General features: G+C 40.0%; 2 protein-coding genes across 6 annotated transcripts; both read right to left on the bottom strand.

The window, feature by feature from the left end:
- Positions 1-7,622: 7,622 nt before the first annotated feature.
- Positions 7,623-67,671, bottom strand: SLC17A6 (solute carrier family 17 member 6). The gene is made up of 12 exons (XM_021002049.2): positions 66,504-67,671; positions 62,773-63,025; positions 60,718-60,836; positions 35,601-35,715; positions 32,889-32,976; positions 32,714-32,800; positions 27,940-28,082; positions 22,068-22,217; positions 15,803-15,935; positions 14,213-14,323; positions 11,396-11,523; positions 7,623-10,014 (listed from the first exon to the last, which is right to left on the bottom strand). Exons 1-12 carry the CDS (start codon positions 66,587-66,589, stop codon positions 9,679-9,681), a joined length of 1,749 nt encoding a protein of 582 aa, XP_020857708.1. The 5' UTR covers positions 66,590-67,671; the 3' UTR covers positions 7,623-9,678.
- Positions 67,672-107,535: 39,864 nt separating this feature from the next.
- ANO5 (anoctamin 5) lies at positions 107,536-247,114 on the bottom strand. 5 transcript variants are annotated; one of them, XM_078148447.1, is made up of 22 exons: positions 246,867-247,114; positions 191,376-191,420; positions 187,442-187,512; positions 182,706-182,753; positions 170,204-170,317; positions 161,542-161,610; positions 157,979-158,263; positions 152,119-152,232; positions 147,916-148,031; positions 144,881-145,015; positions 144,315-144,420; positions 144,151-144,211; positions 138,901-139,052; positions 134,063-134,140; positions 130,846-131,068; positions 125,255-125,424; positions 124,585-124,682; positions 121,729-121,859; positions 118,774-118,979; positions 117,488-117,663; positions 116,043-116,148; positions 107,536-111,430 (listed from the first exon to the last, which is right to left on the bottom strand). In XM_078148447.1, the coding sequence occupies exons 1-22, from the start codon at positions 246,922-246,924 to the stop codon at positions 111,206-111,208; spliced, it is 2,787 nt and encodes a 928-aa protein (XP_078004573.1). In that variant the 5' UTR covers positions 246,925-247,114; the 3' UTR covers positions 107,536-111,205. The 5 variants fall into 5 exon arrangements, with proteins under 5 accessions (XP_078004573.1, XP_020857543.1, XP_078004575.1 ...); XM_021001884.2 differs by lacking the exon at positions 134,063-134,140 and adding an exon at positions 133,301-133,375; XM_078148449.1 differs by lacking the exon at positions 182,706-182,753.
- Between the last annotated feature and the right edge of the window lie 41,244 nt (positions 247,115-288,358).

Below are 288,358 nucleotides of genomic sequence, written 5' to 3'. Positions count from 1 at the left end.
GACTTCCCAGCACCCCCCACCCTGAAGCCTGTCTGCTTAGAATAATCTTCCTGATCCCCAAACTCCTATCAGAATAGGTCTGCTTTGGGTTTCCTTTTGGGCATGTTCCGTAGTAAGGGACAGCCAGTTAATCTGAAATGCCGTTCTATACTAATCTGTTCCTGGCTGCTAATGGTTTAATTGTTATTTCCATCAGATGAGATTTAACCTTTTTACTGGGAGAAATCTTTGAGATATAATCTTTAATACGAAGGACTACCTTGTTAACAGCAGGATTTCCTGATGTCTGAGGCAGATTCTCAGTGGAGAGGCATCTGGACTTAGTCATCAGTTAGGCACTCCTTAATCACACTACGGAGGTGACCACTCAGTTTGCCTACACATAAAACAATACATACATTAATACCCAGACAGGACTGTATGCATGAATCTTGTATCACAGTGCCTTAGAAATGTTTGCACACACACCATTGCCAAGGTCTGGCCGATGTGTCAGTAGGCATGGTAAAAATAAATAAAACAATAATAATAATCTCTAATTTCTTCAATGTGGAAATTCCCTTCTCCTTTGCAGATTGCAACTAGCATATTCTTTAGTAGATAAAAGTTCAGCTATTTCCCCGACCAATGTAGGACTTTGTTTTGCTTGCCTCTACCTGTTTGCAATGGGAGAAGGGGAAGGTGGTGGGACTGGGATGGTATTTTCTTGTTTCGTCAGTGCTTGAGAGGAAGGAGAGATCTAGAAAGGAAAGAAATTGAATCTTCATAAAATAAAATTCAGTTGAAAATAGGAAAAAAAAGAAATTTGTCTGAGATCAAAAGGGTTAAGTGATTTGCCTATTATCACATAAAGACCAAGTGCCAGAAGCAAGATTGAACATACTTGGAACCAGAAAGACCCGAGTTCAAATTAGCCTCTGATATTGACTAGCTATGAAACCATGGTCAAATTGTTCAGTTTCTCTTGGTATCACTTTCCTCATCTGTAAAATCATAAGAATGCTAGTTAAAAGGAGATGATATATGTAAATTGTTATATCAATATTGTTATTTACTATCATACTGCTTTGCCTCTCAATAATGTTATCAATATCATAATAATAATCAAATCCTGCTCCCCAGGCTTACTACCTTTGTGACCTTGGGCAAGTCATTAAACCTCCCCAAGCCTTGGTTTCTCATCTTTAAAACGAAGGGTTGGACTTGTTGACTTCTGAGAACCCTTCCAGCTAGAACTAGATGCAACGTCTCATTATGCAGGACTTTATATTTCACACAATGCTTTCATATATGTATTACCTCATTTGAGTCTGTGAGGTGAGCAGGGATTATTATCCCCATTTTACAGATGAGGGAACTAGGCTCAGAGATGTTGATTGACTAGCTCATGGTCACAGCTAACAAGTTACATTACCAGGATTAGAACCGAGGAGTTCTTCTGAACCTTTGTCAAGTTCTCTTCCCATTATGATTTGTTCCTGTAGGTTTAATCCATTGACATCCTTCTACAGGCTGGCCCAATATTGATAGTTCAACTAGCCAATGAGAGGGGATTCGAGGATACTGGAGGCCACCAGACCTCCCTGGCCCCATGACATCCCTGTCCTCCATTGATTCAATGCAAGAAGGAGGTTCCAGGCACAGTTTGAGGATGTAGAATGTCCACTTCTGCTCTTGAAATGCTGGAACAGCCTGGGATCCTCAGATTCTGGCTTAGTGTTTCCATAGTCATCTCTGAAGTAATTGTGACTAGGGATGCAAAGATGGGAGAGGCTCAAAGCAAAGACGTGCCCAAATTCCCTGCCCAAATGCCTCCATTTGGAGGCAATGCTTCCAAATGTCCTAGCAGGGGTAATGGCCCTGAGTCTAGGTAGAGGGTAACCTTTCTGTTCATGTAGAGGGTAGCCAGGGTGGCCCATGATTTGTTAGTAGGGAAAGCCCTACATGATCGAAAAATGATGAATAACAAGCTAACAAATTACAGCTGAGCTCTCATTCAGACACAATCATTTTTATCTCTGTAGCCTCTATAAGTTTTCTTGAAGGAGTAATACTAACTTGGAGGCAACTCTAAAATCAACATTCCTGTCAGACCCTTGATAGTGGTATCTATATATGTGTGTGCATGAGAGAGAGAGGGACAGAGAGACAGACAGACAGAGATAGAGAGACAGGGAGAGAAAGAAACAGAAATGAGAGAGAAGGCAAAGACTCAAAACTTTCTCCTATTCTCAGATTTGACCTTGATGCCTTACAAAGAAGGAAAATGGAGGAAGACAGCATTTTTATTGAACTGTTGGCTCTGTGTGCTTGGCTCTCCCCAGAGGCGTATGTGACAGTTACAATTGGGTCATGTTAGCTCTAGTCCATTACATAACAGAGAGAGGATGAATGTACTTGTCTACTTATCTTCAGTCTATTTCGGTGGTCTGGGTCCTTACCTCAGTCTTGAATACTGTGTGGGTGAAAAGAGGAAGGATGAATATGCTTGCTTTTTTTTCCCTCCCTTGACATGCAGGAAGGAGCAGGCAATGTAGTCTGATGGAACCAGGAGGAAGCATCTCTTCCTGCCCCCACCCTTCATTGCTCCCTTCCATGTCTTCTGTTAGAACTAATGGCCTTCAAAATCTCCAGGAAGTTTCTAACGCAGCATTAATTATGTGGAGGAGGGATCAGGGTGAGCAGTGGAAAATCTGTCAGTATCCTACTTCTCCATTCGGCTTCTCCCTCCTCCTCCTTCTCCCTCCTTCTCTATATCAGTCCACATGATGACAGCAAGAATAAACTTTTATTATATGGCATTGAGAGATGATCTCATTCATTTTCTTATGCCAGGGTGAGACTGAAGCTAAGCCCTTCCAGACTCAGTAAAAACCTTGTCATTAAAAGACATCAACTAATCAACAAGGGAAATGGAGTCACGTATTTGGGGCCACAAATGGACCTTGGATGTCATGTAGTCCAGCCTCTTCACTTTATAAATAAGGAAACTGAGGCCCAGAGAAGGGAGGTCACTCGGTCAAGTGTCATGCACGTACTAAGTGACAGAGATGGCAACCAAACCCCACACCTCTGATGTCAACTCCATCATGCTTCCTCCCGTAACATACTGTGTCTTGAGGAAATGTAACATTCCATAGTACAGGCTACAGAAACCACCACCATGTTTTTATTTTCTTATTTAAAAACTTCTGTTAGTTCTCTTGCCCATCATAATTTAAAATCTTTCACATGGAATGGAAGAACCTGCAAAATCTAGCCTCTCCTTATCTATTTATCCTATCTCTCACAACTTTTCATCTGCCATTTTCCATACTAGTCAGGCAGGTCTTCCCAACCCAGAAGGCTTGTTCCCACCTTTTGGTCACTGAGCTTACCTAGGATATCTTTTCCCCGTAGTTCTCCAAACCTACCTGTTGTTCAAGAACCAGTTTAAACCACACTTCATTCCATCCCAAACTTCCCTATTCTTGGAGCTTCAATTTAGCATCTAAGTAATTCCTTTGGTACTTCAAGGACTCGTGATTTCATAAATGTTAATGTCCCTTCTACTGACACAAATTGTAACCTTTTAAGAAATTAGTAGATCATTTCCCCAGTCTCCTGTACAAGTCATTTTCCTGTGACCAACCTTGTGAGAATCCTTTTTGAATTTAGCTAGGCCAGTCCTCAGGGAACGGACACCAGGGCCATTTTTCAAGTCTTCCCTGTCTGGTTGTACACTTCAGGGTTTGTGCTCTATGGGTAAATCTTTGAAAACACAGGCACCTCCGTGCATGATGAAGCATCAGGGTAGGACCTGAATAGAGGACCAAATCCCTTAGTTTTATATATAAGGTTAATATAATGCTATCATAATTATATAATGCATTATATGATTCCTTTTTTCCTCTTTGGTTCAGCCCTGTGATTTTATTAGCATAGAGAACTCCCAGTGAGAAAACTATCTCTATCAATGCAGACTGGGAACTGTTCTACAACTTTTCATCTTAACCTTGCTTAGGGGGTAGGGGGGGAAAGAGAGACGTAGAGACAGAGAGAGACACAGAAGGAGAGAGACAGAGAGACAGAGAGACAGAGACAGAGACAGAGACAGAGAGAAAATGTTGAGAATATTGCCCATGGGTCACAGATGTGGGATTCAAACACAAGCCTCTTGCCTTTGAAACTGCCTCTGATAGCCACTATGTCATACTGCCCCTATATGCTTTCATGTTACATTATAAATAACAACTTGACTCCATGCTGAATTCTGTTTATTCTCTGGTTACTTTGTGTATAAAATTAGGGTCATCTCAGAGGAGATGCTCAAAGGAAGAACTTTATATTACTATAGATCTAGACTGAGAACGTGTCTTGAACTTGGAATCAGAAACCCATGACTCTAATCCCCAATCAGTCTCTAACTAATGTGTGACTTTAGGTAAGTCATTTCCCTGTCTGGGTCTGTTTCTTCCTCTGAAAGATGAGTGTTGGGTTAGATTATCTTTAAGGTCCTTTTGGATTCTGATACCTTCTATGATACTTAAATTAAGTCTCTTCAATAAAAAGGGGGGTAAATCTATGAATGTTATTCTCAAAAAACTATTATTCTTTTTTTCCTGATATCAGTTACTTTTGACAAACATTTATTATTAAGACCCTACTATGTGCAAGGCCTGGCTAAACACTGAAGGTACTGCTGATTCACCACCACTATTACAGATGGAGTAATAGGGCCGCACCAAAGTGAGAGCCATTTTTTATTTGTCTTTGTTTTATTGGCTACCATGGCCAAAGAATTTGTTGCGTAGGAGTCCTGATATCTGCTCGAGTCTTTTGCTTGGACTTTATCAGTCAGTAAGCATTTATGAAGTACCTACTTACTGCACAGCCTGGCACTGTGCTAGGTGTTGAGGCTATAGAGATAAAAGCAATCATTTCTGCTCTCAAAGAGCTGATGTTGTATGGAGGGTGATAACCTGTAAATATACAAATGTACATAAACAGAGATAAGATGTTTTGCTGGGCAGAGGCAGCTGCAAGGAACAGGAGGAGCCTCACGCACCAGGTGGCATTTAAGCTGAGTTTTGGAAGAAAGTAAGGATTCTCCAAGGCAGAGATGAGGAAGGAGTGCATGACAGTGGAGGGTAGGGAAGTGACAAGCCCCTTCAAAGACTCAGAGACAGAGGACAGAGTGTTATGTAGGAGGAATAGCAAAGGGGCAGCTAGGTGGCACAGTGGATAGACCTCCAGCTTTGGAGTCAGGAGGACCTGAGTTCAAATCTGGCCTCAGACACTTGACACTTACTATAGGTGTGTGACCCTAGGCAAGTCACTTAACCCCGACTGCCTCGCCGAAAAAAAAAAGGAAAGAAAGAATAGCAGGAAAGTCAGTTTGGTTGGATTGTAGAATATGTGAAGGGGAGTAATATCTAATAGACCCATATTGGAAGCCATTCCGACAGAGCAGAGCCCAACAGCACTTATATTGTTTTTGGTACAGTCTTTGCAAACCCAGAAGCACCTTCATGCCACAGTTAGGCTTTGGAGTAGGGCTATGTAGAGACGATGCTGGAGAGACGAAGACAAAACTTAATACCACTGCTGCTCTCAAGCATCTTACGTGCTACTATTTTGTGGACCTAGACCGGGTCACTGGGCTGCTCTCAGCCTTAGTTTGACCAGCTGTGAAAAGGGGATAATAATAACATCTACTTCACAGGGTACTAATAATCAACTAAGAGAACATTCGCAAAGTGCTTTGTATACCTCAGTTATTATTATTCTTAGGCAAATAAAGCATTGACACGGATATGTAAACCTACTGAGAAGTACAAATGATTTCATCACTGTACCATAAAAACATTAACCAAAGTTGTGACTTGGGCTTGAAAGAGTTAATCTATTCTTACACTAATGGCTATAGACTTCAGATATTTCACTTTGTGTTCAAAGAACTGAACAAAACCTTTTTTTTATCTTCCAGAAGCAATGAGTTCTGATACAATCTCTCAAAAAGGAAATCTTTGCTTTGTGACATTTTGTCTCATTCTAATGTCTTTTGGCTTCTCAGCTTCCTATTGAAGAAATCTATTCTGTTGTATGGACCCCTATTCTCTGATGCTTATTATTCCGTTTCTCCCCTGACTTTTAAAAATATTTTCCCCTTAAGGGGCTGCTGCATTAAATTTCAGAAAGCCACCAAACATTCATAAAGGTTGTAATAATAGTTTCATCTATGTGTCAGACAAACAAAAGGCCAGGTAGGAAAGGGGTTTGTGTTCTAGGAGCTCACTCATAAACTCACAGCCCTGAAACATGAATTGAAAATAATTTGGACTGTGGAGACAGTTCATTTGGATGATTTGAAGCAAAACAAATGATTCTGGGGACTATTTCTTAAAAAGCAGTCTTGGAAATGCCAACAGTGCCGAGCTTCAAGCCACCCAAACCTTGGCTTGGGTCTGTGAACTTGTTTATCTATCTATCTATCTATCTATCTATCTATCTATCTATCTATCTATCTAGCAAGGCCATTGGAGTCAAGTAACTTGCCCAGGGTCACACAGCTAGTAAGTGTCAAGTGTCTGGTCTGAGACTGGATTTGAACTCAGGTCCTCCTGACTGTGGGGCTAGTGCTCTATCCACTGCACCACCTAGCTGCCCCTGAACTTGTTTTTTAAAAATCGTTTTGGGGCAGCTAGGTGGCACAGTGGATAGAGCACCAGCCCTGGAATCAGGAGGACCTGAATTCAAATTTGGCCTCAAACACTTGACACTTACTAGCTGTGTGACTCTGGGCAAGTTACTCAATCCCATTGCCTAGCCCCCCCCAAAAAAAATCATTTTAGTCTCAGTTAAGATTGACATCTCAGATACATTCTCTAATGCTGATTCTTGGCTTCTAAGGCATATTCTAGATATCAACTGCTATTCCTCAAAGTGAGTCTGATGAATGATTGGTTTGTAAATTTAAACTCATGGGATCATAGATCTAGAGCAAAAAATACCTTAAATGTCATCTGGTCCAACCCTATCATTTTAAAAATAAGGAAACTGAAGCCCAGAAAAGTAGAATTGACATCTTTAAAAATGTAAGTAACATCATGAATCAGTGCTGTAACCAAGAATCCTTGTGCTTCGATCAAGTACCCCAAATCACACCTGGAGCATTCAGTTGGTGATGTGCCTTAAGGCTAAAGGCCATGACACCACCCCAGTGGGGGTAAGGGTCAAGGAAAGAAGGACAAAGACCCGGGGACATTGATTTGGTGCCCCAATGGGAAAGGGGAGATGCAAGATCAAACATAGAAGTGCTCACCTCGACCCTGACATCAGGTAGTTTCTTATTTTAACTATTATATTTGCTAATTAGATGCTAAGCTATTTCTGAGGTGCTAAGGGACTGCTAGTATTTTAAGCACCCTCTAAATCTGGTACCCTGGACAAAGCTTTGGTCATCTTGTCCTAGTTGCAGATATATAAAGAATAAGATCTTTTCTGTGTCAACTATGAAAAAGGTTCAGCAAAAAAAAGAAACAATTTCCCACTAGATGTGTTTGCAGAGAATTAATCACACTCTAAACCCAAGTTCAACTTTCCAAATCAATCCATAAAACCAAAATGACACACACTTTTTTATATAAAAGGATAGAGCATTTTATTAACACTTTTTGCAGCAACAAAAATGACAGTCCACATCTTGTCATTCAACACAGCAAAAGCTATGACCACGGTTTACATCACTTTGAGGCACAAAGCAAAACATAATCTGATTTTTCCCTTAAGGTTAAGAAAGGTTTGCATTTTTTAAACAATTTTCAAGTTTTATATTTGCAGTAGCAGGGCCTCCAGTCACTAGTACAATACAATGAACAGATAAAAAATCCAGAATAGACTATTACATACACGCGCACACACGGATAATCACTGGATTCAAGTTGGGAATACCATGTCTTTATCCATTTTGGAAAGTTAGGAAGTGATCTGGTGTTCACTTTGTTGTTCTGATCATTCCAGCCACCCAAAACATCTACGACAAGCAAAATGAAGATAATAATATACAGACGGAAGGATGATGCCCATTGTGATGCATTGCACTTACTGCTTGGTACACAGATGTTGCAATTCTTGTTGAATTACTGTAGGAAGTGCCAACGGGCTGTCTCTTCCTGGTTCTAAAATTCTACAACTTTATGAAAGTAGAAATTGCAATCTCCCAAACCCAACAGAAGTTGTATGCCGCTTTTGGTATATGTGAGGATTGTTGCTTTCACTTTTGTGTGCGTATGTGTAGATATAGACATATATGTATATATATATAGTCATATTATTTATTGCCCTCTATTTTTAAGACAAATACATTTTAAATGGGACTTGGAAAGTAACAAAAATTGTCTATTAAGTTTATATTTTTATATTCTATAGAGATCTGTGGCATGAGTCTAATACAGTATGGAATCATGAAGGGAAGAATGTCTAAATTGTCTTCTATTTCCTTTATCATTAAAATGATTTTTAAGGGCTATAGCTCCATAATAAATTTCTTATATGTCTTTTCTAATGAGTTTTTACAACCAGTACAAAGTTGTAATAAAAATACACTGAAGTCTATTTTTTTTTGAAAAAGTCATCAGACATGCTGCATGAAAATTCAGATTTTTAAAATGTAAAGTATTTTATACTGTCAGGTAAATGAATGGAAGAACTGAAGCATACCCGTCACTTTTCAAGATCTCCAACATGCAAAGAAAGGGGTTTCTTTCCATGCCGGAAACTCTAGCATTCATTCTAAATCACTCCAAGATATTCTTCTCTGTCTCACTAAATAGCTTGTGACAATTTTCTTTGTAAACAGACCTATGATTGCATCAGTGTGAGGGAACTCCCAGTGCAGAAACTCCCTCCACCAATGTAGATCAGTATCTCTGCTGTAAATTTTAGTCTTAGAGAGTTGTCTGGGGACACTGAGAGGTTAAGTGATTGACCCAGGGTCACATAGCCAGCACAGGTCAGAGGCAGGTTTTGAACCTGGGTTTTCTTGACTGGAAGGCCAGTCTTCTTCCCATAGCACGGTGCCCTCACTGTAAAATCATAATTTACAGAATATCTTGTTAGCTATTGCCTATTCAGCATACTTCTGAGGGTTGCCAGAAATCTGAAGTCTTCACCTTACAGCCAGCAGGCACTGCCTCCCTCTGACTGAATAAATATGGATTCTTTAACACAAAGTCCTGTTAATATAACTATTTCCATATAGTGTAGCAAATATATAAGTGCATTTTTCATGATCAAGTAGCTTTGGCTTTTTCACCAGAGTATTTGATGTGCCATGTGCCAACCCAGACAGTTGTGCTTTCATCATTGGTTATGAGTTTGAGCTCTTGTGTCTATAGAAGAAACTAGTTGCTTCTATAGTTTTGACCAGGAAATTTGAAAAATGTGTAGTGCAGAAATGGCTGGACCTGAATAGATGTGATGCCATATCTCAATGGGGACAGATTGTACTTGGACAAATGGTCACTTGATGGGATTGATTTTTGGGGTTTTTTTAGTTGCTTTTTTGTGTTTTTTTTTTTTTGTACAGCAAGACCTGTCATTTTGATACGTGTCAACATGTTTACACCACATCTCTTGTGCAAACAACCACGATGGATTTAATCACAAACACTATAAAATATTCAATGATTAGCTCTGTTAAGAATAATCTTCTCTTTCCTTATAGATGTATGAGTCTTGTACCTCTTCTTGTACAAATTCTTCTTTCTTCTCCCACCCATTAGGCCAACCACCATTGGCCTGTGTTGTTGCCCCATAGGACTTTGTGGTACCATAATTTACGTAATTTTGAGTAATGTCCCCTGTTTCTTCATCAAGTTCATCCTCATGAATAAAGCCGCACTTTTCTTCACTGGTCTCTTCGGGATCTGCCCAGGGTTGTTTCTCACCCGAAGCAAAGATTCCATAAAATATAACTCCACCATAGTGGACTAAGGCTGCAATCAGAAAGACATACTGCCACTCTTCCCGGGACTGAAATAAAGAAAAGTGGTACTGTGAGAAGAGCCTTTCAAGGTTTAAAAGACTCAATGTCTTCATTTAAATCTCCAAATTTTATATAGCTTTTTGAAGAGTATCTTATTCAGAAAAAAAAGCTATTTTCTACCAATCAATGGCCAACATTCACATAAGTAATATATCTCCAACATGAATGTTTTCATTTTTTTTTAAATTGTACCCGTTCTGAAATGAAAGGCAAGAAATATCTATGACCTGCCTTAAGGTAAAAATGGTTTCTATTAGAAAGCCTGAGAGTTCCAATTATAATTGAAATAAAAGACCTGGAGGAAGACACTGAAAGCATTGGATACATTTTCAATGGAGAATTTGTGCTACATGAAAAAGAATTATACAGGATAAGACTTGCATGGGTTGTGATCTTCAAGGGGGAGAACACCTGTACTGATCAGAGAATCACAGGACCTCAGAGGCCGTGTAGTCTCATCTGTACCTGAACTAGAATCCCCTCTACATCCCACATCACAGGTGGTCATTAAGCACATTAAGATCATAGATCAACTGAGAGATCATAGAGTCACAGATTTAAATTTGGAAGACACCTAAGAGGCCATCTAGTCTAAGCTCTTCATTTTTCACAGATGAGTAACTAGAGACCTGGGGGGTTTAAATGACTTGACCACAATAACATAGGCAGGAGGCAAGATTTGAACACAGGGCCTCTAAGCTCAGAGCTAGTACTTAAAGTACATAATACGTACTTTGATTTCTCTTGTTTTTCCATTGAGTTCATTTTATTTTTGTCTCCTATAACCAGCATTTTGAGTTAAAAGACTGGTACTTTGCTCTGCCTGGTCTCAGAGGGCAGAACTGGTAACAACAGGTAGACACTCTATTAAAGTGGATTTACAATTGACCAACAGGAAAATCTCCTTACAAGGAGGGCTGAGCAAAAATACCAAGGGAAGTAGTGAATCCTCTACCTATAAAGCCTTCAAGTTTGGGATGGACGGTCACTTGTCAGGCATCTTGTGGTAGAAATTCCTGCTTTAGGCAAGAATTTGACTGACACCTGAAGCACCTTCCAACTCTGCAATTGTATAAATTGAAAAGCATGGTTGTAACCAACCTCAAGAGGATATTAGGGAATAGCATTACTGGAGATTTGTGGAATAAACGCCCACCCCCACCCCTCAGGTGTTCTGCAATGGTCGCAAGCTATTCTGCCAACCAAACACATTTGAGAGATATTGAGAAGAATGTAGCTTAGTGTCCAAGGATGAGGTCTACCTCCGACCTCCTGACCACAGACATAGAACATGAACAGGAGCAATGAACACAAGGCAAGATCTTTGCTCTTTGAAATGCGAACACACGCTTCCATTGGACCACCTACCTTGTTCTTTGTCATTGCACCAACAATGATTGGGCAAACCATTCCTGACAGTGTACCAACGCCGTTTGAAATACCCATTAAGATACTAGCATATCTCGGTGCAATATCCAAGTGGTTGACGTTGAATCCTGAAATAAACACCCAAAATTTCATTCCTGAGGTTACAAGACCTCTTGATTAAATAAAGTAAATAGCAAGCTCAAGTTGTTGAAAACTCAGGTGATTTTTTTTTAATGGCTTAGGGGAAATGACTACCAAAAGTACACACGTGCGCATGTGCACAGGCACACACACCACACACACACACAAATGCACAAACACATCTATCTGCTAATGATGTAAAAAACTTTTCTGAAAGTAATAGATTGAAGCAGGGGAGGGAGAAAGCTAATTAATTTAGGCCAAAGTTCCCCTTTTATGAGACAGGAGGCTTCTAATATGACATCCTCTTATGTTTAAGCATCTATTATGTACAAGGCACTATTTCAGGTGAGAGGGATAAAAAGGCAAAAAAAAAAATCCTGCCTTCAATGAACTTACATTTCATTGAAGGACCTTCTATTCAATTTTCAACATGGTTATGTTTAGAAAGGGGAATTGTCCATAGCTAGGATGAAGCCATATTTCTCTTAATCGTGGCTGAATGACTAGAATTGCTGGCCAGGTGATTTGCCCATTGACTAAATGGTCAATTACAAACTCCTGAGCCCACCGCCAAAGTCCTTCCACAATCCGTGCCTACTTCACTTATACAGCCTTATCTCTTATCATTTTCCAAGACATGCTTCCCTTCGACTCAAAGTCATGAAATGTGTTTCCCTTCTAGTACCCTTGCCTACTCCAGCTACAATTTCAGCCTACCTAGAATGCCTTCCCCTACCTTCATTACCAATCCAACTTCTGCACATCTGGCAAGACTCATCACACTTCTCCCTTCTCTTGCTCAACTGCTTGGTGACTTCATCCCACTCTGCTAACCTTTGCATTCAAATTCTTTACCCTTTGTCCTCTTGGTTGTTATGCCTTGCCAAACTCTAACCTTAGATTGTTACCACACACACACCCCCCCCATCCACTACCTTCACTACTTTTCACGTGCTGCTGAACACTAGAGAAAGTCAAAAAACTGAACTGGCTGGATATACTACCAATTTGTGTTATATAATCTCAACTGGGCCTTCATTCAGCAAAGCAACACTTTTACATTTACCTAGTGGATTCACTTTCCCATTATCTGCACTGAGTATTCCAAACTTTTCATCTCTCTTCAAGCCACCCACAATATCCCTCCCCAACCTTCTCACTTCAATTTACTGGAAAAAAAATTGAGGCTATTCAATGAGAACTCCCTATTCTCCTCTCCTCTTCATTTCTTATCACTCAGATGTCTTTCTTTACTATCTCCTTCTTCACCCACGTCTCACATGAAGATGTACATGGTCCTTATCCTTACCAAGGCAAATTCTTCTATGTGCATACTTGACCATATCTTAGTTTTCCTCCTCTACCTCTTTACTCTCTTTCTAATCTTCAATACCTCCCTAACTACTAGCTCCTTCTCTGCTATGTACAAATTTGCTGATATTTCCCCCATCCTTAAGAAAAACCTTCCTTCAACTATCTCCACTATCATCCTTTACTTTTCCTCCCCTTCATGGCTTAACTCCTTGAGAAAGCCATCTACACTCAGTGTTTCCACTTCCTATCCTCTGATTTGATTCTAAACCCTCTGCAAATAGGCTCCTAACATCATCATTCAACTGAAAATGCTATCTCCAAAGTTACCAATGTTCTTTTAATCAACAAATCTAATGGTCCCCAATCATCCCTCTTGATCTCTCTATGGTCTTCGACACTGTTCAACTTTTTCTCTTGGATACTATTTCTCAGTTTTTGTGACACTACTCTCTCTCCTGCTCTCATTTTACTTTGCTGTCCTCTCCTTCACAGCTTCTTTTCTCTGTTTTCTTATAGAAAATACCACTGACGATGGGCATCTCCTAATACTCTACCTGGGGCCCTTTTCTCTTTTCCCTCAGTACTATCTCATCAGCTCCCTTGGTTTGAATTATCATCCTTATGTAGGTGATTCCCCCAGATCCAGTGTTACTCTCTCTCTTGATTTCTAATCTCACCCCACCAAATACCATTTGGATATCTTAAATTGCATGTCATATAGACATCTCAAAGTCAGCATATCCAAAACTGAACTTATTATCCTCCCCCTGCCCCAAATCCTCTCCTCTTCTGAATTTCTCATACTGTGGATGGCACCACTAACTTCCCAGTCACTCAGGCTCAAAACCCAGGTGTCAGTATCAGCTCCTCACATGCACTTCACTGATACAATCCGTTGTTAATTCTTGTCATTTCTGCCTTCAAAATAGATCTCATATCTGTCCATCTCTCTCCACTTACAAAGCCACCAGCCTGGTTCAGGAAAGCTCCCATGCTTTATACCTGGGATATTACAATAGTCTTCTGTTATTTTTTTTTCTTTGCTGGAAACTTCTCCCACTCCAATTCGTCTTCACTTAGTTACCAAAGTGATTTTCCTTAAGTATAAGTCTGACCATGTCATTAACTACCACTCAATAAGTTTCAATGGCTCCCTATTACCTCAAAGATCAAATATGTTTGGCTTTTAAAATCCTATACAATCTGACCCCTTCCCATCTTTCCACATACTCTTCAATGCAATGACACTGGCTTTCTTGCTGTTTCTTACTTACAAAAACTCCACCTCCCAATTCTGTCTTTCATTACAACCTTGAAAAGAAATGTCACCATTAAAAAACAACTAAATTTGTATCTTACCTGATATAGCAAAGCCACTGAAGCCCACTGCAAGCACTAAGAAGGAGATAGCTACTCCCCGAGTATGAGAATAGCCCACGACCAAGAGCAGCGTGGCTTCCATGCCAAAGCCTTAAGAAGCAAACAGAGGAGAAGAACTTAATTGGAAATTCAAGGCTATTTCACATGGGCATCAATAAGGCCTGAAGAAGAAATCATTTAACAGGATCCCCTACACGGTATTCACCAATTGTCCCATTTTGAAGTGGTATCTGGAAAGGACGAAGCTAATTCTAAGCATAATGCCAATGGATGCCAGAGAGCAATCTAGTCCTTAAACATCAAGCTTTCCCTAATATTCAGAAACTAGTGGATTTTAAGGGAGAGACATTAGCCTAATCTGGGGGGAGAGGGATGAATCCAAAGTATCCTTCTTGTGAGATCAATGGAAAATTTCCATACATTATTGAATTTAACATTCCCAGGCTAGATTGCCTGGGAGTTAGAACTAATCTCCATGTGGTTACAGTGCAATATTTTTCTCAGAAAGATGAGACGTGGTTAAAATGCAAGTTAATGGTATGTATCCACATCTTCCTTTGCACAGGGCTAAATGAATGCCCTGGCTCTTTTGGCAGAGGACCTGGGTTCAAATCTCAACTCTGGTGCTTACTGTGTGATCTTGGTCAAGTCCCTTAATCGATTTGGGGCTCCGTTTTTCATCTAAGAAAAGGGGCGGGTGAGGCTAGAAAGACTTGCCAATTTTAGATCTATGATGTTATTATTGTCTTATGATAATCATAAAAATAATAATTGACATTTATAGAACATTTTTAAAGTTTGCCGGTTCCTTTGCATATATTGTCTCTTTGGAGCCACATGACAACCCTGTGAGGCAGGTATTATAGGAGTTATTCATCCCATTTTAGCATTGAGGAAACTGACATTTGGAGAGTTTGATGACAGAGCTAGTGTGTATTCGATGTAGGATTTAAGTCAAGGACTTCCTGGTTCTATGTCCAACATTCTATCCACTGCCTAGTTGAATTTGTAAAAGAAGAGAAATGTGGCTAACATCAGTGTAAAGATTAATATCTTGTTTTGTCTTCAACATGGTACTACAAAAACAGTAGTATAAGGACCCAACACATAAGCTGATATGTGCTGAGTCATGGCCTTATCTGTGCTGCTGTCCCAGATTCCGAAGTGGAATCTAGGTAGGACATAGCACATATGAAAAATCAGCGAACATATTAAAGAAACACCAACCTAGATTGAACCAATGGCCCATGCAGTTTAGTCTCCTTTCTTTTAAGTGGGCCCAATGGCTATGATACCAAGGTTCACACACAGTGAATAGCATTCTCTACCTTGGAGAGACACTCATCCTTACTGTCCACAGCTTTTTGGTCAGTGAAAGAGTATCAGGCATGGAAATAACTCATTGGTTTTCTGATTCACTGGGGCCCGTTGAAACGAGTAACATGGAAGGTGAAATAAATAGCTAGATCCAAACAATTCCCCATATTTAGGATGAGTGAACATATTCCACTCATGAAAAGATCACCTTAGTATAACAAAAACAGGGAATTGCTCAATGCACTGACTTACCTCCACAATTCATGATCTTCCTCACTGTAGTAGTTGAAAGAATCTGCCGGCTTCTTAGAAAATCAGCAATTTGTCCTCCAATTGGCACAATGATAGTCATCACTAAGTGAGGCACAGCAGATAACATTCCCACCTGATGGAAAACAATGGGGTTGAGGGGGGTGAGATGGACATTAATCAGCTAACATTAAGGTTTGATGGCCCCATTTCCTGGCCTCTTCATGGCTTGTGTATGAAAAATGGGTGATGAAATAACCTGAAAAATGATGGTGTGTCCACTTGCTTACTGTCCTAGAATGGGCAATGATGTGTATTGAGTTGGGAGGAGGCTGAAAAAGAGAGAGATTATTGGCTCTGTCCCTCACTTCAGCCTTTACAACCACGATTGTTGTGATTCATCTTTTGCAGGGTTTACTCTCAACATCGTGGTTGGGATATATCTATGTCAGAACTACAGCATTCTGAGCTTGGGCAAAAATTCAAAAGATATTAAGAGATGTAAATGCCAAGAAGAAACCTATTAGCTCTTAATGCCAGTCCCAGGAATGTCTTCTGGATGCTGTGATCAAAACCTGGAGAGGGTAGCCATTCCCTTTTGAACAAATAGCTTCTATTTTAGTCTCCAAGAGTGAGCAATTTTCTTTATCCTGAACTGCACTGAGGATTCCTTTGAGATAAAATGCAAGCAAAAAGCCCAAACAAACTTCCATACTACTTTTTTACTACTTCCCTTAAACTATTCTGACCCCTTTATTTGCTCTAGAGATTTTAAGTTTTGAGTCATAGTGATTGATTAGGAAATGCTTGCTCCAATTAATGATCTCTTTGCCATAGCTTTTTCATTGTAGATTCCTAGCAATTTCTGAAGTTGTGTTTTATAGGGTTGCATGTTATATCTGTGGGCTGCTAGGTGGCACAGTGGGTAGAGCACCAGGCCTGGAGTCAGGAAGACTCATCTTCATGAGTTCAAATCTTGCTTCAGACACTTAATAGCTATGTGATCCTGGGCAAGTCACTTAACCCTGTTTGCCACAGTTTCCTCATCTGTAAAATGAGTGAGAGAAAGAAATGGAAAACCATTCCAGTTTATTTGCCAAGAAGACCTTAAATGGGGTCATGAAGAGTCAGACACAACTGAAATGACTGAACAACAAAATGTTGTATCTGTACATGATACTATTTTTCTAATTAAGTCTACCACATTGGACGTTTTATAAGCATTTAGTGTGAAATAGTGTTCCAAATAAATTAAAACCATTAAGGTAAGACAAAGGGAAGCAGAAGGAGTGGAGTGGGGATTGGAGAGAGAGGGTAGAGAGAAAAGATAAAGGAAAGAGAGTATGTTTCATTTTGGTCTAGACCTGGGACTTCATCAGTGTAGGGAACTCCTGATATGGAAACTCACTCCATGGATGCAGATGAGCTAGGGAGTCACCTGGGGGCACTGAGAGGTTAAGTACTTGCCCACTGCCACATAGCTAATATATACCAAAGCTAGGACATAAATGCAGGTCTTCCTGACTTCCATTGGCCTTCTATACATTATGACATGCTACCTGTACCAAAAAGAGAATTTATTTACAATGGGGTTGGTAAATTGGAGGGTCTCCAAACCAGCTCTGAGAATCACTTTAGAATACCATAGAAATCACAGAATTCTAGAGCTAGTGGTCCCACTGGACCACCATTACCAAATTTATGAGAAACACACATCTAATTTAATTGAGATTCAGGGGGAATTGACTTAACCAAGGTCATTGATCCAACTGTTGACAGGATCATAACTAGACACCAAGTCTCATAGTTCTATCTGGTGTCCTTTATATTTTAAATAATAATTACACTGACAAAAATTTACATTGTCTTCTAAAGATTACAAAGAACTTTACACACCTTATCCCATTTTTTTCCCTCATAGTACCCCCATAAGGTAAGTTTTACCATTATCAATTATCTCATTTTACAGATGATGATGACAGCAAACATTTATACAGTATTTAAAAGTTTTCAAACCAATTTACATATATTATTTCATTTAATCCTCACAAAATTCTGCAAGGTATGTATTATTCTTGTTAGAGACCTGGACCTTGGCTCAGGAAGATCTGAACTCAAATCAGACCTTGGATACTTACTAGCTGTGTGATACTGGGCAAGTCACCTAACCTCTTTCTGCCTTCATCTCCTCAACTGCAAAATGAGAATAACAACAGCACCTACCTTACGGAGATGTAAGGATGAAAGGAAATAACATTTGTAAAAATACTCAGCACAGTGTTTGGCACATAGCAGATGCTAAATAAATGCTCATTCCTTCCTTCTCTCTCTTTCTTCTTTGTATCCCAAGTGTTTAGCACAGTGCCTGGCATATAATTAGTGCTTAATAAATGTTTCTTGACTAACTGACTTGGCTGCTTCAACAGAAGCTTTATGTGCTCAAATCTCTTTGGCCAACTTCATTTAAAAAGTATGTGTATGTGTGTATGCCTCAGAAAGCAGTGAGCCAGATTCTGAATAGGCCATATTGTTTTATCTCAACAAGATTAAAATACTCTAATTGGATTCTAAGATGTGTATTTCTCCTAATTTTGGTGATGGTGGTCCAGTGGGAGTACATACATTGCCCTGAAAACTGTACCTTCAGATAAATGCTCGTTTCTTTTTCAGAATCATGTTTCTAGGGGTATTATCAATTTTTAAAAAATCAATACTCATGTCACATAGTCAATATTATAACATATTGACCTCCTACTTTCATGTCTAATAGTGAAATGTCAATCCTATGCTGGCTATATATTTTAATATGTGTAGGTTTGTTTGCAAATTCTAATTATCTCTAATTTTCAGACCCACAGAAAGCTTCTTAACCCATAATTTCACAGTTTAGCATTAGTTTTCTCCCATAATAATGAGGTTCATTGACATTAGAACTCCTTTTCTGGGCACTCCTCCCTCCCCCTCTGTGAAAATGTTTCTTTTACTAAAAGGCTGATACTAATGGTAAACTCTAAGTTTTCAGTGGTAGATACTGTTGGATAAGCATAGTAGAAGGATGCATCTGGAATGGTATGTAGGTCTTGAAAAGTCATCAGAAGTAAGTTAATGATTTTCTGATGTAATGGAAGGAAATGCTGTATTCAAATCACGAGACTTAGACTGACCACTTAATATCTATGTGACCTTTAACCTCCCTGGTCCTCAATCTCCTCACCTGTTATAATGATTCACCGTTATATAATCTTTTAAGGTTCACAAAATCCTCATGTGGTAAGTACCAGGATATTATTATCCCCATTTCTAGAGGTTAAGAAACTGAGGTTCTGAAAGGTGATGACTAGGTCAGAATTACATAAGGGAGGGAAGGGAGGGGAGGGAAGGGAGAAGAGGGAAGGGAGAGGAGGGGAAGGAAGGGAGGGGAAGGGATGTCATTGTATATCTTCATCCATCCATTGGAGGAAATATTTGGTCACTCGGTGTCTTCTAAGAATGAAGTTGATTCTACCCAATCAATGTATTCGAGTGGCTTTCATTTTACTTAATTGAGTTTTTTTCTGCACTAAATGACCTAGCCTTTGGGTGCTTTTGATAGGGGTCTCTTGAATCTCAAGAACATTAAACCCTTGTTTTATCATCTATTTCCCTTCTACTACTTCTGCTATTTAGTGCCTAATTATTGGTATCCACTTGTCACATAATCGGTGTCTGTTACTTTATTGCCATAGTAATGATATTATAGTTTATCACGGGTTTTACAATAACAATCTAAATTTATTTTCTATATTAAGCTCATTGGTTGTTAATATAACCATTACAGAGGAGGAGAATTCATGACTCACTCATTTCTACTACTTTGGGCCACATTTCCATTCCAACCAATCCATATCCCGCCATTTCCTGGCAGGCTGCCCAGAAGCAAAGAATGTTAGCCGAGCAATTTGACAGTCTTTTTGCCCTAAAATTTAGGGGGTAAGGAAATGGGTCCCCTTACTGATTATGTATGTGTGGCTAGATCCTATAATCTGACCTTTCATATCTATTTCTCTGTTAGCCTTTTTCCTCATCTGTGGATCTGCAAGCTTCAGATGGTTGTTAAAATGATGTTTCTATGAGATAATCTTAGACTGTCTCTAATTTGTGCCACATACAATATTTCCTGTTAATCAGACTGCTAAAATGTACTTGAAAGAGTCTATAATATGGTAGAAAAACTGAGAAGGTAAATAATAAGTCACTCAATTTACTGTATTATGGAGTCCCAAGCAAAGTCTGACTTATTTAGTTCTTTATTCTAAATTGATGGACCAAAGAAACTAAACTGATTGTGTCTCCCGGAATCATAGCATCTCAGGGTTAGAGAGGGCCTGAGAAGCTATCTACTCCAAGCCATACATGTAAAAGAATACATACATACACACACACACACACACACACACACACACACACACACACACACACACGCAGATAATATACCCAACAAACAGTCAGCTAGTTTTTTCTTGTAAGTTTCTCATGATAGGGAGCCTGATATTTCTTGAGACTGCCCAACCCACTTTGGGATAGATCTAGATATTAGAAAGTATTTCAGGCCATCGTGCTTATATTGGCCTCTTTGCAACTTTTACTCATTGGTTCTAGTTCTGTCCGCTAGAAGGAAACAAAATGAGAGTCAACCCACTTCTCTGTGATAGCCCTTCAAATACTTGAAGGCAGCTATGTTGTTTCCCCTGAGTGAACTCTTCCCCAGGCTAAAGATTCCCAGCTCCTTTACCTGACCCTCATCTAGAATGAACTTGATACCCTTAGCCATCCTGGCTGCCTTCTTTTGGACAGTCCAGAGCTTGTCAACATCTTTCCCGAAATGTAAAGGCCCAAACTGAAAACAATATTTCTGATGTTGGCTTACCAGGGCCAAGTATGAAGTACAAAGAACGTAGGTAAATCCAGACCGTTTGATATACCATAAAGATGAATCAAATAAATGTGTAACGTTGAATTTTTGACATGTATTTTTTCTCACTCAGGCCCTTTTAATAATATAGATTTCTATTTCCAGGGCAAGCAACACTATTCCATTAACACTCCCACGTTCCCCCCTTTACCCAGGTGGATAGCTCCATCTCTATTCATAAGCTCTTGGTGTCAAACTCATCCTGGCTTATGGACCTAGTGTGAGTGATTGGTTTTGAACTGTCACAGCCCACAGTGCTCCCCAGAGTGTTTGATCTGCTACAGAGAAAAGATGAGCACAATGGAAAGCATCTCTCTTCCTTGGAAAGGAAGAAAACAGTTTCCTTAGAAACAGAATTACCAAAGGGCTTGAAAAACGGCTGCTCCCCACCAAGTTTTCATCAGTCCATCTCCTAAAGAATTCTTTCAGGTAGAGATTTAGTACAGACACTAGAAAGCTGTGATAGGTGTGGGTAAGGACATGAAGAATAAGATGTGAACAAAGGAGATCAGAATTGGAAGGCACTTAGCAGAGTAACTGACACATAGTAAGTACTATATAAATGTTAGCTCTCATAAACACTTTGTATGCCAATTTATTAAAGCACAGGCATGCAACCAGACCTTGTGTTAAGTTGGAAACTTTTTCTTTTCATAATATTTCTAAATTTTGTGTTTCTATATCGCACATATTTATTGAGGGGGCATGTGACTTAAACCGATTGTAACATTAGTGTGGGGAAGTTCCGATTTGTAAAGTCTCCCTACCATAGCAGATTGTCAATTCATCTGTAATTTATAGTCTTACAGAGTTTATTGCGGGGGCACTGAGAGTTTTAAAGTGACTTGATAATGGTCATATGGATAGTATGTGTCAGACTCAGGACTTGAACCCATATCATCCTTACTCTAAGGCCAGACTTCTATTCACCATGCTGTGCTGTATATGTGAAAATACTAGATCATTGGGAAAAGATATCCCATCCTATCCTGACCTGTTCTAGCCTAGCCTATCCAATTTAATCTGTCCTGTATTTCAGGATATTTTGAGTCCCTTGAAACCTACTTGTTGAATGGAGTTTGGGAATATGTCCTATACGGAAAAGAAAATAAATGAGCAGATTTCATATTATTTTTTGAGAGCATCCAGGAAAAGACAAGAAGAATGATCAAGGGTTTCAAGTTCATGCCCCCTTATATACTTCTCAAGGTTCATATTATGACAAAGATCTGGGACTTGCTTTTCATCTAAAAAAAAAAGAATTAAAAACCAACCTCACCAAAATTATATAAATAAAGAGAAGACCTGTTTACATACCTTGCTGATCTCAAATCCAAAGACCTCCTCGAAGTAAGCTGGTTGACTAATAAGCAACAGGTAAAAGGTCCAGCTTCTGCAGAAGTTTGCAACAATAATTGCATAGACTGGCATAGATGTAAAAAATTTTCTCCATGGAGTCTTGAATTTCTGAAATCCCCCCAAAAAGAAAGTCCCATTTATCATTTAAACAATGCTTGAATTTTTTTAAAAACTCTTTAATGAATCAGTCCTCAGAGTATGTGAAGGAAAACAAAAGGCTTTATTGCAATATTTAATATAATCCCTAGCAGCACGAATAGTTATCACAAGAGAACAGTATGAAAATGTTAGCCTAAATTGTCCATTAAGTTGGCGCAGCTTTAAAAATAGGATCTGTATATAAGATTGTACGTGAGACCTTTTGTTCATAGGAATTTTCTATTAGGAATATTTCTATTCATAATAACTTATTTATGAAAAAATTAAGGCTTACAAAATTCTTTCTTTACAGCAACCCTATAAGGTAGATAAGCAACTCAAATGTTTTTACCCCCAATTTTTAGATAAGGAAAGTAAGGTTCTAAAATACTAAATGATTTAACCCTTGTTAGACAACTAACTAATAACTGTCAGAGCCAGATTTAGATCCTCCTCTTCTGGCTTTAGGTCCATTCCATGGCAGGTGGCAGTAAGCTACTTAGCACATTGCTCGGCACATATGAGCAGAGGTATGCTGGTAAATATTTTTTATCAACCATCTCTCTGGAAAAGAATGCATGCACATCACACTTTTAAGTTTATTTTTCATTATTAACACTTTCCTAGGTCTAGACAATCAGTAAAACCATAAATCAAGCCCTGCTTTTTGGCATTTGCCTGTTTTCAAGGTGTAAATGCTCCCACCAAAAATTTAGCAATCAGCTTTCAAGAGCTGGTTTGATCTGGCTCCATCACACTTCTGCATATGCAGTGCATGAAAAAAACCCATTTTTGATTGATTGATTAATAATCAGACTTTAGATAAGCCTTTCTGGTAATAATACTGCTGCAGCAGCATCCTCTCAAGTCTCATAGAGCATCAGTCTGGGGGTTAATAACTAAGACTCCCAGATCTCTCAAAGGTTTTAAAAGAGAGATATAGGCTATAAGTCCTAGACTAGGAGTCAGGAGAGAACTGGGTTTGAATGGTGCCTCTGAGAGCTTCCTAACTACGTAACACCGAACAAGTACCTTCATCTATCTCAGCCTCATTTTCCTTATCTGTAATATGTGAATAATCATACCTATAATCTCTATTTCAAAGGGCTATTGAAAGGATTGAATGAGCTATTGGAAAATACATTTCAAATTTTAAAGACCTATATACATTATAGTAGTTAGTATTGGTATTAATATATGATGCAGCCCAGGCCCAACTTCAAATTACCCTATACATCAAAACCTTATGTAGTTGCACTTGGAAGCCAACTCAACTTTTGGCAATAATTCACTTCAAATCAACAAACATTTAAGTGCCTATGGTGTGTCAGGTACTGTTTTAGGGATTAGAGACATAAAATCAAAAAATGAAACAGTCTCTGACATCAAGGCTTAAATTTTGCTAACTCAAAATGCATATGTAATAATTACAAAGTAATTTCAGAGTGGCACTGCATCCTGGGGGATCAGGAAAGGCTTCTTGTTGGTGAAATTGCTTCATCTGAACCATTAAGGAAGGAAGAAAGCTGGAGATTTCAAGAAGGAAAATGGGGAGAAGGAGCACCCATGCAAAAGGCATGGAAGTCAAATATGGAATGTCATATTGGGAACAGCAGGCAGGTCGGTTTGACAGGCGTGTAAAATGCATAAATAGGAATAATGTGAAATTAGTCTAGAAAGATAGGTTAGCTAAAGATTGTGAATGGTTTTAAATGCCTTAGAAAGAGGTTATAATTTGTTGTAGAGGCAACAGGCAGTCAAGGATGCTTCTTGAGAAGGAGAGTGACATGGTCATACCTATCACACTATAGTCAGGGATCTTTCTTTTATAATAATTAATGCATTAAGCAGACATGTAACATGATGTAATTTTTTTTAAGTATTTTACTTGGAGCAAAAAGAAAGGAAAAAACCTCATCTGGCCATTGGCCTCCCACTGACTCCCACAGCCCTATATCTGAACAACTCACTTAATATCTCTTCAACTCAGTTTCCTCATCTGTGATAGTATGGGGAGTTAAATGTGCTTACACAAATGTCAAAGAGGTGGAATGAGAATTAAAAGAGATAATATATGTAAACCACTTGGTAAGTCTAAAGCACTATAAACTAGGATGAAATGGATTGGCTATTACACTCAATCCCATTTTTTACTGTGCCCCAGATGCTTCTCTAAATTCACACAGCTAGTTTGATATTTATGATATGGTCATCCACTCAGTCAAATCTTATTAGTACTGTCAACTTTTGCTTTTATAATGAAGAGACATAAAATTAATTGAACAGGTAGATATTCATACAGTTCACTTATTCTAATCTAATAACTATAAAAAAAAAAAACATCTTTTTGTCCATGATCATGCACCTCATACCACAGCCTACCTTTACTCCTTTATGAGCACACCAATAAGATTTAATTTTATTTCCCCATCTTATGAATACTTTAAAGTCTTATCATAGCCAAGTTAGGGTGGCCTCATTTGAACGTACAGATTTATAACACACCATGAAGGAGTAATGTATCTTGAACACTGGGGCATTATGGAGTACCATGAGCCTAAATTCTACCTCCACTATTGCTCCTCCCTTTATAGGTGGTTACACGATGTTATGGGAAAAACCCTGGCTTATAAGTTAGGAGACCAGAGTTCTTCCCCAGATTGTTATATTAACTAGCTATATGACCTTGAGCAAGCCACTTAATATCAATGGACCTCACTTTCCTTATCTATAAAATGAAAAGATTGCGTGTAACAGATAATCTCCTAATTCCCTTCCTGCTCCATAGTCCTAGCTTGAACATAGAGAAAGCAATGAAAGAAGAAAGTTGAAGTAGAATGTTAAGGGTATTAGGGTTTGAGTGTTTTAGGGTTTTTTTTTTTTTTGGATGAATGGTATGCCAGTACGAGCAGGATACCAGCTGCAGATGGGGAATAACACTTTCCAAGATGTCTTAGTTACAGGCAAATATAATTCTATACACAATGACTATTTTATCTGGGTGAAGATGGGCTTTTCTCTTTACAAAGACAACTTCAAAAAACTTTAAAATATTACTAGGGTAGAAGGCTGAAACAAGATCCTTATTCACTGGGGGATAAAATGTCCAAACTACATCCTCCAAAAGCATGTATTCTATACCATGGGGACATCAGAAAGGTTCTAGCTGACAAGGATGTCCCAGCATGGGAAGCATAAAGAAGAGGGGAAGCTGCCACTTTGGTGAATTTTCATGGGCCTAAGCATCCACTACAAACTTTAATTTTCAGTCAATATGAATGGCTAAGTCTAAATCATTCCAGCTAAAGCACTTCACAATATCTAGAATTCAAATATATATATATATATATATATATATATATATATATATATATATATATATATATACACACATATATATATATGTGTGTGTGTGTGTGTGTTGCATGTATATATGCATGTCTGTGTGTGTGTATATATATGTTACATGTATATATGTGTGTCTGTGTGTATATATATGTACGTATATATGTGTGTCTGTGTGTGTATGTGTGTGTGTGTGTATATATATATATATATATATATATATATTATTTCCTCTTTTAAGATCACTGTGTCTATTACTTTAATGTTTAGTTGAGTTAGGACTTCTAATGACATTATAAAGAATGTTACCAAAAATATATTATCAGAGAAGAAAGTATGTGGCAAGAATCAGGGAAAATTGTTGGACAATTTTTGTGATACATTGGTATCTTGGGACATTGGTATCTTGGAAATGTCCAGAGACTTCAAAGAGGGCTCCCAGTTTTGTTACACAATATACCGTTCACTGAGCCATCCACACAACTACAGAAGACAATTTGATATGGATAATGATGATAGCCTAGGATCTTTAAATGCACTCTGACACATCAAAAATGGATTAAAATAATAGAATTTTAGGACTGAAGGCACACTTAGAGATTATCTAGTTCAATTTTTAATATAAACAAACTTAAGTTATGCTCAGGGTGGTATTAGGGACTAATGTCAATTACTAGATTAAGAAATTAACCCTCAATGTATAGCATGTATGGGTATAAATAGTAATTACATAACTGTATTTTTAATCTAATTTTTTAATTAGTAAAGATTTATTCTCTTTCCTTCCCACTTTCCTGTACCCACTGGAAAAAAAAAAAAGAAAGAAAAGCAAAACATTTATAACAAATGTGTAGCAAAACAAATTCCCACACTCTTCATATCCAAAAATATATAGTTCATTCTGCATCTCAAAACCATCACCCGTCTGTCAAGGTGTGAGTAGCATGCTGCATCATTGGCAGTCTACAACTGCAGTTAGTCTACAATGATCAGAGTTAAACTGTAATATTTGATAATTAAAATAGTTCATTCTCTGGACATGTTATTAAGACAAGGAGTCTGTCACTTGCTAAAACTGGTACATGCATTTTAAAACAAATTACAAATAACACTTTATAGTGTCATAAACAGTCATCATTCTTTGTGTATTTGAATTTGAAAGTATTTACAAAGTTTGGAATTTTGGAAATGGGGAATTTTCTGTGGTTTGAAAATAACCAGTGTGTGTGGTTAAATTCAGTCAAATAGTTGGTATAGGTCACTGGGCTTCTTGAATTTTTTCCACTCCCGACCCCTGGGCAGCATTCATCGGTATTCCATGCTCAGTGCAAAGTATGCATGCTTTGAGTTCAAAACCAAGGCTGCAGTGAAGTTGCATGCTGAAAGCCCTGCCAGAAACACCTTGGATTCATTCATTATGTAATGTTTGAATTTTAATTAATTTTTGGTCATTGCGCATTCAGAAACCTTTTACTGTTGTCAAATTTTTCCCGACCCCGTCACAGCCCCACAGTTTAAGAAGCACTGATGAGTGTTTAGGCAAACCCCTGACTTGTTGGACTAGGGTACCTTTTCTAGAGCTAGAATATGCTTTGGCTCTCCATTGAGGCACGTGTGCTTTTGCTAAGATGACATAGAGAACTGTTGAAAAGCTCCCAGAGGCTGCTTCAAAGACTGTCAACTGAGAGTCAGAAGTTTGGGCTCTTGTTGGGAGAAACCTATTCATTTGTGGTCTTTAAGAATAAAGGAGGTAACCCCAATTGCCTAATAAAAAAAAAAGAGGTAAAGGAGGGAGGAATTTCCAGAAAAGAGTCCCAAAAGACAATGGAGTCATTTTTTCTTCAAGATTGCGGAGGAGTAACTCCTCTGAACAAGAGTCCATCATCTGCCTGACTCAGTCTCCAATCACCTTCTCCTCTACTCATTAAGGACCCTAACTAGGCTTTCCCTATGTCTTCCTTACAAAGGCCCTTGTCCCTTAGCAAGAAGCCCGAGTGCATGTGTAATTCCATGAGACATACACAGTCTATCAGTTGATAGCACCCTGCCCACTGTGAAGCACCAATTATTGACAATACATAGCTGCTATGTTTTAAACTATTTTCTATTTATAATCATATATCTAAAGTTGGATAGGGAACCATTAACCAAAGGGAAATAGAGCAAAAGGAACTGCTGAGCCAAAAGTAAGAAAGCAAGCCAGTCCTGAGTCCAAAGAATCAAGGGGAATTGGGCTTTTTACAATAGTATTGGAAATTCAGAAAATTCATTTTCTTGAATATGGGCTTGGAAAAGAGTTTGGGGGGAAAAATAAGAGCAGGCATATACACTGTAATAAAGTCCTTACTTCCATTGCCCCTAAAAGATTGGCACTCTCTCCAATGCTTTCTTCTATGTACCTTCGTTCTTCATCTGTAATGGTCGGGTGCTTAGCAGGGCTCTCATAAGACACCAAAAGCCAAAACATGTACCAGACCATTCCAAAACTCCCTGTTGAAAAGAAAGGGCAGAGGATAGGACACTGAAGAAGTAAGACTTTAAAATGTGAGATGCACATAGAGAAGTTTCCATTTATTTATATAATTAGCAATTCGTTCTTATTTCATTAGCATGTTGAAGGCAAGAACATTTTAGCCAAGAATACGTTTTACTCGCAGCTCCAGCTTACATCAGTATAGCAATGGCATCACACTTCAGTGGAGGTGAGAATGGCACTGTAATTGCTTTCACCAATGCACTGATTCCACTGGATGAGAAAGTAGAGCTCATATTAGTAGACTTCAGTCATTCTGAGAATTCATGAATTGGTTTAGTCAATACATAGAGCGGCAGACATTGGAGGCATGAAAAGTGAAGCACTTAAATCCCTGTTTCACCTGGGGATTTAAGAAAGCATTATAGGTAGGCACAATCTATCTCTACAAACCAAGACAGTTCTTTGGAAAGGGAAAAATGGAATTAACCTGGTTGCTTGGCATTAGCTAAACAAATGGACACTTTTGTTATATGAAACAAATCTTAAAAAAAAAAAAAAAAAGCTAAAAACCCCGACTGAATTCAGTCAAACCAATTTGTCAGATAGACATAGTCTATATCATTTCTATATGACTTTCCTACTGGTAGAGTAAAAAGGTAATTCTTAAAATCCCAGTGGCATGGGTCCCCTCACTCAATTTTGGAAAGTATTTTTAAACATGTGAATGCATGTGTGTGTGTGTGTGTGTGTGTGTGTGTGTGTGTGTGTGTGTGTTTGGGTTGATGGGGGAAGGGATCTGTTCATTACCATTTATCTAAAGCTTAGAAACATCACTCTCACGGACATTTTTTTTTTGTGTGGTGGTGGTGGTGGTGGTAATGGCTGGGGGTTCTTGGATTTGTGATTTCATCATTGTGAGTAGAAACTCTGATGTGGAAACTCCCTCCACCCATGCTCTCAGCAAATGATAGTCTTAGAGAACTGCCTGAGGGAATTGATAGGTTAAGTGACTTGCCCAAGGTGACCTAGCCAGGATGTGTCAGAGGTGGCACCATCTTTTAAAACAAAATTCAGCATCTTTTCTTGTTCTAAGTGCTTGGACATAAAAGAAGCGAGGCACAGTAATTAATTCTATATTCAACATTCTATATTTCATGTAAGTAACCCTTGTGTTCTTTCCAGCATATGGTAATATCACCTAATGTATTACCAAGTCATTCGATAAACGAATGGCTATAAACGCCTTCACTTTGAGCCTTGTGAATCCTTTTTCATGTCTTTCCTTTTTAGCAATATCATCATTTTAAAAAAATGCCTGCTCTGCAGTATATGTATTCTTAGTCATTAATAATAGAAGAAACGTTGACTGATTTATTCTAGTTTTTCAATTGCTGGACATTTCAATTCCCCCCATCATGCTATTCTTTCAGTAGCTTGTTTCCCTGAGGAACAAGGTGAATGTCCTGATCTTCTCCCCCTACTCCCACCCCATTCTTAATCTCCGTTGATTCTCCTTAACACCCTGGCTGGCTTACATCCTTGTTCTGTTCCAATCAATTACGGAAAATTACTATTATGCTCCAGCTCTATTTGCCTCACAGGAGAGGGGGTTATTTGTTCAAATATCCAATTTAGAGTGCCTGCAATTTGCATTTTCCATCTTAGCTGTACATGCTCAATTCTTATTTTCTGTCTGGGTAAATTCGTTAAGTATAACATATTTCAAAAGTTGTTTGTTTGTTTTTATTTTTTCCGATCTAAAGGTTGCCCTGTGTCTAAACCAGGTCAGTAGCGGTCATTGTATATGGCATGACTTTAATATAAGGTCAATTGACATGTATGGCATATAGAAAGAAGCCCATGTCGTTAGTAACCTTATGGCGAAGGACCTTTGCCATCTATTTCTACTCTACCTTTCCAGTCTTGTCACAAAACTCACATGTCCACATTTTCTACACTTCAGCTCAACTGGATTCCTGTCTGTTTCCTGATTAGACCTTGTACTTTCCCACTTCTTTGCCTTTGAGAGGTAGTATGATATGGTGGGAAGGGATTTCAAATCCATGGGATTTAGAGTCAGAAGACCTGGATTCTGACCCTATCTCTGACACTTATGGCCTGTTTAGGTAAGTTACTTAATCTTTCTGGGCCTCAGAATCCTCATCTGTATATTAGACTTGATTACCTCTAAAGTCTCTTTGAATTCTAAATCTTTGAGCCAATGAGTATTTTCTCACACTTTTCCTTAGGCCTACAAAGATCTCCTGACTCCACTATACCTGATAAACTCCTTCCCATTCCTTAAAGTCTGCCTGACCCTTTTTCCCATTGGACCACACCAAGCATTTGGTTTTGAACCTCTCTAACGTACATATTTCTTATTATATATCATTGTCATTGACTTTTTTTCTATTAGACTAAAAGCTCCCTGAAGGCAAGAACTATATCTTAGCTAAATTTTGTCCACTCCAGTGACTAGTGCAGTCTTCTAGTACTTATAATAAATATTTTAATTGAAATTATTTATTCTGCTTTCTCTCTAACTAAATGAACAATTGAGCCGCTTATCTAATGAGATCATGAATCTTCTTATCCCCCAAATAATAGAAAGTCACAACTTAGTAGATATCCTATAAACTATTCACAATCTCTACCATCCCCTGGTGTTTTCTTCATAAAGCAGTAATAAAATGGGACAAATTGAATGAGCTTCTGGGACCTGATTCTCTGTCACCTTTTATTCATCTTTCAGATCCTCACCTTCATTTATTAAGAGAAAGAGGAAAAGTTCATTTGGTGGCAGTTGAAAACTAATTCCCTAGCAATTTCTTCTTTCCTTTATCAATTTATCTGGTTATTTTTAAAATGTCACTTAGAAAGGAAGACTATAGTTTGGCTTTAAAGAAACAAGCCTTGTAGCTAGGGAGAGATGGTCTACAATTGATTGAGAATGGTGTGTTGACATCTCAGGACCAGAATTTGAATCCACACACTTACCATCTGTGTGACCTTGGACAAGTCACTTAATCTCCATGGACCTCAGTTTCCCTATCTGTAAAATGAAGGTATTAGACTAGATGACCTTTAAAGACCCTTCCAGATCTACATCTATGATCATGATTCTCTTTCCTTTCAAGTCTAGGGAAAGAAAGATTAGGTTCATACAGCCTAAGTTTACTAAGTTTACAGGATTATACAGTATATTAGGAGATTGGCCCTGTATCCACAACCCAAAGGAGATGAGAAGAATACAGATGATGAAGAGAAGAAAGGTAGAGGAGTGCATGTTCGTAAGTTCTCCTTCCATCTCATCTCATCCAGTAGAAATCAGTTAATAGATTCTATTTCTCCTTGTTAGGGATGATTAAAGGTTAAGTTACAAGAACAGCATATATTTTTAAAGTTTCATTTTTTTTTGTAACATAGAAACAAAGAACACCAATAAAATTTTTAAAAATAAAGTACAGTTCTTTTAATTCAGCCTTTCATTATCTCTAGCAAAAAGCAGTGTGACACAGTAGATAGAGAGTAGGTCTGAGTCAGGAAGATCTGGATTCAAGTTCCATCTGCATCTGACACATGCTGGTTGGGTCCGCTGGTCTAATTATTTAACCTCCCAGTGCTCCAGGTAACTTTCTGAGGCTATAAGTCCTAGAACATTCACTGATCTCCATTGATAAGGGGAGTTTCCTCATGGAGAGCACCCTATGCCAATGAACTCATACATCTAGTTTCATCTTACAACTCTCTCTTAAACACACACACACACACACACACACACACACACACACACACAAGCACAAGAAGAAAAAAAGAACATTTTGCTTAGAGAAGTCTATGTTGGCAGCTTAATAGCTATTTCCAAGAAGCAACGAATAGTATGAAAAGAATTATGGGTGGGAAATATTTTTTTAATCTCAAAATATTAAGGTGAGAGAGACACGACAGAAGTAAATACAACATGACTCGAATTCTTCAAAAGATCTGTGATTTCAACCATATGGCTACTCTTCACCAACAGATTGCAAACCCTCCATGCCTTGGCAGAATATTTTCATGATTTGATGTGGCAAAAAAGAAAAAAAAGTCATTCGTTATGTGGTGGCCAGCCAAGTGCATTTATCTGGCGTGGTTATTGGTTGACAATTGGAGTCCGTCTCTGGGATACTCATAGCATTTCCAATTTGGTACACTCTGACATAGTTTAGATTCCAAGAAGCAAGACAAGATAAGGGACAGCTTGATACAGGGGATAGAGCCATGTATTTGGAGTCAGACAACCTGAGTCACTTATTTAAGACCAAGGAGGGGGAGAGAGTCACAACCTTTTAGGGCCTTAGTTTCCTTATTTGTAAAAATAAGAGAATTGACCTAGGATCCTTCCAAATGTAAATCTATTCCCCAGAGTTTTAGCTTTTGAGAATCATGTCACCTGTTCAAAGATGGCATCAGAGGAGGACTTTAGTGAAGGAAATGCTACGTCATGTCAAAATTCACTATAACCAAATGCTATCTTTCATTTTAAAAAAAGGTATTTTACTATTTTCTCTTCAGCTTGGACTTATTGCCATTAACCTGTGGCTAATAATGACACACCTGGCTGAGAATAGAGCAGGCTTGTCTTGAATGTAAAAGGTTAACATACCATAAACATAAAACACTGAAGACCATCCAGTATATTGCACGAGAATCCCGGCTAACGGCATAGCAATCACAGCTCCCGCATAGGAACCTATAATAAACAGAAGAGAAGATAGGAAATGAATAGACATTGTTGACTTGAGCTCATGTTCTACAGAAAAGAGGAGCAAGTTACTTACCACAAAATGAAGTGGTTGCTAGTCTGCTCCTTTCTAAAGGAGGGGCCCATTTACTCCATATCCCATGGCAAGCAGGATAGGTGACTCCCTGTGGAGGAAAATGGGGGGGGGGGTGAGGCACAGAATACTGAGAAACTGAAAAGTAAAACCACTTGCCTTTCCTGTATCTTATCTACAGACTAGTACCAAGTTGTTCCAAAATGCAATTAAATGTCACTTTCTCTTTGTCTTCCCTGCCCTCTTAGACACTTTGGATCTCAAGAGGGAGAAAACCTATTTTAAGGTAAAAATTACATCCACCTTCCCTCTCCAAGGTTTTCGCATCACTTCAAATTTTATTCTGCTCCAGTTTAGAAAAAAGAAGCTAAGAGTTTTATCCAGACCCACAGTTCCTCTGCCCCTCCAGGCATTTCTCTGCAGAATTTTGGAAGATAATTTGGGGATATGTCAATTTCTCTATGCAACTCATTGGTTCCAAAATGAAAGGGACAGCCAGGAGCCATTGCTGATCTCTGATTTTTGAAGGTCATATTTATGGAGCAAAGTAATTACTGAGCTTCATTGGTTATTTCTGAAGCTTGGTGACCTTAGCAAAACATTTAGTTTCCTCCATGATTTGTGGTCTTATCTGCTAATTATAGGGAGAAGACTTTTGTCAATGATTTAAAATATTCTTCTCTCTCACAAATTGACATCCAATAAATATAACATTGGCTAAACTCATAATTGCTGTTAAGTGTTAAAAATTAAAAGTTGGCTGTCCTTTTTTATTTCTAGACAGCAGGAATCTGTTTAGTGGAACACCAGCTTGAATTGACAGAATAAAATCAGAAATACTACAAGTGAAAAAAAAAAACCTAGAACTTTCTAAGAGAAATTCATGATTGATTCATGGTTTCTCCCAGAAATTTCCTGACTCAAAAGATTGTATTGTCCTATTTCCACAAAGAAGTTGTGTCTGCACAATGCCAAGACAACTAATCATTTTTTAAAAGCAGCCAGTTCTTTGCAAACTGTCACTTATACAGTGATTTGGTATCATGAAGACAGAGCAAATGTAAACTGTCTTCTTATTCTTAGTGCTATCTTTCCCATCCTCTTCACTTGGCATAGCCAATGAGTTACCAAGTCCTGTCAATTCCATCTGATCCCTTTTTTCTCTACCCACTGCCATCACCCCAGTATGAGTCATCCTTGTTACTGTCTCCTTCCTTAACCCTTCCCTGATAGATCATCAGTAATGAACTTTCCCTAGATGCTAGGGAGGTAGTGTGATGTAGTAGAAAGGATGCTCAATCTGGCATCGGGGAAACATGAGTCCAAATCTTGCTTCTGGCTTAGCTGTATGACAATGCAAGTCATTTAATCTCCTTGGGCCCCACTTTCCTCATCTGTAAAATGGGAGTAAATAATACTTGTAATAAAACTGAGTCTACATCTGTGATTTTGTTGGTGAGAACTCCTGAGGGATGAAATTCCTTCTGCCAATTGAGGTTGACAAGTAGTCTGTCATTTACAGTTTTAGAGAGTTGATGGAAAGCACCAAGATGTTAAGTGACCTGCTTAGAGTTACACAGTATGTATCAGCTCCAGAACCTGAACCCAGGTCTTCTTAGTTTCAAGTTTGGTCCTATCTATTATACCACATTGCCACATACAATAAAACTCTAAATAAAGTCAGTTATTATTGTTTATGTGGTTTTAATGTGCTCACATAAAATAATAACTGACATATCGAGTTTTTAGGGAGAATTTTTAGGGAAGTTTATAAAGTATGATAAAAAGAAAAGGAAAGAAAGGAAGGAAAGAAAGAAAGAAAAGAAGGAAGGAAAGGAAGGAAGGAAGGAAGGAAGGAAGGAAGGAAGGAAGGAAGGAAGGAAGGAAGGAAGAGAAAGAAAGAAAAAAATAGGGAAAGAAAGAAAATGTGTGTGTGTGTGTGTGTGTGTGTATATATATATATATATATATATATATATATATATATATATATATATATATATATATATATATATATATATATATATATACGTATATGTATGTACGTATGTAATGAATCTCACCACTATAGTGTGAGATATGTAACATAGATATTACAATGCCCATTTTACAGAGAACACTTAGGTACAAGGACAACAATAGCCTTGCTTGTGGTCATGTAGTTGATAGGCATCAGAGGTATGATGTGAATTCAGGTCTTCCTGCCCCTAGAGAAGAGAATTTGGAGCAAAGAGTAGTAATTGCAAAGAAAAAAATATTTAGGCTTGATATAAAGAAAGGGGAAACTATCTTTTGACAATTAGATACATCTCAAAGTGCAAAGGGCTTCGTTGTCTTTGAGAAGTAGTTGGATGGTCACCTGTCAGGAAGGTTGTAGGGGGCAGTCTTTTCTGGCATGAATTGGACCAGATGCTATTGAGATGCCTTCTATCTCTGAATGTCAATGATTCATAACTGCAAGGCCAACACTCTTCTGTATATACCATAACATCCTGTTATATTCTGAACTCCTTAAGGATAGGCATTCATCTAATCCTTATTACTCCCCTGGGGACTATGGTGCCCAGCACAAAATAAAGACACTGTTGAATGGAGCTATATTGCATTTCAATCAGTAGGTTTGGCACTGTGTACACTTAACTGTATATCAAGTCTTCATTTATCAATCAGAAAAGTTAATCTGTTCATTCTGTTTGTTGTACTACTATTCCATACCTCAACAAGCCCTTGTAAGATCCTAACAAATATAACACAGCCATAGTGCACTCTCGCTGCAGACGGGATTAGCATATTGAGGGTGGAAGTGAGAAGTATGGCAGCTCCAAAAACCCTGCAAAAGAGAAAGGATAGCAGACAATAAACATTACCCAAAAGATCTCATACTTTAAGTGCTCCCAAATTAACATTTTTGGAGTAAATTAAACACCTGTTGGAAATTATCTTTAACACAGATTTTAAACATTGAAAATGTTCTGTGCTTCATTGAATGATTATTCAGTCCTCAAATATTCCAATGGTTCTTGATCCCATTAACGTTGCTATTCCTATCAACAAGGCAGATTGTCACCCATCTGTGTCTGCCCATCCTGTGTGACTCTTGATTATACCTTCCCCTAAATTTGCCAAAGTAGGTCCACTCAACACAATAGATACCTTCCTCAGCTTCTCCTGACATCTCAAAGATACCAGCGGAGCACGACAGCTGTCCTCATTCTCATTGTAATGATTAGTAATTTCAAATAGAGGAATGAACCATATTTCTTTAAACATATTTTATTACTCACATACACTAATGAAAATAAGTACATTAATATTTGATAAATCTCATTTGACCAATGTGTAGGCATATATATGCTTATAAATCTATCTGCATATATGATATATATACAAATATATTTGTAAGTATATACGCATGTATAATAATGCTATTCAGGCAGACTTCAATGCTGCATGGACATAAAGGGGTACTATATATAAATATATTTCAGGTGAGACAGAATCCTATTTTTAATGTTGAAAGAAACCCTACATAGAATTTCTTTTGAAAGTCAGCAAGAAAAGTCAAAGGACCTAGGTTCGAATGCCTGATCTGTTGGCCACGTTCTAGCCATGTGATATTAAGCAAATCCTCAGAACTTCATGTCCTGCTTTGGTAAAACATGGATATTTGCACCTGCCCTATCTACCTCCCTGGATCATGGAAAGAATCAGATAAAATTGTGAAGCTAAAGACTTTTGAGATTGCAAAGAACAATTTTATATTATTATTATTTAAATAAAAATGAGGTTCCTGTACCATCATTATTATTCTGTGTTTTTTTAACTGTGTATGTAAACATAGTTTAACACATAATTTAGAAGATACTGACAGAATAATGTAGTTAAAACCTTAGTCCACCTGGAAGAAAAATTTTTAAAAAACAGCCCTTATTCTTTTTTAAGCATGTTATAGTAATGTTCAAACTGTATCAGAAGAACCATTCCTTTAGTTTAATAATTTAAGTAAACCAATCTGGTCAAGATGTTGAAGGATGTAAAACCTCTAACTGCAGGCTCTGTGCTTGGTACCAGTTTGATCAGACTCATCTTGGGCCTTCTATTCAGTCCTTAATAATGATGAATCATGTGGTAATAGCCCTAATTTGTATAGATGGGCACATTAACATATAACTATCTAATGAGTATAGTATTAAACATCATTGACCAGCTTCAAAAATTTAAGGATTAGTCCTAGGAATTGCTAGATAAGGAAAAAAGATCTGCTCTCTCTCTCTCCTCCTTAATACAATCTATTTTTGTAGCCTCTCTCCACTGAGGTAAATATTCACTCTACATGACCACATTACTTTCTCTGTATAAATATGCTTGGCCTGGATTCAATCTGTGCCTATACTCAGATTTTAAAACTGTGGATCAGGAGACTGAAATCTAGTTCTGACTCAGACAATGACCTTAAGCTGTTCACAGCCTCTTCAGGCTTCAGCTTGTCCATCTGTCAAAATAGGAAGCTAGACTAGATTATTTCTAAGGTCTCTTCAAGCACTGACATCTTATATTCTATGGACTTACTAATTAAGACTAGGAGTTGTTTTACCCATTTAATCTAACTTCTGCCAAATTCTGGTTGTGTTTAGGCAGTTTCTTGTACATTGAAAATAAATGTTAATTCCCATAGCCTTTCTCTAAAAAATCTGAGATAACATGCAACTTTAAAAAATAATCAGATTAAAAGCCAAATTTAACTCATGGTTATAGACAAATAGTGTGCTCTGTGCCCCAGAAACAAAACTCTAACTTTGAATTTCTTTGTGCCTGCAAGTAGTGGGTTATACAAAACAAGGAAAGGATTTTTTCCTTTGGGGCTATGGGAATACGGGTATTGGGTATGGGCAGAGTATCCTTTCAGAACAAAAGGTATAATCAGAGGGCAATTGGGGAATTTACTTGGGAGTGAGGAATATTGAGGAGTGAACTATATTTATTTAGATTTATGATTTTTTCCTAGGAGGATTTAGGGATGAGCAATAGAAGAAAAAGTTACAGAGCAGCCAGCAACCATTTCCTTCACTCGTTGAATCTCCTCCCTAAGTGGCCAAGTCTTCATGGGTATTTGTTATGATTATCTTTCCACAGATTCGCTCTGAAATACGTTTGTATACTAGACATTTTTTTAATGATAAAGGCAACTAAGTCAAGGCATTGTAGAAATTTTACATTGCTAATGATTTTTAAATATTCACTACAAGGTCCAAGTTTTCCCTTGAGAAGTATAATTCACATCCAATTTAGCTGGACCTAATATTAGCCTATATCAGGTCATGCAGAAAACCAAGAAAAGGAGTGAATCTTGCTTGACGTGAATGGCTAGTAATGATGGATAACAGAGAGGAGGCAGAACTACTGGGTTCTTCTTTTGTTTCTGTTTTCTTTGCCAAGAAGAATGATCTCAGAGTGGGGAGAAAGAATAAAAATGATTAACAAGGTGTTGAAACCCAACATACATCAAGAGATGTTCAAAGAGTACCTAGATGCCCCCAGTGCATTTAAGTACCGAGTGCAAACAAACTCAATTCCGGACGATGAAAAGAATTGGCAGGTGTGATTGGTTAGCCAATATGAGGAAGCTTTGAAGACTCAAGATAAACGGGAGAAGAGCACTTGACACTGATATTGGCTCCCCTTCCAAAAAGGGAAGGGGGGGGGTTCTTAAAACTATTAGTCAATGAGCTTGACTTTGATTCTTGACTTGATGGTCTCAATATTTATTATTAAAAGGATAACTTATGAGTATTTACAAAGGAAGTTGTAATTACCCAGAACAGGCTATTTCTTATTTTAACTAGATCAGCTTATGCTTTATTAGACTGGTAAATCTTATTTTAGAAACCCAAAATACCAAAACTCATAGACTACTCAAAAGCTTCATGTTTATGAATGTATGTATGAATATCATTAATATTTTCTTCCAGAAGAAAGTCATAAAACATTGAGTGTGAAGAGCGCTTGACAATATCATGCAAGAAAATAAAATGCAGATATCTTAAGAAACCAAAAACGACTGCTTACTGTTGTGGAGTTTCAAAATGCGTGTTTACTCAGACTATTAACTAGTGGAACTAAGGCCAAAACCAATATCAAATTAGACAAAAGGTTAAGATAAGAAGATACCACCAATACTTTCTACAACTTCAGCCCAACCTTTTCAAACAATTCATCATCCATGACAAAAGTGGGAGATGGAAAAAGGCAAAGATACTGACTTTGTCATAATTTTCTCTAAAAAGTTTAACAAATACAAAGTTGTGTAACAACAACAAAGCCAAAAGTACCCAGAAAATACATTATTTTCTTTCCAAGTGGAGAGACCTTTATGCAAAAGGAATACTAGATCATAATATAAAATTGTTTATAAAACCTTATGGAAGAGGGTGGCAGAAAATTATGATCAACATCTCATAAAACATTGAAAACCAGCCTTCATAGATATTGATGTGAGAACCAACTAAGCAATATTGCCCTAAAAGCATTCATAACTGTAACTGCCATGTGGACAACACATAGATGCAAAAAGATAAAGAGAGTGTCAATGTATCAATAATGATCCATTTCCATTATTGTTCACAATTCAAACTCTAGCCTCTCAGTCTATGATGTGTTGAACAAGCAAAAGAGTAGAAATTACATAAAAAAGAGAATGAGGAAAAGAAACTGAAGCAGACCAAGTATAAACTGAACAAATCCGTGCTAGAGGCAAAACAATCTTGAAAGCATTGAAGGATATTTTAAGGAATGAAAAGTAACCAAAACAACGGAAAATCATGAATGATATTAATCACCACAGATCACTTAATCACTACAAAGACGTGAGTAAGAGGACATAAAAACTATCAACTCATACGCCTACTTGATTGTCTTTATAAAATCTGTGCAAATGATCTATAGACTATCAAGGTTATCCTGGGGGAGAATATGGAAAGAGAATGGTCAGTCTTTTGTAAATACAGACCACATTTTTATGGTTATATAACTGGATGAAAGGCACCAAAAATTGCAAAACCCTATGTTTATTGTTGGGTTGATAACAAAAATACATTTTACTCAGTAGAGCAAAATGCAAATTTAAAGTCTATCTTCCAACAAGCTTATTAAAGTTAAGATTATGCAGGTTCCTTGACAACTTCAACTGCAAAATTGACACTTTTGGATGATCCCATTATCGTTGACATCGAGCAAAGCATGACAGAGGAATATGGAATCTCAGCAAAGGTATTCATCACTGTCATAAAGGGTGCTGTTCTCTGGACCAAATAGAAAAGGGACTACCTAAAGATTACATCTTTGAGTTGTCCTTGTTTGCAGACCAAAGTGTGCTAAGTGTGAGTCCCAGAACATCAAAGCACCTTTTCTCTAAGAGTCGTGATAACTCAAAATACAATGTCCTAATAAACTATTGGTGAAAAACTAAAAGGAGGAAAAACAGCTATTTTTTCAGACTATAGGTTGGAAGGCAAATCCATTGAATCAGCTTATCAGTCCACATGAATATATGATATATATGACATATATGATATAAATATATGACAAAGACATTGTGGATGGACAATTAGATCTAGATTGAGTAAGAGAGAATATTCTGGATTGTCTTTAGGAAATTACGTATGTTTTTAATTATACCTGAAACAAAAATAAATATTTTAATACAATTAAAAGGGCCGGTGCTCTATCTGCTGCGCCACCCAGCTGCCCCATCACTGAATCTCAATTTCCTCAATTGCAAAATTGAACGTGGGGTCAAATTAGAACATCTCAAAGTTCTCTTCTGGTTCTAAAACCTATGATTATAAAGTTTTTGAGGCACCATTTCATGTCCCACACAATGAATACTGGTTCTATTTTTTTTTTTACCACAACTATAACATTGAATAACATCTTTAAGAACCTGTCCTAAAATGTCCCCAAATTATAATGGTACAAGGGAGCCACATGACTAAAGGATAGCAGTGGGGGACTTTATTATGACTTTTTATAAGTGTATACATTTTCAACACCAGGAAAATTTGTTTTGAAGTCTAGCCACATGTCTTATAGGGAAGGTGCAAAGTGCCTGGTGGACAGTAATGCAAAGGGGGTTCAATTTGTAAATGTAAGACATTTTCAAAGACACACAAATATCTTTTTCTCTGGCTTATGCTTGAGTACATTTTGACCCCAAAGAAAGTCTGGGTTGAAACTCTAGGGACCTTACTGAATGCTTAGAGTAAGTACTTCAAACCTACAAGTGAAGCTATTGATAGTTTAAAAGAATAATAGAAATAGTAATAGCTAACATTTATATAGCACTCACCATGTTTCAGGCATTGTGTTAAGTGCTTTACAATTATGGTCTCATTTGATCCTCACAACAACCCTATCTAGCAATTCCTATTTTACAAATGAAGAAACTGATGCAGAGACAGGTTAGATGACTTGCTGAGGGTCATCCAGCTAGTAAGTATCTGAGTCCAGATTTGAGTTCAGGTCTTCCTGACTCCAGACCCAGTGGCAAAGGAGAGATTCCAGACTTACTGTGCCAAGGGAAAAATAATAGATGATCAATGTGAAGAAAAAATGGATTTTGATTTTATTCATGCAGATGGCCTTTTACCTTGGCACACAGTGGATTCTCCAAGTAGAAATGCTAGTGGAAAAAAGCTCTGGCAAGTCGTACCAAGTAAATGTTCTTTCACTGCATATGCCAGGTGGCAACTATCCTCAGAGGACCACGGTTACTAAGTTTGGAAAGGCTAATAAGCAGAAGTCTGTCCACCAGGAGATCATTGTTTTGGCCACTGCAACTAATGAAGACGATTCTTGATTGTGATGGATGGCACATGTACTTCAAGGAAATCACAGCTTTCTGAAATCATTCAAATAAGTATCAATAGGTAAGTGCTACAAGCTTAAAGCCTATATGCAATTTCAGTTTGAGGGCACCCCTGTGGTTTAATCTCCTCATTTTACAAATGTGAAAATTGAAGCCTACAGAGGCGAAATAATTTGCCCAGACTCCAGTAGTCCACATAGCAGAATCTGAACTACATTTCCATTCTACTAACTACTAGTGAAATGGCCTTTTTCCTTCCCCTCAGCCCATCAAAAAACAAAAACAAAAAACACAACTCCCCACAGTTCATATCTAAGAACATTTCCTTTCAGTTTTTGCTCTGATGAATTTTTCTAATTTGGCAAATTTACCACAGTATCTTTCAATGTTTGCAAAATTTAAATTTATCACCCCTATTTTTTTTCCACGACTGGTCCTTGTATCTTCAAAATCTTTCAACCTCTCGGAAGCTTCATCTTCTGCTCTTATTTCCATTAATTGTTATCCATATCAACAAACTGTCCAAGGAATTAGCATTTCTTGTGATAAAAGTCTGGTCTTTTGGATAACGGCTATCTGAAAATAATTTCTATGTTTAGATTGCATTTAATGTTCATTCAGCAAATAGTTATCAAATGTTTGCTTTGTGCTAGGTATTGGGGGAGAAGGAAAGTAATTGGATACAGTCCTTACCCTCAAGTGAGAAAGGTGTACACACACACACGTGCACATCAAGGAAGTATAAGAAACAAGAAAAAGGAATGATAATTTCTTGCTAATGTCATCAAAAAAGACTCTACAGGGGAGGTGGCTTTTGAGATGGACACTGAAGGATTCATATGATTTCAATGTGATGGAGTGTTCCAACTGGAGAGAAAGAACGACAAAAGGCAAAAAGAAGGTGGCAAATTTGTATACAGAACATGTCAAATTCCAATTTCACAAGAATATGTGACATATGGGGGTGCAGTAGTGAAAAGTAATTCTGGAAAGACAAATTGGGAACAGATAGATGGTGATGTGGGAGGATTCATTGTCAGAGTGACGTCCAGTGCAGAGGAGTGGAGAAAAAAAAAAGGCAGGAGAATAGATGTTTAGCAAGAAGGTCAGTAACTGGAATAGGAATGAAAAGGAAGGGATAAATGAGTCAATGAACAAGTATTTATAATGCATCTACTACATGCTAGGTTCTTAGGATATGAATACACTAAATGAAACAATCCCTATATTCGAAGAGCTTTCATTCTAACAGTGGAGACAATATGGATACACATTAGTATATACAAGGGAAATTTAAAGAGAGTATAAATAAATACAAAATTGTTAACTACAAGAAAGTTTGTATGGGAGGACACCAGCATATGAGGGGATCAGGAAAGGTTTCGTGTAGAAAGTGGTACTAGAGCTACATCTTGGAGGAAGAGAGGGATTCTATGAAGTGAAGGTGAAGGTGAAGGTGAAGGTGAAGGTGAAGGTGAAGGTGAAGGTGAGGAGGGAGGGCATTCCAAGCATGGAAGATGGAATGCTCCGTGTGAAAAGCATAGAGAGGAGACAGTTTGGCAGGATCACAGAGGGTAGGAGAGAGAATGATGTGCAATGAAACGGGAGAGATTAGTTGTGGCCAGCCTGCAAAGGGTGTTAAAAGCTAAACAGAGGAATTATATTTGATCCTAAAGGGAACCACTGGAGTCTATTGAGTAGTAAAGACATGTGAAAAGACAGATGGGAAAGAGCCTGTGAAGGAAAAAAACATCAGAATTTGGCGATTGCTTACATGCAAGGGACAATTGAGAGAGGAAAGAAGCGAGGATAATTCCAAGGTGTCAAGCCTGAGTGAATAGAAGAAATAAGGAAGTTAAGGGGGAGATGAACCCTTGAGAGGGAAGATGGTAAATCTGTTTTGATATGTGGAGTTTGAGATGCTAGAAGGTCATCCAGATGAAAAGGTATTGTGGGCATTTGGAAATACATAAAGGACCAGTCACTGGGAAAAAGGGCAGAGTTAGAGATAAAGATTTGGAGGCAGAAAGGTAACTGTTAATGCTATTGTAAGTGATGAGCTCACTGAAGGAGGGGTGTGCAGATAGAGATGAGAAAAGAGTAAAGCATAGCAACTTGAAGAGCACTCACATTTAAGGAGTGAGTGTGTATATTATTTTTCTAAGGAAAAAATGAGAACCAGAAGAAACATAAAAGGAATAATCAGAAAGGTAAGAAAGGAATATAGTCATGTAGTGAAATAGAATAACCTCTAAATTCCATGAATCTATTAAAGAGGATTTCCAACAATTTGCAGCACAAATATCTCTGATTCATGTGGTCCTGCAAACACTCCTCTTGAAGATTCCACTACCATCTTCCAAGCAATAATTTACCTTCACAGAGGAAATAAATCATTACCAGCCCAGGCTAGTGGCTTGGAATGTGGGAGGAAGTCACTATCTGTTTTGAAGTATCCCCAAGATGTGTGCCTGTCTCTCCTTCCCTTTACTTCATGGAGATGGATAAAACTTAGCTAGATGAGCACATGGCTCATGAGCAGAAGTGGCAGGAAGCAGTGGTTTGTACTTAGCTCATCAGGAATGATAGAAGCAGGTGGCTAAGGCACCATGTAATTGCTAGCTATTTGGGGTAGGGCAAGAAGACCTTGAGAAGCCCCAAAATTCTAATTAGAGTTAGCCATTATATGGATCACTTGATCAATATAATTCAAGGCTCAAAATGGGTTTCTTTGGCATGAATTTGGCCTTCTACTCTGATGAAATTAACCAGAGAAATACCAAATCTTAACTTTATTTTGGACTGCAAAGACATTCCCTAAGTATCCAATAGTTACTTCACAATATATGGGCATCTCAAATAGAGAAAGGTTCCATACACACCACAATATTTGTGGCAGAACTTTTTATTTCAGCAAAGAAGTGGAGACAAGGGAGATGCCCATCCCCTGGCGAGTAGTTAAACAAATTGTGGTTCATGAATATAATGGTTCTGTCTTGGGCCCTCCTCTTTTTTCTCACTGTACTCTCTTACTTGGTGACCTCATCAGTTCTCATGGGTTCAATTACTATCTCTATGCAGATGACTTTTATATCTTTATAGTCAACCCTAATCTATCTTCTCTGATCCTATCCCTCATCATGAACTGTTTGTTGGACATTTTGAACTGGGCATCTCAAATTCAGTATGTCCAAAACAGAAGTTATTATACTATCCTCTTCCACATTTCCCTGCTCCTTTTGAGATTCTCACCATCCATCCTTGCAATAATCTAGGTTTGCTCCCTCAGTGTCATCTTTAACTTACTTCCATTCATCCCACATATTCATTCAATTGTTAAATCTTCCTATTTCTATCTCCATAATACCTCCTTTTCATTCATATGAGTCCCTGCCCTAGGTCAGACCCTCATTATTTCTTACTTGGACTAATTCTATATCCTCCTATTTGGCATCCCTGTCTCATGTCTTTCCCCACTCCAATTGATCCTCCACATATCCACAAAAGTGTTTTCTAAAGCACAGTTCTGATGGTGTCACCTCGCTCAATAAACTTCATTTCTATTACCACTAAGATCAGATATCAACTTCTGTGGCATCTAAAGCTTTACAACCTGTATCCTCCTGGCCTTTTCAGTCTTCTTACACTTTACTCTTCTCTAAGCATTAGACAATCCAAGTATACAAGCCTCCTTGGTATTCCACAACACACATAAGGATATTTCATCTGTGCCTTTCACTGGTTGACCTCCATGCTTAGAATGTACTTCTTCGTCACCTCTACATCTCAAAATCCCTGGTTTCCTTCAATATTTAGCTCAGCCACTAGCTTCTACATGAAGCTTTTCCTAATCCCTAGATGCTAATACGTTCACTTCTAACAATTACCTTTCTGTCTCCAAATCTTGATCTCTAACTCTGACCATTTTCCCGGTGACTGGTCCTTTATGTATTTCCAAATGCCCACAGTACCTTTTCATCTGGATGACCTTCTAGCATCTCAAACTCCACATATCAAAACAGATTTACCATCTTCCCTCTCAAGGGTTCATCTCCCCCTAACTTCCTTATTTCTTCTATTCACTCAGGCTTGACACCTTGGAATTATCCCTGCTTCTTTCCTCTCTCAATTGTCCCTTGCATGTATCTTGTATTCATTTTGTATGTTTTATGTATGAGCATGTTGTCTCTCTATTACAATGTAAGCTCCACAGAGGTAGTAACTATTTCTGTATTATTTTTATATCCCCAGAACTTAGAATAGCTCCTGGAACATAACAAATAACTTAATAAATAAGTGTTGATTGAACGATTCATTGGTTGATTAATGGCATCCCACTGATCCATAAGAAACAATGAATAAGGGAGAAGCCTAGGAGGACTTAGATAAACTGATACCAGGTGAAATAAATAGAATCACAATGATCTCAACAATGGAAATGAAAATGACAAGAAAAGCAGAAACAAAGTAAATCTGAACACTAAAAATGCAAATTGAGTATTAAAAATGATCAAGCATGGGTTTGAAGAGGAGAGTAGAAAATGCATCTCCCTTTCTTCTTTGCAGGAGTTGGGAACTCCACGTGGGGAATACTTTGTGTGCTGTCAGACCCAGCAGTTTACTAAACTCTTTTGCTCTCTTTTTCTTTTCTCTTTGTCATGTGGGATGGCTCTCTGAATAGGGGGATTTATTTGGAAATGAAAGTGATGTAAAAAAACAACAACAAGGTATACCAATGAAATTAATGTGTATGGAGTAAAGAATGAAGCATGTGCCAGACTACTATGCTAAGTGCTTCACAAGTATATCTTATTTGATCCTCACAGCAACTTTGTGATGTTAAGTACTATTATTATCATGATTTTACAGATAAGAAGATAGAGATTAAGTTATTTGCTCAGGGTCACACAGCTAGTAAGTGTATAAGGCAGAATTTGAACTCAGGTCTTCCTGACTCCAGACTTAGCACTCTAGCCATCGTGCTACCCAGTTCTCTTACTATGGGTATCTCCTCATTACCTTTATTGCCATGCCTTCAGTTTTTACCCAGACTCATCCCTTCATTTGGGCAGGAAGCATAACCTGCCATGGTCCAATTCCATGGTATAATGACTATGCAGCCATTTTGCCAGAAGACATGGCCACACATCTTCCCCCATTATGTATTAGAGTGGATTATTCCCTTTGGAATCCTATGGCTAACATTCTTTCACCCATTTAGAAGTGATTCTGATTTCTAAGGCTATCCATCTCTTACTGCTTACAACACTTGGTATGAAATGATGGGCACCAGGTCATTAAGAAAAATTTATAATTAAGCCATAGGACTAAATAGAGGACAGAAGGACCATGGGTTGCTGCGGCCCCTGAGTTAGGCCAAGTTCAAGATAGATCTCTTTTGTTTATGCTTCCATCCCAATAACCTTTTTGGTCCACTAATCATTCCTTTTTTTAGTGGGGACAGACTGCTGTTCTATGTATTTTTATGCCCTTAAAAGATTCATTAACTGTCTCAGAGTAAGCACAGATCAACGGCACTGGACAAGCTTTCAGAATACTCCTGTGGATAAATCCTCACTTGAGATGGTTGATGAGTTCAAGTACATGGCCCACTTTGGCTTCATCGTCATCTCCTCCAAACAACGCTGCAAAATCTTCTAAATTCAACTCCCATTAGGCTTCCTGTCCATCAGAAAAATTACTTTTCACTCTGGAAAAAGTAATCTTTTGTGGTCTGCTTCCAAAATTAAATAGGTGATGGATTGTTCCCTTAACAAGATTTACCACCTATAAATATTTAACGTGGTTGAGTATATTATATCACAGTTGTTTTGCAGTCATAATTTTCCTTTTATCTGGTGCTACCCAAGGACAAATGAAATTAAAACATTCTCTAGCTTTAATGGACTGTGCAAAACACACAAGTTCGGGCCCTCATCATTTCCCACTTGGATATGATTCTCCATCTCCAGTCTCTGGGTCTTTGCACTAGCAATCCTCCCAACTAACCTCAGCCTCTTAGAATATCTTGTTTCCTTTACAACTCTATCCATGACACATATGTGATTCTTTTCCTGGGCCCCATTACTACTAGTGCCTTCTTCCCTACCGAATTACATTGCATGTGTTCTGTATATTCCTGTTGTCTCCTCAAATAAATTTGAGTTTTTTGACAGCAGGGATGCTTTCATTTTGGGTTTTGTATCCCCACAGTGACTAGTGAGCAGGAACTTAATAAAAACTTGTGCACTGATTGATAGTAAAAGTCAAATGGCATAATGTGTGAAGGCATTTGGGTAAACCAAAGCACTACATAATCATAAGTATAATGTTAAGTGACAATTATTATTATTGCCATTATCTTCCAAGTACCTAAATCAATATTTTTAATGAGCTTTTTGATGTTACACTTAAGATTACCTAGTGAGAAGTCCATCATTTTGTACCATAAGGCAGCACAATGTAGTGGATAGATACTAGATTTAGATTCAGGAATAACTGGGTTTGAATAACAATAGCTGGGATTCATATAGCATCTTAAGGTTTGCAAGGCACTTTACAAATAGTATCTCATGTTATCCTCACGACCTTGGGAGGTAGGTGCTGTATTTAAGAGATGAGAAATTTGAGGCAGGGATAAGTGACTTTCTCAGTGTCACACAGCTAGTAGCTATCTGAAGCCAAACTTGAACTCAGATCTTCCTGATTCTATATCCAGCAATCTATCTATTACACCACCTCAGCTTCTTGTAGGAATAGAGGATCATAAGTTTAGTTCTATAAGGGTCCTGAGAAGTCACTCTGACTCTTGTCCTCCCAGCTGTATGACCCTGTATATGTCACTTAACTTTTCTCATCCTCAGTTTCCTTATCTATAAAAAAAGGGGAATAATAGCATTAACTTCAGAGATGCAGGAAGTTCAAATGAAATAAGTACTTAACATGTTTTGTAAATCAATCAATTTATCAATAAACATTTATCAAATGCTAACTGTGTTCTAGAGACTGTGCTAATCTGAGGATACAAAAAGAGGCATTCCTTCAAGTAGCTTATAATCTCATGGGGGGACACAATATATAAATATATACAAATAAGTCATATATTGGATTTCTGAAAGTGATATATAAGAGTCAGCTCTTATCATGACAATTAATTCACAATCTCAGTTCTTTGGGCTATGAGGTGTCAAATAATTCTTCTTAGTGTATATAATTGGAAAATGTTAAGCTAAATAAAAATACAATAGATAATATTATACATAATGCATAGATAATATTAAATTGAGGTTTTCTAGGTTAAGATGTAGCGAATGATTTTGAGTTTGACAGCTCTGTTCTAGGAAATTCCTTAAGACAGTAAGAGGAAGAGAAGGTACCAACCTGTCTCTAAAGACAGAGTCAGCTCATTGGGAGTTGCCCATACTTCTACAATCAAAGGTCCACTTCCTATCATCACAAGTATTATTGTGTTTGCCATTTCCATATTTCTACCATTATGATCATCACTGGCTAATATTTATTACACAAATATTTTCCAAATGTGTTATTGATTAAATGCAGCAGTGCTGATATGAATTATCTAGATTCTTTCCTGCCTCTCAGATTTTGAGGTGGGAAGTAGGAGAGAGATCTACTGCTAGGAAAAGAGTAAAGAAGTTCAGCTTTGACTGTCCCAAACCGGTAGTCTGTATTGTCAGATTTACCTCACTTTTCCCCAGAATTTTGTAAGTATAAACCAGAGGTGTCTAGCTGCATGAGGCCCACAACATTCCCAGTTGTGGCCCAAACCAGGTTAAAATGTAATTGTGGGGTGGGGTGGGGCAGCTAGGTGGTGCAGTGGATAGAGGACCAGTCCTGGATTCAGGAGGCCTTGAGTTCAAATCCAGCCTCAGACACATAACACTCACTAGCTGTGTGACTCTGGGCAAGTCACTTAACCTTAATTGCCTCACTGAAAAAAATGTAATTGGGAAATATCTAACAAAATAAATAAAAGTACAATAAAAACACAGATAATATCACATTTTTAAAGTAAGCCAATTTGTACCTGTCTGGGATCCTCGTGATTAGTGACCCCCATTTCTACTTAAATTTGATATTACATGAGTAGACCACCTCAGAGCAAATTTTATTCCCCTTTCTATTCATTTGTTAGGGTCAGATTATTCATGTGACTATGCATTTTTCCCTCTGCAAGCTATCATCTAGAATCCTTCATCTTAGCCTGTTTTGTTTTTTATTTTTTTGGAGGGGGGAGGACAGGTAAGGAAGGGAGCAAGGAGTAGATTGTCTTTTGTTTTTCAGTATAACATGAGAAATGATGTTTCTGTTTGGTTTCAGGTGATCTGGAAGTAAACATTTACATAAGATTTTTAGATTTATTTTTATTTAATTTAGTAATCCATTGAGATGCTATCAGGCACCTGCTCATTATTTCTCCAAATGGCAGCCATTAAATTTGCTTTGTAATAATATAGTATACCAGAGAATGTTTTCGATATCTTCTTGCATTACATAAATCACCTCTCCAGTTCTAAAGCAATTATGAATAACTTCTGAAATTTTGAAAACCTTTTACTTTTCTCCCTATTGTCCTGAAAATGGGAATAACATATCATACCTCTAGTATCTTACCTTAGAGGGTTGTTGTGAGACTCAAATGGGATAACCTTAAAGCCCTTTATTATTTCTTGCTGTTTCATCTTGCTCAATGTAGGGTTCAGAAGGCCCTATAGCACATCACTATTCTGCTGTTATTCTTTTATATTTCATACTCTATGAGCTATTGCTTAAGTGGATAAAATTAATGACTTTTGAATTGAACAAATATATTAGGATTTTTCTGCAGGTCTTACTGAGAGAATCTTTATAACAACTCCAGTAGCACCTAGGACAACAGAGATGATATGGACCTCAGCTTGTTCCCACATGATTTTGTTCTCCTCTGCTAGATCTTCATATTTTGAAAGCTCTTTATCCTATTTAGTTTGAAGACAATAAATATTTGATATGGTGACATCTATTAAATCTATTGTTCTTAACTTTTATGAATCAATGTTATGTCTTGACAATAATGGACTAGAAGTCCTGTTTGTAATAATGCTCCAATTCCAGCACATCTTATTCACTGAGTTCTCAAGAATATTTTGAGGTCTTTTTTATAGTATAGGAATTCATCATTTGTCACGCTTTTAAAGACAATGAAGTACAATCATCGTTTTCATCCCATCTTTTATCTTTTTTGATTGGGTTCAGATAAAAATGGTCCTATGACAAGTCCCTACCTTGCTATTATGCTTTTACATTTATTATTCTACTGACTATTGCATAGATAGAAAAAAGCTGCTTTTCATAGTTGAATTAAAACATTAGGAGGTAAGCTTATCCAATGTAGCTTCACTGAAAGCAACTTTGATACAACTCCTCTAGCAAGCAAGACAACAGGAAAGAATTTTACCTCATCTGTTCCCACCTAATGCTGACCTTATGACTATCATTATCAATGATAATAATAGCCATGATTATAATAAAATGGTCTTTGTCAATCACTTGGTTCTATTTCCTTCCAATGAGAATATATAACTTTGAATAGGGATTGCCATGCTTTGGGGGAAAATCTGACTTCATACTGAGAAGCATTGCCTAGGAATGAAAGTGATTATCACACAGAGGCTTGAATGACACAAATTATTTGAAAAAATTGTGGATCAAGGTTCTCAAAAACATATCAACAATACCCTTCCAATAAACATATTCAGCAAAATGAAAAATGAATCCCAAGCTGTAACAAACAACACTCATTTCTGAACACTGAGCTGAACCCGGACTATTTCTTTTTCTTGAACAGAGAATTCAACCACACTTTTTATAAAACAAGCAAACAAACAAAAAACAACCCACCTATTGCAAATAGGCACCAAACATTAATTTTTTATCTTAATAAGCTGTTGCTTTTTGATCCTCAACTCACTTCCCCGCCACACATACGTACTCCCATGCTGGCCATTGAGCTCTCCCGTATAAAGAAGAAAACAATAAGGCAAAAGCAATAATCCTTCTGACAATGTATGCAACATTCTGGACCCATAGCACTCCACTTCTCCTGAAAGGAGAGAGGTGTGTTTCATCATCTATTCTCTGGGATCAAAAATAGATGGCTTCTTCATTTGTCTTCCTTTTAATGCTTAAACTTTATCTATATCTATCTATCTAATTTTAAAACTATTGAATTGAAACATCAAAATGCTATCTAAGCTGAATCAAAGCTTTGGTTTAAATATCTGCTTCTCATAACTGGAAACAGAATTTAATGTATTTAAAATGTCCCCCCAATGTGGAAGTAAGTCCCTGGTCAGATTGAAACAATTGAGCCAAGAGAACACAGAAGCCAAGGAATGTAACTTGTATGTAAAAATACTGACTTAAAAATTTCCTCTCACAAATGATCTGAGAGATTTAGAGCTAAAAGAGACCTCAGACACTATCTAAACCTTGTTATTTTACAGAAGAAGAAGCTGAGACCCATGGGGTGAAGTGGCTTGCCCAAAGTCACAGATAAGTCAGAGAGCCAGGATTCCGATCAGAAAAAATCTAGGGTTTTTCCCATTCATTTCACCAGCCATAAAAAATTGGTAAATGCTCTGGTTTTCCCCAAATGTTCCTACCTATTAGCCCAGTGAAGAAAGGGTTGGCTATATTCATTTTTTAGAGAAAAGATTGTAAATCTATTTTGAATTTTTTTCTCTCCCCCATTTCCTCTGTGGCAAGTGGCACGTTGAAGTTTGTTACCATTAAGAATGTTCAAGTTTTAAAAACAGATAGATAGTCACATCCTTATTTTTCTTTGGTGTGTCAGATAGGAAGATGGGGAAATGCTGTGTAAAAGACTATAGGTTTTTAGTTTTGCTCTATTGCTGAACAAAATCTCTGTGACTTTAGGTTATATTACGTCCCCTCCCTATATCTCACTGAGTTGAACTCATGGTTTACTAGCCTTGGTAAGGAGAGGTCGTATATGCCTAAATTAGAAGCTAACACCGGGAGATTCACGCCGGGACTAAAGACTGATCAACCAGCACTGGAGAGGAATCAAAGGCAGATCATCTATGACTGAGCTTTGTATGTTTTTAAGACTAGTTCTTATTCAGTGTGGCCCCATGGTGAGTTACTCGTGAGATTCCTATTTACACACTCGATTGGCCCACGTTCCCAACACCTTCATGCCCCTGTATGAATCACTGCCCCCATAGAGACTTATTCTGCAAAGTGACAAGAACATTGGTGGTATGCCATTTTAAAAGATGATATCAATCTATTTCCATCGTAGCTTAATGTGGAGCCGATGTATCTGACCCTGAGTGGAAGGCTAAGCCTCTCCCAGAGGCTGATTCCCTGCTGCTTAATCTAATCAAACAGGGGCCTTTCTGTTCCTCATTTTGCCACATCTGATCCCCGACTCTTATATTAAAAAAAGAAATACACATGCACAAACGCAGCGCTCATGGTCCCTTGGTACATCATTAAGTTGTAAAAATGACTTCATCACTCATGACAGAGAAAATTGATGGCCCCAACAGCGACATATGGCATCGGGAGAATCGCTCCACCAGCTGCCTACCTGACATACCCCTCCCCCCAGACTTCTCCCTCCCCCGGGGAGGCTGCCAGGGAGACTTCTAAACTGCAGTGCCGCACATGTGCAGTTCTAACGAGAGGGGTGGGAGAGAAAAAAGGACAGAGGCATGTGCCAGCCGCTGGGAGCCCTCTCCACCTCTGCAGACAAGTGGGTTAGGCTTAGTTCATCATCTAGCTCAGGCATGGCAAAGCATAGGGGTAGGGTCCAGCAGGGTCTTTCTGTTCTTGGAAGGAAGGGGGGTCAGACTAGAGTCTCATACATTTGATTTTTCTGGGGTCAGAAGTGACTCTGATTATAGATCATGGACAGATAGACAGATTAGGCAGATGAGCAGGGAGATAGAGTCGCCTCTGACCCCACATGTGGGTAAAATCCATTCATCCAGAGCAGAATGCCAACCCTTGCCCCTTTGGGTTTTGTTAGCTGCCTGGGTTCTTTTCCACACACAAAGGGATTTCAGAATTATTTGCCAGACACAGGGTTAAGGATCTAGGGAACATTATTTTATAGAGGATGTTATTTCTAAATTTAAATAAAGAATAAGTGTTTGAGGAGAACCCTAAATACTGTATTATTTTTGTAAAGAAATGTAACTTATTTTTTGTCTTCACTCCTTTGCACACCAAATAAAGCAGACAATTATCTGTATATACACAACCACCACTACCATCACTATAAATCCTCTTTATTTTGGCCTTGAAATATGAGGTTTTGTGGATAGAATGCCTTCCTACATCTCTTTCAAAAACCCTACACTGTTCTTCATGAATGGATTTTATAACAATAGCCATGCCTGGAAGGCTACATTTACTCAAGCTGTTGGATTTTTTTTTTATTTTAAAAATACAAACACTTATTAGTAATTGACTTTTAAATTTATGGACCTGCATGTTTATTGTAGGGACAAATGGCTCTCCACCTGATCTAGTAATAGGGAAATGTCAGTTTTAAATCAAGATTTGATCAAATGTTTTTAAAAAATTCCACTGGAAAGTCCTCACTTCTTTCTTTTTCCATAAAAGTGTTAACAATATCCACACCATTCTCAAGGCTTCATAATCTTAGAGGAGGCTATGAGGAGGCACAAGACCTACATGCTCTTCTTCAGGTAAAAGACAAATTCTTAGCCTGTGTCCCCACTGGTCTGAACTTTTTTTTAAGAATAAAGATTTTGCCCATAGACAAAGAAGCCAAAAGAATTTAGGACCCAACGTAGTTTAAAAATGAATAAATCTCCCAATTGCTCCTAACACAAATCCAGTTGGTCCCTTTGGGGCCATTAAAAGCTTCTCTCTCTAATTCTTGGATCTTTCCCCTGGATTTGAGACACTGTAGATGGTAGTCACTCATGCAGCTCAGGGGATGTATGTGATTGTAGACAGAGTGCTGGACTTGAAGTCAGGAAGGCCTAGGTTTGAATCCTTTCTCTGATAACTCTTTATGAACCATGGGAGAGTCAGTGGACCCTCCCTTAGCCTTAGTTTCCTAATCTGTCAAAAGTCAGCAATGATACCTGTAGCTGTCGTTCGGTACCTACACCTCATAGAGCTCTAGTAAGATACAAGCCCAGCAATAAGGTGAAGTGCTTTAAAAAGTATAAAGCAAGTAAGCAGAAGACAGACTGGCAAGATGTTTAAAGGGTATGCAGGCACCGCAAATCATCACAGACAGCCAGGAATCCTGCCTTAGGCATCACCACCTCAGCTTTCACTTTAGGGAGCATGATACAGCAGAAAGAGGGCTGGGTTTGGAGTCGGAGGAATAGGGTTGGAATCCCACGACTGCCACTTACTGTGTGACCCTGGCTTAGCCACCACTTCATTTCTCCGGACCTCAGTTTCCTCATAGGTAAAATAAGAGGATTGAACAAAAATGTCCCCTGATATTCCTTCCAGATGCAATTCTATGATTGCATGGGGGGGGTGTTCTTTATTCAAAGCAAAAGTTGAATAAGGAACATAAGATGCAAATATGGGCCTTGTAAACTGAAGGGGTGATTTCGTTGTTATAATGTGCTCTATGAGTAGGTCAATATCTTCTCTACAACTTAGAATCTGAGAGTTGCCTAGATCAGTAGAGTCAAATTTAGACTTGGGGGCCACTAAATCATACATAAGGATCATTGCAGGTGTATGTTGACTTAGGAAACCACAAGTTAATATCAATTATATTTTATTGCATTTTTCTTTATTTTGTTAAATAGTTCCCAATTATATTTTCATCTGGTACCATGCTGGGGAGTCCTATGGGGGCAAGACATGTGTTTGACTTCTGTCCCAGAGCACTGAATGGCTAAGAGACTTGCTCAGGGTCACACAGACTGTCACACATGCAGTAAATATTGAAGGCTAGATTTGAACCCAGGTCTCCTTGCTTCCAAGGACATTTCTCTGTCCACTACACCACACTGCTCCCTCTGTGAGACCAAATCTTGTTTAAGTAACAGCAAAAGCAAAAGCAAAAAGTTAGACTTTAACAAGGAAATTCAACTCTAATCTTGAATGAATTTTCTCAGCTGGGTTAATATTTTCTGTCTGCATGCCTAGAGTTTAAAGATGACATACATGTATTTCAAAGGAACAACACAGGACTGTTAACTATCTGTGAACTTTAACTGCTTGAGTGAGTGGTGCTGAAATGAAGCCATTTCAAGGCTGCTCTTTAAAAGCCTTCAAATGAGATATAGAGCATTTTCAATGGACATTACCTCCAACAGGGAATAATGTGGCCAAAAAGATAATTTGATAAGGTAGAAACCTGACACTTGAAAAGGCAATTTTTTTTTCACAATGGAAATTGCCCATTTATGTTTGTAAATGTTGAAATCAAATTTAAAACAAAGAGTTGGCAGAATGAATAATAATAGCTAACATTTATACAGAACGCTTTAAGCTTTGCAAAGCGCTTAAAAATATTATTTCATTTTATCCTCATTACTACCCACAAAGAGAAGTGCTCTTGTCATAGCCATTTTACACATTAGGTAATTGAGGAAGATCATTCCTGTTTAGGTGCCTACTAGATAGATGTATAGAGATAGAGATGACAGGATAGATAGATAGATAGATAGATAGATAGATAGATAGATAGATAGATAGATAGATGAATGGATAGATTGAGATAGGGATATTAGGGCTTATCTTACAGTCCCACAAGTATTTGGATTTGTTTGTTTTTTATTTTTAGTTTTAGTTTTACATTGTACTTTGTTCTGGTCTGTTGTAGTTAATGAACTATAAAGTTGTCTTTGCAAAGCTGGTAAAAGCTGTGTAATAGAATACACTAAAATTATATTGGGATCAGTTGCTTCACAGAACTCCATCCTGGACAGGCACTTTTCCTGTATTTGTTGCTTACTCTTTTGAAAACTGCAAAATATGATTACCTCACTAGAACAAGTTTCTTTGCTTGTACTTGGGCCCATGCAGTGACTGCTATAATTAGCAAGACAGCATTTGCAGTGAGGAAGGCACTAGAATATGAGTCAGAAGACCCAGATTCTAGTATCAATTTCAGTGCTAACTGTGTGACTTTAAACAAATCATTTCTTTCTAGGCCTTTCCTCATTTGTTAGATGACTTTTCTGTCCATAGTCTCATGAAAAAATGCTCTAAATCACAATTGATTAGAGAAATGCAAAAACATCTCTGAGGTATCACCTCACACATATCAGATTGGCCAACATGACAGAAAAGGAAAATGAATGTAAGCCTCTGGAAGCCAGGGAATGTTGTGTTCTTGTCTTTGCATTTCCAGTGCTGGTGCCTGTCACATTGTAAGCGATTAATAAATATTTGCTGCATTGAATCAATACTGTAAAATGTGGGTTTGGGGCAGGCTAACATCTAAACTCCCCTCTAGATCTAATATGACTCCAGTTCTGATATACAGAGGTCTTTACAATTCTTCAAAATGTCTGCATAGGAAATTTTGTACTTTAAAATGCCTCAATGGGAAAAAAAATGTTGCATCTCTTCATTGGTTAAAAAACAAACAACTCAGATTAGCCTCGATTGTACAAATGTATCAAAATACATTTTTCTTTTTTAGCAATACCAAATATGCCAGGCTCCCCTCTTCCCCACTTTTTTTAAAACAATAATCCTCCAACATCCTTTATCAAAATGACTATTTTCCCCCCCTACAGAATAAAATGCCTCCCCATCATGATGACCAATTCTGCAGCTAGAAGTATGTAATATCACTTTAAGAATAACAGAAGAAAGTGATGCAAGAATTCCCCTTTCTCTGGGGACTGAGCTCACTCTTTCCCCAGCTCTCTCAGCCTTTCCTCCTCATAAATAAGAAACCAGGTGTGCATTCTGCCCTACCTAGCCAATGAACCAGTAACCCTAATGGTAACCAGGTATGGGACTGTTTTGGACCCAGACAATAGAAAGAAAGATCTATTGTTTGTTTGTTTGTTTGTTTCCCATTTAGAACGTTTCTTTAAGAAGGCATAGTCACTGAGCACCTTTCCCTCAATGCTGTCTCTCCAAACGCCTCAGTTCCTCCACTTTAGGACTGTATGCATGAAGAGACAATGGCCAACACCCTCCAAAGGGAGACTATTTTGTACCTAGGGGACGGAACATGTCCCTGGTATCCTAGCCAAGGGAAATCTTATGCTATTTTTAAATAGTTTCCAGGAAGAAGCAATTTTGAATGAGTATACAATGTGTGTTGATAGAAAACTAGTTGAATTGAATCTCACAACTTCAGAATAGCTTTCCAGATAAGGAATGTAATTCTTTCCCTCTATTTCTTATGTAAGGGATTTCTCTTATAATGCGTGCTTTTAAATAATTGCTTACATATTACCAAGCTTTCTGAACAACCAAAGGTAGTTCATGTGAGGTTAAAAAGCATCAGGTAAATATTGATGTAAATTAAAACTTTATGTCACCCTCCCCTTTTTAAGGAAATTATGCCAAAGATTTTAGAGACTGGATCAATGTTAAGTATACTGCATTACTAGAAACCATGTGGCACAGCGAATAGAGTGCTGGACTTGGAACTTAGGAAGACTTGGATTCCTTCACACCTCAGATGCTTTTTAGTTATGGGTGACCTTGGACAAGTTCCTTATTGTCTGGACCATAGGTTCTTCATCTGTAAAACTGGGAATAATTTCAGCATCTTCCTTCATGGGGTAGTTTTGATGATTAAAAAAGATAATGTATTAAAGCGCTTTCCAAACCCTGAAGCACTCTAAAGTCAGTTGCTATCATTTTGGTTGTGATATGTAATGAAAGCCACAAGGTTGCATTTTACATGAGATTTCTCTCCATTTGGCCTGCTGTCTTTAAAAGAGAGGGAGCTTGGCAAATCCTAGGTGTTTCTGCCTGGCAGGAAAACCTTAGCCTTTTAACATTTGGCAAGCTTAAGGTTCTGACTTTGGATGGAGTCTTAAAAAGTCCAGTTATTGTATTTTGACGTTAGATCTCCTCCTTAGTTGTCTGTGCACGTTGCTCATGCACCTAGAAGTAGTTCCAAGAATGGAAAATGCACTTAAATGCATATTTTAAGTACTTTTTTTTAAGAAATGGAAAAAAAAAATCAAGGTTTTTCTTTTCAGGGAAAAAAAATAGCCTTGATGCTATAAGCTGGACTGAAAGCTAAAAAGCTCTGTAATTTATAATTAAGTACATTGAAATGAGTTTTCCTCTTAATGATTTCTGCCTAAGGCTACTTTCATACATGAACTACATGTACGTGGGGTTGCTGGTCTGTCTCGGTTTCTCTGTCTCTCATCTTTGTGAGTTTGTTGGGGGGGGAGGTTAAAATCTAGGTATGGATATTATTCAAAGTCAGCTTCATGAATCTATTCATCTATTTCATCCTCTTGCTGTTCTGAAGGGCTCCCCTGAAATCAGTGCCCTCTGCCTGCTAAGCCGCAAGTAAATTTCCAGGAGTCCCGCCCAGGGCCCAGGAGATAGCTGAGCTGTCAGAAGCTGGAGGACTTGATCACTGTGTTAGAATCTTAAGTGAATCGAACTGGGAGTGAGAAACACCGAGGGGTAGGGGTTCGGGGATTGCAAAGAGGTGAATTGTGTCCTATACTGAATAGAGGCAAAGGGTAATTTGGGAGGAAAGGGTTGCAAGCTTCAAATCGCAACATAAATGAGTAATCGTTGTTGTTATTTTCGTTCATCTTTAAAGCGCAATTCTTTTCAGAGGACGAGAGGAAGCTAACCTTGGAAGAGGCATTAGAATGCAGATTCCAAAGCAAGCAGCAACCTTAATGCTTTAAAACCGGAGGAACCAAAAACGGGTCCTTCATTCCAACAATGCTGTCTTAATGAATGAATTTAGGGCCAGTTAAAATCCGAACGCCTTCCCTCCCCTAAAACAAACCCAAGACTCCAACAGTCCGTGGCCCCACCAGCTGTTCCCGGGCCTTGCGGCTTTTCTCAGTGCCTGGGTTCCCAGATTCAGGGACAGCCCGAGACTAGGCGGTTTAGGTGGGAAGGAGGTCGACTGACCATGAGCAGGCGCTAGGACCTCGACTGGCCCGCTCGGCCCTGGGGACCCAGCTGAATGCCTTCTGTCTTCGCGCAGTTCTCGGCGGAGCTAATTAACAGGTGGAATCACACCCCGGGTGCTTGAAAGCTCTCCAGACACCATAGAAACAAAGCCTTAAGACCCAGAGCACCATCTGCTTTGCGGGCTACGCGCGGTGGGCCTGCCGGGCGTAGGAGAGCTCGGCTGGCCGTCTGACCAAAGGACCTGAACTACCCCCGCAGCCCAAACCTGGCTGCTAAGGAGCGGATGCTCAGCTCTGGATTTTCACCAGTAGCAAGAAAGGGGAAGCGGGAGAGGAAGAAGAAGACTACCTAGGATTTTAACAACAGCAGCAACAACAACAACAATAATAATACTCCACCACATCCACGCATGGGCCCAGGTTCAACCTGGCCTCAGTCAGCTGCTCGGTGCTTCTAGCTGCGGTGGGTTTAGGGAAATCTTTGTTAATTATAGCTCGCAACAAGGCCCTTTTCACCCAATGGGATGGAACCCAAAGCCGCCGGGGCTCACCCCTTCCCCCTCCCCCCAGCCAGCCTTGACTAGGCCGGAGCTTCTTCATCGAGCAGTCTTTCTACCCCACAACTTGGTTCTCAGGTCTGAGGCCAGAGCTAGACCCAGAGCTCGTAGGGCGCAGCTAGAATGCTAGGACAAACTCCGTCGAGGATAGTTCACTGGCCTCCTTTACCCCTGCTGACCTGCTCCCTCTAGTTGTCCCTCGCTTCTCCAAGGTCGCGGGTTTACACGCACTCACCCTACCTCCCCCTTCCCGAGACACCCCAGGCTGGCCCCCAGGCCTCGGCAGTTACCTGTTGGCGGCCAGGCGGGACGCGATGTAGCCTCCGGGGATCTGAGTGATGATGTAACCCCAGAAGAAGGACCCATGGATCATCCCCACGGTTTCCGGGTCCCAGTTAAATTTGGCTTTCTACCAAGGCCAGAGGAAGCAGGAGAAAAGAGAAGAAATCGAGGGAAAGTTAGTGTCCTTACTTGAACTGCAGAGAGGCTTTGCTAATTTCATTTTACACCTTAGTGTAGGGAATGCTGATACAGGGGTCGATAACTCAGTGTGACCCAGGATTAGCTCTTGGAAAGTGTGTCATTACCTCCAGGGAGCCTAAAACTCCTGCACCTTTTTGTTCCTCTCTGAAGGTCTGGCTGTCTGCAAGCTAGAAACCCTAAGCGCAGGTTTCCGGGAATAGGGGTGCAGAGAAGTGCTAGATTCCCTACCATCTGTACATCGTACCGGGGGAAAGAGAGAGTCCCAAGGGAAGGAAACCTAGAATATAGAATAGGGGAAGGATTTTTACCTTTACATCCCAAGCGAATAATAAATATTTGCTGAATTAGGGTGAATTGAATTGAGGGTGAGGTCAGGCTGATATAAGATATAAGAAGGATCCGAAGATCAGGAACTGCGGCTAAAGCTGCGGTAACAGAGATGATGTAGAGGAGTTGAAACTCAGATCAGTTGGGGGAGGGCAGGGCACAGGGGATACACGGAGATTTGAGGATCCCAAAGGGGAGCAGTTTTTATTACTAAGGAAGCTGGATACTAGTTAGAAAGAATGAAGATAAATGAAACTGTTGTACAAAGGTCAAAGTTGAGAGCCAAGCTTTCACACAAAGAGCCAGGGGAGCCTGCATTCAACCCGGGAAAGCCAAAACAAACCAAAACAAACAAACAAACAAACAAAATATGCTCTGGGAACTCTCTCTCAATCCTAGACTAATGGACCTAAGGTTGCTGGAAGGCGAGATGGGGGTGAAAACGCCGTACTTGGGAGAGCTGGTGTATTTTCTGGAAAGGAAACATCAATTGTAAATTCCTCTAGTCACATGCTGTCTCCAAGGTTACTTGTTTCATATATTTTGTTTATACCTACATATGTGTATATATGTACATGTGCCCCTTCATTGTAAACTTCTTGAGGGCAAAGTCTCTATCATTTTTGTCTTTGGGTTCTGAAAAGGTAGCATGATACCTGGCACGTGGAGGGAGCTCCGTAAATGCTCGGGGATTGATTGATCTGTGGTCTGGCTCCTCTAGTTCTTCTGCTTAAATTCTAATTTACCTCAGATTCCCTCCAAGACACCTAGAAGTAGTGGAAAAGCTACAGCTCTGCTGGAGTCCTCTCTTTTTAAGGTGGAGAGTCTTTCTGTGCTAGGGATTCCTAGTAGGGCTGGAATAGGAGTGACTGTCAATGGTCTTGGAAAAAGGTCCTCAAAATTACAGTGATGAGAGCTAAGAAAAATATATTGGAGTTATCATTTTTATTATGTAATATTTTAAGCAGTAGGATGTTTGTGGTTGGATAGCAGACCTCAGAGACAGAAAGATATGGGTGCAAGTCCCAACTCTAAAACCTATACTGGCTGGGTGAACCTGAATAAGTCACTTAGTGCCAAGCAAGTTTCTAAGACTATAAATCACAGAGAAGGTACCCATCTGTTTTGGTAGAGGAAATTCCTCCCTGAGAGTTCCCTGTACCAAAATCACGGGTCTGTTCTCATTGACATCCCATAATATTATATGTGATCTATTTTCATGTGTGAGTATAAAAAATGAGAACAATTTTGTACTTTTTTTAAGTGGCTGAAAAAAAAACCCTTAGACTGGGAGTCAGGACAGAGATTCAAATCCCATCTCTGTTGCTTAAGACCTGTGTGGTCTTGGGGGAACTCACTCTTTGGGCCCCAATTTTATCATCAACAAAATGTGGGTTTGGACTAGATGGACTCCAAGATCCCTTACACTTCTAAACTGATGATCTTATAACCATGAGTTGAGGGTGGAGTGGGGCCCCTGGTGAAGTAAGAAAAGGTGGAGAGAAGAGGGGATCCGAGTCCCCACAGTCGCCCACCTCCTTGATGATCTTCCCCCCTCGGTGTATGGTACTGTTGTTCACCATGTCCACGATGGCGACCCCCAGGTTGCAGCGGATCCCGAAGGAAATGCAGAAGCCCAGGCCACTCATGATAGCTATGATATATCGGCGTGGCAGGCCGAAGCAGGTACAGTCGCAGAGTGGCGCCTTCTTCTCCTGCACCTCCAAGGGCTTCCCATCCTCGGTCAGCTCAATAGTCTCCCCAGTCTTCTGCTTCTTCTCGAGCACCCTGGAGTGTAGTGGGGAGGACAGCGAGCGGGATGGGGGAGGGGGAAGGGGAAGGGAGAAAGGGAAAACAGAAGGCTTTAGGGACAGTGTCTAGTTGCGATGACCCCGGAGCAGGGTTTAAGATTGAGGAGCTTTGATGCGCTCCTGGTTGTGTTCACTTAGCGCCCTCTCCGGGGTGGAATTAGGGAGGGGTGCTTTCGTTTATAAACTCTCTGGGGAGTAAGGATATGGTCTGTCTAAAATCAGAACTTCTTAACCTTGTTTTTGATCGTCGTTTTTCGTTTTTGTCGTGGACCCCCTTGGTGAAGCCTATTGACCTCTTCTCAGAAGAATGTTTTTAAAAGCATAAATTAAAAATCTTTAAGGTTACAAGGGAAAGCATTCATATTGAAATAGTTATCAAAATACTAAATACTAAAAAAAGTTTTAAAAACCGTTCTCGCACCCCAAGTTATGAGGTCCATGGGAATGATTTTTGAAGCTGAGGGGGAGGGGGAGTATGGGTGACTTGACATGGGAATCCATTCTCCCCTCTAGCTAATATTTTTAATCAAATTCCTTTCCTTTCTTCCAGTTTAAAATGCCAATAGAAGGTAAACGCTCCAAGAGGAGAAATTGCTTTGTTTTTAGCTTTGTGTCTCCAGAGTTTAGCAAGCTCCTTGCCTTGCACCAGCATTAAACAGTGCTGGTGGAATAGAATCGAACTGAATAGAATTCAATTAGCTTTCGACTTTAATACCTTTCCTCCCCAAAGAAGGACGTTCCACCCCACCCAGCCTCCAGTTACTTCTGCTGCTCCTTTCTGTCAAATACACAGTATGTCCGCTGCTCTGAATCCTCCCTAACCCCTGAACCCCACCCCACCCCCAATTCCTGAGTGATTTCCTCGGTATGTTCTATACAGGAGTGGCTTGATCTTAGGAGAGAAACCGAGACAATGGGGCTAACATCTCTGTGGTGCCTATTTTGAAACACTCCAATTGTATTCCTTCTCCCTCTCCGGCAGCGTCTATACCCTGAATCTTCTCTGTTAACTGCTCTCAGTACCAATTACCTGCCTTCCTTCCACCCAGGAGCTCAAATCTCTGCTAGCCTGCAAGAGCAACAGGTCCCTCTGATTTCCCTACCGGGCTTCGACCTTTCCCAAAGGGATGCGGGTTTTCTGGGCGTGAGGTGACGTAGCCACGCCCACGCTCCTAGTAGCAAAAGTGTTCTGGGCCGAGATCTTCCTCAATCTGGATTTATAAGGGGGAAGGACAATGCAGGGGTTTGTGTGTCACACCTGCCGCAGGCTCTGTTCAGCTTTTCTCCTTCGAATCAGCCCCGCCATGTGAATTCAAATCCTTGATTTTGGCCCGGCTGTCATCCTATATATGTCTTTTCTTTTCTTAAGATGGCGGGAAGGCGGTGGGGGGAGGGAGGAAGAGAAAGCCACCCAAATATGTAGACAAAATACAAAAACCAAACTACCTACCTCCCATATATTTGTAATGAATTATTCACATTTCCAATTACACACGAAAAAAAAATGTGTTGGGGCCTTTTCTAGACATTCAAATGCAATTCTATACACATAAAAAGAAAATCGGTCGTGCATAAGGCATTTCCGCATTCAATGCAGATCCTGCACCACTTTGGAAATGCCACTGTCATCAATATTTTAAAATTCCAAACCTTTAGGAATGAATCCCATCAATGAATTTGTCTCAAAGGGCTAAAGTGCTTTCCTACATTCAAGTAATAACCGTTTTCTTCGAAGAGTTTAATCTATGAGATTTCTTTTTAGACAAAGACACTCCCTCCCTCTTTAAAGGGAGTATCTTCCAATAATGTTAGGATGCAATAGTTTCAAATATTTAAAGAAAACCTTTCCTTAAACATAGTATTTTTGAGTTGAAATAAGCAGGAGAAATTTTAATTTTTATCAGTTCAACCATTTTCATATACTTATGTATTACATATACATACAGTGTATATATGTATATGGACATATATATCTATACTCACATATACACATGCATGGTTGTTTAAATGTAAGTGATTACATGAATGCTATTATCAAATCGGTTCAAAGAATGCAATGTTTGGAATATGATTTTCAAGCTCTTCACAATACCTGAAAACATAATACATTCCTTACCATCCTGGAAATAAACTCATGATAGTATTTATAGTTTAATATTTTAAATTATCCTTAACCCTAAGTTTTTTAACCCAATATAAGAATTTTTTAAAAGCCACAATTTTGGGAGAGAAGAGGAAATGAAGATTCAAGTAATGAGATTCAAAATAAATATGTTTTATATATCACCCCCCCATTCAAGTTTTCCCTTAGAAAAGGAAATCTTCCAAATCTAACCTCCACTCTTGGAGGAAAAGGTCTCCTTGGGAGGATTCAGTACCTGATAGAAGGTGATTGAATGAGTAGTTCTCAGTGATATTGTAGGATTGCAGTGGGGAATGCGGAATGTTGCAGCATAGATAGATACTGTCCTGACCAGAAGTGAAGCCAACCCGGACCTGAAAGAGCTGGAAATATTTGAGCTACCCGCCTCACCTTTTCTCAAAACTTCCTATTTATTCCCTAAAATGTATTCCTTTGTAAAAAATGCTACCCTAAAGTCCACTTTCTTTCTCTTGTTGTCTGCCTTATCTCCTTGGGGGATGATCTGCTTTCTTTTGAAGAATACTCCAGTAAAAGGGACAACCTTTTAAAAAAAAAAAGAAAAGAAAGAAAAGAACACGGAACGATCTCTCAGGAGGCAGCTGGAGTTACCTGCTGTAATAGGAATCATTGGCCAGGTTACTATAGTGAGGGTTGGTTTGAAAATCGTTTCTATCCATCCAGTGCACTCAAAAGGATTATTCTTTTCATAATGCACACCCTTTCAGCATCCCCATACCAGACACTTATGTCTGTGATAGGACGAATAAATAATTTAAAAATACATAATTGTTTCAGTCTCAAACCCAGAAATTGGCCCCCTATCAATTATTTATATATATATTTAGTGTTGGTTTTTTTTTTAATCCAGAAGGAAGATCTCCTGGGGGATTATTAAGCGAATGGGCTTAATGCTTTTTGCATTGAAGGTATCTAACTCGAGCTTTTCCCAAGCAAACGATTAGAGCATAGGGAAAGCCCATTGATAGGGTGTGGATTCTTTCCTCTTCATAAAGGAGATGAATTCTGTAGTGGAAAGTATCTGCCACTAATCATCCCATACAGATGGTAAAACACACACACACACACACACACACACACACACACACACATTCACTCACTCACACACACACACCCCAGACAGATTGCTTCCATGCCACATTCTTTTGCCAACCTTGGGTAAGCCCCAATGTTTAACCAAACAAACGTTACCGATCAAATTACAAGCCCTCGAAACGGTTTCAGTTAACTGAAACCTGTCTGACAGTTTCTCCAGGAAGAAGCCCCAGTGAACACGGGAGTCGTTTTCCCTTACCTGTAGATTTGGCCGAGAGATTTTCCAGCAAAATTCTTCAGCCCCTCTTTGCCAGGGGTCAAAATCCTTTGTTTTATCGACTCCATCCCTGCAGCACTGGCTCTGGTGTGTATTAGGTTTGAGCTATGAAAGGCGATGGTTGCGCATATTGGCTTAATCGCTAAGGTGTTTTTTTTCCTCTCTCTCTCTCTCTCTCTCTCTCTCTCTCTCTCTCTCTCTCTCTCTCTCTCTCTCTCTCTCTCTCTCTCTCTTTCCTTCCCCGCGAAATGGCTATTGGTGCGCCTCTGGGAAGAAGAATGTGAGTGAAAGGGAGGGAGAGAAAGGGAATACAACGGAATACAGCAACATGCAACCCACGGCTTTCCTAATAGGAGAATTGCTAGACACAATTAGAAAGTCTTATTTGAAGGGGAGGATCCGGTGGCAGAGGAAGCATGCAGTACCATGATATTTGGGCGGGTACAAAGAGGTCCTTGATGGAAGTTAGTCCACTTGAAAATTGTTTGTAATCCTGGTTTTGAAGTGTTTTCCAAAAACTGCAGTATTTTAAAATAGAGGAAAACAGAAAGCTCTTCTTTAAGTGCAAAGCGAAGATGATAGCAATATTAGTCCTCTTCAATCAGAGTAGCCTGAGAAAGAACTAATGGATGATTTTAGCTCTCAGGTGGGCAGTACCAACCCTAAGGGACCATCTTCACGAATAAGCTTCTGCTGCCTTCACGGGGAGCAATTCAGATATGCGGTAGCGTAGAGTGGAGATGGAGAGAGAACTTGACGCACCTTGGAACGAGAAATCAATGAAAAGCGAAAACGTGATTTAGTGAGACAAACAGGTCTAATTTTGGACGGAGCACTAGAGTTTTCAGCACTGGGGACAGCTCCCTCCCATTCTGGCGTCGCCACCGGATTTCAGGACCGCGGACAGGACACGTAGGGCGGATGAAAAGGTTCTTTGAGTTCGCTGCTTTGCCAACTTTCTAGGGGAGGTGGAAGGACAATCCTTCCAAAAGACCATCCTGGGGCTCTTCAGGAATGGATGCTATGGAAACCAACTAGAAAGATGTCATCATCTCATTGGTTTGCAGAGAGAATGGTGCAGTTGACTTGGAGAGAAGGAAGAGTTTATTAAAAATTGACAAGTTACTTCTCGTCTCCCACGTCTCACCCAGCACGCTGACGCCAGCCCGTCCTGACCCTGTTGCAGAGGGAAGATTACAACATATTGCACTTGGGTTTGCGGCATACTGGGAGGCAGGGAGACTAGCTTGCTTTTACCGTTTAATATGGGCAAGCCCAGTAATTATTTTGTAAATAGATTTACTTGCAAGCTCTGAAAGACAATACGGTAAAACTGGAGAAATAGCCGAGTTCTACTTATAACTGTTATTAACAAGCTCATTTACCTTAAATACATATGACTTTCACATGTGGGATTCTAAACCTTGCTAATTCAAAGTGCTTTCCTAAGATAAGATGATAAGATGCTGAACTGAGTTGTGACTTTGTGCCTTATTCCCATACACAAGCTGTTGCTTTCTCTAGAAATAAAACACTGGTGGTATTTTTAATAAAGCAAAACCTGGAAGACTAGAACAGACTCTGTTGATACATATTTGAATTACACTTTTTTCTTAAATTTGTGCTGCCCTCATAGAACTGGGCTTTGTGTAAGCATTCAGCTAAGGCTTTCAGTTTCAATTGGAAGAAAATAAATTGTGTATAGACTTATTTCATTTAAAATATGCTATGAAAACATACATCTACAGGTCAAGAAGTAAATTATTGATGCATTTCACTGGATACATAAAATCTTTTTACTGTATGTATTTTGGGGAAACACCTCAGAAAGAAATTGGCCTTGGACCACATTCTGAAGGTCAATAAATGGGGACTTCTTTTAAGCCAGCAGGGGGAGTGAATCCTCAAATTAACAGTCTTTAGGAGCTGGTATCCGCTTCTCAAAAGGGTAAATCTCAATAACTAATCATTCAGAGAAACAGTCTGAATGATATGAATGGCCACAGTCATGAATGAGAGAAAAAATGTCACATAGCTGAGAATTTCAGGAAAAATTGTGATAGAAGTTGTTCTTTAATGGATAATGTTAAGGCAAAGAATATTAGTATGTTTTCTCCTAGCCCCATCACTGGAAAGAAGATGTATATTATATGCATATGTACAAATGTGTGATACCCCATCCTTATTCTATTCACCTGTCCTTCTCCATAGTTCTTTGCAAAGTACAAATGCAAAAATAATATTTTGGCACATTCCACTATGCTCTTTGGAAACCTGGCTCTGTTGCCTATAAAATTCATTTAATCCTTTAATTTTCAATCAATATTCTACCTCCTTGCTTTAAGTAAACAGCCCTCTGCTGAGTATACCATAGCCCTTGCAATCCTCTTCATGGGGATCACTCACCATTACTCCTACATTCTAAGGACCTGGAGACAGAGTGAGCACATTTCTTTTTTTTAATGGTATTTTTTTTCCAACCACATGCAAAGATAGCTTTCAACATGCACCCTTAACAAAATTGAGTTTCAAACCCATCTCCCTCCCTCTGTCTTCTCCCCCCTCCCCAAGATAGCAAGCAATTTGATAGGTGCAATACTTGTGCAATCATGTTAAACACATTTACACATGAGTCATGTTGTGAAACAAGAATTAGAACAAAAGGGGAAAACCACAAGAAAGGAGGGAAAAAATACCAAAAAAGTGAAAAAAGTATGCTTCGATCTGTGTCCAGATTCTATAGTTCTTTCTCTGGATGTGGATAGCATTTTCCATCATGCGTCTTTTGGAATTGTCTTGAATCATTGTATTGCTAAGAATTGCTAAGAAACTAAGACTAACACAGTTGATCATCACAAAATGTGGCTGTTACTGTACAGAATGTTTTTTCCTGGTTCTGCTCACTTCACCCAGCATCAGTTCATGTAAGCCTTTCCAGGCTTTTCTGAAATCTGCCTGCTCATCATTTCTTATAGAACAATAGTATTCCATTACATTCATATCCTACAACTTGTTCAGTCATTCCCCAATGGATGGGCATCCCCTCAATTTCCAATTCTTTGCCACCACATAAAGAGCTGCTATAAATATTTGTGTACATGTGGGTCCTTTTCCCATTTGTATGATCTCTTTGAAATTACAGACACAATAGCAGTATTGCTGGATGAAAGAGTATGCACAGTTTGATAGCCCTTTGGGCATTGTACCAAATTGTTCTCTTGACTGGTTGGATCATTTCACAACTCCATCAACAATGCATTAGTGTTCCAATTTTCCCACATCTTCTCCAGAGTTTATCATTTTCCTTTTCTGTCATATTCGCCAATGTGATAGGTGTGAGGTGGTACCTCAGAGTTGCTTTAATTTTCATTTCTCTAATCAATAGTTATTTAGAGTATTTTTCATTGGTTTATAGATAGCTTTAAGTTCTTCATCTGAAAAACTGCCTATTCATATCCTTTGACCATTTATCAATTGGGGAAGAGTGAGCATACTTCTTGCTCCCGGTAATGACCTCCCGATTATTACTCAGATAAAATCCCTTGATGTTTATTGTTTTGAAGTCTATGTAATCCATTTACACTACCCACTCCCATCTTTCCTGCTCTGACCTATTTGCACACTTTTTTCAGGGATTTTAGTAACCAGTTAATGATTTTAATTCTACAACTATTCATCGTATTCTTGATGAATACCGAGGACTTCACTATTCATGTTAAAGTATTGACAACATCTCCCACAACCTTGCCACACAATTTCCCAATTTTCTCAATTCCAATCATCTCTCCTTTGCCACTCCGCTCCACATTAGCTTCTCATAAATGCAACCACATCTTAGGACTTGAAATCTTTCAGAATTGAATGACCTCTAAAATCCAAAATTTTGAACTCTCATTTTAACCATAATCTACCATCCTTTTACATCTTTCACTCTCTCATTCTTACTAATAATGACCTTCAGTCTCTTCAATCATCAAACTCTCTAATCCATGTTCATCTTCCCTGCTTTGCCCTAGCCTTAACCTGAGGGCTTGTCATTTTAATCTTTCAGTGGCTACTACCCTATGTTCCTTGTCCCTTTGGTCTTTTTCCATTCCCAGCCTATGAATCTCACCCTGTGGTAGATAGTCCTTATAATCTAGTTTCTCTGTTGCTACCCTTATTGCAGGGATTCTTAATTTTTCTGTGACATGGACCTCTCTAGTAGTCTGATGAAGTCTATGGACACCTGAGAATAATGTTTTTGAATGCATAAAATAAGATACATAGGATCACACAGTAAACCAATTATGTTGAAATAAAATTATCAAATATAAAGAAGAAATTCATAGGCCCAGGTTAGGAAGTTTCACTCTAGGGCATATTACTGGATCAACTCATACAGATCAAACTGATTTCACACAGTACAAGTTCATGGTACTTAACCTCAACTGGGCTCTCACTCAAAATTCTTCCACTTCCATATATCATTATCCACAGTAAATCGTTGCTTTGTTGCACTCACCAATAACCATGCCTCTGGACCCTAACTTACAGCTACTGACCCAGCCTCCTGCTTCACTAAGAACACAGAGGTGACTCACCCTGAACTAGCTCTGCTTCTGATGCTTACATGACCCTAATTTCTCCCCTTCTCCGTAGTCACAGAAAAGATATAACTACTGCTCACTAAGCCTAATCTCTCTTCCTGTGCTCTTGATCCCATTTTTTCCTCTCTCCTTCAGGATCTTTTCCCAGCAGTCATTGCCTCCAGGACACATCTCTTTCATGCACCTTAAGTCTCACTTCAGTCTTACTAATGCTCTTTTCTATTTGCCTACAAACATGTGCAGATCATACTAATACTATAAAAAACAAAAAGAGGCTTCCCTTAATCATTTTAACTTAGCCAGCTATATTTTTATTTTACTCCTCCGCTACTTGAAAATGTTACCTATAGAGATACTCTTCTTAATCCTTTAGTATGTATGTCCACAAGGGCCTGACCTTTGCCCTCTTCTCCATTTGATCCCCTGGCAATCTCATTCATTCAAGTAGTTTTGATGACTGGTTCTTTTTTTTTTTTTTTTGCTTTTTTGTTTCCAAGGCTAAGTGACTTGCCCAGGGTCACACAGCTAGTAGTGTCTGAAGTGTCAAGTGTCTGAAGTCAGATTTGAACTCAGGTCCTCCTGACTCCAAGGCTGGAGCTCTATCCACTGTGCCACCTAGTTGCCCTATTGATGACCAGTTTTTGTAAATGGTTCTCAAATCTACATCTCCTGTCCTGCTGTTTCCTCAGAACTGCAACCCCAGATGCCTATAAGACTTTCCATATGAAATAACATCAGAATCTTAAAATCACCCCATCCTAAACAGAACTCATTATCTTTCCCTTGATCCTCATTGTGATATCACTATGTCTGGTGTACCATAGTCTACCTACTTTCTCACACTTACAGACCTAGAATTATTTATCATTGACTCTTCGCTCTCTCATATCTGTCATATCCAAGAAGTCCCCAAGTTCCACCGTTTCCACCTCTGCAATATTTCTCCAATCACTCACCTCCTTTCTGTGCCCATTGATGCCAGTCTAGAGCAAGCCTTCATTATCACTTGTTTAAAGTCAGTGGCCTCTTTTCATGTCTTCATGTCTCTACTTCACACTCACCTCCAATCCACTGTTTCTACCACTATGGGCATAATATTTCTTATGTATATATGTCATCTTTGTTATGCATGTATGGCCATGTTACTCATCCTAAAAAATCTTCACTGTTTCTCTGTTGCCTACCAAAGAGGCAACTTCAAACTCCTCTAAATGTCATCCAGTGGTGTCCACAGTATCATACCAGACTACCTTTCCAGGCTTATCTCATATACACAATCTTCAGGGCATTTTGTCCACTGCTCACAGAACACAGACTGACCTCCCTGTCCTAGTCCTTTTGTTTAGGCTGTTCCCTATTCAGGAACAATCCACACTCTCCCATTCAATCTTTACTTGATGACCTCTTACTCTTCCTTTAGAGCCCAACTCAAATGCTGCCTCTTCTAGTAATGCTTCCCTGATCCTCATAGCTCTGAATGACTTTCTCCTCCAGTCTCACACACTAATAGTATTCTTCAGGAATCCAAAATACTAGAAGGCCTAGTGGCTTATATTTCATTTATCCAAGAGAACATCAAGAACAAAATCACCAATATGGCAGCATCCTTCTAATGATGAAATGATCATATCTGACTTTCCAAATCAAATGTCAACCTGTTCCTTCTACAGTCTTTTGTCACAGAGAAATGTAGATAGATGAATACAAGTAACCAATACTCTAAAGAAAATGTAAAGCTAGCATGCATACTACTGTTACATGGATTTAGAGGGTCATTTTAAAAGTGGTACAATGTAAGATGTTGAATATTTGTTGAATATCTCTTCTGGAAAGAATTCTGTGATTGGTGCTCAAGAAGCTCAAAAGTTTAAATAAAATAAATTCCCTGCCCTAACGGAACTTAGAATCTGGATATGAGGCATGGCCATTTTGGACTCCTCCACACCTTCCTTTGTTGAATGTCTTCTTTCAGTTTTAAGGACCTTTAATTTGATGTCATTGATAAGGCCTATCCTTCCTCATAGGTATTTTCAAGTTTCAGACTCTGAACACATCTTCATGTTTTCCATTGTCCTTTAGTAAAATAGTGATTAGAAAGACTCAGACTTATACAGAAGTAGCATAAGTAGTTTACATATCAAGTAACTTGATATGACGCATGAGATCCCAGAAAAATCTTTCCCCCTTCCTGCCAAATATGTCCTCCACCTATCTTATATAGTATCTAAAAGTTCAATAGCTTTGAGTCATATTCTCCAGGGAAAAAAATAACATAAATGGATCAGTGTGGGCACTTGACCTATTTTAAATCCTTAGTTAAAATCTGCATGATGTAATCAAAAGAACTCTGGATTGGGAATCAGAAGAAATCACTTCAAGTCATGCCTCTGCTACTACTTGATTGAATTTGCACAAATATCTTTACCACTCTATGCCTCAGTTTCTTCATCTGTAAAATGAGAGGATAAGAGATTATTTCTAAAATTCCTTTCAGATCTAATGTCCTGTTTCTACCATGCATCCCAACATAGATGCTGATATAATCTCTGCCCTTAACAGCCCAAGGTTTTAGTATTTTGAGCAATGTATTAAATGAATATTATTTTTTAAAACCACTTAATTGTGTGACACAGACATATGTTTCCTGTGGCAAGTTTCATCATCTCATAAGAAGGCACTTTAGAATAGGATTTTGACTTTTAGTATTGTATATATTTACTAGTTTCATATACAACTGTTCAAAGAACCATCTTAGACATTGACTAAACTTCTAATATTGTGTTTATGAACATAATTATTTCTACATGAAAACTATTTCTTTATTTATCATATAAATGAGCAGCATGCTTTAGTGGAAACAAAGCTTTGTTCCATATCAGATGATCTGGATTCAAATCACAGATCAGTTACTTACCAGCTGGGTTATATTAGGCAAATCACTTAACCTCTCTGGGCTACAGTTTCCTAAGATTTTATAAAATGAAAATGTTGGACTAGATGACTACTAAGATTATTTCTAGCTCTAAATCTATCATCCTATTACAGTATGGTTTATATAGAATATATACACACATGCACACACACACACACACATATGTGCATTATATATAATTAAGCTTTATTAAATTATTTTTAAAATATTTTATATGTTATTCGAGAAGAGAAAAAAAAGTACTGTACTGGAAGCTACTAGCCCCAGGTTCTAGTCTATTCCCAACTCCACCACTGCCTATGAGGCCTTGGGCAAATCACAAGCTTTCTGGCCTCAGTTTCCTCAAGTATAAAATGAAGGCGTTAGATTGCATGACTCTCTAAGATAACTTCCAACTGCACATTTTATTGATCATTTGAGGATTATTAAAATGTCTTTCAAATGTTGCCCTCTAGTGGATGGACATTAGGATAAACATCACAGCTATTTATTTATTCCTTGTCTTAACAATATCTATATTCACGTTTCAGACACAAATTCTCTATTTTCACATAGATAGCCTGTACTGCCTAAACTTGTACCTATCATAATCTGCACCACCTGAAAATGTCTTTGTGAATGAATTACACAGGCTTGAAATTTACCCTTAATTAAATTTCTCAATACCATTATACATACTTTGGAGAGAGTCTTTGATCCATGTAACCAAAGAAATACAAAGATTGAAATTTTATTTCCATAGATGAGATGATAAAATGCCATAAGCATATTTTAAAAACATATATCATCTATAATAGCATCATAGATAGAGAGCTAGAAGAAACTTCAGAGGCCATCTAATTCAATTTCTTCCTTTTGTAGTTGAAACTGAAGTCCACGGAGGGGCAGTGACTTATCCTGGGTATCACATATCTGATTTAATAACAAATATATTTTAAAGGAATTTGTTGTGGCATAATACTAATAACATAACATCATTTAATTCACTCTCCCACTCTTGTGAAAAAAAATTATTCCATAAATGTATTTAGAAAACAAAATTCAGTGTCCAGCACATCATAATTGCAACTAGCTAATTTAGGCTTGGGCTATATTGCACAGACTTCAACATTTTACATGTCTTGTTTTGCACATACAATTATCCAGCTCTTATCCAAGTGTAATTAAGTTGTGCATGCTTATTTTGTTTATTTTTTTGTCCACACCCGTGATCAGTTACTCTTAGGCAAATTGTTGTCTTAGAGAGTTCCTTGGGACAGTGAGAGGTCAGCTAAGTTGCCCAAGATCTTGCAGCCACTATGTGTGAGACAGAGCTTGAACTGAGATCTTACAGATTATAAGACTGGCCTTCTATCCATCATACCACTATGTCTTTCAAACCCTCATATGATGGATATACAAATTACCAAACAAAAAAAAAGAAGACATTTGCTAAAGAAGCATTTTAACAAATTATCTTAATTTTACATTGAATACTAAAAGTAATTAAATCTTTAGAATTCATCTGTGAGTTGCTAAGTCTTTCACAGTTGATTATTATTACAACACAGCTGTAACAATGTACACTGTTCTCCTGGTTCCACTCACTTCGTTTTTCATCAGTTCATATAAATCTTTCCAGGTTTTTCTGAAACCATCCCTTTCATCATTTCTTACAGCACAATAGCATTCCAACACATTCATTTCTTACAGCACAATAGAATTCCAGCACATTCAGTCATTTCTTTGTCACTATGAAAAGAGCTGCTATAAATATTTTTGTACATACGGGTTCCTTTTAATTTCATCTCTTTAGGGTGGTACCTAGTAGAGGTATTGCTGGATCAAAAGTACACACATATTATACCCCTTTGGTCATAGTTCTGAGTTATTCCCCAGAATGGTTCTACTAGTTTACAGCTCTACCAACAATGCATTAGTGTATCCATTTCCCCACATCCCCTCCAACATTTGTCATTTTCCTTTTCTGTCATCTTAGCCAATTTGATGGGTGTGAGATGGTATTTTGGAGTTGTTTTAATATACATTTTTAATAATTATTAATATTTTATATTTATATTTATATATTTTATATGACTATTGATAGCTTCGATTCCTTCCTCAGAAAACTTCCTGTTCATATCCTTTGACAATTCATCAATTGAGGAATGGCTCATTAAGAATATATTTCAATTATTACTATGCCCATTTTATAAAGGAAGAAACTGAGCTTCAGAGACTTGGCCAGTCATGTGCCCAGGTTTTCTCTTTTGAAGACCAATGAAGCATTAGTTCTCTGTCAGTTATGATTATTGCATCACACTACCACTAATCCTAGAGTTGAAATCAATGGAGACCCAATAGAGCTCTTCCAATATCAAGAAGGAAAAAAGGAATATAGCACCTTTTGCTATTTTTGTTCCCATTTTACAGATGTAGAAACTGAAGCAAACAGAGCTTAAATGACCTGCCCTGGTCAAAGCTAGTAAATGTCGACAGTTGAATTTGAACTCAGGTCTTCCTTACTCCAGGCCCAGGGTTCTATGCACTACAAAGTCAAGAGAGGTAATCTAGATTGGAACTGTGCAGGCCACTCCAGAAAAACTGATATCTTCTCTGACTTGGAATATTTTAGAAATAAAAAATGGAAACAGAGTAGGTAAAAAATTGGAAAAGCCAAAATAGCATAGATATGTATCCCAAAGGAGACATAATATTATAGAGGGAAATATACCAAGGAAAATATCATTCCCCTGATAGGAAGGGATAGAAAGCTGACAAATGCATCACCATGAATAGGCAAAAACTTCTTTCAAATCTTCACCTCTGATTAAGCATTAGCTCAATCTTGGGATCAGCCTGTAGTCTTTATTCCAGAAGGCTTTTCTTTTAAAATAGGAGGGCTCACAATGATAATTTATGCAGAACTTTTTGTACATTGTCTTATCTGACCCTCTGACAAGTCTGTGAGGTAGGTAGTAAAATATTATTTTCATTTAACAGATGATGAAACTGAGACTAAAAGAGGCCATGATGATGCAACTGGCAAATGCCAGAGCATGAACTCAAACACAAATCTTCCATTTCCCAACTTCCATTGTAACACATTGGAGATAACCATCTATTTTGAACAACTCAGAGACTCAGTCGTCTGGAGGCAGGGAGCTCCTGGGGTGGTGGTGGGGGTCCATTTTAGCTCTTATTTTAAGCAGTTTAAGTAAGTGGTTACAGTAAACCTTGTATGACTGTGGCTATACAGGCAAATGATTGTTGCCTTTAAGGTTAAAAAAAAAGATGTTTGACCGTCACTCCCCCCAAAACCCAATGCAATAATAAGGTGTTAACAAGATATTAAACTGAGGCAGTTAGGTGGCACAATGGATAAAGCACCGGTGCTGGAGTCAGGAGGACCTGAGTTCAAATCCGGCCTCAGACACTTGACACTTACTGGCTATGTGACCCTGGGCAAGTCACTTTACCCCATTGCCTAGCCAAAAAAACAAACAAAATGTTAAACTAACTAAACATCTATGTCTATGCCCTGATCCCTTTGTGACATATAAACACCTTTCTCTGAGTGAACAGAAGGGGTATCCCATTGGCTGATTCATCCAGTCCATTAGCTTGGAGGACAGTCCGTTTGCAAGTCAGAGGCAGTCAAAGCTCAGAGTATTGTAGGGTGAGACCACTATAGGAGAAAGAAAAGTCTCTCTGTCTGTCTGTCTGTTTGTCTGTCTGTCTCTCCTCCCCTCCCGCCTCACCATACGTGGCTCACAAAAGCAGATTTACTTACTCAGGTGATACCACATCTAGCAGTGCAGAGGCCACGTTTGAAAGCCACGTTAAGGAAGTGTGGAAATGTTCCACACAGATGCAGAGGCAGAGACAAGTCATGTCAGTATAGCCATAGAGTAAAGAAGCATCACAACTGCTAGTAGAGAAGAGATTTAGCTCTGAGCTCAAAAGAGAGTTAAGCCTGGCAGTCCAGAAGAAGGCCAAAGAGAGGGCCGCACAAGCACAGAAAGGAGTGCTGGCATTGAGAACTGCTTTGAAACACGTTCCCTGCACGTGCGACTTACTATTATCGTACTCTGAGTTGCCACACACACGTTGTATACATTGGTAGGGAAATATCCTCTGCTTTCTGAGGAAGGATGTTTCTTAGATGCTCTTCTTTCTATGTAATATTAATGAATGCCTTTTTCTTAGAGATAAATGTGTCTTTCTCTTTCAGTTGTTTCAGTCATATCTGACTCTTCACTATGCCATTTGGGGTTTTCTTGGCAAAGATACCAGAGTGGTTTGTCATTTCCTTCTCCAGCTCATTTTACAGAAGAGGAAAAGCCTGGGGTCATATAGTGACCAAGTGTCTGAGGCTTGATTTGAACTCAGGTCTTCCTGACTCTGGGCCCAGAGGTGTTCTATTCACTGCACTAACTAGCTGATCTTTTAATAATTGTATCTACTGGCTGCCCATTCATGGGAAACACAATGGTGGGAGCCTGTGAGTTATAATGATATGAGTGGGTAAATATAGGGTTCTTCCTTGTACTTAGAAAGTAGAGGGGTTAGCTAGGTGGCACAGTGGATAGAGTACCGGCCCTGGATTCAGGAGGACCTGAGTCCAAATCTGGCCTCAGACACATAACACTTCCTAGCTGTGTGACCCTGGGCAAGTCACTTAACCCTATTGCCTAACCAAATAAAAAACAAACAAAACAAAAACAAAAAGTAGAAGCCACCCTCTGGGAGCCCAATCCACAGGTATGAGGGCAAGCTGGGGAAGCAGCACATGGGCCACAAAATGCAGGCTTCTAAGGATATACATTATGTAACAAATGGATACTAACTTTGTAACGGCATCTTAGCTAGCATTTTTAAGCTTGGCAAAGAGTTTTACATATATGTATATATTATATATTGAGACTTGGCTGAATTATTGAGAGGTTAAGTAGCTTACTGGTAATCTCACAGCTTCTGTTTCAGAGACAGCACTGTAACCCTATTATTATTTATTATAGTATTATATTATATATAATTACATTATATGTAATATTGTATATTATTATGTGTTATATAGAATCTCATATATACATAAGTATGCACATATGTGTGTATAAATACATGCATATATACATATATATATATATATATATATATATATATATACATACATAAAAAACTTCAACCTTACAACAACCCCATGAGCTAAATACAACAGGTATTCATATCCCTATTTCACAGATGAGTAAATTGAGGCTCAGGGAATTTTAGAGCCTTGCCCAAGATCACCCAGCAAGAATGTGTCAAAGGAACGCTAAAGGCAGCACATTCCATTGAAAACCAGATGCCAAGAGCTCTACTGAGCCTGCCCTAGATGGAAAGTCATGCAGCTGTGTATTTTTCTATTTAAAGAGTGATGGTTAAAAGGGGTACCCAGCTACCACATATAGCAGGGTATAAGTTGGTCAAGCATATAGATTGACCTGAATTTTTCTGCTCAAGGCAGCAGTTTCCTCTAGTCTGCTATTAAAATAGCTGCTGGAGGTCATCCCAAGCCCCAGCATTGTTTGCTACAGGCATGATCTCTAGCCTAGAATGGAATCTGCAGGGATTTTCCTCTGGAGTCTGCAGGAGGCAGAAGTCAAGACCTTTAGTTTATAGGATACATTATTTTTAACTTGAGGTCATGACGAACTCTATTTTGGTTCTATGAACCAATATGATAATATAAGGTAGGAAGTATAAGGTATTTCATTGCTGAATGGGCCTTGGAGGTAAGGGGTGTATGTGTGTGTGTGTGTGTGTGTGTGTGTGTGTGTGTGTGTGTGTGTGTGTGTGTGTGTGTGTGTATTTTAATACTGGACTTGTGATTTTATCAGTGTTGGAAGTACTCAGTGAGAAGCTTCCTTTTCCAATGCAAACTAATGCCACCTCTACCATTTAGAGTCTTAGAGACTTGTCCTGGGCACTGAGCCATTAACTGATTTGCCAAGGGTTACACAGCCAGTACATATCAGAGGTGGGCTTGAACCCTGGTCTTTCTGATTTTGGAGGCCAGCTCTTTATCCGATATACCATGCTACTTGTGAGAGCCTGGAGTTAAAACTGATTCATTCAAATTAATCCATTTTAATTCACCTCAGTTCAGTTCAGCAGAATTTGTGGAACATCTACTCTGTGTTAAGTGATGTGCCTAGCATTATGGAGGCACAGAATTTAGGTGAGAGAGGATATACACACTCAAGGAGCTTACAGGTGAGATGGGGAATAAGACATATGCTTGCATAGCATGGGGGAATAGAAGGAGCATAGGATCTGGGGCCAGAGGACCTGGATTCAAATCTGCCATCTGTACATTTGTAAAATGAGGAATTTGGTGATCTGTGACCTCCTGTCCAAGAACCACACTCACACACACACACACATACACACACACACACACACACACACACACACACACAATTCCAAGGCCCATTCAGTTATGAAATACCTTGTACTACCATCTTGGTTCATAAAACCAACAGATAATAATACATGGCCAGTGCTTTAGATGAGAGCTAAATAGAAATCCATACATTTGATTTAGCCCTTCCAGTGAATAGGACTGATTATCCCAATGAGTGATGCTGCCTTTCCTTTCTCTGCCTTTTAATTATTTATCTACAGGACCTGCCATACCCCCAGTAACTATGAATGTGGAGTCCGAGGTGATGCATGGCTGATGAGTTGCTAATTCAGGGGCTGCTGTGGTTGTACTCACTAGAGCTACAGAATGTGACCTATTCTTGTGTATCCTTCCAGTAAACTCTGTTTCATTCTACAACTACATCTCATGTAGTCACTATCCTAGGTGGTGCAGTGGACAGAGCACCAGGCCTGTAGTCAATAAAAGCTGAGTTCAGATTTGACCTCAGACGTTTACTAGCTATGTGACCCTAAGCAAGTCACTTACCCTGTTGTTTGCCTCAGTTTCATCATCTGTAAAATTGAGATAATAATAGCACCTCTCAGGGTTGTTGTAAGAATCAAATGAGTTACTAGTTGCAAAGTGCTTAGCATAGTTCTTGGCACATTGTAAGTGCTCTATCAATATTAGCTATTATTATCCAAGCATCTTAGTTTGAACTAGATTTGATGGGCTAAAAGAGTTGGGAGCATATAATCAATCGCACCAATAAGCTTGTTGTACTGGAAAAAGGATTTGGTCCTGTGTCAGTTTCTCCACATGTAAAAAAATAGTGGGAATAGCAGCATGGTGCAGCACTTGGAGCACTGGTTCTCAACACGTAGTTTGCTCTCTCCATGGTATTCTTTGCAGTGATCATTTGCAGAACACTGATCGTGTAAGTATGTGATAACAAAAAGAAAAAAAAGTGTTCCCAGGCAGACAGACTTCCAGATCTTTTATTCTGGCCTTGGGATTCCTTGATTTCTTCTTTCCCATCCCCTCACACTCTTCTTTCTTCACTTCCTCAGAATTTGTGTAGAAAGTGGCTTTTCACCTTGGCAGATAACCAGGCAGGAAAGACCAGGTAACAAATTGCACTGACTGGAGAATATGGACATGTCAGGGTAAAGTAAGAAGACCTACAGTGGGCTGGAGTAGAGTGGGATGGCTTTATGAAATAGATGAAAGTTTGCAACCTCTTGCATTTCAAGATGGCATTTTGTTTTGTTTGGGTTCTGGTGGTTCATAATATTAACTGCAAGCTCAAAAGTCATGGAATTTATGATGGAGGCCAAAGTGATTTATCTATAGTTAATGAAGTTTTAAATGGAACATGTGAAGAGAAAATGTCTTTAGTGCACCTACTGAGATTGATAGTGTTCTATGGGGCACCTTTTGAGAATCACCAAGCTGGAAAGTTAGCCTGGGTTACAGTCCTGTCTCTGAAACAGAAGCTGTGAGATTACCAGTAAGCCATTTAACCTCTCAATAACTCAGTCAAGTCTCAGACTATAAGTTAACAAGGAGTTGTTGAATTGCTTTGATGGAGGAAGTTTGCATAGTGGGAGACCCATGCACTGACAAAAATCACAAGTCTGGACAAAGAAATGGAGAGGGATTGGGAGGGTAATTTGGTTGTAGCATCAGTCACCTCTTTGATTACCAGGGCTGTTTTGACTGGTCTGACTGGCTAGGTAGATTTCATTTTGCTGTCTCAGTGCTTCATATGCCACCTTCCTAACCCTGCATGCTTGGTCTAGGAAGACAACTATCTCCACTGGAGGAGACTCATTCTTTAGTCAAAGATCTGAGAATAGCAGCATTTCTCTGCTAGAACAAATTAGGTCTCTTCATCATCTCCTCTCCAATTTGAAAATTCTCTTCTTACTCTTCCTGGATTGGAATAAATACAAGCAAAGTGAGCAGAAGTACTCTCAGTGATATATCCTATAGTTATTTGACTTTGAGATGGATGGACCTTCCCCACTCCCCTTTAACTCCCAGCAATCAGAGGTAAGGACCTTAATTTGGAGCAAGGATGATGTCCAGCCTATGAGATAGATTGCAAAGAGCAAGGGACACATAGAAAACTTGGACATATTTCCAAACACCTCCCAATAAAGATTCTCATTTGACATCATAGAATTTTAGAGCTGAAAAGGACCTTTGAGATAATTTATTAAGAACTAAGCCATACTAACATGGAGATATATTTTGCATGATTTCACATGTGTAATTGATATAATATTGTTTGCCTTCTCAGGGGTAGGGGAGGGTTGGGATGGAGAGAGAGAGAAACCGGAACTCAGAATTTAAAAAGAAAAGAATGTTAAAAAATAAATACCATTTTTAAGAAAAAGAACTAAGCCATAAATGATGATTCAAAGTTTAAGGTCTGGAAATATATGGAAACCTGGAGTTTAGTTGCTTCATCACTCTGAACCTGTTTGCTTACTTAGATGATGAGGAAGTTGAATTAGAAGATCTCTGATGTCTAGATCTAGATCTATCTAACTACATCTTCTTATGTGTAGACTAATTGTTTGCCTTTGTATACACCCTGAAGGCAATAACTTATTCCCAGTTCCTGGCACATGAGGGGCACTTAATAAATGCTTTTTGTTTATTGATTGATTACTTCTCTAACATTCTCTGCTTAATGTACCAAGATACTTCCTAACTCTAACATCTTATGTTCTAAGAGTCTTTCCAGATCCAGATGTTCTAAGGTTCCAGGCAGCCCTAATAGTCTATGTTATGGGGTTCTTTTTATCTCTAACATTCCATATGTGGGTGGGGGCGAGCTAACATTCTTTGTTCTGCGGTTGCTTCCAGCTCTAACAATCTATGTTCAAAGGTCCTTCCAAGTTCTAACATTTTATATTTTAAGGTTCCTTCCAACTCTAACATTCTATGTTCTCTATTTTAATCTTGTATGCACTAAACTACCTCCCATGCCTACCATGTTATATTCTGAGGTTCCTTCTAGTTCTAACATTCTTTATTCTCTCATCTCTTCCAACTCCAATAACCTATGTTCTAAGGTTCCCCCCCAGTTCTAGCATCCTATATTCTGAGATTCTCTCCAACTTTAATGTTCTGTCTTATGTGTTCTAATGCTCTATGTAATAAGCTACTTCTGAGGTTTAATGTTTTAGGATAGCGAACAATGATGCAAACTGCTTCAGGTTCTGCCAACTTCAGCAGTCTACAACTGCCTTTGCAAGTATAATCTATCACAAGAGGATACACATTCAATTGTTCAACCCTGCTTGTGCTCAGAGCTAAAAATAGCCATGCTGAGCAGGCACAGTCTTAACAAATGGGAAATACAGCCCTTGCTCCCTAGCCTCTAACAGACAGTCTTATTTAGAACCCATGAAATGTTCAAGCTGGAAGGGGCCTCAGAGATAATTTATTAAAACCTGAGCCATAAATAGTAGTTAAAAGTCTAGGGCTTGGGAATATTCCTGTGAGAGGGAGAGTGCAGAAACCTCCTTAACCTAATTACTCTATTCTCTTATTCTCCCCATGTGCAATATTATATGGTAATTATATTTATGAAAATGTACCTGTTAAAAAATTGAGGGCATAAAAAGCTGTGCATATGTGCATATATGTTTATGTTTCTGTCAATATGTGTGTGTTCATGACCATATAGACAGGCCTGTATGAACAGGAAGCATTTTAAAAATTCATTTGTCAGTTAATTGTGTGGATTTCTGGATGGATTCTCTCATAGAAATATAGGAAATATGATATGGTGGCAGTGGTCCATGGCCAGCCCACAAAAGTCTATTCAATAAATAATGTTTTATATATATATAAGCTTATAAGGTAGTGAGCCCTTATTTGGAACTTTGTATATTCCTGAGCTTAGACAGACTTTGGGAGATAGAAGGGCTTGGTCATGAAAAATCAGACACAGCCAAAATATTAACAACAACAATCTTCCTGTGGATGGTATGGACCTATTCCTTGGCACCTCAAAGAAATAGGTCTCAGTAATGGTAGAAGAATTTATTGGCTCACACTATGATGGGTTATACTGTTGTAAAAAGATTATGCCCCCCACCTTGTGCTATGGTTATTAAAGAAAAATTCTATTTCAGAGAAAACGATTTTTCATTTCTGTTTTTTTTCCCCCCCTTCTACCCTGGTCAGAGACTCCAGGGACACGAGAGTAGACTGACTTCTGAGGGATGCCTATACATTGACACTGCCCTCTAGGGATTAACTGGATCCATCCCCTTCTTCCTCAGGGACTGCAACAGCTGGACCAGTGGTGAATGAGCAAGTTTTCAAGGACACTGAGAGCCTAGACAGCCCCGGTGAGGTGAGAGAAGAGTTGGACGTGCTTTCAACCATGGGCAGGCATGGAGAAAGGAAACATATACTCCCAGTAGTCAGGCTTCCTGAATCCCAGCCTCCTAGCAAAAGACAAGGGAATTTCTTATGTAGCACTAGCCTTCAGAGCAGGAACAGGATCACATAGATACTCTCTGATTCTGGAAGAATAGTAAGTAGGTCTAAGCCACTATATGGAACAGCCTAAACTTTGTTCTTTGCTGTTACCATGAATTATTTAGACAGTGTAGGTACAATGAGAAAAAGGGTTGCTTGTCTAGCAAACCGAAGCGTGTTTCTCTTCCAGAGAAAATCCAAGCCCTCAGAGTAGAGCAGTAGCATAAGGCTGGAAGCCTATGGGGTCTAGTATGAAAGGTAAGATGTACTAGAATGTCAAGGAGTTGCCCTTCTGGCTACCTTAAGTGTGTTTGCCTTTCAAAGGTAGTCCAGTCCCAAGGGCTCTCATTAGAAAGGGCAAGGGAATCATATTAATGATTTATGCAATATGATGAGTCCTTTATGAATTTTCTACATTTTTAATGGGTAAGACTGTCCTTTACCTGACTATTCATTGTTACCTTGAGTTCTTACAGGAGCTACAGGGACCCTGTCATCTACGTATGTGGAAATCTAGACATGAGTTGTATCCAAACTATACTCTGAGTTTTCTCAGTTGCAACTCTGGCTGAGGCTAGCCCCAGCCAAAGAGCAAATGATTTAAGGCTCGATTCCAAAGCTAAAATACTTTGTGTAAACCCAGAATATGAGTTTGCTGGGCCATAGGTTGCACATAGCAATGTATCAGTTGTATTATAGAATTTAATCACCACGCATAAAGATGGGTTTTTTTTAGATATACATTCAATCCACGACAATTCCAAAAGACTCATGATGGAAAATTCTAGCCACATCCAGAGAAAGAACCATGGAGTCTGAATGCAGATTGAAGCATACTATGTTCACTTTTTTTTGTTTTTTTCTTTCTCACGGTTTTCCCCTTTTGTTCTGATTCTTCTTTCACAATATGACTAATGTGGAAATATGTTTAACATGATTGTACATTTATAACCTATATCATATTGCTTGCTGTCTTGCGAGGGGAGAAGGGAGGGAGGAAAAAAATCTGGAACTCAAAATCTTACAAAAATGAATGTCGAAAACTCTCCATGTAATTGAAAAAGAATAAAATAATATTAAATGTTAAAAATAAAATAACAAGTTTGATTTAAAAAAAAAGAATGAAAATATATTCTCTGGAGGCTTGATGGAGTAAAGGCAGCAACCCAGTAGAACATCCCAACATTACCCTTCCTTTTAAGAAAAATACTTCAAATCAAATTTTGGAGTAGCAGCACCAACAGAAGGTCAGAATAAGACATTCTTCCAGCCTAAGACAAGTTAGGAGGCCAGCAAGAGAGATCTGTGACAACGGGGTGAAAGATGACCTGGGCCCATGCGGTGTCAATACCAGCAGAGGACAGATGGAGGCTAGCACAGCAGCAGCAGCAGCTTCAGGAGTTCTCAGCCCAGAGACAGTAAGGGGTCAGATAACTAGTCAGAAAGAGATTGCAGGGGACCTTTGCCTGGCTCTGGGTGTAGCTGGTGTTAATTGGCATCTCTTTTGCCTATACACACTTCTGGGTTGCAGTTTCAGGGCAGAAAGAAGTGTTTATGGTTGGTCACAAGGGAGCAAAAAAGTCCTGCTCACAGTTCTGAGGTAGAGAGGAGCACTAGCGATTGTGGCTGTAGGAGAAGAGGGGACCTGTTCATAGTTTTAGGGCTAAGAGGAGCACTTGTGCTTGCAGCTTAAGGGGAATGGGGTACCTTCTCGGGTACATACCAGAGCATGGACCAGGAGAGCAGTAACCACACCCCTCCCTGGATCACAATACCTTGGAAGCACCAAAAACTTGCAGAACTAGTAAAAAAAAAAAAAGGCCTAGAACTTGAGGCAATGCTTCCCCAACCCAGGTGAGCAGACCCTAATTTTAGCATCAAATTCAAAATCAAGAAATAGGCTAGGAAAATTAGCAAATGATAACAAAACAAAAAAGAACTTGACCATAAAAAAGTTACTATGATGGCTGGAAAGACCACAAACAGAAGAAAATGACTTGAAAACAGCTACAAGAAAAGCCTTAAAGAAAATATGTTAATTGGACACCAGCCCCCAGAAATTTCCTGCATGAGTTCAGGAGATAGATGAATTGTGGAAGAAAAATTGGAAAGAGAAATGAGAATGATGCAAAAAAAAATATGAAGAGAGAATTAACAGCTTGGTAAAAGAGGCACAAAAAAAATGCTGAAAAAAATAACACCTTAAAAAACGTAATTAACCTAATGGTAAAAAGAGGCACAAAAATTTACTGAAGAAATGAACTAAAAAGCAGAATTGGCCAAATGGAAAAAGAGGTACAAAAGCTCACTGAAGAAAATAATTCTTAAAAATTAGAATTAGGCAAGTGAGGCTAATGATTCTTTGAAACAGCAAGAAATAATAAAACAGTCAAAAGAATAAAAAAAGAAGAAAATGTAAAATATCTCATTGGAAAAATAACTGACCTGGAAAATAGATCCAGGAAAGAGAATTTTAAAAATTTATTAGACCACCTGAAAGCCATAATGAGAAAAAGAACCTAGACATCATATTTTAAGAAATTATAAAGGAAAACTTCCCTGATACCATAGGTCCAGAGGGTAAAATGGAAATCAAAAGAATCCTCCAATTATCTCCTAAAAGAGACTCCAAAATGAAAACTCCCAGGAATAGTATAGCCAAATTCTAGAGTTTCAGGTCATGGAGACAATATTGTAAGCAGGCAGAAAGAAACAATTCAAATATCATGGAGCCACAGTCAGGAATCACACAAGATTTAACAGCTTTGAAAAAACAAATGGATATTTAATGGAATAGAGGAGTAATGAAATGGGGGTTTAAGCACTGCCTGCCACACAGCCCTTTTCCCCTCCCACCATGTTGTTCTTCCTTGCACGTCTCTTTTACATGAGAATAATTTCTCACATAAAAACTGATGAAAAGTCCAGGACTGAACAGAAAATTTGACATTCAACCACAAGACTCAAGAGAAGCATAAAGAGGTAAACAGGAAAGAGAAATCACAGAAGATTCAATAAGATTAAAGTGTTTACATTCCTATAGAAGAAGATGGTGCATATAACTCCTAATAACTTTATCATTATTAGGATAGTTAGAAGGAGCCTACATAGACAGAGGCCATGGGTATAAGTTGATTATGATGAGATGATCTAAAAAATATGAAGGGGTGAAAAAGAGGTGAACTGGGAGAAGGGGGAAGGGAGAGGTAGAATGAAGAAATTTTTCTTACATAAAAGAGATGTGCATGGAAGAACAAAGTAGTGGAGGGGAAAATGGAGTGAGTGGCAGGCAGTGCTTAAATCTCATTCTGTTTGGAATGGGTCCAAAGAGGAAGAATACACCCCACCCACACACACACACTTTGTTGGCTATAAATCAATCTTTTCCAACAGGGAAATAGGAGGGAAAGGGGATAAGAGAAAAAGGGGCATTGATTAAGGGAGGCAGCAGTCAGAAACAAAACAAAGTTTTGAAGAGGGACAGGATACAAAGAGGGAGAAAAGGATAAACAGAAGAAAATGGGATGGAGGGAAATGTCCATTTAGTAATCATAACTGTGAATGTGAATGGAATGAGCTTGCCCATAAAACAAAAGCAGGTAGCAGAATGGATTAGAAACTAGAATCCAACAATATGTTGTTTACAAGAGACACTTGAAACAGAAAGACACACACACAGAGTTCAAATAAGGTGATGGAGCAGAATCTGCCATGCTTCAGCTCAAGTAAGAAAAAACAGACAGGGATAATGATCATGAGCTCAGAAAAAGCAAAAACAAAAACAGACTTAATTAAAAGAGATAATCAAGGAAATTATATTTTGTTAGAAAGTACCATGGACAATGAAATAATATTTTTTTTAAATTACAGCAAGTTTCTCTGATAATGGCCTCATTTCTCAAATACATAGGGAACTGAATCAAATTTATCAAAATAAGAGCCATTCATCAATTGGTAAATGGTTAAAGGATATGCATGGGCAGTTTTCAGAAGAGAAATCAAAGCTATCTATAGTCATATAAAAATGCTCTAAATCACTCTTGATTAGAGAAATGCAAATTAAACAACTATGAGATATCACCTCACACTTATCAGAAGTGACAAATGCTGGAGGGGATAAGGGATAACAGGTTCACTAATGCACTGCTGGTGGAATAGTGAACTGTTCCAATTATTCTGGAGAGCAATTTGGAACTACACCCAAAGGACTATAGAACTGTGGATATCCTTTGAACTAGCAATTAGTAAATCTGTACTCCAAAGAGATCAAAGAAAAAGGAAAAAGATCTATATGTATAAAAGTATTTATAACAGCTCTTTCTGTTGTGGCAAAAAAAAAATTGTAAATTGAAGAGAAGTTCATCATTGGGGGACTAGCTAAGCAAGTTGTAGCATGTAATTGTGATTGAGGTACTATTGTGCTATAAAAAATGATGAGGATGATGGTTTCAGAAAAACATGGGAAACCCTAAATGGACTGATATAAAGCAAAGAGAGCAGAAGCAGGAAGTTAACTGTACACAGTAACAGCAATATCTTAATGATGATCAACTGTGAGTTAGTTACTTTGATCAATACAGTAATTGAAGATAATTCCAAAAGATTCATGATGAAAAATATTATTCATCTCCAGAGAAAGTACTGATGAACTCTGAGTGCAAACTGAAGTATAATTTTCTTACCAACAACAACAACAAGATGAGAAAAGAAAATACAGAGTTCTAATTTGAGATGCCAGGCAAACATCTCCTCCTGTTATGGGGAAATGAAAGATCCCAGCTTTCCTCATCTCCTCCCATAGTTGGTCTGTAGAAATAGGGACTCTCCTAGCTTCTAGCCACCAGTGATGGTTTCCATAGGATGTGCTTATACTTAAGATTGAAAACCAATAGAAACAACTAGCTCAAAGCAAAAGCAGCTATTAAGATGGAATGGGTAAAAGAGACCATAAAAATGGGAAAAGGACCTACATGTACAAAAATATTTATAGCAGCTCTTTCTGTGGTGACAAAGAATTGGAAATTGAAGGGATGCCCATCAATTGGGGAATGGCTGAACAAGTTGTGGTATATGAATGTAATGGAATACTATTGTGCTATAAGAAATGATGAGCAAGCGGACTTCAGAAAAACCTGGAAAGACTTGTATGGACTGATGCTGAGTATAGTGAGCAGAACCAGGAGAATGTTGTATGCAGTAACAGCCATGTTGTGCAATGACTAACTTTGATAGACTTAGCTCTTCTCAGCAATGTAAGGATCTAAGACATCTCCAAAAGTCTCATGATGGAAAATGCTAGCCATATCCAGAGAAAGAACTATGGAGTTTGAATGCAGATCGAAGAATACTATGTGCTCTCCTTTTCCTTTGTTGTTCCGTTTTATTGCTTCATTCTTGTGGTTAATCCCATTAGTTTTAATTTTCTTTACATCAGGACTAATGGGAAAATATGTTTAATAGGAATGTATATAGAGATCTTATATCAGATTGCATGTCGTTTTGGGGAGGAGGTGAGGAAAGAGGGAAAGAAAATTTAAAACTAAAATAAATATATAAAAATCATGCAAAAAAAGATGGCATGGGAAGAAGAGTGCTTACAAAATATTTTTTTGTATATAGCTGGATCTCACTCTTCTACAACTACACATAGGAACTTTAGGAAGAATTGGCCTGACCTTTGAATATAATAATATAAGAATGTATGTAGAGAACACATGTGGCCTAGGCAGCACACTCCTCCAGTGTTATGGGAATTCAATGTCCTTTCTCTCTTTGTGGAGCCCTCAGGTAATTCAACTGGGAGCATCTCTTCTGGTTGGGTTGCTCAGCTAGGTTCCCAGAATCTACTCCTCTCCTTTGGCAGGATGTGCTCCTTGATGATTATTGGTTGATATCAACTAATCATACAGGCTTCATTAGCTTTTAGAAGTGGGTATTTACTATGAAAGGATAGCTGGTACAAAATATCATCCCCAAAATCTGTGACATACCTTCCTATCAGTACAAATTCCAGGGGAAGTGGGGAGCAAATATGGCAGAGAGATAACCCAAAGTTCCCGATTGTTGAAAGTTCTTTTCACACTGTTGGACAATATTCATATATTTACTACATGCCTGATATATCTTCTCTGCTGTACTCTTGGAGAGTCTTGAAGCTATCTTTCCTCAATGTGTCTATTATGTCCTCAGTTTCCAAAGCAGATACTGTACCCACTATTCCAGAGATGCTGCTAGAAATAGGACACTCATGCAAAGTACAAAATCTTTCGACCCTGCAAAGTTCACAATTCCTTCTTCCGATTATGGTGGGGATTAGGGAAGGAAGAGACCAAAGTCTGGGGCCTCTTTTCCCCTTTCCCAAAAGTAATTCATTGCACCACCTAGCTGCCAAATTAACATTAACTATGCCGTATTCTATTTTTTATTTATTTTGTTAAAACACTTCTCAAGTACATTTTAATCTGGTTCAGGATTCACTCGGGAGTTTTGTTTGTTACTTGTAGCTCATGGGCCCAGATTTTGACACCTCTAGACTAGATGACTTCTAACCTTTTCTTACAAATCTAAATGTTAGGATCTTCTCCTACATTGTAAGCATCTTGAAGACAGGAACCATATTCCATATTGTGTGTGTGTGTGTGTGTGTGTGTGTGTGTCCCCACAGCCCTTAGTCTAGGGATGGGCATCTAGGAAAGATATTAGGTAAATGTTAGATACTTGATTGGTATGAAGTAGGTGGATTCATCACTGAATGTTTCCTGGACTTGCTGAATTCTAACCCATTTTTTCTGTCTCCTGTCCTTTGAATGAAAGCTTCTGAGGTTACAAATTTGTTCAGATGCAACCCAAAGAAAGGCCTTACCAGGTTGAGCCATCCTACTGGGCCCTGACTTGAAAGCGGCATCTCATGTTCCACTGTCAGTTGCTGGTCACAAGGATGCCTGCCTAGGTTTTTAGATATAAATTTAGCTCCCCTACAATGAGTTAAAAGTTCTGAAGAGTTTTAACAGCCTCAGACCCACATGGGTGGCCACAAAAGTTAGCACAGCCAATTATATCAGCTCCCTTCAGACCTTCAAGTCTTTCAAAGGAGAGCAGGCATGGCAGGGGTCAGTTGCACAGTCCTCTCAGGCCCTTAGTGAGATGTTCCAGGGCTCAACCCATCAGTCCAAAGGTTTAAGGGATAGAAGGACAGGAGAAAATGTCATTTGAATGTCTTCTACTAAAATAGAAGGGTTTTTGCACCTTCCTTACACCTCTTTCTTAACTAGTGGAAGAAAAAAGGAATGGTGTCATTGGGTAACACAATAGAGCAGGGACATATTAGATGTTGTGACGCTCTGCTTTCCACAGCTTTGTCTGATATCCCACATTTCCTTATCTGAGAAGCACACATTTGGAACATTTATGATTCCCTCATCTCTGCTGGAGAAAAAAATAGGGAGCGAGATAGGTTTGCTTTTGCAGCTGAAGAGAATGATCTGCCAGTCTTGTACTGTAAAAAATGTTGAGACCTGAAACAGGTGAGGGAATTTAATGGTTACTAAAAAATAAGAGAGAGAACTATGAAGTGTTATGTGTGAAGCATGCAGCATGCAGATCTGATTTCACTCAATGGGTCTGGGACATTCTCAAAATATCCACCATCTGCAGGGCTGGATTCCCAACCTAGGCACAAAGGCTACTTGGTCCTTGATGGTTCAGCCTTCAGGGAGGATAGATTTCCTTCCCATTCATCTGATAGGACTGCTGTTACAGCCCTACCAAGGCCTCCACCTGGATAGGAAGGGGAGGAAGGACCAGCCTCTGAATTGGGGTGCCTGATAATTAGTTTGGTCTGCTGCTCTCGTCTGGTTCCAGTTGGCAGGCCATGCTCACAAACACAGGGAGTCAAAGAGGAAAGAATGCAGAGTCCTCAGCCCATGGCTGAGTGAGAATGCATACAGACCTTCTCTTTAGAAAAATACCACCAAAGACTCCAACCACGTTAGAAGGCAGCTTTGAGATCTTTTTATGAAGGAAGAAACTAAAGCTCAGAAAATTGAAGTGCTAACTGAAGGACATACAACTTTTAGTGGGACTTTGGATTATAACCCAGATCTTTACACTCCCTAGACACTACTACACAATATTGCCCCACCCTAAAATAGTTTTCTTTTTCAGATCCAATCTCGGATTTGGGAATAACTTACTGTCATGAGTAACCCTGAGGGTCTTCCCCTCCCATTTTTATTTTATTTTTTTATTAAAGAGGCCATCCCTTGACTTACTCCTTAAAGAGGCCTATCCACTGAATGGATGTTGCCTCACTCAAAGTGAGAACTTGAGAAGACCTTTGCTTAAAAAGGCCAAGGTCTCCCACTGTATCTGGGGCCATCTCTAGTTGACCTGATCTCTATTTCGCCACTGGACCCAGACAGCTCTGGAGGAGAAAGTAAGGCTGGTGACCTTGCACAGCCCTCCCTCACTCAAATCAAAGTCAATTGCAAGTCATGTCATCACCTCCCTGGTGTCATGGTCCTCTTCAAGAATGAAGGACAAATACAACTCTCATGAAGTAGACTCTCATGACCTAAGAGTCAAGAAGACCTGGGCTTGAATTTTGCCTCTGAAACAATTGTAATTGTAAGAGCATGGGCAAATCATTTAACCTCTCTGTGAGTGTCCCAGGCAACTCTCTAAAACCAATGAGTTGCAGATCTGCATTGGTGGAGGAGTTTCCATATTGGGAGTTCCCTGCCTTGGTGATATCATAGGTCTGGATCCAAAAGCTCACACTTCAATAACAGTTTAAGGCAGAAATTCTTAACCAGAGGTCCATGAGATTGGGGCTTAAAATTACATCTTTATTCAAATATAATAGTTTTCTTTGTAATCTACATGTTTTAATTTTATGTACTGAAAGCTGTTATTCTGAGAAAGTGTGAACAGATTTTAACAGATTGCCAAAAGGGTCCATCACACACATACACACACACACACACACACACACACACACTAACAAATAACAAAGGTTATTTTAACCTTTTTTAAAACCTGTTTTAGGGTTCATTAAAGGCTTTCCTCATTTTAAAGGTAGTGTAAATATCCACTTTACACATGGGGAAACTGAGGCCCTGAGAAGTTAAAAGATTTGCAATGATTGCACAACTATTAAGTATGAGACTGGCTTTCAACCTGACTGGCTTGCCTGACTCCAAGTACATCCCTCCATCTATTACACAATGCTGCCTCTGAATAAAAATAACATGGTATATTTCCATGTTGCCTTAATACCAATCAAGATATTTGACTTCAAAGACTTGCCAAGATGGACCCATAAGATAGACAGTTTGGTGATATAGTCAAGCCAGGGTTCTGTGCAATTGGAAAGAATCCATCATTTTTACATTATCTGATTTTCTTTGTCACTTTCAAGGTTTGTGGAACATTGATTGATCTGGGGAAACAGTTCAGTTCTCTTTCTTGGTCTAACCACAGGCCTAATTCAGCTCTGAATGCCACATTTCAGGAAGCACATTGACAAAGGGAAGAACATTAAGAATTACTCCTGGAGGTCTTCAAGAAAAAGACTGATGGCCGTCTGTTCAGTATGAAGCAAAGGAAACTCTTGTTCACGCTACAGAGTTTTTGAGGCCTCTCCCAATGCAGTGGTCCCTCTCATTTAACCACATACTACTTGGCTCGAAGAACCAGCTCAAATCCAACCTCCTTCTTGAACCTCATGTCCCCTTGTGTCAGCAAATGATCATAGATATAGAGCCGGAAGGGACCTCAAAGGCTATCTAGTCCAACCCACTCACTTTGCAGATGGGAAACTGAGGCCCAGAGAAGTTAAATGGCTTGTTTTATAGAAAGTACACGTGCACAGAAGACAAAGAATCTGTGGCAATTTCGGTCCTAAAGGACTAGTCAGCAATGTCTAACCTCATTTCTCGAAAACCAGTCATTTCAGTATCACTGAGTTACATTTTGTTGATAGCAAATTGAGATGAATTGAACAATTAGCATAACTTCTACACTCTGTTACTGAGTTCCATCCTTTCTTTCATCTCATTTATAGGTTTTCTGTAATTACTTGTCATTTTCTATTGCATAAAACAATCAACCAGTGAGTTCTGTGTCCGTCCACTAGGAGAATGAAAACTAACTTTTCCTTCCCTTCAAGGAACTTACAGTCCAGTACACTCTGAGCATGTCTATTTGACAGTGTAGACACAGAGAGGAAATAATAAATATATTGTCGAGTTCCTCAAAAGAAAGAGCTTTAAAACATGGTTAAAATGGATCCCACTCCCCTCTCCCCCATAGAGTCATATTGAGCTAGGATGGACCTTCGGAATGAGATCGATCAACCTTCCTATTTTATGGAAGAGAAAACTGAAAAGTGGTTTTCTCAAAGTCACTTGCAGACTGTTAGAACCAGAGCTAAGATGGAGGCCTTCTGATCCAAGGGTAGATGCCATTCTACCCCATTGCTTCCAGTGCTACAAAACAAGCAAACAAACATACAAAAACCTTAGGCTTATATATACATATATATGTATATATGCATGTATGTCTATATACATGTATATATGTATATGTATATGCATGTGTGTGTGTGCATATATCTATCTATATCTATATCTAATCTATATAGATAGATAGATATGAAAAATCTGTTGACAAATCCCCTTAGGGTCATTAAGGAAAATTGTGGTGCTACCCCTGTTTTATTTTACATTGCCACCCCATTCCCAAACCACATGTTGCCTATTCGACTTTGTTTCCTCTTCCATATGCATCCAGCTCAATGCCTTACATCCCTTTGACCTTTTTAATCTTTTTTTATTTTAGACTTAAATACTAAAACTTAAATACACAATAAGAAAATAAATATAAATTTAAATAGAAAATAAGAAAGAAAAAAACATGTCATATGCACAGCAGAATGTAAGAGAGGATTCAAAATTTATAGCAATAAATTTCCATTTCAAGAAAGCCTGTGTAATAAATATTACACATTATGCTGTCTGTCTTTTCTTTGCTTCCTTGTAAGTTTTCTTTTGTTCTCTGCTGTTCACTTTTCACTTTGTTCTTTTTCCCCCCCTTTGATCTTTATTTTATTCTGATTTCATTGGGATAAAAAATGGGGGCAGGTGGTGAGGAGTGACGCAGAAACAGAGCTATTTTCTCCATCATGTACTAGGGATGTTCTCTCTCAGCGATGGCCCCACACACCTGAGATGGGGACGCACAGGCTGAGCCAATATTCTATTAGTTGGTTGGCATGAAGAGTGGATTTGAGGTATCAAACTGAAGGAACAAGTTTAAGAGATTCCTTTATTTCTGTGAGTATTGGACTTGAGTAGTCCAAATAGGTGTGAGTAAAATAAAGAGGATAGTTCTAAGTGGTCTAGAGTTTAGATTCATTTCTTGTTCAAGGGCATGTGTATGTCTGCATGTATGTGTGTGTAAAGGTGTAAGAATCCTTAGGAAATCATTGGTTCTGGAGAAGCTCAATCTAGATTTCACCTCCTTTATAACCTTCTGACCTGGTTACACCAGATTCGGTGTAGGGGAGAGAAGACAGCATTTCCTCTTTCTTTCTACAGCCCCCCCCCTTTCCATATGGAGAGAGGGGCCACTTTTCTTTCTCTAGAAGACTTATTGGGTCATTGGGAAAAGATATTTTAAGAAGAAATCATTCTTTGAAAGGGGGATATGTGTGCTCCCTGAAGGCATGTAAAACAAACTCCAATTCGAGTTCTAGTATGTAAAATAAAATGATTTAAAACCCTGTCTTTTCTTGCCAGACCATTAAAACATCATTTCACTTTTCTTCAAAAAGCCAGTCGTTCTATGGTCAGCAAGACTACATTAACATCAGAAGAAAAATGTTCAAGATACTAAAGCTTCTTCCAGGGCATTGCCTCCTAACTTTATGGTCTTTGTGTTGATATGAAACTGATTTATTCCAGGGCTTCTCTCCCACTCTGTTTTCAAGTGCCATCTTGCTCACATATGGACTCTTGTTCTCTAGGGAGACCTTGGGGGACTCCACAGAAACTTTAGTGGAACCTGCTTCTGGTGGACTTGGCCCCGGTTCACCATTCAACTATTTAACCAAGAGATTTCTGTTGGCTTCATAAGACTGTGGTCTCCCATGTCAGAGGAGGTTTTTGGTTTTGTTGCTCCCCCTCAGAGAGCTTGCCACGGCCTGTTGCCTCTTTTCTAGGGCTCATGACAATAAAAATTAATCACTCTCTGCATGGTGTATACCGTTGTCAGCCAATGTGATAAATCATCCCAAATAACCTTCACATATGGTTAACATTACACTTGAGGTCCCTGACTCAATACAAGTTGGTTTTGAGCCTCTTGCTCACTTTTCTTTCCTTCATGAACTGTTCCTTTAGAACTAGCAAGGTTTGGTTGTCCCTTCAAGAGCAGTCACCTACTCTTTGATGAGAGAGACAAGTGGGTGTCCATTTGAACCCATGAATAGGTTCATAGAACATAGGAACTGGAAGGAACAGCCAGGCCAAACCCTTCATTTTATAAATGTAGAAACTTAGGTGGGTTAGTTATGACTTACCTCATGTTAGTTCTCTCATAGTGACAGGGTAGCCCTGCTGGTCTTGGAATGACTAAAACCAAAGAGGTTAATTAACTTGCCAGTAGAAGTACATTAAGGTTGCACATGAATAGCTGTTGATGTCAAGGATTGAAGAGTTACAGATTTAAATCAAGACTTTAAAGGTCTTTTGTACTAGTCAAGAAGTCTGTCCAACTCTGCAATTTCATACAAGAGGAAATTAAGGTCCATAGAGTGTGACATGTCCAAGGTCATATGGATAGTAAGTGTCAAAGTCAGGATTCAACCCAGATCCTCTAATTTCAAATCCAGAACTATTTCCAACAACCTATGCTCCCTTTCACGGAAGTCATTCTAACCATTTGGATTAGCAATGGCTAAATACTCCCTCCCTAAAAAAGTTATATTGTAGTTAATGAGGGTGATCTAAACTTTTCTTAGCCAAAGTTCCCCATTATACCTTCCATTTCAGGGGATCTACTTTTTACCATCTATAATAACAACAATATTTCACATGCATATAATATGTGGTTTATCATGTTTTTAAAAAATATATATTATAGATTACAATGAAGTGTTTTAAAAACAATCCTATGAAGTAGTTAAGTATTATCTCTGTCTTTACAGATGAGGAAACTGAGGCACAGAGGAGTGCTCCTGAAATGAAGCACACATATTCATTGACAGAGCCAGGATGAAGATCCAGGTCACTTGCCTTCAATTCTCATGCTCCTCCCCTTATACTCTGCCTCCTCACAATTCTTCACTGCCTTTCCCTTAACAATAACTAGAGATCCCCTATGGTCTCTTCCTAAAGCTGAGGTCCGTTCCAACCTTCAGATTCTGTGATTCAGGGAGTTCTCTGAAATATCCTGCTGCCCAATTCTGTTAATCAATCATGGGAACTTCATGAGAACTTAGATGTCCAGGTTTCTGTTAGGCCTGGAGAAATACATTTGGAATGGCATTGGTGGAGGTGGCGGGGGAGGGTGGGGTGGATTGTGGGGAGGAAACATTCAATTGTTTTATCAGATCCAGATGGCAAAAGGGGTGTGGATGTTCATAGATAAGAACAGCAAGGCCATTCCCAATCTAGGAGGTAGAAAGTGATGAGAGGTGTTTAAAAGGAAGATGTCAGAATGTAGTAGTAACCATGTGATTTTAACTGAAAATATATTGTGTGCTCATTATTTGTCCTGTTTTCCAAGCATCAGCCCTCTGACTGAGCAGTGTGGTAAAATGGAGAAAGCATTTGCTTTAGAGTCAGATAACGATGGGTTCAAATCCTGACTGCTACTTATTACCTGGATGAGCTTGCACAAGTCAATTACCCCCATTGGTTTGTGGGACATACTGAACTGTCGAAATGAGAATAGGGACTGATATCGGGGTGTTGCTTAAATACTCTGACCTCCTCACTATGATCCTAATCGTTCCTTCTACACAGGTCAATCTTTGCCACATTTTCACTAGTAGTTTACAGGGCAGGAAGTGGAGGTTGGGTGGCTGAGCATGTAGGTGGACTAGGCTAAGTCCCTCTTAGCCTATTTTGGGGGTGAAGGGAAAGCCACTCGTTCTCCTAAATAACCTGCCCCCCTCTACTGACCGGTGCTTGAAACACAACAGTTGGGATGCAACTACTCTAAACAATAATATTTTAAGCTATAATCTTTTCACCTCAGCATAAGGAGGTCAGTCAGATTCTGCCAAGAGAGAAGGCTTTCATAGCAGGAGGAGGAAGCGAGCATCCCAGCACCTGAAATGGATAAGCTTCACTTGCTTCACAATTTTACCTAGGACTAGCTCTGTGTACAACATAACTTTTGCGACTTGTCTTCACTTTACCACACCTTGAACAAGGTGCTATTAACTAAAGGAGGTCAACTCCCAAAAGAGGTCTTCAGCAGAGTGCCCCAGGGATCTGTGCCTGACCCCATTCTGTTTAATGGTTTTACCAATGATTTGAATAAAGGCATAAGTTATTAAATGTTCTGAAGACAGAAAACCAGGAGTAAGAAACACATTGGTTGACAAAATAAGGATTCAAAAAGATTGTGGAAGACTAGAACATTGGTATAAATCTAATTGGATGCAATGTGATAGGAATAAATTTAAAGTCTTACATTTATGTTTAAGAAATCAACCTCAAAAAAAAAAAAGAAATCAACCTCACCTCTCTTCCTGTAAGCTCTCCTGCACACTGGTACATAGTAAGTCTTTAATTAAGAAAGTCCTGTGGATTGGATTTTATGTGGAGGAATGATTATTAATAATTTCCTGAGAATGAAATCATCCACAATTTACCCTCCCACAAGGTAGAGGGGGGTTTCCTTTTCAGCCTTGGAATACTGAATGTCCACAGAGTGTTTTCATTCCCATTTTGGGAACAGATGCCTCTTGTTGAATCCTTTTCCCTCCTCCTTTCTTCCTTGCTTGAGTCTCAGATACATTTCTATCAATTCAGTTGGAGGTGAAGGTGGGAAGGGTGTGACGTTGACAGGCTGGCAACAACAGGTTTCTGGATTTGGGTTTTGACTCACAGGTATCTCCCCACTGTGGGTCCCCTGAATAATCAGTTACTATTTACATGGTGCTTTGAAGTTTACAAGGGGCAGCTAGATGGTAAAATAGATAGAGCACTGGACCTAGAGTCAGGGAGACCTGAGTTTAAATCCGACCTCAGACACTTACCAGCTGTGTGACCCTGGTCAAGTCACCTAACTCTGTTTGCCTCAGTTTCTTCATCTGTAAAATGAGCTGGAAAAGGCAAATCACTACTATATCTTTGCCAAGAAAACCCCAAATGGGGTGATGAAGAGTGAGACAAGTGCTCTTAACACCCATTAATTATTTTGGTGCCTGAAGTCAAAGTCACAGTCACCTCACCCTAGCCACAAGTCTGATATTAGGAAACTGAGGAACAATGCATTATATGTCTGGGTTCCATTATCATGTAGCTACTTCCTTTCCTGGAGACAGTACCTGACTCCTGGCTAGTCACTTTGAGTCTTAGTTTTCTCATCTGAGGAGTCTTGACCTATCTTAGGGATCAAGAATTCCCCCCCTACTTATCTCATGGGGTGACTGAGAGAATCAAATGAGACAATAAAGAATAAAAGGTTTTATAAATTGTAAACCTACTACTATATACATCAAGGAGTTAGGATTATTTATGGTAATTTCCTTCTTCTCCCCTTTTCTTCATCCAATATGTCTTCTGCTACTAAGTCTTTCTTCACCCTTGTCTCACGTGAGGAGATGGCCTTCCTCTTTCCCAAGGCTGACCTCTCTACTTGCTCAAGTGATCCCATTATACCCAATCTCCTTCAAAAGGCTGCCATCTCTGTCACCACCACTCACATTTCTTTTTTTTAAATATTCAATTTTATTTTCAGTTTCAAATTCTCTCTCTCCTCTTTCTCCCTTTCCAATCACTTATCTTTAATCTCTTTTTCTATTGACTCCTTCTCCACTTTCCATGTGCATACCCCCTTCTGGGTTTTCTGGGCAAAGATACTGGTTTGCCACTTTCTTCTCCATTTCATTTTACAGATGAGGAACTGGGTAAAACAGGATGAAATGACTTGCCTAGGGCCACGCAGCTAGTAAGTGTCTGAGGCCAGATTTCAACTGAGGAAGACGGATCTTCCTGATTCCAAACCCAGTACTCTACCCACTGTATCATCTAGCCATCGTGTCCCCAAAGCTGAAAAAAAGGGCTTATTAAGTAGGGGTGGTATTCCAAATAAGTTTGGGAACCTCTGATCTGGATCATCAAACAGAACCTATCACAGAATCACTTGGTTGGAAGACCCCTTATAAGTCATGGAATCCACACTATACCTGTTCCCTAGAAACATTCCCAACATGTGGTCACAGACTTTGTTGAAATACTTCTAATGAAGAGAAATCCACTCTCCTCTTTAAGTCAGTTCATTCCACTTGGGGCTGTTAGAAAGCTTTTCCCCACATGAAATGGAAATCTGTATTTCTGCAACTTGAACATATCATTTCTTGTTCTTCCTTCTGGGGCAAAGGTGGACAAGTCCAACCCTTTGGTAGCTCATAGTAGCCCCCCAGAATACTTGAATATATCCCTATGTCTCCTTTTCCCCCTAAAACATTTTCATTTCCAGGCCAAACATCAGAGGGTAGCCTGGGATAGAACTCAGGACCGCTGTCTGCCAGGCCAAAAAGAAGCTTAAACATAGAATGAAGAGAAGGTTGTACGTATATGTACATGTATGTGTACATGCATGTGCACATGTATGTGTCATGTACATGTACATGTATGTGTGTATGTGCATACACATGCATATACACAAATATTTATATATATGCAAATATACATAAACACATACGTATATATAACCTTATATATACATGTATACTAATACATACATATACACATGATGGAATTGTCGACCGACTCAACCATTCTGTAGAAAAATTTGGAAAAATGCCCAAATCTTTATAGCAATTCTTTTCTGGTAGCAAAGAATTGGAAACTTAGATGATGCCCCTCAATTAGGGAATGGCTGGACAAGTTGTGGTATATAATTGTGACAGAATGCTATTGTGTTATAAGAAATGAGGAGCTAGAGGCTCTCAGCAGCACTAGCAGCAGGAGCCAAAGCAGAAGCAGCAGCACCACTTGTATCGCCATGAGCAACACCACCACCACCACCAGCAACATCATCTCAAAAGATAGCAACATACCAAACACAGGCCCAAAACATTCCAATTACTCACAGATATCACTTTGCCAGAAAAACCTGGAAAAATTTACATGAACTGATGCAAGGTGAAATGAGTAGAACCAGGAGGACACTGTACACAGTAACAGCAATATTCTAAGATGTTCAACTATGAATGACTTGGCTATTCTCAGCAATGATCTAAGACACCTCTGAAGGACTTATGATGAACAATGCTATCCATCCTCAGAGAAAGAACTGATGGAGTCTGAAAACAGCTCGAAGCATGCTTTTCTTGCTTTCTTTATTTTTCTTGGGTTTATATTTTGATCTATGTTTTCTTCTGCTACATGACTAATATAGAGATATGTTTTGCATTACTACACATATATAACCTATATCAAATTGTTTGCTTTCTCAATGAAGAGGGTAAGGAGGGAGGGGGAGAATTTGGAATTCAGTTTTTAAAATGAATGTTGAAAATTGTTTTTACATGTAATTGCAGGAAAATAAAATACTAAATTAAAAAAAACACACAAAAACCCCAAATGGGGTCACGAAGAGTTGGACAGAACTATACATACATGTGCCCATACATGCTTATGTAATGTGTTATATAGCTATCTGTACAAAAACACCAAAACAGAAACATTAAAAGCTTAGCTTGATTTTTCAGTGGAGATTCTCAGCTTGATGCCTGTGTATATCAGTTGCATAGACAATATCTATGAGATCTATTCTAGTGAATTATATGTGTTCAAAATAAAAATGTTTTGTGGAAGGTATAGCAGCAGTTCTCTTAAAATGGAGCCAGAAGCATTACAGGTTGTTTTGACATGCATTGAGCGATGTGTCACCAAATATACTGCTTTTGACCCTTGGAAGGAAAAGGATGGAAAGCTAGCCAAAGGAAAAGATAATCAAAGCATCTGGGACCAGAACCAAACAAATATGTATTTAACCTGCTTGTAAGAAAACCTGGTCACTGAGAGTATGAGTCAGTCCCTTCCCTCCTGATCCCTTCTCCGACCTCCCTGACCTTAGTGGCCTGATTCCATTGGTAGAACAAGAGGATTGCATGACCAAATTCTGGGGATTTCACTCAAAACTGTTGTCAGCTGATTGGCAGGTTCAGTCTCTCCTCTCTGGATTTTCTCATCAAGCAGTGATGGGTCACATATCATTTTCAAAGCATGAGTTTACACACCCAAGCCACGTGTACAGAGGACTGTATAGCGACCAGTCAAAGCACTACTTCATTCACAGACCTTTTAGGAATTCATGGAAAGGATCGGTCTTTTCAATTAGTCAGAGAATATACACAATGAAATGTGGAGTAGTGTGCTATCCTGACCTATAGTGTACGAGTTTGAGTACCGTCACTGATACTGACTTGCTGTGTGGCACCATGTTTTACATAAGTTATCATAAGAAAAAGATTTTATAAACTGTGAGTGCTATAGATATGTAAACTATTATTATGGATCAGTAAATATTTGATAATAATGCATATTAGCATAATGCTTTAAGGTTTATAAAGTACTTTCCTTGTCACAATCCTTCAACAGAGTAGTGTAAATATCATTATCCCTCCTGTAGCACTCAAATCTTGGTTCTGCTATTTATAAGCTGTGTGACCTTGGACAAATCTCCAAACCTCTATGTGCCTCATTTCTATAAAAGAAGGAAGCTGAAGTAGGTGGCCTCTAAGATCTTGGCTCTAAAGGTATGTTCCTGTGACATTAAGAGATGAAAAAAGTGAGGATAAAAGAGGTTAAACATTTAAATGAGTCGCCAACAATCAAGAGCATAAAGCTAGCTAATCACAAAGATTGGATTCAGACCCATTTTTTTTTTCTGATATCAGATCTACTGACCTTTCTAATTATACCACAGGACCTGTACTTTCTGAGTACTTCCTCTATGTTTAATACAGTCCTAAATACCAAGCAAAGCAGGGAAGGCAGTGCACTGTCAACCTCTATATCAAGGACAGCCTGTCTGGTGCACTGAGTCAAGAACAGCATTTCAAAGCCCCCTCTATCACTCACTAGCTGTGTGACCCTGGACCAAACACCTAACCTCTCTGCACCCGATTTCTTCATCCGTAAAATAAAAAGCCAGGACTTGATACTCTCTGAGATCCCTTCCAGCTCTGAATCTATGATGCTATTATCTTAGATGTACCATTTTTAGTACTCAAACCAAAGGCAAGTAGCATAAAATTCTGGGAAATACACTGGTCAGGGAGTCAGGACCCCTGGTTCCTGGCCCTGGCCCTGACATCAACTAGCTACATGACCTTGGCCATGTAGCTTCTACCCTATGGGCTTCAGTTTTCTTCTATGTAATATATGTAATGTGAGGTTAGACTAGATACTCATCTAGAAAATGAGGAGATTGAACTTGATTTCTAAGGTCTTTCTCTTTAATTCTACAATCTCATGACCTTCTAAACTTTCAAAAGTCCTTGGGTTTCTGAACTCCGATTAAGTTCCATCTGTGCTCAAAAACCTTCTACAGGGCAGAGAAGGTGCTGCAAGGGAGAGAACCCTGGATTTTAAGTCAGGAATACCTAAGCTCAAATCCTGACTCAGAGACATTGATTAGCTGTGTGGCTCTGGGGAAATCATTTCTCTCAGCCTCAGTTTCATCTTTAAAATGAAGGAGTTGGACTAGAGATTTCTAAGGGTCCTTCCCATCTCTAAAGCTATGGTCCTTTGACTTAAATGTGAATCCTGCCTCTGCCACTTTCTTATGTGACCTTAGGAAAGTCACTTCCCTTCTGTGGCCTCAATGTCTGCATCTCTAAAATGGCAGGGCAAGACATGACCAACTTTCCAACTCCCTATCTATTACCTTATTATCTCACTGTCTCTTTCGTCTCTCAAGCTCACTCTCAGAAGAAATCTAGCTTACTACTTTGAGCTAGCCAGAGCCATCTCTCTGCTACATTGTCCTGTATCCCCTCAATTATATTCCTTCCCTACAACCATTTCCTTTCATAATACACAGTATTTGATTAGCTTACTTTTCTGGTCCATAAGTTATGGAAAAGGGAAAAACAATCTAACTGTGATCATCTGGGCTTTTCAATTCAATAAACATTCTTTAAGCACTTATCAAGTGCCAGGCACTGTGCTAGGCTCTTAGAGTACATAGACCAAAAAATGAAACCATTCCTGCTTTCAAGGAGTTTGCATTCCTTGATTTGCCTCCAACTCCCAATCACAGGTTTTTCTATATGCTCTGTGTCTTTAGGAATTTTTTCCTATTGAGATTAAAAGCCTGTCCTGATATTTCTGGTGTAATAATTGGGTCTAAATCTGCCTTATGCTTCTTTTGCATAACATTACTTAATTAAGGAATCTACTCAACTCAGTTGAGAGCTGGGAAGGGTCCTTAAATAGGATCAAATTCAACCCCTTTATTTTGTAGTTGAGACAACCTGAAACCCAGAAAGGAAAAGAGACTTTATCAGGAAGGAATAGAGAACAGAGCTGGTATGTGTACTCAATGTCCTTCAACTCCAAATCTAGTACTCTTTCAACTACCCCACATTTTCTCCCTACATCACATACATGTTTATAGGGCAGATGAGTGGGAGAGATCTTTTTCATTGGAAAAACACTATAGTAGTTAGAGGGATATTATCTATAAACAAAATGATTAAGAACTCTATGAAATCCTGCCCATTCCTAAATGTTTGTAATTAATGTGCGCTGTCTTGGGGAGGAAGGTGAGGAGGGAGAGGGAGAAAAATTTAAAACTCAAAAGCTCATGGAAGTGATTGTTGATAATTCAAAATAAATTAATTAAAAATTTTAAAAATACGGAAAAAAGCTTGTAATTGACAAGTTTTGGCCTATTTGTTTTGATGAGGTATTAGGTTATATATAGAATGAATTGAAAATGTGTTGAATCAACATTTTTCCCCCCTAACTAATGATTTAATTGGCATAAAGAACTGCTAGGGAGGAAACTTCCTTTATGAATTCAGATGGCCATCAGCTCTGCCACTTAAAAATTATCTTATAAAAAAAGCAGTTCTTAACCTGAAATCCATGAACTTTTAAAATACATATACACACATATACATAATATGAGATTTTCTTTGTAATCCCATGTACTTAATGAATTGAAAAACATTATTCTAAGAAAGGGTCTATAAACTTTACTGAACAGCTGAAGGGGTCCAGGGCCCACTCAATATGGTTATATTGCCAATGGTCACACAATCAGTATGTGTGACAGGAGGGACATGAACCCCAGACACATGGCCAACCAAGTTTACCTGATTTTAGGCTACACAAAGGGAGGAAATATCCAAGGCAAGAAATACAGGAAGTCTGCTGTTACATACTCTGCCCTGTTTTATCCAGGCTGCCACCTTTTAGGACAAACTTTGAAAAGTTCACAGGCCAGAGGAAGTCACCCGGCAGAGCGAAGAGACTGAAGACCACATGATTAAGAGTTGGCTGAAGGAACTAGGGACGTGTAGTTTGGAGAAAGCCCAAGGGAGCTATAATAGCTATTTTTCAGTATTTAAAGAATTGTCCTGTGAAAGAGGTAATTGACTGGTTCTGCTTGGCCTAAGAGGGAAGAACTAAGTATAAATAACCAAAGAGAGGGGCACAACAGGTGGAGACTGCCAAAAGACAAGATTTGGGTGTCATGTCCTACAAACTGGAGCTTTCCAAAAGTGAATGGCTCTTTCTTGGGAGGTAATGAGCGTCTCAATCTCAGAAGTCTTAAAAGTGAGAATAGATGATGACTTGGCAATGGTGTTGGAGAGAATTTGGACCATATGACCTCTTCAGTCTTTCCAACTCTTAGATTATCTATGATAAGTTTGTGAGCAAACCAATTTATACGTTAAACAGTGTCAAGTCACAAAGTGACTTCAGACTTGTAAACAGCACTTTCAAAAAATTTTACCTATTTTTTTCTGTTTCTTCCATGTGTTTCCTTCCCTCCCCCCAGCCAAAGAAGGTTAACAGGGTTTCAACGTTTCCATAAATTTGAATATACTTGTAGTCAAGACAGAATGGTACTGTAGAAAGAGCATTGGCCTATGATTCACAAGTGATTTAGGGTCTAGTTAGCCCAGGCTTTAGCATACAACCTTAGAAACACAACCTCCCTTCTCTAGAGATCAGTTTCCTTGCCTAAATGAGGTTGGATGAGATGATGTCTAATATTTCTTCTGACATTTTCAAGGTGGTAAAGCACCTTTCCAGGGCACCCAGGCCAAGTCAAAAGACCACTGACATTTTATTATCAAACACATACACACAAATTAAAATGTTATCAAAAGCACAGTTTAAAAAAAAATTAAATGTTGCTTTATTTACCCACTGAATTCACATCTCCTGAAATTTCCTTACAGATTGACTGAAAGCAACATTTACATAAAAAATAAAACAGGGAGGTGGGGTGCAATGAGGCAGACTCATCATCAAGGTACCACAGAATAGCAAAATGACCCACCAACTACTCACAATCAACAACAACAACAACATTACGTTCTGGAATCCAGGCAGGGAAGTGCATGACTGCAACAGATAGGATAGTCTCTCCTTTCCCATAATCCCCTCCTTCCCTGCCCAGATGACTTATTTCTTTGATTGGAAAAAGCCAAAACATTTCGAATGGTCATGTACAATGGCAAAAGAGCAGTAAACAAACAAAAGAAAATGGCTATGAAAAGGATATAGTGTTGCATGGTAGGATACTTCCTTCATGATTCCATAGCTAGTTCCTAACATTCCATCTTCTTCAATAGCAGACACTTTGTGTCTGTTCAATAAAAACTAAAACCTCCCCCATCAGTGTTTCTTTTTTCTTAAACTAAGAGTGTCCAGCCATCAATAATCTTATTCAATCAGCACATTTTTTTCTCTTGAGGCCGTTGAGGGAGGCCAAGTGTGGTAGCTAGGCCAAACGCTGCAGTGAAGCCCTACAGGATCATTTCCCCCTTGAATTAAAGGACACTTTTTGCTATGTATTTATTTACAGTCTTAAAAGCCAGGAAAATTATATCCCTGCTTAGACCCTAAAGTTGAAAAGCCCTTTGACGTTTGAGTCAACTTAATAAGAAGGAACTCATCCCATCAATACACAAATACAGTACATGCTATTCTTGTAACACCTTGATTGAACGTGATAATGTATGCTAAGCAGGGGAGCCATGGAAGCAGGAAAAGGAATTTCACACAATCCAGACTCTCCCTTCTGGGTGATGTCATGATGTTAGTGTTTTGTGGTCTATATTTTTGTGAAAATAAAAAAAAAAAGTAATGGTGGGGGACAAGGGTGATTAGAAAGGAGTGTGTGAATGCAGTCACATACCTGTTTTGACTCTTGCAAAATATCAAGCGGGGGTCAGCATGTAACAATACCTGGACTACTAGTGAAAATACAGCCATCAGCTTCATTGATAACTAAGGATAATCCAACCAAATGTTGAAGGCCTCCATCAGAAGTCAACCATCATATACTGCTTGCTAAATAGACTCTCTCAAAAGAAAAATTTAGTCTGGGGTAGAATTTATTAACCTGAGGCAAGCTTCAGAGTTTCTTTTGCAACCCCTAGAATAAGGAGATCCCTCTAGAAAGAAGAATTAACCATAAGTACAAAGTATAAGGTGTCCCTTTAAAGGGACAAAAGTCTCAGCATATATTTTGGGGCACCCTGTATTCTCCAAAATCTCCAAAATTCTCCAAAATCTCTCTTTCAAAATGAAAAGTCCACCTGGCACTATAAGTGCCTCATTTTGGGGTATTTTTTTAAAATGTTTTCTCTGATCTGTGGTCACTTCATGCACAGCTTACCTAAACAAGAATCTGTCTTTGCTTTCCAATTCACATTGCAAAGGTGGCACTTTCATGGGATTTGCTTTGCTTCATGAAGCTGAGTCGGAAACCATTTAAGCAGAATAAACTCAAAATGATATACAAGCGAGAAAAAACAACATGGTGAATGAATCACGTACAATACATTAGCAGCATACAAGTTGGCATAAAGGAAACCCATTGGTGGCTTATTGCACTTAATACCAGGTTGGTTCTCAAGCGGCTCAATAAGCCTGCATGTTAGATCTACAAAGAACAGTAGCTCATTTAGATTTATACAAAAAATTTAACAGTCAGCCCAACTGATGGCACGATCTTAATTGGTGATTGACAAGTAGGGATGATGGCGGGAGCACCGTGGAAAGGGTGTGCGGGAGGGGCTGTCTTGGGATTTATGAGACCCTGACTTGTGATATGAAAACTCCAAAGCATCAGTTATTGGGGAATTAGCCCATGGCCATTTGCCACTTCTTGGATGGCAGCAAAAGTACGTTGTGTGCTGGAGGAGGTAAGTAATTAACTTGGAAAATCCAAGAAATTCTGTCAGAGTTTTTCTGGCCAAAAATTTTGATGATGTCCCAGGACAGAAAAAGGTCATTCATTTGGAACTGAGCACAAGCTAGGAACTAAGGATTCAACTAGTACCAAACTGAACGGTTCCTCTATTTTAAATGTGTGTAAATTATGTGCACACAGTGTGTATATTTAGGCACGTATACACATATGTGTGTGTGTGTGTGTGTGTATATATATATATATATATATGTGTGTGTGTGTGTATGTGTGTGCGTGAGATTTAGGCTCAAGGACACCTACTAACATGAATAAGGTGTACCTTACACTTAATTTTGGGAAGAATATACAAGAAGTATATTACTGATTCAGTTAACAAGTCACTCCACCTCCACAGACAGCACAGGACATTCACTGTTAGGTTGATCACTTCTCAAGTTCTGTAGGCTTGTGTTTGAAATAGAATACAGGGTATTTACTCAAGGACCAACACTTTCATTTCATATGTATGAAATACATAGAAAAAAAGGCACTGAGCACAGTACAGGCTGTTACAGCCATAGAAAACGTTGTGAAATCATTTTTCAAAGGCTTGAAGTTGTTTCACAAGTATACATCTCATAAACAGCTTATGGCCAACTGATACACATGGCTAATGCTACCGTCTGACAGTATGCAAAAATGGCTCCATGAGGCGAGAGAAGCATTCTGGAAGGCAAGGCTTCAGTAAGAATAATTCTACCAACTTCATAACTTTAAAGAGAGCAGATACATTAATATACATTGTCTTGATTTCTTTAAATATTAAGATAAGACATTAGCTTCTATACAACCCATTTTATACTTGTGAAGACTCACAGAAATTCAACACACCAAAGCATGCCTGATTCCCAGGTTAGAGACAACAGCATTCAAGAACTGGGGTGGGTTAGTTCTTTGTAATGCTAAAAAGTCTGTCTTTGGGAAAAACAATTCTGAAATTTCCTGGAAGGCCAGCCTTCCTGGATTTTAGTGGACATTTAATTCATTAAATTTAAGCACTGGGCCCCCAAAAAAATCATGTTTTACCTGATTTAGTCTTCTTAATTTTTGCAATGTGTGTGTGTGTGTGTGTGTGTGTGTGTGTGTGTTTCTTTTAAATCAAATGATTTTAGTTCTTTGGGTAAATGGCAAGATGTGAATGCTTTGTTAGACACAGTCCTTTCCTTTTTATTTTTTGTCTTACAATCACTCAATAGGAAGACCAAGGTGTACAAAATGTTCTAGAGGACGGAAGTTTTTGATAACATGGCGATGTTCTGGAGGGTGAAATGTTGCCTTACCATGACAATTCTGACTTAAGCAGCTGTTGCTGCTCCATGATCTTCTAATAACTGGATTCTGGACACACACTTTAACAGTTATAAACAGAAATCCATAAAATAGCATGTGATGAGAGCTGGCACCGTGGAGTTACAACGGGTTTCCAATATGGCAAAGCTTGGGACCAGTGACTTCTATAAGAGTTCAAAATCTTTGGGTAAAAAAAATGAAGGACCCAAATGCACATCTGGTTCCTGGCCCAGAGCCACATCCCAGAGAATTGAAGCAAGTCAGGCCACCAGGCGACAGTTGGGTTCCTTGGCTATGCCATCACCTGGGCCAGCTCCCTTTTCCCTTCTGTGGCGATAACTTCCTTCTCCACTTGATAATCTGTCCTATTGCACAGATTCTCCTTGAGTTTGTTGAGCTCATACTCATGGAGGATTTGGATGGTCAGGAACTTCTCTCGTTTGATTCGGGCTTTCACTTCTGAGGGGACGTCAGGGATCATCCAGGCCACAAAGAATTTGACAATAAAAACAATGTGCTAGAAGAAGAATTAAAAGAATAAAAAAAGACAGAGACAGCACTTCAGCACAATCGTACAACTGGAGAACTTTAGAGGCCATCTTTCCAAATGGCCTTGTTTTCAAGGTGGCATACTAAGGCCTGGAGAAACCAAATGCCTTGCCAACAGAGCAAACAGCTGGAATTTGAATCTAAGATTCCAGGTTCTCGATCCAATGTTATTTCTAGTATACCACCTTCTGCCTTACTGGGATTTGTTTTGTTATTCCCATTAATGTTTTTACAAGAATTTTCCATATTCAAAGAGATTAAGCCCCCTAAGCACACCCAGCTACACACTCAGCAACCCAACCTACTAGCAACTAAAGCCAATATTCTTTTAAAAAAAAAAAAAAGGACTGCCTAAACAAAACTGAGCCAAGGAGGCTGGAATGGACATTTCACTCTAGAAGTTACATCAGCACCATAAGTGATTTACAAAATAACAGAAGAACCAGACAATTACAAGGTGGGTAGCAGAAATGCCAAAGAGTCACAGGAAGCTCAGAGTTGAAAGGAACCGTAAAGCCCTACCTCCATAGGGACTTCTTTAGGCCATTCCCAAAAGGTGGTCATTCTGGCCAGAACATTCCAGTTCATAGCCTAATTCGGTATCAATTAAAATGCCAAATGGATACTTTGTAAAAGTCAATTAAAATAATAAAATTTCCTTGAAAAAAATATCCAAGCAAAATTATCAAAAGAAAAGATGGGGGAAATGATAGGGGAGGAACTCATTATAGTTGATCTCAAAATATAGCATAAAAGTCCATTTTTTTTCCATTTTATTTATTTTTAAGTTAAGTTTTTTTCCTCTCTCATTACACTCAATTTAAAAGAAAAGAAAAACAAAATCTTCATAATATATAAACACATATACATATATACACACAAGTCTTACAAAACAAATTTCTCCATTGTCCTATGTCCAAAAAACTTAAATCTCATTTTGAAAATTGAATTAATCCTACCTTTGTCTCTGAGATTATGATGGGTCAGAGATCTTAAGTACAGTTCTATTTCTAGTGGAAAAGAATTGAAAACTAAGGGGAGGGGAGTGTCAGTCACTTAATAAGCATTTATTAAGCACCTACCATGTGCCAGGCACTATGCTAAGTGCTGGGGATCCAAAAAGAGGCAAAAGACAGTCCCTGCCCTCAAGGAGCTCACAATTTAATAGGGAGCTCGCAATATAATGACGGTACCCATCAAGTGAGAAAGACTGGACAAATCACTGTAGAAATGTATTAGAATACTGCTGTGCCACAAGAAATGACCAAAGGGATGGGTTGAGAAAGACATGTGTGAACTGATAAAAAGAAAGCAAGATGAGAAGAAAACAAATTACAGAACAATGATACTATTGGAAAAAATGAACAACTTTGAAAGACTCAAAAAAACCCCTCTGATCATTCCAGTGCCATCATGATTCCAGAGTACTGATAACGGAGAACATTGCCCACATCCTGCCAGAGAAGTGATAGGCTCACTATGCAGAATGAGACATACATTGTTGAACATGGCCAATGTGGAAATTGGTTTTACATGACTAGGCATATTGTTACAAGGGTTCTGCCATTTTTTTCCCCAGTGGAATGTGGAGAGGTATGAGGGAGTGAAATAATATTTGTTTATTGAAAAAAATTCCATTTACAGCTTTGAAAACTATAGTGAGCAGTCCTGGGAAGAAGTCTGAACTTCTACTGATTTGTGTATATTAGTGGCTGGCTTGCTACTTCCTTGAGGAACCACTGTTGAAATGATTTTGTTGTTTATTGTTCAGTAATTTTTGGGTTTTCTTGGCCAAGATACTGAAGTGGTTTGCCATTTCCTTCTCCAGCTCATTTTACAAATGAAAAATGAGGAAAACAGGGTGAAGCCCAGGGTCACATGGCTAATAAGTGTTTGAGGCCAGATCTGAATCTCAGGAAGCTGAATCTTCCTGGCTCCAGGCCCAGCATTCTATCCACTGTGCCACCTAGGTGCCCTTGGAGAAATGATAATCCACTAAATCCCATGCTTAGATGACTCATCGTCACTGGTGGCCATTTGTTTACTCAGTGTACCCCCAAACGTGGGGTACTCTGACTCAGGAGATCCCTTGGCTCGACCTGATTGCTCCTGAGACCCAAACCTTGTTGCTTCTGACACAAATCCAACAAGACTCACAGTCATGCCTTTTGTAGCCTGAGGTTTGGGTCACAGTCACATTCTAAGCTCCCCATTAAGATTCCTAAACCCGGCATCTTCCAGAAATAGGTCAGTTTGTCATGGAATCCTGTAGAGCCAAGTTTACTGATGTTTTCAATTTCTCTGACTGCTTAGCAGAGTTTGAAAACACCTGGGGGTGTGTGTGTGTATGTGTGTGTGTGTGTGTGTGTGTGTGTGTGTGTGTGTGTGAGAGAGAGAGAGAGAGAGAGAGAGAGAGAGAGAGAGAGAGAGAGAAAGAGAGAGAGAGAGAGACAGCGGAAGGAAGGAAGACAGAAAAAGAGTAAAGAGGTGGAGGCATTTAGGGTTAGGGTGAACGTTGGAGTCGTGTGTGTGTCTGTGTGTGTCTGTACGTGTGAAAGGGCCAGGGTAGGGGCAGCTAGATGGTGCAGTGGATAGAGCACCAGGCCTGGGGTCAGGAGGACATGAGTTCAAATCTGACCTCAGACACATGATACTCACTAGCTGTGTGACCCTGGGCAAGTCACTTAACCCCAACTGCCTCACCAAAACAAAAGAAAAAAGATGGGAGTGGGAAGAGAGATAGAAAAAGAGAGGAACAATAAGTAGAAGGGGGAATAGAAAATAGAAAGGCAGCATACGATCTGGCTGTTGGCAAGGACAGGAATAGGGCCAGACAGCCTAGGCAGAATGCTATCAGACTGCTACACCAACTGGTTTAAGGCACACTACTTTCTGGCTGGGTCTAATACATTATCTAGAAAATATAATTTGGAAAATTGTATCTAATTAATCCATTTGGGAAGGATGGAAAACTGATCAGTGAGGAATTATGCCCCTTCTCACTTTTGCTCAGGGCAGCCCAAGTTTGGAACAGACCAGTGGGGTCAGACTCAAATAGAAACAGGGGCCAGTAATCTATACATTAGAACCCCGGCAGGTCTCATATTGACTTAGTTTTAAAATACAATATTATCTATGTTTTACTTCATTTTTATTGATTTTGTTAAATATTTCTCAATTACATTTCAGTCTGTTTCAGGAAGCACTCAGGAATGTAGCGGGCTGCGGGCTGCGCATTGGACACGTCTGGGGCAGACACAAGAAATGTCAAGGGAGCAAATCCTCATTGACTCAGAGACCCCAGATTTCCAAGGCCAACTGAAAATTCTACCAAGTTATGGTTTTTGCTAAAAGAAGGAAAACACCCTCCTTTAGTGAAGACTTAAGTCCAAGTACAGTGCCTCTGTGGGTTAAGGAGGTAACCTAGTCTGTATCTTCCTCATACTGGGCCCAAAGTCGGCTTGCCTGTAATTGCCACCCGTGACATGACATAAAGAAGACAATCCCAACAAGAACGGCTGCTTCGAAATGAGAAGAGACTGCCTTATGAGGGAGTGAGAAAAGCTGGATGACTGTATTTCAGCAACATTGTACAGAGAAGATTCCTACGTTAAATAAGAAACTGCACTAGATGACACAGAATGCTTCTTCCAGCTCTGTGATGGTTTATGAAAGAACAGTGTGAGGACACACTAGTTTGCGTTTTTGTTCACTGACCCCCGAGCTCTCCTCCAATTCTGCGTAATTCTTTGACAGTCTCTCTCTCCCCTCAGCCTTTCTCCAGGCTTCGCCTCACTCCGCCCCATTCCTTTCCATTCCAACTAAGATATGATTTCTACACGCCTCCCCATCCTGGCTGTTCTCCTTTGGATACTATCAGGTTTGAGGGCCTTAGTGTCATTTTCCATCTTTCCTTCCTATGTCTCCTATTTAAATCCTAATTATCCTTCAAAGCCTAGCTAAGACCCACATCCATCATGAAGCCTTCCTTGTCTACTCCACAAAACCAGTTGGAGGTACCTTAGAGGTCATTTAGTCCAGCCCACACTTGATTAAGAATTCCCTCTACAACATGTCCAACTAGCCGTCATTCTACTTCCACACGAAGACTTCTAGTGATGGTGAACCCATTATCTCCCAAGACAACTCATTCCATTTGTAGACAGTTCTGTTATTAAAAGAATTTACAACTAAACTCGATCTACATCCCTATTACTTCTATCCAATGTTTCCATTCCTGTCCTTGGAGGCCAGTTAGAAGAAGTGTACCCCCTCCTCCCCACAATAACTCCTCAAATACTTCAGGACAACTATCATGTTTTCTTGAGGCAAAAACTAGGTGTTCCACTTCTGTATGCTGCATAACAATAAGCACCATGCAGGGATTAATAAATTCCTGTTGAATTAGAGACTTCCTAGCTAACTTTTTTATACCAATTACTTTCTTCAGCACAATTCCTGCTTCAGAAACACATAGAGAAATGCCAGTTATCTCATAAGCAGCAGCAGAAGATTGAATAGCAACATGATTGTAAGAGAAAGGCAACAAAAGGATGGGGTAGATCAAAAGGAAGACTTACTTCCATAATAATGATGAAGGCCATCTTGGCAGCAAGGATGTGCCAGAACTGCATAGTGTGTAAATACTTCTTTTCATGGTCAGGGGGATAGCGGTAATCTCTATACCTATATTGGGGAAAAAACATGGTCATGCATTGCAGGTTTTCCCATTTGTCAGGAAGTGGCAGATGGCATGCATATGGGAACATTTGTAGGAATTCATAGGATCTTAGATTTAAAGTTGGAAGGGATCTCAGAGGCCATCTCATCTAATTCTCTCATTTTATAAACTAGGAAACTTTTTAGGTCCCAAGCGATATAGTGACTTGCCTGAGGTCAAGCAAGGTCAAGTAAGTAAGCAGAGGCAGGTCTTGAAGTCTTGTCCTTGGAGTCCAAATATAATGACATTGTCACTGTATCACAATGCTTAACCATATTATAAAATACTTAGCATAGTGCCCAGGATGTAGTAGATGCTTAATAAATTCTTATTTCTCTCAGTTGTCCCATCTTAGATGAGAATGATTTTGTTGTTCAGTCATTTTTCAGTCATGTCCAATCCACTGTGACCTCAGTGTAAGTTTTCTTGGCAAAGATACTGGAGGGGTTAGCCATTTCCTTCTCCAGATCATTCTACAGATGAGGAAATCAAGGCAAACAAGGTTAAGTGATTTGCCCAGGGTCACAGAGCTAGGAAGCATCTGCGGCCAAATTTGAACTGACGAAGATGAGTCTTCCTGATTCCAAGCCCAGCACTCTATCCACTAATCCACTTAGCTGTCCTTAGCTGAGCACGATAATACCTCTATTTCCCACCTTACAGGTTTATCACGTGGCTCAAATGAGATAATGTATAGAAGGTGCTTTGCAATCTTAAAGCACTGTACCAATACCAGTTACTATTTTATGTGGTATAGTACATAGAGCACCAGCCATGGAATCAGGAAGTTATGTCTGGCCTCTGACAATCTCTTAATTTCTCACTGTCTCAGTCAACTCTTTAAGAACAGGAGCAAATCTGCTTCACTGTTGGGAATTTCCATGCCCATCCTGGGATGCCCCACCAGAAATTCTCTCACATAGATTAAATCACAAATCCAGACCAAAAATAAAAATCAGCACTGCCATTATCATCCGAGGCATCTTCATTATTATTAGTGAGCTTCCTTTTCTCATGATTCTTGACCTTCAGAAGAATCCCAGGCAGAGGTAAGATGAGATTTTGGCCCTCATTTTGTCCAACCTTGCCATCTGATAGAGAACAGTCTGAGCTTCACAGGGTCTATGATTATTCCAGGTACACACCCATTTAGTGGTTGCACAGCCAAAATTAGAACCCTTACTTTTGGACTCCCAGTCAAGGTCTCTTTCCACCCTACCCTATGGTCACTTAGGTTTCCTAAACTGGTCTGGGATACTGATGTTAGGAGAGACTCCTAACAAGTAGGAGGAATAAACCAGATACCTGCAAGTGGTGAATGTACCCAGGCTCGCCCCAGGTTCTACTGGAAAATCAGAGATCTTGAACACGGAAAGGCTGTTGTTAATGTATCCAGACATGGGGGAATTGTGGTCAGTTGAGTAGGCATAGTAGTAAACTAGCCGGGGAATCATGTCCGATGTGAAGGCGACGATAAAGGCCTGAAACCAGTGAAGAAAAACAAGTGAGTAGTCTAAGTACTGTTGTAAGCTTTTGATCTCATCAGCCATACAGATACCTTTCCAAACACAGTAAGAATGTGGTCAGAGAATATCTTACAGCTATAGCTATTTGAGAGTCATACCTTAGTTGGGGCCCAGGACATGATGTGTTTCATATCAAATGACATCCCTTGTTTATATTGTTCTGAGAAGTCAACCTTCCTTACTGTAAAATCTTTATCCCTTAACACCAGTGTTATGAAAGGGCCTACTGGGATTAGGTTTGGACATCTCTACTGATCACCCATGTTGGTTAGAGGTGGATGCAGTGCATGTTTCACAGGAATAGGCTGGAGGCCATGTTGTAGTGGATCTATTCCCCAGTGGTTGGACAAGGCCACATGGAAGAGTAGGAAGCCACATGGGAACACTCCTTCCACATTTCATCATGCTTAGGATGGAAGTAGATAGATGGGACAGTGAAGTGTTGGACCTGGGGTCAAGAGGACCTCAGTTCAAATACATTCTCATTAGCTGCTTGAATCTGGGAAAGTCCCTTAACATTTACCTGCCTCAGTATCCTCATCCGTACAATGAGGACAAAAATAAGACACTGATTGAATTGAAGAAGTTTGAATCAATCTCCCTCACCCCACACACCCCAAACACAGCCCCACAATATGAGGCAAGGCTGTCTCAAGGAAGGAAGTTGTAGTGCAGAGCTTGGATAGTTGGGGTTAACTTTGAGTTAAATGCACCAGATGCAAAATAGCATCACAGCCACCCATTCTATTCTTGAATAGCTCTCATTGTTATATTTTGCCTTAAGTGAAGCCTAAATCTGTAACTATAACTTCTATCACTTCCTCTTTTGAGTCTGAAAGAGACAAAAATTTAACTGATTCGGTGACAGGAGCTCCAGATACCACAGCTCTTCTCCTAGAGCACGCTGGAATACTAGGACCATGGATCTTCTAGGATGAGACACTGCTCTCAGCAGATCCAGAGGCAAGAATCAAATGCACAGAGTTGATTTTCTAAAGTCACATTCTCAGGAAACAAACTTCCCACCCCAAAAATCAATCACTCAGTTGAGAACAGTCAGCTTACATTAGTAACAACAGACAGAACAGCCATGCCATTGAGAATTTCTTGCCACACTCCTATGCTGTGGGCCTTGGCAGCCACAGGTCTCCTGTACTGGGTAGTCAGCTTCCAAGAGTCAACGCGGATTTCCAAAATGTTGTTCATAAGGGCAAGAAGAGGAGCCAAAGGAAAGGAGGCCACAAACAGTGTGATGAAGCCAAACTGGATAACTGCAGAGAAAGAAGAATCAGATGCACCAACTCCAGTCCACAAACACCTGTTAAGTAAAGCTGCAAAGACTACAGAGTACTCTCTGCTCTTTCAGAGTTTGCTGTCTCAAATTCTTATATTCTATTGGCTTGAGCTGCACTGGAGTGGACACTGGAAAGCCACTACTAGGTTGATCCCCAGAGTCTTTAAGTAACAACAGTTTGCTGCAAATCCGTTGGCAAGAAATACTATCTAATCACTGGTTATTTCCCTCCTCCCTACAAACACGCCCATGTCTCCCCTAACCAGAAAAAAAAAAATTCTCCCTCGATCCAGCCATCCCAGCTATCATGCCAGATTTCTTCTGCCTTCTGTGGCTACATCCCTGGAGGAGACCATCTACATTAGGTTCCTCTACTTGCTCTTCTCACCTCCACACTCTGGCTTCTAGCCTCATTAGCCAAGGGAAACTCCTCTCTCCAAAGTTAATTATAATCTCCTATTTGCCTCTTCTCAAACCTCATCCTTCTTGACCACTTGGTAACCTTAGACATTGGCAAGCTCCCTTTTTCTTGATACTCTCCCCTCTGTAGGTTCTCATGACATGTCTGTCCCATGATTCTTTTCCTATCTATCGGATGTCTCAGTCTCCTTTGCTCGATCTTCAGCTACATCACACCCACTAACCATGGGTGTCCCACAGGACTCTGTCTTGGACACTTTTCTCTCTATATACTATTTCACTTAGTCATCTCATTAGCTCCCATGAATTTAATTATCATCTCTATGCTTATCTGTATGATCTACTTATCTACCCCTAACCTCTTTGCTAACCTCTAGTCCCAAATCTCCAACCACCCAATGGACATCTTGAATCAGATGTCCTATAGGCATCTTAAACTTACCATGTCCAAAATTGAATTCAGTATTTTCTCCCAAACTTTACCCACCTTCTTCCAAACTTCCCCATGACTACTGAGGACACCACATCCCCCCCAATTCCCTAGGCTTGTAACCCAGATGTCATCCTTGACTCCTCACTCTCTCTTCACCCACCCCCCATATCCAAACTGTTGCCAAGGCTTGTCAGTTTTACCTGTGTGGTATCTCACATACACCCCCTTCTCTCCTCCAGTACTTTCACCGCTCTGGTAACAGATACTCATCTCCCCACACCAGGGTTATTGCAGTAACTTATCGGTTGGTCTGCCTGTCACAAGCATTTCCTTACTCCAATCCATCCTTCATTCAGCTGTCAAATTTATTTTTGTAGAGCACCAGGTACAATCATGTCACCCCTATCCTCAGTGGATCCCTAACATCTCCAGGATCAAATTTTTAAAATCCTGTTTTTTCTTCAAAGCCATTTACAACTTAGCTCCCCCCCCAACCCTTCCCATTTTTTTTTTTTGACACTGAATACCAACTCCACCAACTCTTTGATCCAGTGACGCTGGTCTCCTTACTGCTCCTCAAACAAGACATTCCATCTCCTGGCTCCAGGCATTTTCACTGGCTGTCTCCCATACCTGACACACTCTCCCTCTTCAGTCACTGCCTCCTGGCTTCCCTGGTTTCCTTCAAATCCCGGCTAAAATTCTACCTTCTAGAGGAAGCCTTTCCCAATCTCTCTTAATTCTAATGCCTTCTCTCAGTCGGTTGGCCATTTCCTATTTGTCACATATAAAGTATGTACACAGTCGTATGCATGTCGTCTTCCCCAACAGATTGTGAGCTCCTTGAGGGCAGGGACTGTCTTTTGCCTTTCTTCGTATCTCTAGCACTACAAGGCCATCTCCAGATCTGTATCTTGCTACTGAACCCAGATGGCTCCAGAGGAGAAAATCAGGCTGGTGACTTAAATGTAATTCACTTGTATGTCAAGGCATCACCTTCCTGATGTCACGGTCCTCTTTTAGAACCAAGGACAAACACTATCTCTAGCACTTAGCACAGCACTCGGCATAAATAAGTGTTTAATGTTTATTGACTCTCTGAATGGTGCAGTTCACAGAGAAAGTCAGAGCAGGAAGGGATCGTCAAGCTGAACCTCCTCATTTCAAACATGTGGAAACGGAGGCAGTGTTGCAGAGAGTGACTTGTACAGGTGGCAGAATTACTAGTACACCCAATGTCTGCTAACTGTCACTTCAGGGATAAAAAAATTACTTCCTTTCCTGTGCGATTATCTTCGATTATCCTATATAGATCTCGTTTTCACGTAGTCATTCCATATAATTTCCCCATCAGACCACAAGATCCTTGAGAATAAGGACTGCCTTTTTCTCTCTTTGTATCCTTAGCATTTGGCATAATGCCTGGCACACAGTAGGCACTCAGCAAATCCCAGCTGATTGATAAATATGCTAGTTGGCCGATAATACACCCAAAAGTGGTATATTCTGTAACTGACGATCCCCTTTGGCTCCCTCTGCTGGCAGGCTCTGAGAGCCAACAAATTCAACACAGCTCAATAGGCATGATTAAGTATGGTGGCACAGAGCTTCCTGTTACTTTCCAGTTTAGGGATTAATGGCTTTTAATATTTTTTTTTTGGCTACTGTTTCTTTAAACTATTAGACTTCATTCTTTAACCTATGCCATGTCACGAGTGAGTGACAAGCCCAATGCTTAGCAGAGTGCTAAGCACAAGAGTAGGTTCTTAAAAAACATTTGTTGATTGACCAACCACGACTGTTATCCATTAGTAATTGCTACCTTTCTCTCTGATGAATAGGTTCTTCAAGAAGGCAGCTAAGGAGAGCTTACCCATTTCTAAGTACTCGTAGAACAGCCCCAAGGCCCCAAAAGACTGAAGGGCGTGGTCCTGTTCCCATCGGCTGTACAGTTTCTCAGAGTTGGTCCTTGCTCTTCGGCGTCTCCACCAGTTCCAAACCCAACTGTGAGAAGAGGGGAAAAGGATGGGTTGAAATAAAACAAGAGGTGGAAGTAGTAATGGAATTTTGGAGCTTCAAGGTACAGTGTGTGTCATCTAGTCCAATAGCCTCTTTGGAAACTGATGGGGAAACTGAGGCGCAGGAAGTATAACTAACTTGCTCCACCATGATCAGCTTCATGCAATAGATAGAATGCTTTATATGGAGTCAAGAATACCTGGGTTCCTATGCTACCACTGACACACACCAGTTGTGTGATCATGGGTGATTCTCCACCTTCTGAGCACCAGTTTCTTCATTAGTAAAATGAGAATAATAACTTGTAAAATAACCCACCTCAAAAGGTTATTGTGACGTTCAAATGAGATCATGCTTCTAAAGCACTTTTCAAACTTCACATTTCTACAGAAGAATCAGTTACTAGTTCTAGTAGTAGCCAGCAGGAGAATTAGGGATAGAACTCAGTTCTTTTCTAACTTCCACTATGTCACCTTGACAGTAGATTTCCCGTGGAGTGACTCAGGGACCATAGTTGGTTCTGAGTTGTTTAATGTTTTGATCCCTGACTTGGACAAAGGAACGGATGCAAATTAGCAGATTTTCAGGGGACATACATCTGGAAGGACAGTTAATGTACTGGATGACATAGTCAAGATCCAAAAAGATCTTGACAGTCCATAGCACTAGGTTGAATCAAATACGCTGAACTTCATTAGTGATAACCGTAACATCATACTTGGAATTCCAAAAAATCCATTTTCCAAGTACAAACAGAGACAGATGGTTAGATGGCTCTCTGCATGAAAAATCTTTTGGAGTTTTAATGGACTGCAAGCTCAGTATGAATCGACAGCCTGAGGTAGCAGCCAAAACTGATGAATCCAATCTTAGACTATATTAAGAGTCATAGCTTGCAAAAATGAAGAGGTCCTGTGGCACCTTGGCCCAGTAAGATGAATTTGGGACATTATATTGTGTTTGGGGTGCCACCATTTAGGATGGAGACTAAAAAAGCATCCAGAAATGGCAACCAGATTGGTGGAAGGCTTTAAGTCCATTTCTTTCTTTCTATTTTTTTTTTGGGGGGGAAGCAATTGGGTTTAAGTGACTTACCCAGGGTTATACAGCTAGTAAGTGTCTGAGACTGAATTTGAACTCAGGTCCTCCTGACTTCAGTGCCAGTGTTCTATCCACTACGCTACCTAGCTTCCCCAAGACCATTTCCAATGAAAGATTGATGTGACAAAGGACCAAACGGGACACGACGGATGCATTCTAGTCCTGTTTTCAGAGGCTGCCACATGGAAAAGGGACTAAACTTGTTTCATTTGGCTAAAGAAGTCAAAACCAGGAGCAAAGGGTAGAAGTGAAGAAGAGGGAAATTTAGACTTGATGATAGCAAAATCTTCCTAATAACTAGAGCTATCTAAAAGTGGAACAGGTTTCCTCAGCAGATTGTGGGTTACCCCTTCAATGGACTACTTCACTTATAGTGGGCATCGCCTTTCAGGTATATGAAAGGCCTTTCGAAGCCCAAGTCCCTGTTTTATTATCCTCCCACCTTCAATTTATGTGCTGAGGTTCCTTGCATTGGGATGGGCCCAAGAGAAAGGGCAGCTAGGTAAGCAGTAGATAGAGTAGAGTCAAGAAGACTCATCTTCCCGAGTTCAAATCTGGCCTCAGACACTTACTAGCCATGTGGCCCTGGGCAGGTCACTTAACCCTGTTTGTCTCTGTTTCCTCATCCGTAAAATGGCTGGAGAAGGAAATGGCGAACCACTCCAGTATCTTTGCCAAGAAATCTTCGAATCAGGTCACAAAGAGTTGGACACAAATGAAATGACTAAACAATAACAAGAGAGAGGAACGTGCCAGATGAGAAGACAAGAGATTACGGGTTTTTAAAGAAATTTTATGTGTGTGTGTGTGTGTGTGTGTGTGTGTACACACATATATGGCGTTTATATATATTATTTATATGTTTTATATCTACCTCTTTTGCTTTACAGTTTGCCTCCATTATGGCACAACAGCTCTAGGAGGGAGATACTATTATGCTAATTTTATAGAGGGGGAAATCTGAGACTCAGAGAGATAAACTTTTCCCAGGGCCACCTAACTACTCGGTGGCACAGGTGGGATTCAAGCTCTCATCTTCCACCTCCAAGCTCTTGGTATAACCCACTTTACCAATGTTAACATCAGCTATCAACATTATAACATAAAAAGGATTTCTTCTTTTCTCATCTAATTCTTAGCTGTGAATAAAATGCAACATTTCCTTCCTTGGGTTTAAGTGACCCCCTTCACATCACTTCTGCTACACTTCCTGGTTAAAAAAGGGTAGATGTCTTTGCAAAGACACTGGAGACAATGGTTTTCCAATCCAAGCTGCCCTCATGTAGCAGAGATTAGCAGCATTTCTCTTGCTCAGTGGGCTCTCCTAATAAGAGGCAATGAAGCCCTCTTTTCTCCCACACCAGTCAGGCTAATAGTGGTATACCTGGCCAACCCTGTGTTACGGTACTGCATCAGGGACTATTTGGTTTACAGACAAGGCTTTTACTGGTTCAAACCTCTGTTGCAGAAGCAAGACTGCTCTCATCCTCAAGGGAACCTCCATGTTTTGACCCTCTAAATGAATCAGGGAGCTCTCCTTATGACCTTAAAGCTCTGTGTAAAAGTCATATGGTTATTCTTAGATGGGGAACTCCAAAGTAACACATACGGTAGAATGGCTTCCTGGATGTTGCCCCAGATCTGCTTTCCAGCCATGATGATGGTGAGCTGTGTTGTCAGCTCGATGAGGCAGCCTGCTGGATCACACTGGACAGAAGCAAAAGAGAGAAGGGACAAAGGAACAATGAGAGGTACAGGATTTCTAATCTTTCCCCTCAAGAGTAGAAAAGAAACAAAAGCCCCCACCAAATTATCTGAACACCAACCAACCATGAACAATATAACCTGCCATTTGAAGGGCTAGGGAGGGTTGGGGGAAGCCTGTCAAATGTCTTCTAAGACACGACTAGCCATTATAATTCAATAAAGATTAATAAATACCTATTGTGTCTAAGACATTGTGCTGGGGACATTTGAAAAATGACATAATCCCTACCTTCAAAGAACTTATGTTGTACCAAGGAAGCTACATCATGCATGGAAAAAGACAAAATGGGGACCCAGACAAAGTACCCTAGGAAAACTTAAGGAGACAGGAGTTATGTAAGCTCTCAGAGGGCAAGGAGTCTACCACAGTGCTGATCACGTATTAGGCACTCAGTATGACATCACCTTCCTGATGTCATGGTCCTCTTCAAGAATGAAGGACAAACAACAATAACTCAGTAAAATACTGAAAAAAGGCTCAAAGGGGACCTTTCCCTGAAGAGAAGTCCTACCTCTTCATTCCTCCATTTGTTGAACATGTATGTGTAGGCTCCTGGGTAGCCCACAAACTTCCCTTTAAAGAATGCCACATAAAAACATGACGAATAATAGTTGACAAATTGAAACAGGAACATTTTCATCGTCAGCCTGTTCTCATACTCCAGGTGGGTTCGAGGAATTTCTGAAGGGTCAAAAATGTAGAATGTTAATGCTGAAGACTATATTATCTCTCCCTGAGAACCATTACTCACCTGGGTAACTGGACACATGGCGATGCCTAAGATAGAACCAATCTGCATGGTACAATAGAATGAATATTGCTTCTGGAGTCAAAGGACCCAGATTCAGATCTTGCCTGTGACCCCTACAACCTATATGACTTTAAGTAAGTCCACCGTGGAGGATCCCCCATGGATAACTTCCATGCATCTCAAGTTTCCTCATCCATAAAGTGAGGAAATCAGATTAGATTGTCTCTGAGGTCCCTTCTAACTCTCCACCTATGCTCTTCTAACATTAGGTCTTTACTCTCCCCTGTAAAGTGTAAAGTGTAAAGCATTTACTTATTAGCTGAGATCTGTTACTTCAGTCTCTTATTTTTTTAGCATGTACACTTGTTGGTTTAGAGTTCACAACACAAGCTCCTTGGACGAGAAGGAGGGAAAAAAGAAATGATTTCTCCTTCTATGGAACCCTTCTATTAGGGTCTTCTCAATACAATATTTTGTTTATGAATGAGTGACCTTATACTTGGAAAAGTTGTACAGCTTAAAGTTTTGCATCAAACTTATCCACCAAGGCCAACGCTGTCCAACCTTGTAAGAGCAACCTGGAGAAATCCCTAGAATTCTAGCTTCTATTAAACAGTTTCCAATAGAAGAAGTCCATCAGTGTAAAAGAGAAAGAAAGACCATTGCTACTCTTGACCTTCCTCTTTTGAGAATTTCCAGATTTGTTTATCTACGGAATAATCTAGTCCATACAACAGAGCTCTCTGCTTTCTCTCTTCACAAGATGGCATTAGTAAGATAAGTCATTAGAAAAGAAGGTAGAAGTTTTTCCAAAAGGATGTCTTTCCTATAAAGACAGCAGAAGCAGATGGCTTCTAAGGTACTTGCTAGCCCTCTACTCCTGATCCTATGATTCCTAAGGTCCCTTCCAGATTCAAGTTCTTCTATGCCCAGGGTTCTTAAACCTTTTTGTGTTACAGGCCACTTTAGCAGGCTGATGGACCATGGACTCCTCCTCCTCAGCAGAGTTTTTATTAATGCACAAAATAATATATACAAGGTTACAAAATAAACCAATTATATTTATATGTATCTGTCAAAAATTTTAAAAAGCACAATTTCACAACTTCCAGGTTGAGAACCCTGCTGTATGCACGACTTGGTGCTTCTCTTCCTGCCTGCTGGGTGCTCTCTCCTTTTTAGAGGCTGCTAGATTTCATAAATGTCAAAGGGTGCCTCATCGTACTGTTTTCCCCCTTTACTATAGATGCATACATACATACACGCAGATGTATGTGTGTATATAAAATGGAAATTCATGCTCTGGAATAAAACCAGCGCAATGAACAACCATTTCCAATGAAAATATCTCAAAGCTAAGAAATGTTAAATTCTCTTCTCACCACAAGAGGGCAACAAAGATACAGTGAAGTAGTGGTGACAGTTCCATCACTTCCCTCTTGCAGAAATTAATTCTGTGGGGTCAATGTCTTTTCACAGACTCTAAATTAGTGCTTCACATTAACATAAAGGCATATACAATAATGTGCTCTGGTGGGGATCCTCCTGATTTTACTGCAATTTAACTGCATTTCAATTAGAAGATGACAAAATGAATTTATTTAAGTACATCTCATTTAAACAAGCTGCGTGTACTGGCTGATTATTGTTGTTTTCTTAAAAGTAGTTGAATTGCTCTGATTGCCCTTTTATTGGATGGTAGAGCACGAGAGCTGGAATAAGAAAATAAAGCCCTTCCCGTTGACAGAACAGGGGAACAGAAGAGATCTGACTGGGGACTCTTGCGACTTCATTGGGTTGGAGCTGCTACACCCCCAAGTGTGCAACAAATAAGCCATCCTTTACTTAACCTCAGAGAGTCCTGGAGGAGATGGCCTGAGGGGAGGAGTAGTATGGGCAGAGATCATGGTTTAGAGCTGAAAGGGACTTCAAAGGTCACATGACCCAGTCCAAACCCCTCACTTTAGCGATGAGACAACAGCCCCAGGAGGTGGAAGTGACTTACCCTAAGCTACAGTTAGTAAAGTGGTAAAGCTGAGATTGGAATTCAGCAGTCCAAAGTGGGTAACCTAGAACCTTAGTTTCTTTTTGACTCATTTGTCAAATAAGGAAGACCGTGACTTTGGCTTAGAAGGACGGCATGGACTACAGGATTGCCATTCTGGACTTAGTATTGAGAGTTAAGACCTTGCAAAGGAAAGAGGGGTGGAACTGCTCTAGACTTTCCGACTGGCCAAGGGAGAAGGCATGAGAGCTGCCATAGTCAGCTAGGTAGCAAAGCAGGTACAGCGCAGGGCCTCAAATCAATAAGACCCGAGTTCAAATGTGGCCTCAGATGCTTACTAGCTGGGTGACTGTGGGGAAGTCAACTTACCCTCTGCCTGCCTTAACTATAAAACGGGGATAACATTAGCACCTAATTCCCAGGGCTATTGTGGGGATCAAATGAGATAATATTTGTAAAGAGTTTAAGGGTGCCCAGTCCTTAGTAGGTTCTTAATAAATGCTTAAATCTTTTCCCTTTTCTCCATCCCCCATTATTTAGGAGAGTTAAGATTTTCCTCTTGTAGTTTCTTCTACTTTCAGGCTCAAAGGCCTTCTAAGGAACTTCACTAAATGTAGTACCACGCTCCTCCCTCTCTTCTTCTAAAGAGACAAACAAAATCACAAAGTTCTTATGGGAGAACAATACGATTTACTTAACCTTCGTCCAGTTTTTCATTAGAGACTAAGATGAATTGAGTCAATAAAGCAGCAGGTTTACAGAAGATTTACTTGGCTCTGTCTCCTTTCTGCCCTTTGTCCTCCTTTCTGTGGAATCCTTGTAGGGAACTGCTTCTCTGGGCGAACGTTGTCTCTGATGTCCAGGCTATAGGATGAGTCCACAAATGAACCAGCCCCCATGTGAGGGGTTTCACAACTAAGCTTGGGCATGGGTACAAGCTGGATCCCAGATGTTTAGTCTGAGAGATGGAAACGGCCGCTTAGGCCGACTCTTGCCCTGATCAGATAGTTAACAACAGTGAAATGATTTGTCCCATGTCTCACATGTGGTTTCAGTGGAGGAGTCAGGCCTCTCAGTGCTGGCACTCAGACTAGTGCTCTTCCCCCTTCTGTGTTTGGCCTCAGCCTTATGCCAAATGAAGACACTTCTTTGTTATTCTCCTATATGGGAAAGAAGGGGAGGAGGGCAACTGGAATGGCCAGGATCTCCATGGGTAAATATGGGTGCCATCAATCAATTAAGCATGCCAAATGTTTGCTGAAAGACACTTTGGAACACACGGAGAGTTAAATTCCATTAAAAATCAAAGAGTTTCTGCTAACATTTTACCTTTAAGTTATTAGTTTAAATTTAAGGAATCTCTTAAAACAGCAAAGGATGAGAAACACAGAAAGGTTAAATTTCTGTACTACTAGAGGAAATACTCACACCGAGGAGATTAGGGATCCACTGAAGTACTAAAATAGAATCCTTTCTTTCCTTTCGGCTTTCTACCTTTTTGAAACTAGACTATACGAGCAGCCAATTTCCTTCAGTCACTGACCATACCATGACATCATCACCAGGTTATCATGACATCATCGCCATGCCAGCCACTCAAACCAGTGTGGGGCTTTACCTCCACATACCCATCTCAACTCAGAATGTCTTCACATTTAAAAATTAATATCCAGTTGATCTAAGTCAGTTGTCTCTTTGGCCTGCCTCATTTTCCCTTTTTGTAATATGAAGGGCTTGGGATATTCAGTGGAGTCCAAAATCCTTTCTGATTCCTAATAGTTGATTCATTAATTTTCATGTCAGTTTCCCAAGACTCAAATGAACAACAGAACAAAAAAATAACAACTCAGACTTAGAAGACCTTAAAGATGAGAGTCCAATCAGGATTAATCAGGCAGAATGGCAAAATGGATAGCTGGTGGTCTTCAACTTTGGAAAACTGGGGTTCCAATTGCACCTCTGATGTTTATTAGATGTGGGACCCTAGGAAAGTCATTTAACCTCCCACTAAGCCTCAGTTTCCTTTTCTGTAAAATGAAGGAGTTTTACTCAGTGATATTTAAAGTTCCTTGCAAGGTTCCTTTAAGTCTATGTTCTAATGTTCATGGATTTTTAGGTTGAAAAATCATGTCATTTGGTTGTAATGGAAAATTGTGATGATTTAAGACATGACGTACTTGGAGATATCAAGAGAAATACAGGAGAGGAAAGAAAGAATAACCAAAGGACAAATCTATAAATGGGCATAATCATGTAAATAAAAATAAATTAGAAGACATCAGAACTCAGATTAATGCAATGCTCATTCTTAATTCTAAGAAGACTGATGACTCCTCCTCATTCCTTCTTCATAGTAAGGAGATGGAGGGCTATAATGCAGAATGCTGAATTTCTTGGCAGACATGGCTACATGGCCACTACTTTGGGTAAACTGGCTTCTCTATTGTGCTTTATTAAAATGGAAATGACTTATGGATTGGGTGGGAGGAGGATACTGGAAAGCGGTTGATATAAAATACAAAGAGCATAAATCTTTTTTTGCTCAATCTCAAGTAACTGAGATCTGGGGCAGCTAGGTGGCACAGTGGATAGAGCACTGGCCCTGAAGTCAGGAGGATCTGAGTTCAAACCCTGCCTCAGACTAAACACTTGACACTTACTAGCTGTGTGAACCTGGGCAAGTCACTTAACCTCAATTGCCTATAAATAAATAAATGAATAAATAAATAAATGAATGAATGAATGAATGAATGAATGAATGAATAAAGTAATTGAGATCCAAGTTTGGTGAATTAAACAGGTGATCAATCTGGATCACACACACAGACACACAGACACACACACACACACACATTTTCTTTTATGTGTGGCCTGTGAACTAGCTGTGAAGGCAAGTCCTTCAATGGGCCCCAATGACATTTTGGTCAATATAACCTCCCAAGATACAATTAGTAATTACTTACTCATTTGGATAAACACTTTGGTGTTAAGATTTTTAAATAATGCTTCAGTGACCCTAAAGCCACACCTTATTTTGGGGTACAGTACATTTAACTGCCTCATCTTGGCTTTCAAGGTCTAATGTTTATCAAACCATGACTCTAGAGCTGCAAAGGTCCTCAGAGAACATCTGGTACAACTTCCTCATTTTACAGCTGAGGAAAACAAGGCTCAGGGAGGTGAGGCAATTTGCCCGATGATGCACAGGATGTTAGGAATCAGAGGCAGCATGTGAATCCAGGTCATTCAATTCCAGAGCCAGGTTTTTTTTTCCCCCCACTCCACGTTGCAGGGCGCCACTAGCAGTTGCACTTACGGATTTTCCCCAGTGATCGTGGCAGCTTACCCATATCCGTGATCCAGATGGCTATCCTCTCGTACAAGAAATTCAGGATCATGATGATGACAAAGTTCAAACAGGATGCAGTGACCGATGTGGCCAGCTGGGGCGTGAGCAGGCTGCTGATGGGCTGGAGGGTTTCTGTGTCTTCCATCAAGCTTGCAAATGCCGCGTAGACAGACAGGCGGTACACAATCACTGCTATCATACTGGCTATGATCAGAGAGATCTATGTGGAGGGCAAGTATTGAGAGGTTATGATTTCAGGCCTTGGAGCTAAACACCCAATCTGGGCAGGGACCCCCCACCGCCCGACCTGTGTAACACACTGGTCATTTCTCATTTTAATCAGCCAATTTAGTAAGCCTGACATGCAAAGGGCACCAAACCTATCTCCCCTCCTACTGACAGGGCCTCAACATTAAGAAGACATCAGGTATACCGGCACTACTGCATTTAGCAAAATTCCAGTGGAAAATGTTTTCAAGTCTCCCGAAGATCTAGGGCAAAGTAGGGGCTGCTGTGAAGATCATGTTTGTTTGAGTCCTTTTTGGGCCAATTCAGTGAGTTCATCAGTGTAGGGAATTCTCAGTGTGGATGCTCCTTCCTGAGCTAGCTGCAGATAAATCATTCTATTGACAACCTTTATGTAACTTACACAGTGCATGAAACAGTAGGAGCTGATGTGACTTGGTCCAGGATCACAGAGCCAGTTTGTTGTCATGTGCAGATCTTGAACTCAAGACTTCTTGAGCCCAGGCCTTCTATCCATTCTGGAAATAACAGCTATAGAAGTGTCTCTCTTTCTAATCTTTCCTTCCACTATGAGGCAGCTTATTATCTGCAGTGGTGTAAGATGGAAGAGGCCGCTTGCTAGGAAAGGTATCATGTGTGTTCAGGGTGCCCCATTCTGTGGCTTGCATCAATTAACTTAAAATGTAACAATAAATTTTTGGGGGGAGGGACAGACTTTGCTCCTATGATCAAAATATCTGCGATATGACTATTCTACCCAAATTTGCCTAAAATAGGGGTTCCAAGATCTGATTAGATAAGAATTGGAACTGGGAAACAGAACAACAATGGTGGAACTTATATCCTCCCAAAGGAAAGTCCTGTTGTCCTATGGTACAGACCATGGCTGGTAATAGCTTTGGAAGGGAATGGTCCATATTACCAATCCAATGGGAAAGGAAAGCCAGCAACTGAAAGAAACAGTGCTAAATGTCACAGGGTAGGGACTTACCATGACAGGTCAAACGGAACCAGTTATTAGGAAGTGATTTGTTTGTTGTTATCATTTAGGCCTGTGATTTCCTCCATGAAGAAAGTCCCCAGTGAGGAAACTCACTCTACCAATGCACAGCAGCTTCAGCTCTTCAACTTAGAATCTTAGCGAGGTCTTCAGGGCTGATAAGTGACTGCCCAGTAGCACTCAGCTACGATGTATGATGAGGCAGGATTTGAACTCATGTCTTTTGGATTCCAAAGTTACTCCTCTATCCATTATACCACTTTGTCTCTATCTCTTAATACTCTTTGAATTTACAAAAGTGTCTATCAAAAAGGCTGTTCCTCCTCCCTTCCTTAAATTAGGAGCCAGTTGGAAGGGGAAATATATTAGGGGAGGGTGGAACAGGGAAAGTGGCACTATGATCAGAAGGATTAAATGTTCTTATCGGCTATTGTCTCTTATGGGCAGTGTTAATTCCCATCCTTTGACAGTAGGTGGAGTAGAGACCATATCACATAACAGATAGCACGCTGGTTATAAAGGCAGAGCTGCATTTAAAGGTAGCCTCTGACATACACTGGCTGTGAGGTCCTGGGTAAGTCACTAAATCTCTATGTGCCTTAAGTAATGCCCAAGGATGTGTGTTCTAAGTCAGAGAAGGATTGTGATCTGTGTCAGTGGAGTTAGTTTCTCCAGTGGGAGGTTCCATGCTGATAAAAATCATGATTCTTTTATGTGTGGGTGACAATTTATCTTCCCTTCCATGGCTATCCCAGCAATAGCTCAAATGAAAAAGACAGGCAGGATTTTGGGGTGGTTGTTTTTCCCTTAGGGGCAGGAGATGTGGGAGAAGACTTCATTTCTCAAAAATAAAACAAAACAAAACAAAACTAAAAAATTATGGGCAGCTCTAGGCGGAAATTGATAAGCTTTTTCAGTTTAAAATATTCTCTGTTTATCCTGAGTAGGAGAGGAGAGAACAAAATTCACTGCTCACATGGGAAGAAGACTAGGTAATAGAAGCCATCTCCTTTTCTCCTAGTGCTTCCCCTGTAACAGTTTTGACTCTAATTCTGGTGCGCTTTGCATGAGAGGCTAAAACCAGGAAGCACGCAGGGAAACCCTGGGCGCCAGAGCCCACAAGGAATCCCATCAGGGAGAGCAAGCCTCAGGACAAACCTCAAACAATTTGTGGTTAAAGGGATGAGGAGTCAAAGAAATGCTCACCCAGAACAACACGGTAGCTCCTGAGAAACAGAACCGCAGCGCCTGACTAGTTAGGGGCAAGTAAGGCTCCATCTCCTGTAACAAGCCAGCAAAGCATAGCGAGATTCAAAATCCACACTCCAAACCGGTTGAACACCAAGCAGCCGTCAGAGCCCCGAGAGCTGTGGGAGAGCAGGCATCCCCCGGGCGAGCCCGTCACCAGCCATGGAAAGTCAATGCCAGGGGTAGGCCAGGGTCAGGTCATAGGACCACCATGGGTTGAGCTCAGCATGCTGAACCACCTGCTATTGTGGGAACACAGTGCCAAACTGCAGGTTGGCAGGGCACATGTGGGCACCCTAGGAGGAGTGCCAAGGCTAGACTGAGCATGCTCTAAAGTTCATAGGGAAACAGGATCATAAATGAAGGCCTGGAAGGTACATTAAAGGGAATCTAGTCCAATTCCCTTATTTTGCAAATTTTGAGTTCTACCCTTGAGCAACTTCCCCAAGGTCACACAGGTAACACGTGAAAGAGAGGGAAGATGTGAACCCAAGCCCCTTGACCCCAAATCCAACACTCTTTCTGTGTATCACTGAGACTGGCATTGCTTTGCATGAGGTGCAGCGTGGAATCTTTCTTCCACCTGCGTCTATCTGGATGCATCCCATTCTTCCACACCATCTCCAAGCCTGACCACCACCACTGCCAGACCTCTTCATGTACTGTGTTAGTTGGGTTAGTCCAAGTTCCCAGCTGCAAAAGGAAGCAGCTAAGTCTTACCCAAAAGAGGATTGCCATCCAGCAGAGGAATAGTTTCCCATAGAAATCTAAAGTCCACTTTCTTTCAAGTTCTAGTTCCTAAAATGTCAGATTAGATGGTTTTAAAAGGGGCTGGGGTGACAGCCCAATGGGGAAAAAGAATGGAAGAGAATACACAGAGCTGGACATCTAAGATGGCAAGCCCTGCAAACCCCAAGCTTCTTTAGATGGCACCTCGGCCTCCCTCTCTACAATGTTGACGTCACGCTTGCTGATCGTGGACGCGGTGGTCGTGTTTGACAAGCCAATTCTTATCACCCTTTGGCTATCTGCTGTCCAGTAGGAGAACGTGGACAAACCACAAGACAGCAATTCTTACTCACAAGGTAGTAGAATGGTCACTGTTTGGCACCTGGCTTACTACATACCACTTTATCTGTTAATAATTGTTAGCAGGGTTAATGGTGACTAGGTTTCTTTTCTTTTTTCTTTATCATGGAGTTGTAAGCAACAGACATCAGAAATTATACAACTTTTGAACCCCATGTTCAATGTGAGAGCCATTAAAATTACTCAATCCAAAGGTGCTTACAGGATATACATACATACATACATACATACATATATATATATATACATATATATATGGTTTTTCTTTTTTACAGAATCTCTCTAATTATCTTCCACTATATACTGGCAGAAGACTGGTACTATAATTTCAACTTCAACCCAGAGCCTTCTCTAATTCAGCACATAGACGAAAAGGTCTTACTGAAGTCCTGGCTAATTGCCTCTAACTGGATATGTCAGGATGATCCCTCTGTAGAACAAAAAACAGTGCAACCATTATAGCTTCTGGACGGGCAGACGTGGCACCAACAACGATTACTAGTACTGGGAATAGAACTTTAGGAGGGCAGTCGATGGAGACATTTGCAAGACATTTGCATTAGAGCAACAATAGAGAAGTATTGATTCACTCAACGACATAGGTTGGCTTTTTCCACTCCGTGGCACTAAGCTTATCAAAACCACTGGATTTTCGCATGTTCAGGACAACATTTGTATTCTGAAGAATGAAAATGAAAATGTTCTCAATCTTATTTAAGGTCAAGCTCCAGGGGACTGGTCATGGCAAATATCTTCAGAAGGAAAGCCATCACCAAACCACCTATGCAAAAAACCAGCAGGTTCTTTCCTAAAGCCCTGGACTAGTAGTGAGATCATCTACTGACAAACTTTAGTTCACCGGATGGGGTGGGAAAGGAGAGAGAACTTGGGGTGAAGGATCTAGTCTCATCTGACTTCTCCTTGGGTCTTGCCACTGGTCTGTCGGGCCTGAGATACAGAGAATGTCACATACGCAGCATCATTTGAAGGCTGGGGTATTATAAACCAATCCTGTGAACCCTGCCTCTGCCATTTGCTATCTATGGGATCTCACTTCTCTACTAGCCTCATCTTCCTTATCTATAAAATGGGAGCAGTGGAAGAAATCTGAAAAGGGACCTAGTTGGCTCTATCACTCCATGTTTCTACTTGTGCCTTCCTAATGACTTTAAACATCTTAATAGAAAAGAGTCATGTGCCATTGTTTCCCTCAGGCTTTGTTCCCTACCTATGGCAATCCCTTCTAGTTTGGTGCTCCCCAAAATCACTAAACTGACTTCCTTAAGTATTTTGACCAGATATGAAAAGGACATCAAAGGCTGTGAATCGGGTAGATTGTGGGAACAAGAAAGTCCATAGGAATTAGGCTCATTTCAAGCCTGTCTTAATGGACACCAAAGCATTTGTGGTTAAAAGGGAAGCCGAGAGTCCGAGATGGTCACCCACAATAATGCTGCAAAGAACATCAGCCCAAAGTCCTCCTTGGGCAAGTCATAACCTTCAAGGGCCTCAATGCTGCCTATCTTTACAATGAGGAGATTGGATTACATTAGTAGTTCTTAATCTGGGACTGATACACTTGGCTTTAAAAATATTTTCATATGTGTGTTTCAATATAATCAGTTTCTTTTGTAATCCTTACATATTTATGTTATGCCTTTAAAAATATTATTCTGATGAGCATCTGTAAGCTTTTCTAGACTGCTGAAGAAGTCCATGACCATAGAAAATGGGGAAGAACCAGTGGACTAGATAGTCCCTATGGTCATTTCCAGCCCATCATTCTATGATTCTATATTTGAAACTTTCTTGACAGTTATCACTTAGGTCCTGGACCACAAATGTAGAGAGAGACCAAAAATATGAACAACTATGCTTAAGGCCGCCCATTTTAAAAGGGCAGTAGGAACGGAACTAAGAAGTAACGACCATGATGTGGCACCACAGATGCTACTTCATTGTAGAGAACCAGAGGGAAAAAAAAGGCCAAATCTCAATTTAGTTTGATAACCTGAAGGGCTGTAGTACTTCCTTATTGTCTCTCTTCTTTGTTACTGTGTTAACAGGGAAACACCACCTCTCTTCTTGTTCTTTTATTAATATAAGGAAGTAGGTTGTTGGGTCTTATAAAAATGTCTATTACTATTATTATCATTATTGTTATTATTGTTATTACTATTATTATTATTATCATTATTTTATAAAAGTTTTCTGGTGGCTGGAAGCAATTTGTATTATTCATGGTTTTAGCTTTTTGCCACTACAGTTGAGGCTGAAAGGCAGGGCTCTGTAATGAACCAGGCTCAAAACAGAAAATGTTTTCCTATTTCAGGGGGCCAGGGGCTCCATTATCTTCCTTATCAGCTTGGTCTCACATCTCCTTAGCAGCGCTGATAGAACACAAGTTACATGGATGGCTTCATCCTTGCTACTGAGTTTCCTTAGAATTACTTGCCACTTCCATACAAAGGGCTTGACAATTTGTTTATTTACTCATTTTCATATCTAGGAAAATCCCTTGGGGCTCTAAAGATCTACATGGTAGGGGAGTGTACCCTCTGAAATATGTCATGTCCCAGGCTGGTAACCTGAGAATAATGGTAAAAGCAATGTTCGTTAATTCACAGTCTTTGGGACCAGCACGGTAAAGTGGAAAGGTCATTGTAGTTGGAGCCAAAAGATTTGGCTGCCTCAACTACACTTACTGCCCTTGTAACCTTGGACAATTCAATTCATCTTTCTGGACTCTGGTTTCTTCTCCTGTAGAATAAGGGGAATGGGCTAAATAAAGCTGAGAATTTCTACCAGTTCTAAAGGCTAGGATCTGCCATAGGCTTTTTTAAAAAACCCACTGAAAAAAGTAAAGCACTAACAGAGGCACTCCACCCAGGCCATCTGAAGTGAGTCAGTATGCACTGATCTAGCATGAATCAATAACTTCATTTGGCTTTTTAGAAAAAAATTATTTTGGAGCCACCATTCAGACTTAGTGACTGGCCAGGGCCGGTGAGCCCTCAAGTTCCGAAATGGATTTAGTCAGTGGTACCTACTTGTTCACAAGCCAACCTCTTACCAATGCCTGCACAGGGGTGCCAGATTATTATAAATTTAATCTTCCAGACAATTTTTTACATTGTGGTGTCAATCCAAATGCACACCACAATGGTGGAAGGTGCTCTCTTATTTTTATCCAGATATATATTTTTTTCATTGTGTTTCACTGGCCTTGGGATTTCCCCCTATGAAAACTCCCAGTCAATAATGTTCTAATACAGTTTGGCAACTCTCTTATAATAAAAGTCTTAAAGAGTTGTATGGGGGGGCAAGGATGATGATGAAGATGATGACGATGTGTAAGACACTGTGCTAAGCAATTTATAATTATGTCATTTGAGTCTCATGACAATCCTAGGAGGTAGATGCTCTCACTATTGCCATTTTACAGGTGAGGAAACTGAGGTAAACAGAGGCTAAGTGACTTGCCCAGGGTGAGGCAGCTAGTAAGCTTCTGAGGCTGGATTTGAACACAGGTCTTCCTGACTCCAGGCCCAGAGCTCTATCCACTGTGCCATCTAGTTGCTCTCAGCCGCACTGAAAGGATAAATGTCTTGCACGGGGTCAGAAGGTCAGTATCTATCAGATGCAAGATGTGAATCTGAATCTTTCTGATGCCAAGGCCTGCCCTCTAATCACTATGGTCTGTTTCCTTACCTGTTAATATAACCTTTGAATGTTAACTCTCTACTTTAAGATTCACTGTCTTTTCAATGAGCTTGATTTCCCACTGTCAATCTTTTGAGTGAGATACTCTATTTTGTCTAATAGGTGAGCACCCTAAACAAAGTTGACAGACCTTTAATACATGGTAATTGATTACCTGTTTCAAAAAACACAACCCTAGACCCAGAGACGGAATCAATCTCATGGTAAAATCTAGCCCACACTCTTTCCCTTCAGATGAATAAAGGTACAATCATCCCAGTATTTCAGATATAACAACTGATGCCCAGAGAGTTTACATGACCTATTCGCAGGTCACATAGTTGTACTTGTCAGAGTGGGAACTAAAATCTACGTCTCCACTTACTTAGCATGGTATTCTTTCTGCTACAACCAACCCAGACATGATTCATAACTTTTGAGTCATATAGTAATTAATAATAAAATAATAATCAAAATTGTTAGCATTCATAAAGTTCTTCAAGATTGACACAGTACTTTGCAAATATCTTCTTTTACCCTCAGAATGATGCTGGGAGGTAGGTGCTATTATTATCTTCATTTTACAGATGAGAAAACTGAGGCAGACAAAGAGATAACTGGTTTGACCAAAGTCACACAGCTAGTAAGTGTCTAAGGCCAAATTTGAACTCAGGTCTTCCTGACCCCAGGCTCAGCTCTTTATCCATGGCACCACCTTGCTGCCTCAACATTTGGGACCCACACTTCTGTATGAGCTGTGCTGCTACCTGAGTCACAGGGTTCTTTTTCTTCTGAGTACACTTGGCTTCATATTCAGGTCTCAGCTGGAGCTGTTGCTGCTCTTCCTCAAAGTCCACCAAGTCCCACTCATACTCCAGCCGGGCCTGGCGCCGTTTCCACAGCTCCAGGAACAAGGTAACTACAAAGAGGAGCGGGGAAAGAGCAAGAGAGACAGAGTGAGAGAACAAGAGACACAGAGAGACATAGCCAGAGAGAGAGGAGAGACAGAGAGAGACAGAGTGATAGACACACACAGAGAGGGAGAGAGAGAGAGAGAGAGAGAGAGAGAGAGAGAGAGAGAGAGAGAGAGAGAGAGAGAGACAGAGACAGAGAGACAGAGTAACAGACACAACATGGAGAGGGAGAGAGAGAGAGAGACAGAGACACACATACACACACACAAAGAGAAAGAAGGAGAGTCAGACAGAGATACAGAGAAAGAGAGATACAGAGACAGAGAGAGACAGAGACAGAGAAAGAGGAGAGACAGACAGGTGGAGACAGAGAGAGACAGAGAAAGAGACAGAGAGAGACAGAGTGATAGACACACACGGAGAGGGAGAGAGAGAGAGAGAGAGAGATACACACACACACAGAGAAAGAAGGAGTCGGACAGAGATACAGAGAGAGAAAGAGAGATACAGAGACAGAGAGATAGATACACACAAAGACAGAGAGAGAGAGAGAAACACACAGAGAAAGACAGAGAGAGAGAAACAGAAAACAACGTTTTTGTTACTGAGTAAATCTTATAAATTGTCCTCATTCTGTGCACCTCATTCTGCCTCACAAACAGCTTTGAAAGACTCTGCAGGAGCTCTGTGTTCGATACAATGTCCTGCCTTGATTTCAGAGGACTCTTGAGGAAGCATGCTACCCACCTCCCAACAGAGAGGGAATGAACTCAAGGTACAGAATGAGACACACATTTTTGGATATAGAAATCTGTTGCGCTTCACTAAGCTTATTTATTACAAGGTTGGCTTGTTTAACATTTTAAACTGGGGGTGGGGGCTGGGGGGACACAGGGTGGGTATAAAGTAAATGCTGGTTAATTGAAAAATCAAATAAAATGAAAAAAAAAAGCAGCAGCAGCCAGTGCTTCAGAGGTAACCTAAGAAGAAAAGGCCACTCTTGTTCTTCTTTTTCCTTTTCTAATATTTGTTTCCCATTTAAGTTGTGTAAGACTTCCTGTTTCCAAGGCTGCCACCCTTTGCATTTCAAATTTTTCACACGCTAGCTCAATGACCCTGGGCAAGACTCTTTTGCCTCTCAGTGCTCTAGACATCTCTCAAGACTGTAAGTCATAGAGAAGGTAAAGGGACTTCCCCACAGCAGTGGAATCAATGTGCAGTCCCAGTTCCTGCCTTTAGACTGGAAAAGTGCAAAACAAGCCAACGCTTTTGAAAGACATTCGTTTTGACATCCTGTGTCCTGAGGTTGGCAGGAAGCAAAGCTGATACCCACAGCTTAGGTTTTAAATAGTAATAACTTGGGGAGGGAAGGGGGGGACATCAAATAGTGGCCGAAGTGCTGGCCTTTGCTTTGATTCAAGTCTCCCCTATGATCCTTCTTAGCCCTGGATAAGTAAGTCAGATGACCTCTGTGGGTTTCAGGCATCTCCAAGGACTTCTCTACTAAGGCAAAAAAGGTTGTCTCTCAAAAATATATGACAGGCTACTACAGAAGTCACCCTAAGTGGTAATACTAGGTCTTTTCATGTATTTTGAGTAATTTTGCACATGCTGACAAAATGACAAAATTCTGCACATATAGCTTAGTAGCTGGGAGACCATGGGCAAGTCACTTAACCTAACTGGGCCATGACTGGGTTAGGCTGAGTTTCCTTCTACATCTAGATCTCACATATAATAAACATTTGAAGGACTGAATGTCTGTATAGCAATCGTAAGTTCTTTGAGGTCAGGAGCCAGGACTTCTGTATCTCACCCATGGATGGGCACGATTATATCATTTAGTTGAATTTCCAAAAGGTAAATGAAAGATACACAAAAATTCAAGTATAATTCAGGGCTAGACTGACAATCCCTGAGAGAACCACCTGATGGCAGCATCATCCAAGCACCTCTCCCCAGTTCTCCATTTGGGATGCCAATATCAAGCCTCTTGAGTTTTCAGATGGGACACATTCTTGAATCAATGAAAACATATGAAGTTAACATTAGAGTCCGCTCTTGATCTCCCCGGGAGATGTTATGCTAACACTCTGCATGTTATATTAAATGAGAGGCAAACGCTTGCTCACCCAGAAAGAAATTGTTTCAACAACAGCATTATTTTTGAAGCATCAACTAGGGTGTGCAGAAAGAGGGTTAGAATTCGTGTCTTTTGCCTTTTTTTGTATCCCCAGTGTTTAGCATAGTGCCTGGCACACAGAAGGTGCTTAATAAATGTTTATTGATTGATTGATTGATTGCTGTTTCACCGAATAGATTGTAAGCTGCTTGAAGCCACAGATTGACTTTTGACTCTTTTTGTATCCCCAGTGCTAAGAACAGTATCTAGCACACAGCAAGCACTTAATAAATGTTGACTGGATTGAACTGAAGTTAAAAAAAAAATTTGTGTCACTAGAGCTAGAATTCAAATAGGTCAAATTCACAGATCTTTTGAAATGTTGAAAGAAAATTTTCATCTTTGGGATCTCCAAGTAAGAATCATAGAATTTTTTTTTAAAGGCAATTGGGGTTAAGTGACTTGCCCAGGGTCACACAGCTAGCTAGTAAGTGTCAAGTATTTGGTCTGAGGCCGAATTTGAACTCAGGTCCTCCTGACTTCAGAGCCGGTGCTCTATCTACTGCGCCCCCTAGCTGCCCCAGAATCACAGAATGTTAAAGAGTTTTTGAGATTACAGGATTATCAACCTAGCTCTATAAGGAGCTTTCTAAGGTTATTATTCCACCATCTCATTTTACAGATGAGAAAACAGAGGCCCAGGGAAGGTTGAGTGGCTTGTCCAAGGTCACAAAAGAAACCAGTGGCAGAGATGGGACTTGTACTCAGGCTTCCTGAATCCCATTCCAGTGGTCTCTTTCTCTCCATGCTATAACCTCACCTGACACACTGGAAGAAAAACTAGGATTTGGGGCACAGGTCAATATTTGCCTTCCTACTCTGGAATCAGTGCAGCATGGTTATAATGAATTCAGTGCTAGATGTAAGTATCAAGAAGAACTGCCTTGGACAATTAACAGCTATGAGATCCTTAACCAGTCACTTAACTGCTCTGGTCCTCAGTTTCTTCATACGTAAAAATGAAAGGGTCAATACCCTAAAGTCTCTTCTAGTCCTGAACTATTCAAGACTATGAGATGATCTTAAGGTCCCTTCCAACTATAGCTTTATGATCCTTTGAATGATACATCCTGAAAACTCCAGAAGTGGGTTTAGATGGCCAATGATGCTAAGATCTAATTTTATTGGCCCAGCAGACCTGGAACAATCTTTTTCTGGAGGTACTACAGAATCCATTAGTTTCAACTTCTTCCGCATCTTTACTCTAGGTCTACACATCTTGTGTTGCAGCCCTTACACTCAACAGTGCAGGGTAGGCTAATCTTCTTAAGACTAGTATAGCCAACCTGTACAACAGGTCTGCTGGCTAGCTATTCCACTTACTGTCATAGCACACGGCCCACAACTGTTTTTCTATGGCTGGGAAAAATATACATATACATGGTGTGGTTAGCGTTGAGTCTCTCTGAGCTTAGCAAGGCTGGTCCTTAAACAAAAGACGAGCCATTGCCAAGCCTGTACTCAAAGGGTTTTTGTAGCGGGGTATCTAGGACCTGTAAGTACAGCTGGTCTCCAGGGACACTCTTTGAGATCCTATGGGCATTTCTAAGTCACAACGACGCATCGGGATAATTTAGTAATGAGACATTAGGATGATGATGATTTGTTTTGTTTTTGAGTGGTTGAATTGGTGATTTAATTGGGGAGGGGAGTTCCAAATGAGGAAATTCCCTCCCTCATTGTAGATCGGCATCTGTTCTGCAACCAAAAGCTTAGGAATAATCTGTGTTTGGAGGCAGGACCTGAACTAAGCTCTTCCTGACTAATACCACTATTTACTATGTCTCACTGCCTCTCGTTTTTATTACCACATTTAACAAAATCAGTTTTGTTCTGCTTAAAGAATCAAATTGGCAAAGAAAACATTCTTTAAAAAACTCATTATTTGGGGAGGACTTTCATTTCACATCACAGAAATTCTGAGTTGGAAGGGATTTTTGAGGTCAAGCAGTACAACGTTTGACTTAATGCATGAATCCCACTGGTAACATCTCTGAAGTCATATAGTCTCCAGTGATAGAGAGAACCCACTACGTTATGAACCAATATATCAAATGTTGGAAAGATTGAATTATTAGGACATTTTTTTCTTATGATGAGCCCAAAACTTACTCTCTATGGCTTATCTTCCCAGGTTTAGTTCTAATCTCCAGGACCCACAAAATGGTACAAATTAGATATGAACTCATGGAGGAGAAGAAGGAAAAATAGATACTTATACCATACGGCCTAAGTGAAAAGTCTTTTCAGTTACTGCTACCCCAATCCAATCCCACAAGCTTCTATTAAGTATCCATGACATAGGAGGTTTGGTCCATTGGAAAAGAGCACAGCCTTGGAGTCAGAAGCCCTGGGTCTATCCTATCTCAGACACTTTCAAGATCAATGATGCTGGGCAAATAACCTAGCTTCCCTAGACCTCAGTTTCTTCATTTATGAAATAAGGGAGGACCCTTCCAGCTCTGTACCTATGATCTGATAAGGTAAGATACTCTACTAGGTGCGTAGCCAAAAAAAAAAAATGAAAAGGAGGCCCTGGTCTTAAGCAGTTTTCGGAATACTTCCCGATGGGCATCCTTCAATTTTGACTGTGAAGAGGTATCTTGGAGAATCAAGTGGGGAAAGGTGGCAATGTAACCTTTATAGGAAGGTGGTCTCCATGCAGAGATAGGGATAGGACGGCAACTGTGATTTCATTGCTATAGCGAGCTTCCAGGGAGGAACTCCATCTATCAATGCAGGCTGTCACCCTCTCAGAAACTTAGTGTCTTAGAGTTGCCTACAGCACTGAGAAGTCATGTGACTTGCCCAGAGTCAATACGAGTCAGAGGAAGGTTTTGAACCCAGGTCTTCTTGGCTCTGAGGCCATCTCCCTAGTCACTACACCATGGCGCCTCTCATATCTGTGTAGAGATACTCACCCCAAATTCCCATGAATATTGCAAAAAATAAGGTGGCCACGTTATCAAACAAGTGCGAATACTGTAAGCGAGAAGACAAAGAAGGTTCATGAAATCAGCAGCTGTCACCAGCACCCCAAGGCTCTTCTCAATCTCTCTAATCCAACATAGACAAGAATACAGACCCTTGAAGACTCACACGTGGAATTCAATTTCCAATATTCACAGTTCTTATCACAGAGAGGACACATGATGATCTCTCCTCCAATGGACTCGTCACAGATTTCTATGCTGCAAGGGAAACAAAGACGTGGTGATGAGAGACGGAATGGCACAGACCCCAGTTTGGTTGGAATGTAAAATGCCTGCAGGACAATAATGTGGAATAAGTCTAGCAAGGCAGTCTGGAGAGAAACTGTGAGAGGCTTTCAATGCCAAACAGAAGAATATGGAAATAAAAGAGAACCATTGGGGTATATTGAATAGGGAAGTGGCATGGTCAGATCCATGCTTTAGAAAAATCACTTTGGCAGTTAGGTGGGGGTGGATGGGAAAGGGGAGAGATGGGAGACAAGACATTCTCTTTAGAAGACAAGGGTTTTTTCTGAAGGAAATTAGGACCAACCGCCATAGAAAAACTGACTCTGCTAGCAGGAATATTTTTGGATGCCAAACCCTTGTAAAGATGAAAGTTAAATGCAGTGTGTGACCAAACCCTTTTCATGTTCTGGCACAGGGGAGCCACCCTTACCTGCTCATGTTGCCAGTCATTGTTATCAAACCATAGATAAAACAGATCAGGCCGACAACTGCTGCAAAGAACAACATCTCGGTATAGAATCCCAGCCAGGCAAAATAGATACCAATTCTCTCTCCATAATATCTCCTGTGGAAAAGAGGTAAGGACAGGTTCAGAGGCAGACTGGCTTCCCAGGGCAGACTCTACATGGTACAGTGGAAAGAGCCCTGATTTTGGAGTCAGAGGATAGAGGCTTGAATCTAGACTCTGACGATTACTACCTGTGTGATCTTGGGGAAGTCATATGACCAACTACTCTGGGCCACATGCTTTCCTCTGGGAAATAAACTAGATCGAACTGATCTCTATGGTTCCTTCCAGACTGAAATTTCTGATCGTGTAGATTTTCATCTCTGAACAACAAGGCTTCAAAAGTGCTTCGAAGGTCAGGGCTTTGCTTCTCAAATACAAATCAGACAGATTTCTACCTTCCCAGAGCTAGAAGGGACCATAGTGATAGTTTTTACAATTATCTCATTTAATATAAACAGATAGGTAGGCAAAGATAAAGATAGAGATACGCTTAATTTTTATATCATCTTCATTGAACAACAGGGCAATTAGGTGGCACAGTGGATAGAGTGCCGGTCCTGGGGTCGGAAGACTCATCAAATCTGGCCTCAGATGCTCATCAGCTATGTAACCCTAGACACTTTACCCTATTTGCCTTATTCCCTCACCTGTAAAATGAGCTGGAGAAGGAAAGGGCAAACCACTCCAGCCTCTTTGCCAAGAAAACCCCAGATAGGGTTATGAAGAGTCGGACATGACCGAAAAGTGACTGAACAGCAAATGGCCAACGGTTTCATAGAGGAGCCTTCCCTGAGAAAGTATTCCCTCCAACACAGTTTCCCTAGAAGCTCTCTTCCCAATGGCATTCCAAAGAAAAATGGACAAATTTTTAGAAGAAAAAGACAACAGAGTTTTTCATTTTGAGGGAAAATCAAGCTCAGGGAATTAAGAAGCTTAAGTTTAGGGAAGAAAACCACCAACAGGTTGATTACAGGAAAGACAAACTCATTTCTCCTGACAGCTGAAATCTACTAGGGCCAATTGGCCAAGGCCCAAATAATAGAAAACATATTTGTTAATGTCGTATCTGGGGACTGAGGCCCTGTGCAATCAGAAGGCAACACTTCTGAAGGATGTAAGGTCAACACCGGGCTTTTCTGGGGAGCTGTTATCATAGTTTTGCATCTATTAAGCCTCTTCTCTCAGATTTTTCTCTCCTCAAACACAGTAAGATTAATAATCCTTTCACAAACACATGTTAAACCTGTCATAGAGTGGAAGGTCAATGAATTTCGAATATTATTTGGCATTTCACCTTGAATGAACCAAACAAATTCAAAGCATGTGTTTAGGGAAATTCCAACAGAAATACTAACGAATAGTAGAATGTGAGCTCTTCCTCTTTTCTACCTTCCAATATGATCATGGCACATTTACAGTCAAGGCACTGTGCTAAGCAGTGGTCATATGAAGAAAGGCATAAAACAGTCTCAGCTTTCAAAGAAGCCACAGTTCAATTAATGGGGTAGACAAGATGCAAACAACCATGTACAAACAAAATACATACAGGATAAATATACTGAGATAATCACTGAAAGGAAGACATCAGCATTAAGGAAGATCAGGAAAGGCTTTTTGGAGAAGGTAGGATTTTAGCTGGGACCTTAAGGAAGCCAGGGAAAGGAGGAGGTAGAGACTGTACTTCAGCTATGGAAGTAGCTCCTTTATAAAGGACAGATTTATAATACTTTAAGATGTGATTTTACTAGGGTAAGAAATTCTTCCACTGTTAGAAAATGCAAAACAAATCACACCTCAGTGGATGGTTTTCAAGAGACAGGATGCAAAGGACCTGTGGCTTCTTCAGTATAATTCCCACATCATTTCATTTCAGTATAGGGCAACTGCTTTCACAAGATAATAGTAACTCATCTTAGTAGATGAGTCTTAGGAGATAAGTCCTAAAGTCTTGCTGCAGGTAGGTCAAGTGAATTGTGCAAGTATCAGAGCTGGGGTTTGAACTCAGATCACCCCGACTACATCTACTATACCACACTGCCTTACTGTAACTCTGAAAGTTACTATGTCTCTCTTTGCTCAAGTCAGTCATCCTAGTGGCCAAACTTCTAGTGATGATTAGTAAAATGGCAACCTATGGAAACATGTTCTGCATGACCACACAGGTATAATCTATGTCAAATTGTTTGCCTTCTCAATGTGGGGTGGGGGGAGAGGAAGGAGGGAGAGAACTTGGAACTCAAAATTTGAAAAAAAAAAGTTAAAATTGTTTTTACATGTAACCAGGAACAATAAAATATTAAATTTTAAGAAGACAAATAAATAAAAATAAATAAATAAATAAATAATATCCTAATCAGATCAATGCGACCTTCTAAAATTCAACATCAGTTTTTGCAGATGTTAACCTAACATTCTAGTTGCAGGCATTTAATTGGTTAACAAGTTAGGGCTTGTTTTTGTTTTCCTTCAAGAATGACCTTGGGAGAACCTAACTACCAGCAGATGGCAGCCAAGATGAAACCAGTAGAATTCGAGTGCCAGCATTCAATACAATGCTATAATCCTAGACTAAGAGCTGGTAAGGGCCTTGGAAGTAATCTAGTTTAATATCCTTTAATATACAGTTAAGGAAACTGAGACCCAAGTGGTTAACTGGAATATAAAATACTTGAGTGTAGGGACTATTTTTTGCCTTTTTTCACAGATCCAGAACTTAGAAAGTGTCTGACATATGGTAAGCGCTTACTACATGATTACTGACTTGACTTGCTAAGTAATTTGCTCAAGGACATAGACAGTAGGTGTCAGGGGCAGGATTTGAAATCAGAGCCATAAGCAGTGCTCTTTCTTCTGTAACTGTAAAAAAAAAAAAAAGATCTAACCTAGCATTGCCAAGTGAAAGGGGAAGCCCTAATGACATTTCATTCACAGTGGTGCTCATGGAAGTAACTTACCTGATCAGATCTAAAGGCTGCTCCTTATAAAACCTCAAGAAGCGAGCCCATTGGGTATAGAGGGTATACCGCTCATTGCCACAGTTCTGATCCTTCGATTTCTTCCAATATTGGCCCTATAGGAAGTCATTAACATGACAGAGAGAAGACAAAGCAGAAGGTAATATTGAAGTGACAGTGTCTGCCAGTTACCTCAGCATAATGCATAGGGCAGAGAGGTGGGGTGCAGCACAGGGGATACATTAGCTCAAATACTTCCTACTTGAGATTCCAATAACCCATTCATTTAAAATGAATTCCCTGCCAAAGAGGAAGTCAGAAATGGCACATGATGAAAGTCAATTCTCTCTCCTTTGGCCCTCTGTGAAGTAGGGCTTTGGTGTCAATTACATAGTCTCTTGCACCTAGAATACTTTCCCCTTCTATCTAGCTCAGGCAGCTAGGTGGTACAGTGGATAGAGCACTGGCCTGGAGTCCAACACGGCTTCAGATACTTACTAGCTCTGCGACCCTGGACAAGTCACTTAACCTCTGTTTACCTCAATCCCCTCACCTGTAAAATAGGGTTAATAATACAAGTGCTGATCAAAATGCATGGACACACTGATCATGTCTGACAGTATATGCCTCTACTCTATATCTGCTGTTGACCACCTCTGTACCACAGGGAAGGAGGTATGCATCTCATGCTATTTAGCAATTATGCATCATTCTGAATATTCTCTAAAATTCTAGATATGTGTATATGTAAATATGTATATGCAAATATGTATATGCATATGTGATATGCTCTCTTCCTTTATAATAATCATGTATTTTATTTTTATATTGCTTTAAGGTTTACAGAATATTTTTACCTCAAACATCTTTTGTAAGGTAGATAATGCAAGTATTAATACCCCTATTTTCTATACGAGAGAGAACTGAAGCTTAGAAAGATAAAGGAGTTGGCCAGCATCACTCAGCTAGCAACAGAGCTGAAATCTGAACCCATGTGACTTGCTTCCAAGTTCATTGATCTTTCTAAGTCTACCTCCCTAAATTAGAAGACTCCTAAAAGCAGGAAGCAGGCAGCCCTCCTTTTCTCTTCCCCATAATACCAATAATAAAATTGTATTTCCACAGTCTCCACAGCAGAACTGGAGTATTTGGCTGTAGGAAACTCAAAAAAGTGGATACATCCATTTCCAGGCACCACATTTAAGGAAGGACATTAACAAAGTAGAATGTCTCCAAATTGGACACCAGTGCCAGGGGGAATTGGCTTGGAGGCATTACAGACTTTCAGCCTCCAAGAGAAGACTTGAGGGGAAGAGAAAAACATGATAATAACTGTCTTTGAAGGATGTGAAGACTGTCATACGGAAGAGGGAGATTTATAATGCTGGACCTCCAAACTCATAATGATATGGTTAGCAGTTGCAAAGAGGGAGATTTTAGCTCAATATAAAGAAGGAGTTCTTAGTCATCAGAGTTGTCTAGAATCAGAATGTGCTATCTCAAGATGTAGTGGGGTGTTCAAAAAGATGCTGGCAGGCCATTCTATTCATGAGGGATTTTGAAGAAGGAATTCCTGTTTGGATATGACTTGGTTTAAATAGATGGCCACTGAAGGTGTCCTGTGGTTGCCCAAGGGCTGACTCATTCACATCAGGCCTGTTCCAAGGCATTACTGTCAAAGGGAAATTCCTTTACTGCTCTTGGTCCACAGCCAAGTCTGGGGAGTAGCTTCTCTTGCTCTGATAGTAAGAAACACCTCAAATTCCCCCATGCTGTTAACCATCATTCACATCAGAAAAATCTTCCAGGATTGTGTACAAGACCCTTGATTTCCCCATCTGTATCATTTTTCTTGATGAGGCGAAATGACCTGACACTATGGTAAATATCTCATAGAATATCTACCATAACACGAATGGCCTGATTGTCTCAATAACTCCTGTAATAGATGGGCTTTACTAGGTGTGGACATATTAATGGCACTTCTCCATTTGTAAATATGGATGAGTAGGCAGCCACCCACATTTCCCTGGAATTCTCTGCTTTCCACAAACTTGCATATGATGTCTCATAAAGCAAAAGCACCACTGCAGGCCCTTTAAACATTAAGGAAGGAGAAATTTATCAGGGTAGTTGTTGGACCATTAAGTAAAAATCCCAGAGGAAAGAGTAACTCCTAGGGGAAGCTTATCCACACTTTACTCCGAAGCCCTCCATGAATATTCAGTTTGCCACTGATTAGAGCAGACCATTCACTGAGTTCCAAATCCTAAATGAGATAAGAACAGTTCCCCTACTATTGCCAGACTGGCTGAATGCTAGGTGCATCTCCAGAGATGGGCTTTCTGAACTGGCTCCAAAGATCTGGGTTGAGCACCTGTTTTCAAAGCACTATGCTCTTGTATACTGTAAAAATGTCCACTGTGATAGAGGTAGCTACTAAACTCAGTCTTTTCATATGCAAACAGTGATTTGCAGGAATTCTTAAGAACATCCTATCCTTGTTCTCATGTCTCCTGAAAGCAGGGACATCTTTTATGTGTGTGTCCTGGACTGCTTTGGCATTTTGGTGAAGCCTAAAGACCATCTTTGATCAGATTATGTTTTTAAACGCATAAATTAAAATACACAGGATTACAAAAGAAAACAATTATATGTAATGTAGTTATCTTTTTTAAAGTCACAAACTCAAAGAATCCTGGCTCTAAAAGTAACAGGAAAAAAAAAGTATGGGAAAACTTACATGAATAAGTGAAGAAAGCAGAGCCGAGAAAACAATATGCATAATGACACCACAGAAATCAAAAAAGCAGCCATAAAACAATGAAAAGTAGATGTTGCAAAGTGATAAAGAATAAGTTTGGCTCCAAAGAAGATACACGATAAGACACCTGCCCCCTCCCCTCTTCTACAGAGGTGGAAGGGCCATAGCTATAAAATATTACATTTGTTATTTTCAATTTTTTTACTGTGTTGATTCATTTCATTTTCTTTCCCTCTTCTTCCTCCCTTTATTAATAAAAATTTCATTGTTTTATGGGATGGCTCTCTGTGAGGAAGGAGGGGGACGTTATACAAGGAAAAATTTAGGTGATGTAAAAATAGAAGAGAAAAATTTACATTTAAAAAATAAAAGTAATAAGAAAATAGCCAATGAAGTATTTAGGGATTCCATCAAAATCACCTATTTTGTTTTGTTAATGCTTTTTTAAAACTAAAATTTTATTTACATATTGTTTTTGTTTCTAAAATTTAATCTTTTTTAAAACTAAGATTTTAGTTACATATTATTTTTATACTTCTTATACTTCTCAGTTTGTCCCCCAAGGCTTCCTCTTCCAATGAGCAATCCCTTATGATGAAGAATAAAGAAGGGGGGAAAAAGTTCACCAAAACTCAACACTGTATCAGAAAAGTCTTTCTGCACCATTGCATATCCATAGTCTCCTACCTCTAAAACAGTGATTTTTAACCTTTTTTGGATCACAGATCCCTTTTGTCTTGGGAGGTCTATAGACTCCTCTCAGAATAATGCTTTTAAGTGAATAAAATAAACACATAAGATTACAAAAGAAACCAATTGTAGTGAAATACAGTGATCAAAGTTATTTTTAAAGACAAATTCTTAGACCCCAGGTTAAGAACTCTGAGTCTAAAGTGACTCTTAGTACTGAATCTTCAGAGTTTTCTAAGTAAGGTTTAGATAGAAATATCTAAGGGTTATACTTAGCAGCATGCTTCTTTCTCCCTCCCTATAGGGCTATGCTATTTTTTTGGTCCTTCGACCCTGAAAGAACCTTCATGTATAAATGTGAGAAATCATTTTTAAAACACCAATTTGCCCTTTCTGAGCTTCAGAATGTTACCACCTGGGAAAAAGAAAAACAAAAAACCCAAACCTCAATTTCCAGAGGGTTTTCAGTTTGCCAAGTACTCTTACAGAGTAAGTGTCAGAGTTGGGATTCAAACCCTGGCCTCCTTGAAGCCAAGTCTAGCACTCTTGCCTTTGCACCATCCTTCCTTTCGAGATAGCCGAGTATCTTAGTACACAAAACTGAGAACTGGGAGACTTCAGGGATTTTCTCAGGAGAGGGAGAAGTAAAGCTCCCTTCCTTTTAAAGGGTCACCAATGGAGATTCTCCAGCTCCATTAATGGGCAGAAGAAATGGCCTTAAAATGTTTTAAGACTAAATCAATACTTACATCATGGAGTGGGTAAGCAGCTGTATAGGTACCATTTGATAGCAGTCTCTTAATGCCAAATTTTTTCTTTCCTTCTTCTGTACCGTAAGGGCACCGTGAGAGAATATAGTAAACCTAGGAGGCAAACATAAGGGTATCCACTTATTCACTTCAAAATACATTGTAAGCGCCTACTCTGTATAGGGCACAGATGGTGCTAGGAACTTAGGGAGACAGAGAATACTGGAAGGTGAGACAGACAAGGCAAGGCACATACAAGGTTCTGTAATGCAAAATAAAACATTGCTAACATTTATTTACATGTGATTTTACAGCTTGAAAAGCGTTCTATGAATAAATGAATGATTGTTTGATCATCACAACAACCCAGCATGGTTAAGTACTATAGGTTTTTTTTTAATCCATTTTACCAATAGGAAAACTGAGGCTCAGCAAAATTAAATAATTTGGCCATAATAAGTGTCAGAGGTAGGATTCAAACACATCTCTCCTGATTCTAAATTCAGTATTCTTTTCACTATACTATAGTGCCTCTTGATGATGAAAGTATTGAGTCATGTGAAGAAAAGATATGTGGGCCTTATTGGGCTTGGGTGAATGGGGGAGACAGGGAAGAAGAGAGTAGCTAAAGGCTCAGAAGTATATTAGGAAGACCTTGTACTATGCTGGGTAGGCCTTGATGGGAAATTGATAGGAGTATGTGGACAAAGATTGCACAGAATGGGTGGACATGGATGGCTAGCCATCTGCATGGCTGGTGAGAATGACAAGATAATCACAGTGCAACACACTGCCAGGAACCAGAAAAAAACAAATGTTCTGAGCTGTTATTTTAAAGATGGAAACCAAAAAGTCTTAAAGGAGCTTCTCTTCTATTAAAGGGAAGGAAGTGGCATGTACACTGATGAATACAAGACAGTCTGAGTAGAGAAGAGGACTAAGATGGGTGTGGCAGTGGGAAGGCTTCCTCCCAGAGTGTTCCCACTTGCCAGGTCTGGGCTAGTGGTAGGTAAGATGGAGTACATGGAAGACAGTGGCTCAAAGTATCTGACTGAGTAATAGTCTCTCGGGGAGCAGCTGAATGATTCAGGTGTACAAACTCAGAATGAGAAGGTCTAGGGCCAGGAGCAACCTGAGACTATGATTTCAATAGGTGTCACTTGAACAGACCATGAGAAACAGTCAAGAGAAATCCAGTAAGCATGTGATTCAACTCTTGGCCCTCTTCCCTCTGACTCACTTCCAGTGAAATCTCCCAGCCTGGGGCTAAATGAGACAGTACTCAGTTTCATATAGGAAATAGGAGACAGTGGCTCAGGTGAGCTGCATGGTTGAGATAGCTTCCAGAAGGCAGGATTTCAAGTCCATGTTATACTTTTCCTCATTCTTCCTTTTGAAATATGCCTCTGCTACTCTCTGCCTGATATGTGTTGGTTTCCTCAGGTCAAGGGGGTGAGGGGTGATAGTTCTCTGAGAGGAGCCAGGAGATTCTATTTCAAGTCCCTGCCATCCTAGTCATTGTGATTTGTTATCTCACTAAGGAAGCCAGAGTAGCTGAATTAGGAGTTAGACAAGACACTGGCTTCCAGGGGCAGTGGTCTAGAGATTGCACCAGCCTCTTTCCTACTCTAAGATTATCTAAGAACAGCACATTACAAGTATGGAAAGCAGAAGTTCTGGGTGGGTATCTGTAGTACTAGATATACTCTTCTTGTGGTAGTACAAGGAAGACACAGAGAAAGGAGGAAGAGACAAGACCACTGTGATGGTACTGTGAGGCATAAGGCGCTTGGTTTCTGGGTGGCTTTTCTTGAATGTCTATGTTCCTGTTTTGATATAGTGTGCATGCTCTTGGGGAAGTTGTATATAAGCCAATGCTGCAAGCTGCCTGAGGTTTTGTTCGCAGAGAACACGGAATGGATTGGCAGCGAGGAATCTGCCAGCAACAGCTGGATCCTTGACAGTGCTTTCTGGCAGGTCTGGGCAAATTACTCATATTCTCTTGGCACTCTAGAATGGGTAGGATAATAATAGTGATAGCTGTTCTATTTCCTCAAAAGATTGAGGTAAAAATCAAATGACACAAAATATGTTAAAGTGATTTACAAAGAACAAAAACATGTATATACACATATACATGCGCATACATACATACACACATACAGATAGATAGATATAGATATAGATATGTATACAGGTTACAAGTAATAACAATTTACAAAGCCATGATGCTTAGGGAAAGTGATTATGGGGGGAAAGGGTGCTGCATCAGTGTCCACAAAAGGAGGTAAGATATTAATTGTCTCACTACAAAAGAGAGGAAATCTTAACCCAAAAATGCCTTCAGTTTGGGACGCCTAGCATTAAATAACTGAAGAGTGGCAATATGGCATAGTGGATAGAAAGTCAACCTTGTCATTAGGAAGACTGATTTGAATCCTGCCTCTGAGACCAGTGACCATGCAGAGATCACTTAATCCCTCAGTGTGCCCAGGCAACACTCAAAGATGATGTTACATACAAGATGACAATATGCATCAATAGAGGGAAGATCCACACCAGGAGTTCCTCAGATTGATAAAAATCATACCCTTAACCCTCCCCCCTCCAAAAAAAAGGAAAGACATAAAGGGAAGTCAGTTTCCCCAGAGATTCATCACTTCTTTTTTCTTGTTTAGAATCTATTAGACTGCAATCCCTTTGGGAGGAAGGACTACATAATCATCTTTCATCGTTGCATCCCCAGTGCCTAGAATGGTGCCAGGTCTTAAAGAACTCTTTGTTGAATTGCGTTCCAAAAGGATTCTGAGTCCCAAGTCAGCAACCTAGACTTTTAAAGCAACCACTCAGAGAGCAGTGAGAAACTTAGCAGTTGTTATCTCCAGGATCCACACTTTGGTTCCAGGCATTGACTCTCTCTCAATAAGGCTGTCAGCAAATATCACCTCATCCATTTAGCAATGGAAATGGATGGCTCTTTTTGGAGATGGTTTTCTCAGCCCGGGAGAGACACGGTGTGCTGACACACGTATAAGAAGTGATGGTGTCCGTGGCTCCTTAGAAACAAAGGGTGTGCTATCTCAAGACAGAAATGAGTGTCTTGTCTCTTTCAGACTCTCATGGCCCAAATTAAAGGCAGCTAAGTGATACAGTGGATAGAGTGAAGACTTGCAATTGAGAAAATGACTTCAAAACCTATCTCAAAAACTCAGTTGTGCCACCCTGCTTAAGTCACTTAACCTTTCTGTGCCTCAGTTTCCTCATCTGTAAAAGGTGCAGACTGGACTCAATGCCTTCTGAGATTGTTTTCATTTTTAAATCTATGACCCTGTGATGTTTACTATCGAGTAAACTTGCAAATTCACTGCATCTCTTGGGACATGAGCCTCTTCACCTGTAAAGGGAGGGGGTTAGACTAGATGGCTGCTGGGACGCTTCCCAGCTTTAGGTCTCTGATCATAGGGTCCAGGATGCTGCTCCTCAGACACAAGACGCTCAATCTATCATTAGGTTAGCACTCCAAGTATTTCCTACTTGGTAACATCTGCCAGGGCTTCTACCCCTGACATGAGCATGAGGCCAAGGTCACCTACGTGCCGTCCAGACAGATCAGAGCTGGCCTTGACTGGCAGCATCAATTACTTGAGTTTCATAAAAGAAAAAAAAAACCTTCCTGTTCCTGAAATGTTAAGTTTGAGTTTCTGGTCTTCAGCCGAGCTCAACAAGGCCAAGGGCCTATCACCAAGACATCCAGCCACAATGAACTGTCAACTAGTATTTTTGCTACTGTCAAACTGCAAACCACACAAGTAATTTGGTTTCCCCATTTAACCCACATATGTTTGCATTTTTCTGTGAAGATAAACTTGAGATGAGGGCGTGGGCACCATTGTTCTATGCACACAGTAATGGCAAGCCTTTTAGATCCTCGGGTACCACAGTAGCATCTCTAGTTGTGGCTTCCACTCCACTCCCTTTGCTCATTTGAGAGTAGGGAGAAAGGATTTCTTGCCCATATCTTATCTAGGAAATATTCTGTATCACTAACCATTCATGCCCTTTGACCCTAAGATTCCACTACTGAATATGTACCCCAAGGAGATTAGGGACTGAGAGAAAGGTCCCATATATAGCAAAATATTCACAGCAGCCCTTTGGGGGATAGCAAAACAAAACTGGAAACAAAATAGGTGTTTTGTTTTGGGAGTAGCTGAAAAATTATGAAATATGAGAATTAGGGAATATTATTACACTACAAGAAGTAATGAATAGGGGGCTTTCAGAGAAACATGAGAAAACAGAAATGAATTAACAGACTGAAGAAAGCAGAACCATGAAAGCAATACACATATTGACTGCAATCAGCTAACAGTACACTAAAAAGTTGGAGAATTCAGATTAAATACTAAAAGGCATGGCTCCTGGCTCTTGATACAGAGGTGCTGAATGCAGAATACACTGTCACACACCCCCGTGTCAGATTAATTTGCTTAACTATTTTTCTTTGTTTCAGTGGAGGGCTCTATGTAGGGAAGGGTGCAGATCAAGAAACTACTCTGCTATTATCAAAAACCCAAAACAAAAAGAAACCCTAAACAGGTTTCTATGCTGATGAAATCTCAAAATCTATTTTTCCTGCCCCAATCTCTCTGCTGACCCGCAATTTTGCATTTCAGACACCTTGAACTAGATGCCCAGTAGACATCTTAAACTTGGTATGTCTAAAACTGAATTCATCATCTTTAACCCTAAACCCTCCTCCATGCCTACTTTCCCTATTGCTATCGAGGGCAACACCATCCTCCCAGTATCTCAGGACTGCAACCTAGGTGTCACCTTGGATTCTTCACTATCTCTCTCCCCCCTCCCCCATATCCAATCTGTTGTCAAAGTCTATCAATTTCAACTTTAAAACATCTCTTGCATATGTCCCCTTCTCTCTTCTGACACTGCCATCACTCTAGTGTTGGCCCTTGTCACCTTATACCTGGATTATTTCAATAGACTCCTGGTGGGTCTGCCTGCCTCAGGCCTCTCCCCACTCTGGCCCACCCTAAATTCAGCTACTATGGTTATGTCAATAAACTCCAGTGGCTTCCTGTCGCCTCTAGGAATAAATACAAAATGCTTTATTTGGCATTCACCTAGACCCCTTTAGCTTTCCAGTATTTTTACACTTCTCTCCTAGACACATACTCTTTGATTCAATGACATTGGCCTCCTGGCTTTTCCATGAACAAGACACTCCATCTCTTGGCTCTGAGCATTTGCTCTGGCTGTCCTCCACATTCACAATGTTCTTCGTCCTCTGCTCTAACTAGTATCCCTGGCTTCCTTTATGTCCCAACTAAAACTTCATCTTTCCTTTCCAACCCCTCTTAATTCCAGTGCTTCCACTCTCTTAATTATCTCCAATTTATCCTATTAACATAGAGCTTGCTTTGTGTGTGTGTGTGTGTGTGTTGTGTAGATATAGACATATTAGATAGATATAGATATATGTTTGCATGTTATCTCCCCCATTAGACTGTAAGCTCCTTGAGGTTCCCTTTTTTTGTATCCCCAGGGCTTAGCACAGTGCCTGCCATATACCAGGTACTTAATGTTTACTTTACTTTACAGTAATGCTTACTGATTGATAGATACCCATCAGTATATTGAATTGGGTGGGGGTGGAAAGGATTGACTCCTAGACACAGAGAAAGTATGAAGAAGTCTGGTCTCTACTACCTCATGGTCCAGTTTAATATCACACACATCCATGCCCACCCAGCACTGCCTATTGGCTCCTTATCACACAAGTACATGCTCATGGGAACCTTTAGATTTAAAGAAAAAAGCTTAGAATGTGTCTACCTACAATTCTATTTCTCACTGATGGCGAGAAAAAGGTGTTCTCATCTTCAATGAAGAAGAGCTCCTGCCTCTGTTTGCTGAATGGGGCTGTGAAGTAGTCTGGCTCAGGGTTCATCACTTCTTTTGGGAGCCGGAAGGGCCCAAACATACACTCAAAGGGATTCTCCATGGCTGAGGGAATGTCATTCTCCCGAATAGGCATCTTTATGTTCAGCACCTCTGCATATGTGGTCAGCACCTCCCAAGGGGCATGGATCTTGACGAAGTAAGTTCGGCCATCCTCAGAGTCCTAAGAAGAAGAAGATACATTGATATTAAGGACACTGAGATCTGGGCTATAGAAATAAGGCAAAATACAACTTTTTTCTTTCAACAGTCTTTGGGAGAAAGGTATGCGACATGAAAGCAAGCCACGTCCTATACTTAAAAACCACCCAAGCTAAAAGACTTCCAGGGTATAATTTGAACTTAAGTAAAAGATTCAGCAAAATCTCTTGTGCTTTTAGAAAATTAGTATGTTGTAACCAAAAGAGTACTAGACTGGGAGTTTGGAGAAACATGGGTCCAAATCCTGCCTCTAACACTTACCAGCTTACTAGACATTAAGCACGTCTGTAGAATACTTGCACTCCCTACCTTCCAAAGTTGGTCTGTAGAACCAGTTATTCATGGTGTCTTCTTCCTTAAAATTTCCTCTACTACTTTGATCTCTCCTTTGTTATGAGCATCATGGCTCACCTTATCTGTACATATGCTGTACCTCCCTAGTAAATTATAAGCTCTTTGAGAGCAGGGAGAATTTTGTTCTTATCTCCATTATCACCAGAGCTTATCAAAGCTAAGTGACTGGGAAGTAAGGAATACCAATTCCTACCCAAAGGTATAATAGAAGGCAGTGAAGTGATGCAGTGAATAGAGCTAGGCCGGAAGTCAAGAAGACCCAAGTTCAAATCTGATCTCAGAGATTTAGTAACTGTACGTCCCTAGGCAATGTGTCATTTTCTTCAACTAAAATGTGGATAATAATCACACCTACTTAACAAGGTTGTTGTAAGAATCAAATGAGATAAAATTTGTAAAGCTCTTAGTAAAATGCCAATGCTTCTTCCTTCTTCTCCACAGGTAAGTAGTATTTTTTTAATTCCAAGAAATTAAAGGTCATCCAAAAGGCAATGGAGGGAGGCTACAATGGAGTATAGGCTACAAAGAAGAATTTCAGGGAAAAAAGAGGCATAAATGATGATGCAAAGAAATATATGACCAGAAAATGAAGTAGGTTGGCCACAGAGGCAATAAGATGGATCCCAGACAGATGGCTATCTGGGAACTTCACTGGTATTCATGTAATAAAGAGGTCTAGAGCATGGAATCTTAATCTGGAGTATGTGAACTTCTTAAATATTTTTGAAAGCTGTATTTCAATATAATTAATTTCTTTTGTAATCCAACGTATTTTATTTTATTCATTTAAAAACATTATTCTTAGAAAGAGTCTATAGCCTTCACCAGACTAACAAAGGGGTCCATGACATTAAAATATTCAAGAACTCCTGGTACAGAGGAAGAGACCTAGCACACTGGGTGGAATCCTTGTGAAAATTTTACTGGAAGGCATGATCAAAGATTGTGCAGGATGTGGAGGCACAGCATTGAGATCTGCACTGTTAAAGTGCATCCCCATCGTGGGAAGATCATAGCTCTGTTGAAGTATCCCCGAGTGCAGCTAATAGTTGCTTAATAATTGTTTGCTGATAAGTTGTTTGACTTAAATTGTAAAGTTAAAGAGCTATTGTGTTTCGAACTCCTATTATTAAATGTTTTATGGCTACAATTCTGGGCAATTTAATTAAATATGTATTAAGCATCTAAAAGCTCAGGGCCCTATGCTTAACACTGGGGATATAAAGACTTAATGATTACAGTTTCAAGTCACTCCTTCCTCAAATTTTCCTCGACTACTCTAATCTGTCCCTGGTGCTTGCCTACTAGAGAGTCTATTAAGGAAGATGCAACATGTACACAGATAATTATGATGCAAGGTAGGGTGCAATAGGGGCAAGTGAGAGAACTCTAATGTACTCTAGGAAAATCTGATCAGAGAGACATTTCCAGCTTAAGGAAGTGGAGAATGAAAGAAGGCTTCATGGAGGAGGTAGTACTTTGATCTGAGTTTTAAAAGCAAATTAACAAGTATTTGTATAGTGCTTCCTATATATTTAATGCCCTTAAGACATTCTTTCCACTTTCAAGGATATTCCTGCTTAATTGGAAAGAAAGGCACACACACAGAGGATAACCTGAAGAGAGGTAGCTAAATACAATAGAAGGATCACTAGAACTGAAACTACAGTCAGGTAACCTGGGTTCAAATCCTGGTTTATTAGCTGGGTGACTTTGGGTAAAGCACTTTCCTACTCTGAGCCTTTATTTTCTCATCTGTAAAATGGAGCCATAATACATACATCCTTCCTCAAAGGGGCCCTATCATGAAAGTGCTTTGTAAACCTTAAAAGAGCTGTAAAAATGCAAGCGGTCATCAGTATTATAATTAAATATTATATTCTAAACTCTAGCTCAGATATTAGAAGAATTGAGAGGAAGTAAGGGGCAGATCAATATGGACTGATACAGTCAAGGGAGGTTTCATGAAACAGAGTAGCTCTGAGCTAAACTTTAAAAGATGACTAGAGTGACTCTGGGCGAGTCACATCTGCCTCACCAAAAAGCAAAAAAAAAAAAAAAGAAAAAAAGAAAAGATGACTAGGATTTTTAAAGATATCAAAGTCAAGGAAATATGAGGTGGAAATAATCTGGGCATGTTTGAGGGCAGCTAGGATGGGGAGATTTCCCTGACTGGACTTTAGAATTGGTAGAGTGAGTAGTGGGAAGGAGAGGCAATGCAATCGGACATACAGAGCAAAACTACTCCTGTAAATTCAGTGTGGCATACTGACAACCCTGGGGTCTGAGGTCTACTTCAACTGACTTCTCAATGAGTAATATAAGAGAAGCAGGCCTCCATCCCAAAATAAAGCATCTCCATCCTGCTTCCAAATTCAATAGTAGTAATAATAATATTAATTAATTACAAATAAGTAATACTTAATTATAGGGACCCAAACTCACATTTATATAGCACTTTAATGTTTACAAAGAATCACCTTCCACTGGGACAGCTAGGTGGCACAGTAGATAGAGCACCAGCCCTGAAGTCAGGAGGACCTGAGTCCAAATCTGGCCTCAGGCAAACACTTGACACTTACTAGCTGTGTGACCCTGGGCAAGTCACTTAACCCCAATTGCCTTAAAAAAAAAAAAGAACCACCTTCCTCACAAGAAGATAAAAGATATAGAATCAAATATTATTCCTAATTGTAGTGAGGAAGGAAAAAAGAGGTCCAGGGAATCCAGGCGCTTTGCCCATGGTCACACAGCTAAGAAATGTAGGGCTAGGATGGGAAATCAGGACCCCTGACTCTGAGCCTTCGGAGAAACCCAAATTTTGGTTTCTGTTTCAGATGAATCTTATTAAACAGGTTAAGTAAGGACATTAACAACTATATTTACCTTTTTGTCTTCTGTTTCTAATTCCAGGCCAGATTTTAAGAGGTTATTTTCAAATTCCTTTCTTCTTTCCTACAGAGACAAAAGCAGTCAACATGGAGATGTCACTGGCATCAGGTTGGCCCAACAATTTACAAGTAGAGTACATAAAGATTATGAATGTTGAAATACCTCGGGCCTATACTTAGTTGGATACAGGGTTTTTTTTTTCCCTCTTCTTTTCAATACTGACATTTGCTTTTAATTGATCCTGACTTAAAAATGATATACAAGTAAAAAAATCATATCCCAGGTATATAAATATAACAAAAAAAAACCATTTTGACTTCTATATTGTAGCATACTCAAGAACTTGGACCTACAAACCAGCCAATGCCTAAAATATTCTTTAAAAGTTAACTTGAATTCATTCTCTCTGCCTCTCTCGCTCTTGCTCTCTCAAAATTGCTTCTATTTCTATATCCCAGGGAAGAATAAAATAATGTGTAAAAAACAAAACAAAACCCAGAACAGGATTTCTTCATCTGTGATTCATATATATACATGAATACATACACACACACACACACGTGTGTGTGTGTGTGTATATATATCTCTCACAGATGAAAAAATCCTATTCTGTTTTTTATATGCGTGTGTGTATGTATGTGTGTATGTGTGTATGTATGTACATACGTATGTATAAAACCAGAATAGGATTTATTTATATATATATATATATATATATATATATATATATATATATATATCATGTATGTGTGTATGTACACGTGTGTATGCATATACACATCTACACATACACACACACACACATGAAATCACTGATTAGAAATATTAAATCCTGATACTCTCTATTAAATATTTCTAGGATGAAGTATTTGCCACTGGAGGGATTCAACTCAATTCAAACAAACATTTATAAAGCGTACAAAGGAAATGGGAAAAGGCAAAGGCAATACAAATGACAATCCCCAGACTGGCCTAGAGGTTATTTGTTCAATTACGTTCACCCTGACTCCCTGCCTCCTCCCTCAACTGAAGTCAAAAGGAATTAGCCAACTACATGGGCATGTTGGACTAAGTGTGATCCAAGATTACATGGGGTAAATCTTATAATGAAAGATCTCACCCTGTAATCCATGTTGGCTTAGGAAGTTTATGACATGAAGTCTTCTTGTAATGGATTGGCTGATAACATTTTTAAAAACACTTTAAATGTACTGTGTTCCAAAGAGGGGAAAGTTACATAAAATTTCATAATATATTCTCATCATTAGGGTTAGGGTCATAAGTTAAAATGCTATGATAAGAAACGGTGTGAATTCCTCCCAATGCTTAAAAAAATCAGTTATCTACAAAAAGATAAATTGTCCCCGTGAGCATAATTCTCCTATTGATAACTTCCCTTGCTTATTAATCAAAATTAGCATTAATGTTTAACTTAGATGGCTATCCTTTATCAACCTATCCTACCAATTAAAAAAAAAGTGGTAGGTTAAATATATCTGTTGCCTTCTATTTCAAAATAAAAGAGAAGCAACATGTTATTATAGTGGATAGAACGTGGGACTTGAGAGTCAGAGTAATTAAGATCCAGGTTCAAATCCTGACTCAAATATATACTAGCTGTGGGATGCCAAGTTAAGCACTTAACCTCTCTGGTCCTCAGTTTACCCATCTGTAAAAAAAGAGGGTTGGACTCAATAGTCTCTAAGGAGACTTTCAACTAAAAATCTATAACCCCAGGAACAACATTCTTTTTTTTTCCTTTCTTTAAATTTTATTTGTAATTTATGGAATAAAACAAGCATTTCCATAACATAATACCAAAAAAAAAAGATTTACACCAAATCTACTATGCACAACTTGCTATTCCTTTCAAATATACAACGAAATTATCATGTAAATTTCCTTTTTTTTTGTTCTCTTCCTCCCCCACCCCCTGACTTACAAATGGCTACTATAACACACAAATAGGTATATATAAGTAAAATTATTATATACATACTTCTACAGAAACAACATTCTTAAGGTATTTATGCTTATATGTGTACACGTTACTCTAATAGACCATGAACTCTTTGAGGGAAGAGACCATTCCACTTGTCTTGACTTCTCAATATATTGCCTAGAACACATGCTCAATGTTACATTCAACACGATGTTCAACACAATGCCTATTGATTGACTGATCCAATATTTAGTTGATTGTAATGGGGTGTGTGTGTGTGTGTGTGTGTGTGTGTATACGTATACACACACACACAGAGGAACAGAAAAGCTAGCTATTAGAAGAAATAACATTGTTATAAATATTACATTTTGGCTTTAAATTTGGATTCTTTTTTAACCAGGTACTGTCATGAACAACTTAAGTGGCTACACACCCCATGTGTAAAAAGATAACTACAGTGACAATGATAGTATAAAAATATATTTGAATGCTATTTCACCTATAAAATCAGGGAGTCTTAACCTTTTTTTTCAGTCATGTACCCCTCCCTTTTGGTAATCTGATGCAGCTTGGAGACTCCCTTCTCAGAATGTTTTTCAATGTGTAAAACAAAATCCAAAAAATTACAAAGGAAACCAAAGGCAAATGAAAACAAAGATTTTATTTTTTAGCCCATCTAAGTCATGGACCTCCTGAAATCTATAACTTTATATGTGTGACAGAATATTTATTTGATCACATTAAACTGAATTTTAAAAGGAACAGGGGTTGGACTTTCAATTTCATAAGCATAGGAAACTCCCAGAAGTGGAAATTTCTCCTACCAATGTTTAGCAGTTATATGGTCTAAGAACAGATTTAGTGAAGACATTTCTGATTGCGTTTTTGTAATGACCATTTATGTAGCTCTGGGGAGGTACTCCCGTGTGTTTTCTTTTTTCTTTGTAAGCAGCAATGTTAGATTTTTGAATGAAAAGCCTAGTGTCAGAAACTGTGTGGTAAATATTCTCACTGCCTGCAGAAAGATTAGCTTTGATTTTAAGCGGAGATTCTAAGTATTCTTAGATCATATAACTGCCAAACTGAACTGAAGATTTTAAAAAAAGAAAAAGTAAAAGAAAATCGGTTAGGGAGAGAAGGCAGAGTGCCTATGACTGTTTCAGCTCCCATCTTGACATTTCTTTTTTTCCTCATTTAAAAAATCAAATCTACAAATGCTACTTACCTAGTTATGTGACCTCGGGAAAGTCACTTAACCAATCTGAGCCTAATGTCCTCTTCTGAAAACTGAGAGCGTTAGACTCGGTATCTAACATACCACAACCCATCACCTAGGCTGACCAGTTGTAAGCTATTAGTCACAAGTCAGCAAGCTATTTTCCCCTTGCACCGTGTCTCTGAGCACATCATTAGGTGCATACTGGTAAAAGTGTCGTCATATTTCTTAACACAGAAGGACAATCATCCGTCTTTCCTGTGCTCCTCCTACTTCCCTACTGTTCAAGACTGCTGGAGGAAAATTGTACTGATTGAAAAAAAGAAAAACAAGCTTTTCCTGACATTCTCTTCCAAATTTAGACAGCCCTTTCTCTTTTGCCAAATATTCCTGTTGGTCAGGATGGATTGGGCCAAAGTGAGCCAGGATGTGTCCAGATGACTGGTATACACTGAAAGGCTAGGAGAGTATACATTTACTAAGAATTCTTACAGATATGCTTGGAACTGGATTTAATTAAAAGACTTCATCAGTAGGGTCAGAATTATTTGCTTTAATACACAAAAGGAAGTTAAATTCATAGTTGAAATCTTAAGAGTGCAAAGGGGCCCCAGTGATCAGATAGTCTAACAGCTTCATTACACAGATTGGAAATTGAGGCTTAGATAACGAAACTGAGGACCACCAAGATCAAGTCACTTGCTTGATATCACACTAGTTAACAGCAAAAATTGGACTAGAACTTAGGTCTGCTAATTCACATACAGGTGGTGGTTCTGTTACAATGCATTTAGAAAACACAAATTTGTCGCAACGTGAATCTGTTCCAACTCAGCTAATATATTAGGGAACATTCAGAGCATAACTTGCTTCTATATGGTTTCTTCCATGAGACAACAGCTTAGAGAACTCAGAAAACTGCACCACTTCACAATAGCTCCCAAGCTGCCTCCCATCAAACTGCAGGTCTTTGCCATAGTAAAGTGTATATCACATACTGTTTGGTGCAGTAGGAGCTGTGAGCAGAGAAGGGTTTGTCTGACCTAGCCTCATCCGTGCTCTCACCCTTTCCTCTGTGCCTGCCCAACATGCTCCTGGCAAATCTGGGGCACAGGCCAAGCAACAGCCCAAAGCTGTGGACAGGCCGGTATTGGCAATATTTATGTATTTCTTAACCATGTAATGTGAATAAAACTGTGCTGTCATTTTTACATTAGATTCCTATCTTTTTTTACATGTCATTGACAAATTTTTGCCTGTAACCCCATTTTCCACATGAACTCTACAGTTCTTCCTGTGTGATTTGCATAGCATGGTGCTTGCTGGGAATGCACATGTTGCATTATAGCAGAACTGCCTAAATAATCGAGTGGTGTTTTTTTTCCCTCAATAGACCATATTAACTCTCAGGGTTAAATCTGGATGTTTATGCAAAATACAATACAGAATGAGTGATGGCTAGGTTGGTCCTTGGGAATCTAAAGACCCCTAAGTGCTACAAAGCATTCTCATCTAGTGAAATGATGGGCTTATTAATAAAAAATGCTCTGACAAACATGACTTGGCCAAGGGTAAATTAGATTTACCTCCTGAGATTTTAGAACTTTCTTTACCAAGAATTTATTATTGTTTGTCTAATTTATCATTAGAATGTGAGGTCTTTCAGCTGGTCAATGTTTACCACAATGTTTTCCAGTGTGGGAACTTTAAATAACTGTTTTTCTCCCATTCATTCACCCAAGTAGGTACAAACAGCAAGACCTCTAGATTCCAGAGCTACAAAAATTCATGGAAACATACAATCTATTAAACAACCCACAGTTTCATGGATGCACAAGCAGTTAAAGAAGGAAAGAAGCATTTATTAAGTGCCTACTATGTACCACGCTGAGTGCTTGACAAATATTATTTCATCTGAATCTCCCAACAACTCTAGCAGACAGGTGCTATTATTATCTCCATTTCACAGCTGAGGAAACCGAGGCAGACAAAAACTAGGGTCATACAGCTAGTAGGTGTCTGAGTCAGGATTTGAATGCAGGTCTTCCTGACTCCAGGCTCAGTGCTTAATTCACACTGCCACCTCACTGTCTCTAAGGGAACTAACATTCAGGGCTCCACTTTCTCCCCATATCTACAGTAAAGCACCTCGTATGGAAAAGGGACTCATAATATAAAGCATGCCATTTAAATGAGGAAGGCCACATAAGACAGTAGGAGGAAACACTATAACACGAGGGGTATGCTTTAAATGTTGGGGTTCACTGGTAGCCTGGGTCATCCTTGGCACGAGGGGAAGGGGAAGAACAATTGTTGTCTGATTACCCTACTATTTTTTTCTTTTGGCTCTGATCCAAATTCTTAAATCAACATGAAATCACTCAGTCTCTCCAGCTCCAATGCCAAGGTGATTTTCATCATGGAAAAATATCGGCTTTTAGTCACCAGAGTAACATCACATTGCAAAAACAGAGAGAGTGAAAGGAATGTGAAATACCAACTCACCCTGCTCTCGACATTAGGCTTCACTCACTGTTTTGCCTGGGTTAACCATTAATGGTAGCTTGGATTTCCAGTTGATTAATGTTTATGGAGTTTTCACAAGTGAGGTGACTGAGCTTTTTGCTCCATTTGGAATCTCCTTATTCGTGGGTTTTAAAAGCAAGCACATAATACACAAACGCATAAAACAAGAGCAGCAGGTCGGTATGCCTTCTTAGTAGATGAGATAACGGAAAGGCCATATGGAAGTTATGGAAAAAATGCTGATCTTGGAGCCAAAGGCCTTGAGTTCAAAATGCAGCTCCTAGCAGAGCTGGGAAAAGTCACTTAACTCATCTGGACCTCAGTTTCCTCATCTGTAAAATAAAGGAGTCAACTTCTCTGATCTCTAAGGTCCCTTCTACCTCTAAAACCTAAAATTCCCACTCCCCAAAACAACAGAAAGTCACTGTATTGTCAGGACAGGGACAAAAAAGCAGCAAGTCACCAGGATACAATGTGGCACAGGACACAGAAAACAAGACCTGGAGTTGGGTAGAGTTGGGTTTGAATCCCACCTCAGATACTTGTACCTGTGTGACCTTAGGCAAATCAATCTTTCTGGATCTCAGCTTCCTTCTCTATACAGTGAAGCAAGGGAGAAGGAGAATGTGATTATTTTCAAGATCCCTTCCAGCTTGATCCTATGATTGTATAATACAAGGCCCCCACACTTCAAATGTTATTCTTCAGGTCACCATATGTCTTGTCCATCACATATGCTCCCATGAGGAATGCAGAATATAGGACAAAATGACCCCTGGTTCCAAAAGTCCCACTAAGGAAAATGGGTCCAATTAATTGAATATGAAGGTCAGAGCTGGAAGTGATCCTGAGAGGTAATCCAGTATAAGTGCATATTTTATAGATAAGAAAACGGAAACCCAGAGTGGTTGAATGAGTTGCCCAAAGTAACACAGAAGTGATAGGTGGTTAGGTGGGAACTGGAACCCAGATCTTCTGTGTTCAGATCCAGTACTCTTTCAATTGCAGACAGAGGAAAAAAAATGACAATTTTAATTCCTAGCCCACAGAAAGGAAAGCAAATATGATGCTCTCGCAACTCTTCAGATAAAAATATATTGTAAAAGTTGAGCTTTCCTTGGAGCTCAGACAGCATTTATTCTTCTCCATTCCCATCATTCCTCCCAAAAAGAATGGCATTCCCAGTAGCTTAGTCACTAAGGTCTACTTGTATAGGATTCAAATTCATTCTGTTTTAAAAGAAGAGAATCTGTGCATTAAATAAAGGCATGGGAACAAAGACAGAGCTGAGTATAAATGGAACATTGACGTTGGGCTCCCTAAAGTAATACCTATCACCAAAACGTACATGAAGAAATGCATCCTTCCTCTCTTAATTCTTTCAACATTTAAGTCAACTGAATCTCAGGGGCATGAAATGACTTCCCAAGGCTACAAAACCAATTCATTATTGTATTAAGATTTTTTTTTTGAGGCAGTTGGTGGTAAGTGACTTGCCCATGGTCACACAGCTAATAATTGTCTGAGACCGGTTTCAATTCAGATCCTTCTGACTTCAGGGACAGTGCTCTAACCACTGAACCACCTAGCTGCCCTGTATTAAGATTTTTAAAAAACCTGAAAATTTGGTCAGCTCAATAACATTATTTCACAATAACCTAATTACTGTGGATGTGTGGATATGTACCCAGATATACACCAATCTTTAAGTGGCCATGATCAGAATGGATACTTCACTATTTGAGGCTATTGCCTCCACCAACATGGATCATACTATTTTTATTGTCAGGAGTTGTTCTGGCTGAATTCATCACCCTGCTGCCTGGTGATCAGTAACTTCAAAATGAGGCTGCAATCTGCCATCACTGAGCGAAACCTAAAGCTATCCCAAGTTAAAGTCCTGCCAAGTTTGTACTCCAGTACCACAGACGTTGAGACCTTAAGCCCCTCTTCAACCCTTTAACAGAGCATTGGGGAAAGCAGCACTTTCACTGATGTCAGCATTAACGAAGCATCAAAAAGGTCAACATTACCTTAGGACTGAGCAAATTCCCTTCTCCTAACCACAGGCAATATGCAAGATGAACTATACCTGATAATAGCCAATGCTTTTTTTTTTTTAAGAAGACTTTTCCCCTATGTCTCCTACCCCGTGGCAAACTTTCAGGAAGACACAGATAAAAGTTATACGGGATAAGCAGGAATGAATAGGTTGTGATCTGTATTCTAGGGGGAACTCCCAAATAGCTGAGATCAAAGACAGAACAAGCTCATCTACCAACTGGCAGTTTGAAATGTTTCTGAACGAGCCAAAAAAAATCTTCACTCTAGATATCCACAGCCAGGTTGCCCCACAGGACTTCAAGCCTAGCGAGTTGTTGAAATAACGCTTTTCAATACTATATAATTATAATGGCCAAAACTGGCCCCAGAGAAGAGTTGAGAAAATTAATCTCCCACCTTTCTTTGCAGAGGCAGAGGGCCATAGGGGTGCAATATTTCATATACTCTCAGGCATGCCTGATTCTAGTGAAGGGCGTCTTTCATTTGCTTTTTCAGATCTTTGTTACCACTTTACCCTGGATCTATCTTGTTTGTACACAGTTATTGACATGTTGTGTCCATCACTAGATTGTGAATTCTTTGAAGGCAGGACTGTCTTCCCCTTTCTCTGTGTCTCCAGCACTAAGCACAATGCCGGGCACATGAAAGGCAATTAATTAATTAATTAATGCTTGTTGACTTGACTTGGTTCCAAGGGATGGATCCCTGGGGAAGGAAGGGCTGTATCAACCAAACTAAGATTTGAGAGAAGATGAGGAGTAGGAGGAGGAAGAGGGAGAGGAGGAAGAGGAAGAAAAGAATCCAGTAAAGAACACTTGCCCCATACAAACTTGCCTAGAACAAGCCCCAGTTTGCTGTTTTTTCTTTTTCATTCATTCTAGATTCATTACTCTTCTATCACTTACTGTTTTTTTGTCACCGTCCTGCTTTGGATCATCAACATAGGAAAGTACATAATCAATTCGCCGTACCCCATCACAGAAGAAAATAGAATCCTTGCTTTGCTGGCGCTTGTCAAACTGTGGAAGACAGAAAGGATACACCATTAACCAAGGTTGTCTCCAGCACATGAGAAACGGAAAGGAAGGCAATGCCTAAGGGTCAGTTGGTGGTTCCTGGCCCACACTCAAAGTGGTGGCCCAAGACCAACAGCAGTGATTATTCTCTCTCTCCCCCCTCCTCTTTCCTTCTTTCCCTCCCTCTCTGTCTCTCTTCCTTTCCCTCCCCCCCTTCCTTCTCTAACTCTCTGTCTCTGTCCCTCCTTCCCCTCTTTCCTTCTCTCCCTCCCTCTCTGTCCCCCATCTCTTTTCTTCTTCCTCTCTTTCCTTCCTCTCTCTCTCTCTCTCTCTCTCTCTCTCTCTCTCTCTCTCTCTCTCTCACACACACACACACACACACACACACACACACACACACAGTCACACACAACAGAGAATCTGAGGGGAAGGGAAGCTAGACATGTGAGTGACATGCACACACAACCCAAATGCTGCATGTATATGGAAAGGTGAACCAAATACATGTGTACATGTAGAATGAAATGCAGAAATAGCGAGGAGCTGGTTAGCTTCACTCTCCAATAGTCAATTACAAAAGAATTTATAAAGCACTTATTGTGTTCAAGGCACCAGGATTACAAACACAAAAACACACGAGTCCCAGCCTTCAAAGTGCTTATATTTTATATCCCATAGACATTTATAAAGCACCTACTGTGTTCAAGACACCAGGATTACAAAGACAAAAACATAAGAGTCCCAGGCTTCAAAGTGCTTATATTTCATATCCCAAAGATTATGCAAGTTCACTGTATATCAGATAAAATCAAGCCAGGCTCTATGCTAGTTGGAATTAACTGAAGCCAGATAAGAATTTCATGATAAAAAAAAGGGGGAGAGGTAAGGAATAGCATTTGGTCTAACTACTGTTTTTTTTTTTTAAAGGCACTGGAATGTCTTCATTTAAGTAGTTTTTTAAAGTTGTTGTTCTGGTAGTTTTTAAAGCAGACCACTAAATGAAGGCGCAGTTAATATTTGAAAAGCAGGCAGCCTACCGACAGCACTAACTGTGCCAGGATGCCTCCATGCACTCCTATCTAAGCAGGGCTCACTTCCCAAACAGATGGCTCAAGTGAGCAAAAACCTATCCCAGGCTGATGCCCAAAGTGCTCAGTTCTCCTGAGTGATAAGAGAACCTATGGGATTAAGTTTCATTTGTGGCATGAACTCATCACTTCCTTCCTTTTGAAAGCATTAAGAGCACTGCAAAGTGGCAGTGCCAGGCAGGGAGTGGCTATGGGTTTCCCTCCTCTGATAAGTGGTTTACACAGCTGGCAACAAGGCTGCTGGGCTTGATCTGACGTATCTTGCTGTGTTATAAAAGGGAAGCCGAATCCGTGGCCCAATCATACCAAACCATTTGGACAAACTGTGTAACCAGGTACCTGGCAGATGAAATGGGTGGAATTGTCCTCCTTGGACCATAGATTGAGAAGGAAGGGGACACTTAGGGGTCAACTAGTCCAAGCTTATAATTTTACTGAAGCCCAGATAGATGAAAAAAACTTAGCCAGCATCACACAGGTCATAAGTGACAGGGCTGGATTATAACCCAGTTCCTCTGACTCCAAAACCAGTGATTTTTTTTCCCACTAAACCATCATGCTCATTTCATAAGCATCTGAACTAACTGTGTTATTTATATAACTTATATCATATCCATCCAAGTTAGGACATTGAGACTTCCCCAAACTGGAAATATGCCTGCATGGTGACTACAGTTGTCCTGATATGACCAAAACGTCACCTTCTATTTAACTGATAGTCCTTGGATAACTATACTATGTTTCTGTGATTGAGGACAAAGGCAGATGTGTCTCCAACTGAACTTGGCTGCCAGGCAGAAATGGTACTGACTATACTTAAGAGGACTTTTCTGTACAAATAAAAATATGCTGAGGTGCGGGGGAGAGAAAGACAGGGAATTGGTTTTCCTACACATGGGAGAAGGGCCTTGTCTTATGCCTGGCCACAAATGATTGTTAAAGCCAGCTAGGGGAGACACACTGCATTATAGGAAGGCATGAATAAAGTCTGACAGTAGGGACCCTTATCCCGTGTGATACCTGGACCATGATGGTTATATCTCAGAAAGTACTTTTTGACACTCAGATGTTTTCAGTTAGGCAAAATATCAGCAAAGTGGCCTGGTGACAAAATAGCCACAAATGTGGCCTCTGATTCTGGATAAACAGAATTATATATATGCCCTTGTGCAAACATCTGGGAAGACTCCTCTAAGACTTTAGCAGGCTATGACCTAGGAAATGGATGATGGGAATCACTCAAATCTAACAGGGCTGAACCAGGGAGGGGAAGTGCTGAGCTAACAGAGCTGCCACCCAGGAAAGCAGGTTTTCACTGCAGCCATCCAAACTGCAAGCAGTGTAAAAACAACATCGGATTACCATGAGACGCCGCCGCAGGAACAGGTTAAATCTCTTTGCTGTCTGTGGAGCAACCGACAGAAAATTAGCAGATGCTGCCCACCCACCACAAGAATCAAGATATACCAAGAGCACTCCTCTTTGGATCTGTTTGGCTTTCCTCGGCCTCCTTGCTGATACTTGTGAATTACGTATTTTACCCTGAAACACTTCCACAAATTCACCACCGAGCAGTTAAGGAAAAAAATGGATTTTAACCATGGTAGCATCTCATGCAGCTATTGTGAGGGTTCCACTGGTGCAAAGCCAAGTCAGTTTGCATTGAGTAAGAACACTTTTGGAAGCCATTTAATTTTGAGGTTGGGGTCATTCTAATAAATGCAGAATCCTGGAGTTATCTGAAGGGTCCTATAGACTGGAAAACTTCATAGGAGGATGGAGCCACTACTGAGTACCTGGGAAAGGGGCAAGCTATTGAAAAAAAAAAAGGTTTCAAAAAACATTAAGTGAAGACTCTAAGAAAAAGAACATGAGAAGGACTCAAATATTTTCCATTCATCAACAAACATTTATTAATCAGCAATGCCTGGAAAGATAGCTCCTATACAGACTCTACTCTCAAAGACAATACAATTGAGGTGGGGTAGAGGTATACATATTCAAATAACTATGCTACAAGGCAAAGTGAGATAAGTGTAAAGTTATAATTTTGACATATTATTCTAGACATGGAGTAAGCAACCTATAGTATTGGTACACTTCAATGGCAATTATCCAGACACCCTACCCCTTCTCACCATGGTCCCTTGGCTAGAAATTTAAATATCTATGCTGATTTTACTTATACACACACACACACACACACACACACACACACGTATATGTATATATACCTGCCATCATAGCTTTGAGATTTTAAAATTCTTTTCACTTTAACTCTATTTCAGCCACTTAATGTAACAAACATACCTTAGACCACAAAGTCAGAACTGTTATAGTTTCAAGATTTATTTCTAACTTTCTCTCACAGTTGCTATCTTTCCTCATGTCCCTACTACTCAATCCACTCTCAGCCTTCATCATGAGATCTTGCTCCCTCTTTTACCAAGCTACGCCCTGTTTTGGCTCCATGTACCTCTCTACTTGGCCTTTGACCCAATCATCAGTCACTTCAAGGGTATGCTTGGCCTCTGTCCTTGAATCCTTCACATCTTTGACCTTCTGACCTGTCATTCAAGCCGGGCTAACTCCTTCCCTTATCTGCTCTACTGCTCAAGCTTCTGGGCTTGTTCTCAAGTCATGAAACCCTCATAGTTGGGTTCAGTACAAATTCCTGTTATCTCTCTTCAGGTAACCTGTCACTGCAACATAGAAGTCTTTTCATTATGTCATGGACTCCTTATTACATTCCTCAAAGCAGCTATTCTAAATCTTTTTGACTTTCCTTTACTTTCTCCAATACCTCTCTTCTGCCTCTCCTCCTGCTTCTCAGCAAATGACTACGCCTCCTATTTTATTGAAGCCATAGTCATAGGTGAAAACACAGCATCTAAGACCTGGGTCTGAATCCTGGACTTTTTTTACTACCCCTGTAGCTTTGAGTAAGCCTGTTAACTGGTGTTATCCTTAGTTGCTAAAATATAAAGTGGGGATTAGAGAACCAGCCAATAGGATCAAGAATCCTTTCTACTACCTACACAACTAGTAGTCATCCAGCCTTTGCTTGAGGGCACACTGTTTGGAAGAACCCACTACCTCTCAAAGCAATGGTATCAAAGTCAGGTGGAACTAAAACCCATTAAACTATACACATATTGGCTTAGAAACTCACATATTAAAATCATCTATGTTGTACTGTATTTTTACTCATCTTGTCAAATATTTCCAAATTACATTATAAACTGGTTCAACAGGTCTTATGTTTGACATCTCTGCTCTCAAGGCATTCCACTCTTTTGGACAGTTCTAACCATGAATCCCTTAACTCTCTCCAACCTCTACCTCTGCCCACACATACTCAAACCTATCTCCTCCTTCTTACTCCCAAACTCTTAGAAAGGATAATCCACACTCATTAACTCCTCTTCCTCACCACTCATTAGTTCTTAAACCCATCATTGTTGTTGTTGACTTGTTTCAGTTGTGTCTGACTCTTCATGACCTCATTTGAGATTTTCTTGGTACTACATACTGAATACTGGAGTGGTTTGCCATCTCCCTCTCCAGTCTATTTTACAGATGGGAAAACTGAGGCAGTGTTAAGTGACTTTCCCAGGGTCACACAGCTGGAAAGTGTCTGAGGCCAGATTTGCACTCAGGAAGATGGGCCTTCCTGATTCTAAGCCCAGCGTTCCACCCACTGTGCCACCTAGCTGCCCTTCAAATCCTCAATGTCCACCAACCGAAATGATTTTCCTTGATCCTCCTCTTTCCCTCCAGCTCCAGAATGAGATAATTATCCTTTCCCCTCATTCCTCTTATGTCTTTGACTCCACTTTCCTTCCCACCTTCTCAAGAACTCTGTACCCCCAGATTACCCTTGTTTCTATCTCACGTCTTCCTGTGCCAGTGTTGGCTGAAATGAATCTGTTACATAACATTTCAGATGCTATATCCTGAGAAGGTAAAATAGTATCTTAAAGGGTTCTCAGTATAACCTATTTAAAGCATGTTCCAAACAGTATATTCCAGGACAGGATTTCCATGGAGTTTCTTGAGTATAGCTTCTACCAAAAATGGCCCTTCCTAGCTTCAGAATTGCAAAGTCTCATTGGAACTTTTGCTGTACCACTCCAATCCAAAGAAAGAAACATGCAGGTTGCAAAGGCCTACAGGTCCTCTAGCACCCTAAAGGAACTGAAGTTTATCGGTTCTGTCCGCTTACTTTCCATCTGCTCTATATGTATCTTGTATGCACCCAGTTATTTATATATTGTCTCCACCCTCAGGATGCGAACTGCTTAAGAGGAGTTTTTGCCTTCCTTTGCGTCCACAGCAATTAGTCCAGTGCCTGGCGCTTAATAAATGCTGCTTGGTTCACTGAAAATGGCAAAGAGAATGGGCAGATCTTACTTGAGGGCAATAGTATCAAACTGATAAGCAGGAGGGGCTGGAACTGAAAGTGTTCATCCACAAGTACCTCCTGAAGAGTTCATGTGCTGAAATTCTAGTCATCTCTCCTTTGCCAGGAGAACAGGAAGAAGAATCTGAGCTATGAAATGTGTTAAATGCATGTCTAAAACAGGAAGGCTTTGGCGGTATATTCTCCTGAATATGTTGGTTGAGAAGTGGCTCGCTTACCAAAAAGTGAATGACATCAAAGCAATAACCAATCCCCAGTCAGCTGGCACCACCTTTGATACGTGTACTCCCCCCAACCTCTCCAGCAAAGTTAGGGTAGCTATGAAATGAATTTAGACTACTCGCTTGAGGAAGCTGGGAGATTTAATCATCCATACCTTCACAGGCTTGTCCTTTTTCTTCCCAAGAGTTTTAAGGAAAGAAATCTGTGAGTACAGGAAATAAGATGCTCAAATATTTTCACCTCAACCTGTACTGGGTCTCTGGTACTGAGTCCATTGACACAGTAAGTAAGTAAGTAAGTAAGTGAGTAAAACCAAGTACTGAGCAATGATAATGGGAGCCCTCCAATGAACAGCCCCATTTATTTAGGCCTCAGTCTCACCTTCTGAAGTCATCTGTGAATATTCTAGAGTCATGTCTCTTTCCCATCATTTCTGATCTGTTCCATTTATTTATAGCCCATATAATTTTACCTTGATACCGTCATGATATGATTAGTAATGATAAAATAATAACTGCATGCATGCCATTTCATCACCTAGATTCTAGAGTGAAAACTCCTGGGAGGCAGATCTAAGCAGGACTTTGGGGTCCTGAGTTGGGGAAAGTTTCATGGAGGATGAAGTTGACATTTGACCTGGATTTTAAAATATTAGTAGGAACTCAAAAGATAAGAGATAAGGAAGCTATTATAGGCATAGATATTGTCAACAAAGGCAGGATGGCAAAGTGTGTTTGGGGAACAGTAACTTCCAAAAAGGTATATGAAACAAGAATAAAAAGATAAGAGTGATGGCCAAGTTGTAGAAGGCCTTGAAAGCAAAACAGAGGAGTTTGAAATTTATTTGAATAAATAAATGATTAGATGCAATCATTCATTCTATTTTTCACTACCATTTGAGTATACACATATGCCATGGATTATCCCCCTTTCCTCCTCTGCAAGTGACTTATGATATACATGGCCCAAAATGTTCTCCTTACTTCCAAAAATGAGGCAAAGGTGCTACATTTTGAATTCAGGAAAGATGCAATCAAGACCTGGGCATTACTAATGTTTATTCTAATATCTTTAAGGAAACAGAAAGCTAAACTGGGAAATTCAGGGCCCCAAATATGCCTTCCCTGGCTGATCATACATTCCTGGATGTGGAAAAACAGCGCCAAGCATCCGCTGACACAGCAAGGTGTCAACCGGAGCTTCTAATGAAGCCTAGCACATAGCAGAAGTCTAAGAATTTTGTTGTTATTCAGTCATGCCTTGTTCTTTGTGACCCCATTTAGGGTTTTCTTAGCAAAAATACTGGAGTGGTTTGCCATTTCCTTCTCCAGCTCATTTTACAGATGAAGAAACTGAGGAAAATAGGGTTAAGTGACTTGCCCAGGGTCACACAGCTAGTAAGTGTCTGAGGCCAGATTTGAACTCAGGAAGATGAGCTTTTCTGACTCCAGACCCTGCACTCTTTCTGCTGCTGGAAGCCTAAGAAACAAGCAGATAAAAGTTATGCAGCCTACGTCATCCATCGTGGTCCATCCCTCTATTTCATTTACTGGATTTCAGTGTAGGTTGTGATTCAATCAAAATCTCCTCCTGTCAAGAATTTACCAAGCTGATTCTCATACTCTCATGGCTGAATAAACTGCTTTTTTTTTTTTTGACAATTCTGGCACCTGAGGGTTAAAAAAAAAAATAGAGAGGGACCTGACCTGGGAGTTCATTAGTAAAGGGAAGTACTGAATGAGGAAACTCCTTCTTCCACGGCAGATAGCCACCTTTTCTATACTGAATGGCCCCATTCAGCCTGGTCTGCTGCCTTAAAGATGTTGTTTGTCCCAGACATTAGAGCGGACATTAGTACTGCTTAGGTCCTGACAGCATTTTTCCATCATTCAAAACGCAGCACCTTTGCCTCATTTTTGGAAGTAAGAATATTTTGGGGGACAGCTAAGTGGTGCAGTGGATAGAGCACCGGCCCTGGAATCAGGGGACCTGAGTTCAGATCTGATATCAGACCAGACACTTGATACTCACTAGCTGTGTGACCCCAATTGCCTCACAAAAAACAAAAAACAAAAAAACCAAAAAGAATATTTTGGGCCATGATAGGTTTTTTTGTTGAATATGCCCTTAGAGAGTTGTCTAGACTAGAACACTAAAGGTTAAACAACTTATTATGAGTTGCAATTATTTTCTTATGCTTTTAATATATAAAATAGAGCAAAGAGCAAAATCTTTTAAAATGTATATAATCTTATTATTTAATTAAATCAAATAAAGAATTTTTAATGAAAGTCCAAAACAATGGAAAGAAATCCTGTTGAAGAAGGGAGAAAAAAAGGTAACTTTTTCGCTTTCATGGGATGGTAAGATTTAGAATTGATAGGGTCCTTAGAGACCATCTGGTCCAACCTTTTCCTTTTACTGAAGAGAAAACTGAGGATCAGAGAGTTAAATAATTTTCCGAGGATGTCACACATAGCTAGTGAGTGCCTGGGCTGGAATTGAACCCAGTTCTTCCTGTTGGCAATTCCAACAGTCTAAACACATGCCATACAAGATCTCTTCAAAAAGTTGTTTTATGGGGTGGCAATAAAATTTGCCTATCTCCGTTGGGAATGAAAATGTTATTCTATTTTATCCACATAATCATAAACCATAGAACCCCAGGTAAGAGTCAAGCTTGGTGAGTTATCTGAGTGTATCCATCCCTCTGCATGGAACCCATACCAGAGAGAGATTCCCTGTTGTAAATTTTTCCCGTACCAGTAAATTTCACAACTTCTCTGGATGATATACTCCATTACCTCACAATGCCCATGCTGAAAAGATTCTGGATATCTGGCCACTTGAATCTCTTGTAAATTAAGCCCATTTCTCATCTAGGCCTCAGTACAAATAAAGGAAACTGGCTGTTGAGACTGCCTATATTACCCCTCTCCCCTCCCCCCATTTCCTTTTTCCTGTGCAGTTGACAGTCAATACTAAGAAACATTTGCTGGTGGCTCTGTGTATTACTCTCAAAGCCAACAGGAGAAAAAAAAATTCTAGTGGCATCTGTTCAGTGTTAATAATTCAGTGCTATATGGTTTCAATTGTTAATGTGGCCATCAAACAGGATAAAAAGGTACTCCATCATGTTTAAACTTGTGAGCCATCTCTTAGCTATATGTAACTAGTATATTGGAAAACATTGAGTCTAAAAACGACACTGGGAAAATTTCCATTAGTTCTTGCAAAAACAGACTCACCCAATCAGTGATCATTGTAAGTGGGAGATGGACAAACCCCCTACAACTGCCTCAGGGTAGCTGTCTGAGACACTGGGAGGGCGAGTGTGGTATAATGGACAGAGAACCAGCCTTAGAGTCAGGAAGAACTGGTTTCACATCCTGCTTCTGACACATGCTGTCAGGGTGACCTTGGGCAGTTAGCTTTTCTGTGCTCATGCAACTCTCTGGGACTCCAAGGGACCGAAGATGCGCATCTGAATTGGTAGAAGGGGTTTCTTCCCATGAGATTTCCTGATGCCAACTCAATCACAGGGCCAGGATTTAACCTATAGTGAGGAGACCTCTATCGATCACACAGAAAGTGGGAGATGTTATTGTTCGGTCCTGTCTAACTCTTCGTGGCTCCAAGGACCATAATGTGCCTAACTGTCCATGAGGTTTTTTTGGGCAAAAATACTGGAATGGTTTGCCATTTCTTTCTCTGGTGGATTAAGATAAATGGAGGTTAAGTGACTTGCCCAGAGTCAAACAGTAAGTGTTTGAAGCTGAATTTGAACTCAGGTCTTCCTGACTTCAGGTCCAGTGCTCTATCCATTATGACATGTAGCTGTTACCTAGCTGTTTCTCTTCATTAAAATGATAGATTGTCAGAAGGACCTGGGTTTAAAATCCACCTAAGCTGCTCACTAGCTGTCTGACTGATCAAGCTTGAATTTTAGTTTTCTTATTAGTGAAATGGGGACAATAATACCTGGTGTGCTTTATCTCACACGGTGGTTGTAAGAACCAAATGAAATTATGTATGTAAAGTGCTTGGCAAGCCTTAAACGCTAGTTGTATGTTATTTTTCAGCCATTATGGCTAGCTGAGGCTTGACAGAAGAAATCGTTCATAAAAGCTCTTTGTATATCTGAAAGCATTAAGAACAAAGCTTTCCACTAAAATCAAGGTTCCCCAAATAATTCCTATCAACTTCTACAATACAAACTCATTATCAACTCATATTGAATAAGTTCTGGAAAGTCATACCTTCCAATCTGTTGACAACATCGTTTCATTGTCAAACAATGGAATGCAGACTTTGAAGTAACAAAACTCAAAACATATCATAAAACGAAGAAAAACCTACATTCAAAACCAAATAACCACGAGGTATAACGTGGGATACAAGACACAGCACTGGCCTTAGAAAGAAAGTTCTGAAATCCTTAAAGTCCTATGTGAATATTCGTTGGTAGGGTCCCCCTTACTGGAAGTCCTCCTCACTGCGGTCCCCTTCAAACAGAAGCTGGATGACCACTTGGCTAGTAGGTTGAAGAAGAGACACTGAGTCCAGTTGGGGGGTGGGGGTTGACCCATAAGGTCCCTTCAAGTTCCTGAACTCTGGTGATTCTGTAATCTCTTAGGCCTATCCCACATAATACTATTAGAGGGAAAATGCCAGCATCTAGTCAGAAGGAAGAGCTTTGCCTTGTTACCTACAATCCTGCTTTTCCAATCACTTGGAGATACATGACTGCTCTGACTTGATGTCAGATCCAGTGAAACTGACTTGAGGTTAAGCTTCCATCATAAGGCCAGGGGATCACTGAGTGACATCCCTGGCACTGTGAGGGACCCTGAAAGGTTTACATATTAAAATATCCTGGGAATCAGCAGGGGAGGGAGCTGGGGAAAGGAAAAGGAAAAGTACAAGAAAGAGAAAAAAAAAAGAGCATAGACTAGGTCAACAATGAGCCAGCTTCTCTTCGCCCATGATTGATGACTCAGTTTGACCATCAGATTTCCTTTTAATAGTGTTATGAAATGAGGGCAGAGTAAACTAAAAGCCATCCCCTGCCCCATCCCTCCATGAGGATGCTACCTCTAATTCCATAAAAGTGTTTGTTTCTTCATTCCAAGACTATTACACCTAGTTACGACACCTCTAACCATGTGTTTGGTTCCTGCATCTTGTAAAATTGTATTTAGGTGCAGAGAAGCTTTAGTATTCAATGTATCAGTGAAAAGAAGGTTTTTGTTTGTTTTGTCCCAGATTTATGATTTCATTAGGGATAGATAAGAAATTCCTCCACCCATGGAGATCCACAGCTCAGAGATTTGTCTTAGAGAATTACCTGAGGCACTGAAAGGGTAAATGACTTACCCAGGATCAAACAACTTTTGTGTCCTACAGCTTAAACTCAAATCTAGACCCAAAGACAGTTCTCTAACTCCTATCCCATACTGCTTTGCATGCCAAGCATAATGTCAGTGGAAAATGAAAATATGTGATTTACACACACGCACGCAAAAATCACTGCTCCTCTTTTCCAATTGTATCCTGACTTTTGTTTCACCCCAGTTTGCACTGATATGTGTATGCAAATGAAATGAGTTCATGAGTTACAGTATTCATAAATTACCAAATAAACTGAATTATATATTTTTTTAAAAATAGTACAAGACTTCCAGCAAGATTTAAGTAGAGTGGAACCACAAATTCATCATACATAATAAAATTTTTACACATTCTAAAATACATTTCAAAGAATATTTTAAAATATCTTAAAGCTTATTCCCTACTTTTAGGAAGTCACTAATAATGAGCTTAAGTAAATAAAATAGTGGAACCACTAAATCTTTTAGCACATGGTCATAATCAGTTACAGAGAAGCAACAAGCCTCATCTTAAAAAACCAAACAAACACACGTATTGTACCACGATAAAGATGGCCATCACTGTGCAACCAAAATGACATTGTTTTTCTTACAGGCTATAATTATAGAAAATATGCCATGCATGAAATATGAAAAGTACTGTCAATACACTCTTCAACACAACATTCAAAATATCAACAAGGTTTAACTCTCAAAGAAAAAGTCATTGAAGGGTTGTGACAGATCACTTCAGTGGAAAGGTTACCCCCACCGATTGAATCACAAATCCTTAAAATACAATTAAATTGATACTTTCACCATGTCAAGCCCAGAAGATCAGTATATTAGTAAGAATTAAATCATCATCTATGTTAATAAGAGTCAAAATTCAAAGCACACCAACATTCCCATTTCCCTTCCAAACAGAATCTGTCACCAGCTGATCAGTGTCAAACCAAAAACTTTCCAGTTCTCTCCATTGATATTTCAAATGGATTTCTAAATCAATCAGGCTTCCCCTTGCCCCCGGCCCATATCCTCAAAGACATCACCCATCTGCTGGACCATCAGATGGCCCACAGTTGGGTAAGGCAAAGACTCAATGAACCCTATGAGATTCATTCCTTTAAACCAAGGAACTCTTTCAGGTAATTTCATACACACCTGAATATCACACATGAGGAACTGGAAAATATTGGTGAAGTGGACAAGAGACTGTCACCATCCACTAGGAGAAGACACCACATTCATATTCATGCATGGAGGTGTGACTGATGGTAGCTGCTTACCCCTTGATGATCAGAGATGAGCAAGGTAGTCTCAGTGCTGCTTAGACCCTGCCAGTAGTGTCATGGGAGAGACATATGCTGTTAGTGATGATACAAAGGCAGTGGGAAGCTTTATTTTAACAACCAAAAACCATAGGATACATAGAGAGAAACAAAAAAGCTCAGGGGTAGGGATAGAGCTTTTTGTTTTTTTCTAGAACACTTTGAGCTAGAACCTTTAGGAACAAAAAATATTAACTGCTTCATCATCTTTGTTTCCAACAATTTTATGTGAAATGATTAAGGTGAATACCTTGAAAGAGGTTTTAATTGATTTCTCAAAATCCATTTTTTGACTGTTTAACATCACAAAGACTATATGTACATACTTACATGTGTATATATGTATGTACATACATATATACACACACACGCATACGTACTTGCTCAATGCCGACTCAGAGAGTGAAAAATTCTTAAGACCTCCTCCAGTGTATGTGAATGATAGAAGCTGTGATCTAAATATGTATGACTGGTTCCAGCATGCACATCATATGGGGCATTCAAAGCTCATGCAAGTAGCTTTGGGTGGTTTCTATTAGGGGGTGTACATAACATGGTGCTTAAAAAAAAACAAAACAAGGAGCAGTCAGGGTAGGAAAATGTGAGCTCTAGCTCACTTGCAAACTTGCTTTTACCTCTGAAAAGTCTCTTTATATGATTAGGCTGATCTCAGGGCAAAGCTGGTTTTGAAACTGACACACGAGCGCTACCACAGGCAGGCCAATTACTATGCAAAGTTGTCAAAACACACCTCAGGAAGACAATAAATGCAGTGAGGTGTAAAATAAGCTGAGTTTCCAGCAGGAATCCAGCAAATTATGGCACAAACAGAAAATACCGACACTGAAAAGGGAGAGAGGAGGTGATCTGCAATTATTAAGGAAATGTAGCCATATTCATTCTCCATCCCTTCCCCCACGATAATCATGTCAAAACTAGCAAGGTTATTTAGGGTCCTCGAGGGGGTACACAATCAGGGATGAGAGATAAGGGTTGCTGGTGCGTCAGTAGTCTGGTACAGAATACAATCAAGCTAGTTGAAGGCTTACTTCTCACTGAATGTGCTTTACACAATTTTTCTACAATTTCTATAACCCCTACTGACCTTAGGTAATGTACTGGACATCAAACAAGGCCACGGCATGTCCTAGTCATGCCATCCTACACCAGTAAGAGTCCTGATCATGCAAACACACAAGCCAATTTGGCACATCTGTGTTTAAAGGGCAGGAGCAAGTCTATGGAGCTGCTTTCCTCTATGAGCCTTATGAATAAATGCAGAGGCTGTTTGCAAGGTCATCCTCACAAAGGTAGACAGTTTGGCTGAAATTACTTCAAAGGGAGGATACAGAATATTCCAAAGACAGGCCATATGCCCACAGGCACTTTACAACTTCCTACTTTGGAAAAGAAAACTGACATCTGTTTTCCAATGGAAAGCTACAAACAAGTTTGTAAAAGTAAATTAGGTCGTCTCATTTTTTCACACTACTTACTGGGGGGATAGAGGAGTTACAGAGCACTTTATCTTCACCTCTCTGAGAGCTGCTTCTTGTAATCTTAGGTGAAAGGGGGGACTTTTCTGCAGCTCTCCTTCATTCTATGATCTTTCCTATGCATTTTACAATTCATGGATCACTGCTGGTAGTAACTCTCAAGACTCATGCTTGCCCTTCATTAGTCAGAGGAAGACTTTGCATTATTCCAATCAAGTCTATAATTCCTCCCTCCCCACAATCCCCTATACAAAACAGCATGGTATCCTCCAAAGAAATATAAAATCGGGATAGAGGCAGGGTAGTTAGTTTGAGTAGCCAGAAAATGAAAAGTGACTGCATTTGTGAAACTCAATGAGTCTGGGTTTGATAAGTGATGGGCAGAAAGGCTACTCTGATTAGGAAAAACACTTACAAGAATTTTCTTCACTAAGCTTCCAGAAATGATTTGACAAATCTTTAATATTTGGGCAATTTCTGAGAATTCCACAAAGCTGCACCTACATTGTCAGTACCTTCAATGACAACCGCCATGTAAGCGAAGTGGCAAATGGATGACATTCTTTGAAGCTGGACCTTTTATGTCCTATCCACATTACAGGGATCCAAAGTTGATTATAACCACAGGATCAGTAAGCTCCTTTATTATATCCCAGATATTCTGGGGCTCCATTGTAGAGCTCAGTTTGGCATCCCATTATAAAACTATCACCAGTAAGAAATGGCTGCCAAGTACAGAATGATATCCTACATCAAACGGAGAACACTGGAGATGTATCCTCATGGGTATTTTAAAGCTCTGAAGTGTGAGAAGTGAGAATTCACAGATCCTTCATTCACACTTTCGTGGCATCACGGCATCCTAGACAATTGAATTGTTTACAAGCTTATACCCGAGTTTGTTGATCTAAGCAGAAATGTATGCTAATGTTAGGATTTCTATCTATGAGGTTATTCTTTAACAGGCATTGGATTTACCTCTACCAATGAAACAGCAATTAGACTTAGTTTAAGTAAAAACCAATGGAACTTATCCAATGAAGTGGTTTGGAAGCAAGTGATCTGGACAGTTCTTTTTTATTTAAGAAAAAAAAAAGAATCTTGCCAATTTCACATTCAACTTTCTTGGAATTTCTTCTTGGCTGAATGTGGAACAGAGCATACATCCTACATCTCCAGTTTTAAATGAGGACTTCATGGCTGACTAGAGGGTATTAGACAACATTCCAAAGCAGTAATGAATTTAGCTCAACAGTCCAGAGAACTAGTGCTAACCTAGCAGGGCTGCATTTACCCCCACCAGCAGGCAATGCAAGGGGACATGTGTCTACATATAACATATACAACTGGACACCTAGCTTTGGGGCTTAGGAAACATTGGAGAGTTGGAAAACCACAGAAAAGAAGCTTCAAATACCACTTGATTCATTTAAAAAGAAACTGTGTCACACATTGAAGGACATTAATCTATCTCTACTCTCTGAAAACCAAGAGAGGATGTCAATGGACAGAAGGAATCCATCCATCAAGAGTTTCTTTGAGAAAATATGCACACATTTCCCTCTGCCTATAGCCAAAAGTTTTAGTTTTAAATATCATTAAGTACATGAAGACATGTGTTTAATAAAATAAAAAATTATTTATCATATTCTATCAATATGATAGTCTTATCTATTTAAGAAAGCTGTAGAAGTGAGGCAAGAAATTATCAACTGAATTTGATCTGTAGACCTGACTGAATCAAGCCTTCCTTCATCACTCCCCACCATTGCCATACTGCTCCTGTCCACCCCTCAAATCTCATCATTTTTTTTAAAGTATAACTTTATTGTTATGATTGAGAAAATTCTTTCAACTTTCTACGTCATTCTGCCTACACAGATTCAGCCTTAATATTTAATGTTTTGTCCACTAAACTTTCAGAAATCGCATTGCTGACAGAGAACTCAAGCTGGCCACTGGCCAGTGGTCTGTATCCTAGAACATGGACATCCGAAACTGCTTCACCTGAGTGAAGTGCCCCTGGAATGGAAAGACCACAAGCCACCTTTTACATTTTAGTTCCCAGGGCCAAACGGCTTTTTGATAATGAAAATTCTTTAGGTCTAAATGAACTAACAATCAAACAAATTCATTTCCTCTTGTGGCTTCTTTATTGGACATTTGTGCCTTAAAGCAGTAGTTCTTAACCTGGGGCCAATGAACTTTAAAAAAAAATTGATAATTGTATTTTGGTATAAATGATTTCCTTTGCGTTCCTATGTTTTTTATCCGTTTAAAAACATGAAGAAGGGATCCACAGGTTTCTGCCAAAATAGCCCACAACATAAAAAAGTTAAGAATCTTGTTCTAAAGGTTAGTTACCAGAATCCCAAGACTTTTCCTTGGAAAAAAAATATATAAATATATACTTTTAAAAATCAATTAACAAAGCAATTAGGTCATGAGATCCATCCATCTATCTATCTATCTATCTGTCAGATCTATCCATCTCTCTTTCCAGTTTATGAACTGCATTGCCCAGTATAGGCCAGGAAGCATAGACTCCAATGAGCCAGTACTGGTCCCTCTGGTCATTATGTTGATGTTATAAATATGTAAATATTTATGTAAATAAAGAAGGAAATATACCGTATACTTTGCTAGGCAAATCATTAATCTCCTTTGTTCTCTTCAGAAGCTATATTTGTAACAGATTGCAAAGAGAACATGCATATTCAAATTACTTTGTTTTCCTAAACTAGACTTATGGTGCTTGGTTAAAAAATTCTGTAACAAAAAAACACCAAACCAATCCTTCTCTTATCAAAACCAATAATATAAATATAAAGCCACCAGGGAAGCTTCATTCCAGGGATGGCCTCTTCTATGTCAAGTCACATGTGGCTGGGCTTGCTCCCTGGGAAGCCTTGAATCAAATTCAAAAAGTACATAATTCTCTTCCTAATTTGCATCTGCATTCCAACAGCCCCTGGAAAGATGAAATATTAGAATCTGCATGGAGCACACTATCTGCTTTATTTAACACACAAGATGAATGTGCTTGGGAGAAAACAAGTATAGTTTACACTGAGCAAATGGTTGGAATCAAAAGGTCTCACCACCTCCAAACAGTAAATTTCCTTCATCTCAAAAACATCCTACCCTGTATCCATCTTCTGTTCTGAAGTTTAGGAGGAGAAGTGATTTAAGGCATACCTCGGAGCTGCCTGGGAGTTCGGATCCTGCAGTGGAATTCGTTTTGTACAGAGGTCCATTGGATTCTTCTCCTAGAGGAGAGAGGAACAAGATTCCATGAAAAATTGTCCACCTGCTGGAAAGGAGCTCAGTGCCTAGTGACAGCATTAGGGACTGGCAAGAATTCCGATGGTCAAGCTCTGAGGCATGGAAGGAAGGAAAAGACAATGGCAGAATTAAATGCCCACACTCAACATGGAGCTGGATGGGTAAAAAGAATGTCAAACCACCACTAACACCAAAAACAAAGGATATTTACAAAATGGTTTTTTGTGATCACAACAAAAGGCTGCAAATTATTCACCTCCTGTTATTCTTTAAGCTGGCTATCACCTCCCCTTTGGAGGAACAGTGATCACTACACCCAACAGAAATCGCCTTCCTGGAGTGAGAATATTCCCAGTTGCAAACCATCAGATGGGGTTGCTGCCCAAGGGATGCCCATGGACAGCTCCTATTGTCTGTCATCTGAGATTTACTAGCACCTTGACTTGTTGGCTGGAAATTACGTGTGGCAGATTACAGCCAGAACATTAAAGGAACTTAGTCCTACACAACTCTGAGCTGTGTTCCTGTATCACTGACATCTTTGTGAGAGATGTGAGAAGAATACCTCAGGCTGAAGTGGGCAATCTATAGGACTCACCAATATTGAGAAAAAAATTTATCAGAGGCCGAGCACTTTACTCTATCCTGATGCCTACTTAGGAAAACATGGAGATGAATCTTCTCGCCTCAAAACTTCTCAAAAGGGCATATGAAATATCCTTAGGAATAATAATAAATAAGTGAATAAAAACACATAAGGATAATATCCTTAGAGCTGTGGTGGGGGAGAGTGGGGCATGGGGGGAAGATGTGAAAGGCAATGTAATAATGGAGAAATACAGATAAAGACTTGGAATCAGAAGGTATGGGTTCGAATCCTAGCTCGTTCATTAACTGGGTTACAATAGACAAGTCAGTCCATCTCTTTCACGCTCTATGCCCGTAAATAGGGCATGTAATAAAGCTGGGACAATGTACCCTAAACTCTTCTAGAGAGAAAAACACTTTGTATGCTTTCATAGACTTCTTTAGTCACTCTTCTGCAGTATCACAAGTGACATTTTTTTTTTACAGGTACTTTCCCAGCTCAGAGACCTTAGGGTGTCTTGGATTTAGAGAAACAAAGGTCCTAAGAAACAGCCCTCATTATTTTCCCTCATTTCACACACTGGGTAACCACAGCCCTAGGAGTTGTTGCAGTGACTTGCCCAAGGACATACAGGTAATAAGTGGGCAGGGCTGAGATTCGAACCCAGATCATCTTGCTCCAAATTCAGTGCTCTTTCCAATGAGCCACACTACCCTTCCCCACCACTGGTGCTGCGTGGCTATTAGCTCTTCCTATCATCATCTATAGTAGCAACATTTGAGAAGTAGGAGACATAAAGCTACTGTGTGCACAGCACATCCCTAACACAAAGCACATGGCACCAATCACAAAAGAGCATGCAGGGTGAGGCGCAAGACTCATTTTTCTTTCGCTTCATCAGCCGTCTTCCTTTCCCATCGCCAACCACAAGGCTGGGCCTCTGCTAGTCTTAGCTCCATCTACCAGTCGCTAAAGTATCGACGTGTGGGTGAAAATCCACACTGGAGTGAGAAGGGCACCAGCCTGTCCCCATTCCCCACTAAGCAGTGGAGGGACACTCCCGCCCCCACGCCGCACAGACTCATTGAACCAATGACACCAAGTCTCCTTGCTCTTATTCTCATTCCGTCTCTCCTCTCTGGAATTTTCTGGCTGTACCCCAGGCCTGGAAGTCTCTCCCCCTTTATCTCTGGCTCCTGGTTTCCCTGGATCCCTTCAAGTCTGAAGGCTGAAATCCTGTCATCTACAGGAAGGAGTTTCTGTAGATGGTGAAATCAATCAATTCATTAACTAATCAATACCCCTAAATTCTGGTGCCTTCCCTCTTTGGGTTATCTCCAATTTATTCTATCTTTAGCTTGTTTGTGCTTCATTGTCTGCAAGCTTTTCCCTCATAAGACTGTTAGCTCCTTGAGAGCAGGGACAGATTTTTTTTTTTTTGCTTTGGTGGGGGTTTTGCCTTTTTTTTTTTTTCCGGATCCCCAGAGCTTAGCACAGTGCTTGGCACAAAATAAATGTTTAATAAGGGGCTGATTGCCTGATTGACTTTAAAGGTAAGGGAGGTAAAAGGGGAAAGAATAAAAAGATAATCCTTAGTCATTATGGAAACTATATCAGGAGAAAGGTTTAGTTTAAGTCTGAGTACATTCAAAAAGAACAGCAAATCTGACCAAAAAAAGAAAAAGGCGGATGCGGATAATTTGAAACATAATGTAAGTTTAGAGCCTTATATGAAGTACCCAGATTGATCCTGAGGAATGCAAAAGGATGGAGGCCTGGTTCTGGTCTGCCCAACAGCTTGCTGTATGACTCTGAACAAATTACTCGGAGGCCCACAGGTTTAGAAGTGGATGAGACTTTAAAGGACCTCTCATTTCAGAGGTGTAGAAACTGAGAAATAAATGAGTTAAGTGACTTGCCCAAGGTCACAAGGCAGAAACTGAACCCAAGTTCAGTAAATCCAAATCCAGTGCTTTTTCCTTTGCACCACACTGCCAGATTCCAGTTTCCTCACCTTAGAAGTGAGAATGATGGGTTAAAAGCTCTTGGCATTTTTAATTTTGCGTGATTCTACTTATTCAACTGATTCTGCTTATTCAACAGTTTCTAAGAAATGTTCAACTGCTACTCATCTCCCTAAGTAAAGTTTTTCATAAGACAGTGTCTCTAAAAGGCACCAAAAAGAGAAAATTAGTATGGAAGTTTTTAAAGGCAAGAACTCAGTGATTTTATAGAAGACAGTTTCAATTTCCCTACCCTGTTATAAGATCGATGAGTTGAAAGTGACCTTAGACATCATCTAGATCAACCCCTTTAATTTTACAGATGAGGAAACTGAGGCCCAGAAGGGTTAAATGACTCATCCAAGATAATACAGGTAGTGTTTGAGCCAGGATTCCAACTCAGACTCTCTGCCTCTAAATCCAGAACTTTTTCTACCATCTCATTCTGCATCCTTTTAAGAAGGGATGGGGTTAATAGTTGTCCCCAGTCTCTTCCCTATTCATAAGAGAATTCCTCGCTTCTACACAGGAAAGAAGACATCGGATGTCGTCTTCCATGAAAACTTGAAGAATAAGGAAAGGGAATATAAACATTTACATAGCACCTACTTTGTGCCAGGTACTGTGCTGAGAGCTTTTTACAAATATTATCTCATTTCATCCTCAGAGCAGCCCTATGATATTATCATCCCCATTTTACAGTTGACAAAACTGAAGCAAGTAGGAGTTAAGTGACAGCTAGTAGGTGTATAAGGACAGATCTGACTTCAGATCTTATTGACTCCAGGCCCAGCGCTCTATCCACTGTGCTACCTGCTGCAATATTATAAAGCTGAGTGCTCACTGACTGAAACTAATTAAATTCACTTAAAATAATTAAAATAATTAAAAGTTTAAAAGAAAACTGATTCATCAAAAATGATTAGTCACCAGCACTTAGATCATTTGATTGTTTTCATCTTTCTACAACATTTTAAATCTTTTAAATGCAAGATAACTTTCCTGCCTCTCTTCCCAAGATCTCCCAGTGCCTGGTGTATTATTATGCACATAATAGGCACTAACTAGAAGGTTGGTGCATGCATGAATGGATGGATTTTCTGCCACTTGGGTTTCAGAAGGATGACTGCAATGGGTTTTCCATGTCTGGGAAAAGGAAGAAGGCTGTGGTGGTGACAGGACAAAGCAGTGCACAATACAAACAATTAACAGGGTGGTGAACAAGAGATCTTTTTTTTTCTGGTTAGTACAATACCTTCTGGATTTGTGGACTTGAACTTGGTGAGAACAGCAATATCATCTTCAAGGGAAAAAAACATGGTGTTAACTAACAGCCTAGCAGAGTAGTGACCTTCCCGTAACATCTTTAATGTAAGTTCTATACTCTTACAATACACCAGAAACCAGAATAAGCCAGTGGCTCGGACGGGTTTTCTTCAGGGTTTGGTATAAATTAGATTTAGTGTGCGTGCTCTCCTTCTCCCCTGGCGTCACTGTGTTCACCTGGCATTTGTCCAAAGTAAGAAACGTAACAGGCCCCTGCATTTAGAATGACTCAGCTTTCTCTTCACAGACCCAAAATTCCAACCCAACAGATTAGCCAACAACATCTGAATTACCACGGCTTGTTGTCTGCTGGACATCTCCATTAACCAACAAGCAAAGTGCTAACTATGCGTTTGGGAAGCCCCAGGCATTGTCTGAGATGTAGAATAATAATAACAACAATAATAGCAAACGTTTATAAAGTGCCTACTCTGTGCCAGGTATCGCGCTAGGCACTTTACAATTATTATCTCATTTGAGCCTCTTAACAACCGTGGGAGGTGAGTGCTATTATGATCCCCATTTTACAGATGAAGAAACTGAGGCAAACAGAGGTAAAACACCTGGGCCAGGGTCACACAGTTAGCAGGTATCTGAGGCCAGATTTGAACTCGAGTCTTCTAGACTCCAGACCTCATGCTCTACCCACTGTGCCGCCTCTTCTGACAATACAGAAGACGATGACACAGTCTCTGCCCTAAAAGGACTTGATAATCCAGTTGGGAGCCATCTGTAGAAAACGCCTCACTGAAATTCAGCAAGGACAAACATGATTATGTTCCTAGTACTGTGAACGTAGAGCGTCCAAGTGGGATGCAGAGAGCTGGCTTTGGAGTGGAAAGGCTAGATTTCAAGACTTATCCCATACACATACAAGTTTTGTGAACATAGAACATGTCACTTAATCCCTTAATGTACAAGGCAACTCTAGAAGACAATAAATTATACATTATATGCTGATATGCATTGATGGAAGGACTTTCCAAGTTAGGGGTTCCCCACACCAGGGAACTCAAATGTCCTCCAGACCCCTTCCCCTTTCCTCCCACACTGACACATGAAAAAGCAACGCAGAGTGGTGTAGAGGCCGGAAGCCACCGCTGTTTACACTCCCAGGAGGCCTACAGTCTGGTAGGCAGATAACACAGGAGCATAAAATATGTAATATTATATAAATGCATTGTTGTTCGGTTGTTTCAATCATGTCCAACTTTTCATGACCTCAGTTAGGGTTTTCTTGGCCAAGACAATGGAGTGGTTTGCCATTTCCTTCTCCAGCTCATTTTACAGATGAAGAAACAAAGGCAAACAGGCTTAAGTGACGTGCCCAGCGTCACAAAGTTAGTAATATAGTAGCATATTTGAGAAGGGAGGTCCTTGGATTCCTTCAATATTTAGCTCAGGGAAGCAGCTACACAGAAGGGGTAGGCATGGATAGATTGCAATTAACATCACTGGAAGGAATTTCCACATTAATGAAAGTCAAAGGTCTATTTACAAGTAGGACCCCTGGACTTGGAGATGGTTGGGACCTTAAGTTTTACCTTGTTCGATTTCCTCTTTTTATGGGATGAATAAATTAAGGCTCTCTTTCCTCTAGGTCATACTGCTTTAAAAACTGATTATCCAAGCCAGAGACTCCTGCCTCCACCCAGTTTTTTCATCCGTGACATGAGATTCTAACACTCTGTCCGAGTGACCTAGAACTGGACACAGAAGCAGCAGCCTCCTCTGGGGAGTTCGTGATTGGTTGTTATATGTGGGAAGGGTTGGGAGTTTATCTGTAGTAGCAGTATGGTTTCTGTTGTGCAAAACAAGAGGGACTAGTCCTTGAAGCAGCCTTTTTTCCTTCATCAAAAAAGCTTTCCCATTTCCCACAATACTCTCTACTAAGCTAGTATATTTGACAAGACTTTAGATCAAATCTGGGCTTCAAACAAGGCTGTGAGTATCTAAGCAAGAAAATGAACCTGTTTGCCTCAGTTTCCTCATGTAAATAAGGATAATAACAGCACCTACCTCCCAGGGTTGTGAGAATCGAATGAGATAATAGGCTTAACATAGTGCCTGGCACATTGTATGGCTTATAGAAATGTTAGTTCTTATCGTTAGAATACATCTTTCTCAGCATTCTTTGCAACCTTTCCAAAAATCTTTAACAACCTTAATTTGAGGCAGTATGGCACAGTGAATGAAGAATTGCTCTCAAAGCTGGGTACAAGTGCTGACTTTGACACATACTGGTTGGGTGACCCTGGGGATATCCCTCTAAGACTATAAGTTCTCATGAAGGTGCCAACCTACATTGACAGAGGGATTTTACTCAACTGAGAGCACCTTATAGCAATGAAATCCAAGGTCCCATCCCTGTCCTTAATTTGGGGCATGCCAATGGATACAGTCAGGAAGACTTGTCTTCCTGGGTTCAAATCCATCCTCAGACACTTACTGGCTTGTAAGCCTGGCTAAGTCACCTAACCCTGTTTGCCTCAGTTTCTCATCTGGAAAATAAGCTGGAAAAGGAAATGGAGAACCAATCCAGTATCTTTGCCAAGAAAACCCTAAACAGGGTCACAAAGAGTCAGGCATGACTGACACAACTAAAGAACAACAAAAACAATGTTACAGACTTCCTCACCTTACTACTTTACCTGTTTGGGTAGTCTTCATGACCTAAATACTTCTACTGGCCATTCCTATACTAGTTATCTCACTCCAGCACCTCCTATTCTTGACTCAGTCTCCATCTCAACCAGGCTTGTATTTCTGCTCCCTGATATATCCCTAGTCCACAAACAATCTGCATAAGGTCCAAATGCATGAGGACCGAGTCAAGTAACATGAGAATGAATTACTAATGTGGGCTTTAGGGGTCACCTGAGAATTTCAATCTTTTAAGCTCTCCTCATGTTCTAATAGTCATCTCTCCATAATTCTTTAACTCCATAACGACCTACTTTGTTTACAAAGTGCTCCCTCAAAAAAACAAAGCCTATAAGATGGGTCACTGTGTTTGTAATAAGGGGGGATGCTATATTTCGGGGGAAAGGAATAAAAAAACATAGTGGGTACATTGGGTAAAAATTATAATATTGGTATTATGGTATAAAAAACAAAAGGAAGCAACAAAACATTTTATTTTTAAAAATTCTACTCCTTTTTTGTTGAGCACTGACAGACTGAATACAGAATAGAATCAGATGTGGTCACTGAGTTAGTAGGTTTTACCTGTGTTTGTCATCAAGAAGAGCTCATTTGTTGCGGGGGATGGTGTACAGTATGACCAGAAATGACTGTCATAAAAACAGATGAAATCAATAAAAGTCAAAAAGGTGGTTCAAGTATTATTACCGTTGCTGTTGTTAACAATCACAACAACCACCACCATAACCAAGCCTGTGATCTGCATTAGGGTAGGGAGGTCCACATGAAGAATCCCCTCCACCAATGCAGATTGGTCTCTTCTATGCAGCTCAGTTCTAGTGAATTACCTGGGGCAATGATGTAATAGGCAGAATGATGTATCTGAGGACACACCACCTGTGAAGTGTCAAAAGTGGGACTTGTTACCAAGCTTTCCTACATCCGAATACAGCTCTACATCCATTCCCCCAACTCTCTCATTCCACAGAAAAGGAAACAGACCCGGAGAAGTTATCGGGTACACCAAGAACCCAGTAAGTATTTGCCAGATTCAGTGTTGTTATTTAGTGACATCCTTAGCCACACAGCTAGTTGGGAAAGGTGGGAGCTGGGATTCAAACCCACAGCTTCCAACTCTCAGCCCATTTCCCCATATACATTATCTTTACTACATCATGAGCCCTCAGTGGAGGGCTGGCTATTCTGATCGCTAGGTTTAAAAAAATTTAAAAAAAACCCCTCTGTATCAAGCCAAGTAATATACTCGTTTTTAAGTGGCTAAATCATTGGCAGCCCAGCATTAATGAGAATGAACCTAGCTCTTATCTGCATGAAGCAAGAATAGCCTGGTTAACAAAATACCAAATAAAAGGCTGGGGGGTGGGGGTTGGGGAGGAGGAAAGCATTCATAGATGTCTGTTTAGCTTAAAGAACTGTTGTGTTGTGTTTTTTTTAATCAGAATAAATTAGTGACATCACACCTTATTGCTCTGCTTAAGTGAACCAGTTATGCCAATTTCTCTCCTGGATACCATGGTTATCATTATTAGTCACCCAGATTTCACAATGTATTTGTTCATTAAACGTTTATTCTCAAACTACCAAATGCATAGGTGGGGTGGGGTTAGCCTCCACTAACATCATTCTTCAATGTCTTATCACAGACAGAGGAGACTGGATTCCTGACAGATGTTCCATTGAAGACCCAGCTTCATACAGGTCTTATTTTTTTTTTAATCTTTTACCTTTGTTAAGAGCTACTAATCCCTAGGGGCAGCTAGGTGGTACAGTAGATAGAGCACTGGCCCTGAAGTCAGGAGGACCTGAGTTCAAATCCGGCCTCAGACCAAACACTTGACACATACTAGCCGTGTGACCCTAGGCAAGTCACTTAACCCCAATTGCCTAAAAGCAAAAAAAAAAAAAAAGAGCTACTAATAATCCCTGCCCTACAAATCAATACAAAAAGTAAAGAAAAGCTGTTGGAAACTTCTGTACAAATACATTGCACAGAAAAGAAGTCTAGTTGCATTGTTGATGTGCAGAAGGCCTCCCCCACCCTCACCCCACCCCAGGAGAGCAGCACTGAGGAACAGAATCAGATAGAAGTAAAACCTTCAAAGACTAGAAGTGCAGGCCAAGTGACTGCATGTCAATCGTGCCAAATTCTGAGAGGCCTCTCCCCGTGGGCTGCAGAGCAACGAAGATTTGGGTCACAGTTCACAAAGGATGTCCCCTAGAGGCATGCAGGGGTGGCAGCCTGGAAGGGAGCACCCACAAGGATGAAATTACAGATCCTGGAAGAAAATACTTTGAAAATTTGAAGGAAGTTGCCCCTGCACAGGAAGGAGAAGGGGAGGGAGAGGTAGACAACAGTTCAAGTGGAAAAGGCCCCAGGAGGCTTTAGTGAAATGCAGGCTCTGTGAAGTGGTAGCCAAAACAGGAAACTCCACAGCTAGGCAGAACAATGGACAGCATTCTGGGCTGAGATGAACTCCCCTGGCAAAATCATGGAATCTCTCTCAGCCTCAGTTTTCTCATCTGTAGAATGGTCCGATAATAATAGCACCCACCTCAAAGGGTTGTGATGAGGATCAAATAGGGTGACGCTTTGTAAACTTCAAGCACTATATAAGAGTCCCAAATGAGAACAGGGGCTGATAAATCTAAAATTAAAATTTTTAATTTTAATTTAAATTAATTTAACTAATTAATTTAATTAATTTAAATTTTTAAAAAGGTTAAACATCTAAAAGAAGGCATCTAGGGCATTAGGGAGAATCTTGGAGCAGGATTTCTAGAAGGCATGGACAAAAATTACACAGGCGGCTCCATAATGCCACCAATCACGCATCCTGCCGAAGTTACCAGGCCTCCCTTGGAGACTGGTTGTGCCAAAGTTTCAACTTTAGAACTATCCTCTGAGCCCCTGCTATCCTGATTGGGGGCAGGTCTGGTACAAATACACATAGGTCTTCTGTATCTAGCCTGCCTGCCTGCATCCCTAAACCATGCTGAACATACTATATGATCACCCATCCTGTGGCCAGCTTCTTGCCATCTTCCTTATCTCCAGAACTTAGCATGGTGCTTGGTATTTAGTAAGCGTTTGCTAAAGGTCTTTCGATCATTCATCCATTCCTAAGAAGCATAGGCTCCCTTGAGAAGGGCACAGGGACAAATGATATTCTAGTGTGAGGAGGCCTCAGGCCATGAGGGAAGTTCAGAGTGAGACTGCAGCTGAAACATGTTGTTGAAGCCTGCAAAGGCAGACTTTAGGGACAGCAGGGAAGGAAAAATACTGCACTGTTCTGAAGTTATTCAATACATAATATTATATTAATATTATAATCATATAAAATAAGTTATTGTTATTAAGTGAATTAGCAACCTGTTCATCAAATAAAACACTCTGTCTTTGGGCATATTCTCTGGCTGTCCCCCATGCCTACAACATTCTCCCTCCTTATCTCTGCCTTTTGGTTTTCCTAGATTCCTTCAAATCTCATCTAAAATTCCATTTGCTATAGGAGGCCTTTCCCAACCCCTCTTAATTCTTGAGCCTTTTCTCTTTTAATAATTTCTGATTTATCCTTCATATAGCTTGTTTGTATATATTTGCTTGCTTATCCTCTCCCCTATCAGATTGTGAGTTCATTGAAGGTTTAAAAAAATAACCTTTTACACCTCTTTTTGTATGCCCAGGACTTAGCATAATGCCTGGCACATTACAGGCACTTGATGACTGACCACTCTAGGAAGGGAGCAGATGTTTTAAAATGCTCGTTTTGGAATGTTTGGGGATTTGGAAGAAGCATCTCCCTTTCTAGGCCACAAGGAAGAACCACCGTGTTTGGAGAATGGTCCAATACAAAATAGGGAAGTGGAATCTAGTGAATACAAGGAGCAGGTTTTGAGGCAACTCATTAGAAAGTCTGCTGGTGATTCAATGAGCAGAACTTTGTGTTCTAACTTGGAAGATTATACAAGAACCACAGGCTCCTGGCTCCCTGAAAATGTGCAGCCAAGACAGGAAGGGAAGGAAAACCACGTGGCAAACAACTGGGATGCTGGGTCTCAACTGAAATACATTCTCTTCAGCCACTTTATATACCTGTGCTCATGAAGCCAAACTCTCAGGGTTTTACCGTGTTGACTGACCAAATGTTATTGATCCTCATCATCCTCATCCTCATCCACAATGGGCATTTATTTAATGCTTTGGGATCTACAGAGACCTTTACAATCACCTAATTTGAGCCTCACCAAAGCCTTGAAGATAAATACTATGGGTATTATCCCCCTTTTACAGAGGGGCTGAAGCCCAAGGGAGGCCAATTCACTTGCATGTATTCACATAGCTAGCAAATATCCCAGGTAGAATTTGAACCTAGACCTTCCTAACTCCCAAGTCCAGCATCATAACCATTAACATAAGCTAAAATCCTAGGCACAGGAGCCCAGAAAATATGATTAAACAAAGAGACAAGAGGACCAGGGGTTCCAGTCTTTCTGAGGGATCAGGCACTCACAGGAAACCATAAGCCTCCTCACTGGCAAGGAATGGAATCACCACCAACAAGATTTCTGCATGTCATTTAACAGTCAGAATTTCTTATTTTTTCACACAAATTTTTTTTGTACACTTTTGTACACTCTTTTCACATAAACTCTTTTGTACACAAATTTCCCTTTTTATGAGGTGCTCCCTATTTTAATCTAATCTAGCTAATTACACAAAATACAGTACACTAGACTTAACCATGACTAAAATCTGAGAGACCTGGGTTCTAATCCCTACTCAGCAACATCGAGTGATTTCAGGAAAGTCAAGTAACCTTTCTTCACTCATTTGTTCATCTATAAAATGAGGAGAACAGACCGGAGGACCTCTAAAGTCTTCTAATCAGATGAAGAAACTAAGGCCCAGGGAGGTTAAAATGCTATGTCCAAGATCACACAGTAATGATAGGATTTAGAACTGGAAAGGTCCTTATGGTCCTGGTACAACTCCCTCATTTTACAAATGAGGAAATTGAGAACTAGGGAAATTAACTGACTTGCTCAATGACTTGCTCCCCCCTCAATGGAGGAAGTAAGGTTCAGAGCAAGGATTCAAATTCAGATCCTTAGAGTCCAAATCCAGCCCCTTCCCCATTACCCGACCCTGCCTCCCAAATACAGAACTATTCAGCCATTATTGATGCTTTCCTCACCTCACTGGACAGGCTTACTTTAGGCTGTGTCTAACCTGCTTGTCCACAGAGAACAGATTGTCTAACTCCATGGATTTCAGAAACTGTGGTGACTGTGGCAATGGTTGTGGTAACACTAGACCAAAAGTACTTATAGAGCAACCTAAATGTCAACTGGGTATTGACTCAGACTGGAGGGGCTTGGCTTAATTTTGCTTCCAATTCAATGGCCAGGCTATAAAAGTGTCCTTTAACAAATCTGTGGTGTATGGGTGTCATGGAATATTACTGCACCTCCAGAAATAACACATATGAATAACTCAGAAAAACAAGGGAAGACTCAGCTGGAGCAGCACCTATCGCATGAGGCCACCTGTCCTGACCCTATCCACTCCCAGCTGCTCGTGACCCCAACTGAAATAATCAGATATTTCTTTCATAATATTTAATCTGTATTTCTACACACACATGTGGTTTCTCTCAAAAGAATATAACTCATTGAGAATAGGGACTGTCCATTTTTATCTTTCTATACCCTGTGCTTCAGACAGTTTCTTATACACACTAAGTGCTTATTGATGGATTGACTAATGTGAAAGGAAAGAGAGCAGAACCAAGAGAATATGTACAATGACTATAATAACATAATTAAAACATTACAAGGCAGCTGAATTAAAAGTTATGACCAATATTGGTTTCAGAGATGATGATAAAACATCTGCCTCTTCAAAGAACCAGGGGACTACAGATGTTGAATGTTACACATGCCCTCTGTTTTGCTCGACTATCTTTATGGCAAGGGAAGGGTCTAGAAGGGGAGGACATGTCAGGAAATGGCATGGCATTTTTAAGAGTGCAAGTAATATTAAGTAAACACATCAAAGTTCCCTTCCCCACGCTTTGTTAAGCAGGTCATGAATAGGGCAGATGACCCACTTTATTTATATAGTGTATTGCCCTAAGAAACAAAACAGAAGGGATATCTGGAGAGAATCCAGCAGGAGAAACAATCTCCGAAAACTACAGAAAGCCAGTTTCAAATTGTGTTCTCATGGAGGCTAGAACTTTCCCAGTAAGTAACAAATGGTATCAAATTAATAGCATTTCTGTGGCCACATAGCCCTGGAAATTAGACAACTTTTATACCTGTTAAAGTACTAAAGCTTCAAACAAACAAACAAAACCACCAGCACCAACTTACAAACACTGCTTGCAAGCACTTTACAAAAGAACCCTTGGACAATGAAAAACTAACTATTGATGAAGAAACTTTTTTTTAAGGTTCAGCTCCATGATATAAGATTTGAAAACACTACATCAGGAAAATTCCTTTACCCAGTGCAGATTGGCAACTTGGGCACTGAGAGGTTAAGAGATAGCGGCCCAGTGTCCCACAGTCAGTATGGAGCCCAGCATCACACAGCCAGTATGGCAGTCAGGACTCAGAGGTCGGAATGAAACCAGGTGGATCTGACACCAAAACTGAAACGTTATCCACTGACCACATTGCCTCTGTTTGTTAAGAATAAATCTTTTTACATTACCCTTCCATAACTGAGTGCCAATTCTAAAATTTTGTGAGACCACTGATATATTTTTAGTGTAATAACTATTGACAATAATTCACATTTCTCTAGCACTTTTAAGTTTTGTCAAAGAACTTTCTTCACAACAACGCTGTGATGTTGTTGCAGTATAAGAGGTTGAGAGGTTGAGACCCGTCAAAGACTTGGGTACAGGATGGTTCGTCTGTAATGAATTCACAGACTCAAGCATTCTTTAAGCCATGGTGGCAAAGTTTATTGTTACGCTTTTCAGTGGGCAAGGATTCTTAAAGGAACCTGCGAGAGACTGAGAATGCAGCTAGGGTTTATATGGCAAAGAGCATGGGAAAGAAATGCCAGGAACACTGATGAGGTAATCCAAAAGTGCAGGTGTCTTTGGGGGCTATGGATGGGAAAGTACAGGGAGTATACCGGACAGGGAGGGAGATGACAGAGGTATGGATCTTTGGAGTCCGGCAGGAGGAAAAGTCCTCGGGCTGGCCAAGGACAAAACTCCTTGGGCTGGCCGAGGTACCCCTCTCCCTCTGTCTTGATGAGAGAATGCTCTGCAACAAGGGAAAGCTTTCTCACAAGACAGGAACTTACTTACTAAGGAATTGGGAGGCTTCCAGAGACATGATCTGAAGGGCTGGGGCCTGAGCAGCCCCAGCTCTGTGTAGCTGTACCAAGGAGAGAGATAAGGGTCATGCTGAGGCCCATGCATGAATAACTGCTAGGCATGGTGTCCTTGGGCTGGGGAGTGGTTGTCAGAGACAGTGTTTCTGAGGCTAGGGAGAAATTGGGGTACAAGTACAAGCACAAGCACCCAAAGACAAGCACCCAAGCACCCCATCATTGTTGCAGGTATTATTATCCCCATTTTACAGACAAGATAAATTGAGCTTCAAAGGTTTCCCAAAGACACCCAACTATGAAGTGATGGATTAACCAACAGATTAATGGATGGAGGCCAGATTCTAATATGTATCTCTCCTGAATCCAAGTTCTATATTTTTTCTAGTATATCATGTATATCATTTTCTAGCACATCATCTAGTATATCTAGTATATCAAGTATATCTATATTTTTTCTAGCATATCATAATATCTAGTATATTATCTAGTATATCATGTCTAGTATATCATGTTCAGCACCAATAATATAGTTAAATAAGTTATAGGGTTAGGTTCGACCATGTTACTAAGAGATGTAATAACCCAATAGTTTAAAGTTCATTTCTGAAGAGAGGCAGCAGGAAAGAGTGGGTAGAGATACAGCCTTGGAGCCACCTCTTGACACATACTGATAGCTATGTTAACCTAGGAAAGCCCCTCTAGCCAGCCACTGTCCCAGGCAATGGGACCTTATAACTAAATACAAGTTACAGAGAAGTGACCTATGTGCATCAGTAAAGGGAGCTTCCCCATGAAGGAAGGAGTCTGAACACCAATCAATTAATGACGAATGAAATCACAGGTCCCTTCCCTATCCCTTCCAAAAACAAAGCAGTTAGAGGCTAGCCTTCAGAGTATGACCTTTGGACACTGGTCACTAATGTTAAACATATTGACCAATCCTTGAGAAGGGAATAAATACGATCATTAAATTTGCTAAATGAATGATATGTATGGGGGCATCTGGCTCCTTAGCCAAGACAAATTCAAAATGATTATGGCCAATGAAGGAAAAGGGGAGACATAAACTGAGACTTGATTACACTGAGGAAGAAAAAAACCCTGCATGAATAAAAGATGAAGATTGATTAGCTCCTTTTTACTAATAAATTCTAAGAACTCTACTACATCTTCTCTAATTAACACACAGGCATTATGGTGAAACGGGAGTACTGAATTTGGAGGACCTGGGTTTTAACTCCATTTTTGCCACGAGCCATTTGTGTGATCTTGGACAAGTCATTTAAACCTCTCTGAATCTTGGCTGCCTTGCCTGTAAAAGGAAGGAGTTACGCTTCCAACTCCATGCAACACCTCGCCTCTCAGGATTAGTTCATAATCTAACCACTACGTTACTAACTCCAGCCCTGACTGACAACACCTCCCTTAGCCTCCTGTCCTCTAGATTGTAGGGCTGGAGGGTAGAGTACTCAATTCCTCCCAACGTCTTCCTTTATAGGGAGTGGAAACTAAACTCTCAGCTCCCTCTAATCTACATCTGCTCTGCTGCCTGGTTTCAACTCCACTGATGGTTTCAACTCCACTGAACAAGATAATCTTAGGCCAGGTACCCCCTGGTGTTCCTCCCCACTCCTCCCTACCCTGCTTTCCTGATTTCTTTCACGTGTTGTCTCCCTCCATTAGCCTGTGAGCTCCTTGAAGGCAGGCACTGTCTTTCCTTTTATTAATTGTATCCCTGATGCTTAGCACAGCACCTGACATATTGTAAGTGTTTAATAAATGTTTATTGGAATGGAGAATGAGTGATTGCTAAAGATCTTTCCAGTGATTTAAACACTATTAGTGTAAGTTTAACAAGCAGTATTTATACATCTGATACCATTCCTTTTCAGAGATAAGTGGAGGGATATGGAACACTGCACATACTGTCAGATTTTTTCAATGTATTTTTTTTGGCTGATTTTTTTCTATTCTTTTTATTTAAAAAAAATTTGTTCTATAGGACGGCTCTCTGTAAAGAGAAGGAGGGATACAGGGGGAATTTAAGGAGCTATAAAAACAAAAAGTATCAGTAAAAAGTAGGGTTTATAAAAAGTCAGAGAATAAGCGATGAATGAGAACTTTAAAGTCATCCACGGTCCAACCCTCCAGGTTTGGAAATGAGAAACACAGGTTTAAAGAGTTTAAAAACTTGTCTGGTGTCACATACATTGTGACATATGTACATATGTATCCACGCACATATGCAGATATGTAAATGTGCACAAGTATACCTATTTGATGGATGGCAAAGCCAGGGCAGGACCGCCATTCTATTGGCTCCAGTCCATCTTCCCTTACATCATGATGCCACTCTCAGAGTTTATTTATTAGGGCTGGCAATAGCAGGACTGACTCTTTTGGCCTACCACATCGCCCTTCCCATTCTTATCTACCCTGATGACTCCCTGTTGCACAGAATCTTACTAGGCTAAGAAGACAGTTTGCCAGTACAGTCATAGAGCACATCCTTAGTGCCAAGGAGATATTCCCAAGTGCCCCACAGACATGGGTTGTCCTCTTCTACATATGCAACTCTTCAATAAACAGGTGATCATTTATCTCCTGCTTTTATCGGTAACTCAATAAAGATACTCTATTAGAGCTCATACACTTATCTCCAAAAAACCAACAGAGCATCATTACCCTTCATCAGGCATAGGCTGGGTGTCTGGGGCCATTAGTGGGCAGCAGTGGGTCCAGATCAAAGATTAAAGTCCCCTGTGTATTCTGAGCACATGTCTCCTCTGCAGTCATCTGTATTATCACAAAGCCAAACGGCAGTAATAATTACAGATAAAAAAAGGTCATCTGCCTTTGTTACCTCTTCCCCTAGCGGTGGTGGCAGCCTGAACTTATGTAATACCAATGGCATCTGAGCAGCACATGGGAGGATGAAACACCTAGGCTGACTTTTAGACAGTATATGCTGTCAAATCTCTTTAATCACTTACCTAAGGCAAAATAACTGTTTAGAATATTAAGAGCAGAAGGCAACCATTAAAGAAGGAGGAGTAAAATAAAATTAGAGAGATAAGTGGGCTGTGGTATCTTGATGAATAAGACCTACAAAAGGGTCCAGCTTAAGCATAGTTGAATACTGGAGATAAATCAAACCATATTAAGAAGATTGAAACCAGAAGATGCCTCGATGATGGCCCCTGCTGGGCCCATAAAGGACCTTGGCTCAGGTACATCATTTCTGAACAATGCCTACCTGGTAGCTCTATGACTAAGGAGAAATTGCCATGTCTCTACTCGGTATTGAACAGGTGAGCTTCAACAAGTATCTGTCAAAATCCATGACTATATGGCAGGCGCAGAAAACACAAAAACAAAAATTAAACAAAATTTTAAAAATGTTTACAAAGAGTTTAAAGTTCTACTGGACTCGACATATTCTCAGCAGTGACGGTAGCTAGGAATGTTTGTTCCCAGGGCTGTGACCACAAACCAAGCACCATATGAACGCCCTGCCCCACAAGGGGGAAGGAGGTGAATATGACAGAAACCCTGGAACACTGGCAAGAGAATGCTGTTGGAGAGGCAGGGCAGGGCAGGACCTCCCTCACGAGTGTTACTTGGTAGATTCCTATTTTACATACTTTTTCTTGTTTCTTAGATGCTAAATTCTGTGGTTTCTATGCTGCTAAAGGACTGCCAAGTGTTGTCAGCAAGCTCGCTCTCTCTCTCTCTCTCTCTCTCTCTCTCTCTCTCTCTATATATATATATATATATATATATATATATATATTCAGTACCCTGGGAAAAAACCTAATTACCCAACCCAAATTACAGCTTACATCAATGTACTGTAAGCTTTGAGATCTATATGTCTCTCCATTCTGTTCTTTTGAGTAAAACGGAATTCAGAATAGTAATTATCTTTAGGATGGGCAATGCAGGCCCAAGAGAACATCTGCCTTTGTTAGAATAAGCCAGATTTCCTAGGCTGGCATCAAGCTCCCCACATGACATAAAACCTTTGGCTCCATTTTGATCACTGAGACAACATGAAATCAATATAACCTATTGGGGGAAAAAACAGAGCTAAATTCTTTAATTTAGCAAGATTCTATTACAGGCACAAACTCCTATGTCTCAATAACTGAGGACCAGACCTGACCTGGTAAAATCAAATGACTATGGAAACCGGCTCAACATCTGTAACTGTGAGTCAGCAGCAAAACACAAAGAATGATCTCTTCAAGTCATGAGGCATTTAACAAATGTGGTCGCATTGCCCAGCTTTTCTGACTCTTTACACCTTCATGCAAGAAACTGCATTCTACACACTTACAAATTTTTATTTCAGTGCCGTAACTTTGCTGATAATCTTTTTATGTGGCAGAATGTTGCAAGTACAGTTGAACGCTACTCTTTGATTCCTGCGTACAACATGCTTACGTGTGACACTGTGCCTCGATTGTTCACCCAGAATGAAAGTTCCTCCCTTCTCTTCTTTGCTCATTAACTGTTTTTAGTCTTCAATTTTTTTTTAAATTAACACATTTATTCTTTCCTTCTCATATTGGAAAAAGAAAAGAATATGAAAAGCCTTGCAAAAAATAAGCAGAGCCAAGGAAACAAATTCTGATATTGACTTTGTAAGAAATGTATGTTTCAGTCCTCTCCCTGTGTCCGTGCCCTTTCTGTCAGGAAGTAAGTAAAGTCACCAAGAGTCAGAGTCAACTAACATTTAAGTGTCTACAGGCTAAGAACAAGAGATTCAAAGAAAGGCATAAGATACGGGCAATCCCTGCCCTCAGGGAGTTCATAATCTAACAGGGGAGATGACACATAAAACATAGTGATATACCTACATACATATATATACACACACACATATATATGCGTATATATACACATATACATGTATATATAGTTATCCCTTCCACATTAAGGGGGCAGGGCCCCTGCAATTTGGAAAATCCATACAAAATTTTTTGGCCCTCCCTTTATACCAGAGAAGAAATCTGAATTATTATTGTATTAAAAGATAAAATACGTTCATATTATACAATACTCTCTCTCTCTCTATGTACACACACACACACACACACACACACACACACACACATACACACATATATATTTTATACATTTCTGAGTTTGTAAACCTTTTCTGTGTCCTCTGCTGGCCTTTGCTTCTGCGAAACTCCCAAAAATTCCCATTTAATTTCTTATGCCAACCTATGATATATTGAAGCTGCAATGGGGAAAGTTGTGATGTGGAAGGGATAACTCTGTGTGTCACACACACACACACCCACATCCATACCCACACCGACACACATACACAGAGTTCTTGCTTTATGTAAATTATTATGCAAATTTGACTTTATGTAAAGAATTCTGAAAGAAATCTGCATTCCAACAGAACACCTACATTAACTTTATAGTACCATGCTCTTTCCCTCCTGCCCCTCACTCAGGCTCTGTGACCCTCTATTCTCCCACCGGAGGGAAAAAAATCTAAAAAACAAGTCCTCCAGGTGAAAGCAGAAGAATGGAATTTTGTAGAGACTGATGCTGCTGGATGGAAGCTTGGCTTAAGACCTCCTGCAGAGAGACTTTTGTCCCGCTCAGTCCACCTGCCCACAGGTCCACCCTGCATGTCTGCCACATGTCTGTGTGCAGCCCCTACAGGTCACCCATTCTCTCCTGTCTGTGTCCACGTCCATGTATGGCCCCCTATGTTTGCTCCCCTCCACCTGCAAATTTATCCTCTCCATCAACCTGGGCACATGTGGCTGGCTCTGGCCCCCATGTACTCCTCCTCCTGCTCTTGCTCTCTCCTCTCTCCCTGATTTCTTGGTCCCCACAGTGTCCTTGAATTGTGTGCTGGCCCTCCCCCTCCACTGAGCTTGGTCCCCTTCTTGCCTTCCTGCCTTCCTCCTTCTTCCCTCCCTTCCCCATGTCAGCAGGCAAATTCAAATCACACAGAAGCAGTGGTCTACAGAATGGTCCCCTTAGTTAAACTAAGAACTCTGTGTACATACGCATGACACATGTCAGTGTATTTATATGCATATAAAGTGAGAACTATCTTTATATCTGTGTATATACATAACATGTGTATACACAAACACACAGATAAAAAGTGGGGTGGTAAGGGAGTGGGGACATGATGAAGCCCTGGAAAATGATCTGAGCAGGTATGAGTTTCTAAGTTTATTTCCTCTCACAGAATAAGTTTCTAGAAATGATGAAATCCAGGAAAGTAGCTGGTGGGAATGATAAGGAAAATCCCCTAGGTGCCATCCTTAAATCTTGGAGGATCTTTTCCGTGTCCATGGTGGATCACTGCACCACTGCACCACTCAAAGTCTGTTTGTCTTTCAATGTAGTTTGTCTTCATAACGTTGTTACCATGTAAATTTTTCTCCTGGCTCTGCTCATTTCTCTCTTTATCGGTTTCTGTTAAGTCTTCCCAGGATTTTCTAAAACCAACTTTCATCATTTCTTATGGCACAACAGTATTCCATTCTAATCAACATCTACCTGCTCATCCATTCTTCACAGCGTCACAAAGCTATCCCTGAGTGCTCCAGCCCGCACTGATATATGCCTTCTCTGAACTCGGTGAGCTTATAGTCCTAACTAGAAATCTGGCCACTTGGGTCAGCAGCATGAAAGGAGGACAAAGTCAAAACACTGAAACAAGGTAGGACAGACAAAGACTCCAGGCCAGGATGCTGATGCCAGGGAAACAGGGCAAGGCAGGAGAAGAACTCAACTAGGCACTCATGCCACGTTTTCTATTTCAACTAATTATCTATACAAGTCAGTCATTTAACTTCTCTGGGTCCCTGGCAACTAAAATTATAACTTACAGGACAGGCATTGGCAGAGCCAGAAACTCCATACCCTGATGAAATCAGTTTCATATAGAAAAAAATAATAATATTGCTTTTAGAGGTGTCAAGCTCTGTTATTTATACACTAACCAAACAAGCATTTATTGAGTGCTGGCTGTGGGCCAAACACTATGCTAAGCACTGAGAATACACACACACACACACACACACACACACACACACACACACACAACACACACATTCCTGTCCTCAAGGAACTTACATTAGCAAAGACCATACATACATAAAAGACACCGGCTGCTGCTAATTGAAATGCCCTGGGTCTAAGCCCCAAACGCCCTATTCTCATTTTAGGTCTATGCATTAATAACCTCATTCAACACCTTAGAACGAATAGATCTTTAATATCTACCACATATACAGCATTTTACAACTTAGAAAGCACTTGTAAATATATCTTATATAATAAATATGGTACTGTCTAGATGGTCTAAATCTTAAATCTTCATTAAAAAATGAGCTGGCAAAGGAAATGGCAAACTACTCCAGTAGTTTCTTTGCCAAGAAACCCAAATGGGGTCATGAAGACTTAGACAAGACTGAAAATGACTGAACTGAAGCCTGCATATAAAAACTTGTACTCTATATTACAAACTTTTCACACTCAAATGACATAATTTTGTCTTCCCAATAGCCCTATAAATTGTTAGGGTAATTATTATACAGGTATGGAAAGTGTATATGATTTGTTCGAAATCATATCATTAATACCAGACTGGCTTGAAAATTTCTAAATAGGAAGACAGTTTCTTGATCCAAAGAGCCCCCCACTTCTCCACCATCTCTGTAGCCACTTCCCAGCATTCATTTCTCTCATCCTCTCAGTTACAATGTCCATTCAGATCCCTACCTGAATAGGAATCTACGTTTTACAACATGCTTGCCAAGTGATCCCATTCAATCTTGAGCTAAATTTATCCAGTGAGGGGAACTTTAATAGGAGGCTTTGTGCAAAGGGTGAAACATGAATCCTTCTGATAGGTAACCATATGAAGCGTTTTAGTGGAAAGTAGAAAGAAAAAAAAAACTTTTTAGCTGTCAGTGAGAAGATGTGGCTCATTATAATTTTTGCTTTCCTAGCTCCCTTGTGTGACTTTGTGCAAGTCTCTTCCCCTCTCTGTTCAACTATAAAATTAGGAAGTGAAACAAGATAATCACTAAAAGTACTCTGCAACACTAGGCCTATGCCACAAAGACGTCAAAGAAAAGGGGAAAGGATTTATTTATATATGCAAAAAAAGTAGCAGCTTTTTTCATGGTAGACAAAATTTGGAAACTAAGGGACTGTCCTACCCGAGACAAATTGCAGCATATGAATGTAATAGGATATAATTGTACCATAAGAAATGATGAAAGATAATTACTGAGGGAACTGGAAAGATCTTTATGAACTGAAGCAAGGGGAAATTAGCTGAGCCCAGAGAACAATTTATACAATAATAATAACATTACAAAGAAAAACAACCCTGAAAGACTTGAGAGTTCTGATCAACATAATGAGAAACCATGAGTCCAAAAGAATAAGGATGAAACATACCACCTACTGACAGAGAGAAAACTAGAGGCAGTAGGTGGTGTGGTGGATAGAGCACCAGCCTTGGAGTTGTGAAGACCTGAGTTCAAATGTGACCTCAGACACTTGACACTCACTGAGTGACCTTGGGCAAGTCACTTTAACACCACTGCCTAACCCCACTGAAAATGGAGAAAGAGATAGATAGATAGATAGATAGATAGATAGATAGATAGATAGATAGATAGATAGATAGATAGATGGGGCTCATGTAGGGATTTGTTTTATTGGATTATATAGATACATATATTGGGGTAGGGGGGAGGGATTTTTTTTTCCAGTTTGCTCAGTGTGGGTAGGGTTAGTGGGAGGGACAGATTAATCAAAACATCTGAAAAAGAAAAATAATAAACTATTAAAAAATAAAAGTCCCTTGCGACTCTCAAATTCTAAAATTTTTAAAATTCAAACCCAGAGCTCTTGCCACTATACTACCCTCCCTCTCAATGGTTTTCTGCATATTAAAAGTTTTCTTTTCGTCTTTTCTTTCTTTCCTTTGCTTTCCTTTTCTTGAGACTGGGTCTCACCCATCTCCTCAAGGCTGGAAGGGCAGGAAGCTTATACCATGTTTCCCTTTTACTGGGCGTCATTCTCTCCATGCTATTCTGTTTCACCTTTTACTAGGCAGGGATGCCAATGACCTGCCAAAAGCTACCAGGCAATCTGTTGAAATCATACCTGGAGGAATATATGCTCCTCCTCGGCTTCTTCCCTATTTGGCGTGGGTGCTGGCTGTGTCTAGACTGATACCAGCTTCTAGCTGGTTCCACTCAGCTTTCTCATTCTTTCCTCCTGATGCTCAGGGGTCAGAGAGGCCTGGGGACTGGAAGAACTGAATGAAGATCGATAGGATTAAATTATATCAGAACTGGGAATGACTTTAGAGATAAAAAATGAAAAAATCTGAGGCGGGGGGGAGAAAAATAACTTGACCAAGATCACATGAGGAATTAGTGGCAGAGCCTCTAGAATTGTGATTCGAACCTGGGTCACGACCTGAGTTCCAGTTCAGTGCTCTTTCCATTCTAGAGGAGGCTCATTTGTGTTTAAAAAGAAATTAACCGAAATAACAGAAGTCCTTTGTGGAGGGCTTCTAATGTTTATAAAATTGGAGAGCCTCGGTCACTGAAGTCCCCATGGCACAGAATGCGGTTATTAAAAGATCTCTGGGATATAGTCAGATAAGATCCAGGATGGATTACGTCTAATTATCTGATGCAGAGTGCCATGTGCTGTCCAGGTGCCAATAAAACCTGAATCTTTCATAAATATTTATGCAGCTTATCTGCCTTATGGGTTATCTCCCCCAAACCTGGATCCCAAACGAATATCTCCCTGGTCTTGTCAGCAATGTGCCCACTAAACCACAGCATCCTACTCCCCAGCTGGTGCAAGACCCAAAAACACAAGCTAATTTTAATGCACATAAAACACAATAAAAAAGATGAGCCTGTTGTAAGGTCCTATGATGAATTACAAAAGTAAGCACAAACAGCAGGGTCCAGTTCTAAACCTGTTACTAATTCAGCAGTTCCTGTGAGCCAAGTCGCTTCCTTTTTCTGGGCCCCAATGCCCTCACCTGCACAATGAAGGCACTGAAAAAGAAATGCCCTTTACAATTCAAATGACGGGGATATTCCTCATCTCCCTTTAGATAAAAGACAAAATTTAAAAAAACAAAAACAGAATGGGGCAAGGGACTTAGGTAGAAAATGAGACCCTCTTCAGTTGAGTGAAAATGACAAAGGCTATTCCGGATGCCAAACCTGCTGCAGGTCTTTTAGATGAATGGTGTCAAACTCAAATAGAAATGTACCATATCTCAGGATCCCTGCTGGCTACACAGCCCCAACTTCTGCTTCTTGTTTAGGCATTACACTCATGTCTGACTGTCTGTGACCCCATTTTGGGGTTTTCCTGGGAAAGAGCTAGTGTCTGAAGCCAGATTTGAACTCACAAAGAGGAGTCTTCCTGACTCTAACTCCGGGATGATTTCATCACCTTAGAGAACCACAAATTAACATTATCCATGTTCTATTGTGGTTTTATTTCTTTTGTTAAGTATTTCCGATTACATTTTAATCTGGTTTGCCTGCTGACACCTGGCTTCTAGATTTTGGGTATTCTACAGGATACTTACATTTACCCGTAGATCTTGAAGGAGCAGGGCATGTAGGGGGATGTTTCCTAATTAAAGATTAACCAGAAGCTTCCTATTGTCTTATTCATCTTTTTTAACGTGAGATTTTACTTTTTAGGAGATGCAATGTTAAAGTGTCCATCCACTTTTAATTCCTGTCACTTATAATTCTAATCCTTCTTTGATGACTGAGTATCTCATAGTACTTAAAAAAATCATCAAACCTGCATAGCACTAAGCCCTAAACAAATCTGTGAAAAAGGTTGTCTTACTTGTTCTTAGCCCAGATTTCTTTTTTTCCTGAGGGGCGATGTGATGTATTGTATAGAATGTCAGACTTAGAATAAGGAAGATCTGGGTTCTAACTTTGTTTCTGCTTCTTACTAGTCACTTAACTTCTTTAAAATAAAATTTCCTCATCTATAAAATTAGGATAATGATGGCATCCTATGTCCTTCCAAAGACTGTTCAAAGAGGTTCAAAGAGATAATGCATATAAATCACTTTACAACCATTAAGGATCTATGTAAATATTAGTAATGATTATTAACACTTCCCCATTTAGGCACTGCATCAATACAAATTTGCTTTCAAGAAAGCACATGAATCTCTTCTTACATTTATGGTTTTTTTAAATAATATTTTTTTCTCCCAATTACATGTAAAAACAAATTTTAACATTCATTTTTTTTTTAAGTTTTGAGTTCCAAATTCTACCCCTCCCTCCCTTTCCACTCCCCTCCCTGAGACAGCAAGAGATGTGATACAGGTTATACATATGCAATCATGTACATTTCCAAAAAAAAAAAAAAGTCATTTTTTTCGAGAAGACTTAAGAAAGAAAGAAGGAAGTTAGGAAGAGGAAAAGGAAAAGGAAGAAAGAAAAAGAAAGAAAGATAGTATGCTTCAGTCTATATTCAGACAACATTAGTGCTTTCTCTGGAGATGGATAACATTTTTATCATGAGTCTTTCTTGTCTTGGATCATTATATTGCTGAGAATAGCCAAGTCATTCAGTTCTTCATCATACAGTATTGTTATTACTGTTTACAGTATTCTTTCGGTTCTGATCATTTCTCTTTGTATCAATTCATCACATTTAGTCTAGATACAATTTTTAGCAGTCTTAAAGCTGAAGGAGACTAAAACAGTCCAAAGGAGGGCTATGGAGATGGTGAAGGGCCTTCAGTTTATGTTCCATGAGGACTGCTTGAAGAGATTGGGGATGTTTCACCCACAGAAAACTCTGAAGGGTTGTGAGGTACGAGAAGGATCACACTTGCTTTGTTTGCTCACTGAGGGAATTAACTAGGAGAAATAAGAGGAGTTTCAAAGCGGCAAATCTAAGCCTGATGTCAGGAATAACTAACTGCCTAATAGCTAGACCTATTCAGAAGTAAAATGGGCTTTCTCAGGAGGAAGTAGATTTCCTCTTATTTTAGGTCTTCCAGAACAGGTCTGATGATTACTTATAAGCTATGATACAGTGGAGAGTCTTTTGGGTATGAGACTAGGTAGATGCTGAGGTTGTCTTCCGTCTATAAATTCTATGATTATTGTGCCTGGAAGCTTGAAAACCTATTACCTGTGTGACCTTGGTCAAGTCATGTCACCACTTTGGGCCTCAAATGCCTCCACTGTAATATGAACACATTAGACTAGATGGGTTCTGATGTCTGTTGCAGCTCAAGCTCTATGATCCTAAGGGCCCATGACTGAGCTTTCTTCAACTCTAAGATTCTATGATCCTAAGTTCCTTATTTGGCTAAATTCTCCATATGACCTCACCTAGTCACTCTGTTGTCACAACTTAGGCACTTATGATATAGTTTGTATCACAATTATCTCTACGTGTCTTCTCCCCAATGGACTGTGACCTCTTACAAAACAGGAACCATGGATTAAAGATCTAACCAAGGGTTAAGGCATTTGGTCTAAATTGGGATAAGGGAACCTCCTCTGAGACACCCAACTTGACCACTTTTCGGTGTGGTAACAGATTTCATTTCTGTGTCTAGCAGGGGCTTTAACAAGCAGTTGTCCTGGGATTTGCCTGTCAAATATGGACTGAAATAAACCACCCCTCTCCATGGGTTTACCAACCCAACAGGGAGACTGTTGACATAATGTTATACTTGTCAGTTTCAGCTGATCATTTTGTTAAATAACAGACATTCTAGTCAGCGATAAGTAGCAATTATATTGCTAGAGGGGGAATATTCAAAGCGGTGGGATTGGGGAGTGGAAGAAGTTTTATGTTATTTGTAAAGTATTTTAAGCCTCAGTCGGCAGGCATTTGATTAGATAGGATAGAGCTCCACCACTGGAAGTTCCACGTACATATGTTAGCTATAAAATAGACCCTAAGGTTTGCAGACAGTCAGCCTGGTGACCTCAAAGGATTGCCAGCAATGATTAATAGACTTTTATTCTTTTTCATTTTTACAACACTGGAATTTGGCATTCTATGTATTTACATATTCAGCCACTTTATAATATATACTCCTAGGTTTCAATGTTTAACCTTTAAAAGATCCCTGTTGTAGTCTGTCCTCTAGTAAATTTTTAATTGACTTGACTAACAGAATTATCACCCAATTTCTTGTACTAGGGATCTGTCTTTCTCCATTTATTACTTAGGGAAACAGATTAGTCAATTCAGTCTAAGCAAACATTAAACCAGCGCCCAGGACTTCTAGTTTAATCAGAGAAGATACATATTTTGTTTTGTATATTTTGTACAATGTGATGGGGGCAAAAGTGAGAGTAAGACAATGCACAAATAGAATAATTTGAGGCAAAGCAGATCACTTTCATCGACAAGATGGGGTGGGAAGGAGGAAGAGAGAAATCAGGTATATCTTCACAGATGATGCAACACCTAAAGCACTGACATGTAGCAAAGAAAAAAGGTGGGGGAAGAGATTTGAAAAAGTGAGGATAAAGAGCGACTAGTGCAGTTCATAAGATTATAAGTTTTTTTTATTGAAATTTCACAGAAGAGGAAAATGAAAATTAGGGGAAAGAAGTGATTTACCTAAGGTCACCAAGAGAGCACACGCAGAGATGGGATTTGGATCAGGTAGTTCCCCAACTAGAAAACCAGCTCCCTTTTCATCGCACCAAATTAAATAGAACTTGGAAAATAATATGCACAATGACTACGATGATGGAAGTTTAAGGAACAATGGCATGAATAAGAAATCTAAGAAACTGAATTTACTCATTTTTGACCAAGAGAAAAGTAGAGGAAGCCCATCCATCCTTCAGAGACAAAGAATGTGAAAGCTGCAATGGGAAAATATGCCTAGTAATGGAATACATTTTTACATGTATTTTAATTCTAAACTTAAACACAAAATAAAATGGGAATTTCTACATACAGAGTAGAACAGAAAATAAGAGGATTGTATACGAAACTGTAGATTTCCATTACGTACAGCTTATATATGTTTCCAAGTACATAATACATTCAACCTGTGACTTTCAAAGCTGTCCTGTTTATCTGTGCTTCTTTCTAACCTTTCTTCTTTTCTCTGCATAGAAAAAAAAAGGATACTTGACTGGCCCTCTTTTCTTTTTTTTCCTCTTACTACAGTTTGGCTGGAATGTAGACTGTGTAAAGAGGAAGAGTGTGAAATAAGGCTGGAGAAGAAGTTTCATTCAGAATATAGAAAGCCTTAAATGGCAGTCTAAGGAATTTGCATTTTATTCTATTGGCAACAGAGAGCAGTAGCTATGAATCCCTGTGAATGTTTGGGGGCAAGGAATAACATGGTCAGTCCTCAGAGCATTTATTAAGCATTTGTTAAGGGCCAGGCCCATACTAAGTGCTGTGAATAAAATTACAAGCAAAAAAGAAAGACAGATCTTGTCCTTACAGCCTCACAGAGGAATATTACACATAAAAAAACAAGAGGGAGGAGCTAAAGGTACCTACTAGGGGAAAAGGTGGAAAAGACAGGAGCAGTCGAGTTTAAAGGAAGATTGAATGGTCTGGCCAAGTGAAAAATCGACTTGAAAGGAAGAGAAACTGGATCCAGAGAGAGAGAGAGTAGTTAGGTGGTCATGACAACACTCCAGGTAAGAACAGAAAGAAGTCAAATTTATTTGAGCATACCTGAAATTTCCCAAATTTCTGAACTCTCATTTTTTTCTCCTTGCAGATATTTAATGTCTGCTAATACAAAAGACAGTATTCAACCTCTAGTCTGGCCTTATGCCAGAGGCAGCTTGCTGTGGAAGTCATGAGCTTAGAATGAGGAAAGCCTGGGTGCGGTGGACCATAAAATTCCAATCCACAACAAAAGACAACTGAGGCAGACCTCCAAGCATGATCAATTTATTAGGGAGGCTGATGGTCCCTAAACAATTAGATCTAAGACCTTCCTCATGGTCAGTGATTCCTCCGCTCATGAGCTAAAAGGTTTTGTAGCTGTTGGGAAGTCTTGAGGAGGCCCGAAGTCCTAGGGAGATCTCTCCAAAAGTAGGGAAACTTCTATGATTGGTTAATCTTCAGAAGCAAGGGAACTCCTATGATTAGTTAAGGGCAGTGTCCATAAACCACAACTACTTCCACAGGCCATACACTACAGGTCACTACGGGCCACCAAAAGCAGGCCATTCATTAACTACAGGTCTGTCATTGTTTGTCCTTCATCCTTGAAGAGGACCAGGACGTCAGGAAGATGATGCCATGACTTGCAGGTGAATTGGATTTAAATGAGAGAGGGCTGTGCAAAGTCACCAGCCTCACTTTCTCTTCATCTGGGTCCAGTGGCAAGACACAGTTCAGGACTACTGGAGATGGCCCCCACAGGTCTGTCAGGAGCTTTCTAAAGGTCTTAAGACCTTGTCAGTAAGGCCCTGGGCCTTCCACTTGTCAGCAGTGTCCTAGGAGGTGAACTTTCATACATTAACACAAGGAAGTTATTTTTCAAGTACAGTACATTCACAGGAGGGGGGTATACAGTAAATTTCTAACACAAGTTAATTTAAGTTCCTAAAACAAACCTAAGTCATATAGCATAAATCTATCTTATAAATTAATCACATATATAACCATCAACATACCAACTATATAACCAACCAATACATATAACCATCAGTAAATGGTAGATTAATTAATTGTAGTCTATATAACTCTTACTCTTACTCTATCAAACTATATGAACTATATTAAACAACTCTATTCTGTATAACTCACTAACACAATCACTGATGCACATTAAATTACAATAAACAGTAAATACTGATTAAATTAAGTAGTAGTATCAACATTTTCTTCATAGTTCAAATGATACTTGTGACACTACTATTTATGTAAGCCTGGGCAAGCCATTTAGCAACTCCTTTCCTCAAGCAATTCTCTAAGATTTGCCCACAGAAGGTCATGGACCGTTTATGTGGTCTACCTCGGTGGGAGCTGTCCTCATACTTTCTAAATTACAGATCTTTCCAGCATTTGCCTATGGTAGGGATGTCCTATTTGAGGGCATGCAGGGAAAAGGGTGGTCTTGGCTTCTAAACCGAGTCAACCCTTCCTCCTGGGAATCCACAAAGCTGATTACCAAGCGCTGTCTTTGATCAGGTAGAATAAATCCGGCTCCCACCCCAAATGCAGCTGAGGTACATTTGGTGCTGTTCTCAACTTGCCCTACATTTGTGGGCCCTGAGATTGAGTAGCCTCCTCTAAGCAAGAAGCCACAGTGACACTGGTAATTCATGGATATGAGCTGCTGAAAAATTAGAGGCCTGGCCAGGCTAAATTTGGGTTAACATACCACTGTCTAAACATACTGCCCCTCTCCCTCTCCGGCTCACATTAAGGGCGTTAAATTATAAGAAAACACAGTATTTACTCTTTTAAAGTGGCCCCCCACCCAGGGATAGCTTTGCCTTTAGGGACATCACTATGCTTAATAAAACTCAATAGGAAAAAAATAATAAAAAATAAAATCTTAAGACTCGATTAGGGGGGCAGGTAGGCGGCGCAGTAGATAGAACACTGGCCCTGGAGTCAGGAGAACCTGAGTTCAAATTCAGCCTCAGACACATGATGCTCACTAACTGGGTGACCCTAAGCAAGTCACTTAACCCCAACTGACTAAAAAAAAAAAATTAACAGGGATTGCAGGAAGGTCCTGTGGAATTAAATGCCACATGGGAAGAATCAGTAGTAAATTATACCACCTTTAGAATTTTAAAGGATGAGATTCATGAGCTATTGTGTGCCTGCCTCCTCTGAACATTCATTTATTAGCCAGCTTGGTATTACTGCAACCTGGTGAGGGCGGTGGAAGGGGTAAGCTTTGACAACAGAGAAACTTGGCTCCACTTGATTCATCTACATTTATTAGTGGGTCATATGACCTTCACTACCCAGGCTGGTTTCTGAGGTTTGGGTTTAATCTCTTTGGGTCTCAGTTTCATCAGCTGTAAAATAAGAAGGCTGGATTTAGGTGACTTCTTAATCTATGAATCTATGTTTTTTAGGTCAGAAAATGAGTAACACCTACATAGCACTTCTTAAGTTTCACAATGCAACATTATAAACCAGCTCTAACTGGGAAAAAAAAAGGAAGGCTGGGTGTTGTTGGCACATAACCTAATAACAAGACAATGATGATGGTGCCAAAATGAGAGAGGTCAAAAGATAGTAGGAACGATCAGTTTTCAAAGGACGTGCATACTGTCAGCAAGCAGATGGGAAAACGCTCCAAATCGCTAGTGAGAGAAATGAACATTAAAACACATCCACGCAACTAAGATGATTTAAGGGAGAAACGATTTTGGAAGGGCTGTGAGAAGGCACAAAGATTTACTGCTGATGGGGCTGTGAGTTGGTCCGATTTCTTTTAAACCATTTTGGAATTATGCAAACAAAGAGGGACTGAATTGTTTATCCCTACTGCCCCAGCAATCCCAATCTCAGTAGCGGGCACATAGCCCAAAGAGACTAAAGACAGAGGGGCAGAGTTCCATATATGCCAAAATGTTTACAGCAACACCTTCTCAGTAAGAAAGATGTAGAGATAAGGCAGATGCCCATGGCATTGGAATGCAGTGGAACCCAGAGCACCATGAGAAACACCAAGCATGAGAAACTCAGAGAAACTGGAAGATTTGTGTGAAGTGAAGGAAGTACAATAAACACAATGATGACGATAAAAATGAAAAATTAAACCAGGCGACAACTACAACGGCCAGGCTCTGGCTCTGGGAATCAGTGAGAGAAACACACCTTCTCTGAAGAGAGGTAAGAGATTGTGGGTTTGGAATGTGGTATACGCTGTCAAGATGCCAACCAGTCTTCACACCAGTTGGTTCTGCCTAAACAATTTTTCTTTAATAAGACAAACTTCAAAGGCGGGGAGAGGTAAAGCTCAAACAGCAATGACAGTATAAAAAAAGAAAAGGAGAGGCATACTTTTTGTTACTTTATTTTTCTTGCTTTTCGTTTTGGGGTTTTTTGGTCTGTGCTCTCTTTTGCAACATGGCTAATATGGAAATGTGGTTTGCCTGACTGTACATGTATAATCTATATCAAACTGCTTTTCTTCTCAAGGAGGGGGCAGGGAAGAGAATTTGGAATTCAATTTAAAAAAAAAATGTTAAAAATTATTTTTACATGTAATTGGAAAAAATAAAATAAATATTTTCACTTGGAAGAAATTTTATAAATAAAAAGAAAAGGAAACAATAATTTAAGCGGCTAGCAATAGAAAATAGCAGCTTTACCCTTTCCAAAGCACTTTCATATGCTTTTTTTCAATTAATTTAGCAAATATCTATTGAGAGCCTAGAATTCACAGTTTAGCTACGTCCCAGTTATCAAGAGCTTACAATTTTGTATAGTATATTTCATATACAAATGAGAAACATTCCACATACAACTGACAAGCAAAGCAATATATAAAAGCATTAGAGAGTAACAAATTAAGATCCTAGATGGAGCAGAGAAAATTTTGTATAGACTTGGGGTGGGGTCAGGGAAAGCTTCAAGAAGGAGGTGGTATCTGTTGGAATTAAACAGGTGAAAAGGGAGAGGAAGAATAAAGGGTATGGAGAACAGGTTTTTTATTTCATCTACCCAGATTTAGGACTATAAGACTCATATCTGTTTCAGTGACCTCACTTCCTGACTAGAGGTATCAGATTCAATACATATGTGGGCCAAAAAGAAGTTAAGCAGGAAATGTAAGGAATGTAGGAAGTGGAATTTACAAGCTTTTTCTTAAAAAGGCTGCACAGAGGGGCAAGCTAGGGTGTCTCATTGGATAGAGCACCCGCCCTGAAGTCAGGAGGTCCTGAGTTCAAATCCAGCCTCAGACCAAACACTTAACATTAGCTGTATGTTCCTGGGCAAGTCACTTAATCTCAACTGCCAAAAAAAAAAAAAGCTGCAAAGAGAAAGAGAAAAGTGGGAAAGTGTGGGGGGGGGGATGCAAGGAAGGAGAAAAAGGGACCTGAGGTTTTTAGAAGGAAATATTTGGCTAAAGTCACTTGGCTAGAAAATGGCAGATCTGTGACCCAAAAACTCAGACCTCTTGAATCTCAGAACATCACTTTTTATATTACGTTATTCTATCCCCCCCCATTTTTCAGATCCTATCTGTTTATACATGTTTGTTTTCACAGTCGTCAGGACAGGTCTGCACATAGATATATCCAAGTGCTTCACCTGGCACCTCTGGAGACCATGGCATACATCTGTGAGACAGCTGGTAGCAGAAAGGATGAAGCCTGTAGCTAAACCAGATGCCCTCAGATCAAACTGATGACTATGGTCCCAAGAGCCAGAAGCCAAGCATGCAGTACGCAATGACGGGAAGTACCTCCGGACCTCCTGAGTCCATCACTTTAAATTTCACTAAAGGACCTATCGTGGTCTGGGACAGACTTCCAGAAGAGGAAGAGTGACCAAAGGAAAAAATGTCACATACCTTATTCCCCAATCAGGGCATAGCACTTGGCCATGCTTACCTTAAAAGGACTAACATTTCCCAATCTGACAAATCTAACTTGTTTTTGAGGAAGATCCTTTCCAAGGGGCTGTGGTTATATCTGTGCATTTGGGGGCAGGGCAGAGTTTGGACGTATATTTATAAAACTTCCACTGTGTAGAAGGCAAGGATACCCACTTATACCTGAGAATGCTATCTCTTTATACTCTAAGCTACAGAAAAACTGGCCTACTTTCAATTCCCTCAACCTGACATTCTCTCCTACCTTCATACTTTTGCCCAGGCTGTCCCACACACTTACAATGGAATGCACTCCTCACCCCCCCAAGGCCTCCTCCTCTGCTCTGCCTCCCAAAGTCCTTAGCTTCCTTCAAGACTTAGCTCAGGCCCCACCTCTGTGCAAGAAGGTTTGGCCTGGTCCTCTCAACCATCAGTTTACTGTACATACCATCTCAAATTATTTTCTATTTACTTGGTTGTTTGCAAGTATACACACCTAGTAGAATGGAAATTCCTTGAAGGCAGCAATTTGTTTTCATCGTCATCATTACTGTTGTTTGTTTGTTCTGGCCTTTGTTTTCCCAGTGTCTAGCCATGGTTACCTGTACATAGCAGGTGTTGAGAATAATAAATTTAGAGCTAAGCCTGACCTCTGAAGTCAGGAAGTCCAATTCCATGTTTTTACATGATGGGTAACCTGAAGCTGACATACAAAGTAATCTGCACAAAGTCACAGGTAGTAATTGGCAAAGGATGAATTCTCAGCCAGATTCTGTGATTTCAAACCCAATGATCTTTTCTGCTTTTCTACTGTGTCTCCCCACCTTCACAGACAATCAGGGTCAAGTGACTTGCCTAGGTTCACACAGGAAGTAAGGGTCAAGTGTCTCAGGCTAGATTTGAACTTAGGTCCCCCTGATTCCAAGACTGGTGCTCTATCTACTGCCAACACCTAGCTGCTTCATTACTCTGTCTTAAAAAAAAATACTTTTTGAATTGAACTGTTAAATCTTGGGTAAGCAGACTGCAGTGTTCTCTCCCTAAAGGCCCAATCTAAATGATACTCCACATTCTCTACAGGTAAAAAGAATGGACATCTACATTCATGGCTTAAACTGCCATGCTGATTTTTTTTTTAAATTTCTGTAGCAGATAGATTTGGATAGCCCAAAGATGTTATTGAAGGTGGCTATGTGTGAAGCTGTCTAAAGAGTAGTACAACGCGGGGCAGCCAGCTAGGTGGCGCAGTGGATACAGCACCGGCCCTGAAGTCAGGAGGACCTGAGTTCAAATCCGACCTGAGACCAAACACTTGACACTTACTAGCTGTGTGACCCTGGGCAAGTCACTTAACCCCAACTGCCTAAAAACAAACACACAAACAAACAAAAGAGTAGTATAACTCAAAACACATAGGTTAAAATCTCATGACTTTGTGACCTCTGAGACTCAGTCACTTAACCCCAACTGCCTAAAAACAAACACACAAACAAACAAAAGAGTAGTATAACTCAAAACACATAGGTTAAAATCTCATGACTTTGTGACCTCTGAGACTCAGTCACTTAACCCCAACTGCCTAAAAACAAACACACAAACAAACAAAAGAGTAGTATAACTCAAAACACATAGGTTAAAATCTCATGACTTTGTGACCTCTGAGACTCAGTCTCCTCATCTGTCAAACAGAGTTAACACTTGCACTATTTGGTTCATGGGGATGTAAAAGTAATAACAACAACAACAACAACAATTCACATTTAAATAGCAGTTTAAGGTAGATAGAGCACTGGCCCTGGATTCAGGAGGAACTGAGTTCAAATCCAGCCTCAGACACATAACACTTACTAGCTGTGTGACCCTGGGCAAGTCACTTAACCCCATTGCCTAGCCCCCCCCAAAAAAAGCAGTTTAAGGTCATTCTTCTATAAAACAACCCTGTTAAAGCTTAGCTATAATTTCGTTTATATCGGAGTAGCATTAACTGAGCCTTAATCTCTGTTATGTTCAGGGTACTTTCATTTTCAAAGAGGAAGCACAGATCAGTTAACTCAAGCAAATAGCTGATTGGTAGAATTTCTGGCAAGGAGACCAAAGGCCCGAGAACTTTCCAAAACATGCACAAGATTCCCAGGGATCTTAAATGCCACCCACCTACATAGAAGGCCAACTCTGGGCCCTGCCCCTGACCTACCCACACATACGCTCAGCAAGAGCTTCTGCTCTGGCACCTACGGTAGGCATCTATTGATTTCCAGAACACTCCCACTCCCATTTCAGGGGCATATCCCATCCCCTTTCTGGGTCTCGGTTTTCTAATGTAGAAAATTAATCTCCGTCTTAGGCACATTGGAAAAGCTGGACTTGGAACTTTGGCCCACCACTTCTGAAAGGTCCCAAGCTTCATTTTGTGTTAGAACCAATCTCTACTTTATTTCTTCACTGCTTCCATTCCCCTCCCCGTCCCACTTCTCCTACCTGGTATTTAACAGTCAAAACATTGAGTGCGTGCCTTCCAGAAGCCAAGGACTCTGCTGAGCTTGTGGGGAAAGTAAACCAGTATATCCACCTCGCCTACCCTCCAGAAACTGAAAATCTAATTGGAAAAGAAAAGTAAACACAAGAAACAATTGTTTTGAGTGTCCATCTACCACTAAGCATTTGTTAAATGCTTACTATGAGCCATTCACTGTGCTAAGACCTGGGGATATGAAGGCAGGAAAAAGTCTCTGCTTCAGAGGAGCTTACTGTCTAATGAGAGAGTCATGTTAACAACTGCTTACAAACAAGATATATGCAGGATAAACTGGAGATGATACCAGAGGGAAGGCATGAAGATGGGAAAGACTTCTTGCAGAGAAGACTGGACCTTACCTGAGGCTTGAGCGAAGCCAGGGAAATCCAGAAGCAGAGATGAGGGAGAATGGAGGCTTACAAGCATGGGGAACAGCCAATACAAATGCCGTGAGTTGGCAGAAGAAAAGCAATGAGGTCATTTTTGTTGGATTGCAGAGAATATTTAAAGAACGTGTAATAAGACTTGGAAAGGTAGAAGGCAGTCAGGTTATGAAGGGCTTTAAAAAGCCAAACAGAGGATTTTATTTTTAATCCTAGAGGTGGTAGGGAGTCAATGGAATGTACTGAATGTCTTGGGGTGGGGGGAGAACTCAAGGAGAAGAACATGTGTTGAAAGAGGATTAGTTTGATAACTGAGCGGATCATGGACTGAAGTGGGGAGAGACTTGAAACAGGAAGACCAACCTGCAGGTAGCTGCAGTAGTCCAGGTGTGAGGAGATGAGGCTCTATGCTAGGACTGTGGCAGTGTCAGGAGAAGAGGGGGCAACTATGAATGATGTTACAAAGATAAAGGCAACAGATTGGCTATGGGAGGAGGGGGTGGATATAGTGAGGAGCTGGAGATGACACTCGGGTTTTGTCCCTGGGTGCCCTCTTTAGATTAGGATGGGAAGACTTTGGACTTATATCCAACTTGAAATGTCCAATAGGCAGTTGGAGATTCAAGAGTGGGTGTCAGAAGAGAGCTGGGTAACTAGACCCGAGAATCATCTGAATAGAAACGATTATTGTATATTTGGGAGCTGACGAGACCAGCAGGCAACAGAGTACACAGAGAGAAAGGAAGAGCCTCGAGGGACAGCCATGGTTATCAGGTATGATCTGGATGAAGAGTGCTGGAGCCAGCTAGAAATAAACTTCCAAGTTTCCAGGTAAGAAAACTGTCATCACCCCTCAGGTTCTGCAGCTACGGGCATGGGCAGGTGATAAGCATCACGGGCCAGACATCTCAGCAATGACACAAATGATGACTGGTCCTGGCCTCCTCTAGCTTATGAGCAGAAACAGCTAGTTAGAGATAAACAGCAAAACTGAAGATAAACAGAATGACTAAGACATATCAACTCCATCCGATGATGCTTTCACAAATAGGGATCACAAAGGAAACACTTAGTGTGAGATTCCGTCCCTAGCTCAATCCATCAGAGCAGTCCTTCTCAGTTCTTGGAAACTACCCGAGTCCTTAAAACTACTGTCCCAACTCCTACTATTCCGATGGGGGACAGTGACCCCATGCTATTTGTATAATTGCTGCCTTTGTTGTTAAGTGCCGTCAGATTCTTCATGACCTCTAGGACCATGGCAGGCCAATGCTGTTCATGGGGTTTTCTTGGCAAAGACCTGGGTCCTCCTCAAGTAGATTTCTAAAGGCAAACAGAGGTTAGATGACTCGCCCAGGGTCACACAGATAAGCTTAAGTGTCTGATGCTGGATCTGAACTCAGGTCTTCCTAACTTCCTGACTTCCAAGCACTCTATCAACTGAGCCACCTAGGTGTCATACACCAGCCCCCAAATCTTTCTCTTACTCAATCTAGTCCAACTCCCTGCCAAAGGAGGGATTAGCATTTATAAGGGGGCAGCTAGGTAGTGCAGAGCTTTGGGCTTGGAATCAGAAAGACTCATCTTCCTCAGTTGAAACCTGGCCTCTGACACTTACCAGCTGTGTGACCACAGGCAAGTCACTTAACCCTGTCTGCCTCAGTTCCTCATCTATAAAATGAGCTGGAGAAGGAAATGGCAAACCACTCTAGAATTTTTGTCAAGAAAATCCCAAATGGGGTCACAAAGAATCACAAATGACTAAAACAAGACATTAGTCGACGTGTAGAGACCAGCCCTGGTGTCAGGAGGACCTGAGCTCAAATCTAGCCTCAGATACTTTACTAGCTGTGTGACCCTGGGCAAGTCACTTAACTCCAAATGCCTCTCAAAACAAACAAACAAAAAAAGAAAAGAAAAGAAAAGAAAAGAATTAGTCAGGAATCCATTCTCTGCCTATCCCCCTACCCCCATCCCCTGGCCATGGAACACAAGAAGGGTCATCTTTTCCACTGAATAAATTCTAGTTCTTCCCCCTTATACTGCACCTATCTTTCCCCCTATAAATTCTACCATGGGGTCATATTTCTTTCTTCTTAGGCTAAACAGAATAAATCTAATATTCATTCTCCCACTATAATCCTTCAAATATTTAAAGACAAAGATCATATCCCTTATGATATTCCTTAAGTCACCTGCTACATCAACCCTGCTTCCTTCAAATCACCTTCAGATACTCTGGTCTGACTCCTTTCACTACCCTGGTCTCCCTACTATGATGGAATTCTACTTTCTCAGTAATCCCTCCTAAAAAGTAGCTCTTGGCCTCATCCCCACTTCTTGGAAAAGGTGATGAGGCTAGAGCAGGCAATACCGCATATTAGCTTTTCTGATAAGGTGATTAGTTTTACTTATTGTTTTCTTATTCTTATTTCTTCTTTATCATAAGGACTGGCTCTGGCTCTCTTGGGGGAGAAATGCAAAGGATCCATTGGGAAATGTAGGGTATGTCATGACAAAAGATGTCAATAAAATTGTATTTGAAAACAAAAAAGAAAAAACCTAGTGCCTAGAACTAAGAGAAGAATAAAAAGAGAGGTATAGACAGATATGGTGGTGGAACATATTACATATACAACACACATATTTTTTTCCTATCCTGTTTGTTTGGAGAGGCTGCTAAGGGAATTGCAACCTGATTTTAAATTGTTGGGCTAACAGCAGATTTACCAGGTCATTAACTATTGGGGGAGGGAGAGAAGGATTGCAATTTAGGTCACTGCTCACCAAGCACCCTCTGATCCTTTGAGATTTGCTCCATCCAATCTAGAACATTTTAGCCAAATTCCTGCTGCACTCACCTACTGACCTTTGCCAGAGTTACCCACCATGACTGGTTCCTCACTTTCTCCTCTTCCCAATCCCTAGTTTCCTTCGAGGCTCAGAACAGATGTCCACTTGACATTTGACCCCCTAGGAATCTATAGATTTCAGATAAATTGGGGTCCTCTGCAGACCCTCTGAGGATCTGTGGACCCCAGGTTAAGAAGCCCTTAGAACTCCAGGGGACATATCAGATCACCATCAGCCTCTAAATCCCAATATCCTACTGCAATATAACCAATAAACAAAGAGTCTAGATTCAGGCCTGGTCTGCGCTTAGGAAGGGCTGCCTGGTCACCCTTAAGTATCCCAATTTTTATCAGCCTGTACTCCCTGTACTTTCAATTCCCACCACCCTCTCTCCACCCAGCAAGTCACAGGAATTCACAAAGCCATTGTTTTAACAAGGCAGGGAACTATTCAATTTAAAAAAAAAAAAACAACATTCTCCCTCTGTTTGGCTTTTTAATGATAAGGTAAAAAAAATCCTAATCTAGATCAGACCAACACTGCAGGTCAGAAAATCAGAGGAAGGCCTTTTTATGCCAACACCCAGAAGAATGTAAACAGATACTTCAGCAAAGACTCAACCACTCAAGCAACAGCAGTTTCAACTATATTTGGTATTAGCTCTTTCTATCCTAGGATTCTATCCAGTATCATTATAATAAAATTAAGTGGTAATACAGTACTTCTAAAGAAGGCACTTTACAAAGTGCTTCACTGACATTCTAGCATGACAGCACCCTCCTGGATGTCCACCTACCTCCAGGCGACCCTTCCCCTTCCACTCTCCGGACTCCTTGTCCTCTTCCCCACATTATATGGTTGATTGTTGTCTTTTGTTCTCAAAGAGGACCAAATTAGTATAACTATGGTTGCAGTCAAGGTACCGTGTGTCCAGCTGTGGCTGGTCAGACCAATAGGAAGTCGGAAGGCTCTGCCACAGGTTGGGCACAAATAGTCCGCGTGAACAATTGGGGTGGGGCCTTTAAATTTGCTCATCTTGCATTTTTTTTTTTTGAGCTATGGCAATTCTGCTTTGCTCATAGAGCACAGTGCTTTCTTTGATACGGGTGCGCCACGCCACGCTGGGCACTCCTTTGCCAGTGTCTCCCATGTCACACAATCAGTTCCAAAGTTCTTATAGATAATAAATGGTCCCCCAGGTTCTCTCCTTGATCTTATCACTAGATCACAAAAGTCCAAACGGAAGGAACTTGCCTTATAGGCCATCCAGTCTAAGCTGCTCATTTTACAGATAAGGAAACTGAGCAGAGAGGAGAAGGGAATTGTCAAGTGGCAGGACTGAGATGTGACCCCAAATTCCAGATCCTAAACTCTTCCTACTGTAGGACCCTGTCTCCTTTAATAAATGTTTAATGAATTAAACTTCTGAACCCTAATGCTTCCTAGAGCCACTATTCCATATCTTCCCTCTGTAACATCCACTTCAGTAGAATCTCTCACAGACATTACAGATTCAGTAGGATCTTTAAGTGACTATAGACTGGAGCCTAACTGAGGAATCTGGGGAGACAGAAAAGTTTAACTGTCCTTCTGGAGAGACTGTTAACTTTTGGCTGAAAAGGGCAGGGAAAAGAATTAAGAGAGCTTATTTCCTGAGACAAATGGGTTTAATCCTTACCTTTCAAAGAAATGTGAAGAAAATTCTTAAGAAAAGACTTAAATTGGTAACATGAGAGAATTAAATGATGGGTCTATGCTTCTAGAGTTTAGGTAAGTAAATAGTTATAATAATGGCTAGAAGAGACTGCCTATTATCTTTCTCAGAGCTGATACATAAAATTATGAGTTTGTTTTATTGTTGATGACATTTAATAAAATAGTATAGTTAATAACCATAAAGTTGACTTAAACCTAGGAGGTAAACTGTTTGACAGGAGCAAAAGCTGTATGGGGGAAAAAGTTTCATCAATTCACTAAATAATGTAAAAATGTACTAATAAGCAATAGGGTTATGAACTATGATTTCTTTGGTATAGGAAACTCCCAGATGACAAAACTCCGTCTACAGACTCAGGTCAGTACTTTCTCTGCAAACTTAGCCTTAATCCTGAATACAGTTATCCCTTCCACACTGCAATGCTCCCCATTACGATTTTGGTGGGTCAGCACACGAAATTAAATGGGAAATTTGGCAGGAGTTTTGTGGAAGCCTCAGATGACATGTGCTGGCCAACAGATGATGCAGAAAAGGTTCAGAAACTCAGAAATGCATAAAAGATATGTATAGTATTGTATTATACCAACCCAAATTTTACAATAAGGTACCATAAATACCCCACAAAAGAAAAAGGAAAAGTTCAAACTTCTTCTCTGGTACAAAAGGAAGGACCAAAAAAATTTGACACAGATTTTCCAGATTGCAAGGGCACTACACCTCTAACCCCCACTATGTGTAAGAGATAAGCATACTTCCCCATAGCACTTGTCCAAGATCACAGTTATGTCAGAGAATTTAAGGAAAAAATAAGATTTAAATTGAGGCAATTGATTAGAGATGGTGAAATTCTAGTCATTAAAAAGGAAACATCAAAGCATACTCCTTCATTACCTTAGAACCTGCGACAATAATGAAGGAAAATGAGACAGCAGCAGGAAAGAAGTGTGATCACCCCATGTAAGACTACAAGCTGAGGAGTTAACCCTAACCTCCGCTTCCTCTCTTCTTATCTTTTGCCTACCTGTAATCACTCCCTTGGCAATATCATTTCATCTCTCATCTTCAAAAACCTCTTCCTGGTAGATGACTCTCACATCTCTCTCCAGCATGAGCATCTCTTCTGAACTCCAGACTCAAATCTGCTATCACCCACACGATGTTCCACTGTCACCTCAAACTGAGCAGGTGCAACGCTGAACTCATTAACTCTCCCTCTTCCCCCCACCACATCAGTTTCTCCTGAATTCACTACTTCTAGCTGTAGCACCGCCATTAATGAGTACTCTATCAAGCCGACCACAATGAGGTTATATTTGAATGAAAAGCGGGAGACTTACCAACCTGATGAGTAGAGCCCCTCTTCCCCATACACCAGGGAAGGGAAGGAGAGGGACAGGAAATAAATATTTATAGAGTACTTGTTATGTGCCGGACGCTGTGATAAACATCTTACTAATATCTCACTTGATCTTCACATTTTACAATGGAGGAAACTGAAACAAACAGAGGTTTAAGTGACTTGGCCAGGGTGGAATAGCTAGTAAATGTCTGAGGCTAGATTTTTACTCAGGAACTGAGTCTTCTTCACTTCAGGGCTGGAACTTTACTCACTGTACTGCCTAGCTGCCCCAATAAGCATAACTAGTACAATGCTTTCAGGATTGCACAGTGCTTTATGATCATTACCTTATTTGATCCTCACAACAACCCTGGGAGATAAGTGCTATTATTATCTTCATTTTGCAGCTGAGGACACTGAGGCAGACAGAGGTTAAGAGACTTGTGCAGAGCTATACAGCTGCAGGGTATCCAAGGCTGGAAATGAACTCAGGTCTTTCTGACTCCAAGTCTAGCACTCTTATCCCCTTATAGAGGCTCATCCTCTAGAAAGTAAATAATCTTTATCCTATCTACCTTATAAGGCTGTCATGGGGACTAGATGAGATAATGGATACAAAGCACTTTCTAACATAATGTAAACAGGTATTGTCGGGGCAGTGAGGTGGCACAGTGGATAGAGCACCAGCCCTGAAGTCAGGAGGACCCAAGTTCAAAACCGGCCTCAGACCAAACACTTGACATTCACTAGCTGTGTGACCCTGGGCAAGTCACTTAACCCCAATTGTTTAAAAATAAAAAATTTTTTTAAAAAGAAACTTAAAAAAAAAACCAACAGGAATTGTTATTTAGTGTCTATGGCCACGTTTTGAAACATGTTAATATCCTCCATGTGGGAAGGTGCTATTACAGTTAGTTACAGTCAGTTCAACTCCACTGGGAGTTGAACACAGTCTTTCATAGAGGAAGTAGTCCTGATCTATCCCTATTTCTTGCCCTATTTTCCTGTAGCCAGTAAAGGACAGCTAGGGTTAGAACTGATAACAACAACATTAATGTATATAACGCCTTAAAGTTTGAGGTGTGTGCTTTACAGACACTGGTTCATAGAAGCCGCCAAACCACCCTAAGAAGTAGACGCTGATGGCATTATTGTGCTCATCCTTGTTTAACAGACTAGGAAGCTGAGATTCAAGGAATGTGACTTGTCTATGGTCAGCTGGCTAGTAAGTGCTGAACCCAGTTCTTCCTACTTCAGATGTTAAGTCTATTTCATTTTGGATTGGGGTACAGTCTCTGGTCATGGAACATAATAAATGAATGAACAAATAAATGAATTTTAAAAATGGATGAATGAGTGGGTAGAGAGAGAAATAACACAATGAGACCTTCAATTATTTAGAACTCATAAAGTATTTTTATCTGTATCATCTTACTGGAACCACTCACCAATCCTAGGAGGCAGGCACAGCAGAAATCAGCCTCCCAATCTTTCCCAGGAGCAAACAAGGCCAGAGCGGTTAGGTGAATTGTCAATATTCAAAGGTAACAAATGGCAGACCTACACACACACACACACACACACACACACACACACACACACACACACACACAGATGGCCCAAGTGCAGGACTTTATGTGTCTTTCATTCTGATGCTTCCATGATCTCAATGGTACTGTCAGACCCTCTCCAAGTGTACATCATAATTTTATCCATCAATGCCTTCTCATTCTGGGTGATTTTTGTCCATTTTTACTATGAATCCTTCTTCAAAGGATTAACTCCCAAAGCTGTTGGCCTTCCTGTAGTTCTTTCAGAATATATTCAGTTCTAAATCTCCAAGAGATACAAGGCAATAATGACATGGTCCTTGACTTTTTAATTTAAAAATAAGCTTTAAAATTATATTAACTGTTTTTAAAAATAATAGAGATCCTTTTGAAAGATCTAAAGGATATAATCTAATTTAAAGTAATAATACAAAGTAGAAAACCATGGAGGGCACAATAGAGATGAAGTTTTCAGAATAAGGCATACAAATCTCAAAATCAAAGCCATTTAATGGTATTTTGCTGAGGATGGGCCCACCCAACTTTTCTGACTATGTGGTGTTCGTGCAATGTCAAAAGATTTAGAGGAAGGCCCCTAAATATTGGGTGGGCACTCTATAGAAAACTCATAGAACACAGATGAGAGTTGGTAAGTAAGAAAAGGCCTGTATGGGTTGAGTATTGTGCTTCTGAAGGCAATATCCACACTGATGAGATCACATCATGAAAGGGTTGTTACGCCTCCTTCCCTTGTTAGATTTCAAAAAAGCACAAAAAAAAATAGAGCTGTAAGGGTCACTGGAAATGAATCCTAATATTTAAGCTACCAAAATTTTAAACTGCACTAAGATTTAGGGACACCTTATATTTATTTCTTTTAAACTCTTGCATTTTGGGTGGGTAGGAAACACAAGACAGACATCTTAAGTAGACTTGCTGGCTAAAATCCTGTCGGCTATCCTTATTTTTTAAAAAATGAACATTTTGTTCATTGCAAGCAATGGGGGAAATTATGATTTTCAAAAATAGCTTGCATGAGAAGTCAAAATTCTCCTATTGCCTCATCAACTACCTTATTAACATTCTGGAGAAAAGGTTTTAGAAATAAAGATTATGCCACATTCATGATGACTATAACTTTCAGATGTCTATATATAGGAAAAGGAGGCTATTATCTGGATAATCAATAAAGGGGGAAGGAGAATAAAACATGTCTAACATTAACCAGATTATTAGTTTTTCACAACATGAGTACTATGGAAGTATTTTGCATGACTACACATGTATAACCTGTACTGAGTTGCTTGCCTTCTCAGTGAGGGTGGGTGGGGAGGGAGGAAGGGAGAAAATTTGGAACCCAAAGTTTTAAAAACAAGTGTTAAAAATTCTTTTCACATGCAACTGGGAAATAAGATATACAGGTAATGGGGTATAGAAATCTATCCTGCCCTACAGGAAAATTGAAGAGGAAGAGATGGGGGGGGGGAATAGAAGGGAGGTCAGATTAGGGGAAGGCGTATTCAGAATGCACGCTATGCTGGGATGGGGGTAGGGATGAGATGGAGAGAAAATTTGGAACTCAAAATCTTGTGGAAGCGAATGTTGAAAACTAAAAATAAATAAATTAATAAAAAGATAAAAATAACAGTAATAAAAAAGAAACTTATCTATATGTAATTTATGGACCAGGTTAAGAATACCTTACACATTTGAAACTGTGATTCAGTATCTCTGATCTTCTCTGTTGCAAGAGACACTTTGGGATCAGAATCACAGAACGGCAAATAATTCAGTAGAATTATTTCTATAAAGTGTAACTTCCATGAAAGCATTTTTGTCTTTGTATTCTCAGGGCACAGCACAATGCCTAGCACATAGAAGACACTTAATAAATGCTTGTTGAACTGAAAAAAACAAACTTAAATTTCAAATAGACCTTGGAGGTCACCAACCTACTATAACTCTCCTTTTATAGTTGAGAGGAATGAAGCCTGGAGAAGGAAAATGACTTGGCCAAGGTCACACAGATAATAAATAGAAGAACTAGGATTTGAACCCAGGTTCTGACTCCAAATCCAGCACGAGAAGCCAGAATGTTTTGTTTTGGTTTGTTTAAGCAATGGGGACTGAAATCCCTTATCACTGGAGGAGTGATTTCCAAGCAGTTTTATCTCAGTGTGAAAAGTAGCATCTGACATAACAGATCTGTGGACGCTAACCTATTAATAGAACTGAATTCAGCGAGCTGAGCAAATCCCACTGAAATGAATATGGGTTTGGGGGTATAGCTTGCCACACAGCACCTTCTAAAAATAGGGAGGGAAAGGAGTGTCTCTGGGTAGCTAATTCTTAAAGACTCAGTTTTGATTTGTTAGTTCAGCATTTCACACGTCAGCCCAAGCCCCCTTTTATGAAATTGATACAAATTCAAGAAATAAAATAAGACTCACCACCAGCCACCAGAGCCAGGACTCAACATTTATAGGCCCTTCTCAAGGTCTAGAAATTGTCCATCCACTTATAATTGTCCACTATGGCTTATAAACTTCCACATGTGTGCTCAATACCACAAAACTCTGTCCTTGGTACACGAATAAGTTTCTGGCATTAAACATCTGTGCACTTACATTTTTGTCTGTTTGCTTTTGGGGGGGTGGCAATCAGGGTTAAGTGACTTTCCCAGGATCACACAGCTAATGAGTATCTGATTTAAACTCAGGTCCTCCTGACTCCAGGGCTGGTGCTCTATTCACTGTACCACTTAGCTGCCTTTGCACTTATATTTCATCAAAAAGCAATATTAAGAAATGCTCCCTATGTGTTGTGCTCTGATTTAATTAATTAGGTTCTGGCTCTGCCAGCATTCTCAATATTACCCATATTAAACTAAATCTAAAAGGACAAATAGATAACATGAGTTGATTGGGTGCTGTATATGGAACCTCCATCCTCTAAGTTGTCTATAGCATTACTAATGGCCAGTTAAAAGCCTACAATTCAATTCAATACAACAAATATTTATTAAGGGCATATAATATGCCAGGAAATGTGCTAGGAATATGTCCTCCCGAAGCTTGTAGTATGGGCGAGGGGGCAAGCAGGTGGGGGGAAGAGAGATACATGTCCATGGGTAAATAAATATAATACACAGACAAAATAATTCAAAGTAATTTCAAGACAGAGAGCATTGACTCGCCATGGATTAGGAAAGGCTTCCTATGGGAAAGAGATGCCACCTGCCTCACATCTTGAAGAAAGGTGGAGACTCTGAAAAGCAGAGAAGTGAGACAAAAGCCCGTCTCTGGCACATGGCATCTTCTAAATATGGGGCTGGGAGGCATCTGGGCAAAAAACAGAGACAGAATGTCAGGTATGGAGACCACCCTACTGGAAAGAGACAATGAATTTGGAATCAGATAAATTGGGTTCAAATTCTGTTCCTATCATTTACCCAAGTTCACTTGGGTGAATCAATGCAGTTCTCTGAGCCTCAGTTTCCGCACGTAGAAAATGAAGAGACTGGAATAGATGGCCTTTATTTTCCCTTCCTGTTCCAAATTTATGGTTCTAGGATAATTCCTAAAAGGCAGCAGGGTGTATTGTTAGAGAGCTCCCCTTGGGCTCAGGAAGACCTAACATTTTAAAGATTTCTATGGATCACCATCTATGAATTCACTGATAGGGTTCTTTCTACTTTCTTCTAAAAGTAAGCTAAAGGCAAATCCAAAGTTTCCTATTATCACATAATTTGGATACTTTTATGTCTATTAGAAAAACATTAGTCTCTACAGCGTTAACTAGGATTCCTTTGTCAAGAGACATTAAGATCTATTTGTGTTGGACTTTAGTTTCCTCATCTATCAGATTGGGGGGGATAGGGTTAAGAGGCAACCTCTAAGCTCCCTTCCAGTTCAGATATCATCATTGGTTGCTCTCCTTGCTTCATTTTCTAGCATTAAACAGGCAGACACAGGTTTGGATGTCCATTTCATTCATGGAAGTAAGCAAACTGTCGGGGCAGTTAGGTGGCACAGTGGACAGAGTGCCAGGTCTGGAGTCTTCAGGAAGACTTATCTTCCTGAGTTCAAATCTGGCCTAAGACACTTACTAGCTGTATGAGCCTGGGCAAGTCATTTAACCCTGTTTGCCTCAGTTTCTTCATCTGTAAAATGAGCTGGAAAAGGAAATGGCAAACCATTCTAGCATCTTGTGAAGAAAAACCCAAATTGGTTCATGAAGAGTCAGACATGACTGAAATGACTCAACAACAAGAAGAAATAAAGACTAGTTTGTAAAGTACTTTTAATAAAAAGGATATGGAGCTTCCATTACATGAGTGAAATTCCAACCTAAACACTTGCACCAAAGTTTCATTAAACTGTTATTAAGAAATTAGGGCCTTTCAGAGAGTTGAATTAGGTAAACCGCATACCCTATGAATGTACTTAATAAACGCCTCATAGACAGATAAAAATACAGCTTATTCCAGCCTAAACATATTAAAAAAAAAAAGGCTCAAATTCCAGATGACTAGAGCCTGGGGGTTTAAGTGGACTCCAAGCTGAATGTGAGTCAGCCGACTGTGACTTGCCAGTCAAAAATGCTAACAGGAAGTTGCACTGTTACTGAGAAAGGCAAGACTCTGGAATAAGGAGGTGATTCTCACATGGCATGGTGCCTCTGGTCACACCCCATCTGCAGCATTGTGTTCAGGTCTCCGTACCATATTTTAGGAATAACATCAATACGGTGGAGAGTTCCCAGATGTGGGCAACCAGGAGGGTGAAGAAGCTCAAGGTTAGGACGTATGGGAATCAGTTAAAGGAGAAACCTTTTAGCCAAGTGAAGGCCGGACTTGGGGGGAGGGGTGGGGAAGTGCTATCAGGTGGAAGAGGGATTAGATTTGTTCTACTTGGTGTGGGGGAGGAGTGGTAAGTCTATGGGCACTGGAAAGCAATTTGGATTTAGACGCAGAGGACTTCAGTTTGAATCATGCCTTTGCTACTTAAGGGCAGGTAGGCGGCACAGTGAACAGGGCCTGGAGTTGGGAAGACACATCTTTTTATTTATTTATTTTTTTTAAGCTAGGCAATGGGGTTAAGTGACTTGCCCAGGGTCACACAGCTAGTAAGTGTTATGTGTCTGAGGCCGCATTTGAACTCAGGCTCTCCTGAATCCAGGGCCAGAGCTCTATCCACTGCACCACCTACCTGCCCCGAAGACTCATCTTCTTAAGTTGAAACCTGGTCCCAGACACTTACTAGCTGTGTGACCCTGGACAAGTCCCTTAACCCTGTCTGCCTCAGTCTCTTCCTCTGTAAAATGAGCTAGAGAAGGAAATGGCAAACCACCACAAGATCTTTGCCAGGAAAGCCCCAAATGGGATCATGAAGAGTCAGAAATGACTGAAAATGACTGAACAACAACAATATTTGCTTTTTACTCCCTAAGTGACTTTATGGGAGTCACCCTCCCTTCTGGGTCCTCTTTCCTCATCGCTAACATGAGGAGATTGAACTGGATGATCTGTGAGGTTCCCTTCCACCTCTAAATCTATGATACTTTAGTTCTAACCTGTAAAGCAGAGTTGTCAAACTCAAACAGAACCAAGTCCCTGCAGACCCATATGGACTTAAAACCACAAATCCACATTGTTTGTGTTGTCTTGCATATTTATTTATTTTGTTAAGCATTTCCCTATTATATATTAATCTGGTTCCTGAGTACTTAGGAGTCTTACTGAGGAGTCTGACACCTCTTCTGCAGATGCAACATTGATCTAAGGAAAAAAGTTCTCAACAATTAGAACTGTTTAAACAATGGCTAAGGCCTTTGTCCTCTCACTACAGATTTTTCTGTGGAAGTTGGAAGACACATAATTTACATGGGATATGCATCATAGATTGCACATAGATAACCTATATTAAATTGCTTACTGTCTTGGGGTAGGGTAGGATGGGGAGGGGAGGGAGGGAGGGAGAAAACTTGGAACTCAAAAAAAAGTTTAAATGATCGTTAAAAATTGAGATATGTATCCTAGAGGGGATTCATGTACTCAGATCCCTTCCTTCTGTGATTTTGTAAATGAACTTGGGTACATTTCTCCTACAGCAATCCCTCCCAGCAACATTTCTGGTCATATCTTCTTAGCCATATGTCCCTGGCATCTGAGGAGCTGCATTTCATTATTACCTACAAGTCATCTGAACTGCTGGTAAACACTTGGGAGCAAATGTGTCAGTGTGTCAAGGATGGAGTTTCTAAACAATTTTGAGAAAGGTCTGTGTAGCTTCATATTGTTTTGATACAGGATATGTTATCTTGTAATTTCTGAAATGTCGCTGTAACACATATTGCAAGAGAAGGAAACAAAAAAAAAATTAAAAAAAAAAAGCCCAACACTGACATTCACAGGATGGAGTACAGAGGAGCAGTATGTCCTGAAAGTTAGGGGTCCAAACTTGAAATCAAAAAGACCTGGGTTCAAGACCCACCTTTGACACATATTTGCAGGTGACCATAAGCAAGTTACTTAACATTCCCCAGTTTACTCTGAGAGGATATGTTTCAAACAAGCTGGAGCTCTGCATCAGTGAGTGGAGTTTCCACATCAAGAAGTTCCACACTGATGAAATCACAGAACTGGACTTAGGGAGGTAGAGGGAGAGGGGTAGAGGGAGAGAAATGGAGTTCAGAAGGCACGGGTTCTAATCCTGAATCTGCCACTACCAACTGTCAGACTTGAGGCAGGTCACAATCTCTGTAGGCCTCAGTTTCCTCATTTTTAAAAAATTTCTTTTATTTTTAATTTATGGAATAAAACAAGCATTATCATAATATAGTTTAATAAAAAAGATGATTGCACATGAAACTGCAAATCTGTTACATACAACTTGCTATTCCTTTAAAATATATAATAAAGTTATCATGTAAATGTCTTTTTTCCCCTTTTTTTCTCCCCCTCCAGAGATGATTACCCTTAGACACAAATAAGTATGTATGTATGTATGTATATGTGTGTGTGTGTGTGTGTGTATATATATATGTATGTAAATTATTTTATACATACTTCTATTTATCAGTTCTTTCTCTGGATACAGATAGCATCTTTCTTCATATAGCCTTTATGGCTAATTTGTTTATTTATAATGGTCAAAAATTACTTATTCACTCAAAGTCATTCTTAAAACGATATTGCTGTTACTATATACAATGTTCTCTTGGTTCTTCTCATTTTGCTCTTTGTTATTTTGTGCAAGTCTTTCCATGTTTTTCCAAGATCATTGAGCTCATCATTCTCTTTTTTTTTTTTTTGGCTTTTTGGTGAGGCAATTGGGGTTAAGTGACTTGCCCAGGGTCACACAGCTAGGAAGTGTTAAGTGTCTGGTCTGAGACCACATTTGAATTCAGGTCCTCCTGACTCCACGGCCTGTGCACTATCTGCTGCACCACCTACCTGCCCTGAGCTCATCATTTTTTATAGCACAGTAGTATTCCATCACAATCACACCCTTGTTTAGCTATTCCCCAGTGAGTTTCCTCATTTTTAAACAAGGGGGTTAAATTGGGTGTGTACATTCTGCAGCTTTGTGTGGTGCTAGACAGAGACAAAAGACCCGCATAGAAACCTTAGTTCTCATCCTTACTAGTTGTATGACACTGGGCAGATCTCAGAATCTCATGAATCCTTCTGTAAAAACAGGGTTATTGGGAGGAAAGCTCTTTAAAGCTACATTCAAATGTGACTTCTAAGGTCCTTTTCAGCTCAGGCTTTCTATCACTCAATTGGCAACATAGGTTCCCTAATTTCTCAGAGTCTCAACTTTCTTACCTTTCAGTTCAGCAGAACAAGTCCTACCATACCTACTAGAGAATGCTCCCATGAGAATGTAGGTGAAAGCATTCCAAAGGCAGCCTGGTGAACGCCAAGTTGGCAGGAGTTCTAAATTTTCAGTTTTAGAGCTAGAAGGGAATCTTAAACATCTTCTAGTCCAGAAGTTCTTAAACTTTTTGGTCTCAGGACACTCTTACTCTCTTTGCACTCTTAAAAAATACTGAAAACCACAAAGAGTGTTTGCTTATGTGGGTTACATCTATCAATATTTACCATATTAGAAATTAAAATGGATCATTTCAAAGATTAATTCATTTAAAAAATAATAAACCTATTACATGCTTTAAATTACATTTTAATGAAAAATAACTATTTTCCATAACAAAAAATAGAAGAGTGGCACTGTTTTACTGTTTTTGCAAAGCTGTTTAATATTTTAGCTTAATAGGACACAGCTAGATTCTTATATCTCCTTCTGCATTCGATCTGTTGCAGTGTTGTTTTGGCTGAAATACATGAAGAAAATCCAGCCTCATGCACATATGTAGCAGGAAAAGAGAGGGTATTTAAATAATGGCTTATTATAAAAATGGTTTGGGCCTTATGGACCCCTTGGGATCCACGCTTTGGGAATCATTGATTTTATCCACAGAGAGTAAAGAGCAAAGTCAAAATTTGAACTCAAATCCTCTGACTCCAAACACAGATCTCTTTCACAAGATCAAATCCTGACTCTGTCGCTAAGACTCCCTTGTTTGCCCTTAGATAATTCACATCTCTGCCCTCATTTTTCCCATCTATAAATAAGAAGGCTGGACTAAAAGGTCCCATCTATCTCTCTATCCTATGATACACTATCTTTCTACAGAGTAGGGGTAGGTAAGTCGAGTGTGACACACATCAACAAGATGATCATCTGTGAGGTCCCCTGAGTACACCATCCTACCTCTCATTTTAAGTAGCAGAAATCTGAAACCAGCAACAAATTTAGATTTTAGTTTGTGGTGGGTGTATTTTATCTTAGAAAGGCTTTGGGGGTGGAGAGAAGTAATTTCTGCTTATACGAACTTGCCAGGGAAATAAAACCTCAAATACCTGAGCATATTAACACTATATAGGGGAAATAGGCCCATAGAAGGGAAGCAACCTGTTCAAGGTCACATAGGGACTTCTAGTGGTAGACAGAGCACCAACATAGAAAGGTGGAACGTGTAAGGGATTAGGTGTCAGAGGGCCTGGGCTGGGATTCACCTGTGTGACCTTAGACAAGTGGAATGGGAAAGCACCCCAGTTTTAGAGGCAGAGGATCTGGGTTCAAATCTTGACTCTACAACTTACTACCTGTACAACTTCAAACAATCACTTCATTTCTGTGCCTCAGTTTCCTCCTTTGTAAATTGAGGGAACTGGACTAGATGACCTCAAGATACTCCCTCCTAGTTCTTCTACATATCCGATCTGCTCCTCAGTTTTCCTGCTGTTTCATCATTTCCACTCATGCCCTCTTAGCCCACCAACCATGGGTGTGCCTCAAGGCTCTGTCTAGTACCCTCTCTTCTCTCCCTACCACTTGAGGACATCATCAGCCACCACAGTTTATCATCTCTATGCATCCAGAACTATATCAGCCCCAGTTTCTTTCCTGACCCACAGGTGCACATCACCAATGGCCTGCTGTTGCACATTTCAAACTGGAGAGCCACAAACATCTCAAAGTCAAACAAAGAGCTCATACTTTTGTCCAAAAACCTATCCTTCCTCCAAGGTTCCCCATTCCCGCTGAGGAGCCACCACCACCCTCGGGCATCTCAGATTTGTGCTCCTCAGTTCCTTATTCTCCTGCACCCAATGTTTCCAAACAATTGCCACATTGTGCCATTCCTTCCTTCACAGCAACTCTTACATCTTTCCCCTTCTCATTACCCACATCAGGCCTCCATCACCTCTTTCCTGTACTATCGCAATATCCTCCAACTTGGTCTGGGCCTCAAGTCTTTCCCCATTCTAATCTCACCTCCAAAAGGCTGGCAAAGTGATTTTCCTAAAGGACCATTCTGACTACGTAACTCCTTTCCAATGGTTCCCTACTGCTTTAAGAATAAAACACAGTCTCTTCTTTTTTGGTGTTTAAATTACTCACAAGCTAGACCCAACCAACTTTCCCAACCTCCTTGTACATTACCCCCATTCCTATACTCAAAGATGCAAACAAATGGTCCTTCTCTCTGTTTCTCACCCAGAGCAGCCCATGTCCCATCTCTGCACTATACCTAGAATACACTCTTCCTTCTCAGCTCTGCCCCAGAGAATGCCACTTCCTTCAAGTCTCAATTCAAGCACAACTTTTCCTTCTTCTTCCCTGAGTACTTTGGACTTTTATTATATTTATTTCATATTTATTCTGCACATTATCTCTTGAGCACAGGAAATTGTTTCATTTTTTCTCCTTGTATCCCCAGAGCCAAGCATGGTATGCAATGAAGAAATGCTTGTTGTCTGATTGAGTTAGATGGCTCTTGGGGCTCTTTCTGGCTCTAGATCTTTGGTCCTAAAATACAAGTTGCTCTTGGTGCTCTCAGTTCTGAGACTCTTTTTTAAATTTTTTTTTTTTAGGCAATTGGGGTTAAGTGACTTGCCCAAGTTCTGAGACTCTTTTTAAAAATGATAATATAAGATAAATAGCACCCACTTTCTTCACCCAAGTCATCATCACAAAACAGGATGATGCACCAGGATTCGGTCATTCTGGCTGTAAGACCAGCACACCCTATCAGTGGTGACCAAATTTTAAGTCAACAGCTCTGAGTCAGTTTCTTGCTGTGGCTGGCTTCTCTCAGAACTTCCTCCAGGATAATTAGGAGACCTCTTTTCATCACCGCTCTACACACCAGGGAAGTAAGCAGCCAATCATTTCCTCCAGTCCAGGGAAATAAAAGGTCAACCATTTCATCTATTCCGAGGCAGTAAGGGGCCAACCTTTTCTTGGGAGTCATCAAACATGATCTAATTGATGATATCACCTCAATTAACAAACATTGTCTATTTTTCCCTCCACACATAGTAGTACTGGTAGAAAAATGTAAGGTACCCAAGAACAAAAATCCCAATGTAGCAACAAGGCAGTGAATTGCCCAAAAGATCATGTAGCTAGTAACAGCAGGCCCAGATCCTCTGATTCCCAAAGTAGCCCTCTTCTCCTCCCACCATGCTGCCTCTTGTATGATCTTGCTAGCAGCTACATGAATGTTCTGCTTGTATTCACAGGACAGAACTAGAAACAAAAAGGAGAATTTAGATTTGATGTTAGGGAGAAGAAAAAAAAACCTGCCTCAAGATTAGTGCAATCCCAAAATGAACGGATCCCCATAGAAGGTAGCATTGAACGTCTTCGAGCAAAGAATGGGCAAACTCCTTGTGAAAGATGTAGAAGTGATTCTTGTACAACTAACCATTGGACTACATGGGCCTCTGAGGTTCCCTCCTCATCTAAGATCTGTGCCTCTGTGACGTGCCCTGAAGACTTCAACGTGATTATATAATACAATGCTTGATGGGGTGATACTTTGCCTATTCATTATCAACAGCTGTTGTTTGTACTCTTCTCTTTTTTCCTTTCTCCCACCCCCAACACCTTCTTATAGCCTATGCCCCTGAACAAGGAGTGGGGGAAGAGGGGGGACAGAGGTCACCGATCTTCCAGTTTCTTCTCCCCCTGAAACACATTAGATTAGTCAGCCCCTGAGGTTCAATGTACAACTGATCTGTTCTTTCCCACCCCACACCGAACAATAGAAGCAAAGAGTTAGGCAAAAAAGGAATGCTGGTGGCAGTAATCAGCAGATGAACACGGGCAAGAAACAGGTGTGCTGAAACCATCCCAGGAGAGTTATTAGAAAGTTTGCTGACAAGTAGCAGGTTGACTTCAATCCACAGAGGTGAAAATTAAAGATGAAGTGCAAGATACACTCTTACCATATATTGATCCTAATTAGTAAAACCAGACCTAGGTCAAAATGGCACTTGAGGGATGGACAAGAGCCCCACAATTGGGTGGTAATGATATACCAATCTATGTGGAGCCTTGGAGAGAGCACTGGCCCTGGAATCGGGAAGACCTCAGTTCAAATCCAGCTTCAGACTCTTTCTGGCTGTATGACCCTGCACAAATTCCTTAACCTCTATCTCATTTTCCTCAACTATAAAATGGGTTAAATAATAGCACCCACATCACAGAGTTGTTCTAAGGATCAAAAATAAGTTAAGATTTCAAAAGGGCCTTAGCACAGTGCCTGGCACACAGTAAGTGTTTAATAAACACTTGCTCCCTTTCACCTCCTACCACCTCAAAGAAATAACTGCCCATTACACATAGAAGGCCAGAAGTGAGACAGAATGAGCCCCAGAACTTTTAGCTCCTGGCATTTCTTCAGAGAAGCTGATCATACTGAATTACAGAAAACTATTTTAAAGAAGAAAAAAAAAATCAACCTGATCTGGTTAGTCAGACCTTGGCACCATTGAAACCAAAGTAGAGAAATGATACTCTGCAGATGAGAGAGAGACGATGTCTCTATCCAGAAGAAAGTCCCAGGAACTGATTCCTAACTTGGCATACTTACTCATTACTATTCTAAAAAGCACTGGATCAGTGCTACTGATCATCGTACCAACAAGGCTAGCCAATCAATTGATTTAAACAGTTAGGATGTACAGAAAAGCCCAAAGCCCAGATTTCAATGCTACCATTTAAGTTCTTCATTACCTGGTGGTGGGATTTTTTTTTCTTTAAGCTCACTATTCTAATTGTTATTGTTATGAAGACCTTTGGCAGCTTTACATTTCTTAACTCACCAGGTTTTTAATAAGTGGAAGAAACACTACTCTATCATGTTTGAGAGACTGCTTTGTCCCTGTGCTTTGAATAGAAACAAAACCAGACCCTGTACTCTGCCCTCTTGGGATCCTATCTGGAGTACTGTGTTCAGTTCTAACCATCTCGTTTTCAGAAGTCAACAAGCTGGAGCTTATACAGGAGAGTGACCAGGATAGTAAGAGTACTAGAGATCATTCACACATATCCGTATGTGTACACATGTGTATATATACACATACATGTGCATCTATAGATGCATGTGTACATGTGTCTTCCACATGGCCCATACATATACACACATACATGTCTGTGTGTATAAATGTGGGAATGTATTAACAACCTTTGAAGGAATTTAACACATTTATCCTGGAGAAGAGAAGTCTCCAACGTAGACACAACGGCAGACTAGAAGTATTTAAAGGGCTGGCAGAGATGTTGTGTAATGAGGAAGAGGGAACTGGGCTTGCTGCCTGGTCCCAAAGAGCAGAACTAGGAGAAATGGGAAGAACTTGTGGGGAAGCAGATTTGTGGGTCAGTCAGTCAGTCAGTAAGCATTTATTAAGTACCTACTATATGACAAGAGCTAGGGATACAAATACAAAGAAAGACAATCCCTGCCCTCAAGGAGCTTAGAATATAATAGGGGGAGGCAGCTAGGTGGTATGGAGTCAGGAGGACCTGGGTTCAAATCTGGCCTCAGCTCTGGCACGTGATGGAGAAGTACCAATAAGTCCATAATACAGTTAGTAGGAAATAGGGAGAGGCCTGTGATGGGACTCCTCCTTATGTGGTTTTGAGGTTCATGGCTCTGGTCTCCAGTTGGAGGGTCCAGAGTGGCAGAGGATACTGATGAGATTTGGACCTGATGTAAAGAAAAACTCCCTAACACTGGAATAAGCTGCCTTGACAAGTACGGGTTTCCCCCAGTAAAAGGTCTTCAGTGAAGGCTAGATGATTTTTTTTTGGGGGGGGGTATGTTGCAAAACGAAAAGATGTTCTGTAAAGGACTTTGCAAACATCTGAGCTCTATGGCAATAGCTATTAGAAAAGGGGATTCCTATGCAGGCACAGGGAACTGAATTTAAAGTTGGTAAAGTTTGAGGCCAAATAGTTCAACTCCCTCACTGTACAGATCTGGAAACTGAGGTCCATAGGGGTTAAGTGACTTGCCCAGTGTCACCAAGGATGTAAGTTGCTGACTGGGATTTGAAGCTCTATCTCCTCTGCCTTGAGATTCAGTGCTCTTCAGTGCTCTAGATGGCTTCCCAGGTCCCTTCCAATTCTGAGAGAGAGACCAGGCCTCCTTTCAAAGCTTCTGAAAACATTCCAAGACTACAACAAAGCATGCAATGAACTTCTTCAAGGAGGACACAGTGGTCCTGAAGATTTCATTCCAAATCTGTATGCAATAATCACCTAATGCCAGGCTATATATCACAGGCTATATATCTTTTTTGGAAAACACATACAGTAGAGCAACAGAAAACAGGATTGCGAAAAGGCCTTAAAAGGGACCTAATGTGTTCATCCACGATTAAAGGGCAAAGTCAAAACCTGCCAAAGAGTAAAAATTAGGACATACACCATGAGCCTGACCAGGTAAGACTCTCTGGGGTACAACTCTTTTTATAAGATCTGTTTTGTTTGTGGTACTCCTGACAATCTACATGTCCCACACTAGTGTGACAGCCAAGATTCCCTCACTCCCATTCTTAAGTGAGGGGGGGAAGGAAGTGATACAACTGAGGGGGTCCACTTCTCCTGAACCCGGGTGCCAAGCCCACCTCCTCCTCACCCAAGGCTTCTTGAGGGCATCTCCTGGAGTCAACATCAGGATCATATCCATGAAGCAGCAAGTTTTACAACAGCCACCGCCCGGAAAATGTGAGTGGTGCCCCCGTGTTCAGTTCTGCCCCCCACGCCGCCGACTCGCCCAGCCCGGCCCAGGTACACAGAGCTGGGTCTCCCACCCCTCCCAGCCGCGCTCGGCTCCCCGGTCCCGGCCTTCTCCCCCGCCCATCCGGCCTCCTGCTGTCTCCATTACTCAGCGCTGCTCGAAGTGGGAGGCCTCCCTGCCCCACCCCGCCCTGCACCCCCATCAATGGTAGGGAGGAAGGCTCCCTCACTTAGAAGCTGCCCCCAAAACGCAGAGAGTCAAGGCTGGAGATAAGGCTGCCCCCAGTTTCAGGGCAGGGTTGGGCGCATGAAGAAGGGGACACAAACGCCTCTCCCTAGGCGTTCCTGGGGGGCGCGGGCTGGGGCACAGAGAGGGGGCCGCTGCCCGCCCCCCTGGCCAGGGAGGCGCTCAGCAGGACGCGTTCCTGGAATCCGACAGACTTGGCGTAGCCCCGGTGTTCCCTGCGCTAGGCGAAGCGGGCCCTTGCCGTGCGCTTAGCCCCATGCCCTGTCCAGGCCCAGGGCGGCCCCACGTGGGGGCCCGGACAGCAGCTGGGGGAGCCGCAGCCGAGAGGGAGAAGCCAGGCTTCAGCTCGCACGGCAGCCGGAGGGAACACCAGCAGCCAGGCCCCAGGCCGCCGAGTCCCCGCCCGGGGCCGCCCAGGGTTGATTACCTGCCCACCGTGGTCCCCGCGCCTCCGCGGATCTGAGCTCAGGGCTGGGGGGCGCAGACAGGCAATCAGCCCACCTGCCCTTCTTTCCCTCGGACCCGCAGGCCGGCCTGGGACCCCACCCCACCCTCGCGCCCCTCCAGCCAGCCGGGGGGGGGGGGAGGAACCTACCGTCCGTAGCCACCATCTCGATGAGCGTCTCGCTCCCGCGCTTGGCTAGCCGGTTCATGGCTCCGCAGCGGCCGCCTCGGGGCCCGCCCGGCGGCTGGAGCGGCGGCCCAGCGGACGCACGGGAAAGTTTCGGAAAAGAGCCGAGACCAGCTGGGGAATCAGAGCTGGAGGAGGGCACCGCCTCCTCCCTCCCTTCCTCTCCTCCCTCCTCCGCCTTTATTCGGCTCCGGGGATCCCCTCCCTCCTGCCCTCCCCCATCCCCACCCAGGCTCCACCGAGGCCGCCGCAAGTCCGAGGTAGGCTCACTCCAATCGAGATTCTTAGTGTCGGAGAAGAAAAGCCCGCCCCTTAAAGGGCAGCACGGCCACATACCGTCCTTGGGAGGGAGGGGCGTGGGCGTGGAGTGAGCCTCCGGGTACAGAGAGGGGAGGCTCTGGTTGTGAAGATCCCGAGGAGACAGCGGCAGCAGCCCCGTTTGACTTGTTGGGGGTTAAACTGTGTTTGGGATTCATTGGGGGGGGGGGGTTAGTAGCATTTATTTATCTGTTGCTGTATGCCAGGGACTGGGTCAAGCGCTTTAAAAATATCATCTCATTTGAAGCTCCCAACAACTCTGAAGTACGTGAAGAAACAGGTAGACAGTTTAAGTGACTTGCCCAGGGTCGAAAAACTGGTGTCTGAAGTCGAATTCGGCTCAGGTCTCCCCGACTCAAGGCAAAGCTCAGCCAGCTTTTTTCTTGCATATACAGTAGAAGTGAATCTACCCAGCCTGTTGCTGTGGTCCAAGATACCACACCTCCCTGTTTCAGTTTCCCTGTTTGTAAAATAAGAGGATTGTACTAAATGGTCTCCCTTCCAACTCAAGATCTATAATCCTATGATTTGTTAAAAGCTATCAGTGAGCAATGCAAGGATGTAATACTAATAGCTAGCGTTTACATAAGGCTTTAAGGTTTGCAAAGCTCATTACAAATATTATCTCATTTTATCCTAACAAGCTTGGGAGTTAGATCCCCATTTTAGATGACTTTACTGAGGCAGAGTTTAAGTGTCTTGCCCAAATCCTATGAACCTGAGTTAGCAGGAGGTCACCAATGCCCCTGGGTTTGGGGAGCACCCAAAGGTAGTGGGAGCCTGTCCTCAAACAGGCATTTGTCTCCCCTCCCTCTCCTCCTTTATTTGGTTACTCCCCTCCCCCTTCATTTTCTTTCATCATAGATTCAAAGCAGGAAAGGACCTGTGGGGTTATCCCTTACTACCTCATTTTACAAATAAGGAATCTGAGACTTTGATATTAAGTAATTTGGCCAGAGTCTTATGGAGTAGTGATAGTAAAAGTAAGATTTGAACCCAGGTCCTCTGATTGTGAATCTATAGCTTTTTCTATTAGACCACACAGTCTTACCTCCCCACACTTTTCTCCTCTAGGCCTTCACCCCTGAAAAACCTTTTAAGGTAGGTACTTTGGGCCTTGTAAGACCTAACAGGGGTGGGAAACCTGAGGCCTCAAGGCCACCTGTGGCCCTCTCAGTCCAACAGTATCCAAACTTCACAGAACAAATCCAATAAAAGGATTTGTTCTGTAAAACTTGGAGTCAGTCAAAAGGCCACACCCAAGGACCTAGAAGGCCACACCCAGGTTGATACTGGAAATTGTCACCCTGGTGATGTTGCCTTCTAGCTGTAGAAGGAAATGGCAAATGACTCCAGAAGGGCAGCTAGGTGGCAGAATGGATGTAGTGCTGGGCCTGGAATCAGGAAGACTCATCTTTCTGAATTCAGATCTGGCCTCAGACACTTACTAGTTGTGTGACTCTGGACAGGTCACTTCACCCCATTTGCCTCAGTTTCCTCATCTGTAAAATGAGCTGGAGAAGGAAATGGCAAACCACTCTAGTATCATTGCCAAGAAAACCCCACATGGGGTCATGAAGAGATGGACGTGACAGAACAATAACCGTCTACTACATAAAGACTAAACTTCACTGTCATGTTTGTGTGGTCCTCTTGGCTTATAGCATTCTGTGAAATTTGCTGGGCATGTGATTCAGGGGCTATAAAGACACATGCATCCACCCAGACACCTAGCACTAGGCCATAGACCTTGCAGGCATTTGTTGAAAAAATAATTTACAGCTATTTTGACTCCAAGGTATTATGATGTTGTAAAGGTAGATGTTGTGATGTGTGTGTGATGAATGTAGGCGTATGATGTTGTGAAGGTAGGAGTAACACAACTTGGCCACAGATTGGACTTGCATGCCAGTGAGAAGTCAAGAAAGACAGCAAGTTTGTGATCCCTGGTGACTCAGGGTGATGATTTCCTTGACAGTGAGAGGAAAATTGGGAAGATGGGATAATTTTGGAGGAAAGAGAAATGAGTTCCATTTTTATCATGTTCAGTTTGAGACATCTATGGGAAATCCAGATCCAGATGTCCAATGGATGATTTCTGACATGAGACTAGAAGTCAGGAGAGAAGTTAAAGCTGACAAATAGATCTTAACACCAGCTACATAGAGATCATTGAATCCATGGAAGCTTATGAGATCAGCAAGCAAAATAGTATACAGGAAGAAGAGAAGAGGGTCCAGAACAGATCTGTAACTGACATCCACAGTTAGTGGACCTGGCCTGAAGGAGTATTCAGCAAAGGAGACTGAGAATGAATGGTCAGACAGTAACAAGAGAACCAGGAGAGAGCAGTGTCAGGACAACCTTGAGCAGAGAAAGTATCCAGGAAAAGAGGGTGATCAAAATTATCAAAGGTTTCAAAGAGGTCAAGAAGCAAGCAGACTGAGAAAAGGTTATTAGATTTGGCAAGTAAGAGGTCTCTGGAAACTTTGAAGAGAGCGGTTTCAGTGGAATGATGATAATGGAAGCCAAACCTCAGAGGGTTTAGAAGAGAATGAGAGGAGAAGTGGAAGCACCAATTTTAGATGGCTTCCTCAAAGAGTTTAGCTGTGAAAGGCAAGATATGTGTATGTGTGTATATATGCATACATGCATGTGTGCATGCATGACTATGTATACATATAACATGTGTACATATCCTATGTTGTATATATAATATACAATAATTACGTTTTATATATATCATGTATAATATATAAATATAATTGTATATATATTCACATATACATGTATGTATATGAGTATGTACTTGTGTGTATGTTTGTGTTTGTGTGTGTTCATAGCCATCACAGGGATGGCCGATTCAAGTGAGGCTTTTTAAAGAATGGAGAAGACATGGACATTTTTGTAGGCAGCAGGGAAGGAGTCATGGATTGTCAGAGATTGAAGATTAGTGAAAGAGAGGAGATGATTAAGAGAAAAATCTATTGGAGGAGATGGGATAGAATGGGATCAAGGATGCATACTCTTAATTTCCTTTTGGGGCACCAGGAGTTCCTATTAAAGCTTTGGACAGAAGGCACGAACTAAGAATTAAATAATAATATATGAAGTAAAAAAAGGAAAGGGATAATATTCTTATATGTGGTTTATGACTGTGTTGAATGAGTGGAGAAACAAGCACTCTCTAATTTTTCTCTCCCTATCTAGCTGTTTCCAGCTCTGCACTTCTCTGCCTCCTTTTTGTCTCTCTCCAAATCTGTCTCTTCATCTCTCCCTTCTTTGGTCTTTCTATCTGTCCTAATTCTTCTCTAAACCTACATTTTTCTTTCTGTTCCTTAACTGCTCATAAAATGGAACTGACATGCAAGTTTAATACTATAGGTTTCTGTAGATATGAAATAAATTTTGGTATTGTTATTTTTAAATGTATCAGAATAAAGATTTATACTTCTCAAAGAAAAAATAGAAAACATTCTTTTTTTCCCCCTTTACTTCTCTTATCATTCTTGCCTGTTTGTTATTGTTGATTTTCCTTTGGATGCCTGGCTATTAATTCAATTAAGCAAGCATTTATAAAGGACTTATTATATGCAAGCCACTGTGGTAGGCGGTGGGGGAAGGCAAAGATAAATCACACAGTGTCACTGCCCTCAAGGAGAGGCAACGTGGCATAGTGGAACTACCATGGGACTTGGATTTAGGAAATACCGGTTTGCTTCTGTAGTTAGAGGATTTGCTAGCAAAGCATAGACATGCCATTTGATGTCTTGGAAAATCACTTTCCTCATCTTTAAAGTAGTGATGATGTCATTTTTAAAGAGCTGGATAAAACTGAGCTATTATTTGGAAACTTATAATCTAGTAAAGCTTGTAAATCTAGAGGCAGCTAGGTGGTGTACCTATAGATATAGATAGAGCACCCCTGTAGAGTCAGGAAGACTTGAGTGCAAATTTGCCCTCAGATACTTCCTAACTGTGTGCTCCTGGGAAAGCCACTTTAATTTCTATTTGCCTGAGTTCCCTCATCTGTAAAATGGGGATAGAAATAGCACTTACCTCCCAGTTGTGGTGAGGATCAAATGAGATAATAATTGAAAGCACTTAGCACAGCATCTGACACATAGTAAGCTAAATAAATAAACAAACATTAGTTTTCTTTCTTCAAATATACTACTACTAATAATAATGTATTCAGATATAATAATAAGTTATAACACATGGTATCCCACAAAGTCTTAGTGCTGTTTTAAGCAATAAAGGCTTAATTGTAAGCCTTTTGGGAAACCTAACGTATACGCATAGGGAGGTACAAGAAAAGCACCATAATGGACACAGGGAAAGAGCAAGTCACTTTTAATTGGGAGGGTTAAGGAAGGCTTCGTGGGAAAGGTGACATTTGATCTGAGTCTCAGGTTCAAAACAATTATTTTCCAGGAATATATTATATGTATATGTATGTGTATGTATATATGTATATGTATATATTTTTATATATGTCTGTGTATGTATTAGCTTTCCAGTAGACATAGCTAGTTCATCTGAAAAAACAAAAAACCTTTCAGGAACTCAATGTGAGCCAACAATGTACTATGATAGCTAAGAGGGCTATGATCCTAGGTTGCACTAAGAGAGTTACGGAAAGTGACCAGAATCAGAGAAGTCACTATCCCTCCCACCATACAATGAGCTGATCAGACCATATCTGGAATATTCTAGATAGCATATTTTAGGATGGACATTTTTATCAAACTCAAGATCTTCCACAATAGAATGTCTAAGATAAGGATTATATAATGTATGATTGGTAGGAGAGACTGAGTACTGTTTTTTGGCTATCTTTAAGTGTTTAAAAGGCTGTTATATGAATGAAGGACGTGACATGTTCTACATGGTTGCAGAGATCAGAACTAAAAGTAATGGGGGAGGTGCAGCTAGGTGGCACAGTGGATAGAGAACTGGCTCTGGGGTCAAAAGGACCTGAGTTCAAATGTGGCCTCAGATGCATAACACTCACTAGCTATGTGATTCTGGGCAAGTCACTTAACCTCAATTTTGTCACTAAAAAAAAAAAAGGAGGGAGGGGAATGTGTGTGTGTGTGTCTGTGTCGGTGTGTATTAGCTTTCTGGTAGACATATCTAGCTCATCTGAAAAAAAACAAAAAACCTTTCAGGAACATTTTTTTTAAGAACAAAGGAAAAAAAATGTACTAAAAGTTAAGATCTTTCCAAAAGGTAAATGAGCTTCCTTGGAAAGCAATGGGCTACCCCTTCACAAGAGGTCTTTAAGCAAACATTGAAGAAATGCTGATTGAGACAGCTAGAGAACATTAGATAGTGGCCACTGACTTGGAGCGAGGAAGACCTGAGCTTAAATCCAGCCTCAGGCACTTTGTCAGCTGCATGACTCTGATCAAGTCACTGACCCTCCTCTTTAGGCTTCAGTTTCATTATCATCTATAATATAGGAAAAATAGTACCCACGTCCCATGGTTTTGTGAGGATAAAATGAGATGATATTTATAAGATATATAGATATATGTAGATATGTGATATATTTCTTCATATTTATTTATTCTTTTTAAGCCTTAAAGTACTATGTAATTGCTCCTTGTTATGATGATAATGATAATGATGCTGCTGCTGCTGCTGATTCCTATTCAGTTACAGTTTGGGGCTAGATAGCACCTGTGGTCCCTTCCATCTTGGAGAGTCTGTGATTTAATGATGAGTAATATTTTAACAGAAAAGTGTGTGTGAGGAGGACATGGTGGTGGTGGTGGTGGTAGTGGTGGTGATGGTGTTGCAATCAAGAAATTATTGCAATAATCTAGGCAAGAAGTAATAAGGACCTGACTGGTGATACAATTAGAAAGGAGGGCATGGGTGGAAGAGATGCTATTGAGGCAGAACCGTCATGTTCTATGTCCTTTTTGAAATATGGTTCCCAGAAATGATTATTGTTGTTATTTGTCCTTCTTTCTTAAAGAGGACCATGACATCAGAAAAATTATGCCATGACTAGCAAGTGAATTGGATTTAAGTGAGGAAGAGCTATACAAGGTCACCAGCCTCACTTTCTCCTCCAGAGCCATCTGGGTCCAATGGCAAGATATAGATCACGACAATTAGAGATGGGCCCTTCCAGAAATGAACATAATACTACAATACACAGAACACAGTGTTGCCCAGATTTGACCTGGGCAGAACTCAGTGAGACGAGCACTTCTTAAATTGTAGAAAGTGTAGTGATAACAAATTAACCTGCTATTTCAATGATATATAAGGAGCCCTCAGTGAGCAAACTTCTTCTATGGAAGAAAGTAAGCAAACAACTTTTCATGCAGTTATAGCCTCAGAAAACTGTCTAGAAGACTGAGAACTTAAGTCATTTGCAATTTGCCCAGGGTCATACAGCCATTATGTGTCGAAGGCAAGACTTGAACCCAGCTCTGCCCAGCTCTTTGTCCCCTATATATGTTGCATCTCAGTTGAAACTATGCACGTCTTAAAGTGGTCTGAGATCATTTTCACATTTCAAGCTTCCATGTTATATTATTCACTCCTTAGAGTCCACAGAGATATCAAGATCTTAGATTACTTGCTTCTCTAGCTATGGTTCCCCATACTTACGGAAATATAACACACACACACACACGCATATACATACATATATACTCAGATATATACATATATTATACCCAAATGTAAGACCTTATAATGATCCCTTTTAAATGACGTATTCTCAATTTTACCCAAAGTAAAATTGCCTGCCCAGGTCTTTTTGAATCCTGACTGTATTATCCAGTATATTAGATGCTTGTCCCCATTTTACATCCCCTACAATTTGATAAATATGCCATCTATGCCTTCATTGAAATCATTGACAAAATAATAAACAGGTTAAAGCATTTTAACCCTATTAGACAAATAGCACCATGCACAGATCCCTGGGGCTCTCCCTGAGGACTTCCTTTACATTAACCTAGAACCATTTATCACTATTGTTTGAATCCAGCCATTCAACCAATTCTCCATCCATCTAATTGTCCTATCATAAAACCCATATCCTTACGGCTTTTCCACAGAAATCTGCATTTCTTAGGGTGTTAACAGCCTCACATTTATACTGTGCAGCATTTTGTTTGCAAGATGTCTTGCCCATGATGACCCTGGGGGTAGGGAGCATGAAGTTTATTTACAGTTTGAAAGATAGTTTATATTATCATATTCTTCTGAAAATTTTTTTGGCAAGAGATGCCTTTTGTTATTTTCTGCAAGGGACAGGCAGAAACTTTCTATAGCAGCTGTTTTCTACTTAAAATTTTTGGCATTCCCATAACAACATTTGTTTTTCTTGTGGGCTATCATAGCCATAGCATCACTTTCCAATTCCATCCCTTTGCCCCAGGGCAATACATCTTAGTCAATAAATGATGCTACTTCAGAAAAAAAAATGGCCCTTTCTTCCTTTATATGCACTGATTTGAGAATCTTTGACATCTTCCAATTTCTCAGTGACTTCTCTAATGAAATCAGCGTGAGTAGCATCTTACTCATCTGTGCTTTCAGCAATTGCATCTGAAAATACTGCAAAATGTTCCCCTTTAAGTTGGCCATAGGAATCTCCAGCCAATTCACTGATGTGTTCAGTCACTGAGTTGAGTAAGAAAACATATTTTCAAAGATGCTGGATTTTTTTTCTAGGACAAAGAATGAAAGAAGCTTTAATAAACATTCTGTCCTGAAGCCAGTATCTGCAAATGGCTTAGATAATTTTACAATTATCTACAAAGGACAAAGCAAAGCTGACTGGAAATGAGACTTCATTCAGCTCATCAAACAATGTGAACGTCCTACACTGTCTCTGTAAAACTGGCTTTATCAGATTAACCTTTTCTTTCCATTTTTCTTCGAGTTTACTGATACCTTCTTTATGATAATTTTTCATAGTAAATCACATCCTTTTGCAGCTGATTTATTTTTTTAATTTGTTTTGTTTTGTTTTTGTTTTTTGCAAATGAGACACACTTTTTTGTTGTTGTTCACGACACCGGAAAAATATACTCTTCCCCTATTTCTTTAGAAACATATGGCCTATTGTCTTTTATCTTTTGTCACTAATGTGGTAAAGAATGCAGATTTGTTCTACTGAATTTTTTTTTGGGGGGGGCTAGGCAATGAGGTTAAGTGACTTGCCCAGGGTCACATACCTAGTGAGTGTTATGTAGCTGAGATCGGATTTGAACTCAGGTCCTCCTAACTCTAGGGCCGGTGCTCTATCAACTGTACCACTAAGCTGTCCCCTTTACTGAATTATTTTCAATTAAAAAGGGAGCTAATTTTTTTAAATGGCCACAGCAGAGACTGAATAGTACAATCCATCAGACTTGTATAACGCTACTAAACCAATTGTTATCAACAGACTTTGAACCAGGTTCCTGATAACTTTATATGAAATACTCCTATGGTATGAAATACTCAGGTTAACTTTGTGGAGACTGTTATCACTCCTCTTGGCTTCTATTTAAGAAACCTGAAAAAAATCAAAGAATGGTATTCTCTCCCCCTACTTTACTAAGAATTGCTCCTTATTTTCAAGCATTTAGTTCAAAATATTAGAGATAAAAGTTTTGTTAAAAGAAAAGGAATTGAATATTATTGTGCCATGAGAAAAGATGAGACTTTTTTTTTTTTCTGAGGCAGTCAGGGGTTAAGTGACTTGCCCAGGGTCACACAGCTAGTAAATGTCAAGTGTCTGAGGCCAGATTTGAACTCAGGTCATCCTGACTCCAAGGCCAGAGCTCCATCCACTGCACCACCTAGCTGCCCCATAATGAGACATTTTCAGAGAAAAGTAGGAAAACCTGTATGACCTGACAAAGGGCAAAGTAAGTAGGACTGAGAGAAAAATTTATACAATGATAATGACATCATAGAAGTAAGACAACTTAGAAAGACTTTAGAACTCAAATCAACATCATGATAAACAAGAAGTCCAAAAGAACAAAGATTAAACACACCACTCACCTCCTAACAGAAAGATGGTGAACTTTCTTGTTTGTCCTTTGCTCACAAAGAGGATCCTGACATCAAGGAGGCGATGCCATGATATGCAAGTGAGTGGGATTTAAGTGAGGGTGAGCTGTGCAAAGTTACCAGCCTCACTTTCTCCCTCGGACACATCTGGATCCAGTGGAGAGATAGAGATCAGAACAACTGGAGATGGCCCAGATAGTGAACTTTAAAATGAAGAAAGAGACATACATTTTCATGTGTGGCAAATGTAGGAGTTTGTTTTCATGGACTATGTAGCTATATATTAAGAGATGGGGGGGCAGCATTTTTTTCCAGTTTGCTCCATGGGGGTACAATTAGTGGGAGGAACAGATTAATTTTTTAAAAGCGTGGGAGAAATTTTTGCTAGGGCTTTATTTATTTATTTTTGGTCCATTTTTTTATTTGTTCCATAGAGGGTAAGGGTAGGGTCAAGTTAATAAAAATGCATGGTTACTGATAAAAATAAAACAATAAACTTTTCACTAAAAAAGAAAAGGGAAACATAACTAAGTAGCTTTCTTTGTCATAGCAAAAACAAAACTTGGAAACTGAATGGGTGCCTTTCAACTGAGAATGTCTAAAAAATTTGTGGTACAGGAATATAAAAGGCTATTATTGTGATGTAAAATTTGACAGATATAAGGAATTCAGAAAATAGAGGCTACTTGAATGAAAAGAATACACACTGAAGGAAGTAGAACAAAGAGAAAAACAAAAGTACACAGTGACTGCAATAATGCAAATGATAACCACACTTAAAACCTGTTGAATTCTAATGAACCTACATCACCAATTTCCAGCCTAGAGAAATTAGCATGAAACATACCTCCCTTCTCACAGTAAGTACAGGAAGGGGGAGAGGGGACTATGGATATGAAAAAGGGTATAAATGGGAAACCTTAGGCTTTGAGGCCACATGTGACCCTCTAGGTCCTTAAGTGTGGCCCTTTGAAAAATCCTTTGTTCTGTGAAGTTTGGATTCAGTCAAAGGGCCTCAAAGCCCTGGAAGCTGTTAGACATGGTCGCTTTGTTCATAGGATCATAGATTTTTCAAGCTAAGAAGAACCATAAAGGTTATCTAGGTAACAATCCGAACGGCCCCCTTCTCCCCCCTCCGTGTTACAGATGAGGAAAAGTTTCAATGGTTTACCTAGGATAATAGAGGTAAATATATATCAGGGAAGATTTAAGTACAGTCTCCTGACTCCACATCTCAGGTCCTTTCCACTCACTGTTTTTGCTTGGCTTTGCTTGTATGTTTTCTGTATTACAAAAACAATTCAGTGTGGTATTGGGGCTGGTGGCTGGGAGCCAGTTAAGGGTAAATGACTGTGTTGTAAAAGCAAAAAGCAACAATAACATTTAAAGAATTAAAAATAGTGATAGTGAAAGGAGGAAAACAAACCGTTGAAAGAATAAACATTAGTCCAAAGGTCTATAGACATCTCCAGAGTCATTTATAATCATAGATTTGAAGTCTCTTCATAATGAGGCTCCATAAATACGGCCTTCTTCCTCTGATACTTTTCACTAATCTGGGGGCGGGGGGGGGGGGGGGGGGGTGAGCTCCCTCTCTCCAGGTTACTACAGCATTGCATTAGCATTGTAAATAGCAAAACCCAACCTAGCCACAAGGAGTAGGCAAACAGGACCATAGGGACAGCTTTTCGGCAGTGGGAGATAGCGATGTTTCACTGGGGCGTTAGAGAAGCAGTAAAGGTAGTTGCTATCTCCAGTAGATTGAAACATTGTCCACAGGCCCATTTCCTCTGGGGAAGATTGGGTTATCTGTGGAGAGACCCATCCATTAATAAGTTGTCTGGGGCTGGAGAAGAGTATAGCTACAGTGTGTAGTTCCTGGGCAATCTCCCCTTTCCACGGGACTTTTCAGTGTCATTGACCTTCAGGAAACATGCTGGAGGAATAACTATGGCAAATCTATTTCTCCCCCACTGTGTGTTTTGTAAGCCATAGTTCTGCTTGGTGTCTTCCACCCAAGGAAGGGATCAATTCACTGGTAGAGTGAGTCAGTGATGACAAAGCTACTCAGTTGCAACTCAGGCTGCTTATCTGGCAAGGAAATTGCCCTGGAATTCTGCTCTATCATACAAGAGACTAGGAACTTCAAATATAGATACTCTGGATTTGGATACTATGGAAACCACTTTTCCTTCCCCTTTTACTTTGGAGGAGACAGGATCACATGGGTACACTAGCAGTAGCCAGGGTTGGGGCATTTAATCCTCCATAATAAAAAAGACTGAAGCTTCTGAGAACAGAAGTTTGAGTTGGGACAAAACATCAACTTTGTGGGATACCCTGCGTTTTGGTTACCTAAACTTCAGCAGAGTTCTTCAGCTTTGGACTCAATGAATGAGGCCAATCCACCCACTTTTCTCAGTCCTCAGATATGGACACCCCATGATGCCTCTGCTAACAGACCTGACCTGGCTCTTGGGTCATAGCTACTGTTCTCCAATGTCAAAGTTCTCTTCTTCTCTCCGTGGAAAGCCTGACTCTTCTCCATCACCCAAGTCTTTTCATAATTGCTCCCAGAGGAATACAGCACCAAAGATTTAGAAATAGAGAAGCTATGTCAATCAGCTATTCAGACTTCTTCATTTTACAGATGAGGGAACTGAGACCCAGAGAGTCTGTGATCTGACCAAGGTCATGAATGTACTAATATGCATAATTGGGATTTGAACCTGTTTCTCCAAATCCAATGTTCTTTTTCCACTATACCATGTGTGACATGCTAGTTCTGCCTCCAGGGACAATTGAGAGTTAAAAATGAGGGTGTATAGGACAGCATTATGGAACTTAGGCTCCTTGAGGTCAGGGATTGCTTCATTTTTTCCTTTCCATCCTCAGTGCCTGCATTAAGAACTTGGACATGGGACAGGCTTAATAAAGATTTGTTGAAGACTAGCCCATCCAGATCATCGTGGCCAATCTTCTAGTGTTAGGATCCCTAGCAGCAACCATGTTCCACTTCCTGCAAGATGCTTAGGAGCCAACAAAAACGGGATGTACTTAACAAATCTTATTGGTTTTCATGGCTTCTTGTCCCTTGTGAATTGGTAGTGAAAACTCACCCTCCTTCTTTTGTAACAGGTGAGGTAAAAGGCTCTTTGGTAAGAGGAAAATTGGGACTAGGTGGTAAGGCTGCCCAGAAATGGAAGATTCCTTTTACAAAAAAGGAAATTCTTTTCTGTGCTCTTGTTGAGTTTTCAGTCCTGCCCTACTTTTCCATTTGAGGTTTTCTTGGCAAAGATAGTGGAGTGGTTTGTCATTTCCTTTTCCAGCTAATTTTATAGATAAGGAAACTGATGCAAATAGGGCTAAGCAACTTGGCCGGGATCATACAGATAATGAGTGTCCAAGGCTGGACTTGAACTTACTAAGATGAATCTTCCTGACTCTAGGTCTAGCACTCTATCCACCCTACCACCTAGCTGCCCCTCTCTTCTGGACAGCCACCAGCAATTAAAAGTTAGAGTTGTTAGGTCAGTGAGTCAACTAGCATTTATTAAGCACCTATTTGCCCGGGTTCCAGAAATTTTAAAGCAGAACAACTAGTAATGTATACATATGGGCTGGGATAGCTTAAAAGCATGGCATGAACTTAAATCAACTTTTTTTAGGGTATCTGGGGATGGGGATCAGGGCAGTGCTTGTAATGGTATTAACCCAAGATGGCTTAATCCTCTGTGTCTCTTTGCCACGTGCACAATAGGAGAGACACCGTGTTGTTGAGTGGTGATTCTTTCTGACTACTGCAAAAAGCAGTCAAGTTTGTCATCGAGGGTGTGGTGGGGATGGGCATGGCCTTGAACAGGTTGTTGATACTGTCTTAAATACACGTTCTTAGCACTTTCAGGGTTGGCTAGAGGGGTCCCAGCTGTCAGCCTTCTGCCTGGGGCTGGGATTCATCTACCACCAGCACAAGGGAGGGATAGTGGCCCAAGGTTGTGAATCCACATGAATATTAGAGAAACAGAGGAAAGAGTGTGTCTGCATGGGTGTCAGTCCTCCTTTAAGTGACCCATGGCTTTATTAACTTCTGTTGTCATTGAGTCATTTCATTCGTGTCTGACTCTTCATGACCCCCTTTGGGGTTTTCTTGGCAAAGATACCAGAGTGGTTTGCCATTTTCTCTCCAGCTCATGTTACAGATGAGGGAACAGTGGCAAACAAGGTTAAATGACTTTCCTAGCTAGGGAGTGTCTGAGGCCAGATTTGAACTTAGGTCTTCCAGACTCCAGGCCCAGTTTTCTATTTACTGCACCATCTAGCTACCCCTTCATTAAACTCCTTCCCAGTGAATCTTGGAATAAACATCATGGAAGTTTCTCCATCTCTGTCTCTCTCTCATTTCTATACTACTGAAGAACTGAAAGTACTTTCAGAATCTTTCTGAATTCTGACATCTGGAACAAAACCCCAGTGCCCTAGGATTTGATCCCTTCCTCTTCTGAGGATCAAGGCTTGTGAGCCCTACCAGGCTTCCCCCACCCCTTGTTTTCCTTCTTAGGAAAAAAGTTATCTGTATTAATCGTCCTCTGAGATTTGGAGCATCCTAAGGGCAGGGACCAAGATTATTTAGCTGTCTCTTTATTAGCCTAGAAGGCCAGGGTTGCAGATTCCTCTCAGTTGGATCATTTGTTGGTTAGTGATAAGACCCATGGCAGGGGTGTGGAGATGGGGGGGCGGGAATAGGAAGGAAGTATTGTTATGAAGATCATTATGGGGTTGTGAGAAGATCCCTCATCTTAAAGTTAAGGAGATCTGGGTTCGATTCCTAGTTCTCACACTGATAAATTTTGTTGTTATTCAGTTGTTTCAATTGTGTCTGATTCTTCATGACACCTTTTGGGATTTTCTTGACAAAGATGCCAGAGTGGTTTGCCATTTCCTTCTTCAACTCCTCTTACAGATGAGGAAATTGAGGCAAAACAGGGTTAAGTGACTTGCCCAGGGTCGCCCAACTACTAAGTGTCTGAGGCCATAACTCAGGAAGATGAGTCTTCCTGGCTCCAAGCCTTGCTCTCTATCCACTGTACCACCTAGCTGCCTGAATTTTGTTACCTTAGACAAATCTCTCTACCTCGATTCCCTCATCTGTAAGGGTTGGGGGAGAGAGAGAATAACTGCACTACTTCCTTCCCATGGGTCTCTTATTCTAATTGGTGGTGGTGAAGAAACTGCCATAGGCCCAGGTACTCAGTTCATGTTGATACAATAGTTACAGGGAAACAGCAAGATGATGTCAGGGTTACCACAAAATGTTGTGCAGGGACATCCCCTGCACCAGTCCAACATCAAGAACTAAAAATTATCCAGGACTTTCTGAACTCACAGCCCAATGGGCTGACCTTCACTCAATTTTTCATGGTCCAACTTCACCCAAGAATTCTAATCTTCCCTTATTTCTTTGAAACCACTGTCACAGGGAATTGAGGATGACAAGACGTGATGACAATACCATGAAGGAACAGTTCTTTCAGATGCTTCCTTAGGACCCTAGTCTCAAGGGAAGGCAATTCAGGGAATGGGTTGATTCCATTCCAATAAATATTTATTGAGCACTTATATATAAGATACTGTGCGGGATTGGGAGAGACAAAATAAAGCAACAAAAACAACCAGAAAGTCCCTGACTTCAAAGACCTCACATTCCCGTAGGGCTGTGTGTGGGAGGAAGAGGGGGGAATATAGCATGGAAGGTTAATGACAGAAAATAACTTGTGGATTGAGAACTAGAGTGAAGCCATCTGATAAACAGAAAGAAACAGATACAAGAAATGGTGTTAGAGACCACACCATCTAGCAATTTGATATGGAGGGTTAAGGATAACTTTAAGGTTGTAAATTTGGGTGACTTGGAGGATGGTGATAATATTTGCAAGAATTAGGGACATTTGAAGGAAGATCAGGTTTAGGAAAGAGGGTGGGGAGTTCCATTTTTTACATGTTTTGCCCTGATATGCCATCCAGGAGTATATGGCTATGGGTCCGTTGACATTGCAAGACTGAAAGTCAGGAAACAGATTAGGTAGATATAAGAGTAAATCTGTAAATCTGATACTTAAAGTTGTGGGGGGAAAGGAGATTTCCAAGGGATTGAGAATGAAGAAAAGAGAAGAAAGGGGCAGGTAGGTGGCATAGTGGATAGGGCTCGGGCTGTGGAGTCAGAAGAACCTGAGTTCAAATCCAGCCTCAGACACTTGACACTTACTAGCTATGTGACCCTGGGCAAGTCACTTAACCCTGAGAGAGAGAGAGAGAGAGAGAGAGAGAGAGAGACAGAGACAGAGGGCTTAGGGCAGAGTCTTGTGGTATACCCCTAAAAAGTGGGCAGGAGATAGATGATGATCCCAAAACAGAGCTGAGCATGAGCAGTCAGACAGATGGGAGAACAAGGAGAGAGAGATGTCATAGAAACCAAAGGAGGACAGAATGTTCAGGAGATGCTCCATATCCTCAAATACTGTTGAGGGTCCAAGGAGAAGGATGGAGAAAAGGCCATCAGATTTAACAGTTAATAGAAAGAGCAGTTTCTGATGAGTGATCAATCAACAAACATTTCTTGAGTGCCTGCTATATGTCTGGCACTGGGATAAATATACAAATTCAAAAAAAAAAAAAAAAGGAATTCTTGCCCACAAGGAGTTTATAATAGAATGAGAGAAAACTATCCACAAAAGGAAGCTGAAAAGGTGTGGGAGGAGGGAAGGTCTCTGTCTCTAGGGCCTGATGGAGTAGTCCAAAGGGTGAAGCCAGGTGGGAAATGAAGAGGTGGCTGGCCAACGTGCACTCTTCCAATGGGGGAGTCATAAGTTAGCCTGCAAGGGACTGAGATGTTGATAAGTGGTTTAGAATTGAAGACAATTCTGTTTACCAGTTTAGCAATGAAATAGAAGAGAAAATGAGTACTAGACAGGGATATTCAAAGCATGTGAAGTGCTTGAATTACATATGTATATCTATTAGATATACATATCTTCATATAGAACCATATATATATGGAAATACATGTATGTGTATTCATACACACACACACACACACACACACACACACACAGAGGGGCAGGTAGATGGTGCAGTAGATAGAGTGCCAACCCTGGAGTCAGAAAAACTCATCTTCTTGAGTTCAAATATGGCCTCAAACACTTACTAGCTGTGTGACCCTGGGCAAGTCACTTAACCCTGTTTTGCCTCACTTTCCTCATCTATAAGGTGAGCTGGGGAAAGAAATGGCAAATTACTCCAGTATCTTTGCCAAGAAAACTCCAAAAGGGTCATGCAGAGTGGATATGACTCAAAGGACTAAGCAGTATATCTGTGTGTGTGTGTGTGTGTGTGTGTGTGTGTGTGTGTGTGTGTGTGTGTGTGAGAGAGAGAGAGAGAGAGAGAGAGAGAGAGAGAGAGAGAGAGAGAGAGAGAGAGAGAGAGACTGAGAGAGAAAGTAGAAGAGTTGACTGGGCAAGGAAAGGGATTAAAGGATTATCCCTTCTTCAAGGAAAGAAGAAAAGAATTGGAGGATGGATGAAGAAGTAAAGGGCTTTTGACAAGTGGAAAAGGAGAGATGCGCGAGTTCGTTGTGACTGTCCTCTGCTTTCTCAGTAAAGCTGTGCATTTACAACATTCTGTCTCTCCCTTGTCTTCCTTAGTTCTGGCTGTCCTATATGCCTAATGAGTTCATTTGCTGAGAGAGGGAGATGTTAGCATTGGGCACGTACGATGAAAAGAGAAGCCTTGGAACAGCCATGGAGGAGAGTAGAATAACTTTAGTAAAGGGAGAATAAAAGAATTGCCATGCATCAATGGGACCCAGGTTGAGATGATAGGAATATGGATTTGTGTTGGACCTACTCAGCCCTATCATGTAACTTCTCCCCAAACTGTTCACCAGAGAGAGAGAGTAAAAACAGACAGGGTGGATGGTGAGTGGGGTTTAGAAGAAAAACCGAGATGCTACAGAATCAAACATGGAGGATAAAGTATAGATAATGAATGGTTAACTATAGGGTAAAACTGTGAAGTGGGGTAAGTGAGACTAGGGCAGGGGTAATAGGCTAGGAGAACAGAGACAGAGGTGGAGTAACTGGATATTGTGGTGAGGGACAAGTGTAGGATGAGTGAGAGGGGAATGTAATAGTTCAGGATTATGGAGGTGGCATAGTTATGGATCATAGTGAGATAAAGCATAATTATCTCAATGGGTGATTGAGATGGATATAAAGATGGAGGTCATAGAAGAGTATGGTGCACTAGGAGGACAAGATATTTGAGGGGGTGTCAACAGACATCTTGAAGCTCCCAAGTGTGATGGCAGGAGTGGGGAAGGGGGCCAATCGTGAGCCAGGTATTAAAACTCCTTGAGAAAGGTGAGGGTAATCAACCAGGAGCTGACAGATCACAGCAACCAGGGTCTGGGTAGGATGATACAGATGGAGAGAGTAAACCTTAAAAGAGGAGAAATTGCAGAGTTATGGTGGACGAGGGAAGATGTGGAAGTGCTAATGATGAACAAGGAAACAATAAAGAGGTAGTAGAGGAATTTTTTTAAAAATTGGGGTTTAACAAAAAACATAAAAAAAAAAAAAAAATTGGGCTTCAGAGCTAGAGACATTAAGGGAGAAGTGGGTGTAAATTTTTAAAATGTGTTTTATTGTTGCTCCCTCGCTTCCTTAAGAAAAACAACAACAACAACAACAATAAACAAAACATTATTCGGATAGAGCACTGGTCCTGGAGTCAGGAGAACCTGAGTTCAAATCCAGCCTCAGACACTTGACACTAGCTGTGTGACCCTAGGCAAGTCACTTAACCTTGAATATCTCAGAAAAATAAATAAATAAAAATAAATTAAGAACATGACAGCCATTTCTATATATCTCTCCCCCTCCACCACCACACTCTGCAAGTTGAACTCTCTTTGCAATTAAAACTGAAAAAGCGGGGCTTTTACATGACCATATCTGACAGTGTGTACAACATTTGGTCTATGCTGTCCTCCTCCTTCCTGGATGCATAGATTTTGGAACCCAAGGCTGCTTCCATTCCATGATGGATGAGGCATGACAGGGGAGCTTATTTGGTAAGCCAGCAATCAACAACATATCAAGGACCTGTGGCCTCCTATCTGTCTGCAGCTTGCAGTATTAAAGTATTACCTGATATTCAGGTAAGTCAAGTGATTGGTCTATGACCACCCAGTTAGTAAATGCCAGAGGCCCTACTCAAGCCCAGATTTTCCTGATTCCAAGTCCAGCTCTCTACCCCCATGTTATGCTATCCTTAATTATGTCTCAAAAAAAAAAACCATGCAGGCACTTCATGGCAATTCTAAGGGAGTTGTTTTTTTTTTAAACTTCTTGAAAGAATTGAACACAATTAATATGCAGGAGTTTTGTACTCACAAAAGCATACAATCTGCGGACGACTCAGTTGGCCAGGCTCTTTTTTTTAGGGCTTGTATTGCCCAAGCTACAATTTCATAAGCCTCTAATTTGGCTACAATTTCAGCTATGAAAGAAATGTCTTTGGTCTAAAAAGACTAGATCTGAGTGCCAGTACATCAGTGGTTATATCTAGCCTTCTGTCCTACTAATTAAGTGTGTTCTTTCTTCTGCTCCACCCAGCACGTATAGCAAAGCAACCAAATGTTTGGCCATAATGGTATAAGGAACATTAAAAAAAAAAAATGCTGGCTACCAAGCACCATGAAGACCTCTGTAACTGAACTTGTTTGTGGTTTGCAATTTCATGTTTAAAGAAGGGCCTTAATCATCCTCTTTATTTAGTCTCCCATGGCCAGATATGTGTTTATAGTTCCAAGCAGTCCAACAGAGGAAATCACCAGAAACATCAAGTACTCTGTGCCTTCTCTGGATATTTCTATTTATCAGTGGAAGGACTCTGGCCTCCATTCTATTACTGCAGTAAGGACCAGATGCTCAGGATTGATTGCTACTTTGTTCTATTATTCCTAAACTCCGGAATAGGGAAAAATAACAGTAAGTATGTCTCCAAAGTAAGACACAAGAATGGGAACAGAAGAAGGGAGTAATTCACTACAGAAAGGTCATAGGCTACATTTGAAGTTCAAGTACTAAATTAGGTATTTTTACCTGAAGACTATATTCTCATATCTGTCTCTCTGTTTTTCTCTTTGTCTCTGTCTCTCTTTCTCTCTATATTTCTGTCTCTGTTTCTCCTTCTGTTTTCTGCTATATCTCCTTTTGTTTTTAGAATATGTAGAAATAACAACAGAAAGGGATTTCAGAAGCCATTTATGCTAACCTATACTACTCTATATTTATACTAACCTATAAGCAAATGATCCCCTCTGTAGCATCTCAGAGGCAGCTCGGTGGAGCAGTATATAGTGCTTGGCATCAGGAAGACTCATCTTTCTGAGTTCAAATCTGGCCTCAGACACTGGCTAGCTGTGTGATTCTGGGCAAATCATTTCGCCCTGTTTGCTTCAGTTCTTCATCTGTAAAATGAGCTGGAAAAGGAAATGGCAAACTCCTCCAGTATCTTTGCCAAGAAAATCCCAAATGGGGTCATGGAGAGGTAGACAGAATTGAAAAGACTGAACGACAACAAAAACTTCTTGGATGAGCCTGAACTAGATCTGCAATGAGGGGAATGAACTCTGGCACCAAGATATTCATTGCACATTTGGACAATCCCAATTAAGCTTTTCTTTGTAAGGAGCTAAAATTAGAATGTTCTACCCATTCTTCCTAGCCTACACTTTGTAGGTAAGCAGAGCTTCCATGTAGTAACTCTGAAAGAGATTTATGTTGCCTACTAGCAAATCTTCCCTTCTCTAGTATACATATCCTCATTCCTTCAAATGATCCTTATATAAAATGGTCTTTAATTCTCTCCCTATGCTAGTTATCTCCCACCATCCCACTCCAGTTTTTACTTCCTACAAGGGAAAAAAAAACCCCACTGTTTCTGGAGTTAAAGGGCCTAGGTTCTAATCCAACCTCTGATGCTGAATACCTGTGCAGTGTTGGGCAACACAATTAACTTTTTTGATGAGTTTTCTCATCTGTAAAATAATGAGATGGCTCCTGAGGTTGCTTCCAGTTCTAGAGCTGTGACCAGATGATCTGAGGCCAGACTTGAACTCAGAGACTTACTAGCTGTATGATTTTATCCAAGTCAGTTCATCCTGTTTACCTCAGTTTCCTCATCTGTAAAATGAGCTGGAGAAGGACATTGCAAACTACTCCAGTATCTCTGCCAAGAAAACCCAAATGGGGCCACAAAGAGTCAGACATGACTGAGACAACCGAGGAACAGCTCCCTGACTTCAGGCCCAGAGCTCTATCCACTGTTCCACTTAGCAGCCTTTATGATAAATAACCAAAAGCTGCCGTATTATCACCCCCTCCTGTCTTTCCCCCTTCCTCCTTTCTCCTTTCCTCTCACCTCCAAAACAGTTTTACCTAGTAAAACTCTATTACCTAGTAGGTAAGTGTTAGTGATACGCCTGCCCATGGTCACATGAAAGGTAGGATTTGAACCTAGATCTTTCTAGATCAAACGAGGTAATATTGATAAAGCACTCAGCACAGTGCCTGCCATATGGTAGGCACTTAATCAGTGCCTTTTCTCCTTCCATTTCTCTTTCCAAATCCTGTTTTCAGACGTCTGTCCATACCAGCCTAAATTTTCTGTACTGTCCTCCCCTTTCCGATCCCGTCCTCCAAAACAATAACGATGATAGAAAGAACAAAGGCATTGAATAATAACATTGTTGTTGTTGTTATTCCTCCTTTGCCATCCTTTCCCGCCCCCCTACCAAAGAGGACCAGTGATATCACGGGGTTATGTCTCGATTTGTGTGAATTAGATTTAAGTGAGGCAGAGTTGCACAAAGTCACGAATATCACTCTCTCTTCCAGGGTCATCAAAGTACAGTGACAAGACAAAAGTCAGGATGACTGGCGATGACCCGGGATGCAGTGGCTGACGTTGGTATCTTTGGTGTCTGACCAAGCTCTAAGCACTCCACGGTGCCTGCTTCAGCTGTCTTCGTGGCCACTGGAACAAATTCTCATTGGCCCATTCTGCCGGGGGAAGTCTTAATGATTGCACACCCACTATGTGATAGGCACTGTACTGGGCACTTTGGACATAAAGACAAAAAGACGAGTTCCTGTCCTCAAGGAGCTTACATTCTATCAGGGTATATAACATGCGCATGAATAGATCTATACAAAAACATACACAAAATGAATACAAGATAGAAGTTATAGGAGTGAGGAGATATGATCTATACAAAAATATACATGAAATGAATACAAGATAGAAGTTATGAGAGTGAGGAGATATGATCTGTGTTACTTTTAGATCCTAGAAGACAAAATCTTAGAGAGCAAGAAATTGGGATCTGATGCAGGTCTGTCTCCTCTGCCGGGAACGGCATAGAAGTGCTCTGTATACATACAGGTTGTGATGATGATATTTTGGTACCACAGAAAAGAGAACCTATCTTTCCTTATTCTTCCTTTCAAGGGTCAGAAATTGTTTAGAAAAGGCCAAGTAAAAATTTTGCTGCTATTTTAGTAATCATTACCCGTGATTCCTCTTCCTGTTAATGGTACTAACATATTCTCAAAGTCTCTTGGGTTATGAATCTTGGCATCATCTTTGAATCTTCCTGTACAATGGGAGAAAACAACAACAACAACATTATACCATAGGATCGCTGTATTCCTTTTAGGAATAGTAGGGAGTTTGAAGTTCATGTAATTTAATCCTCTCCTTTTATAGATGGGGACCCTAAGTCACTTTCCTAATCTGTTTACCATAAGATCATAGATTCAGAGTCTGAAAGAGCCTGAGAGGTCATCTAGACCACTCTTCCTTTTTATTCATGAAGAAGGTGAGACCCAGGGAGGTTAGGGGATTTGTTCAAGGTGACACAGGTGGTAAGTGATTCAGTATCTGAACATGACCTGTCTGAGACCAGAAGATGTGAAATGACTTTCAGAGGCCACAAAACTCATAGGATCATAGATATAGGAATTAAAAGGGTTTCAGAGTCTGTAGTCTGACTCTCCTTTTACAGATGACAAAACTTGGCTCCAGAGATTTGCCCAAACAACTTACCCAAGGTCAAATAAATAATTGATTAATCATTTTTTTTTAAATTTTAAAGTTGACCAACCTTTTTATCAATCAATATTGATTAAGCTTCTACTAAGCTCCAGGCACTTTGCTAAGAACTGGGGATACAAACAGAGCAAAAGGCAGTCCCTGCCCTTTGGAGCTTACAGTTTAATGGGAGAGACAACATGCTGGCAAATGTATACGTAGCAAGCTCTATACAGGATAAATAGGAAATAGGTATCAGAGATAGAATTTGAATTCAAGTCCTCCAACTCCAAATTCAGCCATCTTTTCCATCTTGTATGCACTAACTTGTATGTGAACATATTATCTTCCTCAACTAGACTGAAAGCTCTTTGAGGGCAGGTACCCCTTTTCTTTTGTCTTAATGTTTCCAGGGCCTAGCACAGCCTCAGCCACATAGCATTAACTTAATAAATGCTTATTCATTGATTGATATCATCTAATGGAGCACTAGGTAAAGGGAACATTAATTACCTCTGTTTTCATAGCACAGGCACTAAAAATGGAACCTGTTATGAGCCAATTTTTATTTTTACTCTATCCCATCTCTTGGAGTGAGGTGTGTAGGTTGTCTCCTTGCAGTAGGAAGTATGAAAAAATGTGGCGTAATGGAAAGACCATTGGATTTGGGAACCTAAGTTCAAATCACTGCTTTGCTACTAATTATCACTTCGGGCAAGTCACTTTGCTTGCCTGGGCTTCTGCATGCTGGTATTCAAATCTTGCCTCTACTACTTACTACCTATGAGACTTTGGTAAAGATATATGACCTCTCTGAGCCTCAGTTTACCCTTTTGTAAAAGGAAGGACTTATAATATCCTAGTAGTCTCTAAATACATGATTCTAGGATCCTTAATTTGTAAGCCTAATTGTTAACCTGGAGTCTATGAACTTATTTAAAAAATTAACTACTTTACTATAATTATTTTCCTTTGCAACACTATGTATTTTACTTTATATATTTAAAAACAATAGTCTAGAGGAAGTCTGTGGGCTACAGCATACCGTAAAGGGTCCATGGCACATCAAAAGTTGAAAACTTCAGAAATAGAAAAAACAAAAAGCTTCAACATCTTTTCCAGATCTAAAGCCTGGAACTTGTCCATTATCACATGGTTGGAAAGCAGCAAGGCCAGCACTCCAATTTAACTCAATTTAACAAGCATTTGTTAATATGCTCTGTGCACATTAATTTGCTGGATCATACAAAGACAAAATGCAATAGACACATCTTTCAAGGAATTTGCATTCTCTTGGTGGGGCAGCATACATGCATAAAATTAAATCCAAATCCAATCTAAGTCGTCTGACTCCAAGCCCAGTGTTCTTTTGCCACGCTAAGCTGCTAGCTGCTAAAGAAATATAAGTTTCAAGGCAGCCAGATGATCTTTGGCAGGGAGGGAAAGAAGCCTGAAAAACAGACAGAGAGAAGGATGAGGGAGTCTGGTATGGGCATCTGAGGTTGAAGGGGTGTGAGCTCTTCTCCCCCTGTTTGCTCTGTGCCTTCCTCAACCTCTTTCATCTACTGTAGAGTCAGAGTCTAGAGGCCTAAGCTTAAAGCTTGAAAATATAACAAGTTTGCTTATTTGAATCGAAAGGAAATCCAGTCAAAGGAAGTCACATGACTTTCCCAGCCAACTCTTGAGACCTAGAGATACTCATTTTTTAACTCTTTGATCTCAAGTCTCTTTGAAGGTGGGGGGAATAGTCTTGTCCTTTAAGTTTCCCTGGGAATTTTATTTGTTTAGGAGCCTGTATCATGTTAAATAACTTACAGGGGGGCTATTACAATTTGGCAAGGATGGCTTATGCAGAAGCCTGCTGATTTGATTTAAGGGACTCTGGGACAGAGTTCCCCTGTTTTAAAATAATTTCACCCTGACTATCTCATATCTTCCATTGAAAAACGTGTGTGGGGTGTGTGTGTGTGTGTGGTGTGTGTGTGTGTGTGTGTGTGTGTGTGTGTGTGTGTGTGTGTAGGGGGAGGAAGGAGCTAGCAAGCATTTTATTTTAAAATACAAACCTACATGGAAGGGTTAACACATTAGAGTACTATATTTAATCCTATAGCGATCATTTATATCTTAGTGCCAATTATACCCAACCACTCAACTACCAGCTGAGTCCTTTAAACTAATGGTATAGAAATTTTTATTGGATGTGGGTGGGGGAGTAAAAAGAGCATTTCAGAGCTTCGGGCACTGTTGGGAGGCCAGGCTTGGGTGGAAGGAGGTGGGGTGGGGGGAATGCCCTGGGCAATCTGAAGACTATCAAGTTGATTTTTTTTTTCCTGCTTCACATTTCTTACTTCATCAATGTCTACTTGTTTTCTATCTCAAATATTTTTATGTGTATTCCTATGGACTTTTATCCTTACATGTTCTGTTTGAAGGAATTACTAAACCAACATTTATTGAACAACTACTTTATGTGAGCCACTTGGGGGATATGAAGAAGGAGGAGGAGGAGGAAGATGAAGAGGAGGAGGAGGAGGAGGAGAAGAAGCAGCAGCTTAGGACAGGTACTGCTCCCCAGGATCTAATTTAGAGACAAGGCACACAATCATAAAATACAAGGCAGTGACTACTGAAAACCAAATAAATGCTAGAAAGAGTAAGTTCAGACAACAGGAGTTTGGAAGAGTCATTCAGTCAACATGCATTTTTAAATGCTTACCATGTGCTGAGCACCATGCTAACAGCTGGAAAGCTGTTAACTAAGAGCCCAATATTAATGTGAACATAGAAACATAGGGTTTTCAACTAGATGGAATATTAAAGATCATGTATTAACTAAGCATTTATTTAGCACCTACTGTGTTCAAGGCACTAGGGGTCCAAAGACAAAATTGGAACAGTCCCTGCCCAATTTCCTTAATTTACATCAGAGGAAGGTGAGGCTCAGGGAAATGAGGTGGTTGGCTCAGGGTCAAGCAGGTAGGAAGTTACAGAACTGGGATTTGAATGTCATCTGAATGGAAGAGTCAACTAGAAAATCCCATCTAGTTTTGTATGCACTTAGATAAATATCTTTCCAGTTCAATTCAAGAAGCATTCTGTTATTTTCTGAGCACCTTCATGTTTTATGTTCTCTAAATATCCCTAGATTCTTTCACTTCTTCTGGGATGGCGCTCTGGGCATCTTTATCATGTCCCCAATTTTTTTTATTCTTTCAGATAATCGTTCCCAGATTTTGTGACTCCTTTTGGGATGTAGCCTGCCCCTTGGACGTGTTCTAATGTCTCAGGTGCAGTGGCCAGTTCCACTGATTGCAAATCCACCATTCTCCACGTTGCACCATTATCATTATCATCTGCAGCTTCAGGTCTGACTAGAAATCCCTAGCAGGTGAGATTAGCCCGTAGTGTTAGAACTCAAAAGGGTGGAGATGTGGTCTTCTGGCCAAGTAAGTCAGTTTGGAAACTATGCTTTCTGTGTGAACTCACATTCCTTTGGCTACCCTGCTGTCTGAATTATTGACTGATTATAGACCATGCTTACCTGTTTTGCCCTTTATATTCTGATGCTCCTAAATAACCAATCTGTATTTCTGGACGTGGACATACCTTTTGCCTCTGGTCCTCGTCTGCTTGCTTCCTGGTAAGGACTGACCCTTTGACTTTGTTTAAATCCTTTACTTGTTTCTGGCTCTTTTCTGTAGGCACCATCCATTTTGCAGACAGTGCTGCCGATAATGCTAGCATCTTTCAAGTCCTAGCTAGAATTCTATCATCTACTTTTCCAACCTCCTTAATTCTAGTGTCTTTCCCCTTCGGATGATCTCCAAATTATCCTGTCTATAACTGGTTTGTACATAGTTGGCTATGTATTGTTTTTTACAATAAACTGTGTCCTCGTTGAGAGTTGAAACTGTCTTTCCCCTTTCTTTATATCCCCAGCACTTAGCACAGTGCCTGGAACTTAGCGGTCACTTAAATGTTTGTTGACTTACCAGTGCCATGCTGCCCAGAAGGCTTTGTAGTCCATTTGTTAGAGGGTTTTCAGTAGCAGCCCTTGGCTGGTCTCATGGGGTCAGTCCAGTGGGACCGACAGTAACATCTTGGGAGAGATGACTGTGGATTGGAGGTCTAAGGGAACATATTATGAAGACTGTATGATTTTTTTTTTTAGGCATACTGAAATTATAATCAGGTTTCAAAGTTCCGCAATGAGAAACGTCATACCTGTTATTTTCTTGAACTAAGGTTCATGAATGCTTAAGGTTGTGTCAAAATTTATCATTTCTGCTTCACCACTGAAATCTGGTGGGAAACTAGATCTTAGGATATATTCAAGTCAGAGTGGTGATTAGTGATCATCTTGTCAATGCCGCTTGCCTTAAGGCTCCAGTCTTCTGTTTAAGTATTAATTCCTCTGTGTGTGTCTATATGTTCCATCACCCCCAAGTCTTTTTTATTTTTTCCATTATCCTGGCTCTTGTCTTTATAACTTCCCTTATCACTCCCAATCCTTACTTTTGTTATATCTGCTCCTCTAAATCAAGGAGTCATCACAGATTTACTGATTGCCAGCTATGTGTAAGGCCCTGTGTCAGGCACAGGAAAGCTATAAAGATCAGCAGCTGATAGTAGTTTCCATTTAGACAAGGTTTCAGGTTTTATAAAGTATTTTCTTTACAGAAACACTCTGTGAAGTGCAAACATCTCCATATTGTAGAAGGGGAAACCAAAACTCGGAGTTATAAGGTCTGTCTCAAAACTAGTAAATGGCCAAATCAGAATCTGAAGCCCAGGCCTTCTGACTTTGAGTTCATTCTCTTTTCTGTTATACCACAACGCTTCCCGAATAAAGGATAACTGACTTATGTCTATGGAACTCTAAATCTACCTCCCTGAGATTTGGCCTAGAGTCAGTCTCAGTAGAGGTACAATGCATACATGAGATACAAGAGTCTTTATTTCATCCAAAAAATAATTAAAAATCAAAGGACTCTTAAGAACCCATTGATAATGAATACAGTTATCCTTCCTCTCCAGGGAACCTTACTTTCCACAAGGTCTTCAAGTCTTCCCAAATCATAAAGTTAGGGGCAGCTAGGTGGTGCAGTGGATAGAGTACCGGCCCTGAAGTCAGAAGTGCCTGAAGTAAGAAACACATTGCGAATTGCTAGAGAGATAGCTCATTTCCTATTCAATCTTTACCATCTGAATATCTTTGGTCAGGCTTTCTTAACCTTTTTTTGTGTGTCATGGATCCTTTTGTTAGGCTGCTGAGGCCTATAAACACTTTCTTAGAGTAATATTTTTTTCAATTGCACGTAAAAACAATATTTAACATTCATTTTTTAAATTTAGAGTCCCAATTTCTCTCCCTTCCTCCCTCCCCTCCCTGAGATTGTAAGCAATTTGATGTAGGTTATACATGTGCAATCATGCAAAACATATTTGCATATTAGTCATGTTGTAAAAGAAAACACAGGCCAAAAAAGTGAACAAAAACAAAGAAAGTGAAAAATTAGTGTGCTTCAATCTGCATTCAAACTCCATCAGTTCTTTCTCCGGAGGTGGATAGCATTTTTCATTGTGAGTCCTTTGGAATTGTCTTGGATCATTGTATTGCTGAGAATAACTAAGTCATTCGCAGTTGATCATCATATGATACTACTGTTACTGTGTGCAATGTTCTCCTACTTTGACTGCTTCACTTTGCATAAGTTTGTGTAAGTCTTTCCAGGTTTTTCTGAAATCTGCCTGCTCATCATTTCTTATAGCACAATAGTATTCCATTACAATCATATACCATAACTTGTTCAGCCAATTCTCAATTGATGGGCATCCCCTCAATTTCTAATTCTTTGCTACCGCAAATAGAGCTGCTATAAATATTTCGTACGTAGGTGCCATCCCTTTTATCTCTTTGGGATACACATTTAGTGTGGTATTGCTAGGTCAAATAATATTTTAAATGCACAAAATACACATAATAAAGCACATAGCATTACAAAGGAAACCAATTATATGAAAATAATTATTAATATTACATATATGTATATATTATATGCATATACATATACATATATACATATATACACACATACACACACGTGTATATATCTGTGTGATATGGGTCATCTAATTTGATGGCAAAGTCCCTTTTCTGCTCTGACTACTACCTTCTCTGGTTTCCTTTAAGTTCCAAATAAAATCCTGCCTTTGACAGGAAGCTTTCCCCACGACTCTTAATTCTAATGACTTCCCTCTGTTAAATATTTATTTATTCCATATATAGCTTGGGGTGTGTGTGTGTGTGTGTGTGTGTGTGTGTGTGTGTGTGTGTGTGTAAAAATATATGTTTTCTTCTCCATTAGATTGCAAGCTTTTGAGGGCAGGGATTATCATTTCTTTCTTTTTGTATCCCCATTCAGCACAGTGCATGGCACATAGTAGGTGCTTAATAAATGTTTATTGATTGATCTATACACACATACATGTATATATACATGTGCATATATGTCTATAATAGCATATACAAGACATTTATATGTCTGTATATGTGTGTATATATATACACATCTCTATCTCTGCCTCTATCTCAAGTTCACAGATGCCAAATTAAGTGCCTCTAACTTAGGGTAATAGCAGGGGACAAAATTCTTTTTCCCTTGTGCCCCCATATCATGACTTTAGTCTCTTGCTGCTATTCCTCCCAGCACCAAGAGCCAGGTGAAGAATTCTCTTCTTTTTGGGGGGGGGGTGGCGGTGGTGGCGGCACAATTAGGGTTAAGTGACTTGCCCAGAGTCACACAGCTGGTAAGTGTCAAGTGTTTGGTCTGAGGCTGGATTTGAACTCTGGTCCTTTTGACTTCAGGGCCAGTGCTCCATCCACTGCATTACCTAGTTACCCCTTGTCAGTTGTCTTTTAAAGGGGCCAGAACAAAGAGGGTGGTTCCTTCTACAAGAGTTCATCCCAATGGAGTCCAGGTCAATCCACTCAGCTTTTATAGAACTACTCTCAGGGGAGCACCAAGAGTTGTGTCAATACCTTTCACAGGGAGATGCTCTCAAAAGTCCCAAAGGCTCATTTCTCTGCAACCTCATCAAGTCGATCATGGAATTCCCTTCATTTCCCTGCTCATGGTAGCTGTTAGGAAGTGTACCGTCATGCAGAAGAACAAGACAAGAATATAAAAGACTATTAATTGTATGAAGTCTGATGTGCTGGAACAGTGTTTTGAAAGCAACAAAAGTGGTATCTTAGTTTAGAGGAGGGAGAGATGATTTTTGGTTGCCAGGAGTCAGAGAAAGCTTCATGGCTGAGCTGAGCCTGGAAGGCATAGCAGGAAAAGAACAAGTACAGTAGTTTTTGGTGGTGAGAAGGCAGGTAGAAGGCAGCGCATAGGCAAAGGGACAGAGGTCAAAACATCAGGTTCAGTAGATGAGTGATGCTATAGATTCAGACATCTGAGAGAGCTTTGTAGATTTGAATGGCAAGGGAAAACATCAAAGATGAGGTGATGTTTGAGTCGGGCTCTGGCTTTCAATAAAGATTATAAAGACTTTTTAGAGTCATTTGAAAAGAAAGAGAGGAAGAGGGGAGGGCATTGCAGGTGGAGGAAACATCAACAAGAACAACAAAAAGTTATGATGAGGAAATTGGTTTTGGAGCAGAGGACTCATTGTAAGAGAGTAGGATGTGTAACACCAGAAAAGTAGACCAGAGATAGATTGGGTAGGGCATTGAATTTCAGATTTTCTCATGTAGGTAGAGAGGAAATCACCAAAGGTTCTTAAGGGAAAACATGATGAAAACAGTGTTTTATGAAGATTCATCTGCCTCTGACTCATACTGGCTGTGTGACCCTGGGTAGGTCATTTGCTTGCTCAGTTCACCAGGAAACTCTATATTATAAATTTCAGATAAGGTACCAATCCGCTTTGGTGGAGAGATTATCTCTTTGCGAATTCCTTACACTCTTGGAATCATAGGTTCAGTTTAAAAAAAAAATCTGGCAATGTGTAGGATGAATTAAAAAGAAAGACAGGAGGCAGGGAGACCGGGAAGAGATCCTTTAAAAAAAAAACACATGCGATCAAAATGTTTTCTTAAACATTCTTACAAAACCAATTTTTATTAAGAGACCTAGTTGGAACCAGTTTTTGTCACTGCCTGGCACACAGTAAGAACTTAATAAATGCTTAGTGATTGATTAAAGATATAGGAATCTGCATACCAAGTTTCTCATGTAAGCTTTAGTTTTCTTTTCTACTAAGATGATAAATTTAGAGCTGGGAAAGATGCCTTGAGGATGATGTTATAATAAACTTCCTTATTTAGACAGAGTTTTGAATTTTTCTTCCCTCTCTTCTCAAGGCTGGCCCCTTTTTCCAACTATTAATTCCCATGATCACCTAACCCAATTGGGCCCAACTGAGGTGATCTCTGAGGAAAATGCCACTCCTGTATCTGTGTAGCAATTCTGTATTGTCTTCACAGGATAAAAAAAGCTTCCACACGGCCAAATGCACGTCTAAAATGAAAACAAAATAAGCAGGTACAGACCCAAAAAAACTTGCTGTGTGTATTTTAGATAGAACGCTGATATATAAAAACGCTGATATATAAAATCTATCAGGAATTTGTAAAAAAAAATTACACGAGCAGGATCCATTCCTAGGATGGTGGTTGGACATGACTGTTGTCTTCAGCTATTTGAAGGGCTGTCACCCAGGAGAAGGATTAGCAACGTTCTTGGCCCCAGATGCCATGACTAAGAACGATGGATGGAAGGTGGAAAGAGCCATAATGTGACTCAATGGAAGGAAAAATTTCCTAACAACTCAAGTTCCCAGCTGGCTTTTGGAGATGATGGGCACCCCATAGTTGATGGCCATGAAGAAAAGTCTACGTGCCTGCCAGCTGGGTGTGTTTTAGGGGGAATTCTAGTGGATGCAGTTTAGACTACATGACCTCTAAGGTTTTCCCTAACTTTAAATGCTGTGATTTTTTTAGATAAGTTATAAAAAGATATGCACAGGTAGATCTATAAGTAAGAAAAATGAATTGTCAATTGCCTTTCAAACATTGTTCAAACAAAAAAAATCAGAGGAACAGAAGTTTGAATAATTTTGAGTTTCTACCTCATGTCCGTCAAGTTGGTAGGTAGTTCAAAATGATGAAATTTGATGCTGTCAGGAAATAGATACCCTATTTATTGTATTTCTGGTGGAGCCAAGAATTGTTTTGATTTTTTCAGTAAGCATTATCCACAAGATCTATCTATACAAAATTACTCATAGCGGTATTATTTATAAGAGAAAACCCCAACACCAGCCATGGGGCGGGGGGAACAAATTGGAAAGAATTGGAAATTGGAAATAGCCCATGGATTTAATGATTGGCAAATAGCTATACAAAGTGTGGTACATAAATGCATTGGAGTGTTACTATGTCATATGAAGTGACAAATGAGAATTCTCCCAAAGAATATGGGGAAAATGTATACAAATGGATGACAAATGAGGCAAGCAGGTTCAGAAAACTATATGCCCTGATTACAACTCTTTAAATAATAATACAACCATAAAATTCAGGGGAAAAAAAAGACACAGAGGACAAGAATTTACCAGAAGACATTGCAACAACATGATGTCTCTAATAGAAAAAAAGAAACTCTAAATAATGGAGTTTGATTTGAATGCATGATCATTTTTATTCATTTGTATTTTCATGGTTGCTTTTATTGATAACAACTAAGCTTAGAATGAATTTTATAAGAAATATCCTCATTTAATTTGCTGTAAACATTTTATATCACCTACTATCTTGTTCCATGCATTCTGCATCTATATGGGCACTTGATTGCAGAAACATTAATTAACCTTTTCCTTGTGCCCTCTAGTGGAAAAATTTGTTAGTGCAGGAAATCATCAGACAGCAAAGTGGTTTTTTTTCCTGCAGTTTTTAGTGCCCTCTGGTGTATGAAAAGATGCCATGTAAGTATGAATATGTGTGTGTGTGTGTGTGTGTATACCAGGGATGAGGAGCTTGTGGCCTCAAGGCCACACGTGGCCCTCTAGGTCCTTTCGTGTGGCCTTTTGACTGAGTCCAAGTTTTATAAAATAAATCCTTTTATTAAGATTTGTTCTGTGAAATTCGGTTTTAGTCAAAGAGCCACACTTGAGGACCCAGAGGCCACATGTGGCCTTGAGGCTGTAGGTTCCCTACCCCCGCAGGTACATATACACATACAAACTCATAATACATTTGTGTGTATGTATATAAATATATATGTATTATATATGCCAATGCATACATATATATTATATACACCTATAGATTGTTTTTATTTTTTTTTCAGTAAGCATTATTCACGAGACCTATCTCTACAAAATTCTCATAGCAGCATCATTTATAAGAATAAAACCCAACAATAGCCACAAGGGGGGTAAAACAAATTGGAAAGAACTGGAAATAGCCCACACATATGTGTTCCAGTATATATATATATATATATATATATATATATATATATATATATATATATATATATTTGTATATATATATTTGTATATATATATGTTTATATATATATATATATTTTTTGTATATATATATATATATATATATGTTTATATATGGTATATAGAGTTAGAAGGGAACTTAGAGTTCATCCCCCCCCCACACACACACATTTGTTTTATAAAAGGGCAAGGACAGAGTCTTAGAGTACACCCAAATTTTGTGAATGTGTTGATGAATAAGCAAAAGAGACAAATTAGGAGGTGTGTATGTGTGTATACATACACACATATATGTATATTTCTCTGTGTGTGTGTGTGTGTATATATATATATATATATATATATATATATATATATAGAGAGAGAGAGAGAGAGAGAGAGAGAGAGAATATGAATGAGCTGTGTCCCCTAACCCCTAAAAGGAGAGAGTGTCAAAGAAGAGAAGGTGCTCAGCAGTGTCAAATATAGCAAAGGGGTCAAGAAGGATTAGGATTGAGAAGAGGTTATTAGATGATAGTAATGATGATGATGATAGAATTTATATAACTTCCTCATTTGTGGTAAGGAGATTTTTATTGTTTGGTTTCTAAGAGAGCTTGGTGTCCTTTGATTTTTAACTTATTTTTGTTTCTAACTGGTCCTTGGGATTGAATAAATAGTACACACACAGACTGAACTGTTGCTACAAGTATGCTTTGTCTATAAAAGCGAGTGACATCCAATTAGTCATACAGATAGAATTACCAAGATTCAACACATCTAGAACCTTTAGCTGGCAGATGACAGCATGGCAGTGAGCTGGGAAGCCGAACAGCTCCAGAATCTTTCCTTTACCAAACCGCACAGGGAAGTGCTGCAATCTATTTCACAAAAGCCAATTCCCTGATAAGGTGCAAGTATCTGTAGGGAAAGACCCTACACAGATGCATTTCCTAAAGTTTTCTTCATCTAATTAGCTCTGTGACCTTGAGCAGGGCACTAACTCCTTCTTCCCCCACCCGGAGGCTCAGTTTGCTCATTTATAAAATGAGAAGGCAGAATTGGATGAACTCCGAAGTCCCTTTCAGTCTAATATGCTATGTCTTTAATATAATAGCTGTTTCCTCTACTGAGTAGGAGAGGAAAAGAGGAAGCAAAAGATGGACTCAAATAGTTGTAAACTGACAGAATTAAAAGGGATTCTAGAGGCCGTTTTGTCTAATCTTGAGCTGAAATAGAAATCCCTTTAAAAAAAAATCCCCTAACAGTTATCCAAAATCCATCATTTATTAGTTATTCATTAGAATCAATCCATCCCTCCACTGGATAGTACTTTCTGTGAGGATGTTTTTTCTAAGGTTGAGCCAAAATCAGCCTTCTGCCTAATGATTTCCCTCCTTATTCTACTTTTTGGGGTCAAGCAGAATAGGCCTATGCCATCTTCCATGTTACAACTCTTAAATTAAAAAAATTTTTTTTTGGTGAGACAATTAGGCCAGTGTCAGACAGCTAGTTAAGTGTCAAGTGTCTGAGGCTGGATTTGAACTTGGGTCCTCCTAACTCCAGATCCAGTGCTCTATCCATTGCACCATCTAGCTGCCCCCAAATATTTGTAGATTGTAGTCATGTCATTCATGTCACCCACATCTCATAATCATCTCTTCTCAAGCCTCACCATCACCATTTCTTTCAACCAACATGGATATGGCATTGTTTCTATGCCCTTTATTATCCTGGTTGCCTTTCTTTGGACATAGCCAATATGTCAGTATCCTCTGGGAAAAATCTGGTCCCCAGTAGTATATCCAGCAGCCTAGGCATGGTCTGAGCAGTGCCAAGTACAGTAGGCTGCACCTCCCCTATTCTAAACACTTCACAGTACAAGATTACAGAATTCATTTTGGCTGCCACATCTCACTTGTAACTCAGATTGAGCCTTTCAGCTGATCTTTCAAACATCGTCTGCTTTCTATCCATGTCTTATCATCCTATACTCGTCCATTTGAGGAAGGACCATGTGAACATAGCTTCCCTTTTCTATTTCCTACTTTATCATCAGTAATCCCTGAAATAAGACAGCGCAAGTGAAAGTGTTTGGAAAATTACAAAGGACTATACAAATACAAGGTATCATTAGAGGAACAACTCAGAGTGTGATGGATATCTCTTTCCCCCTCAGATGTCTCCTTCCCCCTCAAGTGTTGAGAATCTGATTGACATACAGAAAATTGCTTTTAAAAAGTTTTATTGATGTGAGATAAAGTAATAATTAAGAATGGAAAGGTAAGTTAGAGTCAGGTTGTAAAAGAGTTTTAAGTAGCAAACGAAGGAATTTGTGTTTTATTCTGAAAGTAGTAGGGAGCCCCTGTGGTGTCTGAGGAAGGGGAGTATCCGGGGCAGCTAGGTAGCACAATGGATAGAGCACTGGCCCTGGAGTTGGGAGGATCTGAGTTCAAATGTGGTCTCAGACCAGATACTTGACACTTCCTAGCTGTGTCCCTGGGCAAATTACTTAACTCCAATTGCCTCACACACAAAAAAAAAAAAGAAGAAGAAAGGGAAAAAAAAAAGAAGGGGAGTATCCTTGTCAGCATTTAGGAGGATTATTTTGGGAGCTGTGTGGATGTAGCATAGGTGCAAGTGATTGTAAGTGAGTAGTTCAATGAGGAGGTTAATGCCATGGTCTCCATGACCAGTGATGAAAGATTAACCTAGGGTGTTGGCCATTTGAGGGGGAAGAATTTTCTCATATTTTCCTCTGATGCAAAAACTTCACTGTTCTAAAGAAAAACAGTTGAACAAAATCAAGTGACTCAGTGTGAGGGTGTGCATTATTTAGCACTCATAGTACTCTGTGTCTAGTCTGAGAGAAGGAAAGCATGTTTCATCCTTTGTTCTCTGGAAATTCTATTTCTCATGGTCTTTGCTATGAGTTTTGCCACTTTTTTGCATTGCATTAATTTATATTCTTTTAGCTATTATGCATACTGTGACATATAAAAAGTTCGAGAGAGTTTCTGGGTAATCATTTTATTAAACATGCTAGCAGATAATTAATAAAAGGGGTCAATGTCTCAATGAATCAAATGGAATGAGAGAAATGATCATTGGGGAGATCCCAGGATTTTTTCCCTTCCTCATTTGGAGATTAGGTCAAAGTTTAGTTCTCTGAAGGGTAAGGTGGATAATGAGATGAAATCTTGGAATTAGTACCCCACCCAGCTGAGAATTAAACTAAGATGAATTCTGCACTATTATGTTCTACTCTGGCTTGGGTAGGAGTAGATCTCTTTTGTCTAGATTGCCCAAGGCTGGGAGTGGTCTGGGGATGAGAGTGATCAAAGTTAAGTCCCCCAGACCCTCATTAAATGGGTCCACCTCTCATTATAATATTCATTCTTTTCATTACTTAATTGCTACCCTCATGAATACTCATTCTTCCAAGAGCAAATAAATGTTGAGTGAGTTCCATGAGAGGTTTTTGGCATTCAAGAATGCCACTGACCCCTTTTATTATTTGCTAATATGATTAACAAAATGATTAATTACCTAGAAACTATGTCTCCTGAGCTTTTTATATGTCATAACACTTTGGGTTCTTTTTTCTTCACCTTCTATCTGTACATATGAAGCTTTCCGTGTTTCTCAGGATTCCTCTTATTTATTGTTTTATTGCGTAAAAATATTCTGTTAACTTTGTATACAACTACCAGCTCTGGTCATTTTCACTGGCCTTGACCCTTGTGCCACACCTATATTGTTTTCTCTCCTCATCTTTACTTCTGTGTGTGTATGTGTGTGTGTGCATAAACACATGTGTGTATAGTATGTGTGTACGTGAACACACACACATATATAGTTTGTACATAATTATTTGCATATTATCTCCTCCTCCATTAGTCTGTGAGCTCCTAGAGGGTAGGGATCTTTTTTTTTTCTTTTCTTTGTATGTTTGGTCATTTCAGTCACGTTCAACTCTTTATGCCCCATTTGGGGTTTTCTGGGCAAAGATACTGGAGTGGTTTGCCATTTCCTTCTCTGGCTCATTTGACAGAGGAGGAAACTGAGGCAAACAGGGTGAAGTGACTTGCCCAGGGTCACACAGCTTAGTAAGTGTCTGAGGCTGGATTTGAACTCGGAGAGATGTTTCCCTGACTTCATACCTGGCACCTGCTATGCCACCTAACTGTGCTTTCTATGTATCCCTAATGCCTATCATAGTACCAATCACATAGTAGGTGCTTAATTACTGCTTTTTGATAGGTTACTATAATTTCTTCAGCCATACATATTATTTCCTAAAAAAAAACCTGTTTCTTTGGTTTTAATAATGGAGAAGAAAAAAAAAGAAAATTATGGCCTTCAAGTGCATCTAAGTAGGCCAGGACAAATGGTATTAAAATGAAGGCAGTTTCTGAGTTCTAAAAATGTAAGACTTGGATTACACATTCCAATGACAAGTCCCTAAAGTGCAAATTTCCTTTGTAGTGCAGTATAAAGATCACTACTCTTTGCACGTTGTCTCTCTAATGACAGTAATAACTAATCTTAATATTAACAATAATAATCACTAACATTTATATAACAGTTTAAGGTTTGTGAAGTGCTTTATAGAGAGTATTATCTTATCCTCCCAACAACCTTAGTTGTTAGTTGCTATTATTTTCTCTTTTTTTCAGATGAAGAAACTGAGGCAAAGAGAGTTTCAAGTGACTTCTGGTAAGGGTCTTCCTAGACAACCTTCAAGGTTTCTTTCCTTTGAGCAGATTCTATGATTCCACCCTCTGTCCAAGGTCAGACAAGTAACAAGTGTTACAACATTAAACTCGGGTCTTTTAATTCCGAGTCCAGCTAACTTTCCATTATGGCATCCCCCCATGAACTGCTCTAATCACATATACTTGGGCAAATTAAATAAATACAAAGGTGAAAAAAGTGTTATCGAGGCACAGCGAACGATCAGCGTTTAGAATAGGAGAAAAGGACAGAAAAGAGACAATGTGATAACAGTCTACTCTTGTTGTGCTGGTGATGAGGCACATCTCGATTCCTTCTTATAGAAAGAACATTGCCACAGTGTGATAACAGAATGTTTATAGTGACCATTTGCAGTATTGCAGTGTGACACTTTAGGTGATGAACAGAAATGAGAAAAGAGAGTCATCTAGACAAAAATGGCTGAAAATGGATTGTACATAAAGAGAAAATGAGACCTTCCGCAAGGGGATTTCCCAGGGTGGACAGTAATTTCCACAAGACACACCAGAAAAAAAAAGGGCACTGTTGAGAAAACTGTAAAGGTATATGGAAATACCTCTTATTACAAGGTATTTCCTCCCTTTGAAATATAAATATGTTATGTAGAGGGACAAAGCATCAATCCAGGTGGCAATGTGATAGAGGAGCAGCGTAGGAGATGCCAAGTTTGAACAGCTACCAACGATGACAATGTTTCAGGTGTGCACCAAAGTGCCATATGGGGCATGTGGAGAGGACATTGGCACCACAAATGAGGAGGGATAAGCCAACGAAGGTCAATAGAGGAGGGGCAATAAATTCAGATTTGTCTAACTTCATTTGGCGCAGTTAAAATGTGTCTTGCGGCGGCATAATGGCTTCGATTCTGGACTTGCAGTCAGGAAGACCTGAGTTCAAATCCTGCATTGAATATTTACTCAAATATTTGTAAGCTCAGACAAGTGTCTTAACCTTTGTCAGCCTTCATTTCATCATCTGTAAAATGAGGATCATACCTATCTCTTAGTGGTGTGAAGATCATAAGAATACATATAAAGTGCTTTGTAAAACAATACACTGTAGAAATGCTATTATTATTATTATTATTAATTTCATCTGCCTAGGGGTCTTCTTAACTTCTCTACTCATATTGTGCCCATCAACAGACACCTTACTTGTCCTTCAAGGCTTAGTTACAATACTTCCATCTCCTCAAAAAAGTTATCTTTTCTCGGCACCTAAAACTTTTACTTTCTCCTTATGTGTTGATTTCTTACTTGGGAATGCCAAACATGTTGAATATTCTCCGTATTAAAACAAAATAAACAGCAACAGCAAAAATCCCAAACCCTTCACTATATCCTCCTGTCCCTTCTAGAAATTCTCTTATTTTTATCCTCTCCTCAACTAAACTTGAAAAAGCAGTCTGTATTCTATGCCTCCACTTCTCCTCTCACTCTCTGTTAAACCCTGGGCAATCTGGGAGTTCTTTATTCAATGGAAGCTACTCCTTCTAAAATTAGCAATCATCCCTTAACTACCAAATTCTCCTCCTTGATCTTCTAGCAGCACCTGATATTGGTGACTCTATTTCCCCCCGACATACTCTCTCCTCTCAAGGTCTTAGTGATGCTACTTTCTTGGTTCTCTCAATTGTCCAAATGCCCCCTTTTACTCTCCTTTTCTATATCTTTGGCATGACTAGTAATTTTGTGCATTATTCCAGGTTCTTTCTTGGGCCCTTTTGTTTCTCTGTGTTATTCTCTCACTTGGTGATCTCATCAGCTCCCATGAGTACAATTATCTCTAGGCACATAATTCCTAGACCTCTGTATTTTACTCTAGCCTTTCCTGAGCTGTAGTCTCATTATCACTAACTGCCTATTGTACCTTTCAAACTGGATGTTCTATGGGCCACTCAAACTCAGCATGTCAAAAAAAGAGCCAATTCATGTTTTGCTCTTCCAAAATCTCTCTATTATTGCTTTAACACAGACTTGAATAACTTGGCAGTAGGTAGGGCCCAAAATTAAAATAGGCTAAACTTCTTTGGGCTACAGATAGGTTTTTAGAGACACACTGATGATGGTTGCTTGCCACAGGTCACATGACAAATGGGAGAGAGTGTGCAGTGGTGACCCACCCGCCAAGTTACATACATGGTGGGCATGGTAATCACTAGTGGAAAGTAGGTTAAGCTGGGCACGGACAAAGCACTTCTTACATCTCCACTTTCTTTTACATCCTCTACACCACCCAAAATCCTTTGGTAGGCTATATGTTGTGCATGGCTGGTTTGATGTCATCTTCTCATTGTCCAGATTTACAGTATTGGTATCAACCTTGACTCTTCAGTCTCTGTCTCCACATTTACAATCTGTTGCCAAAAATTCATCTTTCTTTAAAATAAAGTTTTAGTGATGATTTTGTTTTGAAATTGCAAACAGATTCCATCTTCTTCCTTTTCTTTTAATCATAAAAACAACTGCTAGAAGTATTTTTGTACATGAATGACTTCTTCCTCTTTCTTTTTTCTCTTTTGCATATAGGTTCACATTGATATGCCTGGGTGAAAGGACATACACAGTGTTTAGTTCCTTTTTGTGAATAATTCCAAATTGTTTCCCAGAAATGTTGTACCCATTCATAGGTCCACCAGCAGTAGAGCAATGTTCCTGTTTTCCCATAATTCTTCCAATATTTACTATGTTTCTTTTTTTTCCCCGTCTTTGCCATGCTGATGGGTAAGTGTAAGATATAATCTCAAAATTACTTTAATTTGCATTTCTCTAATTAGTAGTGATTGGGAGCAGTTTTTTTTTTCACATGCCTGATGATAGTCTGAGTTTCTTCCCTTGAAAACTGTTTGTTCATATTCTCAGACCATTAATGAATTGGAGTATGGTGTTTTTCTTAGAAATGATACCTCTATCAGAGAAATTTGTTATAATCTTACATTCCTCCCCCCCACTCCCTCCCCCACTCTTCCATTTCCTTTTTAAACTTAGCTTTATTAGATTTGTTTATGTAAAAACTCTTTATGTGATCAGAATTATCCTTTTTGTCTTCTGTGATACTTTATATTCCTTGTTTGTTTATGAACTTTTCTCATATCCATATATATGATAGTGATCCTGCCCCTGCCCCTGCCCCAACCCACGTTTCTCTAATTTGTGTTGTTGACCTTTTAAAAGAAAATAGGTCATTTATCCATTTAGAGCTTCTCCTTGTGTAAGGTGTGAAGTGTTGGTCTAAAACTGATATTTTTTGAAATTTCTATCCAATTTTACCAGCATTTTTTTTTGTCAAAATGTAAGTCTTTACTTGAATGGCTGGGGTCATTGTATTTATAAAAACAAACAAACAACTAGAGTAATAGACACTTGTATTTCTATACGTTGTATGTCTCATCTGTCCCACTGATGCATCTTTCTATTTAAAAAAAATATATTTTAATATGCTTTTTGCTGTCTTCCTCCCTACCTTCCCACTCTGCAATAGAGAAGCCCACCATTTGACACAGATTTATAAATATATGTAAAACCATACTATGCATACTTCTCTTTATCAGTTCTTTCTTTGGAGGTGCATAATATCTTCCTTTATAGGTCCTTTGTATTTGAGTTGAGTGTTTATAATGCTCAAAATAACTTGGTCATTCCCTATTGTTCTTTGAACAATATTGCTGTTACTGTGTACCATGTTCTTTT

The sequence above is a fragment of the Phascolarctos cinereus genome, unplaced genomic scaffold (genome assembly GCF_003287225.1).
Source record: "Phascolarctos cinereus isolate Bilbo 61053 unplaced genomic scaffold, phaCin_HiC Scaffold_9;HRSCAF=440, whole genome shotgun sequence".
Taxonomy (NCBI): Eukaryota; Metazoa; Chordata; class Mammalia; order Diprotodontia; family Phascolarctidae; genus Phascolarctos; species Phascolarctos cinereus.
Note: the sequence above shows the minus strand (reverse complement) of the source record. Positions and strands in the feature narration are given on the sequence as shown.

Excerpts from the sequence above, each read along its gene's own strand:
- SLC17A6 (XM_021002049.2), bottom strand. The coding sequence starts at position 66,589 with ATGGAGTCGATAAAACAAAGGATTTTGACCCCTGGCAAAGAGGGGCTG. Across the intron at positions 32,801-32,888 it reads AGCAACCACTTCATTTTGTG|GTTCCTATGCGGGAGCTGTG; the intron begins GTAAGTAACTTG and ends TGTTTATTATAG. Across the intron at positions 22,218-27,939 it reads ATCTTTTAGGGGCAATGGAA|AAATTCAAGACTCCATGGAG; the intron begins GTAAGGACTTTA and ends GGGGGATTTCAG.
- ANO5 (XM_078148447.1), bottom strand. The coding sequence starts at position 246,924 with ATGAACCGGCTAGCCAAGCGCGGGAGCGAGACGCTCATCGAGATGGTG. Across the intron at positions 191,421-246,866 it reads CGAGATGGTGGCTACGGACG|ATGATATTGCTGTTCTCACC; the intron begins GTAGGTTCCTCC and ends TTTCCCTTGAAG. Across the intron at positions 131,069-134,062 it reads GGATGGCAATCCTCTTTTGG|ATCTCTCTGATCATAGCCAG; the intron begins GTAAGACTTAGC and ends CCCTCCACATAG.